At 39.9% G+C, this 261,704-nt stretch overlaps 2 protein-coding genes and 1 long non-coding RNA gene across 8 annotated transcripts in view; 2 read left to right on the top strand and 1 right to left on the bottom strand.

The window, feature by feature from the left end:
• Nucleotides 1-50,841, top strand: part of Phka1 (phosphorylase kinase regulatory subunit alpha 1) — a 112,819-nt gene extending 61,978 nt beyond the window's left edge. The window contains exons 15-34 of one of the 4 annotated variants that reach the window (XM_034485415.2): nucleotides 5,722-5,831; nucleotides 7,181-7,325; nucleotides 12,122-12,200; nucleotides 13,657-13,826; nucleotides 15,944-16,120; nucleotides 17,590-17,678; nucleotides 18,177-18,316; nucleotides 27,876-28,032; nucleotides 28,591-28,670; nucleotides 30,827-30,905; nucleotides 31,036-31,165; nucleotides 34,410-34,511; nucleotides 36,201-36,316; nucleotides 36,601-36,639; nucleotides 36,761-36,799; nucleotides 39,492-39,542; nucleotides 45,516-45,686; nucleotides 48,667-48,720; nucleotides 49,242-49,442; nucleotides 50,009-50,841. In XM_034485415.2, coding sequence (XP_034341306.1) covers nucleotides 5,722-5,831; nucleotides 7,181-7,325; nucleotides 12,122-12,200; nucleotides 13,657-13,826; nucleotides 15,944-16,120; nucleotides 17,590-17,678; nucleotides 18,177-18,316; nucleotides 27,876-28,032; nucleotides 28,591-28,670; nucleotides 30,827-30,905; nucleotides 31,036-31,165; nucleotides 34,410-34,511; nucleotides 36,201-36,316; nucleotides 36,601-36,639; nucleotides 36,761-36,799; nucleotides 39,492-39,542; nucleotides 45,516-45,686; nucleotides 48,667-48,720; nucleotides 49,242-49,442; nucleotides 50,009-50,182 — 2,303 coding nt within the window. In that variant the 3' untranslated portion in view covers nucleotides 50,183-50,841. The remainder of the gene's footprint in view (nucleotides 1-5,721; nucleotides 5,832-7,180; nucleotides 7,326-12,121; nucleotides 12,201-13,656; nucleotides 13,827-15,943; nucleotides 16,121-17,589; nucleotides 17,679-18,176; nucleotides 18,317-27,875; nucleotides 28,033-28,590; nucleotides 28,671-30,826; nucleotides 30,906-31,035; nucleotides 31,166-34,409; nucleotides 34,512-36,200; nucleotides 36,317-36,600; nucleotides 36,640-36,760; nucleotides 36,800-39,491; nucleotides 39,543-45,515; nucleotides 45,687-48,666; nucleotides 48,721-49,241; nucleotides 49,443-50,008) is intronic. The other 3 variants (XM_076918514.1, XM_034485417.2, XM_076918515.1) reach the window with 3 other exon arrangements.
• Nucleotides 50,842-59,956: 9,115 nt separating this feature from the next.
• Nucleotides 59,957-261,290, top strand: Hdac8 (histone deacetylase 8). 3 transcript variants are annotated; one of them, XM_034486386.2, is made up of 11 exons: nucleotides 59,963-60,375; nucleotides 60,864-60,916; nucleotides 64,810-64,940; nucleotides 66,902-67,043; nucleotides 124,884-124,996; nucleotides 128,525-128,602; nucleotides 129,143-129,251; nucleotides 150,811-150,983; nucleotides 153,875-153,969; nucleotides 237,812-237,917; nucleotides 260,755-261,290. In XM_034486386.2, exons 1-11 carry the CDS (start codon nucleotides 60,265-60,267, stop codon nucleotides 260,775-260,777), a joined length of 1,134 nt encoding a protein of 377 aa, XP_034342277.1. In that variant the 5' UTR covers nucleotides 59,963-60,264; the 3' UTR covers nucleotides 260,778-261,290. The 3 variants fall into 3 exon arrangements, with proteins under 3 accessions (XP_076774957.1, XP_034342278.1, XP_034342277.1); XM_076918842.1 differs by lacking the exons at nucleotides 237,812-237,917; nucleotides 260,755-261,290 and adding an exon at nucleotides 201,051-201,256 and having other exon boundaries at nucleotides 59,957-60,375; XM_034486387.2 differs by lacking the exon at nucleotides 237,812-237,917 and having other exon boundaries at nucleotides 59,959-60,375.
• LOC143435578 (uncharacterized) lies at nucleotides 63,865-81,683 on the bottom strand. The gene is made up of 3 exons (XR_013106018.1): nucleotides 81,545-81,683; nucleotides 80,613-80,676; nucleotides 63,865-63,949 (listed from the first exon to the last, which is right to left on the bottom strand). It is a non-coding gene; the product is annotated as an uncharacterized LOC143435578 (long non-coding RNA).
• Nucleotides 261,291-261,704: the final 414 nt, after the last annotated feature.

Genomic DNA, 261,704 nt, shown 5'->3' with positions numbered 1-261,704 from the left:
GCTGAAATTGTGCTTTTTAAAATAATTTATTTATTATTTGTGTGTGTGTGTGTGTGTGTGTGTGTGTGTAATGTGAGAAAGCATCTAGGCTGGCTTCTAACTCGAAATCCTCGTGCCTACTATTTACTTCTTGCCTACTTTGTACAGGAATTATGTGTTTGATTGGCTTAGCCACACACAGACTTCTGTTAATTAAACAGGAACAAAAGTTACCCATTTGTAAATAAAGAATTGAAATTATGGCCTTCCGGTATGGACCCAGGAACTGAGCAGATCCCAGACGGCAGCTCTGCCTGCAATCACACAGAACCCAGAGGAAGCAGGGCTCCCAGGAGCTCTAACCCGGACAGTATCTTAGGTAAGCAGACAGCAACGTCCACACCAAACAGGGAGTAACTGGGACCCACAAGGACCCAGAAAGTCACTCCGGCCTAGAGCACTGATTCCTTCCAGTCTGGGCCAGAGCACTGAGCAGATCTTGGGTGGCAGCTCTGCCCCCAATCTCTTAAGAACCCAGAGGAAGCCAGGATCCCAGGTGCTCTAGCTCCAGCAGTATCTTAGGTAAGCAGACAGCAAGGCCCGCCCCAAACAGGGAGTAACTGGGACCCACAAGGACCTAGGAAGTCAATCCTGGCCCAGAGCACTGGTTTCTTCCAGTTTGGGCCCAGGAACTGAGCAGATCCCAGATGGCAGCTCTGCCCCAATCACACAGAAACCAGAGGAAGCAGGGCTCCCAGAGCTCTAACATGGGCAGTATCCTGTCTGCGCCTGAGCACTGAGCTGATTTGGGGCCCCAGCGCTTACCCCAATATTTACACCCACCCCACAAAGTTCTAGTAAAACCAAGATAATAGGAAAGACAGGCTCCAGTCAGAGACAGGGCAGGTAACACTAAGGAGATACAGATGGCAAAAGGCAAGCACAAGAACATAAGCATCAGCAACCCAGGGTACTTGGCATCATTAGAACCTAGTTCTCCCACACAAGAAAATCCTGAATTCCCCAAAGTACTAGGAAAACAAAATTCATATTTAAAATCACTTCTAATGATGATGATAGAGGACTTTAAGAAGGACATACTTAACACTCTCAAAGAATTTGGGGAGAACACAGGTGAACAGGTAGAAGCCCTTGAAGTGGAAACACAAAAATCCCTTGAAGAATTACAAGAGAACACAACCAAACAGGTGAAGGAATTAAACAAAACCATCCAGGACATAAAAATGGAAGTAGAAACAATAAAGAAATCACAAAGGGAGACTATCCTGGAGATAGAAAACCTAGGAAAGAAAACAGGAGTCATAGACACAAGCATCACCAACAGAATACAAGAGATAGAAGAGAGAATCTCAGGTGCAGAAGATACCATAGAAAATATTGACACAACTGCCAAAGAAAACGCAAAATGCAAAAAGTTCTTAACACAAAATATCCAGGAAATCCAGGACACAATGAGAAGACCAAACCTAAGGATAATAGATATAGATGAGAGTGAAGATTCCCAACTTGAAGGCCAACAAATATCTTCAACAAAATTATAGAAGAAAACTTCCGAACCTAAAGAACAAGATTCCCATAAACATACAAAAAGCCTACAGAATGCCAAATAGACTAGACTAGAAAAGAAATACCTCCTGTCACATAATAATCAAAACACCAAGTACATAAAACAAAGAAAGAATATTAAATGCAGTAAGGGAGAAAGGCCAAGTAACATATAAAGGCAGACCTATCAGAATTACACCAGACTTCTCACCAGATACTATAAAAGCTAGAAGATGCTGGACAGATGTCATACAGACCCTAAGAGAACACAAATGCCAGCCCAGGTTACTATACCAGCAAAACTCTCAATTACCATAGGTGGAGAAACCAAGATATTCCAAGACAAAACCAAATTTACACAATATCTTTCCACAAACCCAGCATTACAAAGAATAATAGCAGGCAAACTCCAGTAAAGGAGAGAAATTATACCCCAGAAAGAGCAAGAAAGTAATCCTCTTCCAACAAATCCAAAAGAAGATAGCCACACAAAGATAATTTCACCTCTAATAACAAAAATAACAGGAAGCAACAGTCACTGTTTCTTAATATCTCTTAACATCAATGGACTCAATTCCCCAATTAAATGACATAGGCTAATTGACTGGATACTTAAACAGGACCCAGCATTTTGCTGCATACAGGAAACCCACCTCAGTGCAAAGACAGACTCTACCTTAGAGTAAAAGGCTGGAAAACAATTTTTCAAGCAAATGGTCCTAAGAAGCAAGCTGGAGTAGCCATTCTAAAATCTCCTGAGAACACAAAGGGAGGGACTCATGGCTCCACCTGTATAGGTAGTTGACGGTGGCCTTGACAGGCATCAGTGGAAGTGGACAGCCTTGGTACCTGAAAGTTTGGATTCCCTAGTGTTGGGGAATTGCAAGAGCAGGGAGACGAGAATGAGAGGATGGTGGGAGCATACCCTCATAGTAATTGGAAGGTGGGGGGATGGGGTAAGGGGTTAGGCATCAGTGGAAGTGGAGGGCCTTGGTACCTGAAAGTTTGGATTCCCTAATGTTGGGAAACTTGAGAGCAGGAAGGCAAAAATGGGAGGATGGTGGGAGCACACCTTCATAGAAACGCCCAGAATTATATGGATTAGACGTGAAAGAGGCAGGCCACCAGAAGACTAGATTCCAGAATTCAAACAAAAACTTATCTTGATACTAACATTTGTTTTGAGAATTGTATATTGCAGAATACATAGCCTTGGTGTATCTACTCATCAGGCAAGCTGAGCAGAGCTGCTCAAACCTCTGATGTCCTGGAATTCCAGCTGGATGCAGTGAAGACACAGTGTCAGAGGCTTATCAATTTACTCTTCCCCCAACCCCTCTTCTAATATCTCAACACCCATAATTAGCTTAAAGAAGTTAATGAAGAGTCAGTGCCCCTATTCCCTGGGCTTGGGGACTGAGGTGGTTAATATTGGGCTGTCTTTCTAGGGAAAAATAGTGGTTTTGGTGGAACAGGGAGGATTAGCTAGGATTTATTTCATAGCCATAACCTACTGGTAGAAATATGTATAATTGTTATTAAGATAAAGTTATAATTTCTTAAATGGTACAAAACTTACTTTGATCCCAAATTTAAGGTTTTCATTGGTATTAATTAAAAATTAAGGTTTTCATTAGCTTCTTATTAATATAAAAGTGAGATGAATATTGTTACTATCATAGGCATTGTGCCTGTATAACACATTTAGGAATACAAGGCTTAGACCCAGTCCTTCTTAACTTTTTTAACTGATTTGAGATGGTTAGACTGTGAGTTAAGGGCCTATAGCAAATTCATGGCTTTGAGTTTATTGTTAGGGTGTTTTCTATATTTTCTTTAGAAATAGCTGAGAGGAGTTAACAGACAACAGTCCAGGTTGCCTTACATGGATAGCTGGTTTTCAAAACATCAGAAATCCACAGAATTGATGTTACAAACATTTCTGTATTAATGTTCATTTTGATTAGAGACCTGTCTTCTCCTGACAGCTTCCTGTCTTGGATTCTAAGAAGAAATTGAGCATCTTTGGAGTTATTCCAATTGTGGTGAGATAGCCACTAGGCACGAATTGCCTCTTGTCATCTGCAGACAAATTACTGTCCAGAAAAGGATACACTTGCAGGATAGTCGACTCATTATATCTGCCAAGACAGAGTAATCAGCCCTTAATAATTCTGCATCACTAGGTCTGTCAGATGATCCTGGGCCAGAAGGCTGAAGATCAGATGCTCTAACATTCTGTAGTATAGGGAGTGTCCAGGTGTTCAGTGGGCTCTATAAATTGGCTAAGTTTTAGAAGCTATGCTTTGTGCTTCCCATAATTTCAGTTAACTCAGTCATTCCGGATTTTTGACGGGGTTGAAAACTTATAGTCTCCTAGCCAATCCTGGCTATTTACTTTGAGAGAAAAGATTTGAAAGGATGGTTTTCAACTGACATTCATTCTAAAGCCAAGAAAAAAGCCAGGTTCAGAACTAAGTCTTTTATTTAGGGGAGATGACAGAGGTTCTGCTTAGTCAACAAAATGATGGACTGGGTATTAGGTCTGTCTTGCACCTTACTGACATAAATTGGTATAGTTATGCTCTAAAAAAAAAGAAAGAAAAAAAAGAAATTATGACCTGTGTTCATTTTTGCTGATATGGAAAAAATTCTAATGGTTTCAGATATATTTTAAAAGCCCTTTAGAACTAATAAATTCAGCAAAGCTGAAGGACACAAAATCTCACATTTTCATTTCTATACATTAACAATAAATGATCAAAAATCCAAGTCAACAAAATGCTTTTATAGTTCCATCAAAGAGAATAAACACTATCAGAATAAATATAATCAAATAGTTAAAAAAATACCTCATATGCTAAAAATGGCAAATGTTAATGAAAGAAATTATTTTATTGTCTGTAGAAGTAACTTAAGAACTTAGTGATAATGGGTGTAGAGTTTCAGTTTGGAAAAATGAAGTAGTTCTGGTGAGGTGACTAGTGGTGGCATTTATTTTTAAAATATTAAGATGATAAATTTTACATTACACATATTTTGTTGTCATCAAAAAACACTAGTAAAGGCCCTTGTGATAGTAAAAGCACTTGCCACTTAAGTCTGATGACTGGAGTTTGATCCTAGAAACTCAAACTGAGTTCAGTCTCAAACCCAAAGGAATGAGCACCAGCTCACAAAGGTTGCCCTATGATCTCCATGTGTGTCAGGAGTGTGTGTGCACATACAAAACACACACACATACCATATACAATAATAGTTAAGATTTTACTAACAAGAATTCATGAATAAATATAGTTTTGATATTAGTCCTAGAGCAAATATGGGAATTATTCAGTAGAACGTGGAATATGGCCAAGGTATTGAACATTCTCTGGTCTTTTTCTTTACAAGTTGAAGGAACTCTGAAACTGTAACATTTGTGTGTGTGTGTGTGGAGGGGGTGGCTTAATAGGTAAAACCCTTACCTTGCAAGCATGAGGACTTGAATTCTTTGATTTCCTGAATATGTATGAGATTGTCTGGAATGGTATGCATGCTTGTGATCCCAAGAGTGAGGTGGCAGCTCACTGTTAAGCAAGTCTAGCCTAATTGGTGGATTCTAGGTCAGTGAGAGACCCAAACTCAAAAGGAGATGACTAGCATTCCTGAGGATGACACCTGAGCGGTTCCACTGGCCTGCAAGTATATGCCTGTTCATTAAAAGGTTCGTGTTGGTGAAGATAACAAATCAAGTACTTAGAAAAATATGTTGTAGCCAAAAACATGTAATAGGGGTTTTCTCAGTACTGACAAGAAAAAGTATTCAACTTATCTTGGAGAAAAACATTTGTAGAACAATATGTGAAGTATTTTTTCCCCTCTGATGATAGGAAAAATTTATGTCAGTGAATAAACAATTCCCTTATTGTACCTTAAACAACATTTAATGTAGTTTTACATTTATATATAATATATAGTTATATGTGTACGTAGTATATTTAACACAGCTATGGATTGCAAGATAGATTCTAAATTTTAGAAAGCTAAACTGTAAAAGGAAGACATCTCAAATGGAAGGAAATGAGATAGCTATGTGCCTCTATGTACATATGTATATTGTGTTATCTGTATAAATAAATACTGATTTAATTTGTATACTAAGAATTTCCTGATTGTTTCTCAATTCTGTGTCAGGATGCAACAGTAGAATGAAACTCAGTGGACGACCCTACAGGCTCATGGGTGTGCTTGGAACATCAAAACTTTATGACATTCGGAAAACTATCTTTACTTTCACTCCACAGGTGAGTGGGATAAGCTGCAAAATTCATTGAGATGAATGGAAATAAGAGGGAGAGAGACTGCAAAAGTAAAAGCATTTGCTGGAATTGGATTAGTCAGAGTCCCACAGGGCCTTGAATATCTTAAATGGCTCAATAAGTGTTTGTTGAATTGAACCAAATTGAACTTGCAGCATAGACCTTTGTCAAGTGACTGTTATTACCAACAGTGGTCCTGGGTGGTAAATTGCGATGGGGATTTTCTAAATGTTCAGGTCCTTACACACTTTTTCTTATTTTCAGAAATTAAATGAAGACTGTAGTTATCCTTTATGAGTGAAACACAGTGTATTTTATTTAAGTGCTAAATTAAGTGGTTCCTGTGGGGAAGGAGCCCTTTCATTTGCATGAAAAATTTCAGTGTCCTTTAAAGAAAAATATCAGGACTGTTAAGCTGTAATTATACATATTAGTGGCCTGACGTTTGTTAGCTACATAATAATAGATCTAAGTTTTATTTCACATGGGTATTGTAGTAGAAATTATTTTCTGGGAAGGAAGCCATGCATGGTGTCACGTGCTTGTAATCCCAGTGCTTAGGAGGGTGAGGCAAGAGGGTGAGGCAAGGGACTCCTGTTCAGAGCCAACCTGGGCAATATGGTTAGCCAGGTCATTATGAGCTCTGCAGGAGTATTCTGTCTCACCCAAGAGCTGAAGCCTGAGCTTAAAGTGGAGTATTCTCTAAGCATGCACTAGGACCAGGGGTTTAACTCTAGCACCACAGTAAATATTTTCTTGAAGGAAAATTTAAAATCCCTATTTGTCATATCTAAAACAGTGCAGCTGAGACAGACATAGACAAAAGATGAAGTGATTCTACTCTATTTCTGACTTCTCTAATTGCTAATGAGATGTGTGTGTGTGTGTGTGTGTTAGTCCATATACTGTCTTTGAGTCTTATTCTTAATATTAAAAGAAAAATGACAAGTTGGGAATAGAAGTGCATGCCTGTAACCCAGGACTCAGAAATTCTAGAGCAGGGGGATTATGAGTTCAAAGCAGCTTAGGCTACATAATAAGAAACTAGGAAGAAAGGGCTAAGGGAAAGGAGGAGCTGCCTATACTAGGTGGTTATAGGATTAAATGAAATTATATATTTGAAAAGATTTGTAGGCACTCACACACTTTAAAATTATCAGAAACTATTGTGCTTACTATTGGCCATCACGTACTTTGGGAATTATTAGCCATTAAATTTAAGAGCACTGTTTTTTCTGTGACATGCATGCCTTATAAATAAATGAACATTGAAAGATATTATTTGATATTTGTGAGAGCAAACTTTTCTGAATGATCATTTTTCCTTTTCTCAGTTTATAGACCAGCAACAGTTCTACCTGGCTCTGGACAACCAGATGATAGTAGAAATGCTCAGAACAGATCTCTCCTACCTCTGTAGCCGTTGGAGGATGACAGGCCAGCCCACTATCACTTTCCCTGTGTCACACACCATGCTTGGTAAGGGCTGAATGACACAGGGAACGAGTGCACTTTTGAAATAAGTCATGTGTGTAGTTCTTCCGCACCCCCCTGTAGAGCTACTTCTTACAGCAGTACTCACCAGCTTATCTTTTGTGCCAGACTGTTTTCTAAGCTCTGGACACCATGGGTGATAGGCAGGTACAGTTTCTGCTCTATTTAAGCTTATGTTTTAGGTAGTGAAGACAGTAAGTATGAAACAAATGGATACCTTAAGAATATTTCAAGTGGTTTGAGAGCCACAATCTAAAAATGAAACAGAGAATAGCGTTTGATAATGATTTCTAAGGCACTTTTCCAAAAACTGTATTCTACAATTCTTTTTAAAGACAGTACCAGTACATCTACATCTATTTTATCCCAGTGGATCATCAAGATTTATAAGGAAGTTCCCAAGCTCCCAAGTTCTCCTGAAGCTTGTCTTACTGAAACAGGAAGATCTAGCATGGGGAAAGTTTACGGGGGCAGGGGGGATGCTTCCTCATGAGGAAAGACTTTCTTGTTCTGAGTTCCTGCAGGATTAAAAGACTGAGGCTGCTTCTTTCTTTCTGTGTCTCTGCTGTTGCTTCCAAAGATCTGTGTGTACTGCCAAAGTGCATAAAATTCCTTTTCATTAAACAGAATCCTTTATCATGAATCATTTGAAATCCAGACAGACTGGGAAGAATTTTGGTCGCATCTGAAAAGAGCTTCAAAATAACAAGAGCTGAGAAAGTAGGGTAGTCTTTGTTCTTTTTGTCTCTTTCCATTACCTGAGATGATTAACAAAACAAGTGTCCATTTAATAACTAATGTATTCTCACAATTGCCTTCAAATAGTATACAGTCTAATTTAGGAGGCAAAGTTGATAGATAATGGTAATAACAATAATGAAGACAAATTCAAGACAGTAAATTAGGAAGTACTGAAGCACTGAAAGGTACCAGGGTGCCAAAGAAAAATTTTCAGCTGATGTGAGACTTAAGCTTTTGGAATTGTTTTTGGTTTTTCTTTTTAACAAGATTTTATTTTAATGCATGTGAGTGTACATACAAGAGCATATGTCCACAGAGATCAAAAGAGGGCACTGATAATCCAATTCAAGCCAAATTAAAGTATAAAGGCACATTTATGGGGGACAGCTGATCTCGCAGGAAGAGGTCAGGGGAGTTGCCTGCAGACAGGGAAACAGAAAAGGGGGTGGGGTACAGAGAGAGAAAGTACACCAGCACAGAGAAAGGAGAAATGCAGATAGAGGCCAAAATGGCTGAAGTATATAATGAAGATCCGAGCCCCTGGGTGGGAAAGTTCAGGGTAAAGGTCAGGGTATGCCAGCCAGGCCTTATAACAGGTAGGGACTAAGGGATTCTGGAAGAACCTGAAGGCCAGGTCCACTTTGGTGTGGTAAATATGCCCCTCAGCCCCTTCTCCTGAGTCTGAAACCCAACAGGTATCAGATCTCCTGTGAAGCACCTGATGTGACTGTTGGGAACACAACCTGGGTCCTCCACAACAACAACAAATCCCTTTAATTACTGAGTCCTCTCTCCCACCTATGGGTGGTTGTTATTGTTGTTGTTTGTGAGACAGGATTTCTCTGTATAATCCTGGCTGTCCTGGAACTCTGCAGACCAGGCTGGCCTCAAACTCAGAGATCTACCTGCCTCGCCTCCGAAGAGCTGGGATTAAAGGCGTGCGCCACCACTACCATGAAATTGTCAATCTTCACATAGGAGGAGGAAAGAACAATGAGATTTTAACTGGGTTGGGAGCTACCTTGAGTGAAGCCTGGAGAGAGGAATGTGCCTGTGTGTGAGGTTGGTGAAAAGGCCAACTTGAGCATATTAGAGTACTGTGATGAACAAAACTGGCAAAGTAAGGTAGGCTCAGATTATGATGATTTATACATTGAAAATCAGCAGAGACATTTAAAAACAAGTTATATTAGAAGTTACATAGATGTTGAAGCTTTCAAAAGTTTTTGAGTAAGGATTGATGTAAGGAAGCCTTAACAGTTAAGGTCACAGTCTACTGTGTCCAGATGCTCCTCTGAGCTCTGTACAAAATGGAGGGTTTCCTTTACCTGATGGACTTCCCCTTCTCTGACATTGTCTGGGGAACCTGAAATCCCCCACACTGTTTCCCTACACAATGTCATGTAGCCTTGGTGAGAGTACAGGTTTACCTTCCTTTCTCCCAGTAAGAACCTGTCCAGCAAGCACCTGTAATTCTTATAATGCCTCTCCTTAGGGTAGTGAGGCATTCTTCAGTACCCTAAACTCTAGCTAATGAGACTTACTCACCTTGGAAATCCCTACCCCCTTCCTAAAAATAAAACCAAACCAACCAACCAAAAACCCTGATATAGCCCTTGATGTACTCCACGAACATCAAGTAAAAGTTGAGCTGCCTCATTAAAGCTGATTGTCCTTATGGTTCATGGCTGGTGGCCAACAACCCCTGGGAGAAGGGAGGACCACAGAGTGACATGAAAGTTGTATTTAGGGGATATTAGTTGTTGATGGTAGTTCTGTCATCATAGTAGACTGACATCAAAAAAACTAGTGAACATGTGAGATGAGGAGATAATATTCTGTATTGGTGGTATTGAAAGTTGAAGAAAGATGATACAAAGCCATTTTATTTTGTTCTATTTGATGTTTCCTTTCTTTTCTTTTGCTCTTTAATTCTTTTGACACAGAATTTTACTCTATGGCTCAGGCTGCCTAGAATCTCACCAAGCTGGTTTGAACTCATAGCAGTCTTCTTGATTTAGCCTCCCAAATGCTGAGATTACAGGCATTTGCTACTATATCAAACTATTTTATTCTATGTATTTATTCTTGTTTTGTTTGTTTTATGTATGAATGTTTATATATATATATATATATATATATATATATATATATATATTGTGTGTGTGCACATACATGTGTATGTAGTGACTCTTGTGTGGAAGTCAAAGGACAGTTTGCAGAAATTGGTCCTTTCCCTCTATTATGTGGGTTCCAAGGATCAAACTCAGGTCATCAGTCTTGGCAGCAAGCGCTTTTACCCATTATGCCATCTTACTGAACCAGTTTGATTTCTGAGACTGGGTCTTATATAGTATAATCTGTCTTCAAACTTGATATATAGCAGAGGTTGGCTTTAAACTCCTGATCTTCCTACATCTGCCTCTTAAGTACTGAAATTACAAATGTGCATCACTATGCCTGGCTTGTATTGGGTTTTGTTATTTTGTTTTGTGTTTTGAAGCAAAGTCTCACAATATGCCCAGGCTATTGTAGAACTCATTATATAAATTAGCCTGGCCTTGAGCTCATGGTCCTCCTGCCTCTGCATCCCGAGTGCTGTCAGAAAGGACAAATTGGAAAAGGCAAATCACAAGACTATCATCAGTTTCATGTTAAACAGGTAATTAGTACTCTTCTAGAGGATTTTAAATGTATATATACGCATATACACATATGTTTGCACACACCAAGGCTCATTATGAGTGATACCATCTATGAGATACTTATCATAATGATAATCCCAATGCAAGGAGAATGGATACTGACCCAAATCATCATGGCCAAATTAATTAAAGCAAGCAATTAATTAGAGCAAGCTTTTTAAATTCATGTTCATATGCTGCCTCCCCCTAAAGTGTGGTTTAAGAGGTCAGCTTTATTCATTCTAAAGCCAAGAAAAAAAGCCAGGTTCAGAACTAAGTCTTTTAGTTAGGAGGGACGACAAAGGTTCTGGTTAGTCAACAAAATGATGGACTGGGTACTAGGTCTATCTTGTATCTTACTGACACAAATTGGTATAGTTATGCTTTAATTGTATTCTAAGAGAAAAGTTTTATTTTAACAGGAAGGGTGATATGTAGGAGGAGCTAAGGTGGGAGGAGTAAGGAGAGGAGGAGAAGAAGAGGAGGAGCTAGGTGACAAGAAGTGGGGGGACATGGAAGTGGATGTTTGAGTGTCTCTGCCAGTCAAAGATAGTTGATATATCTAGGTTGGGTATTGGGTTACACCTCTGATTGATATTGAGCATTACCAAACTTATAAAGCCTTTGATTAACATTAAAAAAATAGTAAAAAGCAAAAGTGGGGATGGGATAGGGGTTTTCTAGGGAGGGGAAATGGGGAAAGGGGATGGCATCTGAAATGTAAATAAAATATCCAATAAAGATTTGCACGTTAAAAAAGAAGAAGAGGTCAGCCTTGGACATGGGCAAGGTAAGAGTTTTTATCAGGGGTAGGGGTTTTCCAAATGGGAGTTTTGGCAGCTAATAGGTGGGGTTACAGGAACAGCATAACAAGGTGGTCATAAAAGCCTTTGAAACAAAGGTAAGGTTGCAAGATGGTCATAACAACTTTTTGAAACAAAGACATGGTTGCAGTTTCCTGAAACAGGCAGTACAGAACCATTTGTAGTTAAGATTACAGGTGGGTGGGCATAGTCCAATCCTTAAGAAACAACGTTTTTATCATAAATAGGAAGTAACCTAGTTTGCCTTTAATATAAGATAGCTTTCAAGCATAAGATGGAGGTGGGTTGGTTCATCAATAGTATGTGTCATAAACATTTGATAAATAGTGCTGGGTACGTGATAAACAAGATAATGCCTTTGAAGAACTTAATCTTTACCATTTGTCCATTCTGCAGTGATGTTGATTCTCACGTTAATCACTGAAGCACAGGGCACTACCTATACAATGTTGGTTTGAAAGAATTGAAATATTTCCCCCTAGTTCTAAGATAAAATGACAAATAATTGTTTTTTTAATCTTTCCTTTTAAAGATGAAGATGGAACCAGCTTGAATCCAAGTATCCTGGCAGCACTCCGAAAAATGCAGGATGGCTATTTTGGTGGGGCCAGGTAAGTGACATATACCCTGAACCAGGGGAGATTGAGCTCAAGAAACTGTCAGTAATCCTTGAGCCCTGCTTATAATATGAGAAAGTTAAATTTAGATCCAAATAGATGCTGCAACAACACATACAATTATAAGAACTCACTGCAGTCTTTCCCAAGACATCATTTCAGAAGCATTTGAGATGGGTTAATCATTATGAATGATATGATTTCGATTTTAGTGCTGTTCACAAAGTGTCTCCATATCCTTTTCTCAAAAGGCTTTGAGCAAATGGTGCCAGCTTCCATGGATTCTTGCATGGAGGCATTATTACTGAGTTTTAAAATAGTCTTCTAGAAATTTGTCAAATACATACATGTAAACCAAGGCTCATTTGACAGTGTTTCTATCACTTTGTGAACATCTAGAATTGGAATTCTTATATCTAAAAAATTATCTTATTTTGTATATATAAAAATTATTTTATTTTGTGGTTTATGATTAATGTATATATTCTTTGGATTCTTGTTTTGCTCAACATATCATGGCCCATTCCTATCATTATTTCTTTCAGTTTTCAAATTATCCAAGGTCTAGCCATTGGTAGCCCCTTTAAACTGGTTTCTTTAGAAAATTAATACCACTAGGCAGATTTCTGAGTTCAAAGCCAGCCTGGTCTATAGAGTGAGTTCCAGGATAGCCAGAGCCATACAGAGAAATCCTGTCTCAAAAACAGACAAAAAAGAAAAGTAGTACTACTAACTTCATTTGGAGTTTTCTAATTGGCTTATTAAGTAGAATGATATGGTTCAACTTAATTTATTACAATGTATACAATATTCAGATACTGTCTCTTAGGTCCAAAGTAGTCCTTTGATGGTATTTTTACAATTTTTTGAAATTTCTTTTTATTTTTATTCTGTGTACATGGAAGTTTGTGTATGCCTGGTGCCTACAGAGGCCAGCAAGCAGTATCAGATCCCTTCAAATTGGAGTTAGAGACAGTTATAAGCCACCATGTGGTTGCTAGGACTTGAACCCAGGTCTTCTGGAAGAATAGTCAGTGCTCTTAACCACTTAGCAGTCTCTCCAGCCCCTGATATTTTTAAATGATGTTATAGATTTGTGTGAGTTATCCTCATTCTCCATCTACTTCTCTAATAGCTAATACCGTTTTTTTTTTAAAGCAGGCATTCAACATAGCAATGAAAATGCATAGAACTAATCTGTTGGAGGACAGTAAACTGTAATTAGTGGTCTTTCTTTTTAAAATCTCTTCCACATGCTTAAAATATGCTTAGCATTCCTTTATTGACAAGTGTGGCTTATTTGTTTGTCTGTTTAAATTTTGGAGTTGGGCAAAGGGTTTTGTTCATGCTAGGCATGTACTTTACTAATTGAGCTATACTCCTAGAATTGTGTTACTTTAAAAAAGATATTCCCTAAATTTCTGTTTTCTGTGTACCCTATAATTGTAAGGATCCAAACAGGTAAATTGTCAGAGTTTTTGACAACGTCTTGCTGCACACACTTAAGCTTCATGGACCCTGGACCTGAGGGTAAGCTGTACAGTGAAGATTATGATGAAGACTATGATGATGAGCTGGATTCTGGCAACTGGATGGATAGCTATAATTCAACAAGTAATGGTAAGGAGGCTTTAAACAGTGCTGGATGGCCAGACAATAATACAAATGATTGTGTAGCTTCATTGTTAAAAACCCAGGCTCCCAGCAATCTCATGCTGTATCATCCTCATTCTTTAATATATCTAGATTTCTACTGTTATTTGGCTTCATTTTTCTTCCCTCTACTTCTCTTTGGTTTCTAGTCTAATAACTCTGTGGTGACTGATTATGGAGTGTGGGGTTAGACTATGCCTTACTAAGATTAGGGAGAATTTCTTTCTTGAGCATTTGAAGTATCTGGTGATTTGAAATGAAAAAAAAAACCAATGGTGAGTAAAAAATATTAAATTAATTATGTAGTTGAAAATATCATAATACATACATGCATCTTTTGTATATTACATGAATATGTGTATATTACTTTTGGCATTAAGAATAAATAAATATGAAATTTGATTAGAGTTATGTTTAAAGTTTCTCATAATTCAAGGTATTGTATTTTATGCATCATTAGAGGCATATATTGATATTTGTGAGGTCTGTATAGTTTTTAAAAGCCTATTCAGAATGCTTGTTGCTTTATATGACAAACTAGACAAATAATGTGTATTTAATAAATGCTAAAGATATGATGCCATGAGAAAGCACTCTGATAGCATGGATTTAAAATGACTGAGAAGCACTGACCTATGCAATACAAGAATTACATTGTTTGAATCCCAGAAGAGAATGGTCAATAAGAGAATGGTTCTTCTAACTATCTAAATTTTGGTGGACCTGTTTTTTTGTCTGGGTATTTGAATGTTAGCATCTATCTTAAGATACTAACAAGTATAATCTCATATATAATAAAAGCCAACACATTAGAAGTACTAAATACTACTTTTTTTAAAATTTGGGCTCAATATTTAGTATATATCCTTCTTTTTTTGCTTAGTGTTTCTTTTTTCATAAGCCATTTTTAAAATTAAATGGAACTGATATCCCTTTACTCAAGTATTTGGATTATATTCAAGGTTAAGATACCTGTCATTGAATATGAGTTCCAGTCGTGCAGTTCTGCTAGTTCCCATTAGTCACATCAGACCACTGAGGGACTTCTGGAGAGGTCACTGAAGATTGTCCAGAACCAGATGATGCATGACTTTGGCACTGATCCCAGTACTGTGCTTCTCTAACTGTAACATTACAAATATTCATAAAGTATGCCATTTTCATTATCTGTATTCAAAGATGCTTCTAAGTATGTCCAGCCTTTGGACATAGTGACATGATGTCATCATCTACAAAGTTTATGCTCAAGAATTATGCGATAGACTTACAGGAAAAAAACCCTCATGTTTTGAGTAAGTTCATGATTTTATACCAGGCCTTATTTATAGGTTTCCTTGGTTTCATGTGGCGCAGAAGCCATAGGGCTGGAGATCCTTATAAGATGTATATCTATAAGAGAGTGAGTCCAAGAGAATACAGAACATATGTACTTTCTATAACAATTCTCAGTGCCTTGGACACTGCCTATTCCATAGAAACAGCGCATATTTAGTAAATAAATAAATGAATGAATGAATAAATAAATAAATATTAACCAAAAGGCAGTTTGTGGTTGAGAGTGCTATCTTTACCAATGGCATATAAAGATGCTTTTTTGCTAGTGGTTAGAACTAGTGTTTGTACACTCTGTTTACAACTAACTCAGTATTTGGTGGAAGATTTTTGCCCTTTCCCAGCCTTTCTTCACAAAAGTCTCTTCTACTAGTGGCACTTGAAGGGACTTGTCCTGCTCCTTCTCCACTGTTGTCCTCCTTCTGCCACTACTGTTGTCACACAGAAATAATGAAATACTTGCTCTGCTTTTTCTGGAACAAACTCATACTGCTTTTAGCTTTCAGTAACTTTACCTGTGTCTCAGGAAAATTGAAGAGCAGGTGGGTCCTGGTAAATGGCCATAACCTCTAAATCTCAATCTATGAGGTTGTGTAATGATCACAGCTCTTTTTTCCTCCATGAGCTAAGAACAGCCTACTTCTGACAGTGTTTTGGGTACAAGAGTCAGTCATTCTGACTGCTGGGATAGATTTTGAAATAACTAAAATGTTCGTTTTTTGTCTCTTCCCCTTTCCCAACTAACCTTGCAGCTCGCTGTGGTGATGAAGTTGCCCGTTATTTAGACCGCCTTTTGGCACACACTGTTCCCCATCCTAAACTAGCTCCTACATCACGGAAGGGAGGGATAGATCGGTTCCGAGCTGCTGTGCAAACAACTTGCGACTTAATGTCCTTGGTGGCCAAGGCCAAGGAGCTGCATATACAGAGTGAGTAATGCCATTAGTCCCTAGTGTCAGACACAAGGTGGCATGAAGCCCAAGATGGGACAGGACATTGATTACATCATAAGCAGGAAATTGAGTTTGTTCCTGGTCTCTTGGGCAGCACCTAGAATTTTGTAGGAACTCAAATGCTTGTGCAATCAAGGAATTAAATATAGTCTTGATATGGATATTGTTGTGTAATCTGGTATAACCAGGAAAACAGTAAGACACAGGACAAAAGAGCGTATAAATTTTAATGTAGAAGTAAGATGTGAAAGAAGAGCTTTCTTATTTGGAAACATTACTTCTTTGAAGGTAATTCTGTTTAAAGAGAAAGCACCATCAGAATACTACAAAACAGGAGAGAAAGACACAGAGACTGACTCTCTTTAAGCTACAACTAGTTCTTCCTTTATGCCCACTGTAATTGTGCGCCCAGTTGTTCTAGGCATGCAGATCTCAAATAGAATAGTCATTCTTCACAGTATCGCCACAGTCCTCTCCATAACCGGTACCTTCCTTTAGTAGTGTTTTCAGAGGAGAGGCCTTCTGTATATTTGAATGGTAGCTATGGTTCCTAAGACTGTTCAGTATTTCTATGGTCACCACATGTGGAGTGAGAGAAGGGCTCCTTGGCCACAGCTACATAACTTGAATGTTATATTATACAAGGATGAGAATGATTGAGATGCATGCTCTTGCTACCTAAATCTTCATTCACCATTACTAACCAGATACTAAATGTGAGCACAAGGGTATTGTTTAACATTGAGAATTGGGAAAAGCTTAGTATGCCTCCCTCTAGAAAGGGTTTATTAAAGCAAGGACATGAAATTAAGTTCATTAAGTTGAATTTATCATTTGTGAATCAGGAAACTAGAATTTAATTCCCAGAACTGTTTATTTACTTGTTTGGCTAGTTATTTGAGCTCTGAGTAGTCTCTCTGTATAAAATAGTGGAAATGGCATGCAGGTCTCTCCTTGGAAGTTATGGTAAGTATTTTAACTATGTAAGTAAAACATCTTAGCAACATCTCAAAGTTGATCAGCTACTGTATGTTTTTGATTCCCTAGATAGATTCATCCAGTTCCAACCTCTACAAATCAAATATTAGCCTAGGAAAGCCCAGAAAAAGTAAAAGTAACAGTTCTTTCTCTATGTGATTTATTATATGACAATATCAGTGATAGCATCTTTTGGATAGTGATTATATTAGTAAACATAATTTCTCATGTCTAGTTGATGGCACAATTACAGAAAATCCTTTCAAAAACATAGAAATATTTCTTGATTATTTTAAAAAATATCTAATATCCTACATTTCTTTTTAATGAAGTCAGTGAAGGAAAATGTCATCATTTTTCTTCTGTAAAGAAATGACCCATATGTTACCTTCTTGCTGTGGTCAACAATGTATTTTATTAATTTCCTACTTATCTTAGCTTTTCCCATAAATGTCAACTTCTTGCAGATGTTCACATGTATCTTCCTACAAAGTTATTTCAGCCTTCTCGCCCTTCACTCAACTTACTTGACTCACCGTCTCCACAAGATAGCCAGGTAACTGAGCACATATTTCTGTCAGCTTTTTGTAAAAGTCTGTCATTTTTAATGGAAGTAATAAAACTAGCCAGTATAATTTCCGATGTTAAACAAAACACTATCAAATAAAATGCATGTCTTGTACAGGTTGCTCTTCAAGTAGTAAAGGTTTTTTGTTAGACTTTGAGAAAACTACTTAGCTCTATCATGGGGCTTGTTGGCTTTATTGTTTTTGGCCTTGTTTTTCATCAACACTTTTAGAAAAAAAATGAGGCAGAGTCACAGTTAACCCACACTGGCCTCAAAGTTACTATGTATATGAGGATGGCCTGCAATTCCTGATCTGATTGCCTCAGCCTCCCAAATGCTAGGGTTACATGTGTGCACTAGCATATCTGGGGAGCATTTAGAAAATTCTTATAGGAAAGGTCTCGAGGTGGAAAGATAACTCATTCTAGGGCATCATCTACTTAAGCTCTGTTAACTTTGTTTCTTTTCATCATGCTTACTCCAAAGGTTCCTTCTGTTCGAGTAGAAGTACATCTTCCTAGGGACCAGTCTGGGGAAGTGGACTTCCAGTCATTGGTTTCACAGTTGAAGGAGACCTCAAGCTTACAGGAACAAGCTGATATACTCTACATGCTGTATACAATGAAGTAAGTGATGAATGTTATTGCTATACTTTAAGGTACATATTGTGAGGAAGTATAACATGTTAGTCAGCTTTCTAAACTATAATAAATACCTGGGGTAATCAGCTTAATAAAAGAAAATGTTTATTTAAAGCTCCATTGCTTATTTTAGTATTTATATTTTTAAATTATTTTATGTGTATGAGTATTTTGCTTGCATGTATGTCTATGCACTATGAGGCCAGAAGAGAGTGCCAAATCTCCTGTAACTGAAGTTGTAGATGTTTGTGAGCCACCATGTTGGTGCTGGGAATTGAACCCTGGTCCTCTGGAAGAACAGCCAAATGCTTGTAACTGCTAAGCAAACTCTCTAGTCTAACTTGTCTTCATTTTATTGTTTTTTTCTTCTGTTTCAAACTCATCTTTAACATAGTTCAGAAAACTCTTGTTGGTAAGGAAAATACAACAAAAAATTAAACAGTTTGTATTTTCTTCTACTGAATGATCAGGTTTCTACTCATGTTTAATATAGTTTTATACTATGGTAGACACCTAGCTCTCCTGAATTATTTATTATTCAATGCTAAAGAGTATAAAAAGACTCTAATTGTTGATTATTTTAACTATATAAAATTGACTTTTTTCATATGAATAAAAGAGAAAAAACATATTTTATTTTGGCTCATAATTTTAGGGGGGTTTCTTTTCATGATTGGTTGGCCCTATTGCTTTGGGGTCCGTGATGAGGTACCAGATCATGGCAGCAGCACAGGCTAAACCATTCACCTAATAACTGGGTTACAAGAGAGAGAAAGTAATAAAACAATGTCCTAGTATCTCCTGCCTAATGGGTCAAGAGTTTAATCACTGAGTTGTAATTTAGGGTCAACAGAGACCACATTGGGAATGGAAAATGAATGACCCTTTCCCTCTCTAGGGTGGTATAGGAAAAAAAAAACCTCTTGGGAGCTTTACCCTCTTTCAGCAGTGATAGGACATTCCTGCTGCGTATCAAGGCAAGCTGAATGGGGAAGCAACACTTCAATTCCAGAAAGCAGTAATAGGGCAACATCCCCTTTCCCCTAGTGGTACATTATCAGAAAAGGCCTGCTGGAATGGGGTTAATAAGTTCCACATTATTCTAACATATTGCCCCAAGTGTCCAGGATACCAGTGAAAATTAATTGTCACACCAAGAACCAGGAATTCCCCAACTCGGACTTTCAAAGGAATTGATAGAGGCAGCAGAGATAAGGATTAAACAAGAAAGCTTGTAGAGGAACTACCAAAATGCTTCAACAAATAATTATAAATACCCCAGAAACAAATGAAAAAAATACAGTGTCTCAGTAAGGAGGTAGAAAACACAAAGGAATCCTAAATGGAAAATTTAAAACTTAAAAATACAGTAAGCAAACTGAAAGTGGAATGTAAAGCAATGAACTTGAACAGAGAACTCTCGAAATTACCCAACCTAAGCGACACACTTAGACCACAGGAGTAAATAGGGCCTCAAGGGCATTCAGGAGTGAAAAGCCTGGCCAGAATGCTGTTATCATTTAAAATATTAAAATTATTCCTTAATATCATCAGTGTCCAAACCCATCTCTGATTATCCAATAATGTTTTGTTGCAGATGATTTGTTGAATTCCAGATATAATTCAAATCTACACATTGCACTTGGTTACTCTATTCCTCCAAGTGCTATCTATCTATCTATCTATCTATCTATCTATCTATCTATCTACCTATCTACCTATCTCCATATCCATCCATCCATCCATCCATCCATCCATCCATCCATCCATCCATCTATCTATCTATCTATCTATCTATCTATCTATTTATTTATCTATCTATTGGTTTTTCAAAGCACGGTTTCTCTGTGTGGCCCTACCTGTCCTGGAACTTGCTTTGTAGAGCAGGTTAGCTTGTAACTCAGAGATCCATCTGCCTCTGCCTCCCAAGTGTTGAGATTAAAAGTGTGCATCACCGCCACCTGACTCTAAATGCTTTTTTAATATCTATATTGGTTCTTCCTAGTTTTGGTTTGTCCTATAGCATTCACATTCTTCATTTTGCTGAATGCATCCTTCTGAAGCTATTTAAACATGTTCCACTTTCCTCTGTATTGTATAAATTGATAGTTATCACTACAGATTTGATGAATTTGGACTCATTTTTTCAAGCAAGACAGATTCAGAGGTGGTTATATCATTCCAGGAAAACTAGTGATGTGTAGCTGTTACTTTTTCTCTGATGTGGAGACTCGACCCCACCCCAAGCTTTGTACATACTAGGCAAGTGCTTTACTATGATCATGGACTTAAAGCTAATTTTAGCTACATACTAAGTGACTTCAAAGCCAGCCTGAGCCACACACACTGTTTCAGAAAAAAATGTCTAGGGGTGCTGTTCAGTGATAGCACTTACATAATATTCAAAAGCCCCTGGATTCTATCACCAATATGGTAACACGAACAACAAGAAGGTTAGTCAGATATTTTCACCTATAGTATCTTTTCTTCTAATGATTTTAGTGGGTAACACTGGCCGCTCCCCACATTTATTATTTTATTCGGCAAAATCTTAAGTTTTCAAATCTACACACTGATCTTTTTAATGTGCTCATTTTAACAAGTTCATTTCTTGTTGAAAATTCTCCAATTTGTTTATCTTAATCAATAGCAAAAAAGTTTGAGTTAATGTATCATACAGAAGGAGCCTCTATGATAAAGTGCCCCCTGCCTCTGCACCCCTTTTTCACCATCCTGTGTCCTCTAATTGGGGTTGTAGCAATACCATGCCATTTCTCACATCTATGTGTTTGCTCTCCCTTCTCCTCCTCTCCCCTGCCCCTCCATAGATGTGACTCCTATTTACTCTCAAATATTCATTCAGGCTCTATTTCCTAAAACCTGTAAACCTTTTGCATAAGTATAGTATAATGACTAAATTTACTCTACCTTCTTGACTTCCTTCTTCAGGGTAACTGACAGCTTCTGACATAACCTCAAAGAAGCTAGCTTGAAACCTGCCCATTTCTTCTCCTCTGCTCCTTAGGCAGCCATCTGACAGTACACATGACTGTCACTGTGTTGTCTTGCTATTTTCATGCATTTATCTCACTCCATACATGAACCTCCTTGAATTCAGAGACTTTCTTTTATTTATTTAAGCTGCAGTGCCTCCCACATGTAAGTATTTTGAACATATGAGTGAACACCTGTATTCAGTCCTTATGAGAGGATTATTTAGTAGTAAGTACAAGGCCCTGGGTTTAGTTCCTAGCACAGAAAAAAAAAATCCAAATCACAAAAGGACGAGAAAAAAAAAAAGAGGGACTTTTTAAACCAAGGGTTTCAGTGCCTATATTTATTATAGATGTGGAAATCAGTTCGGAAAGGTGGGTCAATTTAGTCAAGGTCACACAGCTAGGGACATAGATTAGATGAAAAGTATTTTTGTTTTGTTGGCTTTGTTTCCTTTCTTTTCATTTGATGTTTGTTTTTGTGAACAACTCCAAAGCCTGTGCCATTTCTTTCACCTAACATTATTTAATGAAAAAGTAAAAACACACAGGTATTCCTGTTATCTGAAACTTCATATGCTGTTTTTATAGTGCTCAGGATCAAACTGAGGACTTGTTCATCTGTTGTGGAGCTCCACAATGAGGTCTTGGGTCTTACATTTTCACATTGCTAAGCTTCAACAACTGTTAAGCAAATCTGACTGTTGTAGAAACTGAGTTTGACAAGTCAAGATAGGATTTAAAAGCCATGTATCTAAAGTCATGAAGTTGCACTTAAGCTTGTCGAAAATATAAAAGAATTACTAGCCAGGTACTTTGGCATTTACCTCTAATCATAGCACTTAGGAGATTGAGGCAGGAGCACTTCAAGTTAAAAGCCAGCCTGAGCAATATAGCCAGACCCCATATCAAATAAAGAGTAAAAAATAAAATAAAATAAAATAAAGATAACCCCCCAAAGTCAGATTTTTAGCTATGTTGGGCTGTCCTGGCTTTTATACACCACTTCCCACCTTACATGTTAGCATTAAGTAAGCTGTGAGCCATTTTCTACTACAGGGCTACTGTAGCCCCCAACTCCCTGCTTCCTCTGAGAGTTCCCTTCCCTTATGCGCTTCTAGGTGACAGAACTTGAGCCAAAAATCTTTGACCATGCCCATTCACTACTTGTTAAAATTCTCTCTACTGTTAAAACCTACTTCATCTGCTGCTCCTATGAAGCTACCTTTGGTTTCTAATAATATGAAGATAATAGAGTCTGAGATATCACAAAACCTTTTCACGTTTTAAACTTATTTTGACAATTTCAGAGTTAGAGGAAAGTTGTAAATAAAGATAGAATAAGTATTTGGATATCCTTTAGTTAGATCCCACAGATATTTCCACCCAGCCTCTCTCTGTATCTCTGTCCATCTGTTTGTTCTTCCTCCTCTCTCTTCACTTGGCAATCTGCTCTATTCTCTCTCTCTCTCTTCCTCTCCCCTCTCTTCTCTCCCTTCTCCTCCTCTTCCCTACCCCTCCATAGATGTGACCCCCCATTAACTTCCAAATAGTCATTTATTCCCAAATATTCTATTACCTAAAACCTGTAAACCTCTTGCATATGCATAGTATAATGATTAAAATCAGAAAATTATTTGTATGAATTATAAAACAAAATCCTAAATTGTATGTTGTATTCAAGTCTCATATGTTCTGTGTCTTCACTGATTTGGATCAGTTCCAAAATTAAGACACTAAGGACCATTTGTTTCTAAATGGCCCTAACTTTGGGGTTTGGAACATTCTTCCTTAAGTAGATTCAGGTGATGCATTTTTTTTTTTTTTTTGCATGCCTGCCATTTAAGTTCTTTTCTGTGGAAGCAGTATAGTCTTCCTGCTGATGGTGTCAGATTTTGATCACTTGAGTTGATCCTTTATTTAAGGAAGTATCTTCCAGTTTCTTTCACTAAAAAGTAATTGTGTTACCCTTTGCAAAAAACATCCAGTGGAGATAGATACACTTTGAGCCTATATAAGTAGCCTTTACTTTTGAAAACTTGCAATTGCTCATTTTGTACCCATTCGACTTTTTAGGCACTTCTTATTTCATGTTTTTAAAGAATTGATATTTGAATAGATAATAAATTCTTATAGTTCAACTTTTTGGATTTGTTTTATGTGTATGATTATATGAACGCCTGAATGCTGCATATATGGCATGTGCATACCTGGTGCTTGCAGAAGTCAGAAGAAGGCATCATGTCTCCTGGAACTGGAGTTCTGGATGGTTATGAGCCATTATGTGGGTATGGAAGACTGAACCCCTATTCTCTGTGAGGGCAATACATGCTCTTAACTACTTAGCCTTGTCTCCAGAGCCTCATTGTTCAACATTTTCAAAATATTTATTGAAAAGGTCAAGTATTTTCCCTACCTGTTTCTTAATACCCAGATTTTTCATGAGCAATTTTATTCTTGTTTGTGTATTCTCCTAGGTACACTCTATGCATATATATGTAAATATAGACATATGTGGATATTTATAGGCCTATGTGCCCAAAGTTAGCATAGTAATAGATTGTTCTATACTCTTTATCACCAATGCTGTGTATCTTAAAGATCACTACATATATATTTCAGTTACCTATTGCTTCATAAAAAAGTCACCTTAACATCCAGTGGCTTGAGCAGGAGGATAACATAATAAAAATGTATAACTTTAAAAGTTCTTGGATTACCTGGTCTTGATGAGGCAGCTCTTGCCCAAGATCTCTCATTTGGTTTTTATCAGACACTGATTTGTGAATGAAGTCAGCCAAGGTTTGCTCACTCATATACTCAAGAATAGATACAGGCTATTGACTTCAATCTCATTACCTACATCTCTAATATCTTCAAATCCTCACAGTATGATGACAAGGGGCTCTTAGAGTGTCATAAGAGAAGACAAAATAAAAACTGTATTTAAAATTAACCTAGCAGCAGAAATTACTCAGTCCCTCTTTTACCTTAGTCACAAGCATACCTGGTGTCCTGCTGTTTTTGTTTGTCTGGTTTGATGTTTGTGTTGTGCCCAATTCTACCCAGGAGACCAGATGCAAACACACAAGAGTCTTTACTCAGGACAGGACACAACCTTTCCTGCTCGAAGGTTAGGAATTCAATGCCCAGGTCTAGGGGCTCAGGATTTATAGATAGGAGATACATAAGCTGGGGCTTTCAAGCCTTGGCATTACATGATTGGGTGAGGGGTAAAGGAATGCTATCCTTCAAAACCAATAACATTTGTTCAGACAACAAGGAGGGACCATACATCTGGAAAAGGACCTTTTTGACCTGAGAAGAAATGACTCATTTTGTAATCAGTGACCAGTGCATTCTTACAAGCTGGCCACAGCTGTCTGGGAAAGCTTGGTTGTAGGTTGTCTCTTTCCCATAGCTCAAGAGTGGGGGTCTTATCACTTCAAGGGCATTAATTTTCTGCCTCCTTCAAAGACAGGGGACATCTGCATGGAGGGGGGGAATGCTGGCTGTTTAACCTGGTGCTGGACTAACATGGAAGGGACTGCTAAACTCGGTGCCAAGGGCTATCACAGAGATGAGCAGGCTGCTTAAGCCAGGTTGGGCTGTCTTTTGTCTCTTCATTTGTGTCAATTTAACCTGAGCTAGAGTTACCTGGGAAGGGGAAGGAATCTCAGTTGACAAAACGCTTCCATCAGGCAAATCTGTAGGGTATTTTATTGATTTATGATTGATGTGGAAGGGCCCAGCTCAGTGTGGGCAGTGTCAACTCTGGGCAGGTAGTCCTTAGCTGTATAAGAAAGTAGGCAGAGCAAGCCAGTGAATAGCACTCCTCCATGGTCTCTGCTTCAGTTTCTGTCTTGATGTCCCTCAATGATGAATTGTTACCTGCACATCTAAAATGAAATAAGCCCTTTTCTCCACAAGCTGCTTTTGGTCATGGGGTTTTTATCACAGCAACAGAAACCTAATTAAGGCAACTGATGAGAAGTGCAAAAATTACATTGTAAGAATTGCATATTGAATGGAAAATTGTTGACAGCCATTTCAGAAAATATGATCTGATAGTACATAAATCTACCATATACTGTGGATTTCATATGTCATTTTCACACATGCATATAATGTATTTTGATTATTCACATCCCAACCTCTTACCTTCCTTTGCCCTTTCTTTGCCTGCTAATCCTATCCCTTTTCCCAACTAGTCCCCCTTACTCTTTCATGTTTTATGGGTATTTTTTCTGATTTTTTTCAGGGTTTCACTATATAGCCCTGGCTAGTCAGGAGCTTTCTATGTAGATGAGTCTGGTCTTGAACTCAGAGATAATGCCTTACCTCTGCTTCTTGAATGCTGGGATTAAACGGAGGGCAGTGTGCACTATACTCAGCTCTTGCGTGTCTTTTTGTTGATGATCAGTAAATTATATAAGGATTGCTTGTAGGAGCATAGGTACTTGGTTTTTCTTTTCTTTCTTTCTTCTTTTTCGGGGTTGTTTGTTTTCAAGACCTTTCTTAGCCCTGGCTGTCTTAAAACTAGTTCTGTAGACCAGACTGGCCTTGAACTCACAGAAATCTGCCTGCCTCTGCCTCCCAGTGCTGGGATTAAAGGTGTGCACCGCCATGCCCAGCCTTTTATTTTCTTAATGTTAAAATGTATTATTTAAATATATCATAATTTATTTGGCCATTTTCCTAATGATGGACATTTGGGCATTTTGTAGTCACTATAACAAACTGTTTATAGTAAATAACCTCTTAACCAAAATTCTTTCACACATGCGGAAGGATTTTATCATAAAGTTAAACCACAACTTGAATTGTTTGGCAGAGCAAAATATATAGGTATTTTATTTAAGCAGGCTTAGTGGTATATGTCTGTAATTTTGGAACTTGGGAGTTGGGAGGCAGGAGAATCAGTTGAAGGTCATCCTTGGCTATGAGGCGAGCCAGGGCTACAAGAAATTCTGTACCATCACCTGCCCAGTATATGTAGATATACATGTGTATGCATATATATGTATGTATTTTAAATGTGAAATTGTGCAATTCAGTGGCTTTTTGTTTACTCAAAAGTATTGTGTATCTTTCACCACTGTTCATTATATTTTTTATTAAACCAAAACAAACCATACGCCCTTTATACATCTCAATCTGTCCATCTACCCAGGCTTAGTCAACTATAAGTGTACTTTCTGGTGTTTGAGACATTTCCTATGAATTGAATCATCTACTTTGTGGTCCTGTGTGACAAGTATCTTTCATTTGGTGTAGTATTTTCAAGGTTTGTCTCCACGTTATAGCGTATATCAGAACTTGAGTTCATTACTGTCAGATACTACTTGCATGGCAGGAACACAGTTTCTTTATTCATCACCTGATGGGCACTTGGGTGGTTTTTACTTTTCAGCTTTTGTGACTAATACTGGTGTAAATATTTATGTCCAAGTTGACACAGCCATGTTTTCATTTCTCTTGGATACATAACCAAGAGTAGAACTACTGAGCCACATGGTAACTGTGTTTAACCACTGTAAGAACTGCTGCTGGGTCTTTCCAGTATTTGCAAATAGCCCACCAGAGGCATTGTGCCAATTTTCACTCCCACTAGGGACTGTTTAAGTGATAAGCAACATCCAATACAATAGTATCAATTTGAGGAATTTTTTTAACAGCCTGATATAATAAAATGTTATCTTGATGTAACGTTCATTTAAAATTTTCTTGTTACATGTGAACTTGACTGCAGTCTCCTATATCTATGGGTTACTGATGTTTATTCTGATCAATTTTCTTTTGTCTTTGTTTATTTGTTGGAGTTCTTTAATTTTTTTAGCAGAATTGATCTAGGAATTTAAAATATTTATTATTTTATAATTTGTCTTACACTTTGCTTACTTCTTTTCAGTAAGACCTCTTTATTGTTTTATTTATGTAAACTTATTGAACTACTCTTTATGGCTTCTGGTGATGTTTCATACTTAGAAAATCCTCTTCCTTCCAACATTATGAGCTAATTTCCCCACAATTGTTTTAGCACTTTAATATTTATATGTCATTACACAGAGTGTCAGGCATAGATCTAACTTTTTTTCAAATAGCTACTTGATGCTTTTAACATCACTTAATAAATGATCTACACTTGTCATATACTAAATTCCAGATTTCAGATGACTTTCTATATCTCTAGGTTGTTTTGTGTAACAGTAATTGCATAACAATCATGTATCTGGATCCTTTCAACACAAACAAATTCTAATACCATAGTTCTTAAAATACAGTATGCTTTCAAAATTTTGAGTAGTTTAAACTATTTATAATTTCAACCATGTTGAAGCCTGGGATGTAGGTAAAAGAAGGCATTGTGTGAAAGCTAAATTACAAAATTTGTGTCTGGACATTTAAATTTCAATATTGACTCTTAATTATAGATTTAAAGAGTTTTTGCTAAATAGTTTTCTACTAAAGGAGGCTAAAACAAGCATATTCATTATAACACTAAGAGAAACTATGTTTCTCATAATGTATTTCCATCTTTAAAATTCCAGAGGACCTGACTGGAACACTGAATTGTATGAAGAAGGGGGTGCTACTGTCAGAGAGCTTCTTAGTGAACTATATGTCAAAGTTGGTGAAATTCGGCACTGGGGTCTGATACGATACATCTCTGGGATCTTAAGGAAGAAGGTGGAGGCACTTGATGAGGTACTAATAAGTTCTTGAATTTATACATAATCTAAATGGGTGAGTGCTGGGAGTATAGCTCAGTGGTAGGGTATTGTCTAGCATTCCTGAAATTCTGGGTTCAATCCTTTGTACTGCATGGGGAAAAAAGCTAGATTTTCTGTTGTTGCTGGTGGTGGTGGTGGTGGTGGTGGTGGTGGTGGTGGTGGTGGTGGTGGTGTTTAAAGCAATCACAACTTCTGGCTGGTTTTGATCTGGTATTCAGTTAGCCTTTATTTGTGAGTGGCAATTATATGTTACTGAACCATAAGAACTACAGACTTTAAAGGTGTTATAAGCCAGAGGAGTTTGAGATCTTAGTGAATTTACACTAGGCTGAAAGTCCCTGCCTTCCAGAAGGTGGAAGTGCCTCATGGTTTCTTCCTGGAAATCCGTCTTCTGATTATGTTCCATGAGAAGGAGAGCTTGGTGTGCTGGTGTAAGTTAAGGGGGAATAAAGTTTTGTGGGCTGAGAAAAAAATGTTTGGAAATCTGAAAGTTTTTATTTTGAAAAGGATAAGCCTTGCTACCTCTTCCTAGGCCTGCACAGACCTTCTGTCCTACCAGAAACACCTGACAGTAGGACTTCCTCCAGAACCTCGAGAGAAGACCATCTCTGCGTGAGTGGGTTATGTGGTTTGGTTTTGATAGAGTTTCTCTGCACCTTAAAGAAATTGTGTGGACTTAGCACAGTTCTCTCACCCTACTTTGTATAATATCTTATATGCAAAGCTGAAGCACAGGAGAATGTCAGGTTACAAGTGAAAGAGAATGTTTATAAGAAGTAATACTTAAATTTTTTCTTATTGACTTTTCCTAAATCCCTTAATTCTGCTCATGCTAAACACACACAGACACACACAGAGACACACACACACACACAGACATACCCCAGGATATCAGGAATTGACAACATAAAAGTCTACCATGATCTAAAAGAGAAATAGAAGAAAGTATGTGGCTAGAGCACTGGGTTGCTATTGATGCAGCTCCATGCTGCTGAAGAAGAAATCAAAGGTGTGAAGGCCAAAGTTGAAAGGGAAAGTGGGCACTTACGTAAGAGCAGCCTGAGGTGGCATGTGTGCAAGAACACTGTCATCAGATTCTGCAGCTTCTGATTAGCAGTAGGCCTCTAGGATGGACTGGGACTAGAGGGTGAGGAGATTCTACCCATGAGTATCCACTTACCACCAGCCACGCCAGTAAAGCTTATCTGCACTAAGCCTATCTAATTTCATGTTATGATAGTGCCAGTATTTAAATCTATAAGCAGATTGTATTTAAAAGAAATATTTTTAGAAGTATTCTAACTTAAGTGATCAAAAATAAATAAATCTGGTTTTCTATGAAAGAATTATCTAAAACACAGCATATCCCTCCACCTGCCAGTTCTACTTCAATAACCAGTGTAGTAAAAAAGTTTTTTTTAATTGGCTAATTTTTTTGAGACAGTATCACTGTATGCTCCAGTCTTGTCTGGAACTTGCAATCCTTTTACACCTCCATCTCCAATTATACGATTATAGGTATGCACCACCATGCTTAGCTAGTGAGCTTAACCAGGGAGAGACAAGAGAACAGATAGCAGGGATGCCTTGGTGATATCTGCAGACTACCCTGTTCCAAGTTCATATATAGGATTTCAGCTGCCTGTAAGGTCCAGTTCTGGATGGAGGCTTAGAGAGACATGTTCTAGGACAATTTGTCACAGATTCTATATGTAAAGTCTTAGTTATACTTTAGGGAAATAGTTTGTCTAAATTTCTTCTACTGCCATGACAAAATATCATAGACTGGATGTTTAAACAACAGCAATTGACTGGCAGTTTCAGTGTCAGCGGGGTTGGTTTCATCTGAAGGCTGTCAAGGACTTCGTTTTAGGCATCTTCATGGCTTGTATATGGCTGTTTTCCCTATGTCTTCTGATATTTCCCATCCTATCCATATCTCTCTGTCCAAAATGTCCAGTTTGTTTCCTAGCACCCAAGTCAAGTCAGACAGCTCACAACTCCTTGCAACTTCAGCTCCAGGGAGTAGGGAATGATGTAACACCTTTGACCTCTGAGGGCACCTGCTACACTCAGGTACACATTACCCCCTACATATACTCACACACACACACACACACACACACACAATTAAAAATTAAAATCTTATGTCATGTCAATGGGTGAGGGTCATGGGTTTGACCAGTTATATGCCTCTCATTTCAATACTCAGAGGCCTGAGGCAAGCAGATCAAAAATTTAATGCCAGCCTGGGTTACATAGCAAGATTCTATGTAAAACAAACAACCCTCCCCACAAAAAATACACAATAAAAAGACTACTTGCAGAAAAGTTTGAGAGTCACAAATATGGATGTGTATATATACCTGTGTGTGCATGTGTTTGCAGCTATAGCTGAACTGATGGAACTATTTAAAATAGCAATATAAACCTATAAGATGTGACTATGCAGTAATAAGGTGGTTTCCAGAGGACACAGCTGAAAATTAATTTCTATGTAGCCATAATGCTTACTTGTCACATGTTGAAGACTAATTATAAAACACTAGTCTGGAAAGACATTGAGGGGTGAGGTTTACATGAAAATTGTAAGTTAATGGAGTCAGAGTGGACCTCAGAGGCAATGAATGAGCATTTTGTTCTGAGAGAACTAGAAGTGATGATGGGCTGTGGCAGTGGCTTGGACTTGTGGTGATATTTAACTTTTAAAGTATATTTAGGTTAAGTTATTCTAGACATTGACCTCTAGTCACTGTTTTCTTCTCTAGGCCTCTACCGTATGAGGCACTCACTAAGCTGATAGATGAAGCCAGTGAAGGAGACATGAGCGTCTCAACCCTTACACAGGTGGGCAGCATTATAAAGCCTAACCTGGCGATTGATGAGTCAGTATTTGTAATTGACCTGACAATTTACAAAGACAGTAAAATACATTGTGAAACCCGGGCTAAAACTTTTATCTCCATTCTTTACACAGGAAATAATGGTCTATCTTGCCATGTATATGAGAACTCAGCCTGGCCTCTTTGCAGAAATGTTCCGACTTCGAATTGGTTTGATCATACAAGTTATGGCAACAGAACTGGCCCACTCTCTTCGATGCTCGGGTATTTATTTAATTCAGTAACTAATTTTAGGTGGAATTCACTTCTCTTGCAGATCCATGGAGTTTGGAACAGGGATGGAAAGGAAGATACAGAAGCTGTGTGAGGCTGTTTTGTTCCTATAGTTATTAGTCACGAACAAAGGGAGCAAAAAGATGGCATATTGTGTACTGGTTCAGCAGCTTCAAAGAGTCTCTTGGAGACTCTGCATTCCACATTCTTCTTAACTAAGTCCCTTGAGCTAACTTCTTCCTAACACCTCAAGGGCTTTAGAGATTGACTGTGTTGGATTCTGACTCAAAGAAGGAGGAAGCTTCTGGACACCAAGTGTGAGTCACTAAATAGTGCATCATAGTGGTGGTAGTCTGTCAATATCATAATCAAACAAGGAAGTAAGCATTTTATTAACCTTTATCTAACAAGACTCTAAAATATTTATAAGTTTATTTGTCAACATAACAATTTTAGTTGAGAAAATAATTGTGATCCAAGGAAGCTATACAACAGAATTGTCACACAGGTGTACCTACCTTTTGACAGTGCTTTACAACCTTTGCCACATATGAAGTTCATACTTGAGAACCATGTACTTGAGTTTTATTTTTAAAAAAAAAAAAAAAAAAAAAAAAAAAAAAAGCCAGGCACTGGTGGCACACAACTTTAATCCCAGCATTCAGGACTCAGAGGCAGGCAGAGCTCTTGAGTTTGAGGCCAGTCTGATCCACACAGGGCTATATGCTGAGCCCATGTCTCCAAAACATTTTTAAAATGTTTAAATAGGCTTACAAATTTGTATCGGTGCATATTTATAGCTATATGTGACTATATGTGGTCTGCTTGCAGACTGTGAGTTAAATGTGCCTAAAGTATAAATGACAAAATAAAAGAGCTAGAGATGGCATAGAAAATATAATCACAGTGGCAAAACTCGAACTAAAAGTCATTTCATGCAAATTTTCTAAAATGGCATTTTAAAAATTATTTTTAATTATGTGTATATTTGCATGTTTGTGTATGTGTGCATATGTGAGTACATGTTCCTGTGTAGTTCCAAGGATATCAGATCCTATTTGAGATGTTTCCACGTAGCCTAGGTGAGCCTGTAATTTGTGATCTTTCTGCCTTTACCTCTAGAGTACCTGGATTATAGGCAGACATCATAATGCCTGATGCACAAAGGCTTTTAATTGAGATATAGATATAGATTTAGATCATATATATCTTCAAGGATATATATATATATATATATATATCCTTCAAGAAGAGAAACAACAATTATTTTATGACTATTACTTGCTAAATGTTATTATTTGGATACACACACACACACACACACACACACATATATATATATATATATATATATATATATATATATATATATATATATAATTTTATTTAATCCTTAAAACAACCCACTAGAGAAATACAATGTAATTCTGTTTCTACAAATAAATAAACTGACACCAAAAAAAAGAGAGAAAGAAAAGAAAAGTATTCGGTAGGACACAGAGGCAGATGGATCTCTCTGAGTTCAAAGCCAGCCTGGTCTACAAAGCCAGTTCTCAGACAGCCAGGGATACACAGAGAAACCTTGACTCAAACTTTTCCCCCAACAAAAATATCAAATAACTTGCTCAATGTAACATCACCAGTATATAGTAGAATCTGAAGCCATGTCTGGTTTCAAATGATTTCCAATCAGTACATTTTTAGAAGTAAATGTTTTGTATAGGATTCTTCAAGTGTGGTATTAAGGAATGTTTTCTCAGAGGGTTTGTGTTCTAGTTAGGTCTCTATTGTGGTGATAATGGTACCATGACCAAAAGCAACTTCTGGGGAGGAAAGGGTTTATTTCAGCTTACAGCTTAAAGTTCATCATGGAGGTATGGGTGGAGGCAGGGCAAGAACTCAAGCAGGAACCTGGAGGCAGGAGCTGAAGTAGAGTCTACAGAGAAGTACTGCTTACTGGCTTGCTCCCCATGGCTGATCAACATGCTTGCTTACAGAGCCCAGGACCACCTGCCCAGGGATGACACCACCCATAGTGACCTAGACCCTCCCCTATCAATCATTAACAAAATTGTGCCCGTACAGGACTTGCCAGAGGCAGTCTAATGGAGCCACTCCCTCAAGCGAGGGTCCCCTTTCCCAGATACTTCTAGCTCTTATCAGGTTGACAAAAAACTAATCAAAACAGTATGATTATTCAGTAATAAACCTCAGTAATAATAAAACTCTCGGTCATTCTTTACTGTTCCTTGCCAGTAATAGATTCTTCCTGTTGGCATCATCAAAACCATGGCTCTCCATTTTATAGGATCAAAGCCAAGATTCCTGGGTATGACCTGTGGCTACTAACTCAGTAGTGCTTCCTGCAAAATATTTTATTAATCTCTACTCTTGGAGATTGATGTCTCCTCTGATTTCCAATCACTGGTTATATTGCTCACTTAAGCTGGGTTATACACAATATTTTGTTGTTTTTATTGTTGTTTCTCTTGTTTACATGTTCTATCTCTCCAAAATTAATGGTAAACCTCTCAAAGTCAGGTGCTATGTGTCATACCTGCTTGTACTAACATGGCTTAAAATGATGCCCTACATGCAGTTCTCTTTAAAAGTGACTACTGTTAAATACATTCAAGTTTTCCTCAGTATTCTTAATACATTCACAGACTCACCTCTGTTCTCTTTTAACCATATACACTGAGACCTTTGGAGTTTAACCGTGAGCATGTGCATTCACTGCTGTTCTCCGAATGTCTTCCATTTCTCTTGTCACTCTTCATTGTTTTCACCTTCAAATAAAGACTGTAGGGAGTTACCCCATAGTGTGGAAATAGAATGAAGAAGAAACTAGTGGGACAGCTAATCTACAATCTAGGTAGTCAGTTCTTACATAGTAAAAACCTAGTGTTGTGTGAATAGCCAATTATATGGTGTTACAAATTTGTTCTGTAGCTTACATCTTCTAAAGTGACTTAGTGATTTAGAAATCTGACAAAAGGAAATAGAGGGTCTAACCTCCATTGTAGAGGAAAGGAGAGAGGACACATTGACATGAGCAGACCAAGTGTGGTCACTATGTTGCTGCAATTCTGTCACTTAACAGGCTGAAGCAGAAGGATGATGAGTTTAAGGCTAGCCTAGACTATGTAGTGAGAGCTTGTTTCAAGGAGAAAATGGAAAACAAGGATGTGGGAAGCAAACTAGAATTCCTTCTGCCTGCATTTCTGTTTATTAGCTGAAGAAGCCACAGAGGGCCTGATGAATCTCAGTCCTTCAGCCATGAAGAACCTCCTGCATCACATTCTCAGTGGCAAAGAGTTTGGAGTGGAACGAAGCGGTAAGACCCATGGTGGAACTTAGACTTCAGGGAATTGAATTTTAGTCCTCAGTTTTAAAATGTTCTTTATTATACGAGCTCTTAGACCCCAAATAAATAGAACTCCAATAAATAAAACATTTAAAAGAAAAGCTATCTTTGGAATAAGACTTGAAAACTAAAGGAAAAATTCAATTTAACAAAAATTTGGACTAGGGAGATCATTCAGTGGTTTAAGGGCTGCCCATACTTGATGAGCTGAGGTAGGATCTCCAGTACTTACATAAATGCTGAGCTCAGTAGCTTATGTATTTAATTCCACCTCACCCCATGTCCTAGGTTTCTTTTATTGCTATTGTAAATACCATGACCAAAAGCAACTCTGGGTTTTTACAGCCTTATTTATGCTGTATACCTAAAGGAGCAGAACAAAAACCTAAGAAGTGAAAAAAAAGGATTATCTCATAAGTTCAATTATTAATCTTAGATTACACTTTTACAAGTGGAGGGATGTTTGGTTTTATTTTTGGTTTGTATTATTTAAGTTTGTTGTGTCCTTGCATGGCCTCCAAGGAGAGCAATCTGACTGGGGTAGTGAGGGAATGAAGAAAAGACAAGCATGTACAGAAACACAGAAAAGCTGAAATCAGTAGATTGTGCTCTGATGAAGAAACGGCAGCATCCCTAAATCTCATCATGTTTATCATATACAGTTGAACCGGGAGGTGGAGCTATTGCATACATCTGAACAAGGAGGCTGGGTTAGCTAATCTCCATAGGAGCAACCTTAAGGCTGTAAACATCAGGGGAAGACGACTAAGGTAGACATTTTCTACACACAATATCAATATTCACACTCAGACTCCCAAGGAAGGCTTTGCTATCCTCCTGAACCTCACCTGGAGAAGGCTTAGCCACTCACTCCCATGGGGCCAAGTCATTGGAGTCCTTGGCATGGCCATGCCAATGTCAACAGCACAAACTCACTCAGGACTTCATTCCATTAGGACCCCTCCATTCCCACAAAACAGAAAACAGGAGCTAGAGAGACAGCACAGCAGTTAAAAGTACTTACTGTTCATCCAGAGGCTCCAAGTTCAGTTCCCATAACCTATACAGATGAGTTCACAACTGCCTGTAATTCCAGCTCCATTGAATGCAGCTCCCTCTTCTGCACACATGTAGTATACATTTGTGTCTGCACATGTGCACGTGCACATACATACAACACAACATACAAATAAAAATAATAAAAATAGCCAGGTGATGGTGGCACAGGCCTTTAATCTCAGTATTCGGAGACAGAGGAAGGTGGATTTCTGAGTTTGAGGACAGCCTGCCTGGTCTACAGAGGAAGAACGAGTTTCAGGACAGCCAGGGCTACATAGAGAAATCCTGTCTCAAAAAACATCATCATTGTCGTCATCGTTGTCATATATTTTAAAGTTAGAAAATAGTACTTCTCAAACTGGAGGTATTTCTAAAATGCAGATTCTGAATTAGCCTGATATGGGACCCAAGATTCTGCTGTCAATGTCTTCTGTGGTACTGATGCTTCTGGTCCAAGAACCACACTTAAAACAGCAAGATTATACTAGGTTTTTTAAATTAAATTAAAAAAAAAAGAAGGTTTCACATTTAAGTCTTTTTAAAATGGTAAAGAAAATGAGACTGATGGTTATTTTTGCTTTGCTATCTTATTCTATACAGTTCGTCCCACTGATTCAAATGTGAGTCCTGCTATTTCCATCCATGAGATTGGTGCTGTTGGAGCAACAAAAACAGAACGAACTGGAATCATGCAGTTAAAAAGTGAGATAAAACAGGTAAGATATAACCTGAAAAAATACAGGCATCATCATAATTAATAACATTCTTAGTTGGACATGATGGTGCATGCCTGTAACCGCACACATAGGGAATAGAAGTTGAAGGATCAAGAGGTCAAGGCTAGCCTCAGCTACAAAGCAAGATGGAAGCTGACCAGGAATACTGGAGACACTGTCCAAAAACAAAATCAAAACCACAACATCATTTTTAAACGAGACTTCGTTGTGATCATTTCCTTAGTTTCCTATCCTGACTGTAACTTGAACCATTTGTTTTTCAGGTGGAATTCCGTAGGCTGTCTGTCTCAACTGAGAGTCAGGTGAACCAAGACATCTTTTAATGTTGACTGGCTTTCCTAACCCTTTTAGAAGCAGACTTTGGTGTGCTCATTTCCTTTGTTTCCTATCCTGAGTATAACTTGAACCATTTTTTTTTTTCAGGCGGAATTTCGTAGACTGTCTGTCTCAGCTGAGAGTCAGGTAAAACAAGGAAGACTTTTAAAACAGACTTTAACTGGCCATAGCATGCATTCTCTCACAAGTAATGACACACCGTGGAATCTCCCTCATAGCAACTGTTTATAGACAGCATTCCCTTTTGTAGAGCAAATGACTTAATTTTAGGAGGAAGGTATCTGGCAATAGGTAGCAAGAAACTGATCTCCTGAGTTTCCTTATTACAATTAATATGCAATTTATAATGGATTTTTCTTTATAAAAGTAGACAAATTGGCTGCTTTTAAGAATAGCTAGCTGGAGAGATAGCTCAGCAATTAAGAGCAGTGGCTGCTCTTGCAAAGAACCAGGTTTTGTTTCCCAGCACCCACATGGTAGCTCACAACAGTCTGACTCCCATTCCAGGAGATTGGATGCTTTCTTCTGGCCTCCATGGGTACTGCATGCACATGGCACACTGATGTACATGCAAGCAAAATAGTCATACACACACTAAAAATAAATAAATCTAAAAAAGCAAAACAAACAAACAAAAAAACATGGGGGCCAGAGTTAGTTATCGTAGTAGTAAAGAGACTCACTGGCTTTATGGAGGAGCCAGCTTTAGTTCTCAGCACATACATGACAGCCCACAAGTGTCCTTAACTGTAGTTCCAGGGGATCAGATGTCCTCTTCTGGCTCCATGGGCACCAGCTACACACATGGTGTATGTACATATACGTGCAGGCAAAAATGCATACACATAAAATTTCAAATTATATTAGTCCTTCAAAAATTAAAAAAGGAATAAATATAAGAGAGAATAGCAGATTAGGTGAAAGTTTTATTTTTAAATCTTTTGGGGGATTTTAACATGCATGAGCACCATAAAAATAAAGGACAATAATATCTTATTAGATTTTATTCCAAAATTAGACTTTATCATTGCTCTGAGAAAGATGCATGAATGTTACTGTGTATGTGAAGAAGAGCTGCATCTAAATAGACTAAGAATCACAGTTGCTAAACAGTATGTTCAAGCCTCCTTTCACTGCAGCTAACAATGAATGGCTTGTTGCTTTATACAACAGAATGTTTACTATCTTTTAAAGCTGTGGGAAACTGTTTGAGTTTAGGATCTCTACATTGACAGGTGCTAATGTAAGGTCTTTTAGGAGCACTTCTTTTTTCTTGTTTGAGAATCCCACACATGCATATAATACACTTCGATCAAATCCGAATCCTCAGTCATCCCCCTCCACCTTCTCCATACCCCCTTCCACTTTCCTCACACTTCATGGACTCTTTTTGTCAAACCCATTGAGTCCACTGAGTGCTACTAGTGTGCTAATTCCATGTAGAAGCTCTCACCTAGGACCTATGACCTAAAGACTATACTTGGAGAGACCATTTGTATAGTTATTAATAGCACTTCATAAGAAAGGCTTAAAACCCCTCTTACTTTCAAAGTAGAATTGTAATAGCTTAGCTAATGCATTAAAGCATCATAGAGAGAAGAGGTAAAATGAAGATTTTGTTTCTTTAAAAGGTGGCTCTGAAACCATTTAGGAGAATTAGCCAGTTCTTGAAGCCTACTTTTAAAGGAAGTTAACCTTCCTTAAATATCCCTCGGCATCTGTATTTTATGCAAGGGGAAGACTGGAATAAGAAGATGGTGCTGGAGAGATGGCTCAGTGGTTAAGAGCACTGGCTGCTCATCCAGAGAACCTGGGTTTGATTTCCAGCACCCACATGAGGCTCACAGCATCTATTACTCCAGACCCAGGGAACTTGGCACCCTCTTCTGGCCTCCACGGACACTGTACAAATGTGATCTACAGATATACATGTAGGGAAAACACACACATACACATAAAATACAAATAAAATACCAAATCTATTTTAAAAGTAAAACGCCACATGCTACAGTTCTTGCCAGGTAATTTTTTTATCTGAACATTTTCCTGTTTGGAAGTGTAAAGGACAACTTCAGTGCTAAATAATTGTTCATTGGTGTGATTGGCTAACAGCCTTGCTTTGGCTGATGGTGACAGGCTAACTGCATTATAGTTTTGGGGTTTGTTTTGTTTTGTTGCAACAAGGTCTCTCTATGTAGCCTGGCTATCCTGGAACTCAATATGTAGCTCAGACAGGCCTTAAACTCACAGAAACCTGCCTGCCTCTGCCTGTAGACTTCTGGGATTAAATGTGTGTACCATCATACCCAGCTCACATTATAGTTTTTAATAGACATCTGGTATTACTTACATTTTTTATATTATTGGAACTTGAAGTTCTTGTTGCCAGCTAGATTAAAACTTATCTTTTCAGCTACTTGAGGTTTTTCTCCTACATATTCAGTACCTATAGGTCTTCAAAGGAGCCCAAAGGGTTAGGATTATAATTTAGAGGATAGGGAGACTACATTGTCATTACTTTTGTACTTTATAACATCGCTTTCCATCCTTACCTGCCTGTCTGGTATTTTGCATTGTTTTCTGCCACTTACTAGTACTCTAATTCCTAGGCAAAGATATTTAAGGGTAGTTCTAAATTTACTTTACCCTTTACCATGGCATTTAGAGTAATCATATTTCACGGGCTTTTAATGATAACATGCTGGCTAATTACTTAAATGATCTGTAGTATACAACTACTAATAGCTTTTTAAAACAGAAATAATGGTTGTCTTATCTCACCTCTTAAAAAAATTTATTTTCTCAATTTCTTTTATAGACTAGTGGTGGTCATCACTCAGGTATAGATTTGATGTCACCGTCCTTTCTGGTAACTCATTTTATGTTATCTCATTTTATCTCATTATGTTATCTCATTTTATGTTATGTTATGTTTCATTCACAAGTGCTTTGATATACTGTTATGTGGATCATAACATAGTATTTGACTATATAAAAAACCAAATTGGGAGCTAGAGAGATGACCAGTGGTAAAAGACCTGCATTCCATTCCCAGCACCCAGGTTCACAACCATCTGTAACTTTCAGGTACTCCTGTGCTATCCATTCATACACATAAAATAAATCTAAGCTAAAAACCTAAATAAATACATTGATCCAGAACTAACATGACTATAAAAGAAGTTCCTATAAAAGGGAGATGTCTGTTTCTTTCCTAATAAGCTAGGAAAGGGAGTTCCATCACTTTCTGATTTCTGGATGAAAAAAATTTAATAAGCACTTCTTTGAACTGTTGCAAGTGTGCATTATTGTGCATCTGACAGTGGACTAGACAGTATGAACATCAGTATAGGATTTATTTGAAAGTCTGGATTTTGGTCTGTATCCTAGTGATGCTCAATCAGAAAGACGGGGCTAAGCTCCAGCAGTCTGTTCTAATATGCTCTTAAGGGAATTCTGAGGCACTTAAATTTCAAAGGTACTCTGTTGTAGCTGGTCCCCTGAGAAGTAGTTCAGTTAGTAAAAGAACTAAATGCCAGCTTTATGTCATGCACAGGAGATACGGCATTGAACAAATGGAAATGATACAATGAAGCTCACAATTTAGGAAGAGTCTCTTCTAATTAAATTTCTTTTGTTTTTGTTTTTTCCATTTCATTAGAACATATTAAGCTATGAAATAATGAATTTGGTTATGACATTTTTGTATATGTAAGATACATTTTAATCATATTTTTATTTAAATCATAAGTTATGATTTTATTTCTCACAAATTGAAGAAGAGAGCTATTAGAAATAATATTTTAGCTAACTTTAAGTATCAGATTAAGAGGAGTTGGCCAGCTTTATGATTTCCATGTTAATGATGAGATCATTAGTTATTTAGGAAATTAAAACAACAAAAATTATTTTCTTAGAAAGTATTTGTCATTCTTTATTTTGTATTTATTTCTGAATCTAATCTGTCAAATAATCATTGTAACCAATAAATTTCTTCCGTTATTTAGCTTAATTCTTCAGAGTTTTCATATCATCATACACATTGCTATAGCACAGTGATACCCATAAGTATTGTTATAGCACATTTCTCCCTATCCATCAGTTGATGGACATCTAAATGAGTTTATGCATAATGTTGCTATAAACCTTTACATACAGATTTTTACATAGGTATGTGTTTTAGGGTGTTTATACCTGTAATTAAAACACCAAAAGCAACTTGAAGAGTGTCCTGGCCCAAGCTGCTGCTCTGGTCCTCGGGTTAGGGTCTAGCAAGAGAGAGAGTGAGGATGGAGGGGAAAAGACGCAAAGAATGGAGACAAGCCAGAGTGTGACCAAGTCTCATTTCTCGTTTATTGTCTTGTCTCTTACAAGGAAATTCTGGGTATTTATAAGCACAAGCAGGGGAACACAGCTGAAGACACTTTACCATGTGTGCCTTGCAGCTGGGGGCACTAACAACAAAACAAGATATGTGGGATAAACAAGAGGTTTATCAGCGTGTGCTTAGCTGTTGTAGGCTGTTGAAAAACAAGTCTCTTGTCAGGGTATATGGCTTGAGATGGCTGCAAAGATGATAGCCATGTTCTGCTACAAGTCGGCTCCCAACAGAAGAGGATTATTTTATCTTATATCGCAGACATCCTTGAGGGAAGTCAGGGCAAAAATTCAAACAAGACAGGAATCTGGAGGCAGAAGCTGATGTAGAGACCAGGAAAAAGTTCTGCTTACTGCTCAACCTGCTCAACCTGGCTTTTTATACAGTCCAGGCCCACCTGCCCAGGGATGGTACCACACACAAAGGTGCCTTCCTAGATCAATCACTAAGAAAATGCACTACAGACTTTGCTACAGCCTAATCTTATGAAAACATTTTTGTATTTGAAAGTTACTCTTCCCAAATGACTCTACCTTCCATCAGGTTGGCATCAAACTAGCCAAAGCAATATGTATTTTCAATTCTCTCACATCTATTTTTGTAAGAGTTACATTAGTTACTTTTCTCATTGCTGTGAAAAAATACCTAACAAAAGCAACTTATGAAAAAATAGAAGGTTTATTTTGGCTCACAGTTTGAGGGCACAGTCTGCCATGTGAGGAAAAACATGGCAACAGGGTCATGAAGCATCTGGCCGCATTGAACCTACAGTTAGGAAACAGATGAGTGCCGGTACTCAGCTACCTTGCTCCTTTTAAAACTAGAGTTTAAAATTTTTATTTTCTAAAACTACATACATATAATCAATGTATCTTGATTATGGCTATCCCCAACACTCCCTTCCACTCTTCCCAGCCACAGCCAATACATATGCCTCTCCACTTCATGTCCTCTCCATTTTTGCTTTTCTCTTTTTGTATGGTCCAGGGCCCTAACCAATGGAATGGTTTTCACCCATGGGTGGATTGCGTCTTTCTACCTTGATGAATTTAATCTAGAAAATCCCTCCCAGATATGCTCATCATTTTGTTTCTATGATGATTCTAAAGCCCATCAAGTTTACAGTCTTAACCAATGCAGAGGTTTAGCATTTTGAGGAACTATTAGATTTCTACAGAGCTGAACCTCTTTACACTCCTGATGCACCATATAAGCATTGTAATTTCCTCACCCCCTCCCTATTGCTTATACTTGTCTTTCTTTTGTTGTTGGCCATCCTAGTGTGGTCTCATCTTTTCATAGCTCTGTGCCAAATGACATTGATGTGGCCGTTTGCTTACGTTTGGAGGAATGTATAATGTATAATTTGGATCATCTGCCTATTATTTTAATTAGCATACCAAGGTTATGTTTCATTGTGACATTTTCAAATATTCTTTGGTTTTGTTCCTCATTCTCTTCCCCTCCCTTGCCAATCTCTCTCCCCGCTTTGTACCCTTCTGTAGCCTGTAGTCTCTTTTCCACTTTCATGTTGTCTCCCTTCCTCTCCTTTCTCAGCAACCCCTTTTCCTCTCATGGTCTCTTTTAGAGTTCCATGGCCTATACCCACACTTACATTTACATGTATACAGCCAACCAGTCAGTGAGTTGGAATTTCGAAGTAGCTTTAATTAGCATTTCCCTGATTCTTTACCCATTTTTATTTGTGTGTTATATTTGGGGGTTACAAGGATTCTTTATATATTCTAACTACAACATCCTTATAGAATATGCGACTAGCATATATTTCCTCTTTATGTGAATTTCCTTTTCTTTCTCACTGATGTTCTTTGAAGAAGAAAATTCTTCTGTTTTAACAGAGGTCAGTTTTTCTATTTTTTCTTATATTGTTTCTAAGAAGGCTTTACCTAAATCACCACCACAAAAATTTAATGCTGTTTTTTTCTTCTAAGAACTTTATTAAAATTGTTTTAGCTCTTACATTTGAGGCTATGATTATATCAGGAGGGGAAACTCCCTAAAACTACCCACAGCTTCAGCAATTTAGTAGAGGATTGATCGTATAGTCATACATCAAAACGCTTAACAACAAAATCAGCAAAAGAAAAGGGTGTACTGGGCAAAAGCTGTAGAAAACCACACAAGATTCTAGAGTACTCCCCCCAACAGAGCCATCTATAGGATGCACTAAAACTCCTCCAATGAATAGTTACAGCAGGTGAAGTGCTGCTAACCGAAATAGCTAATTACAGCACAGTACCCAGGGTCTTTAGAGCTACATACAGTCTCTGTCTGGCATATCCCCAAACTCTAGACTCCCAGGAGAAAAGCAGGTGTTCTAAATAAACTGCAGTGTTGTTACAAGCAATTTAGGAATAGTAGTTTGGGGAATGGCAATATCCATCCAAAACGCCCACATTTCCTGATTCCAGATTCAGTGCCAAGCCTGTAAAAAAGACTTTTCAAAAACGCATGCTTGTCTTCTGTGTTGACTCTGTTTTTTAACCACTCTCCAGGGCAGGCCCCATGCCAACACAAAATCAACCCATGGGTTTTTTTGGAGTTTGTTTGTTTGTTTGTTTGTTTTATTATGGGAGAGGACTATTTTCTTTAGTTTGGGTGTGGGCTTTTTGTTTTATTTTATTTTGTTTTTATCTTATTGGTCTTTTGCTTGTTTGTTTTGATTTCCCTTTTTGTGTTTTTTATTTGGTTTGGGGCCCTTTGTCTTTTCCTTTTCTTGATTTGTGCCAACAATCCATTGGGACTCCCACTTTTGTGCATGGTGTTAAATAGAGGACTACTTCATTCTCTGGCATGTGGATATCCAGTTGTTCAGCACCATTTGTTTAAAAGACTATCTTTTCTCCCATTTAATTCTCTTGGAACTTTTATTGAAGATTAATTGCACAAAGTGTGATTTATTTCTGAATTCTGTGCTATTGATCTGCATGGGTCGATCCTATGTCAGTATGGCATAGTCGTAATTACTATAGCTTTGCACACTGCATTATGAAATTGAACTACATACTTTCTTCTTCCTTTTCAAAGTTTGTATTAACATCGGTCACATGAATTTTAAAATCAACTTGTTAATTTTTGCCAAGAATTCAACTGGGACTTTGATAAAGGCTGTGTTCAATCCGTAGATCAAAATTACCATCTTACTAATGTTTTCTGACCCATGGATTTCCTTCCATTTGTTTAAGTAGTTTCATTCAGTATATTTTACTGTTCTCAGACATGTTTTGTACCTTTGTTATATTTATTCATACAGTTTTGTTTTATGTTTCTTAAAAAAAAAAAAGAAAGAAAGAAAAGAAAAGGTCTCTGTGAGTAGCCCTGCCTATCCTTAAAGTCACTATGTAGACCGGGTTGGCCTCAAACTCACAGAGATCCACCTGTCACTGTCATTACCTCCCAAGTACTGTGATTAAAGGTGTGCACCACCAAGCCTGGACCTATTTTTTTCAATACTGTTTTAATTTTTTTTTTCAATACTGTTTTAAAAAGGACCCGATCATTTTCTTAGTTTTTTTTTTCAGACTCTTGGCTTCTATGATTTAAACAGATGTCATCTTTTAAAACTATGTGTATCCTGCTCTGTCATTAATAATAGTTCTGAGGATGTATTTATAAGTCCAACTAAACTTTTCTTTTGTAAGGTGGAGTAGTCATGTTGTTTTATCTCAGCAATAGAAAAGTAACATACAGAGGCTTGTGTTAAAAATCATGAAAGTGACAAAACCAGAGAGCATCTAGACATTAAACAGATAAAACCGGATAAGCAGAAAGTTTGGAATGTCCTGTGTTGTTGGTATTTTTATGGTTGTTATTCTGAATCATCAGAGTGCTTTATACAATTATTTCCCCAGGGAACAATACACGAGTTAGTTCTCCGATACCAAATGGTCAGCCTTGAGAACATTCATATAACTATCATTGTATGGACTGAGCAGTCCAGATGTATGTGACAGCAATTAATGGAAAAGAGGCCAGGAAGGATAATATGGGAGGGTTTGGAGGGAGGAAAGGGGGAAATGGAATAATTATACTATAATCTCAAAAAATAAAATAATTTTTTTCATTAATTTACTTATTTATTCACTTTACATCCCTATCATTATCCCCCTCCTGGTTTCCCCACACACTGTCCCTCCCCCAACCCCCCTTTCCTTCTCTGAGAGGGTGGGGGTCCTCTTGGTTATTACCGCACCCTGGCACATCAGTGACTATACAGAGTTACAACAGAGCAGGCTGTACAGAGGTTGACTGGTTCTACAATCATGTCATTACAGTGGCTCTTTCATTTAGTGTGTGCTTTATCCTTCTATAGAGCATTTGCAGTTCACTGTGTTATACATTGTTTATAGTTTTTATAAGCTTTGGAATTAAAATATAACAGTGTTATGATACTCAATCACAGATAAGAGGTCACTTTTGATTTACATTTGTTCTTCTCCCAAGTCCCCTACAGCCAGCGTTGCTGCAAGTAGTGGATCCTTTCCTATGGTGTGTGATCAGCAGACATCTAAAGATAGTCGTCAAGGCCAATGGCAACGCAGGAGAAGACTGGATGGAGCATTAAATAGAGTACCAATTGGATTTTATCAAAAAGTATGGAAAATTTTGCAGAAAGTGAGTATAATACAGTGTTATTCTTTATTCCCCTCTTGAAATTCTGAGTCTGTCTAGCTAACGTGACATAATCATAACATGATTGTAATTATATGGAGATGAAATGCTCAGATAAAGTATAGACAAAAACACAAAGCATTTGATTTATCATGACATCAATAATTTAGTCTGTTTTCCTTATTGTTACAATATATTGTTTCTAAATAAGATTTTAAAAATCATAACCTCTCTGCTTTGGGCTATAGTTGAACATTGTGGATATTGCAACACACTTGGTGCCAGTCAATAATGTGCTGCTAAATAGCTCGCTTACTTTGTTGGTATTGTGAGAGTGGGGATATTATTTGTAGCTCTGAGCTATTCATATTTATATGTCACTACCATATAACAAATGACATATGTGGGAAGTTGGCACAGGCAGCTCTTACTTATGTGCTTTCTTAGATGAATACCATGAACCAATGGAAACCTGCAGTGATGCTCTTGTTGTTGAGGATGATGGCTTGGTTTTTGTTTTTGGTTTTTGTGGGTTTGGGGGGATGTATTTATTTTATTTGTATATGTGCCCAAATATACTTATGTTCATGATGTTCCAGCAGAAGTCAGAAGAGGGCATCAGATCTCCTGGAATTGGAGTTACAGGTAGTTGTGAGCCATCATGTGGATGGGGTCTTCTGCAAGACTACTGTCTTAGTTTGGGTTTTACTGCTGTGAACAGACACCATGACCAAGGCAACTCTTATAAAGGACATTTAATTGGGGCTGGCTTACAAGTTCAGATGTTCAGTCCAGTATCATCAAGGTAGGAACATGGCAGCATCCAGGCAAGCATGGTGCAGGAGGAGCTGAGAGTTCTATATCTTCATCTGAAGGCTGCTAGCAGAATACAGACTTCCAGACAGCTAGGAAGAGGGTCTTAAAGCCCATACCCACAGTGGTGCACCTACTCCAACAAGGCTACATCTGTTCCAACAAGGTCACACCTTCTAATAGTGCCACTCCCTGGGCCAAGCATATAGAAACCATTCCAACTAGTATCTGCTCTTAACCTTTGAGCCATCTCTCCAGCTCTGAATTGTTTTGAGACAGGGTTTGTTATTATCTAGGCTAGCCTCCAATTCAAGATCCTTTCACCTCAGAATCTTAGAATGCTAAGATTGCTGGCATTCATCACTACACTCAGCCTAGATAAAACTCTTGGTATGATTAATATTTGTTCTTATTTCTAAGGCTTATTTTACAAAAGACATGTTAAGGGCATATCACACCATTACGGTGATGCTAGTTTTTATAGTGGGCCAGGAAGACCATTATGCTCATTGACTGGTCTCATTTATACAAATATAGTCATTTTTTTCTTTCTCCTGAGATACTGTGAGATGTATCTCAGGCTGGGATTATTGTAACCAAGGATGACTTTGCTGATCCTTCTGCCTTTGCCTCCTGGCTGCCAGGATTACAGGTGTGTACTACCACACCCAGTTAGTTATGCTGCTCTGGGAAATGAGCCAAAGGCTTCATGCATGTGAGGTAAGCACTGTACCAACTGAGCTACATCTCCATTGCATAGGTTTTATTTACAGTCTCCTGGGTGCTACTTTTGCTTCATTTCCCTTAAGAAGGACATGAGAAATATTTCACTAATACCACCATAACCTTGATGTAGGTTATGATGTCAGCACAGTGATCTTCCAGGTAACAATAGAAATAGCAAAAGTTGATCCCTCAAAGTCTTTGAATTACTTAGAATGTGGACTATAGCATGTAACTGTCCAACTGAGTCAGTAAACCTGTTGGTCATATGTAATTGTTTTATATAGTGTTTTGGCTTCTATATAATCTAAAATAAGTGATTAATTTCCACTGCTTTTTAATAGTTGAGTTGATATGCTAGAGAAAGGCAAAGAATTATTCTATTGGTCCAGGTATAGTATTCCACACCTGTACTTGAAAGCACTGAGGAGATGAAGACAGAATTTCCAGTGTCCAAGAGCATCCTCAGCCACATAGTGAATTTGAGATAAGATTAGGTTACATGCAACCATGTCTCAAATAATGACAATGATAATAATATTTATTGAGTATCTACTATGTACCAGGCTGTCTTCTGGTTATTCTCATTACAAAAGACAAAATAGCCAACAATTCTGTCCTTATGGAACTTATATTGCTTGCAGTAAGTAATGAACAGCAAATAATATATCTAAAATGTTAAAAGATGGTGGGAAAATAGGACAGGATATGAATAAAGTATGGTATGTGTTTTTCCACTTCTTCCTCTGTGGTATCCAGGCACACCAAATGGGGAAGGATGGAACAGAACTGTGTTCTGCAGTCCACATCTTCCTTTGGTGTGTCCAGACTCCAGTACATACCAGGCAGGAAAGGGTGAAGCAAAGTCCAGAGTGGGTAGGTCACAGGACCCCAGCCCTGCAGTGACAGGTAGAGGGTATAGAGGTTCTGGATTCCCCATACAAGGTCAGAGAAGGAGAAGCCCTGCTGGTAAAGGGGGTCTCCTATTTTTGCTAAGCTTGAAAGGCTATCAGAACAATGGTAGACTTTGACCTCAATCAGCAGTGCCCAACAATGAAGGACTCAACTAGAACAAGTAGGAATGGTTCATGTACATCAATGTACACTGCAAGTCATTTTTGTAGCCTAAGTCTATTAATTTCTTTAAAAATTGTGTGTGTGTGTGTGTGTGTGTGTGTGTGTGTGTGTACATGATGGTGGGGAACACATGCCATAGCATACATATGGAGGTTAGAGAACAACTTTGTAGAGTATGCTCACCATTTCCTCCTTTAGTTGGGATTATGGGCATAAAGTCATGTTATTGGGCTTGCATGAGTGTTGGCAAGCACCTTTTACCTGTCAAGCTATCTTGCCAGCCTTTGAAGCACACTTAGAAATATGAGGTCTCTCCTTCTGGCCTCCCAGTTGTTAGGTCATTTCTGGTAATATCTTTTTCTTTTCGCAGTGTCATGGGCTTTCTGTGGAAGGTTTTGTTCTTCCCTCTTCAACCACTAGGGAGGTAAGAGTCTGTCTTTTCTATTTACATGAAAGCTTACCATCTGAAAATTTTCAGGTATCAGTTATTGAGTTGATATTGATTGAATTGATATTATAGAAACTAAATATATCAATTAGTTTTTAAAGTAACAGACCTACCATTTTATAAATCAGCTGACTGAAATGCATGAAGGAGGTAAAGATGGAATGGGAATATTAGACAATAATAATATGGTGCTGGAGAGCTGGCTCACTCAGTAAACTGCTTGCTATGCAAGCATGAGTCTTTTCTTCTCTGGATTATTTTCTTCAAGCAGAGTCCCAGAAATAAGATTTTAGGTTAGAGCACATTTACACTTGTATGACTTTTATTATGCATTACCAGTTTGCCTTCCAAATTGATTAAACCAATTTATACCATTTCATTAAAAGGGCTGAAGCCATATTGTAGTTACAGGGCTTTTTACTGCTTTTCAAAAGAAAGGATTTATATTCTCAGGTGATAGGATCTTAGAAAGTGATTTTTTTTCCCCCCGGTCACAGATGACCCCAGGCGAGATTAAATTCTCTGTCCATGTGGAGTCTGTCCTGAATCGGGTACCTCAGCCAGAGTACCGGCAACTTCTGGTTGAAGCCATTCTTGTTCTCACCATGCTGGCAGATATTGAAATTCATAGCATTGGGAGCATCATTGCTGTGGAAAAAATAGTTCATATTGCCAATGACTTGTTCCTTCAAGAACAGGTAGGTTGCCTAATGTGGAATACACCTGCAGTCACTGCATCTAGGAGTTTGGAGGCAGGAGGATTGGGAGAGCAAGACCAGGCTCAGCTACTTAGTGAATTCAAGACCATCTTTAGCTACAGGAGACACAAGCCCTACAACAGATGTTTCCTTCTCTTAGCCACTGTGAGAGAAGACAGAAGTATCCAAATAAAATATGAAGGAATACAAGACAAGGTGGGGGTCCCAATGTAGTCTCACTAGGGTTATCTCCAGGTGCTAATAACTTTCTCTGTTCCTGGCAAATGTGACTCATTTAATCAATTTTTAATTGATATTTTATTTTCAAGATGCTTTATAATAGAAAATTCTAAATAGTAATTAAAATTATTTAGAGAGTCTAGTACCAAGTGCTAGGTATAGAAATTCATATCCATCCTTCATAACCCTTCATGTCCCCTTTTGGTTAAACAGCCAAAGCACTGGTGAAGGGAGGGAGCTCAGAGGTATACTAATTAGAGTCTGACTTAGTAGGATCAGTAACTTTTCCCTTTCACTATGTTTTCCCACCCTTTTAAACCAAATAGAAAACTCTCGGCGCAGATGATACCATGTTGGCAAAGGATCCTGCATCTGGCATCTGTACTCTTCTGTATGACAGTGCACCCAGTGGCAGATTTGGCACCATGACCTACCTCTCCAAGGCAGCTGCCACCTACGTGCAGGAGTTCCTGCCACACAGCCTCTGTGCCATGCAGTGATGGCTGTGGGTTCTGGCTGCTAGACTACTTCAGTATCTAGCTCGTCTGCTTGATTGTGCATGGAACTGACATGTTACCACCTAATCACTCCCCCATTCCCCCTTCCTGCCCCATCCCTCCCAAGAAGAGATAATTTGGCTGATAATCTCACTACTTTTGAAGAAAGAACCCTTATCTGGAGACTTGCCTCCAGAGTGAAGGTTCAACAGGGCCTGCAATCACTATCCCTACTTCTTTTATGATTCATAAAAGTCTGCATGTGTTTTTATTCTGTAGAGCTGTTACTGGCTTAGTTTTTTTAACTCCTATTGGGGAGCAGGTATTAATAACTTATTCTTGTAAGTTGGTTTTCTTATTTGTTAGTTTTTACGTGTGTATAGGAATGGTGAGTATTGATTGGGCCATCATTTCAATCAAGCAAGTAGATGCTAAGTTGAATTATATGCTGCTGTAAATTGGAACTGTCTACTCTAAGTGCCTTTACTTAGGAAAAGCCAGTACCAGATCATGGCTTCCTTCTTTGCTCAAAGGCTGCTTTGCTCAGAGTGGTGAAATAGTGGTTTTTGTAGAAACATTGCCTTTCATTGTTCTTTCTGTATCTGCCCACAATGCCTACTGTCTCTTTGGTGAAATATTAAAAAAAAAAATGTAAGCTCTCATGGAAGTTTAAGGATGTCTGTGTTAACACTTGGAATAACCCAGAGAAGTGGAGCCAGGAGCCTAATTCCAGAGAGAAAAGGAAAGGAGAGAAGTGTGTAAACACATAGGGAGCCAAGAGACCATCAGAGGTAGGTAGGTTGCTTGTGGACAGCTTTGGACACCAAATCCTTGCCTCTAGAGTGTAGCCACACACAACACAGAGAGTGACTGAAGCCTATCTTAAGCAAAGAGAAACCAACCAGTCCAGTCTGTGGCTGTACCCTTTTCCCGGACCTTGTTTTTCCATCTCACCAATCAGTCCCTAGCACATCCAAATACCCTTAACTCCCTCCACATTTATTCTTTAATTCTTTCATTACATTTGTTTTTACTTTTTTAATTTTAGTACTTATATCCTTTAATCTTGGTAACTGTGGCCAAATATCTGTGTGTGCTTGTAAGTGGTTGAATAATTTGTAAGTATTTTTGATGTGTCTGTCTGTTTCTGCATGGATGAACTGAAAAAGAATGTAAATAATATTGCAAACCAAGCCTGGTCATACTCGCTGCTAATCTAAGCACTTGAGAAGCTGAGGCAGGAGGATCATGAATTCAGAGCTAGCCTGGGATACATAGCAAGTTTTAGGACAGTATAGGTATGAGACCTTGTCGCAAAAACATTTGAAAGCATGCTGTGAGTGTGTGAGAGAGTGGAGTGGCTGGCCTCAGGCTGACACTCAAAGGGTAGTGGAAATATCCCTTCTGGCCTATTTTCTGGTTCACTGTGTAGGTATCCTGGCTTAACAGAGGTTTCTCCCTGTTTTTCTGGTTTCTACCCAGAGAATTTCCTACTCAACTCCCCCTTTCCCTCAAAATTTTAAGGGTTTTCTCCTAGAACAATAATGGGTATGATGGGACAGTGAGCTCAAAACAGTCACAGAGTCAGGAAGAGTCTTCTGAGCAAGCCGGCTAAGTGCTGTATGCTAGCCCACAGGTGGTAGAAGCAGAAGGCTGCCGGGCCACCTCTCTCCCTTCTCACAACAACAGGGAGGAGCATTCTGAGTCATGGCTTTCTGGTCACTTTTGAGGAGAACATACAACCTGTTCTGTACCGGTTTGTCTTTTCATGGCCTGTAAGTATACCCCAGTCATAGGAAGTACACCAAGCACTGTGGGTGGGAGCTACCACTTCTTCCTGAAACTCTGGTTTTTGAATTGACACTGATGCCTACATTTTCTCTGGAGTTACTGATTTGCCTGCAGATATAATGCTCAGGCAGTGGTATTTAATTTATAAAGTAACTTTTCAGAAACTATTACTGGCATTTTGTTCATTTTAAGACTGTTAACGTGAAGAAAAAACATGGTGAAACTTTTTTAAAAAACAATGTCTTAAAATTAGAATAAAGAATAAGAATTGACTATGTCTAGCATTACTGCACAAAAAAGCTTATCTGGTTTGTGGCTGAATCTAATTCATGATTATTTCACATGATATTTTGTTATACAGTATATTCAAAGCTCATTAACCGGGTCAAATAAGACTAACATTTATATACTGTACATTATCATATATCACATACCGTATGTAAAAAATCGCCCACAGGTTTACTGCTATCTTTAGATAGACTGTCCACTAAAATATAAGATGGGTGTTTACTCTATTTCAACTCTATATAAGTGCTGTTTCTAAACTACTGGAACATAACTAGTTGGTTCTCCTAAGTAGTCTCAATATTTCACTTATTGTTTAAAATACTCACTGGCTTGAGCTTGGTGGTCAGAGCACATGCCTTTAATCCTAGCACTTGGGAGGCAGAAGCAGGTGGCTCTCTGTGAGTTATAGGCCAGCCTGGTCTACAGAGTGAGTTCCAGGATAGCCAGGACTATAGAGAGAAACCCTATCTTAGAAAACAAAAACAAGCCGGGCGGTGGTGGCGCACACCTTTAATCCCAGCACTTGGGAGGCAGAGGCAGAGGCAGGTGGATTTCTGAGTTCGAGGCCAGCCTGGTCTACAGAGTGAGTTCCAGGACAGCCAAAGGCTATACAGAGAAACCCTGTCTCGAAAAACCAAAAAAAAAAAAAAAACAAAAAAAAAAAAAAACAAACAAACAAAAAAAAAAAAAAAAAAAACCCAAAACTCACTAGCCATGTCTATAACAAAAGGTACTTATTAAGCAAAGATGAACAGTGTCTCTACATGCCCTGCCTAGATAATTTAGTTTTACTACAATATGGGAATTTTGACCTAACTGGTATGACAAAAGTTGTAACCCTTAGCTATAGTTTACAGAATTGTACGTGTGTGTATGTGTGTTTTCATATACGTCAGGTGCTTGTGTATCATGCTGGTGTACATGCATGTGGAGGCCAAGACTCAACCTGGGGTATTATTTCTCAGAAACATCCTCCCTCACTTTGTAGTAGATTCCTTTATGGGGATCTGGGACATACCAGTTAGACTACACTAACTGGTCAGTGAACCTCAAGGATCCTTCTGTCTGAGTCCCCAGCAGCATGCCCAGCTTCTTCTATGGGTCCTCATGCCTACATAGCAAGCACTTTGCTCATCAAGCCATCTCCCTGCCCCTTAGTCTTTATTTTTTGTCCAATTGAACTAACTGCAGATCTTCGTTTGGTCAGTAGAATCCTTATTTATGCTTCTTTTCCTGGCTTCATTTTAATATGACAAGTATTGTAGGGTAGATGATATGATCACCTTGTATCTAGTAGGAATCTGATTTCTTTCAAAAACCTGTCCTCTGTTGGGGACCGCACTAGTCCCACGTTGGGGTGGCCAAAAAATGTCTTGGCCTGAGCAAAATGTTGAGGCCTGGGCCAACCCACGTTTGGGCGGCCACTGTATCCCGGCCCAAGCTGCTGCTCCGGTCTGCAGGTCGGGGTTCAGCAAGAGCGAGGGTGAGGGCAGATTCTACCTAATGTCTAATGTGTATGAATCTCTCTCTCTCTCTCGTCTGATGTCTGGTTCTGTCTTCTATAGTCTGATTCTAAGCCACGCCTCTAAGTTACACCTTTAATCATGCCCTTAGGTCTTGTCTCTAACTCTGATCTCTATACTTCTAAATCATACTCTTAAGTCACACACCTTTAATCTCACACACCTTTAATCTCACGCGCCTTTAATCTCAAGGTATCTAAACCAAGATTATCAGAGTGTGCTCAGATGTTGTAGGCTATTGTAATTCAAGTCTCATGTCAGGGTATATGGCTCAAGATGGCTGCAAAGCTGATAGCCGCTTTCTGCTAAAAGTCGGCCCCCAACCATCCTCAAAGCACTAGAAGTATTTGACATCAGTGAATGGGATTTAGAGAACAGGTAAAACTTTGTGCACATATTAAAGATGTTTGACATAAGTCTTTAAAAATAAATACTATGTTCATTCTTGCCAAATGCATAGGTCATCTTACCTTTGCCGTCAACATTTGAGGTCAGTAGTGCTGATACCCCCATCTTACTATAGGTGAGGGAACATAGGCAGTGATGGCTGAAGCAAATTGCCCAAGGTAAATTAGCTAACAAGTTGCTGTTCTGGGACTTGAACTCCTATACTGATTTTAGAGTTCCCATTCATAACTATTGTATTCTTCAAGGAAGATATATTAGATGATGAAAAGACAAGGCTCAGAATGCTGAAGTGAAAAGGCTGTGAACTGTAAAGGCAGCCAATGGCAAAATGCTATCTTTATATATTTATTTTTCCTTTTCCTGCCTCTGCCAGCAAAGGGAGACCCACCAAAGAAACCGTCCTGTCCATTCTGACTTTGCAGGTTCCAACATTACCTTTGGCAATGGTAAGAGAAAGCCACTCAAGTAATTGTTTAGGGTCATCACCTCTCCTACTCTTGTTTGTCCCAGCATAAAGTTTCTTATTGGTAAAGGATCTTTGGCATATATATATATATATATCTCCTTATTAAAACTCTGCTCCTCTGATCTTTTTTTATAACTCAGTGTCTCTCTTTTGTCTCTTTTCTGGAGACACTACCTACCTCCTCCTAATATCCACACAGGAATCTCAAAAATTATTTTTCTTCCAACTCCAAGATCCTCACCATTGTACAAAACAGGTCTTAATTTATATCCAGTTTATGAAAACAAACTCTCCTCCTCCCTCCCCTTCCCTCCTTTCCTCAACCTCCTCTGGAGGTAGGTGTTTGCACACATGTGTGCATGTGTGCAAGCCAGGGGTTGGCATCAGGTGTGTGCCTCGATCACTTCCATCCTACTTTTAGAGATGCGGTTTCTCATCAAACCTGCACTCAAGGAGATCTGCCTATTTCTGCATCCCTAGCACTGAGATGGCAAGCAGCTGGCTTTTATGTGGGTGCTTGGATCTAAAATCAGGTCATCATGATTGTCCAGCAAACACTTTACTGACTGAGCTATCTCCCCAGTCCCAATTTTTAAAACATAAATCCACTCTAGTGCTGCAAAGATAATGGATTGCAGGGCAGTAGAGAACAGGAAAGGTCTGGGAAGATAGCTCAGTTGGTAAAGTACTTGTTATGCCTAAATTCAACCCCAGAACCCACACTTTAAAAGCTGGGCATGGCGACACACATATAAATCCAGTGCTGGGGACGTGGATGTGGATCCCTGGGGCTTGCTAGCCAACCAGAGTGGCCTACTCAGCAAGTTCCAGGCCAGTAAGATACCATGTCTCAAAAAACAAGGTGAATGGCACCTGAGAAGTTATACTTACAGAAACACACATGCACCCTTGTTGTGGGACAGACTTTTCCTGGGAAGACACAATTAACAGTCTACTCAGGGCAGATAGGGAGCCCACAACAGACCAAAGTATGGATACCACCGTCAAACTTTGTGCACCACTGAGTTTTATTGAGGCTACTTACAGGAGCAGCAATGACTCAAAGAAAGCTGCATCACAAAAGCTTATGCCAGCATGGGTGAGAGCTCACAAAGCCTGGAAATCTGGAGCACACTGTACAACTTGTAGCTCAACAAGTTGGAGAGTGTCCTTTCCAGGTGGCTCAGCTGGTCTTCCCGGCAGTTTGGCTGGTCTCTGCTTCTTCCAAGAAACCTTGTCTGAGAGGGAATCAGCAGTGTTTACTCTTAGGAGAGAGAGGACCTAAGGAATCTGGTCAGTTTCAGGGACTTCCTGAGGTATTTTAAGTTGTTTAGATTATTTCTTATCACGAGCTATTTTAAGTTATTTTCTGTCTTAAGGAACTTCCCTGTAGGAGGGGAGTGTTTGAATCTTGAAAAAACCAGATATCCAACAATCCTGCACACATGCACACCCCCAAAGACTAGAAATAAAGACCAGATAGATATGTAAGAAAGTTGAGGCCAGAGATGGCAGTGTGCACCATGTACATGTATATGTATTTTTTTGATGGATGGAGCAAAAGTCCCCATAAGCAAGTTCCATTGAGTAATTGCCAACACAGAACATGTCATTCTGGATGAAAAATAAGCTTCAACCTTTATTGCTCAGGAAAGAAAAAGATTCTACCCCTTTATTGTTGAAAGTTAGGAGAAAAAAAAGCCTAAGTAAGAAAAAACTTTGTCCTCTTTAGTGCTAAAAGAAAAAAAGCCTCATCTCTCTACTGGTGAAAGAAAAAACCTTTTCCTTTTTATTGCTGAATAAAAGAGTCTCGTCCTTGTCAGTAAGAAAAAAGCCTGCTTTCTTTCTTAGTGCAGTTAGCCCATGACACATGAAGGTTTACAGAACTCTAATTGTAGCTTTCATACTAATGAGGGCTCAAAATTACTTGTATAAACTTAGGAATTCTATAAAATCATTATTAAGAATTACAAAATCATCAATTTGTCTACATAGCATTGCTACATGAGAGTACATTTTCATTGATCTGCAGAAAATCCGCCCACTAGAGTGGGCTAATGCCCAAGAATCATTAGAATATGTAATAATGACAGGAAACACATATCAGCAATAAGAATCAATCCTCGGGTGAGATTTTTCTGAAGGCCCTGCAATTCAGAATTTACTCATTGCAGCCATGCAAATATAATGGGTCATCACCAGAAAAGTCACCTGCATTCCTTTAGCCAATCCCAGATGGGCTCCTGACAAGAGATAATGGTACACACACACACACACACACACACACACACACACACACACCAACAAGTAGAAGGAAAGGTCTGATACCTACTTAAGAGAGTTCAAACCCGAGTTAATGGTAGCCAGTCTGGGGTAGCAGCTGTGTGAAGGGGGCGGGGGGAAGCAGATGCATTTAAGGCTTTTCTGAGGACTGGCGATGGGACTGATGGAAATTGCTGATGGGTTGGATATGCAGGTGAAAGAACAGAAAGGGACACAGAAAGCCCTTAGGTTTCTGGCTTGTCCAAGAGGGGCAAGTGTAAAAATGGAGAAAGGGCTAGAAAGGACATGAATGGGAGAAATGAGACATTTAGTTTTGAAAACATGAAAGTTATATCCAAAAGTTATAAGTTATAGCCACCTATTTCGCCATACTACCCTGGATATCTTAACTACTTATAACTTCATCTTTATTATTTTTTAGTGAGGAAAAGTGTGTGTGTGTGTGTGTCCGTCCCTCCTAAAGCACAAGACACTCTTAGCTAGCAGCTGTGGACAATTGGAAGCAGCCCCATATCACACACACCTGGCATCAAAACAAGAAAATCCACATAACTGGGTTTTTAAAGAAAGCAAAGTTCTCCCTACACTACCCTCTAAGTTCTTCCTCCACACAGCCTTGTTTCTTTTTGGTGCTGCAAAGATTAAGCACACACTCTGTCTCTGAACTAAGGCCCTACTTTCTTATACTGGACCTGGTAGCCTTCTCTTCACCCAGATTGTAAACTTTCCAAGGATGCCAACATCTCTCTTTCATCTCCTTCACTCTCTCCAAGTAGCAAGGAGGCCTTATGGAGCTCCCCCTGTGCTCTGCTATTTCCTTTCTCTTCCCATCCTGGCAGCCTAGTTTGAATCACTGATCACTCCATATCTAGACTTTTGTGGCATCCACTGCTCCAGTCTTTCAAGTCACTAATTTTCATACACACTGCAGCTCTAGAATATTTTTCTGAAAATTATAAGGAATTTGGGTCTAGTTCACTTGCCTGGCAGACACAGGCCCGGGTTTCATTCCCAGCACTACAAAAAACGCCTCCCTATTTGAAAAGAATGAAGCATGTTTTCATTAGCCCAGTACTGAAGCCTTTCATGATCTTTGCTGTTCCACTAAAATAGAGTAGGTAGGTTTTTTTGTATTATTCGTGGATTTATTTATTTGATATGGGGGACAAGGACTATAGTAGCCCTGCCTGGCCGACACTGGCCTCGACCTTGTGATTCTCCTTCCACTGCTTCTTGAATACTTGTATTGCTGGCATGTGCCACCAAGTCGAGCTTTCTTCTTGGTATTGAAATTGTTTCTGTGTTGTTATTCTGTGTGCCAGGTGCTCCTATGTAATGGCACAAGCATATGAAGGTCAGAGGATAGACAACCTGCAGAAGGTATTTTTCACTTTCCACTATGAGGCATCCAGAGATTGAATTCAGGTCATCAAGCTTAGCAGCAAGTACCTTGACCTGCTGAGCAATCTTGCCTGTCACAGTTCTTTCTTTCTTTTTTTAATCTAAGCTGATCTTTCCAGTCAGCAGGCCCTCTCATTCACACCAAGCACAGTATTGTACATCTCATAAGATGTTCTCAAATGCTAGTAAGAATCCTACTTAACCATTTACTGTTAAGTACTTAATGCTTATTAAGTAAGCTAAACACCCCCATTCATTATCTGGCTCTGTTATTAATATAGTTTCTAATTCAGCCGCCTTATTTTATCTATTATAATGCAGATTCCCTAAAAGCACAGTGTATCTTTGAATCCAAAGCTAAACTGTACACTTAGTTGATAGAAGTTTTTGAGTAACTGAATGATTACAACACTTTGAACTAGTTCTATAAACAAATACAAATGAAGCATAGCTCGTTCCATTCTAATTGGAGAACAAATGCATCACACACACAAACACACACACACAGTCACAGGTGTACATATCTCAAGATTTCAATATCAACTACTGGGATTCTAAATTGAATATTGACCACAGGTATAGCAGAAAGTCAACCTGGAAGGATCAAATTCATATAGTAAAAAGAGTATTTTGATTTTTGCTGTTAGGTAGATCTAATTTTGGATTGTTTCCCTACCTCAGTGTGTGACTGAGAATGATTTTCATTCTTCAGAGTACATCTGCAAGGTGGACATACTACAGCTTCCTTCACAGAACTGTTGAAAGGATTGAGTAAGATATTCCCCAAAGTGCTTATCACAGAACAAATGTTCAAAGCAAGCTAGCAATTTAAAGAAGTTACAAATATGGGCATGTCTTGGATGCCTCAGTAGGTCAGTTGAGGATGGTATGAATGTTGGGAGCTTGGGAGTTGATCAGCTAGGCTCGGATCATGGAGGCATCCAGAACCCCCAAACTTCTGGTGGAAATAACACTGCCTGGGGACACACTAACACCCAGTACACCAAACCTAAAACATTTGCCCTATCCATTGTTTAGCTGTAGAAGCAAATGAAAGGAAACACCGGTGTGTGTATTGGGGGATGGGGAGATATGTTTTCCAACTACTTGGGAGACAACCCGTGCTTTTCATCACATCACATGAAAGCTCCAGGAGGAGGCTGACATCTTTCTTTGGTTAGATTCTACCCTGCAATTTCCACAATCCCTGTCAGTTTTAGAAAGGTGACATCGGATTTGTCAGAGTAGATTATTGGTGAAGTTGTTAATCTCTTATAGACAATGATGAAAAGTAGTGAACTAAAGTTGTAGCACAAAATTTACTCTATAAAAATTTCAAACCATCCTCCACATCTTAGTATAATTAGCTGATGTAGCTGGGTGGTGGTGGTCCTACCTGCTACTGAATGTTTATTGTACCTCTATTTAAATATTTAAATGATGTTTTCAGTTTGAAAACTTAAGAGTTCAGACTCTTAGCGCCAAAACTTGAAACAGTAGTTTTTAGTGTTTAGCTGTGTGACTATTCTGCTACCATACTCCTTTAAAACTACATCTCCCAGCATGCTTTGAAGCTGGTCTGACCTCATTTCAAATGGCCCCGTAGGGCAACAAGGCTGGTTACTTTTGACCGTGCTACTTGTGCCATGAAAAAAAAGATCCCAATTGTCAGTTATTTGGTTTTTATATCTATCATGCACCCTTTTTGAACTGTGGTCATCAGTAGAAGGTATCTGGCCTGGAAGGGCCCATCCATCCCCGCAGTTGGACGAGGGAGCAGGGAAATTATCTCTGGCGATCTAAATAGGAGGGAATGTTGACAAGGGAGCACCGCTAGGGCTGAACAGAGGAGCAGGAACTAGAGCTCAGGCTGAGTCCGAAAACTGTTGGCTCGACTTTGGCTCGCGGAAGGTTGGAAGTGGGAGATGGAGATGCCAGATGAACCCGCCAATAGTGGGAATTCACTACCCCCGGTTTATATTTACAGTCCTGAGTATGTCAGCATCTGCGACTCCCTTGTGAAGGTCCCCAAACGGGTAAGAGAGATATAGATCAAAGACCACGGTTGGCGGGGATCGGGATCAGGGTAGGAGGGTGCGAAAGGGAGTATACTAGGAAACAGGGAAAATTGGATTGAAAGATACCTTCAGCAAAAATTTCACTAGCAGTGCCAGGCACGCCAAGCTGAAGCAGAAGGAAGTGGTTAGTTACCTTCAGAGAGCTCAGCGGGGCATCCAACGCTCGAGTGGGGGGGGGGTGGGGGGGGAGGGGAAGGATTGGCGAAAAGGTGGTGGAATTACCAATAGAAGGTCCTGGACCACAAACTGTTGGGCGAGAGTATTCCATCACTTGCGTTAATAAGGCTGGGTAGCTTCGAATCTTGGCGATTTTGAGACTTTGTGTTTGTCTTAAGTGTATTCTGTTAAAGTGACAGAAGGGATAAGAGAGAAAGTAGTTAGTTCAACATGGAGGATGTTGTTAATGACATTTCAGTAAATTGAACCTTTCTTTTATGCTGTTTCAGGCCAGTATGGTTCACTCTCTGATTGAAGCATATGCCTTGCATAAACAAATGAGGTAAGTACGTTGACCTTTCTGAACGTGTTCATTTATGAGGTCAGGTGTGTTTACAGCCTTAATACCTTGTCTCCCAGTGGGACTAACCAGGGAGAAATGCTGCTTTCAAAAAAACAAATCTTTTTGTGGGAGTGTTCAGAGTCTTTGTTAGATGTCTGTACCTCTCAGGAAAAGCTTTTGACGGATTGAGAATACTTGGGAAAGGCACACAAAGGAGTTAAGAGCTGTTAGAAATGGACTTTGCTTCTAGATAGGTGGGGAGGTGTTAAGCAGGAAAATGTTCAGTTTTGATTTATATTTGGTCTGGATTTTGTTTTGTTTGTTTTCTCAAGCTACATTTGGGGATGTGGGTTCAATTTGAGACTTTTAGATCTGCTACCCAACCCCGATCACCACCAAACATTAACCTGGTCTCTGTTGACCACACAAGAAAAGCTAGCTACATGCTTCTCAAAAACAAGCCAAAAACAAGCTTTCTGTTGATTGCCAATTCTATATTTAATGTCATAAATGAAACGATTATGGACCTAGCATGTGTCAAATGAGGTTTTTCTCATTACTAACCAACTAGGTGGCTGCCTGTATCACCTAATGCTTCATTTTCTTCACAGAAAGTAATATAATAGGTTTTCAGATTTTATCGTTGGTATTCAGTCATTTTTAATGTGTCCATTCTTTAGGAATGTTTTGTTGTTTTGAGACAGGGTCTCACTGTGTAGCTCTGGCTAGCCAAGAACTGTTACATCAACCAGGCTGGCCTTGAATTTACCAAGATCCACCTGCCTCGAATCCCAGATGCAGGATCAGCAGGTGTGCATCATCATACCTTTCTAGGAATGTTTTTCTACCTACACTTAACTCCTGTGTTCATCAAAATAACTATTTGCCTCACCTTAAAGTATTTTAACATTTTTCTGAGCCTGGTGGTGCAGGTCTTTTAATTCTAGGCCTTTGGAAGGCTGAGACAGGAACATCACAACTTCAAGCCAGCTGGGTAACAGCCACACCCTGTTTCAAAATAAAATTTTGAAATTTTTTTTTTGGGGGTTTAGGATAGTGTTCAATGTGTAGAGCACCTGCCTAGCAAATAGGAGGCCTAGGCTCCCCCACACAAAATTAACACTTAAAAAATGTTATTGCAAACAAGATGTCAAAGCAAAAGTCATTAGCTTGCTGTTAAGCAGGGGCTGGCTGTCAGTATTCTGAAGTAGATGGGGAGGTGCTGTGAGGGAACAGTTAGGGTGGGAAACACAATCCAATAGCTTGTGAAAAAAATGAAAAAAAAAAGTCTCACTACATAGCCTAAGCTGCCCTAGAACTCACTAGAAGAGATCAGGCTGGCTTTGAATTCAGAGATTCCTCTGTCTCCTGAGTGCTGGGATTAAAGGCACGAACCATTGTACTGGGCTCCTTGATGTTTTTATTTTAAACAGTTTATTACATTGCATTTATTTATTTTGATGGGGTCTGGGGGCCTGAGGGCCTGAGGGGATGGTCAAGTGCCATAATACACACGTGGAGGTCAGGAAAGAACTAGCAAGAGCTGGTTCTCTCTTTCCACCATGTGGGTCCTGGGGATTGAACTTAAGTTTTCAGGATTGGCAACAAGTGACTGCACCTGAGCCGTCGTGCTGGCCCTAAAATTTTATTTTAATAGTTTGTTCACCTCTCATGGTATGGACATGTGCTTGAAGAGAAAACAAGAATCCTTTTGAGGTTGAACCACAGGATTTCAAACACCTTGATTATACTAGTTGCCTAAATATCCGACCTGGACTAGCTCACAGTAAACTCATGGCTGTACTTCCATTCAGAAAACATACATGGCTACCTTTCTGTGGCTAGAGCAGTGCTCCTTCCATTGGAATGGGCCGTCATCTTGTTAAGATCTACATTCTTGTTAGAATACAAACTGTGGTTTACTAGGCTCAGGGTGAGACTTGGGCTCTGGCTTTCTAAGGAGGAAATGCCACAGTGCTCCTGTTCAGCAAGGGTTAGAGAACGTACCTGCAGCAGAATCCAGAAGACGAAATGGGAAACCAGCAGGTAGAAGCCAGGAATCCCATGGAACTCACTTCCTTTATTCACACTCTTTTTGTCCTTTACTGTGAGGAGCTGCTGATTGAGAGGTTCCGGGCGTTTGCTCCATCTCTCCTTCCTCTGGGAGACAGAACTTTTTATATTAGCCGACTCTGGGGAGACCCCAGTCCAGTTTCCATACTTTTTACACATAGAAAGGAAGAACATTTGTTGTGCAAGCACTGGGACCCAATCCTCCCCCCCACCCCCCCGAATCCACAGGAAAGGCTGGGTTTTGTCACACATACCTGTAAACTCAATGTCTTGGCAGGGGTAGACAAGAGTCAGATTAATTGCTGGGTTTGCTGCTCGCCAGTCTAACTCCAGGTTCAGATCCAATGAGAGAATCTTGTCTCAAGTAAAGATGCATGAGAGTTATAGAACAGGACATGTGCCATCATTCTCTGATCTCTGTGCATGTACAGACTTACAAACTCCCATGCATATGTACATGGTCATACAGTATCTCCCGACACCGCTAAAACCTTTTTATATTTGACTTCCCTTTTTCTTTGAGACAGGGACTTACAGAACTCAGTCTGATCTAGAACTTGAAATGTAGCCCAGGCTGACGTTATACTCATCATCCTCCTGCCTCTTAAGTGCTATGAGTACAGGTATTTGCTGCCATATCTAACGTGTTACCTTTATGTATTTGGGGGTGAGTGGGAATCAACCATAGGGCCTTGTACATGTAGATTTTGTATGACTGAGCTACATCCCCAGTCTAGTTTCCATACTTTTTACACTAATATTGATGATAGTTGTCCACAAAGTTTGTTATATGTTATCATTCCATCTGTACATAAGGTCACTAAGTTGACTGATTTTCTAAGGAAGAAAGCTGAAGTACAGAAAAGTCAACTTACCTGAAGTTACCAGAAGCAGGAAGTATAGAGGTTAGGAAAGCAAGCCAGTTCTCTGGCTCCAAATCCTCACTGATAGCCAAGTTCCCTGTTAAAATAAACATACACAGGGATAGGGATACAAGGTTTAGCACTAAACTTCGAATTGAAAGGATTACCCAGTCCAAGTAGCAGTAGATTCCGGTGGAAATAGCTTTGCTGGATTGTCACAAGAGATGTGCCTCACAGAGTCAAGTTTATATTTTAACTTTAAAAAACATAGTTTTATATTTCCTTATTTTATGTAGATGAGTGTTTTGCCTGCATGTGTGTGCCTGGTTCTTACACAGGTCAGATCTGGAACTTGAATTATACATGGTTGTAAGTCACCATGTGGATGCTGGGAAATGAACCCCAGTCCTCTGCAAGAGCAGCCAGTTTTCTTAAACCCCAAGCTATCTTTCCAGCCCCAGAGTTCTTTCAAATTTTTAAAATTTTATTATTTATTTATCTATTTACTTATTAGGGGGATGTGTGGATCATAGAGCACATGTGGAGGTCAGAGGGCAGTTGGTCATCTCCTCCACAATATGAGTTCCAGGGATTAAACCCAGGTTGTAAGGCTTAGTGCCAGGGGCTTTTACCCACTGGGCCATCTTGCTGGTTCTGGGTTACTAAGTTCTGTTTGGTTAAACTAGGGACCTTGATCCATGATTATTGGTTTGAGTTAAATATAATTATTTTCAGCTGTGTTCCCTTACCTAAAATCTCAAAGGAAAGATGTGTCCTCTTGCCTCTCCTTGGTGGGGTCAATATCATAGCTGGAAGAAGTGAAGGCTAAACATTGCAGTGAGGGGACAGTGTGTTAATGAATCACTGGAATCAGAAGCTGGGAGTTGTCTTCTCCATTCAGCACCTTGTGTACTCTGGGCCTGACTCACATTTCTATGTTTGATCCATTATTATTAGGATAGTGAAACCCAAAGTGGCCTCCATGGAGGAGATGGCCACCTTCCACACGGATGCCTATCTGCAACATCTCCAGAAGGTCAGCCAAGAAGGTGATGAGGACCATCCAGACTCCATAGAATATGGACTAGGTAAGGTTTTCTCAGGCAACAGTGGAAGGTCAATAGTCTCCCCACCCCCTCACCCCTGTAGTTATGTTACTTATGTGGGTCTCTCTCTATGCATATGTATAGTATATGTATGTATGTTTGTGTGTGGCACTGTACATGTGTCTGTGGTATACATGTGGAACTAAAGGTCAACACTGGGTGTCTTCTTTAGTCATTCTACACCTTATTTTTTGAGACAAAGATTCTCATTGAACTTGAACCTTACCATTTTGACTAGGTTGGCTGGCCATTGACTTCTAAGACTCTACCTGTCTTTACTCCTCCAATGTTGGGTTAGTAGACTTCCCATCCCTCCTACTTGTGTGGCAGGCATTGGACTGACTGAGCTACCTCCCTAACCCAAAATACTTTCTTTTTTATCTTTATTTTAAATTTTATGTGTATCCATGTATGCCTGAGTGTAGGTATGTGCACCACATGCATGCAGTGCCAGTGGAAGTCATAAGAGGCCTTAGATCCCTTGGAACTGAAGTTATAGACACTTGTGAGCTGACATGTGGGTTCTCAAACTTGAACCCAGGTCCTCTGGAAGAGCAACCAGTGCTCTCGACTGCTGACTCATCTCTCTAGCCCTATACTTTTTAATTAAAAATTACTATAACTGGTGTGTGTGTATGTGTGTACACACTTATATGTGTGTTATTGAGGATGAAACTTGGCCTTGAATATGCTAACCAGGTACTCTGTCATAGCTATATTCCTAGTCCCAACTGTTCATTTTAATCCCATGGTTTGATCATATTTTGTACACTATATAAGTTAACTACAACTGAAATGATGAGCCTGATGGAGAAGAATCCTTTTGATCCTGTAATCCTAACAGCAGCACTTAGGTCTACTCTGGATACACACACACACACACACATACACATACACACACATACACATACACACACATATGCAAATCCAGCTACACTGTAATCATATATTTTAAGGATAGATTTATTTGGTTTGGGTCTTTTTTAGTTTTATTAGTTTTATTTTTTGAAACATTGTCTCACTATTGTAGCCCTGGCTAGCCTGGAACTTGTCTGTATCTGTCTTCCAAGTGCTGGAATTAAATGTGTGTGTCACTGTGCATGGCATTAAGGAAATATTTATATTCTGGCTAAGTTTCCTACCTTATCTTTCATTAACAGATTTATTAGGAAAGAAAACCACAATGAATTGTCAACAGCATGGTCTAGAGCAGGGGTGTCCAACTTGCAGCTCATGGACCATATACCTCACAGGGTAGCTATTAATGGTGACAACAGCAAACTGTGATGTCCAAGGTTAGGTACCCCCTGTTCTAGAGAAACCTCATGAGTTCATAGAAGGACACTAGATTTAGAATCAAGAGACTGGTCCAAGGCCTGGGTCTATGTGACCACTGGCAAAATATATCATCTCTCAGGCCTTGATTGACTAATGGAGGGATCTGAAAAGTTCACCTTGGAGGCTTAATCCTTTCTATATCTTCCCTCCCAAACACTGGAGATGTGTCTGTCTCCATTGGAGCTGAGGTCAACTCAGAAGCTTCTTAGTAGGTCACACTGTTGTGCTAACAGGAGCCTGATATATCTGTCTCCTTAGCGGTCTGCCAGAGCCTGACATATTAGAGGTGGATGCTCACAGCTGACCATTGAACTGATCACAGGGTCCCCAATGGAGAAGTTAGAGAAAAGACTGAAGAAACTGAAAGGGTTTGTGGCCCCATGAGGAGAGCAACAATACCAACCAACCAGAGCTCCCCAGGGTCTAAACCACCAGCCTGGGAGCACATAGGGAGGGACCCATAACTCCATCTGTATATGTAGGGGAGGATGGCCTTGTCGGGCATAGGTGGGAGAGGAGGTCCTTGGTCCACACTGTTGTCATACCTCAACCTGTTCAGTCTTCTCCAGATCATCTTTAACAGACTTCCTTGGTTTTGTCCCCAGGTTATGACTGCCCAGCCACAGAAGGCATATTTGACTATGCAGCAGCTATAGGAGGAGGTACAATCACAGCTGCCCAGTGCCTGATTGATGGGAAGTGTAAAGTAGCAATTAACTGGTCTGGAGGGTGGCATCATGCAAAGAAGTAAGAAAACAACCTACCTGCTTTCTGATCCTTTCCTCAGTCTCTCAGTTATATAAACCTGTATACTTGTTACACTGACACTTAAGGGAACCATATGTGTGTTAGCATTTTATAAGGTGTTCTGAAAACATGAAAATGAAGATAGATGACCTAATATAGTGGAAAGTACTCAACTGAAAGTCAAGGCATCTGAGTTGTATGTTTTGTTTCCTGCAAACTTGGCTTAACCTCCCAATGCCCCAGTTTCTTCATCAGTAAAGGGACAGAAAAAGCATAGACATTCAACAATCTACACATTCCTTAGGAAATTTCCTGTCTCAAGGACTTGGCTCTAGAAACAGAATTAGAATCACTAGAGGACAATATAAATTATGATATTAAGAGAATATGTGTAATATATAAGACATAGAATAGCAGTACGGAGAAGTTAATCATGAAAGTCTTGGGAGAGGATTATGTATGTGAATACACTGTAGCTGTCTTCAAACACACCAGAAGAGGGCATCAGATCCCATTATAGATGGTTATGAGCCTTTGCTCTTTGCTTAGAAAGGCCTTTTGGAGGGGTGTGTGTGTGTGTCTTATTCCACATCTGGAATCTCAATGACTATGTTAAGAAGTACTTACTACTTGTTAGGGAAGGGCATCAGCTAAGTAAAAGACAATAGATGTCTTAGTAACTGGCAGTGTGTGCAGCCAACCAAGGCCTTGGTTTAAAGGGCTTCTCTGTCCTTTGGGCATGTGGAGTAAGAAAGTCCTATGGTATCCCTGAGAAGCTTTGCTCTGGCAAGCTTCATTTTTTTTTTTTTTTTTTGCTCTCATTTCCCAAGTTTTTGACCCCTGCAAAAGGCCTGCTGGGGCCTGAGGTCAGTTTCAGACCTTCCTACTTCTTCCTACTTCCTCGATTTCCAAGGCAACAGCCATATATTCTAGTGGTATCAGTCATGGCTGCTTGGCTGCATGCAAGTTCAACGGTACCCACATAATATTCACTGTTTAGGACAGCTTTCAATTCAGCTAATTCTGTCTGGAAACAGACAGACTTCAGGAAGTAGGCTTCAGGCAGACTTGCAGTGAATGGAAAAGACAGACTTGGGGGGGGGGGATTGACCCAATTCAGGTCTGAATTCTGAGATGTTCTTAGCACCCCTAGAGCCTCTCTGAAGTGGGCTATAGGCTTATAAGCTTACATGAAGCTAAGCATGACCTGCTATTGTTACTAGAAATTTTGGGGAAGCCCAACCTGGAGTGTCCCTTGTTACTGAGCAAATTGGGGTCTCCTCTTGGGTTTTTAGTCCAATTAAATTAAAGAATTTAAGAATAGACTCCGGCTTTAACACAATGGGCAGGAATAAATGTATTCCCAGGACAAAAGGGGCTAGCCTGATCAAGCTATATATGATATTCCTGAGGTTTGACCAAACGGGAAATACTAACCTCAAGCTATGGATAATTTTATCAGCATTATCTGCAGCATCAAAGCTCAACAGAGCAGCATTCTTTAAATTCATAATCTCACTATGCAAAGTTAACACACCCAGAGAGGTGTTAGGATTATGCCAAATATTCTACAGGTGTCTTTAAACTTTTTTCTAATTATAATGACTATCACTGTAAATTTTAGAAGTAACATCACTCTAATGGTATTGGTCATGACACTTGAGATGGTTCCTAACTCTTAAACCCTGAACCTCCTTCCAATAATTTGAATAGAATATAGAGCATCAATCCACAGGTTGGCAGCCAAAGTACATGGCTTGAAACTGAAAATGGTCCCCCAGACAGAGCTATTAATATAAAGGCTGGCAAGCCAAGGATGGGTAAGATTCTACACAAAGTCTTACCAACCTAAGACAGAAGTTCATTGCTTTTGATAATGTATATCTATGGGTAAGAAGGCATTCTTGTTAGAACAACCTAAGGACAGGCTCAGTCTTGTTTATGCAATGAATAGGGGGAGATGTGGATAGCTTTTGGGGCTGCCTGGCAGGAATCTGACATATGCCAAGGACAAGGAAATGGACTTCAGGCAGGAATGTGACATTAGGCTAGAACAAAGAAGTAATTTCAGGCAGAAATCTAAATTTTAGGCTAGAACAAAGAAGTAATTTCAGGCAGAAATCTAAATCTTAAACTAGAACAAGGAAGTAATTTCAGACAAGAATCTAAATCTTAAGCTAGAACAAGGAAGTAATTTCAGACAGGAATCTAAATCTTAAGCTAGAACAAGGAAGTAATTTCAGACAAGAATCTAAATCTTAAGCTAGAACAAGGAAGTAATTTCAGACAGGAATCTAAATCTTAAACTAGAACAAGGAAGTAATTTCAGACAAGAATCTAAATCTTAAGCTAGAACAAGGAAGTAATTTCAGACAGGAATCTAAATCTTAAACTAGAACAAGGAAGTAATTTCAGACAAGAATCTAAATCTTAAGCTAGAACAAGGAAGTAATTTCAGACAGGAATCTAAATCTTAAACTAGAACAAGGAAGTAATTTCAGACAGGAATCTAAATCTTAAACTAGAACAAGGAAGTAATTTCAGACAGGAATCTAAATCCAAGGCTAGAACAAGGAAGTAGGCTTCAGGCATGAAAACGACTTTGGGATAGGACAGGGAAGTAGGCTCAGGTATTTTGGTCATCCTGATAATCCCTTAGAAATAGTGATCACAGGGGTGATCACGGGACTCTGTTTATTGACCTGCATGTTGTTTGACTATCAGGGTTTATTGTCTTGCTTGTTCCTTGACTATTTGCATCTATTGTATTGCTAGTTCCTCAACCTAGAACTGACCTTAATACTTGCATGTAATTAAAATGGTATAAAAGCAAGAAAGGAGGAGGAGGGATGGGATAGGGGATTAATAGGGGGCATGGGGGAAGGGGATAACATCAGAAATGTAAATAAATAAACTATCGAATAAAAAAAGAATAGACTCAGGCTAGGCATAGTGACACATTTTTAATCTTAGCACTCAGGAGACAGAGTCAGGCAGGTCTCTTAGTTCTAGTCCTGCTATGACTGTGTAGTGAGATTCTGTCTCAATAAAATAACCTCAAGGACAATGACACTTCTTAGTCTTTAAAAGGAAACCCTTAGGGCAGGCAAGCTGTAGATTTTGGTAGCTGCCAGGGAGGCTGAAAAAGAGGAAAAGAGAAAAAACTTGCCTTTTGTAGCCAGCTCATAACAGAAATGAGGGATTGGGAGTCAGCGGTAGAAATATCATCAAAGAAGAAGAGTAAGAAAGCCCAGAGTATCTGGGGAAGCAGAATGCCCAGTATCTGAAGAGAGAGACAGAAACAGAGGGAGGGAGGGATGGATGGATGGATAGATAGATAGACAGACTGACAGACAGATAGATTGAGTATACTCTTCTAAATCATTCAGAAAAGCAAGCAGGCTTAACCCAGCTAAGGCTCGAAAAAGCAACTGCAGTGCAGTGCAGTACAGTGCAGTGCAGTGTGTGTGTGTGCTTGTGTGTGTGCTTGTGTGTGGTTTCTGAGCAGGAAAAGTACATCCTCTCATTAAGGATGTAATTAATTGTTCTTCCCATCTATTTAGCATGCCTTTAGGTGGGCTCTTGTACTTGCTTCATTAACTTTTCTGTTTTGAGTAGCTTGGACTGTTAACTTAGATTGAGATTTCTTATCTCCTCCAGATATCCTAACAGTCTCTGCTCTAAAGAAGTTGCCCTGACATCATTTAGAAGATAGGATGAAATTGGGGACTGGGTAAAACCCAGTTCCATCATAGAAATCTAGAGATCCAGTTCTAAAGCTTTTTACCAGATGCTCTTAGTGTCTGGTCTGGAGTTCTGCTCACATCCACACGTAGGCAGGGATGCTCTTTAGAGAGGAGATAAGGACCAGAGCTCCCTTGTAGCATCTGGACATTCCTGGAATGGCTACTGTAGGGAATCCCTGCCCTAAGCTGCCCATCAAGTTTCTATGTCCTGTTTTCTTCACTGAAATCTCACTATTTAATCCTCCCAAATATACACAAATTCATAAATCCCATTTATTCCTTAAACCAGCATTGATTAAACACTGCATATCAAGCATGAGTTTCTTATCTTTAGTAATGAGATAGAGAAATTGAAGCCAAGTATATTTCCCCCACCCAAATTTTTAAAAATCCTTTAAAAAAAATATTCAGGTGCTATCAGGGTTCTGTTGTAACTAGCTTCTCAAAAACTTTGATAGTATTAAGAGTGGGAAATATGTTCATACTTGTTGACTTGGTAACGGCATTCTTAGAACTCTATTTTGAGGAAATAACCCAATCTTGGGGATGGTATGGCATATCACTACATTTGAAAGTTAAGTAAGAGTGATTTTTGAAAATCACTGCTAAAGGACTAATGCTACTAAATATTAGGTATATCAGTCTAGAATAATGAAAACACTGGCCTAACATAGTATGAGCCTCAAAGAGACCAATTCTGCCTAAGTTTGTAGAAGCTATATTGTGAAAGTCGAAGTTAGCTGCCTTCCTGGCTAGGCTGAGCTTTGACCAAATTCCTCTTTCCTTTTATTCATTTTCTCTCATTGTGAACATAGGCAGGCTGGCCAAGTCCAGCGAGTCAGTTGGTACACAAAATCCAGGCCTTTTGGCAAGGGGGTAGAGCACACAGCAACAGTATCTAGGAGGAAGAGAGAGGCTCTAAGGCATTTTTATTCTTTGCCAAGTGTGTTTTCTCCCCTCATGCCCCTGTCATTTGTCTCCACCATCCCCCAGAAAGTCCCTATTCAGTAGCTCAGAAAGCTATGTTGTATTCAGTCTCATCAATGAGATGTGTGTGTGTGTGTTAAAAAGTGAATACAATTGTTTTTCTCCTGTTAAATTTTTTATGCCAGCTCATCATTCAGCCAAGAACCTAGAAGGAAGAGAGCATTATTCCTCTCCCCACACAGACAGTTGAACAAACTGGCACTGGAGTCATGCCTTACACACTAACTCTACCTTCTTCCTTCAGTTTCTGCACTTTCAGCTTCCTGTATGGAGGAGACATTTACTATTTAGTAGCATTTCCTTGATAATTCGGTAGCTGCTTTTCCTCCACATTTTGCTGTGAGTCAAGCGCCACCTGCTGGCAGTCAACTATTATGGCCTCTATTTTTTAAATGACTTTAGCTTATTTTTGTTTTATTTTTTTCTGACCTCAAGCTCTCTTTATAGCCAAGAATGACCTTAAATTGCTAATCCTCACACTTCTACCTCAAAGTGCTTGGATTACAGGGATGTAGCACTGTCTGGTTTTTGAAATGCAGAGGATCAACCCCAGGGCCTCTACATACTTTGTAAGCTCTCCACCAACTGAGCTTCATGCCCCGCCCCAAAGTTTCAGTGCTGGAAATTGAACGTAGGACCTCATGCATGCTAGGCAGGTGCTCTGCCACTGAGTTATATTCTCAACCTGGCATTTCATATACATATAAAGTGATCGGTCTTGACTGAGTGCACTGTTTACTATCTTATCCATGCACTTGGCAGTATACTTCACTTTGATTTCAAAGAGGCATTTCTATTGGAATCTCTTTACTAGTTAGTAAATGTATACTGATGTTTTCCTTCACCAAATGATCACTTTCAAATTTTATAATATGTAAAGTATGCCTCCCATAAATTTTAAGAAAAGATCCTTTTTAAGGGCTGTTCTTCCGTCTTTCCTTCCATGTCTTCACAATCTTACATGGATATAGTTGTCTCCATGGTTTGGAGGAAAAGAAAGCTTTAAGAACTTTAAGAGAGATTATGTTGTATTTTGAATAAAGCCAAGACAGATAGGAATACATAGCTTAGAAGCAGTTTGGAGGTCCCAGATGGGAGAGGAACGATGAAAAGGGGGACTAGAGAGATAGCTGTGCATGAGACTCACAGTTCAGATCCACAGAACCCAGGTAGATGCTGGATAGATACTGTGGCTTCAAGTAATACCAGCACTAAAGAGGCAAAGACATGGGCAATTCCCAGCACAGAGTGGATAGCTTAGACTAGCCGGAATCGGTGAGCTCCAGGTTTAAGAAGCCCTACCTCAATAAATGAAAGTGGAGAACAATCAAAGTTGTGCAAGATGCAGCCTTTCTACTTTGTTCTCATGCTCATGCTCAATGCGTAATCATATGTGGAAAACTAAAGAATGTTAAGATACACTGTTCAATTATTACTTAAGACTCCATGTAGGACAGGAGTTCTTATGGGGATCAATGCCTACTTATATTGCTGGTATGAGACATTTTGTTGTTGATGTTGATTCTTTAGCTAATTATTGCTTCAGGCAAAGCTGCCCTAAAGCTTATGATCCTCCTGCCTCAGCAGCCTGAGTGCTAAGATTACAAGTCAACACACCATGCCTGAAGCAATAATTTCTTAGATCTAATTTGCATTGGAGAAAGTGATTTTTTAAAAGGATGCATGGTAGGAGTAGAAAGGGCTGTTCATTAAATCATGTTGTGACAGCTTGTAGCATTTATAGTTTCATTTCCTGTAATAAACTAAAACAGGTGGCAGTTGGAGAGAAGAGTTAAATATTTTTTAAAAAGCAAGTTCTAAAACTAGGATGGGTGAAACTATATTTATCAAGCTTCTAACCAGAAATAGATTTCTATGTTTAGGAAGTAGTAGGAAATAGTCTCAGGAAAAAGATCAAATCTGACACTAAAAAAATTAAAAACTAATACACAAGTTTTTAAGCCACTTTAAGAATAAAAGATAAACACAGACTGGCAAAGTCCATGTAACATAAATATAACAAAGTGTAATAGACTTGTATTATTTAAGGCCACATGCTTTATAGTGTATAAAAAGAAATTTGGTGAAAGAACATGAATAGACAGTTTATAAGAGAGTATAAGTGCAATTAGAAGATGTGAGAGAAATGTTCATTACCAATCAAAAATTCAACTTGGTGAAGTCAGGTGGTGGTGGTGGTGGTGGTGGTGCTCCATGCCTTTAATCCTAGAGGCAGGTGGATCGCTTGAGTTCAAGGCCAGCCTGGTCTACACAGAGAAACCCTGTCTTGAAAAACCAGCTAGCCAAACAAACAAACAAAAAACCAACTTGGTGCTGGGGATATAGGTCACTAGTGTAAGTGTAAAGCCTTCCCTTCTATTCCCAGTACTACAGACAGACAAATCTAATGCACAAAACCCTTTTAAGCCTGTATTTGAAAGAATGTTTTTTTAAAAATCGTACATCTACCAGTCAGGGAATAAAGGAATGGTAAGTTTAGTCCATGAAATATTATGCATGCTATAATTTTTGCCTTGTCTCTCTGCATTCTTTTCTAAGGACTTGACCCAAGGCCTCCTGCATTGCTTCCTACACACTGTACCACTGAGCTACATGTATCTCAAGCCCTTATGTATTATGTGTAATGGTGATTATGAAAATTATAGGGCATTTCAAGAATAAAATATACTTTTAAATAATTTATTTTTATTTTATGTACATTGGTGACTTAACTGCATGCATGTCTATGTGAAGGTGTCAGATCCCCTGGAACTGGAGTCACAGACACTTGTGAGCTGCCATGTGGGTGCTGGGAATTGAACCCAAGTCCTCTGAAAGAGCAGACAGTGTTCTTAACCACTGAGATATCTCTCTAGCCCCGAGTAAAATATATTTTAAAAGTGATATTTAAGATAATATGCACATTGTAATTACTGTATCACACATATGAGGAAAACAGTGGGAATAAGCACACTGGTCACCATACAGTGGAAGAGTTATGTAGGAGTTTCTTTGATTTTGAGACATCATCTCCCTTTGTGGCCCTGGCTAGCATGGGACTCACTGATGGTTTCAAGCTGGCAGTGATTTTCTTGCTTCTGCTTTTCAAGTGCTTTAAACTACAGGCATGTGCCACCACATAATTCCAAAGGGTTTGTAGTGAGATGATAACTGCTGTTATAGTTGAAATTTAGCAAAATAAAAAGAAGCAAATAATAGGGAAAATATAGCCAGGAGTTAAACTCTTTAGTTAATTTAACATAGTTTCATAAATAGACAAAATGACACAGATATACAACAAATAATTTTAAAAATTAGCATCACATGGAGAAACTGAAATTGAAATACGTATTTTTCCTTCCTGCCAAATCTGAGATGACTCTTGATAATCTATTCTAAGGAAACTAACCCCCACTAAAATGGTAAGTGTATGTATGATGATGATACTTGATACTTTCTCAGTTACTGTAACACCTCCGAAGGCAACAGGAGGGATAGCTAAACATTCAACAGTAGTAAAATGGTTAGATAGTATCCTCTCTCTCTGGGATATTATATAACCATTAAAAATGGTGGTCAGAGTCAGATGTGGTAGTGCAAGCCTTTAATCCCACAGGGTAGGTGGATCTCTGTGAGTTAGAGGCCAGCCTGGTCTACATAGTAAGTTCCAGGACAGCCAGGGTTACATAGACTGTCTCAAAAAAAGCAAAAAAATAGGTGGTTAGGGTGATTTCATAACTAGGAAAAATGTCCTTAATATAACAGATTCGTACATCAGATTTTTGTTAAGGGTGGATAGCTCTAATACACACTCATTCACTTAGATTATACTCATGCAAGATTTTTATACAATTGAAAAAAATCTTTAAATACAGCAAAAAAAATTGTTGGCATTGCACATGTATGCGTATATATTTTATATGCTTCTGCATGACATAAAATTTAAAACTCACATAACACACGTTTTTAAGCCACTTAAAGTTTGTGTGCACATACATATCTTTTTCTGTTTCCTCTATTTTCTCTGAGGTACTTGTGTTTTTTCTATAAATGGGAGGCAATGATGATGTGGTATAGTGAGTGTGTGTGTGTGTGTGCTTGTAATCATGTGCAACGTAGTGTGTAATGAGAAAGGAGTCATGCTTTCTCACTTGGTAAGGATAGGAGTTGCCTAGCAGAAGGATTGATGACACAATAGCAGCAGGAAAGTATGGTGCATTTGGAGAACTCTAAGTAGTGAAATGGTCAGTCTGAAGAGAAGTCAAGACAACATTACAAAGTTTTGTGATTCAAACTAAAGAATAGGACATTTTCTCTGGTTGAGTGAGGACTTATTAAAGAATTTCGGTAGTTCTTCTGTATGCTGATTGAATTAGATACTATTGAAATCATTCCATTTACAGACATTAAGCTCTTGCTGTATGTCATATGGGAAGGAAACAAGCATATATGAGGTTCTTATTATTCAAGGGAAGTGAGATTGGACAAACGGTCACTAAGCAAATCCATTTTAAAGCGATACTAAAACATGACATGGCAGTACCTTCCTATAATCCCAGAATTTTGGAGGCAGCAGGAAGAGGATGGCAAGTTTGAGATGAGCCTAAGCTACATATTGAGACTGTATCTTTAAAAAGGAAGAGGTGGGGCTGGAAAGATTGCTCAACAATTAAGAGTAATTGCTGTTCTTGTAGAGGACCCAGGTTCAGTTTCTAGCACCCACATAATGGCCCAAAACTGTCCATAATTCCAGTTACAGGGGATATGATGTCCTCTTCTGACCTGCACTGGCTCTAGACACATGCAGGCAAAACACATAAGATAAGAAGTCTTTTGGAGGTGGAGGGATTGTAGAGTGCATTCTGAATGAGCAGAGTCTTATTAGGTAGATAGGATGCCAGTGGAAATAATGAGAATCATATGTTTGTTTTGTCTAGTTTCATAAAACTGAGTCCTGAGTAAAACTATGTAGTAGTTCCCCTAACAAACAACATGTCAGGGATTAGTGTAGTTTTGATTAGGATCTTTTTTTTTTTTTTTTTTGACAAAATTGCCTGATATTTCAAGGTGGTGTATTGAATTCCTGAGATTCTTGCACCGTGGTTCTTAAGAGCTGATTTTGGCCAGGGTATTCAAGGAGTATCTGTTTTCCTGTGAGCTTCTCTTTAATCAACTCAGTATTCACAATAGTCTCTTCTGAACTACACTGAAAATTCGTGGTCCTTGCTTAGTTTCTTCCTTTTCAATTGTAAATTAGCTTACCATATTGATGTTTTTTATTTTGTGTGCTCACTTCGTGATATCCTGCATTTTATACATGACTTGTAACTTTACTCTGTGATAAATTTGTATTGAGTTGCTAGGTGATGTATCTGATGATCTGGGAGACTCAAAAATGAATGGATGAATGGACAGGGTGTTAATGCATAATTCAGAAGGTTGTTTGAGTTGAGACAGTTAGAAAGTGGTCAGTTCACTATCAAACACATTCATAGCTTTTGAAATCCTAGGAAATCCCAAAACCTTTCTATTACTGCTCCTTGGTAATGAGAACTCCCTGTATCAGCAAAAGACTAGTGCAGCATTTTTTATACTGATGGCAGCAACTCATTAATGGAGCATTTAAATAACTTAGTGGACTGCAACACACACACACACACATATATATGTGATATCTATAATATATATGTGATATCTATAATATATATGTGAGATCTATGTATGAGAATTGCATAAACCTTGTTTTGGGTAAGGGTTAGGTGTACTTTTGATTACTAAGTCATAATGCAAAATGACATGCCACTGTAGAATGGAATGACCATGAACTCTGAAATAAGAGCTAGATGTAAATCCAGGCTTTACCACATAGGAGGTGTGTGTCACCCCAGGATTATTGCAGGAACAGTGTGTGCACAGCACGGAGATGGCAGAGTTGTGGGGACTGCCGAGACTGTTATTAAACCTGAAAGCATGGACTCTGTAGACAAGTGGCCAGAAATGATAAGGATTGGAATGGTCTTTCTATGCCAAACTAAATAGCCCGGACTCTGTCAAGCTTGGCCATTTTTTTCCCAGTGATTCTTAACTATCTTTGTCCTTGAACGTCTCAGAAAATTCAATGAAAGCTGTTTGTTCTTAGAAAATGTATACAACACAAAATTTTCCTCATAGTTTGAGAAAGTTTCTTAAAACCTGTTCTGGATCCAGGCTAAGAACCGTTGCTTAGACTAAGAACCCCCACTTAAGACACTGAAGAGTTATTGAAGGGAATGTAGTCAAGAGTATGTATCTCTGTCAGACTTGTATCTTAGAAACCCATTCTAACTGTAGTTGGCAGGTAAATCCAGGGAATAGAGGCTGCGGGTAGGAACACAGATTAGGGCTTGCCATGCTAATGTACCTAAGAACAGATGAGAGCAATAGTGATCAGCACAGAAGAGGAAACACAGTCAGGGGCATCTAGTGATAGAGTAGATAGAAAGGTGACCAATTAGTCATAAATGACATAAAAGGGGTGGTTGGCATGGACTTTGTGTGTAGGTGACTGCATCTGCTGAGTTAGAGAATCAGCAAGTGCACGTGAGGACTGATGGGGTTATATCTTATTAATGGCATCTGTTAGAGAGTTGGTAATAGGACACCGCCCTGGGCTTCTCTATCTTTAGTGTGCATACAGAATATCTTGGGAGCTTGTTAAAATACAAGAGGACTGGGATAGAACCTGGGAATCTACATTGACAGAAACTCACAGCAGTGCTGCCCATCCCTAGTCTACAGACCATCCTTATAATAACAGCAAGAGGCTGGAGCTAAGGGGAGTCTTCTTCAATGGAATGACAGCCTTCGACTTAATAGCATCATGGGCAGTTATTAAAAACAAGGAACTAGACCAACTGTCCTGGAAAGAATGCATAGAATAGTGGGAAATACAGCAAATACCAGCCCTTGTGGAATGGCAATTGTTAAAGGGAAGATGGAAACTGAGGTTTATCTCTGTGTAGAGTACATGATTGCCATGTGTGTATTGTGGGCATGAACTTGGACTTCATGCCCACAATACACACAGAGAAACACATATACATGCACATGCACAGTCACCCGCACACATGTGTGGACATACACACACAGAGAGAGTGGGGTGGGGAAGAAAAGTCTATGACAGGATTTTGAGAGGGAATAGTCTCAAGAATGACTTTCACCATAGAAACCAAGGGTGAAAATGAGCCTCAAAAGACATACTGGAGTAGCCATGTTTGAGCCTATTCTGCATACATTTGCCATGTAAGTGATGATGTCCCAGGGGAGAAGTCATAACTGAAGGTGAAATAACTTTAAATGTTATCATAATTTATAGTCCTCCAAAGGGACTCAGTATATAAACAGATGTACAGCGTATCTATGATATTAAAGTTTCATGGCAGGAGGAAATGATTAAGAAAAGCTGTCTTAAAGAGATCCTTGAGTGGGAGCCAGGCACAATAATGAGAAAAACGGTTGAGAAGCAGGACTTCAGAGATGTGAAGATCAGGAAGGGGGTTTGGTGAAAAGGGCTGGGCCAGACAGCCAAAGACATAGAGGAAGAGTATGCCCTACACAAAGCTACGGCAGCATTACAGAGGCAGAACAGCAGAAAATAAGATGTGAAAATCAACACCCCCAAAAGGGACCCCAAAAGCAGGGAGTCCCCGGGGAGCCTTACATGCTAGTGTCACTGGGAGCTATATGTGAAGTAGGCAGTGATGGAAGATGGGACAGAGATGTGGGAAACTCCTGAAGGGCTTCATGTTTATTAGAATCACACAGTGGAACCTGGTCGATTTTGCCAGGGAAAGTCACCCCTGGCAGCACAAACAGTAATCTCAGCTATTTGGGAGGCTAAGGCAGGAGTTGAAGGCTTGCCTGGGCTGTAGTCACAGATGAGTGTGGCAGGAGTGTGTGTGCTGCCTGCTAGCAAAAGAAGAGGCCTGCCAGGATGCCTGCTTCTGTGTGCAATGACTCTTGCCTTCCTAGTTCCTTGGCCCATGGACCTTTTTGAGTCATTAGATTCTTTTGAAGTCAGTCCATTAGGAAGTTACTTTGTCACATCCAGATTTTCTTAAAATGGAACTCATCCTACTCTTGCAAACAACCCCAGGATTATTAGAACCTGGCACAAGACAGTGACTCAACTTCCTCAACACTGACATTGGGACAGTCCCTTCAGCCAATCCTCATCCTTTCACCTCGGTGGTGCCTGTCTCTGCTTCTGCACTTCAGTTTGCAATGACTTGCTTCATCCTGATCTGACAGTGCACTTAAAACCCACACCGACAGTTCAGCTGTGTTTTACTTCATGACACTTTACTGCATGCCCTTTACATGACACTTTACTGATGTGTTTTACTGCATGACACTTTTGGTTTCTACCTGGCTATATTGAGCCTCTTTGTCTCCTTTCTTGAAAGAAAGAGATCATTGTCTAGCTGGATGATGTTGTTTCCCAAGTGTTCCACTTGGGGGCAGTGAATGATAGAGCCAGAAGCTTGGCAAGCTCTACAAGCCTGTGAGTGAGACTTCTGGCTCATATTACCAACCAGCTAAGTTCAAACTGCAAGAGTTGGGAGTCCCAGTAGCCTCATCATTTTATGCATCAGATGCAGTGAATGAAAGTGACTGTACTATAGTTCCAATTCCCTGAAGAGCTGTGCACAACAGAACTTTTTGCCATAGCAGCCAACCAACCATCCTCCTCCACCTGCTCCTCCTCAGCTCTAGCCTTACCAACTTGTAGATAACTGCATGAAAGGAGATCTGCATGCTGAGTCAGCCACGTCATCTCCCCACCAAAGTCACACACCTTATTTCATCCATGGATGGCATGTCCTTGTCCCTTGTCACTCAATCTTTTCCCATGCTGACACCTGCAGAACAAGCACATTACCATAGAAATAAGTGAGCAGCCAGACAGTCCTATTGATGTTTATCCAGCCGATAAGAGGCCAGCTTCTCCGTAACAAAACTATCAAGCTGGCCACCAGAAGAACAACCAGCTGAGGCGTGCTTTGTTCCTATGGTACTCTCCCCTATCCTCCAGTGGATGAGGTATGTTCTTGTGGTCCTTACAGAACTGGGGAAAACACTGTATCACAGGAAATCCAAGTTCCAACTATTCTGACCACGGCACCTAAGAATGTTCAGCCAATCTGAGCTGCATTGTGCCTCCATATCCTCATTTATAAATTGCAGGTAATAATATTACCTACTTCATAGGATTATAAGGATTAAATATGATAATTTCATTAAAGAATATATGAAAGATCTCATCATATAAGGGATAAAAGTTGTGTATCACATGCACACTAGATTCTACTCAGACATCTTAGGCAACCTCTCAGTCCTTGGTCCAGTAAGTCTAACTGCTTGTGCAGCTGAAAGCAGGCCTGGTATTGCATTCCGCTTTGTGTATACACTACCTGTGGCTGAAATTAGACTATTACACTACCCATATCAGAGTTTAATTTCAGGGTTTAGCTACCAGCAACTCTCTACCCTCCTACTTCATGCCTAATATTACAAAGAATTCCCTTTATCAGCCAACCTCTCATTCTACTAGAATCTGACTCACATCTTTGAAGCAAATAAAGATACTACCTATCAGTATACTATGGAGCCATCCTGTAATTAACAATAGTGACGATTTAGCAGCCTTGATATTGAGGCTTTAGCAGCAAACAAGCTCTCTGAGCTTCACACCAAGGCCTTCTGTAAAACCAAAATTCTGGACAGTACCTTGGCACAGGTTTCATCAGATCCTCCCTCTCTTCACCTTGGCCTTGAGCAGCTTTCTGAAAAGAAAAAGGTGGAGTCTTTCCATCAATATCGTATGTAATCACTATCCAGAAATTCCTTTCCCTATCTCTATCCCTAATCAATTCATAAGTTTGTGGTCTTCACAGACCTTATCTAGATCAAGAAAGATAAAAGGTAATGAATAGAGAATTCACTCTCGCCTTCCTTCAGCAAATGAGATGTTGGCCCCCTCTTCAAATACATGCAATTCTCTAGTCAGTGGTTTTATAAATTCTCCTAATGTGATGCTAGGTTCTCTGGGCTAGGTGCTAATGCAGTGATTACTGTAGCAATTTTACAGGCCTGATTCTCAGGAATAAAAAGAGTGTCTCTGAGCTACATTTGTGTGTGTGTGTGTGTGTGTGTGTGTGTGTGTGTGTGTGTGTGTTCAGGGCACATTCAGATGGTTTCCACCAACATGAGACTTAAACATAAGGCCTCTGAAGCCACTGTGTAGGTTTAAATTGCAGCCGTGTCATCTATACTGACCTTGAGCAGTGTAGACATTCGTTCCTCAGTTTCCTCACATAGAAATGGTGATGATAAATGTACCTATCTCGCCCGGCGGTGGTGGTGCACGCCTTTAATCCCAGCACTTGGGAGGCAGAGACAGGCGGATTTCTGAGTTCGAGGCCAGCCTGGTCTACAGAGTGAGTTCTAGGACAGCCAGGACTACACAGAGAAACCCTGTCTCGAAAAACCAAAGGGAAAAAAAAAGAAAGTACCTATCTCACAGAGCACATGGATCAGAAGGGAAATAGACACAGCATGTATACAATAGCAGCAGCCAGGACGTCAAACAGTGTGTGCTGCTAAGTTCTATATGAGTTCTGCTAACTGGATTTTTAGTTGTGCGATGCAGCCTGATTGCCTTTCAGCAGAGAGCCATTCCTCTAGGCCCAAGCTTGCAGGACTTTCCCCTAGAAATACTTTGAACTTACATTTAGCCATCTATCTACTGCCTTCCTACATCAGAACAACTCATTTAAGCTCTGTCCTTTCTCTGTGATCACTCTCACCTCTCACTAGTCCATGGTGCAGTTGATTGTACTCTATAGTAAGCGCCAGTTACAAAAATCTGAAAGAGAGAGCAGTTACTGTCTTAGTCATTTATTTGTTTATTTTAATAGAATATTGAGAGAATGGTTGTACCACTGAAGAGAGCCAGATTTCTATCAGGTTCACAGCTGGTCTACTGCCTGATTTACTGGCAGAGTTGTTGACCAAGAAACAGTTTGGTGGACTGCAGCGGACACGGTTTCAGTAATACTGTTATATGTGTGTATTCACTTTAAGGTCCAAGTACCAAGACTTAGGCCCTGTCCCTTCCTTTGCACCCACCTCCTAACCCTGGAGCTGCTGGACCGCTCTGTCCATTCCTCCTGATGAAAGCAGAAAGATCATACCGTTCTGCTCAGTGGCCAGAGAAGAGGTCATGAAAAGCATGAACAAAGAGAGCAGCAGCAGATGTGAAAAGGAAATATAGTGCTGGAGTCTTGCAGGCAATGCCAGTAGAACTCAGTGAACCAGCCAGGTGTGTTGGCACATGCCTAACGCCACAGTACCTGGAGATAGAGGCAGGAAGATTGCCGTAAATGTGACAGCCTGGGATATGTAGCAAGACCCTGTCTTTATTTATGACCAAATAAATGCCCCCTGGGTGATTAGTTGACTGCTGAGGGTAAAAAGAAGGGGAACTTCAAAAATACCCAGTTCCTTGTCTAAGTAGATAGAAAATGTTTTCAGCCAAAACTGGAAACAGCAATCAAAAAGCACTTAGAGGCTAAGGTGATGGCTTAGTGGATAAAGCACTTGCTGCTAAAACATGAGGACAGAGGTTCAGAGCCTCAGAATCCATATGAATGCTAAGTAGGCGTGGCAGCCTGCCTGTAGTTCTGGTGCTCAGAAGGCAGAGATGGTAGCCTGTATCAGTGAGCTCTGGGTTCAGTAAGAAACCCCAGCTCAGCGAATAACGTGGAGAACAAGGAGGAGGCTATCAGATGTCAACCTTGGGTCTTCATGCACATTGTCCACACATATACTTACAAATAAAAAGATAGAGGTACTGTAATGATTAATATCTTAACATTAAATCAACTTGACAGGAACTAGAGCTGTCAGGGAGATGTGCCTCTGGCATGCCTGTGTTGGGGAACATATCTTGATTACATTAATAGATGTAGGAAGACCTATCTTAATTATGAACAGAACTATTCCCAGAGGATCTTGGACTATATGAATAGAGAACAGAAACTGAGAGGCAGCATGTATTTATTCCTCTTCTGACTGGATGACTGGATGACTATCTGCTTGAAGCTCCTGGTGCTTTGACTTTCTTCCCCACCATGCTGAATTATAACCTGGAATTATAAGCTAAAATAAAACCCTTTTCCTTTACAGTTGCTTTTGTCAGCATATTTTATGACAGCACCAGGAAAAGAAACTAAGATTAGTACCAGGGCACAGGCTGTTGCTGAGGTAAATCTGACTGCTTGGTTCTTGAGCCTGTGGAATTGTTTTGTGGCTGGACCGTGGACAAGTTTGGTGCTTTGGTCTTAGAAAAGCCACCGAATGATGGAAGTAGAGCTTAATGAGCTAGGAACATGGAAGACAAGAATACTAAGAGAAACGTGGACTGTGAGAATTCATGATTCAAATTCACAGTGGAATGGTGAATGCAAACTGATTGTTGGTTATCAGGCTGATATCCAAAACTCAGTATCTCAAAAAATAAATAAATAAATAAATAAATAAAAAATACTCCATCCTTGAGACCAATGAAGCCAAACATGTTGGGGTCATTCTCGATTCTTTCTGTTCACGATTCACATTTGATCTTAGATACTTTTTTTTTTTTAAAAAGAAAGTAATTGTGTCTTCAGATGTCTAGAGTCTGTCGTGTCTTTATTCCTCCTCACTGTACAAGCTACTAACATTTCTCTTGCTGTATTGCAGCAGCTGCCCTGATAGAGTTCTTGCTTCTGGCCTTGTCCCTTTGATCTGTTCTGTGCAGAACAGCCACGGTGACCCTTTCACAACATAAATTAGATCCTGTCACTCCTTTGCTTGCAACGCTGCAGTGGCTGGCTGTCTCCTTGTTTCATGTAGAGTAAAACCAAAAATGTGCTGTGGTCTGTTCATCCCTATCAAACATTCCTGCATCCTCTCCCTTGGGAAACTTAATCTCTTCCTTCACCCTTAGGCCTTTGCCCTTGCCATTACTATTTCTTCCTTGCCCACTCCCTTTGGGAGCTTGCATACCACATTCTCAGTGGGGCCTCCCTGTTTATACCTGTAGCTTGCTGCCTAGAACTATACCCAGCAAATAGCAAATCTTCAATCAAAACGTCTGTAGGGACAAATGAGTGTGAAAGTTGAAAGAGATGGCAGAAAGACAAAAGTAGGAAATACTGATTTCTAGTCCTTTGGGTGAGTGTTCCTCATGGTGTTACCAATCAAATTATTGATTGTCGATGTTTAGAAAATAGAAAATAAAATAATTAAACTGCAAACATTAGCTAATGCCTTATCAAGGTAGGCTCTCGATATATGTTGGCTGAATCAATGGCAATCTCTTAACAGATTGAATGAAATGATCAGAACATAGAGAGAGTGGGGAGGGGAAGAAAGAGAGAGGCTGGGATGGAGAGTGGAGGGGAGAGGGAAAAGAGATTAGTGTAATCCCAAACTTAGATAAGCCTTCAGACTGTAGTTGAGTTCACAAACTGACTGAGATGTTACGTAAGCATTGCATTTTAACCAAGACACCACTAGAGGGAGCGCAAGGTTAAGCAAGGATGTTTTCTCACCTTCATTCACGTTTCTATTTATTGGTCCAATCATCATCTAAACTCTTCCATCAGTTCAGTGTGTTCTCCTGAACTGGTTTCTTTCCTGTGTCTTTAATAAATATCTGTGATTTGAATGAAAGGATGAATGTTTAGAATCAGCATATTGTCACCTTGAAATCTGTTTTACTAATTAACTGTGGTCAGATTGATTTCCCTTGAGAAATCATCCTTCAGAGTTCATAAACTACTAATAAATATTATATTCATGGTATTTTGTTCTTAAAGAATCATTAGGCAAGAAGAGCGAGAGTCATGGAGTTTGTTAGTTTACTTGTGTAAAGATAGCTAGCGTCAGACCACAGGAGTAAGTTGGGTAGGTTGCTGGGACTGGCCTGTGTACCTCCCCCTCCCCCCCTCCACTTCCTGGACCGGTGACAGCTGATAAAGGCCCTACTTCCTGAGCTTGTTTGATTCCATGGAAATCATTAGCTCTACTTTTGCACACAGAGATTGCATTACTTGAGAAGCCTGCTGTCTCCCGTGTGCTTTAGAGTTGTTTGGGATAAACAAAGTTTAGCAGACTGCTTTGTTGTCTTCAGAATCATTGACCCTACTGGCATTCTCTAAAGGGATCTCAGGTCTGGGTTTGGAGCTATCTGTGCTGGCTTCCTAAGGAATGTGGACTTCCTTGACCTGTTGTCATCTCATGGTTGAAGTCTTTTATTGCCCGTAATCTAGGCCTCTGAGTTGGACCCTCAGTTTTAGGAATTTTTTCATTAATAGGATAATTTCAAATGACCTAAAAATATTTCTAATCAACTTTACTTACTAGGAAAAACTATGAAGGTATTTACAGATGGGCAGCTCATACAGAGTTCCTATACCCCACACAGTTTCCTCTGCTATCAGTATGTCACATGAGCATGGTACACTTGTGACAGTTAAGGAGCCAATACTGATGCATACATGTTACCTGCACTCCATAGTCTATTCAGATATCAGCTAAGTTTTCCTTTGAATTCTTTTTCTTTCAGTACTAGGGTCCAATCAGGCCACAATACAATTAGTCATTCTGTCTGTCCAGGCTCCTCTTGGCTTTGGAAGCTTCTCGAACTTTCTTTGTTTTTTTATGATTTTCTGTTTTGAATAGTACTGCTCATATTACTAATATGGTATATTTTTTAGTTTATTTTATCTATTTTCTAATCTATTTATTTAATCTATTTTTCAAGGAGCTGGAGAGATCCAACTCTTCTTTTGTGTTTTTAGCATCTTTTTCTTTAGTTTATTTTTTTCCTTTGGCATCTATTTTAACATTAATTCCAAACAATTCCTAGAGCTGCTCCTTGCTAGGGGAGGGGGAATAGCTTTCCATTTGTGATCTCTTAAATCCAGTTGGAGAAAGCCTTTCTGTTCTCCACAGTCAGCAAGCTCGTGCTGTCATCGCCTTGTCTCAGGAAAGTTAAGTGGAGATTGTAGATACAAAGTCCGTATCTGTAACGGATTGACCTTTTACTTTCTACTTCTCTCATGTCTGAAATAGTAAGAATTCTCATTCTCAATTTCTGTTTAACTGGAAGAAGAACCTGGAACTCTGGAGGAAGAAGCAGATGGTGGCACACAGAGCAGCAGTGGCCCCAGATTCCCATCACATGTTTCTTCTGCAGCCTGTCTTTGGATATTTCAATAATTCACCCCCCCATGTCCTCAAATTTTAATCTAATTATGCACACAAATTCTTTAAAAAATTGATATTACTAACTTACTTGGGATGCCAGCAAGCTACATTTACTTCCTAACTGTCCTTGGTTAGAATTGCAAAACCCTTTATTTTCTGTGCCATTTTTGAATTAAGGGATATGGCTCTTTAAATTGTTCTAGAAACTAGGGGAAAGTCAAAGTACAGCATAAATTGAGAGGAGTTTAAAACTGGTCTTGTCTGATATATTTTAATGGCATGGCAATAATAAAATTATAAATTTTAGTTTACAAAATTAAGGTTTTTAATTTTTCTGTGTATGCATATTTTGCCTGTATCTATGTAGCATGTGCATGCAGTACCTGCAGAGACTAGAAGAAGGCATTATATCATCTCTCACCTGCCTCCAGGACTAGAGTTACAGACTATTGTGAGCCACTAAAAATTGAACCTAAGTCCTCTAGAAGAGCAGTCAGTGCTCTTAACACTGAGCCATCTCTCCAGCTCACCACAAAGCCATTTTTCTCTTCTAACACTATAGGATGTATTGTAGACAGGTTAAAGCAGATGAAGGGAACGACACATGGCTCTCTCCAACATATTCTTTGTAAGAGATTATGATGGTTTCATCTAAGCCAGCGATTTTCAATAATGCTATGGTTAGGGGTCACCACAGCATGAGGAACTGTATTAAAGGGTCACAGCATTAGAAGGCTGAAGCCATACTGATCTAAGTAGTATCATGGAGGTTGCTAAATACTTATTATTAATATCCTGACCAGGACTCCCCTGCAGTAAATTTACTACAAAATAATATTTATATTCATAAAGAAGGCAACATCAGTTAACTTCAAAGACTTCTGTTTGCCCTCAAAAGTAAAAGAAATTTTATGATAAACAGTATCAAAATTTAGTAAAAAAACATTCTAAGAAATACATGCTAATTACATGGATTATGACATAAATTGTTGGGATTCAACTCCCAAGAAATAAAATTATTGAGAGCAGTGGTATAAATCATAGACAATTCTGAATGCCCAGAGAAATAAAGGATCTTTGCCTCTTATTGGCTACAACTTGGAATAGGCTCAATATTGAAGGCAGGTCACTGAGACCGAACGATTTATCTATGTTATGTCCTCGATTGCATTTTTGTTTCTGATTAAAATTCGGTTTTCTTCCAGGCAGTATCTGTAGCTAGTTACCTCAGGTAGTTACAATATATTGCAGGTAAGGTCCAAAGCATGGTTTTTGAGCTTGTATACACCCATTAGTTTTCATATGCTCAAATGGTACTACTGGCCATCTCTTCAGAATCATATCCTCAGTCTCAAAGAAGACCAATCTGGTGGATGGAGATCAATATATGTAAGTCTATCCTAAAGCAGTTGGGGGGAAACAGCTGAAAGCCCCTTTTCTCCGGTGTTGCACCAATCATGTCCTTTCTGCTGCTTTGCCTCACCGTGTTGTACGAGTACCCGGAAATGCAGAGCTATATCTGTTCCCTCCTCTGTTTTATATTCTATTAGCTCAGGGAAGATTTTCATTCCATTGAGCACCAGACTGTGGGGTATATTTTTGGAAGCAAGTGTAGGTGTACCAGAGCCAAAAAAGGTTGGGAACAACTGTAGACAAACTGATCTCACTGTTCCTAGAGCTGCCAATTCTAGGCATGGAGCCCTTAAAGTGGACTATAAATGTCGAGTGGGTGGTTAAAAGAAAATCCATTATGTGGGCCTAATTTCTGATTTCCCGTAATCAGGTGCCTGCGTTTTGTGTACATGCATATTTTGTGCGGAGAGAAGCAGGTGTGCATAGAACTGATTTATTTAGCTATATTAAATCAGAATTTCAGTCTCATTGAAAGAAAAAATATGAAGTATATAATTAGAATAGGTAATACTTTTTACTTTTATAAATGTATTTTAAATATATTGTGCTAACATTCCTGTTGAAGGCAGTAGGTTAGATTAGCAATTTTGTGGCAGAAAAGAAACTAAAGCAAAGAGAATTAGGTTCTTGGTTCCCATCCTAGTTTCTGTCTTATGTTTATAGAACATAAACATCTCTAAAGCTTGCTAGACCTAAATGTGAAATAAAGTAAAAGAAGGAGTTCTGGTTTTTCATTCACTTTGGAAGAGGAAACAATCAGTTGTAAATACTGAAAGTTGATCTGTAAAAGCCATTGAGTCAGTTCTCACAAGTGCTGTGCATTTGACAGCCATGTGAACGGCACTGCAGGAGTAGTGAAGAGGGGTAGGAAAGAGCCATAAGAAATAGCATAGAAAGGTTCGGACACTACACACGGGAACATTGGAATATATAATATGTTAACCAGTCGTACCTTACAGTGATGCAGTCACTTGTTTTTCCTTCCCTAGATCCTTGGAGGGCAGGGGTGAGACATGCTCTCACTTATGTAGTCCTGGTTGTCCTGGAACCTGTTCTGTAGACCAAACTGGCCTCAGACTTGCAGAGATCCACCTGCCTCTGCCTCCTGAGTGCTGGGATTAAAGGGTGACATAACATACAAGACCTGAACAGGTTTAAACCAGATAAAGTAGCAGCACTGCAAAGGGCAAGTGAGCACAAAGTCCCACCACTCGCCAAGAAGCTATGTGCAATTGATATCTTTTGGGAGCTGAAAGCCGAGTGCCCTCTAATGGGGTGTCTGTCATTAGGCATATCAACCACACTATAGGACAGACCCAGGAATAGTTGGCCAGCCCAAAATGGAGTCTGGGTTTTGTTTTTTGGTTTGTGTGTCTGTGCGTGTGTGTATTTTTGTGTTACTGGGTTGGTTATTTTCATTTTCATGTTTTTGTTTTGTTTTTATGGCTGTTACATGCCTTACCTTGCGGAAAATATTTATTATGCATGAAGCAGTAATCATTATCTGTGTATAGAACAAAAACAGAGGACAAGGCTTATCTGGCATAGATGCTTTACTGTATGGGTAAGAGGTGGAGAAGATCTGGGAGGAGTTGGGGGAGGGAAGGCGGAAAAGAACATTGTATGAAAATTAGTAAGAAAAATTTCAAAACATACAACACTGAGTCCTCTTCTCTAAATCCTTATGTCCAGCCGATAGGAAACGAAAGCAAATGTGTTCCAATGGTTATTTTGTCTTAAAAATCATATACAGGTGTATCCCAACTTAAGAAACGTCTAGAAATTAGAAAAAAATGGACGCGCTGCTTGCCAAGTGATAAATATAAAATTATAACCAAACACATTCATTTTATAGAGGGAACCTTCACTATGACTGGATTTCCCTACTGAGTACCTTAAATTAACATTCCTGATAAATTTAAGATTTGATTGATGTCATCAGTTATCACATGATTCTTCACGAACACATCTATCACAAAGCATACCTTGGTATTGCTACTTGTAAAATGCAGATGTTTTATAATAACTAGTCTATACAGTCACATAAACTAAAGGGGATTTCAGTGAATTCTGTTTTCTGTGTTTTGTGTGGTACCATTATGAGCTTTGTAGATTTGCATGTAGGACAAAGCATAAAAAAAACAGGACTTCAAGTACTATCTAGAAAGGAGAGCAAGGCACTACATATTAGAATTAGATGGGCAAAGGATTTTTTAAGAGAAAATAACGCTGAAAATTGGCTTTTGCTAATTTCTGAGAAAGCCATCTTACCTCTCTCTTTAGTGCAGCTCACCCCTGACCAATCAGTTGAGTTCTCCCCCTGCTGCTGATCTCCTTGTAACCATCTCTGCTCTCAAACAGAAATTACCCATAATGACACAAATGGCATCATTTAATGAAGCAACAATAGATGTACCAATACTGCATTCCCAGAACAGCTTAAGAGGTTTGATCAGCTGCTACTGGAAGTAAATGGAAAAAAATGTACCTTGTTTGAAAATATGAGTGCACCTTATTAAGGACAGCCTTGGGCAGTAACAGCTACATGCTTGGGTGCGGGAGCTCTTCAACGCCAAGGTTAGAGCTAGGAAAGTGGCTTTCTCCTGACCTGACAACAACCATGGAAATTTACAGAAGGACCAACAAGCACAGTTCCATAGAAAATGGTAGACAAGTATAAAAAGGCATTGCAGAGCTTCTTGTTAGTTGCAGTTAAACACCCCAAATGTATGAAGTGAATACATCTCTAAAGGGTATTGTCCATATCAGTAGAGTATCAGCTATTATGTGCTTTATCTTTTCATAACCAACATACACCAAGTTCTGGAAGCACCATCCCTGACTGCAAAACTGGGCCTTTTGAGAATGTGCATTCAAGAATTAAAACTTCCCTCATTTATTTGCACTATAGTTTCAATATTTTATAATTTACATATTATATCCTTTCCCACTTTTAAATGTATTCCCATATATTTTATTCTATTTGTACTATTATAAATAGAATTTTCTGATTTTACTCTTGCTACTATATACAGTACTATGTGTTTTCAGTTTCTAATGTCTTACATTTACTTCATTTTATTTGGGTGTGGGCATGCCTCCAGTTTTGTGTAGAGCATAGAGAACAACCTGAGGGAGTCAGTCTTCTCCCTGTACTTAGTGGAATCCAGGGATATTAGGCCTGGCAGCACCACCACGTGTCTGCATCTGCTGAACCATCTTGCTGGCCCTGCTTTTCTTTTTCTTGCCTAATTATCCTGGCTAGATCCACCAGGGCATTCTTGAGTAGAAGTGGCGTGTGTTTAAGCATCTTTGGTCTGTTCCTATTTTATGAAGAAAGTATACAGTCTCCTGTCATTTAAGTACAATGCTAGATGTGAGTTTTGTATCTCTCTGGCTAAGGATATATCCTACTCCTAATGAGTATTTGTATCTTGGGATGGTACTGGATTTTGTCAAATGCTTTTTCTAGATCTAGTGAAATGATAATTCGGTTTTAATTCTTGGTGCTAGAGAAATGGTATACACTGTTAATTTATAGATGTTAAACTAAAGACTTTCCTGGGAAAAGTCCCACTTGGTTATGGTATATAATCACCTCACTATACTTGTTGCTGTTATTTTGTAGAGCATTTCTATATTTATAAGGGATATCTGTCTGTGGTTTTCTTGTGGCTGTCTTTGTGTGATCAGGATAATAATACTGACCTTATGAAATGAACTGAGATGTGTTTCCTTTCCCTTCTGGAAAACATTATAGATAATTGGTATTATCTTTTTCTTAACTGTTTGATAGAATTCATTAGTGAATCTTGATTTTCCTTCTAAAAATTGGCATGATCTTAAAATTCATGTGAGGATGCAGGGGATGCAGAATACCCACAACAGTCCTGGGAAGGAAATTGAAGTACTACACACTGCAGTAATAAGACCAACCTGCTGCTGGCATATGAGTGGAGTAGAACTGAAAGTTAGAGAAACCTAAGCTAGGGGTGTTGGTACACTCCTACTTAGTACAATCTCAGTGCTCAGGAGGCAGAGGCAGGAAGGCTAGACTTGAGAATTGCCTGGAATACATACTTAGTTCCAGGCTAGCCCAGGCTATTATAGCAAATTACAAACCAGCCTGAGCTACTTACCAAGACCTTATCTCAACACAATAAAAGAAACCTATATAAGGCCATGAAAACTGCTCAGCGGTATAGTACTTGAATAGCATGCAGAAGACTCTGAGTTCAGTCCCTACCAGAAAAAACAAAAAGGAAAGTTAGATGTGCATGGTCATTTGATATTCATCATAATACTGAAGATGATACTGAGGAAAACCAATATCTCTTCTATATATAGTACTAGAATAACTAGATATCATATGAAAAAGAATGGTGTTGACTCTTTTTTTTTTTTTTTTTTTTTTTTTGGTTTTTTGAGACAGGGTTTCTCTGTGTAGCCCTGGCTGTCCTGGAACTCACTCTGTAGACCAGGCTGGCCTCGAACTCAGAAATCCACCTACCTCTGCCTCCCAAGTGCTGGGATTAAAGGTGTGTGCCACCACTGCCCGGCAAAGATTTATTTATTTCATTTATATGAGTACACTGTGCTGTCTTCAGACACATCAGAAGAGGGCATCAGATCCCATTACAGATGGTTGTGAGCCACCATGTGGTTTCTGGGAATTGAACTCAGGATCTCTGGAAGAGCAATCAATGCTCTTAACTGATGAGCCATCTTTCCTGCAGTGTTGACTTTAATTTACATTTTTATTGAAGTTAATTAAAATCAAAGACCTTAGTCTAAGACCCTGAGACTTTCTGCAGATAATTTAGGAGTAAATCTTCATAACCTTGGGATAGAAAGTAGTTTCTTAGCTAGAACACCCAAAACGAACAAACGAACAAAAACCACCCTGAAACTAGCAAAAGAAAAAATAAATTTGCCATACACAGTGGCACAGACTTGTAATTCAAGTTACAACTTAGCAAGACCCTGCCTCAAAAGAAAAGATTGAGGTACAGCTCTGTGGTAGAGCATTTGCTCAGAATATGCAAAGCCTTAGGTTCAATTCCCAATATCATAAATAAATAACAAACATTGATGGCCATAGTACTATGGGCCTATACTCCTAGCCCTGGGGATTCTAGGGTAGAAGGATTTCCAGTTCAAGACCTTCCCGGAGTACAGAATGAGACCCTATCTCAAGAGTAGAAGTAAAAATTTTTGGAGTACAAATGATATCTTCAAATAAATAGAAAGATAATCCATATAGTATGAAAACTATTACAAGTTCTTATATAACTGATACAATTTAACAATAAAAAGAACAATCAAAAAACACACAAAGGATTTGAACAGATATTTCTCCAAAGAAACCAAAAGTCGCCAATTGTGGCATAAAAGATATCCAACATCATAAGTCATTAGAGAAATACAAATCCAGTCCACCAGATGGACCACTTCATACCCACTAGGATAGTTGTGGGTTTTTTAAAGATAAATATAACAAGTATTTACAGGGTCATGAAGAAATTGGAAGCCTCATATATGATAGTGTGGATGTAAAATTGTGTAGGCACTTTGGAAAACAGTTTGGTAGTTCTGTAAAAGTTAAATATAGACTTATCATAAGACCCAAAAAATCATACTCCTAAGGGGGTCTTTTCTAACCCCTTGCTATAAAAGCACTAAAGATATGCACACAATACACATGCAGAAGTTTATACACCCCAGTGTTCACTGTGGCCAAAAGGTAAAAACAGTTCAAATATATATGAACTAACAAATGTGTGACCATCATGTGCTCCATTCACAGTCATAAAAGGAATGAAGGATGAGGGCTCAGTGGGAGAAAACACTATGTTAGGAGGAGGCTAGTCATAAAGACCCCAAATTACATGTTCTGTTTGTATGAACTATCCACATGGGGTACTGCTGTCCTGGCCCAAGCCAGGGTTGGGTACAGAGAGAAAGAGAATGTAGTGACTGCTGAGGAGTGGAGCGCTCCTCAGTGTGATGGTAAGACTCCTCTACGACTGGATGTGGAGAAGGAGGAAAGCTGTTTTCTAAAAGAAACGATCAGAACTAGCTGTTCGTGGCAAGCGTATTATGTATTTTAGTGAGCAGGAATGATAGTGGTTTATTTCCTGAAAAATCAACACTGGTTTTTTGTCCTAATCAATGAAAGAAAAGAAGAGAAAAACAGAGTTGGCTCTGGAATTCATCGAATTCACATTTTTCTTCCTTTAGGTTTATTATATATATATGAGGATTCTGCCTACATGTATGTATGTGTTCAGTATGCATACCTGGTGCCCTTGGAAGTCAGAAGAAGGGCATTGAATAATCACCTAAAACTGTAGTTACAGATGGTTGTGAGCCATCATGTGGGTGCTAGGATAGAACCCAGGTCCTCTGCATGAGCAGCAAGTACTCTTAACCACAAAGTCATCTCTCCAGCCCCACAAATTCACTTTTTTTCATAAAACTAATTTTGCTTGTTGTCATCATCATCATCATCTTTGTCGTCGTTGGTCATTGTCATTGTAGGGCCTCAGTATGTGACTCAGGTTGGTCTCAAACTGCCTGAGTCTCCTGAGTGCTAGGATTGTAGGTATGTTCCATCACACCAGGCTATAAAACTGATTCTTTTTTTCTTTTAATTTATTTAATTAAAATATAATCAACACCATTCCCTCCAAAATAATTTTGATCATTGTTTTTTAGTTCTCTAAACAGTATAGACTTTGTATAATAATTCCGTAACTAAGACATCCTCTTTGCATTGCACATTTTCAGTATGGAGCTGGACATGCATTATAAATTAGGTATATGAGTTACCCTTTGAACACAAGGTCCAAGTCCAGACACTCCTGCATTCAACCTTGCAGTCTAGCCTTCTCCTCTCCACCTTGCCACCTGCCCTTCCCTGCCCTTGCTGATTCTTGTTTTTATAACTCCATTCAGCTTCCCATGCTGTTCTAGAACACTCCACACACCTCTTCCCCTGGAAGGCTGCTTCTCATTTGAGGCACAGTTTAAGTGTCTCCTTCATGGTGTTCTTGGTGTTCTTCCTACTCTGTAGGCAGAATTAATTGTCATTACTTCCTTCTCCCTAGTGCTGAGGACTGAGCAACATCCTAAGGCAAGTGCACTACCACTGAGCTACAGCCTAAGCCTTTAATGCTGTTTCAGTGTATGTTTGTTTATATGTGTATACATATACATATATACATGCATCCATACATGCATATAATCTTTAGTATATGTTTTTTACTACAGCATTTCTTAAAGTTTTTTTTAAGTAGTCTCTGGCCATTGGAGGTAGAAGATAGAAAACACAGATTCTCAGCATTCTGTATTCATTGACTATATCAAATATAAGCACGATCTATGGTACTATTCTAGTCAATGATAGCTAGAGCTGGCTAGACAGGCAGACAGCTTCAACTAACTCTCTGTGGTCTAGAAGAGGACGCACAAGAAAATACTCCTTGCTTCCCCCAACCCAAGTGTTTGATTTTTGAGCAAAGATTTACTGAACTCCTCTGGGGATGTCTAGTATCCTGAAAAACCCAGAGACATAATGTTGCTGCCATTAAGGATTTTAAGAGATTAGGGCTAAGACTCCCATATATGCTGTAACTATATAAACACACACACACACACACACACACACACACACACACACACAGAGAGAGAGAGAGAGAGAGAGAGAGAGAGAGAGAGAGAGAGAGAGAGAGAGAGAGAGAGAGAGAGAAAGGCGGTATGTAGAAAAGGACTGCACTTTAAAGCAGCTTCTAATTGTTGTCAGATTTCTGTGGGAAGGAAGCTCTCTTTCCTGAACCACAAGCTACACAGAACCGTACTTCAGCAATCGACAGCCCTGGATGTGCCCCCCTCTGTAGAGTTCCAGTGTGGCAACAGGAGACTTAACAGCTTTCAGCACTCAGTGGACAAGCGGTAAATGGCACTGCCACCCCCCAAGGTGGCCTAGTTGGAGAAAGTGAACCAAGGGGAAAATGAGCCAGGGTTCCTTGGAGCATTTTCAATGCTTTTAGGCTTTTTTCCCACCCAGCAGGGAATTTCTGTGCCTTTATCTCTTTTTATGGAACTTTAAAAAAATACCACATACTCAAAAATGTTTCTTGAATATTAGTTTCCTGTTGCTACTATAACAAATTACCACCGGATTACTGTCTTAAAACCACAGAAGTTTATTCTCACACTGTGTTAGATGGCAGTATCTGAAAAGGTACAGGCTGAGTTCCCTTCCTCCTTGGATTATAGGGGAAAGTCTGGTTCTCTTCCATGCTAGGTCTTAGAGCTATGTTCTGTTTTGCAGCCTCTTTCTCTATTACCAATGGCAACAGTGTAGCCTCTTTGCTGAGTTCTCTCACTCTGCATGTGTTCGATGTTGAATCACCCTCTGCCTTCCTCCTAAGGGTCCTTTTGATTGAATTTAGGACCCACCTAGATAATGCAGAATGATCTCCCCATCTCAGGATCATTAACTTAATCACATACATAACACAGAGTTCTTGCCACATACATAACACTAAAATAGAGTCCAGGGATGAAGACATGGACACCTGAGCTAGAGGTATAGTGGTAGAGCACTTGCCTAGCACATGCAAACCCTAGCTACCATCTCTAGCACCATGCATAATGCATCCATGGAGACAAGGACATTGTGTGGGGGCACTATTTAGCCTTCCACAGGTATATACAGGCGTTGTGCTAGACCTGTGCTATGCTTTTCACAGCTTCACTGCCCTACAACACTGTAAATTTCTGGAACATAAAGCTCATGTTGGTTTTCCTAAGTACCTTATATGTTTTCTTGCCTGTTGCTTATGAGAGATACCACATAAATAATTAATGAATAAGGTATAAGCCATACCTGTCACGTGGTAGAATTTAAATTAACTTCATCGAACATGAGGGGAAAGGGGTTTGGGTATCTGAATAGTTAGATTCAGATTATCAGATAGTCAGTGTGCTCCTACTGTGTGCCTCGTTATTTATGAGACAGTTGTGAGGAGGAGATACGCTGAACAACCAAGAGAGCCTAGGCTGGCTAACAATGGTGTGGTGGATGGCAAGTGCCACTAAGGAGCATGGATTGATGGCTGTCCCATTTAGAAGGCACCCCACAGGTTACCTGCTGTGACCACCTCCAACCCAAACCCATTGCCTACTGATGGAGATGGAGAAAATGCCCAGTTGCAGCCAGCAGCAAAGCTAAGGAGCTCTAACCAAGCTGAAGAGATGAGGAAGGAGATGCCTGTGCTTGGCTTTAGTCATTCATCCATTATTTTGTGAGTATGTACAATGTGTTGGGCAGTATATTAATGACCTAGGATTTTACCAGGCATAGGATGCTAGGCAGAGATCAACATTTGTCGAGTCAAAGAGGCATGTACTTACATTTAAATAAGTTGCTGAGTTGATGTTACGTTCTAGGCAGTGATGCTAGATACCAGAATACATACAGGACACACTGGTTAGGCTATCTTCTTTGAAGAAGCTTGTAGTTAGTTAGCAGAGACTGACACATAAATGCTATCATAATGTGGCAAAGAGCCCTTTCTTGGGCAGATGCAAAAGGAAAGGTTTTTTTTTTTTCCTTTCTCTTTAAAGGGCAGTAGACATGCAAAGGTAGAAAGATACAGGAAAACAAGACTTGCATCAAGAATTTAGTATGTCTGGGTCAGTGGCAGAAGATACATCTGGAAACTCCAGGGAGGGCTGGATCCTCAAGGACCTTGTGTACTGCATTAAAGTATTTGGACTTATCCTGAAGGCAATGGGAAGCCAGAAAAGATCATTAAGTGGGGAAGTGACACAACCAGATTTTTCTCTGACAAAAATAGCTTTGGCAAGAGTGTGGAGGATGAAATCCAGGGGTGGTGTGTCCAGAGGCCAGAAGACTGGTACAGTCAGCCAGGGGGCGGTAATAAGGGAATCGGAAGGTTGAGCTAGAGAGAGCATTGATGAAAGCAGACTCAGAAAGGGCAGGCAGTATGATCAAAAATGCCAGTAAGGTGGCTGGTGTGAAAGGCGATAGTAAGAATTCAGGAGGAAAAGCACACCACAGTGCTGATAATGAGGACGTTGTTGTTTGTGGTATCTGCCCTTACCCATTCAGTCAAACTTTTTGTTGCTATGATTAAAAGGAAAAAAAGTGACCAAACAACTTCTCAGGAAGAAAGAGCTATTTTGGCTCACAACTTCAGAGGGTTCAACCCACAGTCCTCAAGTGTTGTTTATTCTAGACCTGGGATGAGGCAAAAATGTCATGGCAATAGAAATGTGGCAAGGCTACTCCCCTCGTGGTAGACAGGAAGAGGAGAGGGGCTCTGAACAAGCACAACACAAAGTCTTCCTCCAGGTAGACCCACCCACCATGCTAAAGTTTTCAAAACCTCCCCAAATAACACACCATGTGAGGACCATGCATTCAGTGAGCCTTTGGTGTGGGAAACTTATAATTTAAACCATAATGCACCAGAGAGGCAGAGTCCAGAGGAATTGAGCAGGGACAGGAAAGGCATGTGGAAGCAGCAGCCCTTAACACAACTGATACTACTGGACACCTAGCATGTGCTGTCCGCTGGAGGAAGTCCCTGAGATCCTTGGAGTGGCAAAGGACAAAGGACTGTGTTTGCCCCTTCAGGAGCATGGCCTGGAGGTAAGCAAGGGCCAGGCCATAGCGGTAATGCTGGAGCCAGTGAGAGGCACACAGACTGGCGAAGCAGCCTTACCCCTAACTGAAAAGACGGAGGATTCCCAAAGCAAGGGCAATCTCAGTGGAGGCTTCAGGAAACAGGAGCTCACTGTGAGTGAAGTGGGCAAGCTGTTCTACACAAAGGAGACAGCAAAAGCCACATCAGAGAGGAAGGAAAGAAAAAGGCATGCTGGGTTCTGGTAGTTTAGGTTCTAAACAGTGTGGAGAGAGTGCAAGTTTTAAAGAGTAATGTAGGGCTACATGGAAGTATTTCATGCACATGGGAGTGTTTCCCCCTCCTACAATATACATACGTTCTAGGAGAAGAGGGATTTAATTGCAAAGCTCAGAACACAGTGGACCTTCAGAAGATATTTGTTGAAAGTGGAAACTAAAATCAGGGATCAGTATGAGTGGCCAAGATCAGAAGGTTGTAATAGTAACGCGGGCTGTAAATGGTGGACATTTGACCCAGCACTGGCAGTAGAAGGTTCAGAGGAGGTGTGCAAATGTAGAATGTACCAGGCATTTGTCCGGGTCAGTGATGATAACTGCAGTAAATGTATGTGTGTTTTAACTTATCAGACTGACAGCCAGCTGTGTCCTGGATACTTCTGGATACCAGGGGTACAAAGAGAAGTAAGACATGCAGCCTGTTCCTAAGAAGCTCTCACTTAACGGGGCAGACAGACCAACCCATGAAAAGATAAATATAGGAAGTGTGAGAGTGCAGAGCCCCTCGAGCACATGTAGGAAGCAGCTACTTCACACAGAGGTGTGGGGAAAGGCTTTATGGTAGTGACATCTGAGCTGCTGTCAGACATGGGAAGAGGGGTTGGTAGGCAGAAGAGGGTGTATATGGTATTCTAAAATGCAGACTCACATACAGGAATGTGGGGGGTTGAAATGGCTTGTTGAAAAGTTCAATGTGGTTCAGCCACAGGAATGAGAAATCGATTGTGTATCGTGTGCATATCCACGTGACTGGTGGCTGATTGCAGCTGTCTCTAACCTGATGAAATGTGGACATACAAGCCTCTATTATCTCCACATCATGCTGGTTCTATCTCCTAAATGGTCCTTGACTCCAGCTCCATAGTGTCTTCTCCTGCCAGTGCCAGGCCAAGCCTTCAGAAAGGCTGTGTTTGTGAAAGAGTCCAAGGCTCTCACTGGACTTACTGAGAAAAAGTAATGAGATCTCCCATGGGTAGGAAGAAGAACCATGCCACATCCCGAGGCCACAGCATAGGGTGCACATAGAGAATAACAAGAACTGGTGCCTTCAAGTCCACTTTTCAGCTTACTAAGATGAAAGAGGGGGAGCCAGGGGTGCATATGAGTAATGGAGCATTTGCTTGGCGTGTGCAAGATTCCCACTCTAAACAAAGCAAAACAAAACAGATCTGGCTAGAGTACTTATTCAGTAAATAGACAGCTTTGATAATAGGTCAGTTCTACAGATGTGGGGTTTGGAAATCATCTATAAACACATCAGAGGTAGACAAATTTCTTTTCCATAGTGATTTCTATAGTGTTTTAGGCTTTGGAGACTGTAAGATATCTGTCTTCCAATAAAATGTTATTTGCAGATCTGGGCATGGTGTTGCACGACACCCAGCACTTGGGAGGCAGAGGCAGGCAAGGTCTCTGAGTTCAAGGCCAGCCTGGTCTACAAAGTGAGTTCTAGGGCAGCTAGGGATACACAGAGAAACCCTGTCTCGAAAACTTTTTTTTTTAAATGTCATCTGCAGAAACACATGATAAGCTTTGTCCTGTGAGCCATGTTTTTGCTGACTGTGGGAGAGATGGCATGCAGCATGCAGTCAGTCATGGGATCTACAATTTGAATTCTAGTTCTTACATACCAACTTTATGACCTTGAGTAAGTCATTTCAACCTTCCTGGCCCCCTTTCCTCATGTATAAGAAAATATTTCCCGATAGCACCTTTTTGTGGGATAACTGTGAGGAATAACTGGAATATTGCACATAATCCTGCCACAGTGAATGCTCAGCAAATATTAGTGCATTATTAATTGCACCATTATTATTGAGACTATTAATATTGCTATAGAATTAATTTGAATTAAGGTCAGAATAGTGGACAAATTCACAGAAGAAAGCGAGGCTTGTAGAAGAGAAGAGTGCAGTGACAGCTAAGGGGCTGGTGGTGGCCGACAAAGCTGTAGAAGGCTGAGCATTTCGCAGCACTACAGAGGGACAGGAAGTTGCAGAGTAGGGGATCTAAGGAAAGAAACTGATTAACAAAGGGGTAAAAGACTTTTATAGTTATGAAGCAGGCCAAGAAAAGACAGCTATCCAAAGACCTATGTGTGGCCTATAAATAGGGAAAGAGGTGCAGTTTCCCTACCAGTCAAACAAAGACATGAAAGTCAAGCCACACATTTTTGGCATGCCACCCTGTTAGGCCATTGGTGCCAATGAGAATGTAAATTCTGTGGACTTCCCACAGGACAGGTTAGCACTGTGTATCAGAATGAAAAATAAAAGAGATTCTATAAGACTTCAGTCTTTTGAGAATTACTAATCCTTATGGATATAGAAAATTATACAGATGTGTTTTAAAGACATTTTATGACATTGTCCTGAGCATTGTGATAGCAAAAGTGATCTAAAGTTTTCAACAATGGAATTGTTTACAGCTGCTAACTACAGCAAAACACTATACAGCCATTAAAAGGATGACACAGCTCTGAACTTAGAGATGGATATAGTGTGGAAAGGTTATAAAACAATTTCTTAGCAAACATGTTTTATTAGTTTGTCATCTAAGTGGTAAGATTTCAGAGAAGTGTATTTCTTGTTCCAAGTGTGAACGGTTGAGTATTTTTCTCCTGTTGCTTTACAGAAACAGTAACAAGTGCTATGATGTCAAAGCAGCTTTCAGAAAAAGATAAAACTCCAATTTATAATAGTTGCCAATTTGGGTGTTTTAAACACTCCCGAGGGTATACAGAAATTCTTTAATATTCAAGGACCAGCCATCATTAGCCACTTCTGGCACATCAAACAAGAGGAAGAACTGATATATCTTTGCTAGTGTCAAATGTTACTCAAGTGAGGTAAAGACGGAAACTGCCTGACACTGGGGAGTTTAGGAACAGGAGTCCCAGTAGGACAGTGACAGGAGACCTCAGAAACAAGCCAGCAGAATGAAACATATTGTGTACCAAGCAGAAGGAAGGAAATGAGGAGTTGCTTCTGGGCAGTATAGAATCAAGAGAAGTTTAATTTGCATGAACCAGTAGGAGGTGGGGGCGGAGAAATACCAAACAGAAGCAGGTTGTGGTAGCACATCCCCCGCCCCATGGAAGAATCTGGGAGGCAGAGGCAAGAGGCAACATTCAGGCTACTCACTGCTACATAGCCTGACCTACATGAGACTCTGTTTCAAATATATATAAAAATAAGTAAATGCTTTAGAAAGCTTTACAGTTCGTGGTGTGTATACCAGAATATTCTTTTTTATCCTTAAATTTATATTTAAAAATGTAAATGTGGGGCTGCACATGCAAGTCAGTTCTCTACTTGTACTGTGTGAGTTCTGGGATCAGGCCATCAATCTTGGTAGCAAGCTCCTTTAGCTGGTGAGCCAGTTTACCAGCCCACATGAATCTCATTGAGACAATTCATTCTTAGGATGGATGTTATTTTTTCTTTTTTTTTTTTTGTATGGATATTATAAATCTCTTTGGATGTATCTGAAATCTGATGGCTTGCTGTAGGTACCACAGAGCATAAGCCATGTCTGTGTGTACCTATTCGTCTCCACCCACTAAGCCCTGAGATCACGACACACGCACACCTCAGCCATTCTACAAGCTAGCTTCTGCTCTCCCATTTTGCTTTTGTGAAGCAAGATGTAGCTTCATCCTTTATCAGGTGAGAAGAGAAGAAAGCCTAACACTGGAGGGAGGTGGTTAAGGGTGACAGTGAGGACTGGAAAGGGCCTGCTGGATTTGGCAGTTAGAAGATTGCTGGCATATTTTCGGGAGTATACAAAGAACAAACTGAGGGGCAAATGAATGATGAGGAAATAAAGGTGGGGTGAGGGAGGGAAGAACAGGAGAGGCAAGAGAAGAGGACCCTAATAAAATACAAGGCACTTCCAAAGCACTTTTTACTTATTATTCAAAGTGTGGCAACTTTGGCCAAGGACAGCCCCATCAAGCCAGCTCCTCCATGTTCTATACTGCCCATTGCTTTTGGTTTCGTTTTTCTTTTGGATCTTCCCTTCTTCAAGAGAATAAAGTTGCCACAGTTCTCTAGCCCTGAACTTAGCCGTTTCTCTCAAGAGTCCTGGTTTCTTTCAGTAGAGAATGACGTGTCAGGACACAGTCTAGACACTAACGATGGTCACTGCTCCTTTCACACATAACTTTTAGGCCATTACTGTAGACTAACCTAGAAAGTGTATGTGTGTATGGATATGTGTATGTATATCAGAAACATGTCATTAATTAGATAGACATAGGTTGTGCTTATAGAAAATCAGTTACAGTGGTTTTTATTTGCGTCTTTAGTGATATTCTGAAAGGAAGACAGATCTTTCTAGGAGAACACTGGCTTAAAAATGTGCAATGAAGATAGAATAGAAAATTGCTATTTTGCAGATCTTTCCCTGTATAATAATTGATTCTGCCAAAGATCATTGAGTGGGTGCTAAAACCACTGAGGAAAAAGTTCTTCAGGAACAGGAGATTCACCCAGTCTCAAATTATCACCCCACAGAGTCCATGCTAATTACAGAGGGGGAAATGCACATTTACAATGGGAAAAGCTTCAGTCACAAGGCTATCCAAGTGATTAAACCCAACATTGTTAATAGCAGACCAGCTGATATAATGCCTCCTGGTGTGATGTAACAAAAAGCACACAACACCACTTACAACATATCCTTTCCCAAAATGTCTACACTGAATCCGACTATGAAGAAAGAAGTAGAGAAAGTGCATCCCCTATGCAGTTGGCCTGCACTACATAAAGCTACTGTCATGAAAGGCAAAAGAAGGTTGAGTTAAGGGTTCTGGATTTTATGTTATTTTATGTGCATAAGGATTTTGTGCATGACTAGTGTTCTTGGAGATTAGAAGAGAGTGTCAGATCCACTGGAACTGGAGTTATGGGTGGTTATAAGATGCTATGCAGGTGCTGGGAACCAGATCTAGATCCTCTGCAAGAGTAACTGGTGCTCTTAACTGCTGAGCTGTCTCTCCAGCTCACAGGTTCTGGATTGTAGAAACAGTGAGTTCTAATCAAATGCAGGTGTTGACTTGGAGAGAGAGCACTAATGAAGGGTGCTTTATAATAACTGGAGGAGTTTAGAAACTGAAAAGATAGCACTGTTGACTTAATGTTTATTTTCTTAGGTATGATAATCCTTTTTCTAAGAGGTTTATAATAAACTACAAAGGCTATATTATATTTGTGGTGCAAACAATTCTGCAAAATCAGGGGGCATGGATAGGAATTAGTACTAATTGGTGAATGTAAAAAAAATGTGCATGGCTGCTTAATGTTTTTTTCTCTTAAATCTTCTCTAGATTTGATCATTTAAAAAAGTAAAATAAAACTATTTTTTAATAGTTCTTGTTAAGATCCAGGAAAATGTATTGTAAGATCTTACAAACGGTACTACTGAGAGAAGTGCTAAAAAGATGAAATTAGACTTTTACTTCAAACTACATACAAACATGAGCAAAATCCAAATGCAAAAATCTAGATATATAAAACTTTTTTGTTTTGAGACAGCGCCTCCCTATGTAGCCCTGGCTGGTCTAGAACTCTGTACATAAACGAAACTGGCCTCAAACGCAAAGAGACTGGCCTGCTACCCCCACTCTCTTATACTAGGAGTAAAGGTATGTGCTAAACTAAAACTTTTAGTAGAAAGCATAGGAAACAACCATTGACACATTAGTTAGGGAGACTTCTAAGGCCTAACAGCAAAAGCATGATCTATAAAAACTGATAAATTAACCTGCATCAGAATTTAAGTCTCATACTTCTGAAGATGAAAAGATATCTACAAACCATATAGCCCGTAAAGCTCTCGTGTCTAGAATACACAAAAAGAACTATTAACAATGCAGTTACAAAAAGACAACCTTCATGTCATTAACAGGAAAATACAGATCCAATCCACCATGGCACACCACTTCTTGTTCTCTAGAAAGACTGTAGTAAAAAGGGTGCACCATAGAAGTTGGTGAGGATGCTGAGCATCCTTTGGTACCATTTGGTAGGAATATAGAATGGTATGGGCATTTTGGAAAATAGTTTGGTGGGTTTTTAAGAAGGCACATATAAATGTTTCATCTGTCCTAGCATTCCTCTCCCAGGAAATTCTCTCAGTAGGAAAAAATGTACATGCTTACAAAGATGTGCATATGAATGTTCTTAGCAGCTCTCTTCCTTGCAGTCAGAAAGTTGAAGTAGTTATAGGTATATTAACTAGAACATAAACAAGGGGTAGTTTGTCTGTACAATGCACTATTTCCCAGGGATTAAAAAATTGATGAAACACTTATATATACACATGGATAAAAGTCAACACTATTAAGACAAGTAGATACACCCTTAGGTATTTACAAATGAGTTGAAAACTTGTATCTATACAAAACCCCAAAATATTATAACAGTTTTAATCACAATTGTCTAAATCTAGGGGTGGAAAGGTGGCTCTATGGTTAAGAGCACTGACTTCTCTTGCAGAGGACCTGGGTTTGGTTTCCAGCACCACATGACAATTTACAAAACTATCTGTCACTCCAGTTACAGGAAACCCCACAACCTTCTTTGGGTTCTAGGCACACACATGGTGCCCATACAAACATGCAGACAAAATATTTATATACATAAAATAAAAGTAAGTGAATCTTAACCAGATGCAGCGCCACATACCTGTAATCCTAGCACTTAGGGGGCAGAGGCAATTTAATCACTGTGAGTTTAAAGCCAGCCCATCAGTAGCTGAGAAGGTAAACACACTGTATTATATCCATCCAATGGAAAATCATCAATTTAAAATGAAGTCTTAAACCATGAAAAAAAAAAAACCAAGGCAAAACCTTAAATACACAGTGTTAAACAAATAAACACTATCTGAAAGGCTATATTTGGTATGATTCCTACTCTTTAACGTTCTAGGAAAGGTAAAAGTATAAAAGACTGTTAAAAAGATTAGCGATTGCCAAGGACTCAGAGGAGAGGTGATAGAGGAGAGGAGGGGTGAGCAGATGGTACACAAAGGCTTTCTAGAGCAGTGCAACTATTCTATATGACTTAGTGTCAGTAAACATATGGCATCATGTGTTTCTGAAAAATTAAAGAACGTGGTACTAGGCATGAACACTAATGTAAACTGTGGACTTTAGTTAATAATAGCGTCAACATTGCAATAAATGTACCACATTAATGAAAGATGTTCATAATATTGTAGTCTCACAGTGGGAAAGAGGTGGATATGGCAACTCCTTTCTATCTGCTTGGGGTTGGGGGGGTTGTTTGTGTTTTTTCTTCTATTTTGTAAGTCTAAAACTATTTTTTAATACTCATAATTAAGAATATATATGGAAAGCAAAAGAGGCCAATTAGGAAAGACCAGACTGTCTATAATTGTATTTATAGGAAATGAACAGAAAAGCAAGTCTACAGAGAAAGAAAATAGATCTGGGCTTTGCAGAGTCTGTGAATAGGAACAGGGATTAGCTGTTAACAGGCATGAGGGATCTTATGGAAGAGATGAAAATGGTGTAAAACTAGTCCATAATGATGATTGCACAGCTTAGTAAATGTATTAAATACCATTATGCACTTCATATTACTGAATTTTATGGTCCTGAATAGTATTTTTCCAATTCCTGTTATGATTCTAGCTTTTTTTTGACAAGTCCCCATGTAACCCAGTCTAGCCTTGAACTTACTATGTAACTGGAGCTGACGTTAGTGAACACTCTGCCACCATCTTCCAAGTGCTAGGATTACAGGTGTATACCATCGTACCTCGCCAGCTGGCTTTTTGAACAACTTGACAAACGGATTTAAAATTCATATGGAGTATCAGAAACCTATGATAACTAAAGGCACTCTTGGAAAAGAGCAAGTTTGAAGTAGTAGTACTGGTCTAGGGACAGAAATGCAAAGGAATGCCATGGAATTAAATAGATAGAAGTTAGAACATTTGTCTAACATGTATGAAACCCTAGGTTCAATCCCCAGTACTGAAAAAAGAAAGGTTCAGAAGTATAACTTCACATTTATAATAATTAATTTTCAACAATAAAATATTAAGCCGGGCGGTGGTGGCGCACGCCTTTAATCCCAGCACCTGGGAGGCGTAGGCAGGCGGATCTCTGTGAGTTCGAGGCCAGCCTGGTCTACAGAGTGAGTTCCAGGACAGCCAGGGCTACACAGAGAAACCCAGTCTCGAAAAAAAAAAAAAAAAAAAAACAATAAAATATTAAAACTTTAATAAAAAGACAAAAAGCCAAAACAACCATACACAACTAAAATATGGGTATGAGCCAAGTATAGTCCATGGCAAATGCCAGCAGCTCCAGCACTTGGGAGGCAAACAGGAAGATTAGGAATTCAAGGGCAGTCTGGACTATGAGCAAGACTCTATCTCCAAAATCATTTAAAATAAAATGAAATGAAATGAAATAATAAAATATGGGTAAGGATTTGAATAAACTTTTTCCTCCCAAGGAAAAGATATAAATGGCCAATAAACACTTGAAAAAATGTTCAACATCGTTAGTCATTAAGCAAATGCAAATTAAAACCACAGTGAGGTCCCTCTTCACACCCACTGGGATATTAGATTTAAAGACATAATAACAAGTGTAGGTGAGACCATGGAGGAGTTGGAATGATTGTGTACTGCTGGCAGGACTGTAAAATGGCACAGCTACTTCAGAAGGTGTGTGGTAGTCCTCAAAGGCAAATGTGTAAGTGCAGGTGCGGACCAACATCCCCTTGACATTTGTAAGACCAAAAAGAAGGCCAGTGTGGCTAAAGTATCAGGGAGAGTGCTACAAGAGGCTAGAGAAATCGCCAGGAATCATGGCATGCAAAGACTCGTAGATCATGGCCATGCTTCGGATTTTATTCTAGATGTGATGGAAATTTTGAGCAGGGGCCTTGAACCTTGGTAAGTCTATAACTGTATGGAATGGGGCAGTTTGAGAGAAGTCAGAGAATTCCTGAGCACCCTTGAAGGCGTACTCATGAGGGAGCCCTCACTGTTTGATGGTGTGTGTCTACGGTTGAATATTGTTTTCTTTCCAGTGTCACGTGGTCATTTTAGCTTTGGAACTAGGGGAAAATAGGCAGCTGCATTTAAGGTCGTGGTTTGAGAAAACTGGCTAGCGTGGGTAGGCAAAGTAGCTCATAAAAGTATCCAGGTGGGCTCTTTGCACAGAAATATAGTAGAAAGGAAGAACTCCATCCTGCCTTTTGCTATCTCTTCCTGTGAGCAATTAGAAGCATTTGAGTGAGAAAGGACCTTTAGTCAAGAGAACTGGTGTGAGCTCTCAGTGACAGCAGGGTAAAGTGTCAAAGCTGACAACTCCAAGTAAGGTAGAGAAACCTTGCTGGTACCTTGCTTTGCTTAGTCAAACTCCTCCCCCTTTCTCAGCAGTAGTTCTGTCTCCCAAATTCTCTGCCTCACCTAGTTCTGGTGCACTTCAGTTCATTTTACCCTATATGGGAAAAATACGCAGTGACCCCTTGTACACGCAGGCCAGCCTCCTTCTGAGCCTCCGTCTCCTCTGCACAAATCCCTCCAGGAGCTTTCTGTCTCCCTGGGAAGTCCAGACGTCTTGCTGCCCCCAAGCACCGTTGATCTGGTCTTGCATACCTCTGTGGCACTCTGCTCTCCTACATTTCCTGATCCACACTAGCTGCCTTCAGCTGCCTCCACAGCCCAGGAAGGTTCTTACCTTGTCTGCTTTAGCACTCCTGCAGTCTCAGTCCCTCTGATGGAGAGACTTCCCCTTCTCAAAGTGGCTAGTTGTTTTGGGGTTTGTTTGACTTTTTATGTCTTGGTTGTAGAGCTGCCTCCTCAGAGAAGCTTTCCCTAACAAAGCTGCCTAAACCCTTATCCTCTTGGCATGTTTCTGTATTATTTTTCTAACCAATGGCCTATTTTCTTGTTATTTTTATAACCTATATACCATCTGTTCCACATTTCTCCTATATGACGAGATCCTTGAGAACAGGGTATTAATGTGTCCGGTTCATCGGTAGAGTATAGACTTGTGTGTTGAAGAAGGAAGCAAGGGGAAGGCTTCTTTTTTTCTCTCCTTAGTCCCTACTGCTAAGTAAGCCCAGTTTGCCCTCAAAATTACTCTTCAAATTGTGTATGTACAATGAAATACAAGCAAGCCATAAAAAAGGAAGTTCTGCTATCTACAGTGAACAAAGATGAGTTTACAAACACTAGCCAGGCACAGAAAGACAAAAGACAAATACCACATGCTCTAACTTAAATGCAAGCATCTAGGCTAGAGTGCGGCCCACCAGCAGTGTGCTGGCCTAGTGCTCATAAGGCTCCAAGCTCAGTACCCACTGCACCAAAAGACGCTTGGACTCCAAGTCAGCCTGATGGAAATGGAAAGTTGAGTGTGGCTTTCCAAGGGCTTAGGGAGGTGTTGGTTAAGGGACAAGAAGCTACAGTTTCTACAAGATGGATAAGTGCTGAGATCTTATGCATAGCACATTGACTACAATCAATGATAATTCACTGTATACAGAATGTTTTCTTAGAGTACCTCTTAATTGTTCTCACACAAAAATAATAATCACCTCAAGTGATAGGTATGTTATTTAAATTAATTGTGATGATTATATCACAATGTATATATGTTTCAAGCCACCAAATTGTATGTATTTTTTTTTAAAAGAAGTATTTCCTAATCCTTCTGTGGGTAGAATAAAATGCTGATTTTTCAGACTAGTCATATGAAGGAGGATTGTCATATCTCAGAGTCAAATACAGCTTCAGGTCACCTGTTCTACCCTGTCCCATAGATCAAACCATTTCCCACAGCACCTGTTATGAGCATTCTTTGAAGGTGCCTCTGAAGCAGTTGTAGAAAGTAAGAGATGGCTAAATAAATAGGGTTCTGGACCCCCCAAATATCCACTGACTTCTTGCCTGCATTCCTACTTTACAACACTGATGATGGTTTCTTTTGTGTTTTGTGTATATGTCTGTTCATATATGTGTGTACAGATGTGCTACCATGTGTGAAGGCTGGAGGTCAATCTTAGGTATCTTTTTCAAGTGTACTCTGAGATCTTATTATTTGATGGTTCGCTCACAGAAGCTAGAGCTCAGTGATTGGCTAGACTTGCTAGCCAGCAAGCACTGCCTCTCCAGTGCTAGAATTATAGTCATGAGCTGTGTTGCACCAGCTATTTACATGGGTACTGGCAATCCGAACTTAGGTCCGCCTCCTTCTACGGCTAATGTTTTACTGAGTGATGAACCATATCCCTAGCCCCTGGTTTGTTTCTTTTCCATGCTGGAATTCCAAATCAATTTTTTTCTGAAATAGTTAAATATTTATTTACTTTTTTAAGAAAAAAAAATTTGTTTTTATTTTTAATTGTGTGTGTGTGTGTGTGTGTGTGCGCGCGCGCAGAGTGCATGTGCCCACTGGAGCCAGAGATGTCAGATCTCTAGAGTTGGAATTACATGTGGTTGTGAGCTTCCCAACATGGGTGCTAGGAATTAGAGCCATCTCTCCGGCCCTGGGACAGACAGTTTTTTGAGGTAGGACCTCACTATGTAGTTTGGGCTAGCCTTGGCCTAACTGTGGTTGAGCTAAAACTCAGGTTCCTCCTGCTTCTACTTCCCTGGCACTAGAAGTATAGGTATGTTCAAGCACACCTGATTTTGTATTACTTATTTTTTATATCTTCAGCATCAATACAGGATAGATGATGTGACTAACAGCATTTGCCTCTTATACCTACTACGTCTGTCACTGCAGGCACTAATGTGCCAGGAAGTGGTACTTTCTGAGTTGAAAGCTTGTCTGTGGGTTTCAAGCAGCACTGCTAAGTTGAAGCAACTGATGATTTCCTAGATCTGTCTTGATAGTGTACAACAAGCTGTTGTGTGATGGTGTCCAGAAGTTCAGGCTATGCTGCAGGACAGGGAAGCCTTTCCAGTATGGCTTTCCAGCATAACACCCGCCAGCCTGAGTTGCTTCACATTTATGAATCACCTTTTGGGTTCCAGCATTAAATCTCACCAGAGTAACAGCTACATCTTTCACAGACTGTTTCAAGTCACTTCAATTTTTGTGCCTACCAAACAGCACAGGTATGACTAATTTATTTTTACCTCATATTTAATTAAATGTGTCCTGTTCTTCTACAATTTGTATTTTAAGGGCTTCTGTATGACATGGCTGTAGACCCAGGGCAAGCGTCTATGTAAATCCATGCTTTGTTTCTGTTTATTTGTTGTAGAAGGTGGACAACATTTGAGAAGTGAGTCATAAATAGCTCCTTAAAAGTTCCTCATTTGGATACTGACGGGTCCAATTTTTTAATGATCTGTTTGAGCATCCTCCTGGTTGATCACATTTGCACATTTGGATTGTACGCTTTTTTCTCATTTATTCGAAGAAAACAATATAAAACATTTTTTAAATTCTAATGATTTAGATTCTGATAAATTCTTTGAAAGTAAGAACCATTTGTTTTTGAAGCTATCACATTCCCAAGCACTGTTCTAGGTATTGAAGGTAGATACCGTCCTTCCTCCGAACCAGAGATGGGTACAGGAAGTAATACTCGGAATCAGGTTTGAGAGGTACTTTGTAGATACTCCAAAAGGGTCTTGGACCATGTATACAAAATGGAGGATGATCAATTTCCTTTACCTGAGAAAAGAATGTGGAACTTCTAGGATGTCATCATAGCCAGGTCTTAAAGGATGAGTTGGAGGTTCTCAGAGAATATAGCAGTTTTTCTACAAGTCTGAGACTATGTATGGATAAACACTCAGAGCTATCCTTTTATATTTAAGAAGCAAAGAAGAGTTGGTATGGTTAAAGTTTGAAACAGTGAGATCAGAGGCCCCCTTGAAAAGTAGACCTACGCAAAATTATGAAAGGCCTTGTACTAAAGGACCTACCAAGGGGCTTTTAAGCAGGGCAGACACATTACCAGACTCATGCGTAAGAAGTTCTAACATGCAGTGTAAAATGTGTGAGCAGGGAGCATAGAGGAAAGAGTATAGGACTGCTTGAGGCTTTGCAGCCTTAGGCCAATTCTTTAAGTACCTAGGTGCATAAATCATCTTGTTTTTCAATTGTAGAAGAGGAATAGCCTTTTCCTCCCTTACTTCAGTGGAAGCTAATGAGAATACATGAGACCACAAGTCTACAGAGACTCGTAGAATGGAGTTCCCAGGTTAGGACTGGATACTAAGAGCCCAAGAAAGCCAACTATTCCGTACAGTTGAACACTTATTAAATGTGTGTGTGTGGTGTGTGTATGTGTGTGTGTGTGTATGTATGTATGTATGTATGTATGTATGTATGTATGTATATATGTATACAAATAAGCATTGTCATTCAGCTCAATTGAAAATACTTCAAGGGCAAGATCAGGACATCCTGTGTAGTCTACAACCCCAGAACATAGAATGAGTTCTCAGCACCTACCTGCAGGTTTATCGCATGCACTGTCCACTCTTAGGCCTGAGATTGAGACATCATGAGATACCCATAATACTTTTGGGGACCAGTGGTTCATTCTCTAGTAGCCAAAAAGATTCCAAGCCTTGCTCCATCAGGACATGGAGTACTAGGCAAAGCCTTTGACTTTCTGTCTTTAACATGATGCTTCTCTTTAATATGAGGCTATGCAGGGAAATTCTTTAATGATTAAATGGAACTAATTTGCCATTTTGCCAGGAAATCACTATCTGTATATGAAAGATGGCAAGTAGAATTTATGTAAAATATTATGAGTATTCTTCTGGAATTTACATATTTATTTTCATAAAACTTATAGAAAGAGCATTCATAAGTTTTAGGTTGGTCTTAGGAAATACATTTTCAGTGGTGGAGTATTTACCTAGCATGCATGAAGACCTAGTCAATAGCCAGTCTCACAAAAAGGGAGGTTGCAGTTTCAGAGCATTTTTGGATTTGAGATTTTTTTTTTAGGATTAGGGATGCTTAACTGGTAGTCTTTAAAATATCCTCAAATCTGAAAAACACCCTAAATCTGAAACACTTCTGTTCCAAGCATTTTTGACAAGGAATCTGTGTTCCATCTAGACCTAGTATTATAATTAATATAGATATAACATAAAAAGACCCTACAGATTTTTAAATGAAGGTTTGAACAACTTCAGAGATCTGTGACCAAACTTCGAGGAAGAGAATAGTCCTATGAGCAAAAGGATATTTGAGGGGCATCCATATGTTTTTCTTGTATGTCAGAGATTACCCTAAATTTACATCAACAACAGCATTCATTGCGTTTTTAAAGCAAGTGCTTTGCTTTCTCCCTTGACTCGACAGGTTGGGATCAGTTAGTAGAACACAATGGCATTTCCTCCTATCCACACCTAATAGAAACTCCAGCCAATTTAATTCGGTCTCTTACGTAGGTTGGGGATGCAAGCACATAAAGTCTTTGGCTCTTGAGACACTCATCTTGTGTGCCAGGACCAGGTGCAGAAATACAAATGCATATGCATTGAGCCTGGAACAGCTGCTTCACCAGCGCTTTTGTGTTTTCTCTAACTGGAAAGGTTAACAGGCACAATTTCCATCAATTACAACAAAATTGTTGTTTAATTTCCCCATCCCGTATTCATAGCAAAGCCACTGAGTTTTTGAGTTGATTAAATGAGTTTAAGATAAAAATTGATGGCCAGTGAGATAGTCAGTGCCATGAAGCCTGAGGACCTGAGTTCACTGGGACCCACGTAGGAGGAGAGAACTGACTCACACAAGTTGTCTCTGACTTCCACACACATGCCCCCCCCCCAAGAACAAATAAATAAATGTAATAAAATAGTGAGGTAAAATAAAAACTGAGAGCTGGGGAGATAGCTTCAGTTAATAAAGTACTTATCTCATAAAAGTCTGAGAAGCTGTACATTTCTGCTTTAGAAATAGGCACAGGAGTGGGTGTGACTTAATCTTGCCACTTCTCTCACTGAGAGTTAGTTATATGGTGTTTTCGACTCCTGGACTCCATTGGACCAAGATCATTAGAGGTAGACACTGTTGACTCTGACCTTGAATATATGTTGAAGTACATCCTAGGAAATGCCTTTGGAAGCTGTGGGAATTCTTCCCTGCTTCTTTCTCTTTAAAATAAAAAAAAGCAAAATGCATAAAAGAAAATTCCACCAGCCAAGTAAAGACTTTGGATTTGCTAGTCTACATTTAATGAATAAAAACATGTTTTAGAGCAGGAAAGTTCTATTTGCCATCTGAGGAAAATGTCCAAAAGAAGCTTAGAGCCAGAAAAATAAGACCTCCGTGTCCAGTGGAAACAACCAGTGAATTTAGTTCATTGTGACCCGTCTACTCAATTTATTCCCTGGGCCAATTAATCTTATGGCAATTTGCAAGGACCCGCTTAGCACAGTGACTCTTCTGTGGTGCAAGTGTTACATTCTTTTTATGAACTATCTAAGCTTGTATGGAGTAAACAGAACTGTTAACATGTTTTTCATCCATTTGTATTGGATGGTATAATTACCCAAAGGGAAATATGGCCCAATTCTACAAAGGGCCTTCTGGCACTTCTCATCCTAATGGATTCACAGTCAGTTTTCTTGATATATTTCAAGCAAATATTACTTCCTTTCTACCCTCCTAAGCCTTCATTTGTCTTCAGTAGTGACTGCCTATCATGCCAAATGGTATAGAAAGGGGAAAACTGCAGAGAATGATGCCGCGGTCACATTTCTTTTATTTCCTGGGTCACATTTTCAGTTGTTTTGTCATACATGTAATGAATTTGTTTGTATTCATGAGTAGGGCCCTCTTGATCTAATCATTTGTCACACATATTCCTATATAAATTCTAAATGGGAAGATTCTAGATCAGGAGCTCAATTCGGTTTATAGAGTCAAAGATCACATGGGCATTTATATGAATCTGGCCCTGGGTCATTTACCTGCCTTTGGGGAGAATTTCAACAACTCATTTCTCTCAAATCCAAGTAACCCGATGGAAAGCTAAAGTGATTAAAGCGTGGGAGGAATAGGAGAAACCCTAATGTTTAGGTTGTTGCTGAGAGATCAGAAGTTGCCCATTTCAGCAGTCAAAATGCTCTAACTCCAAACATGCAGAAAATGGCCAAGGGGACAGAGAAAACCACCCCCAAAATAGTAAAGGATTAATGGGAAAGACAAGCGAAATCTTGGGGAATCATAAGAAACAGATGAACTTGACCTACATTACCAAGACTAAAATGATAAAAGGGAAGTAGATATCAGGGAAGAGTAGAAGAATCACAAGAAAGGAAAGGAGCAAGAACCAAGATGGAATGACACCCAAACTAATTACCGTTATGACTACACATGTAGGACAAAGACATAGACTAACTGAAATGCAAAGTTAAGCATTTCTGCTTCACCCATCTCCTGGCAGCCATCATTCTGCTCTGCTAAGATGTTGCCCATCTTCTGGGCATGATATAGTAGTCCTTTGGTGTCTAGTTTATTTTACGAAGTATAATGTCCTATAAGTTCATCCATGTTGTTGCAAACGGCAGTGTTTCCTGCTTAAATCCCAGATAACACTGTTCTTATATGTATACTGCATTGTCTTTAAATAGTTATCCTCTTATGAATGTAGTGTCCCACAGAACACCTCCAGTTAACACCATTTTAAACTTGGAAAGTTTGCTATGAAGATAGATCTTAAGAATTCTTATCATAAATAATAACAAAAACAAAGATAGGAAATTTTAGAGGGTTCTGACATGGATTCTGGCTATTTTTACAATATATGCTTATTTTCAAACTCACCAAATTATGCAGTGAAACCTATGCAGTTCATGTCTCTGTATGTCAGTCATATCTTCATATAGTGCTTTCACACCATTCCAGTTTGAGTTCAGCCTCTTCCTAGCTGCATGACCCTGGACAAGCTACTTAATTTCTCTGTGTTTTACTTTCTTGAAACAGAAGTAATAATAGTACCTACCTCACATAGTTGTTGTGAGAATTGATTGAGTCAACACCATTGAAAGCATTTAGTACAGTTCTTGGCACAGGCTAGTACTCAATGTTGGCTGATATTTTGGTTGTATGCCATCAGAGCCAAACTGTATTTTCAGCTGATTCCAAGATAGCTATAATGAAAGCAAAGAATGCTTAAGCTGTATGCTAACACTAAAAGAAAAAAAACAGACATAGAACCTTTTAAGAAAGATCCAAATGAGAAAACATAGCTAGAAGTCTATAATGCTAAATATTTTTTTTACCATTTATTAGATTATTACCTATGTAAAAGTTTGCTAACACAGTATTCACAATGATAGACTGCATTTTGGCGATTTTAATTAAATTATCAGCAAAATCCTTTGATCCAAGGATTACTCATCTAATAATGTCTTTTTAATATATTTGCACATAATCAAAATGGCATATTTGGGATTCTCTGTTGCAGAATACTTGTAAAAGTGATATATTAGGAATAATCTAAATGTCCATCATTAGATACTAGCACTGAAATTTTTATAAAAGATTGTTGTGGAATTCTTGCCAGTGATGATGAATTGATAGGACATTGTCAACATGTTCCTTTGCCTGGGTGAAATAGCCACCTGATATTATAACTCAGAATTTTCAAGTCATGACCCAAATGTCCCTGACCTTTTTGATTTGATTTTTTTTTTTGTTTTGCTGTTGTATTTTGAGATATAGTCTATATATCCCTGGCTGTCCCAGAACTCCCTCTGTAGACCAAGCTGGACTTGAACTCACAGAGATCTACCTGCCTCTTCCTCCCCAGTGCTGGGATTAAAAGCATAAGCTACTATACCTGGTTATCCTGATCTTTAATAGGTGTAAAGCCCAGCAAATACAATTGTCTGCATGTAGGTGGAGCTCTGCCTTGTGTGTGTGTGTGTGTGTGTGTGTGTGTGTGTGTGTGTGTGTGTGTGTGTGTGTGTTTAAGCAACTGCCCCATCACAAAACTGTATACTCACTCCCCAAAGTGTTCACAAATATGTTTGTTCAATCTGATCTTTCCCCTGGACTTGTGTGTTGGTGATGTGAAAGACAAAATGCAATGGGCAATTAAGGGAATTACTTATTCAGCTATTGGAATGGGGAGGACATTCATAAATGGGAACCATCTCAAAGAAAAGGAAGGGAGTCTGGGTTGTTATAGTGGCAGACAATTGAGTGAGCTGTAAGTCTTACAGATACTATAAGGAAGGATGGAGATGGATTTTATCCTGGAATAATGTGCCAAGGGAGGGTGAACCCTGTGGTTAATCTTTTCTTGGAAAACAAAAGGTGGGAGGGATTTCTTAGCCATCTCAGCTTTCTAGGACAATCAGAGCTCAGATAAACTTCAATACTGTTATCTCTCCCCTTTGTTGAAGACAGATATCACTCATTCCTAAGTACTTTGGGTAAGCATAATCCTCCTTAATGTCCCAAAGCAGACACGTGTGACTCTAATTCCTGTAAACTGTGAGCCATCTGTTAAGCAGTAATACCAAAGGTCAGTTGTTTTAGAGTCCAATGATTGAGGCATCTCTATAGATATATAACCAAATGACCAAAAGAACTAGGTATGATAAAAACCTATAATCCCAGGACTTTTGGTAGTGGTGCTAGTAGTGGGGTTTGTTTGTTTTCTGTTTTGTTTGTTTTTGAGACAGGGTCTTACTGTGTAGCCTTGTCTGGCCTCCAGCTCATTATGTATACCATTCTGGCCTCGAACATGCAGATGATGTCCTTTGTCTCTGCCTCCTGAGTCCTTGGTGTGTGTCACTATGCTTTGCTATAATCCCAGAACTTTGGAGGCTCAGACAGGAAGATCATGAATTCAGGTTCAAGCTGGAGCCATGCAGTGACACACGCCTTCAATCCTAGCACTTCACATGCAGAGGTGAAGGATCTCGGAGAGCTTGAAGTCAGCTGAGTTCCAGGACAGCTAGAGCTACATAATCGGACTGTGTCTTAAAAAACAAATTAATAATAATAATAATAATAAATCTAAGGTGAGCCTATAATGATACTTCCATGTCAAACAAGCAAGCCAGATGTGGTACATTACATGTAATCCTACCCACTTGGAGACAAAAGTAGTGAAAGAAAAAGAGATAAACTTGAATTGATCAAACATAAAGCATTTTAAAATGTGTATGTGTACATGATATGCGTGGGTATATGTGCCACAGTGCATACATATGTAGGGAGGTCAGAGGACAGCATTATGGAATCAGATCTCTTCTTCCATATTTATATAGGCTCCGTGGAACAAATCTGGGTCACCAGGCTTACCCAGAAAGTGTCTTTACACACTGAACCATGTCACTAGCTTCAAATTAAAAACTTGTATGTATCAAAGGATGTTAAAGAAAATGAAAAGACAACCTACATAATGGGAAAATATTTTGTCAGCCATCTATCTATCTGATAAGGACTTACTATGCAGAAAACATGAATAATTCTTACTATTCAACATTTAAAACAAAATTTGTAACACTAGACAGAGGTCTTTTTTTTTTTTTTTTTTTTTTTTTTTTTTTTGGTTTCTCTGTGTAGCCCTGGCTGTCCTGGAACTCACTCTGTAGACCAGGCTGGCCTCAAACTCAGAAATCCATCTGTCTCTGTCTCTGCCTCCCAAGTGCTGGGATTAAAGGCGTGCGCCGCCACCACCCAGCTAGACAGAGGTCTTGAATATACATTTTTTAAAACACACACACACACACACACACACGGCCAATGTCTGGCATCAGTCATCAAGGAAACACAAATCAAATCCTCAATGAGATACCACTATGCATATACTAACTAATATGGCTAGGATTTAACAGGAGCAAGCCCTGGAAAAATACCAAGTGGTAAGCAAGGTGTAGTGGCTCATGCTATAAATCCCAGTACTCAGGAGACAGAGGTAGAAGAATTGCCATCAATTCAAGACCAGCCTGGCCTATGTTCCAGGCCAGCCATGCTATATAGTGAGACCATGTCTTGAATAAAAGCAAATATTCCAAATAGAACTCCTGATCATCCCTCATCAGCTCCTTGAGGGATCTGGAGTCTATATGAGTAATTGTGATGCCACTCAGGCTTGACTTAGGAATGTGATTAACTCGCCTGCTTTTTAACTAGTTTTCAAAATCTCACCTTAGTTCACTATTCGCTAGTGTGGCTTCAAACTTGTCTTAACTTGTTCTGTCAGGACTAGGGATGTTTCTTTGTCCTAAAGTGTTTGTTTCATGTACACAAGGGTGTAGGTTCTGTCAAAGGAGAGGGGTGGGAGTAAGACAAACAGGCTGGGGCTATAGCTCAGTGGTAGAGCATCTGCCTAGCTTCCATAAGGCCCTCGGTTCAATCCTCAGTAACACATAATAAAAGAAAATAAGCTATCTGACAGAAGCTCGTACACAAAAGTACCCACAACAGTTCTTTCCCATGAGGCTGTCAGAGCTCTCAGAGGGTCTTTTCTTGAGGTGGAAGCCCTCTGGCTTAGAGCCAGTGGTAGGTACTTTCAGGGAAGCATTGAAGGAAAACATAAAAAGCAGCCTGTAGATGACAAAAGACTCACAATAGCTGTGGTTACCTTATTACTGCTCATTTTCAAAAGGGAAAAATCTGATGAGAGTTCATTATGAAGATAATAATGCAGCCAACAAGGAGAGGTAGTTGTTTCTATGGCATGCAAAACAAGATAAAAGCCAATCCAAAAAAATTGTCAACAAAAGATCTGTAAACATGATGATTAAACTCTTTTCAAAGAAGACAGGGTATTTTGTCTAATTTATAAAATATATGAACATCATCTTTATAGGGAAAAGACTCAGAAATAGCATATAAAATCTGGGTCCAATGTAAAATGAATGTATCAAGCATTTAGTTAGATTATACCCAGAATCTACCAGGGAAAGCAAATAAGGAGATTCAGTAATCTAGACTACATCTTAAACATTTGGATTAGGTAAATGATATGAATTCCTCAGTTAAAAACTACTGACTAGGAAGAGCCAAGATTCAAAATTAAGAAGCATGGTTAAGATCAAGATAATATTTAACAAAAAAGAAAGAAAAAAACCTGAAAATTTGAGTGGAAATACTGTGCATTAGGCCCCTGTGCTGGTTAGTGGTGTCGACTTGACACAATCTAAAGGAAGCCTCAGTTGAAAAAAAAATTGCCCCCATCAAATTGGTCTCTAGAGGGCTCAACCCATTGTGGGTAGTGCCACTGCTGGGCAGATGGTTCTGGATTTTTCTATAAGAAAGCAGGCTGAGCAAGCCAATAAGGAACACTCCTTCATGATCTCTGCTTAAACTCCTGCCTTCAAGTTTTGCCCTGACTTTCCTAGATGATGAACTACATGCTCTGAGATGAAATAAGCCCTTTCCTCCCCAAGATGCCTTTGATCATGGTATTTTATCATAGCAATAGAAACCGTAACTAAGACAGCTCCCACCCATGATTTCACATTCATCAGTTTCAGTTCCTCATGATCAATCATGATCACCCGAGGACATTAATATATTTGGAGAGGGGCTGAAGAGGTGGTTAAGAGTATTGGCTGTTCTTCCAAAGGACCTAGGTTCAAATCCATTACCCACATGGCAGCTCATAACTATCTGTAATTTCAGTTCCAGGGGATATGATGCCACCTTCTGGCCTGCACATGTGGTGATGGTGGTAGGCATATCATTTAAAATACATCTAGAGAGACAGGGGGGAAATAGGGTATGGCTATACTTACATGAATACAGAAAAACATAAAGTGTTTTTTACTTTCCCAAGTCTCAGGAATCCACAGGGATCTTAGCACGTAGTCCTCACAGATGTGTAATGGACATAATCCTCTAGTTGTCTAATGTTTGACAAAGCAGTAAGCTGAAATCTGAGAAATAGAAATATATCATGGCTGGTAAAGACATGGATGATCTCATACAGCATACAATTTCTGAAATAATTATATTGGCAACATTTTTACTGCTATAACCTATGAGAGGCCAATCGCCACTTCTGACTTGACAGCTCTACCTCTGTGACACAGCAATAGTGACACCACACAAAGCTGATGGTCATAGGTGCTTCCTTTATGATTTTTTTTCATGGGTCCTCTGAAACATGCTTGGCTCTCTGTTCTACCCAAGTAACAAATATTTTCCATATAAGCATAGGAGTAAAGTGGCTGTAAAGACCCTTAGCTCCTTCCTGAGCGAGAAGACTTTGCTTTCTTAAGGAATCAAGAAATACAAGAACATACCCCAAAGAAGAGGGCTTCCTTACCATATGTGAGGCCAGTGGAAGTAGAAAGTAGGAAACTGTGGAAGATAATTCTGGAAAGAGGCAGAATCTTTGTTATCTAGGGAGGTTTTCCAGAAGGTAAAGCAAGCCATTCCCAGCTTGTAAGAACCGACTAAGACTCCAAAACCCTTTGTCTTTTAAACACAGAAATAACAAAGCTAGTTTTTCATCAGTATGCTTGAAATTAAAGCTCTTGTCAGAAATTTTATCAATCACACACCAAAATTTAGCCAGCTTTGACCTAAAATAAAATTGTTTTTTGTGAACCCTCTACAACTTTCTATATCCACACATATCCTCTCTTAGTGCCAAAAAGAACACATCCTTTAGCATACTCAAATATAGCTTCCTGTAACTTCTGAAAATAAAAGCAGGGCTAGGGAGATGGTCAGTGGTTAAAATGCTTACTGCCTACACATGAGGACCAGAGTTTGGATCACCAGCACTAGTATCCAAGCCAGGTAGGCTTGGTGCCCTGCCTGTAGTCCCAATGCTTGGGAGGTGGTGACAGGGGAGCCATAGGGCAAGCTGACTACTTAGACTAGCTGCATCTATGAGCTCCAAGTTCAGCAAGAGACCCTACTTGAGTTAATAAAAGGGAGAGACACTGAGGGAGACATCCAATATCAACCTCTGACCTTCACATGTGCACCCACATGTATGTGACCATACATAAATGCATGAATACACCATACATGCATAGTTACACACACAGATAAGAAATCTATACATACATATATACATATATATACACACATATACATATATATACATATATATACATGTATATATATGTATATATATCCAAGATTCTATGCTGATGCTTCAACATTTCCTTAGAAATAACTGAATTAGACATCAGCCAGAGTTTTCTGTAACCTTAAGCTCTAACAAATTATCTTAAGCTCATAGAATACACAAATGGACATTTTGCATCTTCTTAAGCATTTGGTAGAAGTAATGTTAGCTTGTTCAATCAATGAACCTGTAAAATGTTTAGGAAGAACATACCTAAGTAAACTAAAAATACTCCTGTATATTATACCTAATGCTGATAAGATAGGACTAATTTTAATAAGTTAGTAAATTATTAAATTAGTCTTGATTATTAAAGTTTACATAAATTATATGATCTTAAATTCTTAAAATATTTGCTTTTTTTTTTTTTTTAGATAGAGTCTCACTATGTAGTCCTGGCTAGCCTTGCCATGTAGACCAGGCTGGCCTTGAACTCACAAAGATCTGCCTGCTTCTGCCTACCAAGTGCTGGGATTAAAGATATGCACCACCACACCTGGCACTTGTATAGGATTTTAAAGATGACTTTGTAGCACTTTGGAAGTCCTGAAAGTTCAGTTTCCTTATTTTGTGGGACTTTTAGCAATCTTATCTAATCATGTATTTATTTCTATAAGCAAATGAGAATAAAACTCCCTTAATCTCAGAGTTTCCTTACTTGCTTGTTGTCATCTTATTCTTTGTAATCATCAGTTGTCCTTGTTGTTACATCAGTCTTCTTTGTTGTCATTGTCCCTCTGATATGGAGAATACAACCCAGAGGTTTCCCTATGCTAGTCATTGCTCCTCCTCTGAGCTTTAGCTCTAACTCTTGGTTTTATGACACAGGATTTTGCTGAGTAACCCATGCTAACCTGCCACTTACGATTCTGTGTCTGCCTTTGCAGTGCTAGGATTACACATGTATATCACTTTATGAAATTTTTATAATATAATTTGGTAATTCCATCCAGAGGTAAGAAAAGATTACATAATCCCACAGAAAGTGAAGAACTTCCAGAATTATTGATATTATGGCCATCATTTTTCATGATTATCTTCTCTCTCCTTCTTCCTAGCACTTAGTGTTCCATTACAAAAGTATTTGATATTCATGAGGATAACACATTAACTTTTGTTATGTACGAAATCAGCAGATTTATAACATGTAAACTTTCAGAATTAGAAAATAGCATGTAGCATGCACATACATTCAAGAACATTCAAAACTACATATTTAATTCTCAGAGAATTTGTGGTTGGACTCATCCTTTCTTTCCTTGGTTTCTTCCCTGTTGTATACCTAATGGCACACTATTCTTTAGCTAGACCACTTGCTCCTCTTAGTGATGTGCAGCAGTGTCCAGTGATGGCTTTACCAACTTCCTGCTCACCATTGTACCTGTCTCATCAATTTAGCCTGGGAAGCAGAGCACTTTTTAGAGTGTGAAATCTCATTGGAGAGAGATTTCATGATATATATTTTTTTACATTAGGCACTAGAAAGGTTTCTCACAGTAGCAATGATGGCATTTCAAATGGCCATGCCTAGAGTTTTGTTTCAAGTGAAATCTCATGGCAAACAGAACTGGGGTGGGCCAGATGTTTGAAATCTCTATGAGAGCAGAAGAAACTGTGGCACTTGGAATGAGGCTTTAAAATAAGTTCTAAGTTCTAATATACTCTTTTCTATCTAATCAGCAAGGCTCAATAAAAGTGTAATAAAAGAGCAAGCAAATGTTGATAAGAGGATAAAGTGATATGACAGGACTCAGTGACACCAGGGACAATGGTTTTCTTCACTCCTCATTTCAAAATTACATCCATAGAGAGGCAACTGCATTAATGTGCCCAAAGGTTATATGTTTGTCTGTTCTACACTCAGTTTTCATGAATAACAAGTGTGAAAGCATATTAAAATAAAAACAACCAACTCCTGGGTTATGTTATAAAGTTATTCCAACGAATCTAATATCCATTTTCTGTAGAACTGTCTTTAAGTACCCACCTAGGTCTTAGCTTCCTTAGAGAGGTGTAAATAGAAATCAGTGTTTACCATCATGACCCCAGGTTTGGTTTTTTTTAAGTGAAATTGTCAGAGAAAAGTCTCATTCAATATAGTTATAATATTTGAAACCTCTGGAATTGCAAGTAGGAAAACGTTACTAATCATTCTGAATATTTACTTTATTGAAATACATTCTCTGATGATTCTGGTCCATTTATTATATAATCCTCATAGGTGAATTTTTGTTCTTAAAAGAAGGGGGACTTTATGGGACTAGATCTCAAAGGTTAGATGCTTGGCTGTAAAACCTCCCTTGGACTGCTTTTCAGATGTTGGCTGTAGCAACTTGTTTTCTTGCAGAGATGAAGCATCTGGTTTCTGTTATCTCAATGATGCTGTCCTGGGAATATTACGATTGCGACGGAAATTTGACCGTATTCTCTATGTGGATTTGGATCTACACCATGGAGATGGTAAGCCCTTCAGTTTCAAAGATCCTTCACTCCGAGGACTGCAGGTTTTGGTCAGTAAAACTACTTCTAGTCAACTAAGAAAAAAAAGAAGTGCAATTAAAATGTGACTAATTGTCATTTCTGAAGTAGGTGGTGCATAGATTCCTCTGACTAATTGCAGTTCTTTTCTGCTGCCTGAGCCAGGCAGGCTCCTGTCATTTCCTCTCTCCCGTCTCCTGAAGCTAAACTTCACAGTACAAAATGAGAAGACCCGAGAAAGCTTGCTTAGTATTTACACCACTATTGAGGAACCACTTCGGGGCCCTTTGAATGGATTCTATGGGAACTCTGGGCTTCTCCTCATCAGAATTTCTCTCAAGTGATAATGACTAGATGAAGGACCAGCACTTTGGAGTTCTCACCAATAGGCAGCTATCAATTCATGGAGTGAACACTTTCTTTGTGTTACCAACATATATTATCTTGGGATAGCAGTGCATTGCTAGAAACAAAGAATTAAGAGAAAAACATTCAAACAAACAACAAAGATAACAGAAAAGGTTCAAACAAATATCAGACCATATTGAGAACCCACTGAATTTCTGACTATGCTCCAGGATAGGACACAGCCTTAATTTAAAACATACAAAGCCTCTTCATTGCCCATAACAAGGAGCAACATGTCCCAAAGGCTTTGTTTTTATATGACCAGTAAGGTTAGGAATGGATTTTCATTTTTAGTATTTTGTTTTGTTTTTTTTTTGAGACAAGGTTTCTCTGTGCAGCCCTGGCTGTCCTGGAACTCACTCTGTAGAGTAGACTGGCCTCAAACTCAGAGATCTGCCTGTCTCTGCCTCTCAAGTGCTGGGATTAAAGACTTGTGCCACCACTACCCAGTGAATTTTTATTTTTTAACAATGTTGTTTTTAATACACACAGGTATGTAAATGTGTCCAGAGGCCATAAGTAGTTTGGCGTCCAGGATGTTTACTGTCTAGCCATACGTACTTTGATGACCCATAGCCTAGAGAAATGGTTCTTATGACTGTGCATCTAGATGACCTGGGGGAGTTTAAGTGCAGATTGCTATGCCACAGGTATCAGATACTCAGACTAAGTAGGTCAGACATACAGTCTACACTGTAAAAGCACCTCAGTTGTATCACAGACAACCCCATGAAATTCGTGTCCTTTATGGAAAAGTACGCTTTCTTCCCCTCACTTTTGAAGGCCTCAAGTAGGCCTCTTCTCATCTTTCTAACCATCTCTGGACACCTTTCTACTCACTGTGCATGTCTCACTCTTCTGGGCCTGTCTCTAATCCTGCCTCCTTGACTTTGCTTCCTTTGTTCTTGGTTTAGCCACTTCCTCCTTCTTTGTAGCCCTAAATTCTACTGAGTCATTCAAGTCCCGACACCACTGGATCCCCTTGACCACTGCAGCACAAGAGAACTCTTGTGCTGCAAAAGCCCTGTGTGGTTTTCTGTCACTAGTCACTGTTTTATGCTATATTGTTTTGTACTGTTTCATTTTAAAATATGTTTATACCTTGTCTTCCTACAGAAAGTTCTAAGTTCTCCCAGGGCAGAGATCAAGTTGTTTCCTCCTTTCTGTCAGTACTGTACATATAGTAGCAGCTCAGTAAAGTATTTGTCTTATGAGTGAACACATGCTTATGGAATTCAGAGTGATTAGTACCAGAGTTCAAAACTAGACCCAACTCTGCCGAGCCATGTAAGAATGAAAAAGGCCTGTCACCTGAAACCATTCTCTCCATTTGCAGTGTTATTCCTACACCATTTAGAGTTTCCTGTTTCAGCCAACTTTTATGGTGTGTTTCATTTCACTTTATTTCCCCTCTTCAGCACCTCCCTTCCAGTGACCTCTGTCCCACCCTCCAACTCCTACACATTTGCTTTATTTGAAATCTCCCACAGTTCTGTCACCAGCATCCTGTGATGGCTTCACTGGTGACTCCTACCCACCCTCACCTTTTCCTACCTAGCCTCTCTCCTCTTTCAGACCAACTCCACATTCCCCTGCCTCTCTGACTTTGTCCTTTTTAAAGTATGATTTAAAAAAAAAAAACATGCCTGGTATCCTTTCATATTCGACAAGATACAAATGGCCACCGAACACATAAATTGGTGCTCAGTACCCTAATACTCACAGAAATTCAATTTAAAGCCCTTCTTCCTGCCTAAGATTTAAAAGACATAACAACTGCCACTGTTAGTCATCACAGGAGAAAACAGAAATTTGCATATAGGATTGGGAGAAATGTAAATTGCCACTTTTCTGGATGAATAAATCATTAGCATTTCCATCGTGTGCCCTGGTGTAGCACTTACACCTCCCTCTGTTGAAATGGTATTTTCATTTATTTTATTCTGTTTACTTAATGCTTTCTGCCTGGAGTCTTTAACTGGTTTTAACTACCTCCCTAGGGCAAAACACAGGGCTTGGGAAATTCAAACATACCTGTTATATACAAATAGACTTCATATTTTTTTAAGGTTTCTGTTGGCCTCTAATAAAGACTTAAATACATTTAAGTCAACACAGAGACAATATCTTTGTTTGAAATATAAAGGAGCACAGTACGTGGATTTGCTAAGAGTCCTTCCATTTCAGGGTGAGTGTGACTGAGGTCCTCAGAGGAAGGGGCAGCGTTAGGCAGCATGGCCAACACATAGGTTTGGAGGGTTGCTGTAAATCAGGGCTTTTATCTCACAGGCATCTAGTCATTTTCTGACTGTTTAAGAGGAAAGGAGACATCTGTCTACAAAGGCTCCCCCCATTCTTCCTCCAGGCTTTAAAATGATTTTAAAGCTGCTATTAACAACTGAAGGTGCCCCCTACTCTGGGCACACACCAAACCAGTTTGAAGTTGGGGAACAGCAAGCTCCTTTAAAGTTTTATTACTATCCTGGGTTTCAAGAATTTAATTGTATTTCTCTCACTTCCTTTAAGCAGTTCCAAAATACAAACATTTGTTTTAGTAAATGAATAGAGCACAACATCTTCCTATAAGGGAGCGGTTAGAGGACAAGACCATGCCTGGTTTTTCAGTAGAAAGATGTAAGTTACTGAGTGCTCACAAGACTTTGGGTTACCTGTTTAAAGGATTACCATATTATAGTTCTTTGAGGAAAAGTCCCAAGAATTTAACTGGAAACACTCAGACAAAACAGATGATGAATCTTCCTGGCTGATGCCATTTTTCTCTGCCCAGTTCTGTGGCTAGCGCCTCAGTCCTGGGCTCTTGCTCTTTCCCACTTTTTAGACTAGATTATAGGGTGAAGAGCCTGGGCATCTTAATTCTTAGAAATGGGAAGCTCCGGTTGCCATGAATTAGGGCTATGTTCTCTCTCATTTGTAATTACTGCAATCAGAAACCATGAGTTTGTGTTCTTTTATTTCTCGGTTCATTATATTCCAGCTGCCTTCCCCTCTCACCTTCTTCCCATCGCTACTTGTTATATTTTCAAGTGTTCAAAACAGAAATTGCATACCTGACATGATCTTTTTGACATTTCTCTCTGGTAGGTGTAGAAGATGCCTTCAGTTTTACATCTAAAGTTATGACTGTGTCCCTCCACAAGTTCTCCCCAGGATTTTTTCCAGGCAAGTCAACTGTATGCTCCCCACACATTCTATGTCTACATACTAATTTTTTTTACACTTTTATATCTTGTTTTTATATATTCCCATGCTGTTATTTGTGCTGTTCTCTGCAAAATTTTAACACATATCATTTCAAGTGACAATGACAAAGGGAATGACAATGAATGCTATTTTTTAATTCCAGGTGATTTTTATGGCCTGTCAACAGACAGACCACTTACAATTTTATCACATACCACATGTAATTCTGATAACTGCAAATGACATGTGATATTAGCTCTTATTATTTTATTGCATCCAGTAAGATGTAAATTAATATTTCAATTTTCTTATTGTTTTCCTGCTTCCCCCCCCCAACAGCATTTATAATAATTATTTCTCTAGATTATTTTTCAGTTTCATCTTCTAGAGAAAACCAAGAATTTAGAGTTGGTCTCCTAATTGACCACTTTGCTGTTCTAAATTGCTCTAGGACAGTCCTTTGTGTTTTCTAGTGCTTGTGTTCATAATGACTGGTCATGGCATTTCTGTCTTTTACAGGAACAGGTGACATGTGTGATGTTGGCCTAGGGAAAGGACGGTACTACAGTGTCAATGTGCCCATTCAGGATGGCATACAGGATGAGAAGTACTATCACATCTGTGAAAGGTATGGCAGGAACACTGAGCTAGTTGCAGGTAGATCAGATCTCTCTGAAGCTCCGTGTTTCTCAGGCTCACAATTCTTGTTTTCAAAGAACAATTTGGAAATGAAAACCACAGTATGCTCACATATCTGTTATCTTTTATATATATATATATATATATATATATATATATATATATATATATATATATGATCTTTCTATATAACCCTGACTGTACTGAAATCTTCTATGTAGACCAGGTTGGCCTCAAACTAACACAGATCTGCCTGCCTCTGCCTTCCAACTGCACCACCATGCCCAGCTCACATAGCTTTTAGATACTACTTATCTTGTTTGATCTGGTAACTGCCCCCTGTTAGAGAGCACTAAACAGTTGGACCAGAGACAAGCATTTATGTTTGACCTAACCTGCTATACAATATGATGAAGACTATCCCAGAATAAAAACTTTGAAGCTGTCCTGAGGAATCGCTTCACCCATACTTTCTTGCATGTGTCTGGCTTCTTTAGCCCGACGTATATTTTGGTTTTCCTCCACTGACATGAACATTAGAGTTGATGTTAATTATTTACCATTCATTATTGTGTCCTACCTATATACATGACTAAAAGTGTAGTCAGAAAGCAGAGAAACAGTAAGGAAGGGGGGCTGGAAAGGATGGAATGCGTTTCCTGTGCTGGAGATATAATCCAGGGCCCTGTATACACTAAACTACATTCTTCTCCAACCCAAATTTCTCTTTACCCTAAAGTTAAGAATACAGTTACCAAGTTACACATATACAGGCAGACATGGTTTGATTTGTAGACTATTGGGATTGAGAGTCCTACAGAATGGAAGGAGGCTAAGCACATATTCATCAAAATTAAGATTGATCAGGTATAATTTTCCAGCTGACAGTGGCAATGGACAAAGTAAGCCTGAGTACAAGTCCACTAGTCAAGCTCACCGAAGGTAAGCAGTGCGGATGGAAACGTTTTAATCCCTACCCTGACCCAGCTCACATTTCTTCCAATTGCTTTTAAAAAAAAAAAAAAAAAAAAGCAGGGACTTCCCAGAGGAGCCTGCCTACTCTGGCCCCCCAGTTGTGTAAACAGAGTAGAACTGTATGAGAAATAAAAACTTCAAAGGTACCTCTTAGCTTAAGAGACTTGGGGGCGGGGACAAGTCATCCTGCAACCATTCAGAAGCACTAGCCTCTTGATAATCTTCATCCATTCCCTAGAATAACTCTGTATTGTCCGGCTGGAAAAAAATGTTTGAGTCTGCCACTGATGGTTTAATTGCCCTTCTTTGCTCCCCTTAGGCTTTGTTCTGCCCTTGAGATGTGCAGATCAGAACTGCTTATGTAACCTTACCAATGAAGATGTCCTGTGGTTCTCTGTAAAAGAAAAATTATTTTGTTTGTCTTTTAATCTCCTTGACAGTGCCCAACATTTTGTTGGCTCTTTTTTTTTTTCTTTTACCATAGCAGGACACTAAGTTGTTCTTTCAGGGGACTGACCACAGGGTTTCTTAGAGCTCTTTCCTGGGTCTTAATTGGAAGATCACCATTTGCCAGCCTGCAAGTATAGTTTGGGATATCTGGCCTTCTCTAAGCGGATATCCTTACATGTGCCCCTATTGAATCATCTGCCAATCATAAGACCTCCTGAAATTTTCTTTTATCCCCCATCAGCTTGGCATTTCACTGCCTGTGACAAAAGCTGAATATTATGTGCAGACTTGAGGATTTCTCAGCTTCTACTCTCCTGAAAGAAGGCCACTATTTATCCTTAAGTCATGAGAATGTCTCCTTTTCCCTATATTTTCTTTTTTGTTTTATGTTCACCAATTCCTTATAAATGATTTTTCAAAAGTTAATGTCATGGCAATTCATGTTTAAAATAGCCTGGGTATTAAATATGATTAGAAGCATTTTAAAAGTAAATATAGCCCCAAGGTTACATATGATTTCTCTTCACACAATCCATTCTGCCACAGGCATCCTGGTAGACTGTGTATGTCAGGGTAGCATTCATTAGTCTTCTAGCTTGCCAACTAAAGAACTAGATGCTCATCAGTTTATAGGTCCAAGGATTACCAGTTGAGCCTCATGGGCAGTGCAGACACTGCTCGCCTACAATAACAGGCCCCAGGTTCTCATAAAGAAGCACAATAGGTGCTTCCTTAGTTTTGCTTCAGAAGTCAAGTCTATTGACAACACCATGTCAAGGTGTCTCTCTCGCTCTCTCCAAGGGTGCCAGGAAGGCTTCCCATGCCAAGTATCTGTCCCACCATTGTTGACTTATACCTGACATTCCTGTCACAGGAAGGAAACATCCTTCTATAATAATAATAATAATAATAATAATAATAATAATAATAATAATAATAATAATAAAGAAAACCAAGCCCCCAAATGAGGTTTTGGCACAATGTCTCCTCCCCAAGCCCTCTAGGAATAAGCATTTCATTTGATGGAGAGCAGACTTGGCAAATGCTGGAATGCCAGCTCCCTGGCTCTCAGGTGGTCAGATAGTAGAGCACAAGGAGAAAAGTAGTACAGAGAAGACAAACCAATCTTTGGCATCTAAATAGCTTTGCATAGCTTAGCAGTCCTGGTAAATATGCTTCTCAGCCTCAGTAATTATCCTCAGGGTACTTCTACCTAGCATGGTTTGGAACTAGAGGCCCTTACACTTGGCCATTGTTACAGTGCCTACCTCAAAAGAGGAGTGGCTGATCTTTTGGGGAAACCATGAATCCCTTCTGCTGTGACATCCTCACCTGTTCTGCTCTGGAAGCCCGCTGGTTCTCCAGCTCACTCCTCACTACAGAGATAGAAAGAAGCTAATCACAGGCACACTAAGATGATGCTCCATTTCTGAGCTGTCTCTCACTTGCTAGTTTGTTCCTGAGCTGATTTTCTTTGTGGGATTCATTGACACTTGTTGCCCTGCCTTCTTTCAATGCTCTCTTTTTTCCCTTCTTTTTCTCATTTCCCTTCATTTCTTTCTTCCCCTTCTTTTAAAGAAAGATTGCCTTTTCCTTGCTTATAACTTTCCTACTTTGCCAGCTAGTCAGGTAGGGACTTAAAAGTTTCATAATAACTCCTTATTTAAAATTTTTTCTTGTAATAGACTGGATATGGAAATGTTACTTGAATGTTTTCTAATACCATCAAAAGAGCTGGAGGTTTTTTTGAAATAGCAATTTCATATTAGATATCCCTGGGTCATTTGATATTAAAGACAGAGGTTCATCATTTTATACAAGCTTCCTGTAAGTTCTGTGGGAGCTAGTAGAGTTGGCATTATAAGTTGGCCCCTTATCAACCAATATAAAGGAATAGTAGCATCATTATCGTCAGCATGTCACTTCCCTCAAATGGAACCTTATAGCTACAGAATAGAGACTTTATATAAATCAAGATAAGAGTTTCACCAAAACCACTCCCAACCCAGAACACCATGCCCATACCATACTTGCAAAGTTTGGAGGAATGAAATATTAAGCATTGTCCTCTAAAAGTATGAATAGAGCTGGAGTTGTGACTTCCTGATAGGGCACTTACCAAGCATACATGAAAATATATATATGTGTGTGTGTGTGTGTGTGTGTGTGTGTGTGTGTGTATCCATACATCTATACATACATAGAGGTACTGTTTTACCTATATTTAACATGCTTGCTCTCTAGCTATATGTCAATATGATATAAAACTGTCTTAATATTGTTTTGCCTGTTGCCTAAAATGCTATGTATGGTGATGACTTTGGGAGCAGTCACTGTCAAGAACTGTACAAGAGAAGGACAGAAACAAGTGCTTCTCTGCTGTTGGTTCAAGGGAGGTTTTGATAAATAGTAATAGCAGGATGAGCCAGCTGCTTGCCTGGTGGGAACTGCCATAACATATGTTGATATATGCACCAATAAATTCAGAGTTCTGCTAGCCTTTCTTAGTTTGTATCCTAACTATCATTTTACACCCCTAATAACCAGCAATTATTCTTTACTGGATCTAATAGGAAAACCATATTATGTGGTGCTTATAATATATGTGAGTACATGTACTGAAGGTGATAGGAAAACAGTTTGAAAAAGAAATCAGAATTTTCGGATTGCGCATCCAGGTCAGTTGTCAATGCTTGCCTGCATACATACATGAAGCCTAGGATTTCATCCTCAGCACTACATAAAACAGGTATGGTCACACACTACACATAGGTGTGACCCTAGCACTTGGGAGGTAGGGATAGGGGGATCTGGGACTCAAGTTATTCTTCACTACATAGGGAGTTTGAGGCCATCCAGAAATACATGAGATCCTGTCTCAAAGTGAAAGTGTTTTATTAATAATATTGAACTGTACCTCTTTGAGATAACACAGACACTGCATAAATATATTACCTAAAGAAGATGCTGTTGAACAGATTCTCCATTAGGAGGACTTAGGAAAGCTTCTGTTACACTGGAGCTTGCATTCAGTAAAACAGAAATCTACCCATAGTTGGTCCTTGGGCTATTATTTACCTGTGTCCTGTGGCTTATATTATGTAGCTCAAAACCGAAATAAATCTTTGGTCTCAATCAAAGACCACTGACATTAAGAAAAATTCATTCACTTAAAGACTCATAATGCCATATGAATTTCATAGGAGATTTTTAAACTCATAATCTCCTTTTAAAATTTATTTTTATTTCTAACTGTGTGTATGTATGTGTATGGGTATGTATATCTGACTGCAGGTGCCTATGGAAACCAGAAGATATTGAATCCTTTGTGGCTGGAGTTAGAGGTAGTTGGGATGTGTCTGACATGGGTGCTGTGAACCTGGCTCCAGTTCTCTGCAAGAACCATCTTTCCAGTTCCACCCAGCTTAATGTTTTTACCTCTCTCCAGTTATGCTTTTCTATTGTAATTTAAAGATTTTTTGCATTGTTGGGGAATGAAATCGATGTGGTTTTTATTTGTTTGTTTCGTTGGTTGGTTGGTTAGTGATTTTGTTATTATATTGGTTGCTTTGGTTTGCTTTTTGAGTTAAAACTTCGCTCTGCAGACCAGGGTAGCCTCAAACTCAAAGGGATCCATCTACTTCTGCCTCCCAAATGCTGGGATTAAAGGTGTGCTCCACCATTGCCCAGCTTTAAATTAATTTTTGAGAGCTTATCACTTGCTTTTTGGGAACATTTGTAGTTTTGTTGCTGGGCTAGACCAGGTAGCCAACCTGGAGAGTGCTTGTTCTTTAGCACAGCACTTGGGCACACATGTAGCTTCTCCACTCATACCCCTCCTTTGTGTTACTATATAACATGTAACAGCAGGGTAGTTAAAGGAATGCCATGTTTAACCCTAAACTTTTATTCTTTGGTGGAATGTTTTGTGTATCTGTACTCAACGTTATTCACATTCAACAAAGAACAGGAAAAAAATCACACCACTGATTCTTACTATAGTGTCTTTCACGTGTGTGTTCATAGCACAAGAACTATTGTCTGACTTGAGCATCACCTTGGAACTAGAAGTCCTTGGTGTTTTAAATGCAACATTAGTTCCTGTGAGTCTAAGACCGAAATTTACCTCTCCAAAGACACTCTGACCTTCCTGCCAAAGAACTAAGTGGATCCTCACTTAATATAGTTTTTGAGCATTAGTTAACATGAAGGAGGAAGGTGAGGGGAGAAGCTTCCTGTGTGCCCAGGTGCTGTGCTAAACATCAGACATGGATTTCTATTCTGGGGTATGTGTGCATGTTTAAATATGAAGAAACTATTTTATTCATTCATTCTATAAAAATGTATCATCTACTATATAACAGACACTACAGTAAGTACTGGGACAAGAAATAAACAGAACCCTGTAAGCTGCAGCTTGGTTTCTAGAAACTGAACTGGGACAGGAATAGCATGCATCTACTCAAAGTATGTATTGCATCATTTCACCCTTGTCACAGCCTACATGCTATAAAAAGATGTCCAGAAAGGGATGAAGCTAGACTTAGTTTTTTGTTTTTTTACGTATTTTTAATTCTCTTATATTACATCCCAACTGTACTTTCCCGTCTCCCCTTCCTCCAGTGTCCTCCCTACTTCCTCTCTCCCCGAGATCCACCCCTCCCTCTGCTTCAATTCAGAAAAGAGGAGGCCTCCCAGAGACATTAACCAAATATGGAAACCAGACTTTGAACCTGTGTCTTCCCCTAGCCATTGACTATGTTTCCTCTAAAGTATCTCATGGAAGTGTGAAATTTAACTGTTACATACAATGAAAAGGTACCATCCCTAAGAGTTCTTGGAAAACTTGATTGTAGGACATTGCAAATATAATTTTAAGAAAATAAACCATTTAGCTTTATCCAAATCAATCACATGACCTCTCCAATAAACAAGCTATTGTGGGCGTGAATGTGCAGCCAAGATTTGGGCAGAAAATAATCTCTTAATCTTTAAGATTTAATTTGAATTATATTAATTATAATTATAGACAGAAAACAAGAATAAATGTTCCCAGAACTTACTTCCTAGATATAGAGTGCTTGAGTAAGGTTTGAACATGGAAACTCTGTGAGTTCTCCTTCCCCTTCCTGCTGTAGAAGGTGAATGGGGTCACCTGTCATTTTATGGAGCTCTTCCTAGGGAAGTCCATCCTTTACATGTACCTTTTTTAAGACTAGTTTTATGAAAACTTATTTACTTCTATGCATTTTGAATGACAAAACTTCTGGTACCTCTTGGTCCTGGCAGGAGGCTGTATGCCCATATAGGTAGAGCTGCTCCATCCACAGTCCAAACGAGTCAATCAGTAACCTACTGAATAAAATGAGAAGCAAAAGATATCTCTGAGAGACATTTAATGGGAGTGTCTCTTTTCAATGTTGACTTTTAATGTTAATATTTAAAGAAGAGATATTTTAATGACGATAGGTTTTTTTCTTTTATTATAATGGCAGGTCAACTAGAAATTACCTCCCACTTGGACTTGCATCTGGCACTTGGCCCTCCATCTCATTGAAATTTAGGAACAGGTAGAGCGTCAGTGAAAGAGAGCTCAGCAATTATAATTTACTCCTTTGGGTTTCATGATGTGGCAGCAGCAGTACATTACACAGATATTCATACCTAAATATTTTAAGCAGTACAAATTTTTCAAATCCTCTTCAGTTTGATGAAAAGGGATGGACTCTTCGAGAATTTGTATTTGAGTACAAATAATTACATAGACTTACTTCCATCCTCATCTCCATTTTCATTACAATCGGAAAACTGGCAGAAACTCATCACACAATTATCCTACCTCTCTTTTCATTTGGGTCACAGCTACACTGCCTGGATAATCACTAGTCACTTTGGTCCAGTAATAAAGGTAACAAAAGCTGCCAATTCATTCTGTAAGCCTTGCATCTGGAACTTGGCCCTCTGTAACTAAGGTATTTTTATTACATGCTTTTGTTCCATCTGATAAACTTCTATCCTGCCTTTCTGTAGTGTAGCAGATGTAAAATTGCCTATTGTTTCTGGAAAATAGATGAGTCAGACACTAATTAGATTCACTGATAATGTTAGCCACAGGTGGAAGTGAGGCCAGAGTGGGCTGTTCATTTATTCTTCCCGGTTTGATGTGTCTTTTAAAATATTACATTCAAAAGGCTTTAAGAGCTTCACAATGTAGGATAATTTGGAGGGAGGGATCCTGTGCCTCATTATCTGTGTTGTCCTGAGCCAGTAAGCTAACCATGCATGTCTGGAAGACTCGTGTGAGGCTGTAGTGAGAGCTGATCATTTCTCGCACCTAGTCCTTAGGGCCTGAAATGCGTGTGGTTAGAGGGGCCATGCCATTTTCATTTCTGTCTCCTCTCCTCCAGACTTCATCAAGTAGTCTGCCCAACCCTGTGAAGAAGTCTTCACAGGTGACTTTTTTCCAATGTAAGTTAAGGACATGTAAGTTCTGGGATTCTGTGGAGGGTCACTGTGCCACTCTGGGGCACATTTTCTCTGTTCTCAATGATGACTGATTCCTGCCAATGGAGAAAGTGACCCAATTCTTTGGCAACAATTTAATAAGTTCTGATGCTAGAACATATTCTGAAACTATCCAGAGGCAGGAAGACCTTGTCCTAAATGGAAATATTGATAATCATACCCTCTAATGCAGGACTTCTGTGAAAAGGAGCCCAAACATGACTAGGTCTGGGTTCAATGGAATGTTCTAACATCAAAATTCACACTGCTCCTGTTCTGCTGCTCTCTCCACTGTGCCTCCTACCTCCATTGTAATTCTCCCCCTCCCCTTTGTCTTTAGCTGATGCCCTGTCCCTCCAGCCCAGCCTAGGAAAACTGTTTAGGCTGTACAGAAATGTTACGACTTTGAATAAGCCTACGCCTAGCAGCTGCTTTGAGGCGTGAACTGGCTTGTGTTTTCTTGAACCCTACAGAGGTTCACTTAAAGCTAGAATCCACCACCTGATGAAGAAGCCTGGCGCTGAGTTTAGGTGGACCTTAGCCTGCATGTACTCTTGCCTGTTGTACTGTCAGGAAAGAGCCATAGCCGCTGATATTTTTTATTTTAAAAGAAGCCCTATCAACTAACCAGATAAGTTAGCAAGTGAAATGGGGTGGGGAGTGGGGAGTGCCAGAAAGAAAGGGCCATGTTTGCCTAGAGACGTTGTGAGAGTGGTTCTGTGGGAGCTGGAGGTGAAGGGGTTTGCATGTACAGCTCCATGCAGGAGAATCCCAAGGAGATGGGAAAATGGGGAGGGAATGGGGGCATCTTAAATGTATGAGGGGTGAAGCAGAAAAATATCTATCCTATTTAAATATAGGCAAGCCTCAGTAACTCAACCTAATTAGAGGAAAGCCAGTCTGAATCATGGAATATTTTAAATGCATTTTTATTACTTTCAAGCATTGGACATGCTAGTAATTCAGAATAGACTAACAGCATAGAACAGCACCTCAGGGAAGGGGCTTTAAGAATCATTTGTAATTAGCATATCAATTATTTGTATGTAAGTGGATGTGCACAAAGTGCATAAAAAGTTTATTCTCCTAAGTAGGACAAACATTCCCCAGTGCAATCCTGTTTACACTATTAATTTGCTTAGCCAGCCCTTTTTGTGCCAAGATAGATGTATGTAAGAAATGCTTATTTCCTTAGGGAAGAATGAATCGCTTCCCTGTGTTTAGTCCAGTAACTAAGAAGCTGAGCGCCATTTGATTGGTTTGGGATTTCCAGGATATGGAGTTTTGAATTTGCATACAGACTAGAGAGATTTCATATGGAGAAGATCTGGCAGCCATGGCCAGAGACCCAGTTTCCCCATCTGGATTTCATCACACAACAGGACACTGATCCTAAATGATCCACCAGACACTCCAACGTAGACATGTTTAAAATACATCCTGCCCCAGAAAAATAACTGCCAAAATATGATAAGTTGGAGTTACTCTATGTGCAGTACTTAAAAGTAATAAAACTGCATTTCTTTTTAAGTCCCACAAAAACCACGCAATAGCAAGTTAATGATGGAAATCAATCCCCAAACTCTTTCTTGCACACCTCATTGTGTGACAGCATTGCACTGATTTCCAATCATCTGGGAGAGGATATTATATTGTGATGAGCTGTACCAGGTGCTAACTATATGGCAGGATTTTGCTTTTGAATCTTAGTGAGGCCCTCCTGAGTCAAAAAGGGCAAGGGAAGGGTTAGGGGTGTGTTTGTTGTTAACAAGTCATTATAGTCCATGTAAGTTTGCCAAAGCAGTGTGATTGCATTGAAAAAGAGGTTTTAAGGGCAGGAAGAAATATGACTAGGAAGTGAGAAGCAGAGGTATCTGCTTATATTTTACCCTACATGAACTAAGGTGTACTCTGGGTAAATTGTGGCTTCTTCGAGGCTTAGCTAGAGTAGAGACAAGTGTGGAGAGCATCAGCAGGAGCGGAAAGTCCACGCACCAATGGTGCAACTACAGGTTGGAATGGCTCCAGCTTTCCCCTTTCCCCAAGGGCATCACTAGCCAGGGTCTGTAAAGGCCAAATAGCTCTTTGGCTTCCAATCTGATTTTTTTTTTTTTTTTTTTTTTTGCCTAAGAAATCAGAGAAGTTGGTTTCAATTTTAATAATATATTCTTCCAGCCTCTATATAACAGAAAGGCACTTGTGTTTCTGCCCCCTCTTAAAGTGAATTTTGTGTTTGGTGAAAGGTAATAGATTGGCAGCACTGGAAAATGAATTACTGTATTCCCAGAACAGGTATAACCAGGCAGTGACACTATGAAATTTCTCTCTGCCTTTGGGGACCATTAGAGTATTACTCAGGAAGTCACTGCTATGGTGTGCTGTGCTGAACTCGACAGAATCCTAGCGGGCTTTAAGAATTAACATAGCACTCAAAGGGCCTGACTTAAGGCCATTCATTTATTCATCCAGCATTATGCAGTACTTACTATGTACCTAGTGCTGGGAGAAGACATTCACAAATGTTGTATCATTTAATTGCCACAATAACCTATGAAAGGGAGAATATTATTCTTGCTTTATAGAGAAGGAAAACAAGGCTCAAAAGCAAAGTAATCTGCACAGGTCACCGTGCACACACTGGATCCAGGCTCTTCCAACCCTGTGCCAGTGTTCTCCCTGAACTAGGTACTGGGAGTTTGCAAAGCAGGGCTGAGGAGACGTATGCTCAAACAATATGACACAAAGCCGAATGTAATTTGCGCCGTGGGCACTCCTGGTGGTTACAGAGCAGTGAAATGTCCTATCTCAGAACACACAAAGAGCTATTAGCACAGCAAGCAAGCTTTAGGATTCATATCCTTTCCATCGTCTTCCAGACCTGCCTCTCTGCCCAGCCCACCACCTGCTCAGATAATATCTACCCTGCTTGCTGGGGGGTCTGGCCTTTCAGAATGAAAAAAGCCTTAGAGCCATGGGACTCAGTGATGACACCATTGGATTCGAGTTGGAAATTTGTATACTAATTCTAGCTCTGACGAGTCACTCGGGGCCACTGGCATGGTCCTTTAATTCTGTATGACTCACTCACTCTTGTATGAGTGAATGAGGATAGTTTACTTCCAAGAGGTACAGCAAGAGATAAGTAATAATACACTAAAAATAGTGTACATCCCTTCCTGTTGCCAAGGTGAAATATAATTAATGAGTAGAATTACTTATACTACAAGGCCAGAATAGAAAGAGATGCCAATTAGAATCTGTGCTTTTATGTAATAGGCTCAGCAAGGAGAGAAAAAAATCCCTTTAAAGTGCTACAAAACTACGTCATAAAAATTAAAAGAAAAAAAGGGATGTCAGGTTGTGGGTTGGTTGATGGACTTGGGGAGTTTAAGATATGGTTTTTATTTTATAGGTTTGGGTGTTTTAGATGTCTGGGGAACCAGTACAGCTTGTCTGATGCTAAAAGCAGAGGAAAAAAACAACATCGGAAATTAAATGCCTTCTGGATGTGTCCAAGAGGCACCCATGGCCCCCCAAAGAAATGACACATCATCCTCACTGCAGGGAGCCCCACTCCAATTCCTGCCTCCCACAACTATTTGTAATAGATCTGAAATCACTGAGGCATTTGCCATATGCTGAGTCCCCTGACAGCTTGAGTCTTTACAGAATGAGTCAGCAGTACCTGAGTTGAGATAGGATTGAAAAAGCATAGAAAACACATACAGAAGAAGAGTTGATCAGCCTCCCATTTGGGACTGATGCATGATTCTTTGGGTCCCTTATCCAGCCTTTTTCTGAATCCCACCAAATGCAGTGACTTTAGTGTTTCTATCTTAGATGGAGCTTTGCTGCAGGCAAGAACTTTCCTCAGGCTGACTGTGGGGGCTCAAAGCATTAGTGATACTCTCCCTCTGTGGCTGGCTAAAAGGTTTGTCAACTTCTAAGTTTCTCTTTTTTATATCTACTGAGGGAGTGTCTAGAACAGTGGTTCTCAGCCATCCTAATGCTGTGACCCCTTAATATGGTTAGTTCCTCATGTTGTGGTGACCTCCAACAATAACAGTATTTTCATTGCTGCTTTATAAATGTAATTTTGCCACTGTTATAAACTACTTTTATCTGATATGCAGGGTATCTCCTTTGCAGCCCCCGTGAAAGGGTCCCTTGACTCCCAAAGGGGTCATGACCCCCAGGTTGAGAAACACTGCTCTAGAATGTTGCTAGTGCCTGTTAGAAAACATGGGAGATACTTGCCTAGCAGAGCTGAGATATAAGCAAAAGTCAGGCAATGGGACCTGCAGGCAGCCTGTCTCTCTCACAGGCCTGGCTAGGCAGACAAGTTAGGGTTACCATTGCCCTGTCAGCAGCCCTGATCATGACTGTAACACTGCATCCCATTGCCCGGAGGTGAGAACTTTAGGTCCATAATTCCCTAGGAAACCAATAATAAACATGTTCTCCACTCCCCCAACACCATCACCACCATTTCCCCACCCAGTGCTGGAGGGAAAATGGCGCCAGGGAATAATGTTAAGGGTGCAGAGCAGAAGCTGTGTGTGAAGCCTCAGAGGTTTGGGGGCTTTTCTTTTGCCTCAAAGTATCTTACCTGTTATCACCCCTAGTTTTTCTTCTCCTTGGGCTCTAAAATCCTCCCCCAAATCAAGACCTGCTGAAGTTTCTGTGCCTGCTTCTCCTCATTTGCATAGCCCCTTCTGAAAACCAGACTGAAGACTGGGGGGGATCAGGTTTCTCATCAAGAAAACTGCATTTCAAATGAATGCCTTGTGTGTTTATAAGGAAGTTACTAATGTAGTGTAATGAGATGCCTGTCTTCCCCCTCCCTTCTGGGGAAGAGATTTTATACTTTCATAAAAACCTAAAATTAATGATTTACGGGGTAGGGAGTAGCAGTGTTAAAGCCGTTAGGGAAGGTTTCCCAAAAGCAATCTGGGGTGGCATTTCATTCACTTACTCATTTAATGACTATTTATTGAATGTCTATGTCTAAAGTATTGATTCTACGTTCAAGGAAGTTAGGAAAAATTTTAAAATGTTAGATAGAGATTGATTTTCATATTCACACACATTTGAATGAAACAAAACATGGGAAGTTGCAAGAACCATAAAATTTAGGATACTATGGGCATTCACGGGAGATAAATACTTCAGCAAAAGGCTTAATTAAGGAGGTAACATTTGATCTGGCTTCTAAAGGGTACCTAATTACTACATCTTTTAAAAGTGTGCAAAAGTCTATGCATATGTATAAAATCTGGGTCAAGTTTGAATATACAGAAATTGCCAGGAAGGATCTTGTGTAGACCAGGGTTGGAAGAAGGTGCTGAGCATGGAGAAGAGCAGTGGTTCTGTTTGGCTGGACTGTGACGTGGGTGAGAGGCAGAAGTTCCAAAGACTGGAAAAGTGGGTGGGGACTGCAGCATGGCAGAGCTCGAACTCTTAGTTATAAAAATTTGTAGCATATTCTGTCAGCACTAGGCAAACCAGTAAAGATTCTTAAAAATGAGGGAATGATAAAATCAGAGTTTGCTTGAGAAAATTAGTGCTTAAAAATAATACTCTGTCGTAGCCCTGCTTGCAAGTAACAACGTAGGTGACATAGCTGGTGCTTGACCTGCCAGACCATATAGTTCAGAAAGTCATAGAAGCAGGTAAATTGTCATAGTTTAGAGGTCCAACTCTGGTGACAGGCAGCAGTTCTGCCACTTAATAAATGTGTGATACTCTGTAGTCTTCTGAACTCTGTGCTGTAGTTTTCTCATCTAGCAAATAAATTTCATTAAACATCTGCCTTATATTTTTATGAGGGCTAAAATGTGTTAATACATATAAAATTTGTAGAACAGTACTGTATCCTGGGTAAAGTCCGCAAAAATGTTAGCTCCTAGTATGTTCTCCATTTATGGAGGAGATTGAATTTAAAGAATGACTATGACATAACCTAGACATGGGGAAGGGTGGTGTTTAGCCACATGGTGACATGTGACAAAAGGCCTACTTATATGAAGACACTCATTGAGTGAGGTAAGCAGTTTGCCTGTGGGGTGTAACACATCATAGGTCAAGGAGTTATTGAGTAATAGGATTTTAAAAGTAAGCTAGTGGTAGGCCAGGAAGGACGTTGAATCATAACCTAAAGTAGAGGAACACTGAAGAATTTGTGGATAGGGCAAGTGACTTGATCAAAACTTTTCCTAAGGAAAATTAGCTTATTAGTAGTTTGTGTGAAGGATTAGACAGGAAAGAGAGCTGAGGCAGGGCAAGTAGTTTGGAAGCTATTGGTGGATCCACTGTGGCTCCTGAGGCTGGATTCAAGCGTGTGATGAGAGGGAGAGAGATGTTAATGATGACTAACAGGAGAGGAATACAGAGAAGGACTCAGAGGCTTTTTATCAGTTTGCACATGAGGGGCTGAAGGTGTAGTCATCATTAATAAGGAATTTCAAGAAATAAGATGGCAGGTTCAGCATAGTCCAATGGACCTATAAATCACAAACTCCTCTGCACAAACTGAAAGGCTGGTCCCAAAATTTACATGCAAATCCAACTAGGAATAGCCCAGACAGTCTTGAAAAGAAAGGACAAAACTTGGGCAACTCAAACTTTCTAATATTCAAACTTACCTACAAAGTGATAGTAATCCAGAACATGTATAGTACTGCAGCCACTATGGAAAAAAGCCTGGTCTGTCTCAGATGCTTAAACATACAGTTACCATGTAGCCTGTGTATCTTGGACACACACACATCCAAGAGAATTAAAAATGTGTTCACACAAAAACTTGTGCATGTATGCCCCACAGTAGCATTATTCATATTAACCAGAGAGTAGAAACTATCCAAATATCTATCAGTTGATGAATAGACAAGCACACGATGAAATCTTTGTTGGTAGGAATGTGATTTTGAATGCCTGTAATCTCAACATTTGGGAGGTAAAGGTAGGGCCAGGAGGTGTTTGAGGCCATCCTTGGCTACATAGTAAGTTCTAGTTCAACCTAAGCTACACAAGACCCTCAATCAATAATACTCCACAAAAGAGAAGAATATAATGCTAGTTCATTTGATAACACAGATGAACCTTGAAAACTTATGTGAAGTGAAAGAATACAGACACCAAAGAACACCTCAACTTATTATATAAGGACAAATTAGATAAATCTATAAAAATAGAAAGTAGATCAATGCTTTCAAGAGTTTGTGTTTTAGAGCATGGTAGAATGAGTGGTAACTGTTTGTGGTCACAATGCTTCATCCGGGCATGATGAGAAAGTTCTAAAATCCTTTGTAGTTAATGACTACATAATTCTGTGACTACATTAAGAAAAAAAAAAAAAACAGAATCGGGCACTTTAGATGGAAGAGTTGTATGATATGTAAATATCAATTGTCTTAAATATTCTTTGTATGAATGTTATATGTACACAAATTGTGTGTGTGTGCGTGTGTGTGTGCACGCGCGCGCGCGTGCGTGTGGGCATGTAGGCTATCGGTCACCCTCTGGTGTCTCATGAGCCCTTGTGTTTTTACTGCAGGTTCTCAATGAACCTGTAGCTTTCTAATTAAGCTAGGCTAGCTGGCCAGCAAGTTCCAGGGATCCTCCTGTCTCTGCTTCCCCAGCCCTGGATTCCAAGAACATGCCCCCCACACCCTGCTTTTTCATTAGTTCTGGGGATCTAAGTCAGGTCCTCGTCCTTGTGCTGCAAGCACCTGACTGATTAAACTGTTTCCTTAGCCCCTGTTTTAAATATACTTTGAAAAAAAACCTGTTACTGAAGCAGTACATGCTGTTGACCAGCTGGAGACCTTTGAGTAGAAACAGCTGCCAGTTGCTTTGAGGTTTCAAAGGCTAACAGAGAAAAAAAGACATGGATAGGTGGCTCAGGCTCAGTCAATTCTCTTCCCTGCAAGAAGTATAGGACCCTAACATGGAAAAAACTTTGGCAACATTGGCAAGGAGGAAGGCACATGGGCCATTTGTCACTCCAAAAAAGTAAATCCTTTGAGGGGCAGAGATGGGAGATGAAAGATCTCTCATGAGTGGTCCATAGCCCTTAAAGCAACAGGAAAGAGAATTCAGATCCCCAGAGAAGATAGCGTGAAGAAGGAATCCAATGGAGGGCATTTCCTGGTAGAAACAAGGAATATACTCATTACACAGAACCTCAACCAATTCCTTACCTCAGTTATGCGGCAGACAAGGATTGAGCTTAAAAGATTCATCTCAGCCTCATGACCAGCAGTGCCCAGGCTGGACCTCACCCTGCCTCTGCCTCCCAAGTGCTAGGATTCCAAATGTATACTACCACACCCATCTTGTGTTTGAGTTTTTAGAAATATGTCCTGAATGTCCTTTCATCCCGTTTTGTTTGGCTGTTGAGGCAGGCTCTTGCCACGTAGCCTAGACTGCCCTCACACTCACTTATCCTGCCTCAGCCCCCTGAGTGCTGAGAATTTTATTGGAACAGATAATATATGAAATGCAATTATTATTTTTTCAATCGGAAGTTAAATAAAGGCTTGCCAAATTCCAGAAACAGAGTGGTCTTTATCAACTTATAAATGTTTATGGATTTGATGTTCTGGAATTGTAAATATGAATTGTAGTGAAAACAATACTTTTGAATTATCAGCTTACTACAGGAGAAGAGAGCAGAAAATGTAGGTAGCGTGGCTTAACCAAAGGCCTTATGATGCCAAGTCAAAACTAACCATTTGTTAAGGATGCTTGCCCGAGTTTCTAGAATCACTAACCATAGTCTCAGAAAGAAAACAGGTGGGTTGGTGGTTTTAAAACGGGAAGTGATCAGCCAGGCAGTGGTGGCACACACCTTTAATCCCAGCACTTGGGAGGCAGAGGCAAGTGGATTTCTGAGTTCGAGGCCAGCCTCCTCTACAGAGTGAGTTCCAGGACAGCCAGGGCTACACGGAGAAACCCTGTCTCGAAAAACAAAAACAAAAACAAAAAACAAATCAAAACAAAAAAGAACCAGGAAGTGATCAAGTAGTCAGAGTTTTAACACCAGTAAAAAGCAAGTACAACAAGGGCATGGGAAGACAGAAAACTGTAGCAGACAAAGAAGTTCAGAGTTCAGGATCTTAAATGTGAAGTGGCTCCAAGTGTTTGCTTATCAAGCCATGCTTAGGAGTAACTAATGTGGAGTGCAGGCAGACACTGTTGTTGAAACCAGAAAGACAGTAATGTTGGAGAATTAGTCCTTGGATAAAAGTGATGTGGGTTTTTGTTGTTCGTTTTTGTTTGGTTTTCATTTAATTCTGTAAACCCATTGCCAACCTTTTACCTTGCATACAGTAGGCATTCAATTAATGTTTATTGGTGGGTAGGTGGGTGAGTAAGTGGGTAGATGGATGGATGGACTTAATACTATTTTGTGCTTTCCTATCTTCTACCCCTTACTGAACCATCAACACTATCAGGTCTTTGCCTCTGGATTCTCCCCTCACCGCTTTTTGAGACAGTGTCTCAAAGTTGTGGCTAATCTGCTAATTCACTAATAACCCAGGCTGGTCTGAAACATTAGGCAATCCTCTTGGATTTTCCTACAGACTAGTATTATAAGAATGTGTTATCATTCCCAGTATAGGGAATAATAGGTGCTTGACTCTGGCTTTAAGTGAGTAAACGAATACTGAGCCACAGAAAATAACAACAAAAAAGACAGAAGAAAAAATATTGAACCAGAAGGTAAAGCTAAAATCCTCAGTGGAGGTAGAAGAATATTTTATAGGTCTAAAGACAAGAATTTTAATCATATTTGTTTAATATAAGCAAATGATGTTGACTTCAAAGCGGAGATAGGAAGCCAGGCCCAATGGCACAAGTATATACTTCCAACACTCAGGAAGTTAAAGCAGGAGGTTTCCATGAGCTCTAAACTAGCCAGGGCTACATGATGAGACCGTATCTCAAAAAAAAAAAAAAAAAAAGCAAATTATAATGAACAGACAAGGAGAGGAAGAGGGGGCATGAACTTGGAAATGGGCATTTCTCCACATACCACCCATTCGTAGTCACCAACCTCTAACAAGCTGCCCACCCCTCCCAAGGCTTTCCAGATTCCCTGGCCCTGCTTCATTCTCATGCTGTCCTTGTGCCTAGAGAGCTTCAACATCCCCTATGCTATCCTCTCTGCTTCCAGGCTTTATGATTTTTGTCCTTACATGTAACATCAACAATCAGAGCTAGATCAGATCTCCAGGGGCTCCCATTTGACTGTGAAAACAAATGAAAACCTGAGTACTTTTCCATGTCCACCAGCTTTCTGTAAATGGAGGTTTATTCAGTGTACAAAATGCCTTACCTTTTTCAAAGCTTCTGATTCCTGTTTTTTCTACCCATCCAGAGCCTGTTTCACCAGAACTCCCTGAAGACTCATTTTCCCTACAGCTCTAATGAAGACAACTGTTCCAGAAACACCTCCCTTCCTTTCCTTCCTCTCTCCTAATTACCAGTCATGAACATTATAGGTATCTTCTTTTCTTGGGTATCCCTTCATGTTGCTCTATTAATTTTGTCATGGGAGTTCCTCTCAAGTCCCTGTCTTTCTTGTGTCAGTGGCCTGTAGATGGTTATCCCTGATCAGCCTTCAGTATATTCTACAGGAGAGTTCACTTATCTCTTAAGATGAGAATTTAATTGTGTCCCCAACACAAACAGCAAACACATTGAACATGTACATGCACACATATAATGTTTAAGATATTTCACACACTTTACATACAAACCCAAACTCATTGATTTCTGTCTTTATACATGTCCGCTTGCTGTTTCTGGCTTGCATGTCACATGCACTTCCTTCTCCGAACCTCCTCTGCTTCAACTCCCCTAACTTTACTGCACAAACTTTCAACTATCTATTTTTCTGCTCTGCTTTTTGTTTTGTTCTGTTTGAACATTTCTAGGGATCAAATTCAGGTCTTATGCCTGCTACTGTCTATGCTTTTAAAATAACTCTTTAAATTTTTATTGAATGTATTTATTTTGCTAGGTGAGGCACATGTGTAACAGAGTTAGTTCTTTCCTTCTACTGTGTGAGTCCTGGCGATGAAACTCAGGTCATCAGGCTTGGCTACAAATATCTTTACCCATTGTGCTATCTCAGTGGCTTTAACAAAACTTTTATTTCAAAATAATCACATGTTCACAGGAGATTGCAAAGGGAAGTCCTGTATTCTTCATTCAGATTCTACTAGTTATGTATACATTCACTTATGTGTGTGGTGTGTCTATGTAATTGTACCATATCTGTAGCCTCACATGACAACTACAATCAAACTACAGAACTTTACCATCACATGGCTGTGTCATGGTACCCCTATAACTGTCAGAGTCATCTATAACTGCTAGCAATGGCTAATTAATGTCTTCCTGCTGTAGTTATGATTTTACAATGTTATATGAATAGAATCACACAGTATTATTCTTTTGATATTGGCCTTAGATACTCAGCATACTTTCCTTGTAATGCACTCAAATTCTTTGTGTATAATAATGGTTTGTTCCTTCATATTGATGTACAGTATTCCACTGCTGTGCCTGCTAGATTTTTTTTTAACCATTTACCTATTAAAGTACATTTGGATTTTTCCAGTTGAAGCTATTATATGTAAAGATGCTACACACATTCATGTACAAGTTTCTACATGAAATAAGCCTTAACTCTCTGAAATAAATTGCCCAAGAGCACAATTGCTAGCTCACATGGCAAGTCTATTTTTAGTTTTGACAGGAACTGCTAAATTATTTTCCAGAGTGGCTATACCATTTTACATTCCCACTAATGAGATATGTGTGATCCAGTCTCCACATCTTTACCAGGAATTATTATCACTGCTTCTAGCCATCTTGAGAATTGGCTCTTACATGGTGCTTCTCATCTTTCAGGACCTAAAGAGCCTCCATAGTCTCTGTAGGACCATTTCTAACCTCACCTGGACCAGCTCACTTCTCTCTCCCTTGTGCCATATTTGATACTTCATTTATCATTGTGGTTTAGTTATTTATTGTCACAGTTTGTGCATTTCCCTCTATTCTGAGCTATGTGATAACACAGACCATGCCAGATTCCTCTTGATTCCTGGAGCATCTGATCCAATTCCATTCTGAACACATAGTGGGTGCTCAGTAAGTGTGTGCTAAATGAAAGAACGGAGTGGAAAGAATAGTAGTCTCTCTCCCCCTCCTGCGACAAAGCTTTTTAAAATAGACATCACGCCTTCGTCTGTGTCTCCCAGCAGCAGTTAATAGGGTGCTCTGTTTGTGTAGATGCTCAATAAATGTCGCCTAAACTGTTCAGGTGGCTTATCTTTCTTCTGCACCCATGAGATAAGCACATGAAAGAGAGAGTAGACCTAAGAATCCTTGCATTGAGGATCATATGTCATCAATTTTGTAATATTCTTATAATCTCTATAATCACTCAGCATTCATCTGTGTGGTGAGAAATCAAAACAAAATAGTTCTTTAAGTCAAAGAATGCCTCTGTGACCATCATTTCATAGCCTGGTTACATATGAATTGGGGAGGGCAGTGTTTTATATCCCTGAATTCCTTTTGCCATCTCAGAAGGATCTGGGATTTTTCTGTTTTTCTGCACTGGTGTAATTTGACATGTTGATTATGAGAGGGTCATTAACTTCAACATTTTTGATCACTTTTTGACTCTGTATTTTCTCAACTCTGAAGTCTGTTAATTTGCATTTGTTTATATGTCTCTGTAAGAGTTACTCTGGCCCTTGAGGACTGGGATATGTTTTGTCTGGAAAGTAGATTGTAAGCCCCTTGAGAGCAAGGACCTTCTAATTCCTAGGAATGCATTCTGGACATTGTCAGTGTTCAATTAATGACAATATTGGAAGCCTGACTAAGGTTACCTGTCACATTGACATTTCCCTTTTCATCTGTAAGGCTTCATGCCCTCTGCAAATAGTTGTTTGGCTGATATGATAGCATTGATTCTACTCAAAATTACACTATTACCCACTGCAACTTGTTCTTTGGGGGTACTTTCGAATTGTAATTTTTGATCAGTTGATACTGTTCTCCTTATAATACCGTGTTTACATATGCACTGAGGAGGACTATTTCAGAACCCTCAAGTCCTCTGCATAAAGAAAAGGAAGCTGATACCATCTCAGCTTTCAGGGCTTTCGCCTCTTGCCCCCACTCTAAGTGTGATTGCTATCTAAATTATCAGAAAACCTTCATAACTAGTCAGTGTTTATGTTTTATTTCTCTTGATTCTAAGATGGAATAAATGTGTATACTATGCCCCATGGCTATGAAAGTTAAACAGATATGAATTTTTCAGTGATGTCTAAGTTGTGAAACGGAGAAATTGGTTCACTGGTGATGGTGAAAGTAGGGGAATTGTTACCATAAGTCAGGTTTATTAAAGTATAATGCACACACAAGCCTGGTCCACCATGTAAGGTGGACAGTTTGATGTGATGGACAGGTTACATTTCAATTACTGGATAAATCAACTATCCCTCCAACACACCCTACTACTACTACTGCAAACCTGTAACTAAAGCTGATCTTTTTCTGATGATTCATGCCCCTTCTCTTTCCTTCAGTGTACTAAAGGAGGTGTACCAGGCCTTCAATCCGAAGGCAGTGGTTTTACAGCTGGGAGCAGATACCATCGCTGGAGATCCAATGTGCTCCTTTAACATGACTCCAGTAGGGATCGGCAAGTGTCTGAAGTATGTCCTTCAGTGGCAGTTGGCAACTCTGATTTTAGGAGGAGGTGAGTACAGCGGAAAGTCACCAAGAGAACTTGTCAATCCTCCTCCATACTTTCTTGACATAGAAAATAATTTGAATTTCCTGGATTGGCTAGTATTAACCTGCCTCTGGCCCAGAAGCCTAAGTCTATGAAATAGCTCACCTCCCCAGTTCAGCATAGACAAGCACTTTGGCTCATCCCTAGTTGGCTTGACATGTGTTTTGATACCTAGGCAACCTGAAGTTTATTTCAACTCTGAAATAAAGGTTCAAAGTAAAGCATTTGCTTAGCATATACAAGACCCTGAATTCAAAGCTGAGCACTGAATAAAAAAGAAGAAATTTTCTCAGGTTATAATAGAGGATGCCAGCCCCAAAAGACTGTGGGCCTCTTCTGTCAGAATAATCAATTCAGTTCTTACCATCATGTTTTAGAACCATAGCAATGAAATTCTATCTCTACTCATATAGGAATAGTAAATACATGAATTAATTAAATAGGTAAGCTAAATTCAAGAATTACTCATTTACCCCAAAAGCATGATTTTGTTATGATGATGCAAACTTGAGAGATATATAGTCTCTTGTGCATTCTTGCTTCCCTCATACTGATATTCACATTATTTAACTAACAGAATGCTAGGTCTATTTGGAAGAAGCATTTATATGTTTGGAACCTTACCGAACCTCAGCCACCTTTATAGGTGCCTTGCTTAGGATCTTCTGTTTCCCTACCAGCCAGTCTTTATTTCACTGTATCAGTAAATTGGTGTGTTAAAATATGGTCAAGTGAGTTGAGATGAAAATGCAAACATATGTCACCAGACATGATGGTGGCACATGCCTATAATCCCAGCACATGGGAAATAAAATCAAGAGGATCAGGAGGGCTAGCATAGGCTACACAAGACCCTGTCTCAAAAATGAACAAAAGTGCATATATGGAGGCTAGAGAGATTGCTCAGTGGTTATGCCCATGCCTCTCTTGGCAAAGGACCCAGGTTCAGTGCCCAGCCCCCACTTGGCAGCTCATAACTGTCTGTAGCTCCAGTTACATACAGGGCATCAAATGCCCTCTTCTGGCCTCTGTGAGCACCTGGCATATATGTAGTATACATAGATACATGGAGGCAGAATACTTATACAAATAAAATTTTTGTAAAAAAATTTAAATGCATATATGATAAACAAGCTAATGATTTGTTCTTATCACCCTCTTATAAAACCCAAGTCCAGGTAAATTCTGGGAAGGGTGTTATGTAAACAAGTGAGCATACAGCACAAATACATCAGCCTAGTCCTCTGACATCCTCAAACCCCAGAGGGATCAAATTAAAACTGTTTACAAGAGACACTCTCTTATGAAAAGCCAGCATAAAATTTATTAATTTCATCTCCATAAAAAAAGATGAAATTGATAACCATTGTATTGCATATTACTTTCCTTAACAGCAGTAAGGATGATGATTGTGATACAGGTCCAGCTAGAGGAAGACCTTTCTACAACAGACATCTGTGAGAATTTAACTTCTGTCTGAGGCCTTCTCTTAAAGAGACTATTAGCATGAACTCAAGCCCTTTTGCTTTTTTAACCTCAAGCTTGGCCCTTGAATATGTGTGTATAACTTCTTTCTTATGCAATACGTGCATTCCTGAAAATGCCTGAAAATACATGCAATTTTTTTCGAGTCAAACAATATTATGTATATAAAAGAGATAACATACTCCTTAATCAAAACCTATAGTGATTCTTTTTTTAAAGTACATAACTGTGCCAAATAAGTCTGTCTCACAGACAAATTTCTCATGCTAGGGATGTTTAAAGTAATATCCAAAGTGGATAACTGATATCCTCTGCTCTTATTAACACATAGACAATTAGTAGAGATAGCTACATTCTTAAGCTTCCCACTGAGGCCTGAAAGACACACACACAAGAAACCCTAGCCTCCCTGACCTTTCAAATAGAAGGAACGCTTAAGAAAAGGGTAACGGTATGTCCCAGTTTATATATGTTAGCCCAGTGTAACAATGAGTGGTATCATCTATTGCTCTTAAAATTGTATCATTTTGGAGGATAATGTATATGGTCACCCTACCTAAAATAGAGCTGATTTTATTTCCTTTGGTCTGCTCCAAGGGTAGGAAAGTATTCCATTTTACCCTTATACTCTTGGAATTTAGCTAAAGGCCAGTGTTCTAATACTTGCATGGCAAAGCACATCCATTCAGCACAAAAATATGCTGATTATTAACCAGTGTAATATGGCTGCTGGGTGACTGTGACAGGACCTGACGAGATGGGTCATGGTGTCAATCATCAGTCCCTTCCTCGGCTCACTCTCTTTGATCTCTGCCACCAGGCTTGCGTTTTGTGGTGAAAAGGAATGCTGATATTATAAAAGGAGGAAGTCTGTTTCTGTCAGCACTTTCCTTTTCTTTTTCCTGGATGCCTTTAGGACTAGATCTGCCAATAGCTTTAAAATACAAATCGCAGCCAACAGTTACTTTATAGAATTGTTGCAAAATTCATCCGAAAAACCATCACATTGGGTGGGTCACCTCCAGACAGCCAGGTTCCAGGGTTCTCAGTCTTGCTAACATCTCATGGTGAAACTGAGGGGCTTGCCTTCCTCTGGTGAATATTTGCTGGAGGATGAGAGCCTCTTTAATTTGTGTAGCCCTTGAAATTCCAAGTTCCACTCTATGCACAATCTGACTGGTCCCGTGAAGTCTACCCACTGGGTGGTTTACAAATATCATTAAGGGATACCTAAGTAGGATTCTGAAAGTTGGACTTGTCTTTTTAGACCTTTTATTAAAACACTTTTCTCTTCTTCCTTACCCACCCCTTCCTTCTCCTGTTGTTTTGTGACTATACTTTCCTAACTTCACAATTCTTGGTGGAGACAGGAGGCTATAACCTTGCCAACACAGCTCGTTGCTGGACATACTTGACCGGGGTCATCCTAGGGAAAACACTATCCTCTGAGATCCCAGATCATGAGGTAAGTAAGGCTCTGACAAGTCCTCTCTTCTTTAAGGGGAAGAGCTGAGTCATTCCACCTAATCAAAATCACGTCCTCACCACTCAATACCGTTTTGTTGAGAGACACTTCAATAACAATAACACACTGTTTTGGCAGAATAGTGGACTCTTGTTCCAAAATAGCCAAGACCTTCTGCCTTTAAAAAAAAAGAAAGCTCTCAAAGGCCAACCAACTTTAATTTCTCAATTAATTACAGAGACTGTGGGAAGGGGTCACCTGTTCACACAAAGAACTCTTTGGAATATGTACATATTTTCAGCCCCTAGACTCAAAAGGGAAGGGACTAGTTTTTAAATACATAACCAAAGTTTTGGGTTGTTTTTAGGTGTGCCATAGGTGAGATGAGACACATATTCTTTGGCGGTCATCCTGTTCTCTCAGTTGTCTTTGGCTAATGTAAAGTTCAGGAACCATAATCACTAAGAAAGTCAGGTCTGTTGGGTTTCCAGCAATTAGGGGTATAGAGATCGGGGCTGGACCAACCAAACTGAAATATGCCATTTGAACCCTTGCCATTTCTTCTAGTCATATGAGATGGCCTTAACAAAGCAGAAATGTCTATTTTAGTTTTCCCAAAACAAGTAATAGAAGCTATCTGGGACCTGTGAGGGTGTTGACAATCGTTAATTCAAAGGTGTACCGCACCTATTCCCACCTACACTCCCCCCCCCCCCCGGGCAGGGAGTATTGTTATCACAAATGAAGATACAGCCACAGACCTTAGACTGTGTGACCTAAAATAACAAAACAGTCCATGAAGCCCCACCTTCTCCAGCTATTTCCCAAAAATGAGGGATAGTGCTTTGCTTGTAATGTTATGATTTCTGCCAAATGTATTGCTGTATACTTGAGAGATTATGCTTTTTGAAGTCCCTATTTTTTTAAAAAAAAAAATTAGAAGTAACTTAAACTAATTTGCTTCCAATTTTCTTCAAACCATAGGTGAGGTATAATATGTAACTCAGAGAAACCACTCAATATGTCTAAAATACAAATAGAAGGCATGCTATAATTTGAGACAATTTGCCAGTGTCAGGGTTAATGGAAGCCTCTTTTCTTGACTTGACTTACCTTTATTCAGTATTTGGAAGCTTAATGAAATATAAAGGTAAGTGCTGTGAACAAATGTAATTGCTGTTATTGCTGTGGGAATATCTCAGATTGCATTGTAATTTAGAGCGCTGGGATGCCAAAAACTGATCAAGTTATGTCAGAAAGCAGCCGTAAGCTGTAGTAGTCTGAATTGAGAGTGAGTGTTATGTTCCTCAGAAGCAAAAGCAAATCTAATGATTCATCTGTATTAAAAGAGTGATAAAATTTTAATAAACACGAATATTGCCTCTGGTACCTGGAGAAGCTATGCGCCTGAACAGATGTAGGTTTGGCCTTATAGATTGAGATACTCTGTCCTTATATGGACTCATTCTGCAAGATTAAATGAGATGTAATGCATGTCAAGTTCCTGAGACACAGTTCGTGGCACCTAATAGACAGTTCAGAAATGCAAGTTCTTTCTTCCCTTTCGTGTGTGCCACACTTCTCATATCCAGACGCTTATGACTCTGTCATTCATATATTTGTCCAAACCCTTTGTGAATCCCTTCTGTCATATTCTTTGGGTATAAGAGATATGAGTCATCCAAGAAGGAACAAAGAAGAAAATTGAAATGACAGTTTTCAGGTACAATGAGATATTATTTTAATGAAAATTGCCAAAAATAAACCACACAGTATGAAGGCCTATATAAGTTTTGTGTCACAATACACAGTTGCACACAAATATCCGATCTGCAATCAGATCATCAAATGGAGATAAAAACAATATTTTCTATGTTTCCATTATTTACTAGGAACTGTACTACTCTTGGTGTCTTAAAAGATGCAGAGGTCAGGAAGACCTTATCCCCCATCTCATGTGGCTGGAGAGAAAGTCTGTGCATGGGAAACTGTGCTGGTGCAGACAGTGAAATGCAGAGTAGGACTTGTGAGACTAGACAGGCATGCTCCATCACTCCCCACCTTCTCCCCCTCATATACACACATACACACACACACAAACACACGCACCTATAATGTCCAGCAGCCTAGCTACTAAAGAAGGAGGACTGTGAATTTGAGGCCAGCTTGGGCCGCACAGCAAGTTCCAGGCCAGCCTGGACCATTTAGGAGACCTTGTCTCAGAATTAAAAAAAAAAAAAAAAAAAAAAAAAAAAAAGGTTGGGGCTGGAGAGATGGCTTGGTGATTGAGAGCACTGACTGCTTTTGGAGAGGACCCAGGTTCAATTCCCAGACACCCATGTGGTGGCTTAAAACCATCTGTAATACCAGTTCCAGGAGATCTGACACATTTTTTCTGGCCTCCATGGGTAACAGACATGTCAGTGGTGCATTGACATACATGCATGCAAAATACCCTTACGCGGTTTTTTTCCCAAAGTAATTAGAAGCTAGTCAGAATGGTGTCTATGGAGATGTGCATTAACTGTGAAGAGAATACAAAGGAGGGCCCAGAATACCCTGCCCTCCAGGAGCCGAAGAGGGACTTGAGAAATACAGTCAGCACAGTCACAAGGTCAAGCTATTGCAACAGTCAGCTATGGCCCAGCTGACCTCCTACTATCTCTGCTCTCATTCTTGGACTTTGTTCTTCCATCTCCTAGGATAATAATCATCCTCCTCCTCCAAATGCCCTTTCGTCAATCCTGTGCTGTCTTCCTAGGTCTAGCTACAATCCCCGTGTTTTTCAAAAACCCTTTAGCCAAAATTTTGAGCTATTCCTTTACTCCCTTATTCATTTAACAATTATTTATGGGGCCCCTACTACTTGTCAGGACATTTTCAGATCTGGATTCAGTTACACAAACAAAGTATGCCCAGTGTCCTCAAAAATACTACTCCCTTATTAAGGCAACAACGTCATATATTCTAACCCAGGACGGGCAGGGAACAAAGTTGGGAACTCTCTTTCATCAGAACACTGAGCTAAGCTCTGAGTAGTAGTGCACAGCTGTAACCCTAACACTCAGCAGACTGCGGCAGGAAGATCACAAGTTCAATGACAGCTTGAGCTACCTACGTAGCAAGTTCCAGACCAAACCAATGAGACTCTGAAACTTTGAAGTGGATTTTCAAAGACTGATTGAGAGTTTGTCAAGTGATGAAGAGAAAAGTCTATACAGTACACAAAAGGAACAGAAGCTGCACAACCAGTAAGAAATGTACTATGTGTTTAATATAGAGTGTATAAGATAATAGGAACCCTTGGAGCTTTAGTGGGAATTGTGACAGATATGAAAAACCTTAAATGCTGCACTCATGAGCCTGAAAAAAAATATGAACTTGGTTTTCAGAAAACTAATTGAAGCTGGAGAAATACTTTAGTGGTTTTTAAAAGCATGGGCTATTCTTAGAGGGGATGTAAGTTTGGTTCCCACATGGTAGCTCCCAACTCCAGTGCCAGGGAATATGACACCCTCTTATAACTTCTGCAGGTACCATTCATGCATGTGGTGTACATACAGTACACACATGCAGGCAAAAACACACATACACACATAAGTTAAGATAAATAAATCTAATATTTTTAATTGAGAAAGCTTATTTGTTAGAAAATAGATTACTAAGGGAATAAACTTGTAAAAGGTATATGACTAAGTTAAAAGGTTCAGGTATACATGCCTGCAGCATTTAGTCAAAATAATTGTGAGCAGAAGTAATACAGATTTGAGGGTTTTGTTTGGGGGGTAGGGTTGTTTTAATTTTAGACTTTGTATAACTGTATATAAATAATGAGATTTCTTGGGAATAAAACAGGAATCTACACACAATCCATTTGTTACAATCATACCTTCTACACACATAGTGTGAAGATAACTTTACAGACTATTTTAATTTTTGCATAATACAATGTAAGGTGTGGTCATTACCACTTCTCATATAAGATTAACACTAAAATATTTTAGATTTTGGAACATTTAGGGTTTCAGATAGACGATTCTCAACCCTGTGCCATTTTTCTGGTCACCTGTGATTGGTTGTCTGTTTTAGTGCTCTGTGTTTAGCAGGATGTTAAGCACCCACCTAGCTGGCATTCCTTCATTAAATAAACAACTAAGCAAGCAAGTAAAATAAGTATGTCAGAATTTGCATAGAGAGGATTCTCTTTTTAAAATTGGAGTCTTTCTGGGAACATAAGTCAACCCTAGTACCAACTTTCTATCTTTTGTAAGAAGCACTATGTATCCAAGCCATGAGAAATCAGTGTATCCCAAGGAAAATTCTCCATTGCCATGCAGGGAAGGGATCTGAAAAGGCACGCCCAGCGCTGATTCTAGAAGCATTTAGGGGTTGCTCTTTGTGCACAACCTCATGAGATATAAAACAGTGATGACATAAAGCCAGTAATCAGGGAGTCAATGTCAGCCTTATGAACTGGGAAGCCAGGTTGGACAGACAATCATGGAGTAAAGAGACATGACAACTGGGAAAGCTTGAGAGAATTGGAGCATACATGTATGACTGAGCCCTGAAACTCAATCTTTGCTTATTCCTAGTCAAAGAGGCAAAGCACTTAATTTTTCCCTGTAGAGTGTGATGTTAGCCCTAGTGGGGTTTTTTTCCCACAAGGCAGACTCTTTATTAGGAAAAGAAAGTTCTCTATTTCTAATTAAAGGTGTTTTCCTCACAAATGAATGTAGAATTTTGTTAAATGCTTTTTCTTCATCTACTAATATCACCAACTAGCATCTTTTATTCAGTTACAATAAAGACTCAGGCTGACTTTTTTCATGTAGAATAGCTGCGTTTCTGGGATAAGACCTATGTGATCATGATGTGTTATCTTGTTTATTTAGTTTGCTGAAACCTGGTCAAAGGTTATTATGTCTTGATGAGGATAGTTGGCCTGTTGTTTTCCTGCAGTGTGTTTATCTGGTTTTGATATCAAGACAAAGTTTGTCTTATAAACATTACTTGAAAAGTTTTGATTTTTGATGCTTTTTGGCTACTAACATTAATGATCATTTCTTAATTCCATATTGGTAATTTGTCTCTCAAAAATATATTCTTTTACTCATTATTATTGTTTTAAATGTCTACAAATCTGTAGGGATATCCCTTCTTTCATTCATAGTAGTAATGACTTCTATTACTACCACCACCCTCACCATCATTATTATTATTTTAACTTATCAAGTTCCCTGAAGTGTGGTTTTTCTTTTTTCTTTTGTGTATATATGTTTGTGTGTGCGTGCCCCAGCGATCCTACTGTCTCTGTCTCCCCAACACTGGATCATCAATACATAATGGCTTTTATATGGGTACTGGAGACTAAACATAAGTCTTCATACATGCCTGGCAAGTAATTTATCAACTGAATCATCCACCAGCCCCCACTTTTGTGTATGTGTAACAAAGCCTAGGTACACATAGCCTAGGTAACCTAGAACTTGTTTTGTGGCTAAGGATGACCTTGAATTCCTGACTGCTCACCTCCCCCACCTACAGAATGGTGGAATTAAGGGTGTGTGTCATGACATCAGGCTTGTGGCTTTTGCTTTTTCTGAGATATAGCTTTTGATTTTGTTGGCTTCTTTTGTTATTTTTTCTCCCTTGTGCTTTCTTTTTGTTGTTGTTTTTTTTGTTGTTGTTCTTATTCTAGTTTCTTACAATAGAAATGTAGCTTATTGGGCCAGGTAAGATGGTGTATGCCTTTAATCCCAACACTTGGGAGGCAGGGCAAGTAGAGCTCTGTGAGTTTGAGGGCAGCCTGGTCTACACAGCAAGTTTCAGGCCAGGCTATGTAGTTAGAACCTGTCTCAAAACAAAATTTAGCCCATTAATTTTTAATGTTCTTTTTTTCTAATAGGAATGTTTTGAGTTATAGATTTCTATGTAAACACCACGTTAACTACTTCTCACAAATTTTGATACATTTGTTTTTTAATTTTCATGTGATGCAAAATATTTTTTCCTTTGACATATGGCTTATTTTAAAATGTAGAGGCTTTCTTTTTAATGGACTGTCAAATATTTAAGAGCTTTTTTATATTTTTTTAAATTATTTTTTTATTTTTTGAGATTATAATACAACTACATCATTTCTCCCTTCCTTCCATGTCCTTCCATATACCCCCACCTTGTTCTCTTTCAAATTCATGGTCTCTGTTGTATTAATTGTTCTGACATGTGTATATGTACTTAAATATATATGCCTAAATGCAATCTTCTCAGTCTGTATAATGTTACTTGTATATATGTTTTCAGCGTTGCCCATTTGGTATTGGATAACCATATATATTCCTAAATAAGTAAGTGCAACCTTCTCAGTGTGTATAATGCTACTTTGGTGTATGTTTTCAGAGCTGACCATTTGGTATTAGAGAACCAATCTATGTGCTCTTCCCTGGGGAAGACTATTTCTCCCACTCTCAGCACTCCTTAGTTGCCTGTAGTTCTTTGTGTAGGGTTGAGGCGTTGTGGGCTTTCCACCATCATTCCAATGTCAGCATGTATGTTTTTGTCCTTGGTTAGCTCATGTTTGGGAAATTGTGCTGGTGAGACTTTATTGCTACAGTCTCTGCTATTATTACTAGGAGACTATAGGCTCACAGAAAACCTCTGGCTCTTATAATCTGGAGTTTCAGTGATTGTGAGCCACCATGCGTGTGCTGTGAACCAACCCAGGTCCTCTACAAGAGCAACAAGTATTGTTAGCCATGGAGCCATTCTCTCCAAAGCCCTTGTTTTTTTATTTTTAATAAATTTTGTTGTTACCAGAGAACATGCTGTGCATCATTTCAATTCTTTTGTGCTTATTGACAATTTTATGGGCAACATATGATTTATCTTAGAAAATATTTGATATATAATCTATAAAGAATATGTGGTCTACTGATCTTGAATGACATTCCTCGCATTATCAACTAAGTCATATTGACTGCAAGTATGGTCTAGATCTTCTGTATCATACCAAATTTTTTATTGCTTGTTTTGTCAGTTGATGAGAGCTAAAATTTCCAACCATGATCTTTAATTTCTCTATTTTTAAGTTCTATCAATCTGGGATTTTCTTTTTCTTTTTTCTTTTTTTTTTTTTTTTTTTTTTTTTTTTTTTTTTTTTTTTTTTTTTTTTTTTTTTTTGGTTTTTCAAGACAGGGTTTCTCTGTATAGCCTTGGCTGTCCTGGAACTCACTCGGTAGACCAGGCTGGCCTCGAACTCAGAAATCCGCCTGCCTCTGCCTCCCAAGTGCTGGGATTAAAGGCGTGCGCCACCACTGCCCGGCCTGGGATTTTCATATACTTTTGAAAGATTGTTATTAGATGCATGCACACTGAGGGTTGTTATGTCTTCTTGATGAATTGACTCCTTTATTATTATGAGATATCCCTCTTTATCTCTGGTTATCATAAGTGTTTTGAATTCCACTTTGTCCAATTTAAATATTGTTACATATTTCTTTATTATTGCTTGTATGATAAATCTTTTTCTCTCCTTTTACTTTTAATGTATTAACCTCTTCATGTATATAGTGGATTTATATAAGCAACATACAGTGATGCTTTCATAATCAAGTATGATAATCTCTGCCTATTACTTGAGCCAATTCATAAATTTAGCTCTATATCCACCTTCCTTTTTGCTTTCTATTTATCTCACCTGTTCTTTGTCCTTCCTTCCCTCCCTTTTTTCTCTCTCCCTCCCTCCCTGCCTCTCTCCTTCCCTCCCTGCCTCTCTCCCTCTTTCTTTCTTTTTTTCCTTCCTTCCTTCCTTCCTTCCTTCCTTTAAGACATGTTTCTACACATAGGCCTGGGTGTGAAACTGACTGTGTAGACCAGGCTAGCCTCAAACTCATAGAGATCTGCCTGCCTCTGCCTCCTTTGATCCTTGTGGCTGTAATAATAAACTGGTATTAAGGGCATGCACTACCACACCTGGCTTTATCCCCCACCCCTTTTAATTACATGATTTGGGAGATTTTGTTTGTTTTGTTTTCTATATGGTGCTAGAAATGGAACCTAGCTAGGACCTTGTACATGCTAAGCTTAATGCAAAAGAAAGGAACAAAGACCAGATGAGACAAATAGGAAGATGAGAAGAATACTAAATATTTTTTTCAGGATTTCATTTCATCTCCTTACTTGTTTACCAGCTATACTTTCACTGGATCTTTATAGATGATTTGGGTTTTACAGCAAATTTTTATTATATTTTATTTATTTTGTGTGTGTATGTTTAGGGGTGTGCACATCTCATGATGCATGCACATATGGAAATCAGGGACAAATTAGGAAAGTCTATTCTTTCCTTCTACCATGTGTGTTCCAGGGATTGAATTCAAGTCATCAGGCTTGGTGGCGAGTGCCTTTACTCTTTGAGCCATTTTACTAGCCCCAGCATGAATTTTTAATTTAGAGTTTACTTTTAAATATTGTTATTTTACTTCCATGCCCCTTCCAGCAGTGTTCTTGCATTTCTCCCTTTCCTTTCTATTACTGCAGCCACATACTTCTTTTTTATGTTGTAAAATAAAAACTCTTTGATGCACTGTTAGTGGTTTTGCTTTAAATGGTCAGTGATACTTTTATTTTAAAATACTTGAAACTTCCTTAAAGTAAAACAGTAAATCCAATCTGTCCTGCTGTAAATAACACTTTTTGATGAAAAGGAACTATTTTCTAAGACTTAAATTCTATGAGAAGAAATGCTATTGTAAGACTTCTGCCTGTTCTCTAGCTTAGTACGTAACAGCTCACTTACCTGCTTCTTCATTCAAAGTATGTTGATGTGGTTTTGGTTCAAATATATGACAAAAGCAGAGCTCCGCAGGTATGAAAAGGATGGGATGTTAACTGGAAATGGGAGGAATATTTTTAATAACTTTTTATGATCATTATGTGCATTCCTTGAAACTACACCAAAACAAAACTCTACAGATGCTAATTTCTTTAATGTTAATGCAGCATGGAGCCTGAATCTTTACATACTATTAGGTTAAATTTGTATTTTGAATGGATATTTGACACCCCCCTTTTACATAGTATTTGGAAAATACCAGTTCACTGGGTTAGAAAAACATTCGAGATGTTCATACATTTTATGCAGCATAAAAATCATTGATGTCATCACTGTATTCACTGGAGGAAGCTTAAGTTTTGAAATGCTGTCAAGCTCACAATGGCAGAATCAAGTTTTCAGAAATCATAGTTTTGTTTATAACCACAAATTGTTTATCGTTGACAACAAACACATCAGTTGTTTACCATAAAATCATAGGCTCACTTCATTTTGGACAAAACATCCACCAGATTCCAAATATTTAATCATAATGTTGAATCATCATAATTCGTCAGTTGTTCTTTTGGGCAAACGTAGTATTCCATGAAAACTAGCCAGTTAATGCTCACAGCTTAAACACAGACAAGCAGTTGCATGGCAGTCTATACCAAAAGCACCTCATCATACTTCCTATGAATACCAAATGCAGCAGCAAGTTTTAACAAATTATCAATTTCATTGCTTCAACAAAGACATTCTCAAGTAAAGTTGGAATTTTTTAGTGGTTTATAGCAATAAAGAATAGAGTCCCCAGTGGTATGCTTGATGCTTCTGCCTGAATCCGTACACAGTGCCAACGGTTTTCCTCACCATTGCTTTTGAAGTGCCATGCGAGCATAAACAACAGTGTTCCAACATAAACCATGAGCTTCAAACAAGTTACTCAGCACTTTAAATATTGTAGCACCACTTCTGTTTGTGTCTAATCATTCACATAAAAGAAAGTCTTCTGTTAGGATTATTTACTACTGATACCATGTGATATAAGCAAAACAGTGGATCAGGCAGCACTGACATGGGTCTGTTGGTAAGGACACAGTTCAGAAAATGGGTTGCTATTGAAGTTAAATATTTCAATCATTAAAAGGACAGTGCATTGAGTATTTTCACTAACTTTTCTTCCAGTAGGCAATGAACAGTGTCAACTGTTCAAGGCTCTATTGTCCTCTGAGCTTGTGGCCTGCAGTTCTCTAATCAATAAACTTATCCATGAAGCATCCATAAGATGCTTCAATGGCTTTTTCAGTTCTAGTTCCAAAAGTGCTAACAAACAGTTTTTAGTGTTTATTTATTTAATTAGTTATTGGGTTTTTTTCCTATTAAGTCAGAGTTGCACTACATAGCCCTGACTGGTCTAAGGCTTGCTATGTAGATCAGGATGGCCTTGGATCTGCCACAACCCCTCCTGCCTTTGTTTCATGAACTGCCATGCCCAGCTTTGATGAGTTTATGATATTCATACTTGAAATCCTCAGCTTTTAACCAGACGTGGTAGCTTACATGTAGAATCTAGGCACACACGAAGCTGAGGCAAGAGGATTGCTTCAAGTTCAGGTTCAGCCTGGGCTACACAACCAGTTCTAAGCCATACTGAACCAATGTCTTAGACTCTGTTTCAAATATATATATTCAATCTTACTTTATTAATGGTCCAAAATGCTATAACTTGAATGATGAATTATATATATTTAAAAATCTGTTTCATATGACACTATATGATAAATTAGTAACAAAAATAACTTTTATCATATTTCCATTTCTTACTTATAATTTCACTCAATTTCTTTGAAGTGACTCCCTTCCTTCCATGAGTCAGACCCCTTACTGATGATTCGGCTTCATCATTTTCAGGTTCTATAAAAATAGATGTTGCAGCGCTGGTTTGCAAAAGCAAGGCTTTTCATCTTCCTTTGTTCAGCCAACAACAGCACAGTAGGGTGACTTCAGTTCACAACAATTTATTATATATTTCTAAAGAACCACAAGAGAGGAATTGAAATGTTCTCACTACAAAGAAATGATGAATGTTGAAGGAGCTAAAAATGCTAATTACCCTGATTTTATCATTACACATTGTGTACATGTATCAGATTATAACACCACTGTGCCTATAAATATATACTGCTATTATCTGTCAATTAAAATTTTAAATTAACATCTAAAAAATATAATATGTAAACAGTAATCAAAGGATATGCTAATGTCTATTTCCTTAAAAAAAAAAACAACCAATTTTTTTTACCATATAATCTAGCAATTACATTCCTGGGCATTGTTCCCAGAGAAAATGAAAACCTACATCCACATAAACTATAAATAAATGTGTAACTTTAATAGCCCAAATTGGAAGCAACCCAAAAGTCTTGTAATTTATACATGGTTAAAAAGGGTAGGATCCATCTATGCTCTGGAATACTATTCAGCAATAAAAACCAATGAACTATTGATGTGTGGAATAACTTGGATTGACCTAAAGGGAGTTACACAAATAGCCACTTTCAAAAGATCTGACCTAAAATTGTACTACAGAGCTATACTAACAAGTACAGTGTGGCATTAGCACAAAAGCAGAAATATAGACCAACAGAATAAAATTGAAAAAATAAAAAAAATAAAAATAAAAATAAAAATAAACTCACACAACTACAGCCACCAAATCTTTGGCAAACTGTCAAAAATCATACACTGGGGAAAAAAAAGGAAAACAAAGCAAGCCTTTTTAATAAGTGGTATTCAGAAAACTGGATATCTACATATAAAAGAAGGACATTAGATCCACATTGCTCATCTTATACAAAAATCAATTAGAAATGGATCAAAGACCTTATTGGTAAACCTGAAACTCTTAAACTGCCAGAGGAAAACAGAAGTAAAACATTTCAAAATATCAGCATAGGCAAGAAATTTCTCAATAGGACTCCAGTAGCATAAGAAATAGCCCCAAAATTGACTAATGGGACTATATGAAATTTTATATGAAATCATGAAGCCTCTACACAACAAAATAATAATCACCAGAGTGAAAAGCCAGTCTGTGAGGTGAGAGAAAAACCTTTCCCAGTCACACACCAGAAAGTGACTTAATAGCTACAATCTATAGTGAGCTCTAAACTTTAAACACGTAGAAAACAACAACAACAAATAATCCAACCGATAAATAGGTTGCCTCAAAAGAAGTGCAGAACCAGAGAGATAGCTCAGATGATAAAGTACTTGCCATGTAAACATGGTGGCCTAAGTTTTATCCTCAGTGCCCACATAAAAAGCTAAGTATATGTAATTCCAGCACTGCAGACCCCTGGGGTTCACTCACAGGCCATCCATGAGCCAAATCAATGAGTCCAAGACCCAGTGAGAGGCTGTCTCAGAAATACATGGAGAGAGCCACAGAGGAAGGATACCCAAGGTTGACCCCTGACCTACACCACACCCCCCCAAACACACATGAATCTATATATACACACCAAAAATTGCAACTGTCTAATATTTTTTTTTTGAAATTGTTTTAGTATCTTTAGCCAGCAGGAAAATGCAAACTGAAATGTTTTTACAATTCCATTTCACTCCATGCAGAATGTCTCTACCTCAAGGAAACCAATAAGAACAAGTACTGATTAGGACACAGATGATGGGAATGTAAACGGCTGCAGTCAATGCAGAAGTCAGTATGGAGGTTCCTGTTAAAAACTAGAAATGCAACTACCATATGGCCTAGATAGATAGACCACTCCTGCACGTAAAGCCAAAGGACCTCAAATCAGCATACCACAATGATACTTGTACACCCATGTCCGTAGCTGGTCTGTTCAATAGCTACTATACCGATTGATAGATGACTAGATAAAGAAAATGTAGCATATGTAAAAGAGAATGAAATGATAAGATTTGCAGAAAAGAGAATGGAACTGGTGACCTTTATGTTAAGTGAAACAAGCCAGGCCCATATATATATATATATATATGAAGTTTTCTCTCTTACATAATGTCAATATGTATGAATATATACGTAGGACATGAGGAAAGGGAGCTGTAAAGGAGAGCGAGTTCTTTTTTTTTTTTTTTTTTTTTGGTTTTTTCGAGACAGGGTTTTTCTGTGTAATCCTGGCTGTCCTGGAGCTCACTCTGTAGACCAGGCTGGCCTCGAACTCAGAAATCTGCCTGCCTCTGTCTCCCAAGTGCTGGGACTAAAGGCGTGCGCCACCACTGCCTGGCAGGAGAGTGAGTTCTAAAGGGAGTGGGGGGAAAGAAAAGTTAATGGAATATATCTGATATAAAAACAGAAAGAGGAGCTACTTGGGGGAGGAAGAGACCAGCGGAAGAGGGCATGGCAGCAAGGGTACTGAGAACAAAGTATTATAATGATCTATATGTGTAGAAATCTCACACTAAAACCCACTAATTTACTAATTAAATAGGATAAAAATGTTATATACCACCCAATTCTATTTATATCATATGTAAATGGTAAAAAGAAATCATAGAAATGAAAAATCATGCTAATGATTTTCATGGATGAGAGATGAACCAGTGGCAGAGAATATGGCACCTGTGGTAAACAGTACAGCAACGATTTCTGTGGGAACGGATGGATTCTATAGTCTGTGATGATGGTTAAACCAATCTATACACAGGATAGAATTACATGGGAGTAAATGTGCTGTTTTATTTGAATCTTCCTATGTCATTATATTTAAACTTTGGTGGGGGGTGGGAGGGTAGGAATAGAACCCATGGCCTCAGAATGCTACTGAGATTTCATTATATTTTAACTGAGTTGTTTTGTTTCCAAATATAATTGGGCCATGGTAATATTTTAATGTGTTCTGCCAATCTCTATTTTTTAGTTTAAACATTTAGAACATTTCTTTATAGTTGTGGGAATGAAGTTTTTAATTTAATTTTGTGTGTGTGTGTTTGTACAACTTTGTGGAGTTGGTTCTCTTCTTTCACCTTTATATGAGTTCCAGAGATAGAATTTATGTCACCAGGCTTACATGACAAGCATATTTATACACTGAGCCATGTTTCTAGCCTGAAAATTTGTTTGATATAGAACTCTTAACTCCTCAGTTGCCTGCTGCTTCTGTACTTGCATGTGCACACACGCAGGCAAACACACACACACTCTCACACTTTTTTCTTATTTTTTTTTTGGTGGGAGACAAAGTTTCTCTATGTAGTCCTGGTTGTCCTAGAACTCAGTTTGTAGACCAGCCTGGCATCGAACTCAGAGAGCTGCCTGCCTTTGAGGGAATTAAAGGCATATGCTATAATACCTGGCATGCATGACTGCTGTTTTGTAGACTATTTTGCACTTTATTTTTATTCAAAAAGTTACTGTTTCAAGACATAAATACAAATCAGAAACAGTACAATTGGGAATTACTATTAAGTGTCATTGTTGACATGTTAGGGCCATGTTCTGCTACTTTAGTTTGTTTTGTTTTGTTGTGTTTCTCCCTCCTGCCTTGATGTCTTTGGAGTTTTTGTGTTGACAATCTCCTCTTACTACTTAAGAAACTGGCCTTCTTGCATCCATAGCTCTGGATGAGAAATCCCATCACTCAAGCTATTCCTATAGGAGTAGAGCAGGATTTTTCTCTGACTGCTTTCAAGATGTTTTCCTTATATGTCTTTTGTTGTTGTTGTTGTTGTTGTTGTTGTTGTTGTTTTGTTTTGTTTTGTTCTTTTTAGAGATAGGATCTCTCTGTGTAGCTCTGGCTGTCCTGGAACTCTATGTACACCAGGCTAGCCTCAGATGCACCCGCCTCTGCCTTCTAAGTGCTTGGACTAAAGGTGTGCACCACCACCACCCAGTATTATGTTTTTATAATATGCCCTTCTTTCTTTCTCCGTGAGACCCTGATGGTCCTGTCTCACTAACCTGAAACTCCCCCCGCCAGTCTATTTTCTCTGTTGTTCAGACTGCATATTATTTTGCTTTCAAGTTCGCTAACTTTTTTCTCTTTTATCCCAATTATTCTGTTTGGCTTACCCTCTATGTTTATTTGAGTTATTGTATTTTCAGTTCTAAACTGTCCATATCTTTATTACTTTTATTACTAACATTTTCTGTATTTTGTTTTGTTTCTAGTGTGTTTATAAATGCTAACTAAAATATTTTTGTGAAATCATTCTGTCATATTCATTATCTTGGTGTTGACATCCTCACTGAGATTGAAAATGTCCTGATTATCTTTATAACTGATGAATTTTTTGAGACTTTTAAGTGTTCAATCTCATCTTATTTAAAAAAAAAAAAAAAACCGATGGCAACACTGAACTCTGTACCGTACGAGATGGCAGCCTAGGCCTGAGCTCAGCATTCACTATACCAAGTACTCTCAGCATTTAGGGGATTAGCAGGTAGGTTGTGAGTTTGTGGCCAACCTGGGCTTATACAGAGAACTCCAAACTGCTCTAAGCTACATAAGTGAGGCCTTGTCTGTAAACAAGCAAAGGAAAAAAATACATTAGTAAATTCTTCTCAACCAAGGACCCGTTTGATCTTGTTACCCAATACTGATTCTTGGGTACCCAGTGAGTGCCTAATTGAGAAATGGAACATGGTGCTATACTGGGTGCTTTATGAATTTAGCCAAACTCCCTTAGTAATTTGAACTGATAGCTCATGGACTAAAACATTAAAACCATATATAAATGAAATATGATCCCCTTATATGAGTAAAGATAGCTATAAAGAAGAAAAATGCTACAACATGAATATTTGAATTTTACATTTTATCTGTGTGTGCATGTGTGTGTATATATACACACACATACATATGATGGGAGGGTGTGTGCTATGATGTGCATGTAGTAGTGAAAGGACAGCTCTGCGAGGCTCATTCTTTCCTTCTACCTTCATTTAAGTTCCAGGGATGAAACTATAGTCATGAGGCTTGTTCCACAATGGCTTTTATTGACTGAGCCACTTTAACATTCATTAAACACCCATTATTTATGTATATGCTAGGTCTTTCACATATATTCATGCATGTCTCATAGCAACCCTGGCGAGTAGGCATTATCCCTCTTTCACCAACAACAACAAAAAGTAACTTGCCAAGGACCAACCACAACTGAAGCCCAAAGCTGTCACATTTCTCAGCTTATCTGTTCTCTTCTTTCAGTGATAGGACTCAGAATTTTAGTGTGAAGAATACATGGCAGAAAAGCAAACCTTTGCAGAGCATGTACTAGAAGCCAGACAGTGTGCATCACTTTTCAGTTCTCAAAGCATTCTTTAGTCCAGCCTCTCAAAAATCATAGAAGAAGAAATAGAAAGTTCATTGTACATCTAGTCTGTGCCCGATATTACACTGGAGCTTATATAAATTGCCTCTCATGTCTCGTCACAGCCCAGTGAAATATGTTATCCAGACAACTATGAAGAAGCTGATATGAGCCTTCAGCACGCTTGCCTGCTACTTCAGGAAGCTATACAGGACACTTTTCTTATCAGCATTTTATAGAACACACATTCCATAAAACATGATGGTTGGTTATTTTTAAGGTATGGACTAGAAACACAAAGGTCTTTCCATGGCCCTGTTTTTGTCTTTTGGGTTGTCCTGGATGGCTCCTCCTCCCAGTTATGGTACAATTTCAGAGCATCCAGTAATTTTCCAAAGCACATCAGTGGAATCTTTGTTTAAAATTAGCAGAAAACCGGCTTGGAAGAACAGAAGTAAGTCTTAGTTAACAAGAATGCTTGTTAATACTTCATTATTGAGCTAGGAAAGTCCCAGAGAACACTGATACCCATCACTGGCCATTCTATTCTTTTTTGCAAAGTATATGGTAGTCATATTTCTTTTTTGTTTTGTCTGGCTAGTACGATTGGTATTTCTGGTGATATAATGCCGAACATCCTTGGCATCTACGCACTAAAGGCCAGTAGCACAGTCTTTGCTTTTTCCTTTCCAATTTGACAACTGAGAATATCTCCAGACATTGCCAGGTGTTTAGGAGCTGAGCAAAGCTGCCCTCTGTTGAGAACCACTGTCTTATAGTAATTATAATTATCATACTTGAGTTACTCACAAGCATAAAAGCCTAAATAGCAGATTTTCTTAAACTGTCTTTTTCTCAATTTGCATAGGTCTTCCATAAAACTTATTCAGCTGTACTGAGCATGGTCAGAAACATCACAGCAATTAAACTGATAGATAAATATGTAATTTTTTTTTACCTAAAACAACAAAGGAAACTGTAGCTTGCCTGCCATACTCAGCTGATTTACTTCAAACGTCATTCAGTCACTCAGTGAACACCGACAAGGCCTGGGGCTACACTGATAAACAGTGCAGGCGTGGTACTCACATTGAGGAAGTTTAAAATCCAGTGAGAAAGGCATGTGAGCAAGTAAAAAGGAAGCGAAAGAATCTAGGTGCCAGCAAAATGGCTTATCAGGTAGAAGTGCTTGCTCTCATGCCTAACTATCTAAATTCAGCCCCAGGAACACACATGGTAGAAGGGCAGGCCCACAACTAACACTGCACTCTCAACACACACACACACACACACACACACACACACACACATACACACACCACCATCACCATCACCACCAGCACTGCCACATCAATGAAACTAGTAACCTAATATAGAGGCCATGCCCACAAATTCTGAGGCTAGAAAGAGCCTGGCATATTCTTGATAATGAAAGCAGAGCACAGTGGCTGGGGATAGCAGGTGAGACACTAAATGCATGAGCCAGAGTACACAACAAACCAGGCCCTGTTCCTATAGAATCTGCAGGCCATGGCGAAGAGTTGAATCTCATTCTAAATTGAAAGTTAAAGTTGAACATTAAACATGAAGGCTTTTCACAGGATTAATAGATGACTTTTTGAGATTATAACATAATTAGATCATGTCTCCCTTCCCTTTCCTCCCTCCAAACTCTTCCTTGCCCTCTTTCAAATTCTACTTGATTTCATATACAAGTTTAAACCACTTGTTGTTTGGAGTGGGTGGGGCTGCCAAAGCAAAGGAATGGAAGTGTGGAGACCATGTGGGAAGTTGGTGCCAATTGATAAAAATGTTGCTGACAGTGGAGCTGGGATGAGTGATATTGTTTAGTTATAGAATTGACATATATGCTGCTGAAAGAAACACTAGGTTACTAAAAGGGAAAGAAATATTCCTTCCATGGCCCAATGAACCACAATTATGAATACCTAACTAGTTATTCAATGAAACAGGAAGCCATTTCCTGTGGTACATGTTGAAGATACAAAGGAGTAAAAGACCCATCGTTTGCTAGAAGCCTGGCAGGAAAGACAAACATATAAACAGACAGCTTCAGTTGGCTGTGTTAAATGCTCAGAAGCATACTCAGAGTCTATAAAGTCACAGAAGAGAGCCAATTAGTCTGACTTGGGCTGGAGAGTGGGTTAGAGGTCAGGAAAGATGTTGTAAACATGATGTCTGGGCTGAAGCCTGAAATGAGTATTAGCCAGGAAAATGTGTGAAAACAGAGGAAGGAAAGGAAGCAGCAATCGAAAGGCTCAGAGCTGTGAAGCACGGCGATGCATTTTGGAAACGACAGACACAGATTTGAAGATAGTAAAGAGAAGGGCATAAGTGGAGGAACATGAGATTGGCAACAGCTGACAATTACTGAGCACTTAGATGTCGGGCACCATGCTGGGTGTCTTACATGGATAGCTTAATCCTCACAGCTACAAGTCCAATAGGAAAGGGAGACAGGGATACTGGATACTTTGCTCAGAGTGTCTGTCACACTATCGAAGTCGAGATTCAGTCTAAGCAGTTCAGCTCTGAGCCACAGGAAATCTCAAATGTCATCTTCAAGAACTGAGACTGTACCTGTTAGCAAGGCTGAGTCATGGCAGGGCAGTGACGTGGTCAGATCTGTGTTTCAGTGAGACGACTCAGGATGATTTAAAGAGGCCCCGCTGGCTGCAGACAGTTGCAATATATCAGGGAAGAGGGGGAAAGAACTTGAAGATGGAGATGAGGAAAAGATTTAAGAAATGTTTAGGAGGTTGCATTAGCTCAACGTGGTGATTAATTGAATTCTGGGGGCAAAGGAGAAGGAGAAATCTGGACTGTCGCCATGTTTTCTGGTCTGGGTAACTGGATGATGTGAACATATAATGAATACAAGGAAGAGCACTTAGAAGCAAAGCAGTTTTTATGCCAAGTACTAGTGCCAATAAGACGTCCAAAATGGCAAGAGCACGTGAGACAGAGTTACAATCATTAGAATGAATATGATTATCCATGGACACTGTGGGACAGGACGACAATAGGGCCAATGAGAAAACTGTAGAGAGTTTCATTAAAGAACCATTAAAACAAACCCACAAGGGAAGTTTTTAAAAATAGAATCACAAAGATAAACCACATATCACAATGATAAAATCATAACTGGACCCAATCTATATGGTTTTCTATGCTATGGGCTCTGTCACTGTAGTACCTCAGTTGCTTGAGGATTAAATAAAATCTAATGTATGTAAAATGATTCATATAGTGCCTGATAAACAATCAAGTTGGATCCATAAGTGACTGCCATTTTCTTTAATGGAGACAGAAGAATTGGAGGGATATGCTATGAGGAGGCCCCAGAGCACTGGTGGGAACAAAGCTTGAACTTAGAGAAAGAAGTAACAGAGATAGCACAGAGGCAAAGGTGCATTGGGGCATAATGGGCTAACCTAGTAGGAACATGGAAGACTTTGCTACTGAGAATGATTTGGATTGTGTGGACCTGGCCCAAGAGGTTTCAGTAGAGAACTTCAATATGAGGCCTAGAGACTGTTTTGTGATATTGTGAAGAATGTGGATGGATACTTTTTGCCCTTGTCTGAAGAGACACCATAAAGCAAGTTTCCAGCTCAAATTTTACCAGCCCGCAATAGGAGAGAATTGGAAACCTGTGCTTTAAAAGACCCTCTGTTCTGACCTTTGGGACCAGCAAGCATCTCCCCCTTTTAAGATAGTATCCCATGGTTATTTCCCATAAGCATGTACTTCCATGAAGGACACCTTCTAAAGTGATGTTTCCTCACAGTGGTATAGAAGAACGATCTCTTTCTCCCAATTAGTACCATAGCAGGGGACAGATTCAGACTTCTCCAAATTACATCATTTAATCAAATCAGAAGAATTAGTTGAAAAACATTTTAGAGACTTGTTTGCCACTTGTGGACAAAATTTCAATACAAATTGAAACTAGTCTCCTTCTCCACTTACTATTACAAAAAAAAAAAAAAAAAAAAAAAAAAAACAGGTTAAGGCATGGCAGCATATGCCGGTAATCTCAGCACTTAGGAGAACTGAGACAGAATTTTGAGTTTGAGGCCAGATGGAACTGTATCATGAGACACTCTAAATCAGAAGCTAGCCAGCCTTGTAAACTACACATAAACATACATGCATGCAGGAAAGCGATTTCCAGGGAGGAAGAACATCCTGGTAAGAAGATGGGATTCTTCCAAGGTGAAAAAAATATGTCTCCTTAGAAAATATACCGAATAAAGACATGCGAAAATGAGCAAACCTTGTCTCTTTAAATGGAATTAGCAGATCTCACTAGGGGAGAGGGGGGGGAGAGGGGAGAGGGGAGAGAGAGAAGAGAGCACATGAGAGCGCATTTATTGAACACCTACTATGTACATGTTACTTTGGTAGATGCCTTCAGCCTTAAGTTCTACATGTATAAAAGAAACCCCCTGGTTCCTCTGTGATCCAGTATCTACTGACTGAGTACTAGATGAGAATAAGAGAAATTCATTAAGCCTACTTGAACAGCATAGGAGGCTTCTGTTGTACTCATTAGCATGTCAATTGCATTTAAGGCTCATTATTTGTGGGTAGCCCCTTCTATTCCAGAGTGACTGCAGAACTCCCATTCTTGAGTTGCTTTGACTTATCCCCTTTGGCCTCTACGTTTGTTCACTCCAGTCCCTGAGAGCTAATCTCCCAGACCACTCACTTCCTCAGCTAATGAACATGAACCTTATATTTGTTTATAGTCATTTGTTGGTTGAACAATCATTCATTAAATGATGACAGTGTCAGCAGTCTTCCAGGCACTATAAAACCAGAAGTAAAGACCCAGTTCCTACCTTAGAAAGATTCAGAATTTGTGGGGGAATGGGAAGACATAGAATTGTTGATTTAAATCTTAACAAAGGGCAGTGACAAAGCCGAGTTTAAGAAGTTGTACAGCTAAAGGCACGGAGCTGTTTTAAAATAACAAAATTGTGGGCATAAAATCAGGTATAAGTAGATAGGATGACGGGAAAAAACTATGAAAGCTCTAAAGAGCTGAAAGTTACTATAAACATCACTTAATCCAAAACAATTCTAACATGTTTTATTTATTAATTAAACATGATATAACTCTGCTACTTTTTCCTACTGTTTTCTGCATGTGCTCTATTCACCTCAACAATTGACAATAATTTTGTAATATATAAAATAGGATCCTAGCACTTGGGAGGGAGGGAGGAAGATTAGAAGTTCAAAGCTAGCCTTGGCATCATAGTGTTTGAGACTAGCCTGGACTACATGGGACTTATTGTAAAGCAGAAAAAAATTAAGAATAAATAATTTAATGGATCCCTATATCAGATGGTTTTTCTGTTGCTATAACAGAATGTTGTAGATGAGGTCATTTATAAACAATGTAATTTGGCTCACAGTGTTGAAGGTTGAGGAGTCCAACAGCATGATTCCATCATCTGGCAAAGGTCTTTGTTTTATGGTGCATGATAACATGACAGAAGGACAAGTGAACAGAAGAAAGAAAGATAAAAGTTAGGCTAAACTCATCCTTTTAATCATGAACCCACTCCAATTCTACCTAGCCCACTCCCACAATCCTTTAGCAACCAATCCCCTTCCTAATACTGTTAAAATTAAATTAAAAGATATTTAAACCATAGTAATCCCCTATCTCATGTGTGTGTGTGTGTGTGTGTGTGTGTGTGTGTGTGTGTGTGTGTGTGTTAGTCAGTTTTGCATTGTTTTGACAAAATGCCTGAGAGAAGCAACTTAAAGTGGGAAAGATACATTTGGCGCACTTACAGGTTTCACTTAAAGAGATTTCACTTAAAGAGCTAAGGAAAAAAGTGTCAAGTTCTCTAACAAATACACAGAAACAATTATAAATCTGTTATTGTGCACACAATGTATAAATGATTAACTTTTGAAAAAACACTATTATACAGAAGTGGCTGGAAATAAGCAGGAACAAAGTTGGTCTCAATTAAAACTAGATTATAATAAATTTAGGATGTTAAATGTAATACTCAATGGTATGTACTAAAAATGTATAAAATGTACCAAAATGTTTTTTTAGAAATAGCCAGCTATTTATAACTAATGGAAGAAATGGGAGATAAAACTAGGGAGAAAATATAAAGGAAGCAAATCCTTCCTAATCAGTGAGCAGAGTGAATATGAGTAGATTGAAGTCTCTAACTAAAAGACGGAAATTTAAAGAATAAATTTTTGTTTAACAAATAATACTGGGCATGTTGGCACATATATTTAGTCCCAGCAAACAGAAAGGTATGGGCAGGTGGATCTCTGTGAGTTCAAAGCCAGCCTGGTCTACATAACAGTTTCAAAGCCAGCAAGGCATACAGTAAAACCCTGTGTAAAAAACAAAACAAAATCAAAATGTTGCCTATAAGACACCCACTTCTAGATACAATGATTTAATTACTTAAAAGTGACAAGGAAGAAAAAAGTATTTCATGCAAATAGTAACCTGTCAGACAAATCAAAACGATATCAAAATTGTCAGGAACAAACAACAGTTCTCTGGCATATATAAAGCAAATAGTATACCTGGAAAGATGTAGTTCCGAAATACTTGAAAACATCAATCCACTATTTCAATAATCATATAGATAGAGAACTATAACATTCCCCACAGTAGACCATATGTTAGGTCAAAGCAAGTATCAGTACACTTTAAAAGACTTCAAATCAGGAGCTGAGGCTGTGGCTTGGGGCTAGAGTGCCTGCCAAGCATGTATGAAGTCCTGGCTGTAGAAGGAAGGATTGAGAGATGCCATGCAAAGAGTACCATGGAATGAATAAAGCTTTAAAATGCCTTTCAGAATGACAACAGATGGAAGAGAGAAAACTCTTACAAATGTCTTTAAATTAAATACATTTTTAAACAACCAATGGCTGAATCAAAGAAGAAATCACCAAGGAAATTAGAAAATATCCTGGGATGAATGAAAGCAGAAACATAATATAGCAGCAGTTATGAGATTTAGCAAGAAGTATGCTCAAAGCAATAATCTGCCTGCTTTTGCACTAGAAAAACTAGGGGAAAAAAACTAAATCCAAAGTTAACAGATGGAAAAAACTAAAGATTAGAATGGAGGTAATGACATAGAGACTGAAGAATTAAAAGGATTGGTAAAACTAAAAGTTTGCTTCTTTGAAGAAAATCTTCCAGCTAGAGAGATATAAGAAATATTCAGATAACTAAAATCAGAAAATATTGACCTGGGTGGGAGAGACAACTCATTGGTAAAGAACAGTTGCTGCCCTCAGAAAGGACCAGAATTCAGTTCTTAGCACCACATCACGAGTCTCCCAACCACCTGTAATATAGTTTCAGGGGATATGATATCCTCTTCTGGACTCCATGGATACCACACTCATATACACATACCCATACTCAAACACACATACATATAAATAAGTAAATAAATAAATAACAAAATCTTGTTCATAGTTATTGATCTTACACAGATGAACCATCTTATGGTAGAATGTTATTAACAATTGTAAGGTAACCAATTGGATACCTTGAATAAAACAGAAGTATCTAGAAGCAAACAAATTAACCTCAGAAGATATATAACTCATTTTATAAAATAAAATACATTCCTAACATGTATATTTATTAATTTTTTCATAACTACGAGCAACTATCTGACAAGAACCAATTTAAGGAAAGAAGGATTTCTTTTGGTCCATCATTTGTGCCAGGTTGGAGCAGTTCATGACTGGCAGCAGGAGGGCGAGGTGATGATTCAAATGATGTGAGCAGTCAGAAAGCAGTGCTGACAAGACCCAAGCCATAGCACCTACCCTCTGCTCACCCATTTTCTCCAGCTAGGGAGAATGTTCCAGGCCAGCCTGATCTAAATAGTGATTTCCAGGACAGCCAGGGCTACATAGTGGGACCATAGCTGAAAAATAATAAATGAATGCAGGCTCACACAAATACTTCAGTGCCAACTTTATAGATCATATTCACAGTCATCAAAAAAGTAGAAACAAGTCAAATATCTGCCAAAAGATGAACAGATGAAGAAAATGTGATAGAAGCATTAACTATTATCCCAACACTAAAAAAAAAAAAAGTTTGATCTACTATCACACAAATAAACCTTAAAAACATTATATTAGCCAGACAATGGTGATGCACGCCTTTAATCCCAGCACTTGGGAGGAAGAGGCAGGCAGATTTCTGAGTTCGAGGCCAGCCTGGTCTACAGAGTGAGTTCCAGGACAGCCAGGGATACACAGAGAAACCCTGTCTCGAAAAAAAATTACATTAAATGAAACAAAGCAAAACAAGACTCCAAATAATGTATGAATCTACTTCTATGCCATATCTACAGTAGACAAATTCATGAAGATAGAATATAGATCAGAGATAATCAGCAGCAGAAAAAAGGGAAGATTGTGGGGGATAGTTCTTAATGGATACAACAGTTCTTTGGGAAGTGATGGAAAAATCTAATAAATACATAGTGATAATGTTTACACAGCATTATGAATGTGAAACATGCTCCACTTCAGATGGATATAGTGACATACTTTGTTTTATACATTTTGGCAACCTAATATAGAAAAGATGAAATCTTTTTAAATGAAGCATATCATGATTCATTAAACAAAACCCAGCAATGGTAAAGAAGAAAATCACAAAACTTACCAATGGTGAAGAAGAAAATCAAACAGGGAGTATTCTCTAGCAAAAATTAAGTCAATCAGAAAATCAAGACAGAGAATTCTTTAAATACTAAAAACCAAAAAATACACTTCTAAATAATCCATAGGTCTAAGAGATTTTTGAAGTACATTAAACTGAATTAAAATACAATATGTCAAAATTTATAAAATGCAGCTAAAGCAATACTAAGCAATTTATAAAATTGTATCTTTTATTGTAAAGAGGTTAGTCTCTAATCAATAGTTTAAAGCAGCATCCTTAACAAACTAGAAAAGAAAAGCAAATAAACCAGACACAAATAGGAGAGAAATCGTACAAAATATATAAAGCAAGAAGAAACTTAGTGAAATAAAAGTGCTTTCCTGGGGGAAAAATCCATAAAAATCAATAAATCTGTACTAAGGCTGATGAAGAAAAAAACAGAAGACACAAATTTTCCACATCAGGAATAAAACAGGATGTCACCACTGACCCTGCAGACCCAAGAAGAGCACTTGCAACACAGCAAGCAAATCTGCATGCACCCACGTGACAACTGAGATGAAATGGACTAAATCTTCACAAAATGCAAACTACTCTAATAATTCACCAAATCAGAAACAATTTCAATATCTGTATTGCTTAAAGAAATTGTAACTTTTTCACCCCCCAAGGAAGTAGCCCTCTGAGCCTAGATGTTTTCACTGGAGAATGCTACCAAACATTTAAAGACAAATTCACACCAATTCTACACAATCTTCCAGGAAATAAAAGAGGAAACACCTCCCAACTTTCTTTATTAAGATGCTAGTATGACACCTAAAGCAGACAAAGATAGCATAGAAAAAGCAAAAGAGACCAGCATCCCTGCTCTCAGCCTTGCATATCTGAAAGACACAGCAGGCTGCATCTCGGGAGCACACAAAACAGAAAGGGAAAAAATAACTCTCTATTTGTAACTGACAGGATTGTGTACATAGAACATCTCAAGTAATCTTCAGAAACCTCCTGGAACTACTAAATGAGTTGAGCAAAGTTGCAGCTTACTTCAGTATACAAAATTCAATTCTAGCTCCACACGATAGCGCTCACCTGGAGTCCCAGCACTTGTGAAACTGGAGCAAGAGAATTGCTTGAGCCCACAAGTTTATAACTAATGTGGGTAACACAGTGAAGCCTGTCTCAAAAAAATGTGTTTAATTATTCTGTATACTCTCCATGAACGTATTTTCACGTACTATCAAGGAGTACATAGAAGCCACAAATTTAAATACACTTTTCATTTTGCAGTCAGTTTCAAAAGCTCTTTTTATTTTATTTTTAGGGTTCTATGTTTGTTTGTTTTGAGACCGGGTATCACTAGGTGGGCCACATTGGCCTAGAACTCCCCCTGTGTAGCCCAGGCTGGTCATGAACTCACAATTCTCCTGTCTCCTGTCTCCTAAGTGTTGGGATTGCAGGCTTGTGCTGTTGTGCCTAATGGTTAGCAGTACAAATGAATCTCAGCAAACAGGTACTAGGTTTGTGTGCAGAAAACTCAACCAAGCTGATGACAGGAATCAATGAAGGTCTAACTACATGAAGATATGTAGGCCAGTCATCTATTGGAAGTCAGTACACTAAAGAAGTTTGTTCTCTGATTTTATGCATGGATTTAACACAGCTGCTGACAAGTCTCACATGACTTTTTAAAGATATAGACAAAATTATACTAAAATTCATTTGGAAAAACAACGGAGCTAGAGAAGCTGAAACACTTGTCTACCAATTTTGAGACTTAATAGATAAGTACAGTAATGAGGATTGTGTGGTATTCAAGGAAATAGACACATTAAAAGAACAGAATAAAAGATCCCAGGAATAGACTTACAATAAACATAGTTGAACTGGATTTTGACTAAGGTCCAAAAGCAGTTCAATGAAGGAACGCGTTTTAGTGCATAGCACCGGAGCAGTTAGATATCCATCAAGAAATTAGTAAAAGAAAGAAGTAGGCATTTGTTATGCTGTTTCTTTTACTTTTCTTAATTCCTCTTGGGACATTTCTTCCCCAGGACTAAGGAAGTTAGAAAATGAAGTTATTTGATGATCATAGACTCAGAATTGAAGAAGAATGACAAAGCACATGTATAAAAACAGACGTCTGCTTCTTAATGGCATCTACCTGCTTAGGGACCACCATATGCATGGTTACCTGGTCTGCCTAGCTCTCCTTGCTGTCCAGCCACTGCTCTGATGGAGAAAGACAGAGGGAGAAGTGGGCTTCCTTCCCTCATCCCTGCCTGTGCTTCTGCCTGAACAAACAGTGACATATGTTAACTATCTAATTATTTTTCAAACCATTTGTCCACCACCACCTCTCTGTAACATGCTACTCTTCAGCAGTTTCCTGTAAGCTGATTAGATTGCAGCTTCTTCAAGTCCACACTAGTGCTGCAGGTCCACCCTGAGCAGTGTATTACCTATGGGGGTTTCCTAAGGCTCCAGAACCAGCACAGCTGTAGCCAAAGTGAGTTCTTGGGGGGGTGGGGTTTTTTTTATACTCCCAGTCATTCTAGGCCTTTCTGCAAAATCTGAGGTCACCCTGCTACATCAGCGACTATGACTACCTTTGTGTCCTTACTTTGCTCTTTTTTGCCATGACCCTGCCATAGACAGTTGTTTTTTTCTAACATACTCAGAATATCACTGCTCTACAAATGTATTTTGCAAGTGGTGTGAGCTAAAGAAGGTATAATAGATAAAATGATAAAATTAGGTAATTTCTCTGAAACTACTTTGAAAGTTAAAAGCACGGAACAAATGTAAGGGACTGCTTTTGCTGTAATGTAGTGAGTAGAGCCAGTAACTGTTCCAGGCCAGTCTTCATGGGAGATCGGCACTGGAAGAAACTCGGGATGTTCTGCTGTCTGGAGTTTGGCTTCAAAGATTGGTTTTTTTTATTAGGTTTAGGGTTTAGGGTTTTGTGTGTGTGTGTGTGTGTGTGTGTGTGTGTGTGTGTGTATAATGTGTATATGTCTGTGTGTGTATTCATGTGCACGAGTGCAGGTGCCCACAGAGGTTAGAGGCTCAGTATCTTCTGGAGCTACAATTAGTTATAAGTAGGAATCGGCATCCTCTGTGTGTTCTGGGAACCAAACTCAGGTCCTCTGCAGGAACACAGTGAGCTCTTTACCACTGCCCCATCTCTCCAGGTCCCTGCTCTATGGTTTTGCTGCCACATATTTCTCTCCCATTTGTCATCTTATTATTTCCATGGCCATCTCTGGAAACAGGCTAACTAACACGTCTGTTCTCCTCCACCTATGTCACTTCACTCGTCATCGCAAACATTATCTCACATTACCCTTTCCTACACTGGAGTAACACTTTCCTTTCTCATTCTTGACACTTTAACATTTCCACGTCCCAGTACACATGCAGGACTCATACCACCACCGTGCCCCAAAGAAACTCAAGCTTCAGTACATCAACACTTTTACTTACCTTCCCCATCTCATGAGGAGTCACAGTATCGTCATGTGCCTTTATGTGATCACCAAAAGCCAGTCTGTTGGTTTCCTGCAGAAGTGTGCATCCTGCTCAGGGGCAGAAAGAAATCGCTGCAAGTCTGAACCAGAAATCTAAGCAACTAATTTTCAGAGACAGGACACTAAAGCTTAGGAGGAGTAATGATTCAGTAGAACCACATACATAAAGTACTTGGCACATAGTAGGCCTTCAGCAACCATTTGTAAAAAAAAAAAAAAAAAAAAAAAAAAGAAAAAAAATGTCCATGGTCTCCCAACTAGTACACGGCAAAGCCAAACATCCCAAGTCCCTTCGTTTCCCCTTAAACACAGTACCTTCAAGGTCATCTCAAATGTTTTGCTTTCGTCCTTCACTTTATGAAGTACTTTGTGAGGAAGAACAGCAGGGACTGTCTGTGCTCTTCCTTCATTGTGGACTGAGACTTGTTGACTTCAAGGTCAGAGTAAATTTCCTTCAAGCTTTTCCTAAACCCCTGCCTCAGAGGCCTTTGTTTGATTAAATTCCGCCTTTTATTATCATCTGTTACATCCTTATCTCTTTTTTTCTGGCTTCTTGAATGCAAACTGTTGAAGTGTAAACTTGTTCATCTTTCTGTTGTCCACAGTCAGTGCCAGCATAGAGCTTAGCACACAGTAAGGCTAAACAGATCTCTGGGGATCTGAGCTGAATCCCACTGACCCTAACCTCTGCAATGTCTCTGTGTCCTCTGGCTACTGTCTGCAATCCTACACATTTGTTTCACCACAGTACTAAAAATGCCACAGTCAACAAATTGCCACTACCTTACAGAATTTGTCAATCTATGGTTGGGGATGATCCCCAACACAACATTAAAACCAGTGTGGTCCACACACCCATACCCCAGTACTTGGGAAGATCAGAAGTTCAAGGTCACCCTCAGCTACAAAGAGAGTTTGTAGGCCAACGTGTACTATATAAGACCCTGTCTAAAACAACAAGAAAGAAGCTTGTAAATCTAATAGAAATTTTATAATAAGCACAATAAAATAATTATACACTGCAATAAGTGCTAAGAAGGAAATAAACAGATGATATGGAGATTAAGAATCTCTGTGGAGCCAGGCAGTGGTGGTGGTGCACGCCTTTAATCCCAGCACTTGGGAGGCAGAGGCAGGCGGATTTCTGAGTTCAAGGCCAGCCTGGTCTACAGAGTGAGTTCCAGGACAGCCAGGGCTACACAGAGAAACCCTGTCTCGAAAAACCAAAAAAAAAAAAAAAAAAAAAAAAAAAAAAAAAAAAAAAAAAAAAAAAAAAAAGAATCTCTGTGGGGAAGTCAAGGAGAGGCCTGAATTATGAAAGATGTGAAGAACGCTAACAAAGAGATAAATTCCAGTCAGAGGGAATAGTGTGAAAAGAGCCAGGTACGCTCCAGCAAAGGGAAAGATGCCCATGCGGGTGTGCATATCATGGAGCAAGGAGGATGGGTGGGATAAGCTCAAGGAGACAGGAGGAAGCCTCAACAAGCGCAGGCCATATAGGATGGGAGAATGAGTAGCAGCAGTCTGACTCCTACTGTACTGGAACCAGGGAGTTTTTCAGCAAAGGAGTAATAGGTATCAACAATGGAGATCCACACTGAGTGGTGAGCCGTTAGGTGATCTCAGGACTGAAAACACTATATAGAAGGTACTTAGACAAACCTGGTTGGTATAGGTCAAACACTCCACATGGCCTCTTGGTACAGTTGACAGATTCAATAAACATGAGGCAGATGAGGAAGCTGCAGCACAGCCCTCTGTCCGTGCTTTGCTTTGATTTTACTCTTGTGGTTTTGAAACAAGGTCTTGCTATATAACCCCAGCTGACCTGGTACTCACTATGTAGCCTAGCCTGGTCTCAAATTTCCTGCTATTATCCTATCTCAGCCACTGGGTTTACAGATAGGTGCCACCACACCCTGCTAGCATACTGTTTTACAGTACTTAAAAAAATAATGAAACCTGATGACCTCTGTTCAGTCTCTGGGACCTACACAGTGCAAGGAGAGAACTGATTCCCACAAGTTATTGTCTGATCTCCATCTACATACACCCCCATGATACATTATGAATACACACAAATGAATACTTGTAAGAAATGAAGTATATTACTATCATTGAAATGTAGGCATTGTTTATAATTGTGTGTGCCTGGTAGCTCAGCTCTGGTTTATGCTAGGTCACTCAAGTACGTGAACTGTGTGTTGTCCTCATTATGACAATTATGGTGTTACCAGTCAATAGACAGTTTCCAGTTCCAGCTTTTTGATTGTGTGTGTGTGTGTATGTGTGTGTGTGTGTGTGTATACAAGTGTGTACACATGTGCCCATACATGTGGAGGCAGAGGTCATTGTTAGGTGCCTCCATACATCACTCTCTACCTTAGGTTTTGATATGGGGTTTCTCACTGAACATGGAGCTCAGTGATGCAGCTGGACTAAGGAAAGGAGCTACAGGGAGGGATCTGCCTCCTTCAGTTTGCCACCACTGGAATTACAGGCCTGCTCTAGCTGCCACAGCCTCCTTTACCACGGATGCTGCAATCCAAGTTCAGGTTGTTAGGCTTCCACAAACACTTTATCAGCTGGCTCAGCCCCAGTTCCCTTTAATTTTCTTTATTTTTATTCTGGGGTTGAACCTAGGGCCCTTTGCATGCTGGGCAAGGACTTTTATCCTCGACTAGATCCCCAGCCCAATCCCATTGTAGTCTTACAGTATTTATACGTACACGGGGGGAGGGGGGGGAGACAGAGACAGAGACAGATAGACAGACAGACAGACACAATGGAGTGGAGGCAGGGAAAGCAATTCAAAAGACATTTTGCTAGTTGACAGACTTGTTGATCATTTGAACGGGTAGCCTCTTTGTTATATTGTTTAGGGGAGTTGATCCTGTGCATTGAGATTGACAAAAAAACATTTTGAATTGCCTTGCTTGTTAGTTTGAGATTTTTCTTTTCCTCTTCCTTCTCCTCCTCCTCCTCCTTCCTCCTATCGTTTCTTTGAGACAAAGTTTCTCTATGTAGCACTCACTGCCCTGAAACTTGCTATGTAGACCAGGCTGGCCTTGAACTAACAGAGATCCACTTGCCTCTTTGCCTTCCAAGTGCTGAGATTGAAGGCTTGAGCCACCAGTGCCCCAGTGCTTTATTGATGTTTTTTATTTGTATTTTTGAGACAGGCTGTCATTCAGCATCTCATGAGGCCTTGAACTCACTATGTAGACCAGGGCTAGTTTGTTGCAACTCTGTCCCTGCCTCCCAAGAGACAGAATTGCTAGTGTGGACTGCCATTTCCACTGACAAAAGATAATATTTGTACTGTGATTTAACCTTGATTTTCTAACCTGTAGTCTCCTTGTTCTCCACATCTACTCTGCTTGTAGCAGCTGTGTTGCTTTTGTGTCTTCCCCTGTATGGAATCACTCACCAAGTCAAACCACTTCCATTTGTCCTGTACTGCCTTGTCCTGCCATGTCCAGTGTGCTCTAGGAATCTGTAACTGCCTGCTAGCTGGGCCTCTCTCCCCTTGGAGCCTTGCCATGCAGGTCATCTGCAATGGCATCATTCCCACCATGCTTCTAATAATGCTCCAGCAACTCCCTGCTTGTTCAAATGGAAATCCAGACTTGATGCAGTGACTTCACAGTACTTCCTCTGCTAGCTCTCTCTACCCAGCCCTTCCTTCTGCTCTTGTTTCCCATTTTAATACAGCCCTTGCCTCCAGTTTCTTAGCTTCCCTGTGGCTCCTCAACCACTAGACCAGCCATCCTGTATATGAAAGTCTGTCGTTCTCATCCTAAAAAGTTTTAAGTAATGAAGAATTTGACAAATCCCAGGAAATGTTGATCAAGAAAAAGATGAGGCCTAAAACACGTCGCTAAAAAGGAAGAAAGTTGCTATAGGTGTGGTAGATAATAAATTTAATAAGAGAAAGTAAATAAACTTTCAAAATGGGGTTGAGGAGATGGCTCAGTGGGCCAAGTGCTGGCTATACAAACACAAGGACATAAGTTCAGTCTCTAGCACCCATGTCAAAGCTGAGCACCCATAATGCCAGTGCTCACTAAAGAGACAAGCTGGCTGGTCTTGTTGGTCCATTTAGTCATATCATCATGCTCCAGGTTCAGTAAGAAACCTCATCTCAAAAGGTAAGGTGGAGAACTATTGAGGAAAACACCTTACGTCAGTCACTCTTGGCTCTCCACATGCACATATGTATCTATGTGAGCACATAAGCACATACAAGTATAACCAAATGAACACATTCCTAGAAACAGTAACTAGCAAACTGATTCACGAAGAAATAGAAAACATGCATAACCACCAAAATTCAGTCAGCAGCAGCACATGTGGCACATGTCAGAGTCCCAGCACTTAGGAGACCCAGACAGGAGGGTCAGGGGCTCAGGGGCAGCTTCCACTGTTAGCAATTTTGAGGCCTGGTCTTTTTTTTTTCACCTCAAAATTAGAAAGTTCAGTCAATAATCTAAAATATTTTTATAAGTATGTATAGATCACTTAACCAAATAGTCAAAGGAGAATTAATTCCAGTCTTAACAAAAATTATTTTAAATAATAAGAAAAAATGGAGCACTTCCCAGTTCATTTGATAAGATTAATATAATCTTAATAGTCAAACCACACAAAGATATTATTGGAGTGTCTTGAGGGATAGAGGAGGAGGCGAGTGTCTGGAGCTCCTCGAGTGAATGACAGGCTTAACTGAGACAGGTGTTGGGCCTTTAAGACCATTTTTTAAGCTTGAGATTTTATTCTGAAGGAAAAATGGAAAGTGTGAATGAATTTGACAGGACTGGAGATACAAGCATGCTCACCCTGGCTTCCAGGAGGAGACATTGGAAGAGCAAAAGTGAAAGCCATCTGAACAGCACACAGAAAATGTTGACAGGACTCTAACTCTTGTTATGAAGGGCCCAGAGAATCCCTCCAGAAGGACTTCAGTCACATGACTGTAGATCTGACCTTCCTCCTCAGAAAGAAAAAAAAAAAAAGACGTTGACGAATGATGGGGAAACAGAATGAAACTGGCTCCTGTATGGACCACCTGCAATCCTATTCAGAACGTGTTCAAGGGTGTTATGCTGGTCTTTGTTACAAGACGTCTGTGTGTGCTTACTTCCCCCATCAACCTCACTATTCAGGAGAATGGCTTTCTGGTTGAAATCCAAAATTTCTTGGCTGAAAAATTATTGGAGGACTGGATAAATGACTCAGAGCACTTCTTACTGCTCTTTCAGAGGATCCAGATTCAACTCCCAGCACCCACATGGTGGCTTACTGTCATCCATAACTCCAGTTCCAGAAGACCTAACATCTTCTTCTGATATTTGAGGGCACCAGGCACACATGTGAGCGTACATACACACAGGCAGGGCACTTATGACCAGTAAATACAGTAAGTATAAAAAATTAATTTTAAGAAATAAGTACACTTTAGGGAATAAATAAAAAAGGAAAAATATATCCGAGGGGGTCAGATGAGGACAGGTGTTGCTTGTTCTGTTTCTCAAGCACCAAAGGATGAGGTAATCCCTAAAGGAAATGATACTGAACTTGTTTCAAATTCAGCAAGCCACAACAGTTAAGAAGATACCAGAAGTGTTTTGGATGGCATCTATATGTCTGAAAAAGAAACAGTGCAGACAAGTAAGACCTAAATTCCCCATATTGAGAGTCAGGATCCTGGGATTTCCTTGGGGACAATGAGAGAATAATAACGAAAAGAAGAGATGGGGGGGGGGGGGTGGGTGGAGCTGTTTCCAAGTCTATGTGAAATATTTTCAGAATGGAAAGGTAGGACCTCTGAAGAACTGCTCCAAAACAGCAATACAACTGGTGATAATTGCTAAAAACAACAGAGACTAAACAAGTAAATAGATAAACAAACAAATAAATAAATACAGCCCAATTATTTAAAATCTCCAGAAAGTGTTCCAAAGGCATATAGCAATGGGCAAGCCAGTACTTCCAGAAAACTCTACAGAATCTCAGAAAGGACAATGGTAGTCTGAGATACCTGAGCTAGGACCCATTCCCTCAACACAAATCCCCCAGCTCTACACTCCAGAAGTCCTACCCTAAACATACTGTTCTGAGCAAGAAGAGCCAAGAGACAGAGGCCCCCTACCCTGTTCCCAGATTACATCTGATTTCACTCAAAAATTGCAGGTAGCTGGCATCTCTCATCTTTCCCGATCCTTTGCAGAAGCTATGTGACAAGAAGTCATGTAGTCAAGAGGGCCTCGTCTCCCTCTCTACCCACATTCCACATGAAGGGCACAAGCTCTGCTCTAGGCATTGTAGATTGACAGTGTAAAGGCCCTGACTATTCTAAGCGCAGCTCACTCACAGGCAGAGATTGCACACAAGGAAGAGCATATCAAGAAGACCAGGCAGGAGCTGACACCCTTCTGTGCTCACGTGGATATAGGATGTCACTGATGGAAAAATGAGGTGCTCTCCCCAACTCCGAGCAGTAACATGGGAGTTCTGCCCACAGGACAAAGGATGACCATAAAGACAGTGAACCACTAGATGTGTTTGAGGGTCTGGACATTCGGGATGAGGACTGGGGCATTCTGTGTCTAAGGATGGTATTTTGTAAAGGAAAGTTTGGTAAAGAAAGTTTAAGAGGACAAAAGCTAGTAGTTCTATGATGCAAATAAAACAGCATAACAGCCATTTTTGTAGCGAGAACCAGAGGAAAAGACAACAAAGAGGCCTCCTGGTATCAGTAAACTCTAGGAGTTAAGTTAGGCTACACCCACTCAGCAGCAATCAGCTCAGGCCTTAGGGCAGACTCAAGCATTCCCTGAACTGCACACTGACCTATCAACACAGGGGAAATGTATCATGGACACAAGAGGTTTGATGATGCAGTTCTGGCTAAACATTGACTGAATAATAACCTGCTCTAGCCCAAGGGGACTCCAGGGAAACCAAGCTTAAAATAAAAATCAAGCTCACCCCTGATAGTCTGGAGGACTACACTCAGCCCCCAAGGCTTTTCATCCTCCAAAGCTATCAAAGAGGAAACTGCCAAACTCCTAATTTCTGGATGAATAGGGAGCAAACAATATAAACTCCTGAACTGTGATAGTAAACACCAAACCAGAACCATCAGTGCTAAACCATAAAACTCTGGCTTCGGTGGCTCAAACACAGCCTTTGTAAGTAGCTTGTGCAACCCAAGAGTTAAAAGAAGGATAAACAAGAGGGCAGACCTCAGCGGGGACATCAGTGGCTTCACACTGCAGGGAGGATAGACTTCACCGAAGAAATTCATTCAGATCAGTAAACAACCAAATGACTGAGAAGTTAACAGCAGCTAGGTCTCTGGTACAAGGTGGATAAAAGTACCAACCGAAGTTCCAATACATCCAAGTTTCAACAAAAATTATGACGTACCAAAAAAAAAAAAAAAAAATAGGGAGCATTCAGTAAATTCTATTCTTAAAGGAGCTCAGAGAGTTAAATATTTCATAGTACTCAAAGAACTAAATAAAGGTAGAAATACTTAAGGAAATAAGGCAAGAGACAGGCTTCTCTCACAGATATGATGTTACATACATCTAATCCCTGCATTCAGTAGGGTGGGGTGGGAGGATCATGAGTTTAAAGTTAGTCTGCATTACATGGCAAGACCTATTGTAGAAAAAAATCGGCATTACAGAAGATAGGATGGCAACAGAAAATGTAAAGAAAAAAGGAACTACATACATTGCATTTGTTTTGTCTTCCTTTCTTCCTCCCTCCCTCTTTCTTTCTTTCCTTCTTTCCTTTCTTTCTTTTCTCTTTTCTTTCTTTCTTTCTTTCTTTCTTTCTTTCTTTCTTTCTTTCTTTCTTTCTTTCTTTCTTTCTGGGAGGGAACAGGATTTTGCTATATAGCCTAGGATGGCCTAGAAAAGCCTAGGCAGCAGTCTTCCTCGGCCTCCTAAGGACAGTGATGGCAGGTGTGTGCCACCTACATCCAAATAGATACTCTTGAGGGAGAAGTTCAATAATTAAATTGCAAAATTGACTAGATAGGAGTTGACAGTAGATTAGACCTGGCAGGAGAATAAATCAGACAATGTGATATATGACTAGAGATTATGCAATCTGAAGACAGTGAAAAGAATGAAGATAAACAGGCTTAAAGAAACGTGGGGTAAAATTAAGCACATCAGTGTGCGTAAGTAGAGTACTGGAAAGAACGTAAAAAGGACAAAGAAAGATAGTCAAAGGAATAATTGCTGAAGCCTTTTCACATTCGGTAAAGATACTTATCTACATGCCCAGGTTCAGTTAATTCCAAGTAAGGTAAACAAAGGTCATACCCAGGAGACATGTAGTAAAATACTGAAAAGCAAAAGACAACCTCAAAAACAAGAAGGGACAAAAAACCCCATCACATATAAGGGAACCCCATGAACATTAGCAGTTGACTTCTCATCAGACACAATACAGGCTCTTTTTTTTTAAGTTTATATCTTAATGCACCAGGGGCTAGTGAGATGGCTTAGGAGTTAAGATTACATGCTGCCGATGGAGAAGATCTGGGTTCTGTGCTGAGAACCTACATGGTGGCCCATGACCCCTATAACTCCAGTTCCATGGATGGATCTGACACCCTTTTCTAACTTCTAAGGGCTTCTGCATGCATGTGGTACATACACACACACACACACTTAATCACTCAGGTGTCCACACACATACACATAAATATTTTAAGAATTTAAAAGACACCAAGAACTATCTAGAAAAATACCTTTATAAAATAGAAGGGAGCACTAGCCATACCATTTACACAAAAATAAAGACATGCAAATAAAAAAAATATTATTCAAGCCAGATGTGGTGTGGCATGCCTTTAATCCCATCACTGGGGAGGCAGTGAGATGCAGGCTACTCTGCTCTTCCAGGACATTGAGGACCACACAGAGAAACCGTGTCTTGAAAAAAATCTATTTTCAGATGACATGATTCTATATACAGGAAAATGTAAAGATTCCACAAAAATCTTCAAAACTGTTCAATAAATTTGGTAATCTTAAGAACTATACAAAAATCAATATAGAAAAAGAAGTGGCATTTTTGCTCACCAATAACAAACTTGCTAAGAAAGAACAAGACAGCCATCCCATTCTTAGTAGTAACAAGAAATAAAATGCCTACAAATAAGTTTCACCAAGAAAATGAAAAACCTCTAAGTTGATATTACAAACACTGATTAAAAAGACAGAGTGATTGAAGAAGACATTTAAAAAGTGAAAAACTTCACTGCTCATGGATTAAAAGAATCAGTAATATTAAAAATGCCCTTAGGCAGGTGAGATGGCTCAGTGGGCAAAGGCACTTGCCACCAAGCCTGACAGCCCGAGTTCACTACTTGGAATCCATATGGTAGAGAGAACTGACTCCTGCAAGTTGTACCCTGACCTCCACATATGTGCCACTAAATGCCTATGCCCACACACAGACAAACACAATAATTACAATAGAATAAAATGGTAATGCCTGAACAATTCACAGATTCAGTGATCAGAATACTTGTAGCATTCTTTACAGAAATACCCACTGCCCCCCTCAAAAAAAAAAAACCTAAAATTCATCTAGAAATACAAAGAATGTAAGCAGCCAAGGCAACTTGAAGTACAAACAAAGCTGAAGGCATGATCTCCAGACACACCTTAAGGCTGTGGTAGCCAAGACAATATATGAGAGGCACAAAACTACAGTAGATAAAACAGTGCAACAGACTAGAAGTCCAAAAAAGACAGCCATGTACCTGTAGACTGCTGATGTTTGACAAAGGCATCAAAATACGCACTGGAGAAATGGTGACTCTTCAGTAAACACTACTATAAAAACTGGATATCCCTATGCAAAAGACTGAACATTGGCCCCTGTTGTTCTCCCTCCACAAATAAATGAATTCAATATGGCATAAAGAGAGAGTGTAAGACCTGAAACTGTGAAGAAAGTACTAGAAAAAAAAAAGAAAACACTTAAGGACCATTGGTATAAGGAAATAATGGGGGCAGGAGGCACCCCAAAGCACGAGCAACAAAGGCAAAAATAAGACAGATAAGATTATATTCCACCAAGAAGTTTCTGCACAGCCAAGGACATGATTGAGATAGTAAAGAGACAAAGAGGGAAACTGCAAAATAGTTGATACAACAAAAGATTAAATCTAGGCTATTTATGGAACTCAACAATAGAAAACCCAGAAGATCCCAGTTTAAAGTAGGCCAATTATCAGAATAGATATTCTTAAAAGAAAAAATACAAATGGCCAAGAAGTATGTGAAAACTTACATCATTTGCTGTTAATGAGGTATGCTGGAGAGATGTTCACTAGTTAGAAGCATACATTAGAAAACCCACATTCAGTTCCCAGCAGTCAAGTGACTCACAATGCATAGAACTCCAGTTCTAGGGCATCTAACACTTCTGGCCTTTATGGGCACACCTGTGTTCATAAGTGTACTTGCACAAGTGCATGTGCATGCATATGCACACACAGCTACACACACATATACACCTGATTTTAAAACCAACTATTAAATAAAGGAGATATCACTTTACCCCAGTCAGGATGGCTAACATCAAAAAAGAAATACAACAAATGCTAGCTAGAGTTTGGAGAAAGCAAAATTCTTGTGGCTAATAGTAGAAATGTGAATTAATACAATTCTTATAGGGAAATATTATGGACATTCCATAGTCAAAATAAAACTAAAAATCTAACAATGTCTGTATATAAATAAATCTATTAAATTAACAATCTCAATACCTATTTCTGCACATATACCCAAAGAAAATTAAATCAACACAGCAGAGATACTTTTACCATATATATTTTTATATTATACATAATAAACTATTATTCAGCTACAAAAATTATTTAATTCTATTATTTACATCAAAATGAGGTGGGCTTGGAAGACATTATATGAAGTGAGCTAGATACATAAAAACAAATATTACATGTTTCCTCTTAGGTGTAGAATTTTTAAAACGTGGTCTGCTCATTCTGGACTCCACCTTATGCTGCTTCTGCTTCTTCCTTGTCAGCATTTGCCTACCAGCAGTCACCAAGTAGAAGGAGAAAAAGGATGAAAACAGGGGTGAGGGGCTGAGCTGGAATAAGGACTAAAAAAATCAAGATAAAATATGTGTGAAAATCTCATATCAAACCTAGTATGTCCTAAGATGCTTTTTAAAAATGAAAATAAAATACTTAATATTTTCTTAAAATATAATTACTAGAGGGTAGGAAGTAAAGAGGTTGGGGGATGTAAGAACCTTAGATATAGGTCCCAGATGAGATTAAGGCTCAATGCTCTACGTACTATGACATGGTTATAATTAACAGTAACGTACTGTGTGTTTTATAAAGAACTAACAGATAGCAAGGTGAAGGTGTCAAATATATAACAAATTAAGTAGTTAAGATTCAGTCTTATCAGTCCAGGATTGTATATGTGGTTTTGAAATATTGCACTGTACCCCCCATAAACTGTGTAATTTTTACATTGATTAAAAGAACAAGAAAAAAATAAAACAAGAAAATGTAAAAGTGATAAAGGCAGTCCCCGTTTACAAGAAAACAGAATTCATTGCTAGGATAACTTCTTTTTTAAAGTACTAAATGAAGTTCTTCAGAATGCGAGCAGGTAACTCCAGGTAGCAATGTGATTCTATATGCAAAACGTAGACCACCACTACAGGTAATCATGTGCTTACTATGAAAAGATAATCAAATTGCATATTTCTTCCCCTTTCCTCTCTTGACTTATTTAAAAATTAATTGCATAAAACAAGTGTATTTCTAAGATTATAAACAGAGCAATAGAATATAATTAATAATTATATAGCACAAAGAAAGGAAATAAGAGCAAAGCCCCATTTCAGTAAGGAAATGATACCAGATGGTAACTTGAATGCAGAGGAAAAAATGGAAACCAAGCAAAGAGTAAATAAGAATATTAGTATAATGAACACATATTCCATCTCCTTTCTTCTTCCAGCCTTTTAAAAAAGCATAAAATTGTATAAAGTAATAAAGAAGTAATATTTTGTTCAGTTTAGAACTTACATAAGTATGGACATGTGGATGTATATATAGTAATAATTACAAAAAGAGGAGGTGCAATGAAGTTATATACAGTGCCTGTTTCACTGAAACTAAGGCAGCGTAAATCTAAAGTTCATTTTAGTAAATTAAAATGTTACTTGTGAGCCCTAAAAAAAAATGCCACTAAGAAGAAAGTTAACTCAAAATTAACCTTTAAATTATGAAAGTAAACTCCCAGCATTTGGGAGGCAGAGGCAGGCGGATTTCTGAGTTCGAGGCCAGCCTGGTCTACAGAGTGAGTTCCAGGACAGCCAAGGCTACACAGAAAAACCCTGTCTCGAAAAAAAAAATTATGAAAGTAAACTCAAAAACATATAGTAACGACCTAATATAAAGAGATAATCAAAACCTCAAAAAGGCAAATTGCATATACAAAACAAAAATCAAAATGCAGACAACAGTCCCTAGGACTGGAGAAATGGTTCAGTCTGATAAGAACTGCCATGCAAGCATGAGAACCTGAGGTCGATCCCCAGGACATAGTTTTAAAAAGCCAGGCACAGCTGTTAGCAGGGAGGTAGAGACAGGAGGATCCCTGCGGCTCATTAGACAGCCAGCCTACCTATTCCAGAAGCTCCAGGCCACTGAAAGACCATGTCTCAAAAACGAAGGTTGATGGTGCCTAACAAATCATACCTGAAGTTGCTCTCTAGCCTCTACATGCATGGCCACCCATATGCACCCACCCACTCACATACACATGAGTAAACAAGATGGCAAAGACTGAATAATAATTAAATGTGGGTGAACTATCTAACCCAAAGGCAAATATTGTCAGACTGCTGACAATCTGGCAGTTCACCCAAAAGATACAAATATATTGAAAAAAAGGCAGACAAAAAATGATGTACTATGCAAGCAACAACTACTAAAAACAATACATGTTGAATTCACAAAATAAAAATATGGAAAATAAAATATAGAAAAATATAGAAAAGTATTTCTAGGAATATTAAAAAAAAAAAAAAAAAAAAAAAAGCTCGTGATAGTAAAAGGGTAAAGCCAGCCAAGCCTGGTGGTACAAGCATTGTTATCTCAGCTACTTTAGGAACTAAGGTAGGAGGATTACAGATTCTGGGCTATACTCTGAAGGCCAGCCTGTCTTCAATTTGAAAATGAAAAATGTTGGGAGTGTCACTCAATGGCAGAGACCTTGTCTAGCATGTATGAGACCCTATGTGCATCCCTGGTACCACAAAAATAGAAAAGGTCAAACATGAATTTATTTTTATCAACATGCAAATGATTATAGTTCACCCATGAACTATATCATATTGCATATGATTACATATGTAATCTAAGTACTGTGAAGACTCAGCCACTAGCAACACAAGTGAAGGCCAACCTGGGCTACAAAACAAGACTATCCTTGAAAAAAAAAAACAAATAACAACAAAAACACGTTTAGATACCTGACAATGGAGCCTCAAGATAACCTAATAAAAAACTGACCGAATGGACAGAGAAGAATGAAGAAAGAGACAAACAATAATTTAAGAATTCAATGCCCTACTAATAGGTAGTATAAGTCTATGGATGGATGGATGGATGGATACTTTACTGGAAAACAGAACACTCAGTTTTAAGTATACATGGCACATTCTCCAGAATGCACCATAAAGCTAAACCTTAATAATAACAGCACAAAAAAATGAGAGGCCATTGAGATGCCTTAGCAAGTAACTTGCTGCCAAGCTTTTCTGAGATAGATTTATTATACATTAACTTATTTTTATGTTATGCTTTATGAGTGTTTTGCCTGCATATACGTGTGTGTCTGTGTGTGGTGTGTGTGTGTGTATAAACCATGTGCATGCACTTGTCCCCAAGCCTTACAACCTGAGTTAACTTTGAGGACCCACATGGTGCAAGACAAGAACCACGACCCACCATTTGTGTTTTATCTCCACATGTGCAACATGGCACACTCACACATGCACATACACATATGCAAACAAGGTATCGATGAATGAATGAACAAATTTAATAAGAATTTTAACAAATCTATTCAAATGGCCAACAAGAACATGAAAAGTTGTTAGTGTCAAACCCATATGAGATAGGATACTATCAAAATGACAAATAATAACCAGTGAGAGCCAGCCTCATTGGAAAATGGTAACATACTATCACAGCTACTTCAAAACAGTGTAGCAGTTCTTCCAAAAGGTAGACCTGTGACTCAGCAATTCCACTCCTAGATATTTACCCAATGAAAACATGAGGACACCAAGAAAACAAGACCCTCTAAATCAACATGAGCAACGGTCACATGAACTCACAAGGACTAAAGCAGCAAGCACAGGGTCAGCACAGGTCTACAACAGGTCCTCTGCACATATATTATGGTTTTCAGTTTAGTGTTTTTATGGATTCCTGAGTGGTTCTCTGATTCTTGTGCCTTCTCTTGGGCCCTTTTCCTTCTGTTGGTTTGTGTTGTCTAACTCTGGAGTAATATGTTATTTTGTCATAGTTTTCTAAAATTAACAAGGGAATGAATGAAAACCTAGCCACAAGGGTAAAGGTTAACAACTGGACCACCCTTATACCTGCTAGGAGAAGGAAAACCTTTTTGTTCAATAGAGTGACATTGTATATATCAACCATTCCAGGACAGGCCTCATGTTCAGGAGTAGTTGACCAACATATAATGGATTCCACAGTGTGTGTGTGTGTGTGTGCGCGCGCGCGCGCGTGGGCACGCGCAATGCCTTTATTTGGTTACACTTTGGTAGATTATGGATTGTTTTAATTTTTTTTGTCTTTAGCAGGGCACGGTTTATTTTGTTTTCCTAGGTCTTATATTTTTGTTTATTGAGAAAAAACTTGGGTGGATAGGGGAGGAGAGAGGATCTGGAAGAACTTGGGGGAGGGGAGAATATGATTAAAATATATTTAAATTTAAAATTTGTTTTAAATAATAAAAAATATAATAGAAAACATGTCCACACAAAAATGTGTACACAAATGTTCACAGCAGCACTGTTCATATTAGTTTAAAAGTAGAGATAGTCCAAATGTCAGAAATGATCGGCGGATCAATAAAATGTGGTATTTTATATTTATACAATGGAGAATTGTAAAATGGTAATAAAGAATAATGGAGCACAGTCCGTAAAGACCACATTGTTTAGCAACAGATTGAGATGTGCCTAAAGCCGTTTGGTGTGGAGAAAGGAACAATGAGGAGTTAATGACTACTGCTTTCCTTTAGAGGAAACCAAAATATTCTCTAATTAGGTTATGATGGTGTTCACATAACTCTGTAAATACACTAACAGGCTGGATGGATGGATGGATGAGTTTATGGTGTGTAGATTATATCTTACTAAACCCACTTATAAAAGATTATGATGGCTTGAACTCGGATGGTGGAAGTACACTGTGAGAAGCGCTAGGAATCCATATATATTTCAAAGGTAGCGTGAGTAGGATTTTCTAACATATTGTGTGTGGGCTGAGGGAATGTAAGGACTCAAAGATTTTTGTTCTGAGCAACTGGAATTATGGAGTCAGGAACTGAGAGAAGACTGTGTGAAGCATAGTTTCAAAAGATAAGTTAAAGAGTTCAGTTTGGGCATGTTGAATTGGAAATGTCAAGTTGGTAGAAGGGAAAAATACAGTTATCTAGCTGTTTCCTGACAGTGGTTGGACTAGCATTATAAAACTGAGAGCTAATATATGAATAAATTTTAAAACTGTGAGATGAATAAGATCACCAAAGTATAGCTAAAGAAGAGATGTTTGAGCTCAAAATGTTGGAGGAGAAATAAAAACAAGCAAAGAAGATGGAAAGAACTAAAACCAGACACCAAGAGGGTAAATCAAGCGTGTGCACTTCTGGAAGCCAGGTGACAAAAGTGTTTCAAAGAGGCTGTGGTCAGCTATGTCACATGCTGCTGAGAAATGAAGCAGGATAAGCAACAGAGAGTCACAGGGCCCGGGGGGAATGTTAATAGAGCTAAATGGAAAAGTCTGATTGATACACATTTCAGAGCGAATATAAGATCAGTGTCGTGTCTATACAGAAGCAGCAAGAATCAAAAATGCAATTAAAACTACGACAGCAGTAAAAATAGAAGGTGTCAAGAATAAGTCAAACAAAATATGTGCCAGAGATCCTTTGTGGAGGAAATTATAAAACTTTATCAAGATAAAAAGCTGTGTCCTGTTCAGAGGTAGAGAAACTCAATATTGTAAAGCTATCCTTTACAATCAATAGATAGTGTAAAGCAATCAATATAGCTATTGTAATTCCTATCAAAAATCTTACAGGGCCTTTCATGGAATTTGATGAGTTGCTTCTAAATTTTATATAGGTATGCAAAGAAAAGCCAGAGCATTCTTGAAGAGCAGTAAGATAGGACTTCCTCTATCAGATATTACCATCCAGCTTTGGTACTTAAAACAGTGGGGTGGGGGTGGGGGTAGCTTGTGGAGGAAGGTGCCTCAGTGTAGCCGCTCACATTTGGTCGACTGTGAGGGCAATGGTAGCTTTACAGCTGCTTATTATTAGGCTCCAGAATTTACATATATGTTAAGTGTTTATGTATAGAAAATTACATGCAAATATGATTTATGTATAGGACGCATTTGTGCATATCAATTATATCTTAAAATAAGAACTGGAGGGGACTTCTTTTCTTCGAAGATTGGAACCTGCAAAAAAATACGATGAAAACATTTCATATCTGCCCCTCTGGCAATTTCCAAGTACACAGTGGGTCCGTGTTAAGTTAGTCGTGGTGCTTCTTCCTCCTGCCTGACATGCATACCCTTTGACTGATGTCTCCTCACCCCCTCCCAACCCAGAGGGTATGTTCCTTAGCTTGGTTTCATCACTTTATAATAATGTATCTATGAAAACAGCACCTCATACACTAGAAGGATATACAATTGCATGGGGCAGGAGTGAGGGCAGGTTGCTGGAGATGGAACCTTGGCCTCCATTGAATGCTAGCCAAATGTATTACTTGTGAGCCACACCTGTAGCCATTATACAGCTTTTGTGGAAATTAAGATTTTATAAAGAAAGTTATTTTTAAAAATAAAAATAAGCCTTTTAAACAGCTGTGTACTGTCCCAGAAGCTATGTTGGTCTGGGTGCAGGGCTCTCCTATTTGCCTTCCATTGCCTGCAGAAATAGGACATATTTCAGGAAGCTCGGTAGTACAGGAATAATCATGTCCTGTCTAGTGGTCAAGGGTGCACTCAGGCACTGAGCTTTCCAATGTTGTCATAGAATAGTGATGGAAATGGACAGGCAAAACCGGACAGACTCTGACATGCTGAGTCGCTTTAGAGGTCTCTAAAGGTATAGGGCTGGAGGATGGGCAGAAACTGTTAGGCCTAAAGGACCAGAGACATTTGTTTTGTTTTGTTTTGTTTTGTTTTGTTTTGTTTTGTAATGGAATTTTCCACTAGCTCATGTGACCCAAGACAACATTCAATTCTTCCAGAGTTCTCTCCAGGGTTTAACTAGGATACACTTTGTAGTCCCTTTCAGCCTAAACAGACAACAATTCTAAGTCCACCTGAGGGGAGAACAGCTTGCACATTCACCCTCCTGGTCTCCAGGTTGGTGAGTAATTAACCCCCTCTCTATTGATTAGAGCTCTTCAAAGTATTGCTGAGCTGGCTCTCCAGAAATGTAGAAAAACAAAGCCATTCGCATCTCCAAATGGCCATTCTTTAATCAGGAACTCCCATTTACATATTTAGTTTTGAGACTATAAATAGAAGTGTAAGTGAAACTGTCCTGCAAACCAATGCAGCCTGTCTGCACCCTCCATGCTGCCTGTGACAAGTGGCTTCTGGGCACTGTGCAGAACCCTCCTGTGTTGTTCCTCCTGTGTACATTTCCAGAAAGGAACACCTGCAAACGTCTTTACAGATGTGTGTGCCCATCTGACTTCTCTTATCTTTACATTTTTCCTCTGTTTCATGGCAACCACAGCCATGACCAGAAGAGACCTCTGTGGCAAACTTAGCTTGGTCACTGAGGGATGAAGTAACGGTGATGCTAAAGGGACAGCTGGATAGATGAGTACCGTAGCAGTAGACATCATTTGTGCCAGCTGCTTCTTGTTTTTCTTCCTTTCCAATTTGGGACTGCCCTCCCTCTGCCAAGGATGCTGTGCTGTGTAACTGCTCCAAGCCCTTGGATTGTTAGACAGTGAGCAGGGCCAGGGTGAACTGACTTCCTCATGTCAAAGCTCCCTTGGACATAAGAGGCTCAAGCCTCCAATTTAGAACTGGAGAGGAAACCTGAAAAGTGCAAACCACTTTCAATCACTTGCAGCCCCATCTTCATCCTCTCCTTGGAAATTGGCTAGTGTTGTTTAAAGCAGCTCTTCCTTTTCACCCTTGAACTACACTTGCTCTGTTTCCTCAGCAGCACTTTTGATGAACTAATTTATGAAGGCGACAGGGACTGCGTGTTACTCTGGGTGAGTCACTGGCCTATAGTCAATGCTGGGGAGAGTCTTCGAGATGAACAAAAACTGCCAAGGGTGGCTTCAGTCCAGCACCCAAATGTTCACATCATCCTCCCATCCCCCTTTTCCATTTTAGGGTGAAAGTCATCAGGAACACGAGGGGGAATGGATTTATGAGAATAAATAAGATACTGTCTCACAGCCAAAGCAACATTCAGATTCTCAGCTGGCAGAGGAATTCCTGAGCCTGATCTGTAGTGAAAGCATGAGCAAACTGCTAAATGGAATGCAAAGAGAACCCAACTTAATCTCCAATCCAGACCATCTACAAGGAGTCTCTCTCAGGCGGCCAGTACTATTCCTGGAAGGCACAGCGCTTACCCCAGTGGCCCCGCCCTGGCGTGAGAAATCCAGGGCTCTGTCAGTGCCAACTCAGGCTCTTATTTCTGCCATCCAGTTGCTTTGGTGAAATAGGAGTGAACACTGCCTATCCATGAAAGGGCAACTCTGAAAGCGATTTATAAACTGTAAAGTACTAGGGAACGTCAGGTGGCCCTGTCACTCATGCATTTCTGTTATATACTGCACTCCTTCAGTTGTCTTTTCTCATTATGGGACAAAAACCACAGAATTTTGTGGTAAGAGGTCAGGCCCTGCATATAATCAATCATGCACAAGTCCTACAACATAGAAGCATAAATCGGCCTTAATTCTGTATTTTCCCGTCGACACATGGAGAGCATTTGCCAGTCAGCAACCTCACAAAGACGTCACAGAATGGTCAAGAAATGACCCCAGAAAAGCCCTTGTAGGGGGAAAGCCATAAAGCCTTTTGAAGGCAAAACTTTCAATTCCAAAGGGTGATTATTATTTCTGCATTGAAGTAAAAGCCCTTGTGTTTACACAGCCTTTGATTCTGATGTCAAATGTCCGATGACTCCTCAAACTCTACTCCAAAAGAAAGAGAAGGCAGTCATTCTGGGGTCGCTGTAGCTAGTGGTGGGCTCTGCCCAGAGTGACTGGCTGGGGAGATCAAAGAGCTGAGCCTCAGCGCTTTGTAGGGTGGGTCGCTGTGGGGCTGTATGAAAGAGCTTCCATCTCTGGCTCGCACCTCACCCAGGCTGCACATTTAGTAAATAAAGGAACTTGACGTTTATGTTAAATAAAAAATTAAGATCTTCATCATTTTATTCATCCCTCTCCCATTGTTTATTTAGAATGTATATTTGATAGCACGTTCCAGAGCAGAGCAAGCCCTCATAGAGACAAAGAGGGCTATGATACCAAGCCTGGCAACCAGGGAGTAGGCATTCCATTCCTTCCCTCCCGATCCTCCTTTTCCCAGAGCCCATCCAGCTGACAGGTGCCAGAAGGGAAGAAATGTTAGTAAATGTTAGTTTCCAGCTCCAAGGAAGCTGTCACAAAAGGGAGACAGAACAAGAAAGCTCATAAAATCCTTCAACTGAGGGATGTAGCGAGACCTATCTAATTACACAAGATTAGAAACGGTTTAAGTTGTTGAGAATGTGCTACATGTGGAATGAAAGAAAATGACACCTCCAGCACCCTGTAATGATACTGTATTGGGAGGAAAGCACAAAGGGTTTGTTCACGCTATCAGTAACACCAGTTTTTCTCATCCAAACAGTTTAGCCACATCTGGTTTTAATATGGTGGTCTAAGTGGAGTCAGTTAACTTTTCACCCACTGCTCTGGCCCTCCTTTTGCTTCCTTCGCATGCAGTTCCATTTGTATTGGTATTGTCCTCCTCTCACCCATGTCTCTGCAGGCTGACCAAGGCAAGCAGGGGGGTGGGGTGAGGGGGGCGGGGGTGGATTATGCTCAGAAACTGTGCTTATCTCTGGACTCTGGAGGGTTTTACTGTTCAAATAGCATGTTATTTTGGAAGCAAGGCGTAGTCTTTGTTTCAGCTAAACTCAACAGAATTTAGATGTGTCCTTGTACCTAATTCATTAAGCCACCAATACTAAATAAGAACTCCCTCAGTAGTTTGTGAATTGTGAAACATCCTGGTTTTTTTAACAGAAAGGCAAAGATCACCCTAATTACTTTTTTGTCATGTCAGGGATCAAACCTGGGGCTTTGTGCTTGCTGAGCAAGCACGCCACTACTGAACTGTGCCCCCAGCCCTTCATCTCAGTTACTTCCAACTAGAATGCTCTGGGAAGTCTGGTACCCATCTAATGGGTTTCTGGCAAATATAGGATTAGTTAGGTATTGTTGTGCCTGTGTTGGGAGAAAGGAGCTTTGGTGACTGTATACCAACGGGGCAACAAGATAGGTGTATTTCTTATAAAAGCAGAATTTTCAAGCTATAAAATGCGTGCCAGTAGACATCCATTTATATTGTATACAAACTACTAGAAAAGGGGGTTTACTTCCCACATTCCAAAAACAGTAGGCTTTTACAAATGGCTATGCTGAAAGGCAATGATTCAAAATATATGTAGTCCTATGATATTAAATGATATTTACAAATTTTGCCTTATTTAAATTTTTACCACATAGCGCCTTCATGAGCAGCAAATTCCTAACTCTAAGCTGTTAGGAACTATACTCTCTGAGGACAAGGCACAATTTAAATTGTATTCCATTTTGGCTCTTCTTAGAGCCTTTTGCTGTGCTCTGAGTCTTGCTGGAATACACATTACAGTTGAAAGGAGAGTGTAAGAATGACCACCAGTTCCTCTGAAAGTTATCAGATCTTTCAGGTGGCTTCTGGTGTATTTCTTTCTCATCTGAAAGTAATAGACAAGACACTTCTGAAGCAAATTTATCCAAAGAGGTGACTGTCGGTAGACCATTTTATGCCCTCTGGTAGGGCAGAAGGGGTGATACTTTCAGGCACATGTAATGGTCTGTACCTGGAACTTTGCAAAGACATTCATATAAGGCTGGAGCCTGCTGCCGTAGTGCCATATAGAAGGACAGCCAGAAGTCTTGTGTGCAGCCTTGACCTAAGAGAAATAGCATATTTACTACATTCAAAGCCAGCAGCCTTTACTGAGCATATACTATGTGCACGGCCTTGTCAGGTTACTCTGACATGCTCTGTAACATATTAATAGATGTCTTTTTCATGTTGACCAGACAACTTCACCAATCATTTACAGACTACTGCCACTCGCAGGCATTGTGTTGGGGATCCCAAGATAAGTCAGAGGTTTGCCCTTACCTATAGACTCTATGTAGCTCAGAGTAAAGGGTAACAAACTACAGGCAGTATGTGGGTAGAGAACATGCAAAGAGCTCTGTGTTTAGAAAAAGAGAATGATTCATTTTCTTAGAGTGGTGTTAGAAAGGTTCACAAAGGAGATGTTATTTGAACTCTATCTGAAAAGAGTAGGTAGGATTTCAAGAGGCAGACAGGAGAAAGGGAAAGAAATTCCAAGCCAGTGGAACAGTGTGGGCAAATACTTATTAAAGTCTGCAGTTCTTTTTATCATCACTGGGAGAAGGCAAATATAAGTTGCACTAGTGTCGAGTTTGGATTTGCTTGTCATGATTACATTGTCATTTTAAAATACACGACATGATATTTTAAGGCAATGACAAGAAAAGGCCTGGTGGATTTGAAAGTTCTCCTTATTAAGCTGTGATGCTTATCTGCTGTCTTGCACATAGCAGGCCCTCAATAAATGCTTGCTGAATGATGAGACCCATATCTCTTTCCATTTATAAATTACTGCTCTGTCAAGGATCAGCTTACAAAGCCAAACTTCCGCCTGGGAGTTAGGAACGGGTGTTCACAGTTCTGCTCTCTGTCACCCCTGCCTTCCCTGCTCTCAAGAAGAGTGACTGCCACTGGAGCCTAGCCATGCTTGGGAGAAGCAGGGGAAGCCACCTTTGCTTTCGGTCCTCACTAACACTTTCTATTTGGAGGGCCTGGAGATGGTTGAATTCCAAAAACAAAATGCCATTTGAATGGGCCAGTCCTAGTGTGGGTGACATAAAGCTTGGTGTCCTAAGAATGTCAGTCATTTTAGCTAATATGGATAAGGAGAGCTCACATTTTAAGTTTTACAGTAGAACCTAAATATGATTGATCAAACATTTTATCTGGCAATAATAAAGATCTGAGTTGTCTGCACTGAACAGCCTTGACAGTGAAACGCAGTAATGCTTAGCCTCTTTTTAAGAAGAAGATAAATTTTTATTATTTTTATAAATTATGCAATAACCTTTAGAGAAGTAATAAATTTTTTGCCTTGAAAATCACCAGGGAATAGATGACAGACAATGTAGCTTAACATAAACCATTTGCAAATTATATGCAGGTCCAACTTGTAACCCTTTTATTGGGTGTCTGAATTGACTCTTTGGGAAAATTCCTATCAGAGAGTCTTAACATTGCAGACTCTGAAATGTATCAAAAATGTGCTTCTTCAGTTTCAAACCTTAGCAACAGCTACGTGACTGGCACTTTTCAGGCCTAATCTGTATAGCTACACCTTTCTAGTGGCCACAATACGAGGTCATAGAATATAAGTTTTTTCAGCCCTAGAGCTACCCTGAGTAAGTTCATCCCACAAAGTCATTAGGTGCCTTCTGGAGATGGGCATGGCGCAGATGGCTAAGAATGTAGCAATAAATAGTGATATATCTCTCTGCCCTCTATAGTACCCCTAGCCCAGTGAGATAGTGTGTTGTCTCTTGGGTCAAGGTCCCCTCTAAAATGCACGTTCCAACCAGCCTTGCATTACTTAAACATTAAGGCATTAGCTTCTTGTTTTTCCAAAGAAAGGCAAGAACTTTTGTCCCTGGTGCATGGAGTCCTCCTTTTTCATATAGGGGACTGGAGAGATGGCTCAACAGTTAATAGTGCTGGCTGCTCTTCCAGAGGTCCTGAGTTCAATTCCCAGCAATCACATGGTGGCTCACAACCATCTGTAATGGGATCTGATGCCCTGTTCTGGTGTGTCTGAGGACAGTTACAGTGCACTCGTATACATAAAATAAATAAATAAATCTTTTTTTAGAAGTTTCATATAGGAAATTAATCTTTCTAGATCAGTAGTTCTCAACCTTCCTAATGCTGCAACCCTTTAATACAGTTCCTTGTAATATGTTGTGGTGACTCCTCAACCAAAAAATTATTTTCATTCCTACCTCATAACTATAATTTTGCTACTGTTATGAGTCATAATATAAATACTTTTGGAGATGGTCACAGCCCACGGGTTGAGAACCACTGTTCTAGATGCTAAGTTTTATACTCTTTGGGGGGCTGTGGCATGGCACAAAGAACATGGGGTTTTGTAATGCTGAATCATCTGGGGTTCTTTAACTAGCAATATAACCTTGGGTCATTTCTCCAGACTCCCAGAAGCTCACTTTCTTCATTCTAAAAGCATGCTCCTCAGAGCCACTTGGCAGGATGGTTATGATAAGAACATACAGTGGGTAGAAAGCACCTCATGTCAAGTCAGTGATGGCAACCAGGCTCAGGAAGTAAGGCATCTAGATTTTGAGCGCAGGTCCTGCTGAATCAAAACAGTCTAGGTAGGTTCTCTGCTTCCTTACAGAGGCTCTGAAAGTCCTGGATTCCATTTTATCTTAGCTAAGACTTTATAAGGGATGAAAAAAGAACACAGCTGAAGAAACAAATGGATAGAAAGGAAGAAACATGCTAATTTGTTTAGAGACACCGTGACAGCTAGCACCAACTCCAGGCCCAGTACCCTTTCCTTACTGTGAACACTCAGCATATTCCCGGTGAGATTGCATCTAGTTTTTCTGGATGCATTTGCTGACGGCCACTGAGGCCTCAACTTGGACATAGGTGCTTCTTGTTAGTTAAAAGCCATGATCCATGACTTGGAGGAGCTTGTGGCCTAGTAGAAAAACAGAAGCTGCACCAGACAACCAATTAGGGAAGATGGCACAGCATAGTGCATAAACAACTATCCACAATGGAGCTAAAACAAAGTGTATTATCTCCGGCTGCCAAAACTAAATCCCATAAGATGCAATGCCATAGAAACAGGAATTTGTTTTCTCTCGGTTCTGGGGGCTGGGAGTCCAAGATCATAGTCAGTTTGTTCGATAACTCAAAGACAGCAGCCTTAGCAATGTATGTTCCCAAGGCCTTTCCTCGGCACTATATGACAAAGTTTAAGAATCTTCTCTGGTCTCTCTTCTTATAGGGACACTCATTTGTTTTCTTTAAGACAGGGCCTTACTATATAGACCATGCTGGCATTGAACTCACAAATCCACTTACTTGCCTTTGCCTCTTGAATACTGGGATTAAAGGTGTGTGACAGTCTCAGATAACACACCCCTTATTAACCTTGTTAGCCTCCTTACTTCCTTGCTCTAAATATAGACACACAGGAATTAGGCCTCAACATGTCAGTTCAGCAGTCAGGTACACGAAGATACAAATACCAGGGTCTACATATGTACACATATACACATTCCCAATGCTCACAGGTTCAAAAATATTTCCAAACAAACAAAAAACACATCCTCTATATTTGTACACTATCTGTTTTTCCTGCTATGCCAACCCTATGTCTGCCCTGAACCACAGTTCCAGGCATGCCTTTAGCCAAGACAATTCCTTCTGGGAACAGCCTTCTTTGCACTTGGCTGCTCAGTGAAATTCTACTCTTCCTTCCCTTTAGGCTCCAGTTCCCATGTCCTCTGTAATATCCTTCCCGGACACCCAGCAAGTTAGTATCACTCTTTTCTCAGAGATCTTACAGTTACTGACACAAAAAGAGACCTTGTCCTATTACCATGTAATCCACGTACTTATATTTCTCCACAGTCATAGATAGAAAGACGAAAATTGTCTGATACTTCCCTCCACCCCCAGCCCCAGCCCATTCTTTCATACAGCAATGTCTGAGAACAAGGAGGGTCTCCAGAAGTATGGTACCTCACAAGCATCATGGAGTCATTGCGATATGCCTGGCATTCTTCAGGACATTTTAAATAAATTTATTCATCTAGATCCCCATAGCAACTGTTATTATCCCCATTTCATAGATGGCTTGCCCAAGTTAACAAAATGAATAAGTGGCAGAGCCAGAATTCAGACTGGAAAAGCAGTCAGTATTCTTAACTGCTGGACCACCTCTCCTACCTCTGGTGGTGTTTGTGAGATCTATCCATATTGATCTAGTTCGTTTGTTCCACGGCTTGGGAATCCCTCGTTATAAGCCTATTCTGTGCTTTATTTTTCTCTTTGCATCTTTGTGAACCTTTCGACTGGTCCTGATTTTTGACACTACAGTCCATCACAGTGAGCATTTGTCTTTGCACTGCTCTTTGTGCGTGTGCATTTCTGGAAGAGCATAGGTATGCTAATGAATGACAGAGGATCTGTGTCTTTCCTGTTTTGCAAGAATCAAAATATTGGCAGGAGCAAGGGAGTATAGTGCATAGGAGCAGAATTTAATACATCTAATTCAAATCCCTAGAGTGTTAGGACTCTGAAAAATTGTTTTACCTTGTTTTCCCCACCTGTACCATGAGAGGAGAAATAAATGTCTATAAGGTCAATTTGTGAATCAAATGGAGTTAAATATTTCACATAAGTTAGTATCCTAAATGTGTTAAGTTTGCTTTATTTATTTATTTATTTATTTATTTATTTATTGAGATAATGTCTCACTATGTAGTCTTGGCTAACACAGAACTCACAACTCACTCTGTAGACCAGGCTGGTCTCAAACTTACAGCAATCCACCTGCCTCTGCCTCCCAAGTATGGAAATTAAAGATGTGCACTATGATGCCTAGCCTATTATTCTTTTTTACTAGATTTTATTGCACAGTTCTCCCAGAAATGTGAAAATAGGCTGTATGTAAAATATAGATATATAAATAGGAAAAAAAAAACATAAGCATGGTCACCAAAGTGCTAACCATTGTTTGAAATGTAAATGATCATTTTTCCTTTGTGTTTTAAAAATATTTTCCCAGTTCTCTATGAATAGAATGTATTACTTTTATAATTAGAAAACATGAGTAAGAAGTATAATTTTTAATAAAAAGAAAATAAAGAAACAGATTTTTTAAAAGCAAAAAGTAATGAATTTTCCTTCTGGTGGTCAGGGACACTGCAAGAATAGTAAGAGGTTATTACAGCAGCATTATAGAAGTTTAAAAACAGCCTACATGCTTGTTCACTAGGAGAGGATTGATTAAATCAAATACATTGTGAAAGGATCTCCAAGATAATGTGGTGAAATGAAAAAGGCAAATACAGGCTGCTGTATAGAGCATGTTACAATATTGTGTTAAAATGTTATCTTTCTGCTTATATATACAGGCTGTTTCTCCAAACGGGGTAGGAAGAATGCTGCTAAAACGAATTGGGTATCTAGGACATAGCAGACTCATATTCCCTTCCTAAATATCATTTTCTTCTATGGAAATTTTTGACTTAGATGACTATTTTAAATGAAGTAATTTTAAAGAATCTTATGCTTAAAAAGTGGCCTTTTTTATAATGACTGTCAATAGCTCAACAGTAATTAATCTGGCTTCTGAAGCCAGGAGAGGCAGGCTAACTTGGGGCCCTGACTCCTCCTGGCATCTGGCCCTTGAGCCTATGTTTGTCTCAGTTCTGCTGACCCCAGTCCCAGTTCGAGAATGACTCACATGGACCAGGCCCAGAAGGGTAGAAAGTGATTCTAGGAGAGTATAATAACCCAAGTGGGGAAGTACATGTGGGTGTCCTTCTGTGCAACTAAACACAATCGATCATCTGAAGACAGGTAGGTGGAGGGTGAGGAGGTACAGCTAGAGAGTGGAAGCCGGCTGGGAAGCCAGCCTAGGATGAGTCATGCTAAGTAGCTTAGACCCTGCTGTCAAAGATGTGCTGTCGCTAAGAGGTTTACTGGGGGAGAATGGCAAGCTCTTATTCGTAGTTTTGAGCCGTTTCCTTGGCTGCAGCATAAGGATAAATTGGAGAGGGAGGGAAAAAAGACGGGAAGAGTTCCTCCAACACCTTCAGTAGATAATGGCCTCAATCAAAACTGTGAGCTGGGATTTGAGGTCAGGCCTGCCTAGCTCCAAAGATCAAATGTTATTTCTCTGTCCGACACACTGTCTGAAGAAATGAACAATGAATCTCCTGTGAACAGCCTTCCCCACAGTAATACTAGAAGTATTACCAGCAGATATGTGTCTTCATCTGCACTGAGACGAAATGCCACCTCCTAATAATGGCATCACAGACATGATGCCATTTTAAGGAGGAAACCCCAAAGTTTATGCCCCTACCTTTCTGCTTTGGGTTTTTTTTTTCAAGAATTCTTGCTTGCAACACCTTAGCAAAGGAAGAGATTTGCATCTTTCTTTGCCCTTTAAATATTTATCAGTAGTATAAATTACCCAGTAGACTTTTTACTTTAAATATTCAAACATTTAGAAAACTATATGATCTATGAGTTCCCAGTTTCAAAAAAAGATTTGGAATATGAGTAATACAAACATTATAATTCCTACCTTTCAACCTGGGAGGATCCAGCAGGCAATTCGGATGTCAAGAATGTGTCAGTCAATGTTAACAGCATTACATTCACAAGCCTCTAGTAGAAAGAGCATAGTTTACTCACGCTGTTTTCGCCAGTAGGTACCCACAAATGGATGAACAGATGGGGTGCAAAAGACTATTACAGTATTCCAGCTAGACTCTTTTGGCCCTGTGACACTCCTGGTACCAGCTTGCATGCATGTCTTTTCCTTCTTTCTCCTATAAGTAACATCCAGAAAAGCAAAGCTGAGGAGATATTGTTCCATAGGTATGTTTTTAGAGAAAGAGTTTTTTTAAAAAAAAAAAAAATCATTTATTAAATGATCCTTTGGCTGTACTGAGAAGGAGTCCGGGGCTGGGATTGGAGCCGTGTGCTTGCTAGGTAAGCACTCTGTCGCTGACTCACACCCTCCTTTAGTTTTTTAAAACAGTATTATTAAGGTACAATTCTTGTTCCATACAAGCAAATCATTGAAAATGTGAAATCACAAGGCACTGTGGTACACACCTCTAGTTCCAGCATTCAGGAGGATGAGTAAGAGACTCAAGAAGCTAGCTTGGGTTACATAGCAAATTCAAGGCCAGCCTAGGCTATGGAATGAGACCCCTATATTGGGGTTGAGAGGACAGAGAAACAGATTTTCTACACAAAAGTTTTGCAACCATTCCCACTACCTAATTTCAGTCCATTACCCCCTAAAAGAAATCCCAACCCCTCCAGCAGCTGAGTTCCTCTCATCCTGCTAGTCTGTATGCTGCCTCTCTAAACTTGTGTATTCTAGATGGTTACTATAAATGGGGCTTCACAATTGTCTTTTATTGCTGGTCACTTTCACTTAACATGTTTGTGTGTGTGTGTGTGTGTGTGTGTGTGTGTGTGTGATCTGTGTGTTCATTCTTTTTATTATTGTATAGAAGCTTTTTGAGCCAGTAGTTTGTGGTTTAGGTTATCACACTATTTTGTATATTTTGGACAACTGAAGGAATTCATCTGAAACTGAGGAGAAGCCAACATGAATACAACCCAGAATGAATGAGCTTGTAGCCATCCTCATCTTTGGCACTCACATAATTACTCTGAGCCAAAGAACTGTCTTAATAGGATACAAGCCCTGTTGTGTTCCTTGACCTTCTGCTGGCACTAGGCTCATCAAGAGTTCGTGGGTGCTGGTATAGCTGGGCGAGGCAAGTGCCTCGTAGCTTGTGTCTCTGGCTCAGGCAGAGCTTGGGTGCAATTCCTCATCTTCAGACGTCTGAAAAAAGTATGTCGGGGATCTCCTGGTTCCATTTGTTCTGTTTGCCAGTGGGCAGAGCATACCACACTGTGCAGACAGGTTAGACAGTTTATTGTAGGCTGGTGAAAGCAGATTAAAAAACCATCAGCTTGGTGGGAACCTTGCTAAGAATCCAATCCAAATGTCAGATGAAATATTTACACAGCCAGGAGATAAACCAAGGGAAACAGTGTGCCCTTTGTGTGTGCCTCTGAGTGTTGCAGGCACACACAGAGCCGCTGACCATTTGTCAACTTCCAAGATTTATTCTGCTGCTTCTGGCAAGGGGCAGCCTAATGATTTAATAGCTTGTCAACACCTACACAGAGAAACAAGGACTGGCACTTCCTCATTTCTTATTTTCTTTGCTTTAAATAGGAATTCCTATTCTAAGTCATTGGAACCTGGAAATCAGACTGTCAGGTTTCCCTTAACTTGAGTGCACAGTTCCTGAATCTGAGCATGATGAATGTTATAACTTTCCTGTTATACAAACACAGGGTCGGTACCCTTTTAGAACAGCCATTGAGTTCATGTCCTAAAAGCTTGAGTGTTTGCTCCAGACCGTTGCCATGAGCCAGTTTCAAATGGAGTGCAACTATTTTGTTTCTGTCCCGTGAACCTCTTGAGTTGAAAGCTGCTTGATCTAAGTCTAGCGCCTGGTTGCCACATTTACATCTGAGATGGACCACTATGTAAAGAATTTTAGTGGGGAAGGAGACTAGATTTCTTATACTGAGTAGTGTTCTCTAGGCATCCTTGAACAAATGCAAGTTCCATGAAAGCAGGGGCCTTGTAGCTCAGCAGATCCCACAGTGTCTAATTCAGCATCTGGCCTACTGACACTTAAGTTCATGTTCTGACAATTCAGCTATGAGCTATGAAGAGAATGACAAATTAACCAAAAAGTACAACAGTGCCTTATGCAAACAGTACCTTAGGTGCCCTTGGCTTTTATCCCCCAAACAGATACAACTGTATGTCTCAATATATTTGTGCTTTTAATATACACCCCATTGACTTGTTTAATGCAAATTCTGATTCATTAAGTTTAGGTTGGAACCTGAGGTGGTATGCATAGGTTGGTAGATGGTAGGCCACTGATTTAATGTCACTGATCTAGATACCATATTTTGAATGGCAAGGCTCTAGAGATATTATATCCAATATTCTCACTACTAGGCACTGCAGATATTAAGCATTTGATAATATGCCAAATGTACCTCAGATTTCAAAGCCTTAGTAAAAATATCAAATATTCTATTTGTCATTTGTCACAGTATATATTAAATTGATAATATTTTATTATGCTAAATAAGATATAGTCTTAGTCAGGGGTGGTAGCACATGTCTTTAATCCTAGCATTTGTGAGGCAAAGGCAGGAGAATACCTGAGTCCAAGGCAAACCTGATCTACATAGCAAGTTCCAGGCCAGCTACCTACATGGTATGAGACCACTCTCAACAAAAAATTTATTTTTAAAATTAATTGCATTTGCTTATTTTTATTTTTTTAATGTGGTTAGCCAATACACTTTGATTACATATGTAGTTCAGATTCTAATTCTGTGGAAGAGCTGGTGATGCACCTTGGTTTGGTAGAACATTTGCTTGTCTTACATGCATGAGGCGCTAGGATTGATTCACAACACCACATAAATAAGGCATCATGACATGTGCCTATAATCTTAGCACTCAGAAACTAGAGGCAGGAGGATCACAAGTTCAAGGCCATCTTCAGCTACATATCAAGATACAGGCCAGCCTGGGTTATATGAGACCTTGTCTCAAAAAACAAATTGTACTAAACAGCAGTGGCTTAGAGCAGGAGTCAGCAAACACTTTCAATAAAGGAACATAGCACAAAAATAAGGATTTTTCAAACCATATGGTCATCTCCGTTCCAACTACTCATCTCCAGTGCTATCGCACAAAAGCAGCTGTAGAAGGTGTGTATATGAATTATGGTTATGTTCCAATAAAAGTATAATTACAAGAACAGGTAGAGGCTAGGTGTGTTTGCAAGTTCCATAGTCCCAGCACTTAGGAGGCTGAAGCAAGGAATATCTTATGTCCAGGTGTTCTAGGCTAGCATGAAGAACATAGAGAAACACTATCTAAAACACAAAGTTGAAGTTGTGGCCTTAAAAACAGTCTACAGTCATGGTGAAAACCAATAGCCTTATAACTACCAGAAAGGAAAAGAAAGCATCAGAACCCCTTTACAGCGTCATTCCCAAGTAATTCCTTGGCCTTTCCAGTGGTTCCTTCAGAGGCCTCAATTATAAGAATTTCTTTATTAGCCTAACTCAAGAGCATACCGAGTATGAGAAAGGTTTGCTTGTAACATTTGTCAAAACCAGTAAGAGGAGGCCTTTGAGATGGCTCATCAGGTAGACACATGCTGCCAGACTTCATGACCTGAGTTCAAACCCCAAGACCCACATGATAGCAAAAGAGAACCAACTCCCAAAAGTTCTCTGACCTCCACACATGGACAGTAGAAAGCATGCACACACATGGATGAGAGTCTTATTAATCCTAGGAAATGTGTGTGTGTGTGTGTGTGTGTGTGTGTGTGTATGTTAAGAGTGTATATATATTATATGAACCAGGCAATGACTTCAGTGAACACACAAGAATTATGACCATAAAAAGTGTCCCTGTAAACATACAAACATTTAACTTGGTAGATTAAAAACTTCAAATTGAGTATGTGAAGATTTATTCTTATTATTTTATATGTATGTATATGTACCTGCATATCTGTCTGTGCAGTATATGCATGCAAGTGGCTCTTGAGGCCAGAGGAGGATATCAAATTCTATGGAACTGGCGTTACAGGGAATTGTGGGTGCTGTGAAATGAACCCAGGTCCTCTGCAAGAACAAGAAGTGCACTTAACTTCTGAGCCATCTCTCCAGCCAATAAATTAGGTATTTAATTTATTTAAATATGTGCAAGAAAATTAAAAGAAAGTGTAAGAAACATGTCTTACTAAAATAAGACTATCAGCAGGGACAGAGAATGCTTTTTTAAATAACCACATAATAGAAATTCTCTAGTCAAAAAAATTCTACACTTGTAATCAAAATTCATTAGACTGACTCACAGCAGGCAGAAGACAAATCAGCAAACTGAAACGGGTTGGTTTACATTATTCAGTCTGCGTTACATAAATAAAAAACAAAAGATAAACAAAACATTAGAGACTCATATAACAATATCAAATACTCTAACAAACACACCATGAGAATCTTGGAAGAAAGGGAGAAGAGGGTGTAAAAAGATTATTTAGAGACATAATGGCCTAGAACTCTCCAAAGCTAGTAAAACGTGTGTATATGTCTAAGAAGCTGAACAAGTCCAAATATGAACATCTCAGAGATGTCCACATTAAGACAGGTTATAAGGTGCCAATGGCAGAAAACTCTAAAAAAGAGTAAAAATCAATTTGTACATGCCTCTCTCAGGAAGATACTGACTTCTGATAACAAACCATGCGTGCCAGAAAGCTAGGAGATGACTTGAAATGAGTGTTGAAAGCAATGAAACGCTACACAAGAACTCTCGTCTGGCAAAAGTACTCATCAGTTATGAAAGAGAAATTAAAGTATCAACAGACAAATACTGGGAGATTCTGGTGCTATAAGAACTACTAAACCTACTCAATAAGAAAATACTAGGAGCCAGGCGTGGTGGCACACACCTTTAATGCCAGCACTTAGGAGGCAAAGGCAGGCAGATCTCTGAGTTCAAGGCCAGCCTGCTCTACATAGTAAGCCACACAGAGCTACACAGAGAAACCCTGTATCAAAAAACAAACAAACAAACAACAAAAAGGAAGAAAGAAAGAAAAGACTAGGAGATGGGGCTGTAGCTTATTGGTAGAATGGGTTTGGCCCGTGTTAGATCCAGGATCTAACACAATACCAAAGGTGAGGGCAGAACTAAAGCAATTCCTTAGGACTGAAATGAAATATTACTAAGCAGTCATTTGAATCCATGGGAGGAAATAAAGACACCAAAAAAGGTGACTACATACATGCATGTACATGTAAACATGTAAGCAAGGCATTGTGGGATTATAAATTCAAGACTGGCCTCATGGTGAGACCCTGACTCAAGAAAGGAAAGAAAATGCATTTTCCTTTGTAGCTATTTTTGCCATGTAATTTAAGATAGATGCCCAAAATAAGATTAAAATATGCTTATATATATGTATATGTGTATGTGTGTGTGTGTGTATATATATATATATATATATATATATCAAAGCCTATTTTCTCTCATATATATATGCATATATATATACATATATATGAGAAATAAAGATATGGTTTGTATGTCAGTAGCAACACAACTGGTATGAACCCAAATGGCATTAATAAAAGTTAAGGTAAGCCAGAGCTACACAGTGAGACCCTGACTCAAAAAAAAAAAAACAAGGGGTGGGGAAGGTAAGGTACTAAATGTAATCCCTAGGCAACTGCTAGAACAATTAAGCATGTGTATGTGTGTATACACATACAGTTACACATTTACATATGTTTAATACATATATTTAAATTAACAAGAGAACTTGAACGGTATGCTAAGATAACTAATTAAAAAGTAGACTGAAATGGGAGAATAGAGAAATAAAAACTCCACAACTTAAGCAAATGAATTGTAACTATGGCACACATAGACTATGTCTTATCGAGTAGTTAACATTAAGTGTAAATGAGTAAGTATTACAATTCATGCTAGAGATTGTGAGGCTAAGGATATAGTTCAGTTGGTAGTGTGCTTATCTAGAAGCCATTAAATCCTGAGTTCAAGGACCAGAGCCTCATAACCTAGGTATACTGGTTCACATCTGTAATCCCAAGCACTTAAAAGATGCAGACAGGATCATCCAAGATCGTCATCATAGTAAGTTCATGCTCACTATATACATAGTGAGTTCAAGGCTAAACTTGGATACTATGACCCTGTCTCAAAAGAAAAACATCAGAGATTGGCAAAATGGGTTTTTAAGCGATCCAACTATGTACTGTTCTTAAGAAAAATGCTTTAAACTCAAAGATGCATCTGAGTTAAAAGTAAAGGAATAGTGAAAGACACATCAGGTGCAAATAACCAAATTGTTATATTAATAGTTATATTAATAGAAAACATGTTTGTGTGCACATAGCAACAGGATAACAAAATATATGAAATTGAAACTAGAACTGAAGAGATAAACAATACAATAATAATAGTTGGAAATATCTATACCCTACTTTCAAGAATGTATTGAATAACTAGACAGATGATAAGCAAGAAAATAGCTTTATTAGCAAAATGAGAAGACAACCAGGGGATTCTCTTTAAGTATATATAGAAAATTTCTAGGTTATGACATTGTCAGATCACAAAACTAGATCTAAAAGGATTGAAATCTTACAAATGTGCCTTGGAATTAAATTATATGGAAAGGAACTAGATGTAGTGGCACACAGGTTTAATCTCAGCATTTGGAGGCAGAGGCAGGTGTGAATTCTAGGTTAGCCTGCTCTACATAGTGGTTTCCTTTTAGGCAAGCCAGAGCTACAGGGTAAGAGCCTGTCCATGAATGAATGAATGAAATGGAAATGGATTAAATTAGAAATCCATAGAAGAAAGCCATCTGGGGAATTCATTCACAAATATGTAAGAATTGAACACCACACTTCTGGATAATACCTAGGCTGAATCGGGAAGTTGTATTTGTTAGGGTCCTCCAGAAAGAGAAGACACTTGTATGCATATGGCATGGATATATACACCAATGTGAGGACAGGGGACTAATTTCACAGTTCAGCAGTCAGGCTATAGAGGAACAGGCAGATATGATTATAGAAGAAATCTCATAAAAGTTGTCAAATAATTTGGGATTAGAGATAATAATGTCAAAGCTTATATAATACAACACATAATGATAAAGAATTTATGGAACACAGTGAAAGCAATAATTTGAGGGGAATTTATAGCTGCAAATGCCTATCTAAAAACAACAACAACAAAAAAAGATGTATTACAATTTGAAACCTAACCTTCCATCTTAAGAAAATAGAGTGCTGCCAGGTGGTGGTGGTGCAGGCCTTTAATCCCAGCACTTGGGAGGCAGAGGCAGGTGGATTTCTGAGTTCGAGGCCAGCCTGGTCTACAGAGTGAGTTCCAGGACAGCCAGGACTACACAGAGAAACCCTGTCTCAAAAAACCAAAAAAATAATGAAAGAAAAGAAAATAGAGTGCTGATATCTATAAAACAAAACAAAATGCAAGCAAAAGAAATCATAAAATTTGATCAAAAATAAAATAGGAGGGTGGCGAGATGGCTCAATGGTTAAGACTACTGACTGCTTTTCCAGAGGACCAGGTTCAGTTGCTAGCACCCACATGGCAGCTCACAACTATCTGTATATAATGCCAGTTCCAAGGAATCTGAAACTTTTTGTTTTCATTTGCTTGCATGTTTGTCTTACAAGGACACCGGGCGTATACATGGTACACAGACATACATACAGGCAAAACACTCCTACATAAAAATAAATAAATATAAAACAAAGAGTATGGCAGCAGTGTGAGACAAGGTCTCCTTGTTGTAGCTCTGCCTGTCTGAGAACTCACCCTGTAGACCAGGCTAGCCTCAAACTACAAGAGATCTTTCTGCCTTAGCCTCCTAAGTGCTGGGATTAAAAGTGTGTACCACCACACACATCTCCAGAAAAATATTTTCTAATTAATAAAACCAAAAGTTCTTTGAAATTTTTATCAAAATTGATTGAAGTTTAAGTAAATTCACAAAGGAAAACAAAAAGGGTGACTCAAATTGTGTGACTAGGCCAAAAACTTGCCCAGGAATTTTGTTAAACATTTCTGGTTGTAACTGAAACATTTTTCTGTAAGAGATTAGCTTTTGGGTCAGTAGACTGAGAAAAGGAGATTTCCTTGAACAGAGTAAGTGAACTTCATCCAGTCCATTGAGGAGCTGAATAAAAGAAAAATTCAAAGGAAGGATTCTCTGTCTTTCTACACCTTGGCCTCTCCATCTCCATCCCGACTGCTCAGCTACATTTGTCTTCTGTCCTCAGACTGAATATGCATGCATTTTTTCATTTCTCTGTGGAACTTTTTTTTTTTTTTTTTGTTTTTTTTTTTCGAGACAGGGTTTCTCTGTGTAGCCCTGGCTGTCCTGCTGTCCTGGAACTCACTCTGTAGACCAGGCTGGCCTTGAACTCAGAAATCCGCCTGCCTCTGCCTCCCAAGTGCTGGGATTAAAGGCGTGTGCCACCACCGCCCGGCTGTGGAACTCTTAACAAATACAACTGTCCAACTCATTCTGAGTCAAGTATTACCCAAATCCAGCAACAGTGACAAAACAGTAACAAAAAACAACAGCAACAGTAACAAAAAAGCCATACAATATGGACGTAGCTTAGGTGTGGAGCATGTGCTTAACCTGAGTATACACCACTGCATTTGATTTCTAGCACCACAAAAGAAGGGAAAGAAAAATTCATAGCTGACTGTGGTAGCACACAGTTGTAATCTCAGTGCTCTGGAGGTGCCCCCATATGTAACAAGAACACACACATGTGTGTACACACATATGATATACAATAGCAAATGTTCACTTAAGCCTGTTGAAAAAAATGAAATCAGCATAGATTGCTAATGGGCACCTAGAATATTGCTTCCAATTTAGAAATTGGTCTGGCAGTTTCTTAAAAGTTAAAGTTATCAAATAACCTAGGAATTCTTCTCTGAGGTATATAACCACAAATGTTCCCATGAAAACTATATATAGATTTTCATAGCAACATTATTCTTAATAGCTTAAAGCAAAAATAACACAAAATGTCCATCAACTGGTATTTGGACAAACAAAAAGTATATCTAAACATGCATGCACACATACAGGCACATCCCTTGGTATCCTTGATGGATTGGTTCCAAGACCCTCAGGATACCAAACTCTTAGGATGATCAAGCCACTTTTATAAAATGGTTTAGTATTTACATATAGCCTTTCATACATCCTCCTGTGCACTTTAAATAGTATCTATTTTTATCAAAGCTAACAAAGTGTAAGCACTGTGCAAATAGTTGTCATACAGTGTTTTATAGACCGTAGTAACAAAAGGCTATAGATATTCACTGCAGATTTGTTTTTTTCTGAATATCTGTAATCCATTTTGTTGAAACTACAGATGTAAAACCATTGGATGGATGGATGGATGGATGGATGGATGGATGGATGGATGGATGGATAGATGATCTGGAGGACATTAAGAGGCGATTGTAGGGCATATAAATTTTATCTATCATTTAGACTATTTATTTCTCTTTGGGCTCTTACGAGCATAAACATAGTCATAAACATAAAGTCCTGATACAACATAGGTAAACCTTTAAAATGTACATCAGATGGAGAAAAGACACAAAAGGCATTTATATGAATTGTTCAGAATCTGCATATCCATAGAAACAAAAAGCAGATTCATGGTTGCCAGGAGCTGGAGGAGAGGGAAGTGAATGCCTAATGGGCATGGAGCTTCCTTCTAGAGTCAGAAAATGATCTAGAATTAGATACTCCGTGCACAGCCATGTAAATATACTTCTTGTAAACATACTAAATCATGTACTGTAAAAGAGTGAATTATATTTCAAAGAAAAAGGACAGAGGGAAAAATTTGACTCCTGGGCTTTTATTTGCTGACGCTGGATCTAAAACAATGGCTTTAGAAACCCACAGACCAGAGATTAGTGTCTAACTTTCAACCAGCAAGCTCTGTGGCCTTGGACAAGTTACTTAATAGCTTTAAGCCTCACTTCTTTATATAATGGGACTATGTCCAGTACCTCCCTCTTATTGTGTGAGGATAAAGTTGAGTCAAATATAAACTCTATGAAGTTAGTCTTATCTCCAAGGCCTTGAGCTGGCTAGCTTTCAGTGCACGTGAGTGAATAAAGGACTTAGCTCTGTCACTGATTCAGGAAAACAAATAACAGCAGCAGGCCTTTTATACACACTTATTGTCTATCTATCCATCCACTCCTGTATTCATCAACATTTACAAGATCCCCACCATGTGCAGAAGTAAAAAGACACACTCTATCCCCCAAGAGCTCCATCTGTCATAATCCACAATGTTCTACACTTTAGTAGAGACTATATGCAAAGCTGCTATGGAACATGAGAAGACCCAGAGATAACATGCAGTTAGGAAGGAAGAAGGACCTGTCATCATTCCCTGGAGGAAGCAGCAGCTGGAAATTTCAGAAGAGCCATGTGAATTACTCAGGAGGTCAGAATGAAATCAGGAATGAGGTTAAAGTATATATACATGCTAAAAGGCTCAGGGTCGGCCAGGCAGTGATGGCTCATGTCTTTGATCCCAGCACTTGGGAGGCAGAGGCAGGCGGATTTCTGAGTTCGAGGCCAGCCTGGTCTACAGAGTGAGTTCCAGGACAGCCAGGGCTATACAGAGAAACCCTGTCTTAAAAAACCAAAAAAAAAAAAAAAAAAAAAAAAAAAAAAAAAAGAGGCTCAGGGTCACTTGGTAAAATGCAGAGAACATTGCCAAATCCTAGTTACAGGAAACAGGATGATATCTGAAACAGCTCGTAAAGGCCCAAATTTGGTCCTGAACAACTAATTCAACAGTAGTCTCTGTCTCTTGTACCCTACTTATCACTATCTGCCGTATGCTATACCTGTTTGTAATTTACTGCATGTCTCCTTCCACCAGAACAGTGTTTCTCAACCTGAGGGTCACAACCTCTTTGGGGGTTGAATGACCCTTTCATAAGAGTCACCTAAGACCATCGGAGAACACAGATATTTCCATTATGGTTCATAACAGTGACAAAAAGACAGTTATGAAGTAGCAATGAAATAATTTTATGACTGAGGCTCACCATACCATGAAGAACTGTATAAAAGGGTCACAGCATTAGCAAGGTTGAGAACCACTGGTCTAGAATGGGAGTTCCCTGAAGACTTTGCTCAGTGCTATACCCCATATGCTTACCACAGGCACCCATTGGCCTTGCCAAGCTAAAGACACCCAATACATATTTTTTTTAGTAAATGAATGAGTGAAATAAATATGTTAGGAAACCTCAGGAAGACAGATTATCAAACAGCCCAACACATCTGGGAGCCTACAGGCCAACAACAGGCCAAGAGGACTGACAGGGACACCTATTCTGTGCTCTCTCCTCTCCTTGGTAATTTTATGACTTCTATTCCAGAACGTTTACAGTCTTGTAACCATTGAAAATCCCCCATCACTTACACATATTTCTCTATGCCAGGCAAACCGCCTGCTTTCTAAAAGTGCCTCACGTTCCAACATACACCTGCCCAGCCACCCAAGTCTCCCCAAGTAAAAACCTATTCTCAGAAGCTCCTGCATGTGCTAGATAGTAGTAACGTGACCACATTAATTTTTAGCAGTGTGCAAATCCATGCCAGAGAAGACTGTGATATATAATTTTTGCTTTTATTATGTAAACTTTTAAGCATATATAAAGGAAAGGAAAACTCAAACGGTGGACTACTATGCACCCACCTCCTCCTGGCTTCAATAATTGTCCACACCCACCATTTTTCTTCTGTCCTCCATAGTTTCTGAAAGGGGCCAGTAAATATGTGTTTCCAGTACACAAGGGGCTAGGGTATGCTAGGAATTGAACCCAAGGCCTCAAGTGTGCTAAACATGCACTCTACCACCAAGCTACATTCCCATCCCAAGAATGACCTTTCCTTAATATAATCACAATAAAATTATCAAACAGCCAAATTAATAATATCATCATCTAATATTAGTGTCTGCCACATTTTACCCAATTATCTAAAGCAACATTTTAATATAGATTTGTTCAAATTGGAATATAAACAAGACCAAAATATTCAGGTTCAAGGCTGGTTGGTAGAATTTCAGACCTCATAGAAAATGACACTATTCATTTTGAAGCCTCTGTGAATATTCCAGATTCTCTAGCCCCAGGGGACTGCCACCCCTTGGCCAGAGAAAACAGCCATTCAAGATCCACAGTCCTGTTCAAATATATCTTCTAGTCCTTAATAAGGGGTAAAGGCTGAGGAGAGAAAAGGGAGCCAGAGGAACATCATACCTCCTGCGCACCAACCTCAGTCCCGACCCCCAACTGGCTGACGTCAAACATCTCTGGTTTAGCTGTATAAAAATAAATCATAATCACACTCATCTCCAAGGGTTGCTTACCATTATGCCTAATTACACTATAGCACAATAATAATTATGCATATCATTAAATATGTGTCAGATTGACTTTGTCATGAGTTTTATTCAATTTCAATATTAAACTGCTCTGGGAGGCACAGCTTTCAGAACTTGTAGTATGTGGTCTCTCTTGGGAACCAGGAGAGCAACTGTGAGCCAGCCCACAGCTGAGCATCTCTTTCTGTGCTTTGAGTCTGGTTGCCTGCCGTGTGTGCCCACTTTGTTTGGGCAGCCTGGGTCAGAGGTGTTGGTCTGCCCTTCCTCCCCAGAGACTATATATCTGGGCTTGAGGCATAGTGAGTCACTCAGACAGAAAGGGCCAGAATAGCAAAGCCTATAGATTCCACCAACATCAACTGTTGTTTCCCTTATCCACAGGATTGGAAGTCAAGTTTTTGATTCGTCCCATGCTACAATTTCATATTCTTCCCATTTTGGAATGTGAAATGAACTAATAAGTACAAAGACATTGAGTTCATAGTTAGCAGAGCCAGATGAAGAATCCAAAGTTGAAAGTGATGAACCTGAGCTGTAGGAGCCACAGCCCAGTCAGACTCGACCCACAGAGCATTCCTCTGTGGTAACAGATAATATTTTCAATTTTCAAACTCAGCTTCTACGAAGCTAGCACAGGAGAGTTGAGTTGAGGGCTGGAGTAGGAGAAGTGCCTTCCAACTCACATTTGTTAACTTGGAAAACTAAGTTGAGGCCTGCACCAGGAGGCTGTCCAAGGCTGAACCTCTTCACATATTTCCTAGCCACTCTGGCAAAAGACATTTCACTGCTTGCTGGCACCTAGGTAGTTACTAATGAGGTAACTCAGGTACATCCAGTGTTGAAGCAGGGATAATATAGACAGAGGCCTAATAAGACACCCCCTAGGTCATGTGCAAACCCAGTGAATAAGTTCAGGCCATCTCTGTGTCCTGCTCTGTGCTAAGAGAGCATCTTTGTGCCATGTGGTTCTGGCTTCTAAGAGCAGCACACCTGGCCCAGTGGGGAAGAAATGACAGTAAACAGTAAGACAGAGTGAACCTGAGGGCTGAGAGCCCTTGTCGGGGCCCAAAAGAGTAAAGAAGGAATTCTGCCTTTGGAGACTCAGTGAAGACTTCAAGGAGGTTACATTTGAGCTAGGTCTTTAAAATGAGTGGGAATAGTTTAGGTTGAGAAGGGAGGTCTGAGAATTCTTTACAAAGGTGATGGCAAGCCAAAAGGCAGGGAGTTAGGACAAAGCATGGAGGAACCCAGGATCCTTTTGTAGTTGTAGAGTAAAAAGGTGGTCATTAATGCATCTTGTGGCCTTAATAAAGTCAGATTTCAAGGTAGACCCATCTCTCCTGCTGACTGTTTCTCTATGACCTTTGCTCCCTGCCACACACCTTGCTTTTGTGACTATGTGTTGTCCTTTTTTGCAGTAAACTTAACCCCAAAAGCTGATCTAAAAGATCCCATTTCGTTGTGATGACCCTACATTGTGTGACATCACACTGGCCGGCTGAATGGCTTAGCTCTGTGTTAGTCCAGCTTCTTGAAGCAGCTAAAGGACTTTTCCTCTTTAGAGTCAAACCCAAGAAAGCTTAGCCTGCTGTGGAAAACAAAGGAACAAAACCTCTGCAGCCCCTGGACTCTGAGCTAGGACTCTGACTGCCCGTGTCTGTTGACCAAATGCTGTATTTGTTTAGCTGCTAACTGTCATCTTCATTTGAGGGACGTTAAAACTCTGTTGGTTTGAGTGTGGCAAGGCGATGAATCATCCTTGTGTCGACTCTTAAATAAACCTAGGGGACAAAACTAAATGTACTTTGCTAATCAGTGGATGAGCAATGGTACAGAACCTTGAAGGGGCTACAGAGCCAGACCTGCGTTAGAGGCTTTTGTCATGGAAGCCAAAGTCCTTCATTTAGTTAACCCCTAGAACTTTTCTCTAAGTCTCTTCCTTTGATCCTCAGAAACAACTCTTGAAGGATGACAGAGTAGAGATTCTTGTCCCCATTTTATCAGTGAAGAGAGTAACCCTTGAAAGATTAAGTGATAGCAAGTAGCTCCCCTGTTGGAAACCAAGCTCTTGGTGACAGTGCTGAGGGGGCCATGGCAGTACTGACACTTTTACAGGACAGCCAGCCACATGAAGGCAACATCTGTAGACCAAATTCTACATGCTCTTCACAGGGAACTCTTCTTAAGTGGGACCTCCAGATGTTTGTCATGTTTGTCCCTAACCAATGCAGCAAGGAGACAGAGAGTGATGAAGAGCTGCCTTGGCAAGCAAATCCCCCTCCAAGATATGAGCTACTCACTCCCTTCTCACCAGCGAGATCAAGTTCAACCTGTATAAATCTATTTTAGTGTATTTTAATTGCTTGTAAACCGAGTGTTTCCTGGATCTGCCACTGACCATGAATAATTAGAGTCATTTCCATGACTGGGTTTTCGAAAGTGAATGGGCAAGCAGACAAAAAGGGCTGCTCAGAAGTGAGAGTCGCTTGTTACAGCCTGAGTGGGAGCATTTGTCCCAGCCTTCTCCGGTTTTGTTTTGTTTTTGTCATGATGTCACTAGAGCCGCCTGCTTTTCAGCTACACTGGCTGCCCTTTCATTTTTTATGCAGCTCTCATGTTAAGTAATGCCAGCTGTTGACAACAACCAGGCCTAACTGGCCACATGTCAGAGTCATTCATTCACCCAGCAAAACTGTATGGAGTGCCTACTGGCCAAGCTGGTACAGATGTCGGAAATGAGAAGAAAAAAAAAAGATAGGGCCCAGCCCCCACTGTTGGGACAACACTGTCTAGTAAAGGAAAGATACACATAAACAACTGTTGCACTCATTGTGATAAGTGTAGAACACTAGTCAGTGAACTGTGGGGTTATGGGAGGAACTTGGTCTATCTTGGGACCTGAAACTATGTAGCAGAGAGCCAACCTTCAGCAAGGGCTCGGGAAGACAAGTGGTTTTAACCAGATAAAAGAGTAGGAGAGACACTACAGCTCAATACATCTACAGAGAGAGGGCCTCAGACTAGCCTTGGTATAAGATAAGGCTGGAAAAGTCTGTTGGCTGGAACAGACTGAAAGCCTTTGTGTTTCTTGCTTTTGCATTGGACTTGGCCTTGAAAAAGTGGGGGAGCCTGCACTAGTTCTTAGGCATGAGAAATGACATGGGCAGATCTGAATTTCTGACAGAAAACTCAAAGCTGGTGGGAAAATAAAGTTAGAGATGAATTCCAAATGTATGGCTTTATGTGGCTTCATCTTCCCTATGGTCTATAGAAGCCCTTTGCTGGCACCCCTGTGGTGGCACTTCTTAGACCACAGCAATTGATCATTTGCAGATCTGGCTCTCCATTCACTCATGAGGACAAGAACTGAGTCTTGTTCATCTATTCCAGGCCATGTCTGGTACACAGACATGCTCAGCAATCATGTGCATCATCTGAATCAGTAAGCAAACGAATCGATAGGTCCTAGAAAGTGCAAGCCCAGTTTGTGCTGAAGTAATGTGTCATGGATGTCATGTGATGGATGTGTCAGTGAGAAATCCCACGATGATGAAGTATCTGGTCCATCCATGGCTTTGCCCTCTCTCTACTCACCAATCTGTCAGCAGTCAGCACAGAAGGAAACTGTGCTATTTGAAGAAGAAAGTTTCCCAGAGGTCTGGACTGGTACTGATTTTGACCCAGTCCTATGTCCTTCCTCTATAATGAATTTTTGGAGACAGGATCTCATGATGTAGCCCAGGCTGATGCTCAATCCATGATCCACTCACTATCTTCCTTCTGTAGCCCCCTGAGTCTGTGAATTAATGTTTGGTAACATGTTTGACTGTATCTCCATTGTCATCCCTCTATTTCTTCTGCCTTTCTTACCTTCTCTTCCTTCCCTTTAGACCTTTCTCATTCTTTACAACAGCTCTATTGCTTCCCATCATCTCTTGAAGCCTTACCTATTGTCCAGTCTGTGCCCTCATAATCCCCAATTCCCACTTCAGAATTCCCATCATCCTAGACAGTCAAGTACTCTCTGCCATTCCCTTAGTGTAGATATTCCTGTCCATGTCAATATTCCCTACTAGATAAGCCTGTCAAGGCCTGAGGCCTTGACCATTGTCTACTAGCACCTAGCACACTGCTCCCTGCCAAGAGATAAGCATTCGGTGTTTTTAGACTTTACAAAGTACCTCAAGAGAATGGTAGTCCTCGGAGTGCCCAAGGCCTCATTCTATCTCTTTGCACATAGTTAGATAGAAGAGATTTATTTTATTTGGTTTTCAAAACAAAAAGTCATTGCTCATCAAACAATGGGAAGATCACACTGAGGGATATCTTCTGAAAGCACAAAGCCTGCTGCCTCCAAACAAAGCACAAGGACACTAACCTGGTCAGGGTCATAAATTCAAATATTTACTAAGGTGCCTCATTGTATGATGGGACTTACCCATGGTACCAAGTGAACAAAGAAAGGCGTATATTCTCTACGATGGGAGTTAAACTGGATTAGGTCTACTTGGAACACATTAAACTTTGAGAGCCAAGAATTCAAGTTTTCCAGGTGGAAATGCTGCGCAGATAATTTAAAATGCAAGTCAGAGAAGGGGACGAATTTCATTGAGGTCTACGCTTGCAGGGCCCCTGCAAAGATTTAATCAAAATGGCAACAGAAAATGTGTGCTCTTGCAGACAGAAAGAGAGGCTGAAGATGTGACAAAGAATTGTACTTCAGACACAGATGAAGTGGGAAGGTCGATCCTAAGAAGGATCGGGGCAGCAATGGTAGATGGTGATGGCGAGGGTAGAAGGGGGAGAGGAGCTTGGCATATGATGATAGATGATCAAATATGATGAATGGTAACTGAGAAGAAAATATTATATTGGACAATTGGGAGGTCACTATTGGTCCTTGATCTCTTCATGTACCCTACCCCACTCCTGGTACAAGAACTAGAGCCCATGCGCATGGTAGGAAAGCACTTTACCACTGAGCTACACTCCCAGTCCTTTCAAACTTGATTCTGAGATAGGATCTCAGTAACTTGCCCAGGCTGGCCTGGACCTCATTCTGTAGCCCAGGAAAATCCTGAACTTGCAGTTCTTGTGCCTCAGCATCCAGAGATTACAAGCTTTCCCTACCATGGCTGGCTAACTTTTAGTCTCCTAATACAGTACTAGCAAATAAAGATAGAACACAGCTGACTTAAGCTCCACCCTCCCCACCATCCAGGACCCTCCATACACTGAAACTTGAATATGGCACATTTTCTTGCTGAGTCTAGACCTGGCCTCAGAAACTTCCTTAACATAGCGGCCCCGGCAGTTACTACCAATGAAATGAAAGCTGTCACTAAACTGAAGTCTCTTAGGGTGTAGGGAGGAAGCAAAAGTGCAATGTGATGAAGTGTCTGAGAAATGAAGGGATCACGACAGTGAGGACAGCATGTCAGGTAGCTTAGGGATCACGAAAGGGCAGTTGTTTGGCACAGTATAAGGATCCACCAAGGTAGTGGTTACTTCTCCTCCAGCAAAATATGTTTCCAAAGTCATCTTAATACTTGTCCAGCAAACAAGCCAGATAAAACAATACTGCTGTGTAATCCCATCTCCTATCCCCATCCTTGGCCAAAGGAAAGCTGAATATAAAAAAAAAAAAAAAAAAAAAAAAAAAAAAAAAAAAGAAAAAAGGAAAAAAAAGCCTTCATGTGTAGGCTTGTTTCCAAAATATTCATTTGATCAACAGAGACATATGGTATAACCAGAGTTGGCCCAGCATGTATTTATGAAGGAGGAATTCTCTCTAATAGTGGAAACTTGAGTATCCATAGTGGTGTGGGGAAGGAATTGGTCTTGGCCAGGGCTCTTCCCCCAAAACCACACCCTGAAGGGAAATTTTGGCTTTCAGGGAAAACCCTAGAGAGGTGAAAACCCCTACCTTTGTCTTTCCTGCCTCTTCCTCTGAGGTCCTGAGCATTTACTATTGGCCAAGCACTGTCCATGCTTTACATGAATTAACTCGGTTTCTGTTCCCTTGTCCTCCTTTCCTCCCACCACTTCCAGCCCCTCATCCCTCCTGTCCATTTTTCTTAGTCATTCCCACTTGATCTTTCTCTTGATCTCTGCCGCTCTTTCTGATTTCCGAGTTCTTGGAAACAGGCTGAGTGCTCCCAAACTCCCCCACTCTGATGAGAACAGACATCTGTACAGAAATTGATTTTACTCACTGTCCATTACATTCAGAGTCCTATTTCTTTCTATATTTGATAAAGCCTAAGAAAAGGGAAGAGTATCTGGCACTAAATAGTGATGTTTGTTGAGCATTTACTATAAGACAGGTACTATCCCAAGTACTTCCTGTGAGTCATCTCATTTCTATTGTTGCAACAACCCTATAAACTAGGTTCTGTTATTTTCCCCACTTTACAAACAAGAAAGCCAAGAGATTAATAGATGAGATTTTCCTAAAGTCACACAGCTAGTAAAGGGCATAACTGAGGTTAAAGGCTCATCACACTTGACTCCAGAAGTACTTGTCTTTAGCTAATTCATGACTTAGTGAAAAACTCACTGGTCTGAAACCTACTGGTTTCAAGTGCACAGCTGTGGTGGTTTTAATAGTATTATCATTAGGATATTAGACAAGCCACCTAACTGGTCCAGTGCTGCACACACTGAACCAATACATTTATTACATTTTGACAGTTATTCCCGTTTCCCCTATTATATTGTTCTCTAGGTTTTTATCCTGAGAACTGTCACTATACCTGACTCTTTTTGTTTTGTTCATCCTGCTTTTCTAGGAGTCTAGACTGGTACTTAGCACCCGACAGAATGCACGCTCATGTGTGTATGGGTGCTGTGCACTCGCTAGTTCAGGAACCTCACTAAATAGGTTAACTACATAAACGGGCTATAGATATATACACAAGTCATTTCTAAGTTCATTGGCTAATGAAATAAGACTTGTTGATATTGGGCACATTCTCTGATTAAATGTAATTGGTGCTCAAATAAGATAACCTTTCTGGATTTGTTTGTTTTTGTTTTTTGAGACAGGGTTTCTCTGTGTAGCCCTGGCTGTCCTGGAACTCACTCTGTAGACCAGGCTGACCTTGAACTCAGAAATCTGCCTGCCTCTGCCTCCCAAGTACTGGGATTAAAGGCGTGCGCCACCACTGCCCAGCATGGATTTACCTTGTTATTTTGCTTAATAAACTTTTTTCAATAGCAAATGTTTTTTTAAAAATTATAATAAATAAAAAAAATACTTTAAACCATTGGGATAAGGGCTGGGGTACAGCTCAGGGTAGAAGGCATATTTCGCATATGCATAGTCCTCGGTTCTATCCTCAACAGCATAAGAAAAAATATCTAAGTAATAAAACTATATCCTTAACTTATTCATTCATTCCATCATGCATCTGTCTGTTCATTCACACACACAGTTCTGGTATAGTTACACTCTTGGGTATGGACCTCTCCATTAAGCAGTTCATGCATAGTGGCTTTATCTAACAAGATGAGGAGTGCAGGTGGGATGTACCTAGAGTTGACACAGTAGCCAGGTTTCTATTCTAGCAACTAATGATCTGCCTTTTCTTCCACCTCTTGTCCACCTAACATCTTCTCTACAATAGCATATATCACCCTGACCTCTGGGTCATGCTCTGGATAGTCCTACCTTCCATCCTCTACCTGCCAGCAATTGCCTTTGATGTTCTGCTTCCTGCTGGCTCAATCCAGCAACTAATAGAGTTATTATTTTTGTTTGTTTGTGTTGTAAAGCCATGGCAATAACATTTACTCCCAATAATACCACTGCAATTTTATGTCCTTAAAATGTACCATCAATGACATATGTAATAACAGAATTTCCTGTAAACAGAAATGTTTTTCTGGGAAAAAGAGGGCTTTTTCGTTTCCATCATGGTTGGACCTAGGTTCTTTGATGGAATAATTGGAGATACAAGAAAGTTTGAGATGCATCATGTGAGATGATGTTAAGGTTCAAAGTGCTGGTATTATGTTATTCTGGTTATGATGAGTTCTGCTCACAAGGTGATGCAGGACAAGAAGTGCTCTTCCTGGCCAGGGCCTAGGTTACAGTCAGAGACACAATGTTCCCAAATAGCCATAGAGAAAAGTCTCGGGTCTATAAGAAAGATTGGCACTAACCTTGGACTTGTCCTGGTGGAATTAAATGTAATTTTTAGAAAAAGGAGGAATTTGAGTTAACAATAAGAAGTTTGAGAGTCACTCAGAGTATTCCAGGAAGAGAGCTGGACAGAAGCAGGTACCATTATATCCCTAGCTGGCTGGAAGATAAGGAGGCAGCTCTGGCCCCAGGGTTGAATTGGCAGCATGAGAAGCTATAGCCCTTTAAAAGTGTCTTCTTTACTGCTTCTCATCTGAGATGACGAGAGGCTTCTGTTCATTGCTCCCCTCCCCATCTCTCTCTGCTGGCTTTTTTTGCCCTACTGTTCACTGCAATTCTTATTCCCCAAATATCCTTCCAAATATCACCCTTCTTCCAGTGGTGTTCCTTGGTTCTCTGTCATGACTTCACTCATATACACTGTTGTCACATCTCTAGCCACCTGCCAAACATCATGACCCAGATGCCCTATTGTCATGTCAAATCCAACTGACAGCAAGCCCATCTTCCATTGGTCAGTCTCACACCATCTAATTTATCTCAGTAAATCAGTTCCTATTGGTAGCACTGAGATCCTTCAACTCATCCTGACTAAAAATCCACAAACATCCTTCTTCTACAGCCAACAACAAACTGCCAAATCCCATTGAGTTTCCCTGTAGGGTATCCTGTCTACTCTATACCCTTTAACAACTGTATGGTTCAAGTTCTCACTGCTTCTCCAAGAATACCACTGTGTTAGCCTCCACATTAGTCACTAGCCTTCTGTGCTTGAGACTGCCCCAATGCCTACCACGGAAAGTCTGTCTCCTCAACCTGAAGCCAAGGCTCTCCTTTCCCAGCTCTGGCTAGCTCATTGGCACTCAGTGAGTGGTCTCCACATACATCTTGATTCCATTTAACAACCCCCTTCCACATACAACTCACCACTGCTTGTCTGTCATCACTCTCATTCTTCAAGATCCTAATTCTCCCACTGGAGGTGGACCACTGTGAAATATCAATAACACTTTATCTTATTCATGCACCAAATATGAATTGAAATGAGCACCTGTTTTCCAGGCCTTGTGCTAAGAACCATGGGTAATATACAGATGTATAAAACAGTACTTTCCTTCTGTGGGTCTTTCTCAGGCTGTTCTTGCCTCCATGTTGTAGGTTCCTTCCCCAGTGCCTGTAAATATACTCAAGATGCTCCCATCTTAAGTCCTCCCCACAGCCCCATACCAGATCATACTCCTTTAAAATAAGATACTGTCATCTGAATTCTCCTCTTTACTTCCTCCTAAGTCCTTGCCCTTCTCTGAGCAAGCCTCTGTCCACACCCTCCTTCCTGTGGGTACAGGAGGGAAGACCTCATCTCATTTAAAGTCTCTAAGAGAGTCTGGAGAGATGGTTCATCAGTTAAGAGCTCTTGCAGAGGACCCAGGTTCAATTTCCAGCACACACATAGCAGCTCGCAGCCATCTGTAACTCCAGCGTTCCAGGGGATCCAGTGCCCTCATCTGGCCTCCAAGAGCACTAGGCACACATGTGATACACAGACACACATGCAGGCAAAAATACACATGCACATAAAATCAAAGTGAACTCCTTTAAACTCTCTGAGAGATTTCAGCTTGTTGCCAGAACTGCTTCCACGCCCTCTGCCCAGCCCAAAAGTGTTCTGGCTCTCCATGATTTCTTCCCATGACTCTCCTCTCCCCTCTGTCACAGGCCCTCCCTCCACCCTGCTGACCAAGGCAGTCTTATCTGCTTCCTTAGCTTTGTTGTCATTGGTAATTCCCAAATCTATAACACATGTGCTGTGAGAGGCCCAGCCTCCCCTTCCACTGCGCCTGCTCTCTCACATAGACCATTGTCACTAGGATCCTGACTCTGTGTGTGCTCCCCACCAGAATCACCCCTCACAACCCACACCTTCTTCTGGGTCCACAGGCTGGATCCTCTTACTCTTCCTCCTGCAAGACCAGACATCTTTACTCTTTCCTTTATTCCCCAGACCCAAGTTACTGATCCATTCTGTGGATACTGTCTTTGAAGGTTTTCCTTTTCCATTACTCCCACAAGTGTCCCTCTCACAGTTCTATGAGCAACCCTCAGGGCTTCCTTACTGGTGACCCTACTCACATTCATTCCTCAAATTCCAACAGACTCCACATGGGAGCGAGTGTGACTTCTCTTATACACAGCCCATTCACTTCCTGTATCTCCTCTGAGCTTCAACTCATTACCCCACAAGTATTTATTTACTACCTATGAAGTGCAAGTATTGTTTTGAGAAACAGAAATATGACAGAGAACAAAACAGTGATCTGCCTTTATGGGGGCAAAGGTAAAGGCATGCCTGAGGTAAAAAGCATGGTTTGGCAGGACCTGCCACAAAGTTCCTGTTTTCCCCCACAGTCCACTCACCTCCAGCTAATTATCCCTAATCTGGTGCTCTTCTGCTTCAGGTGCCTTGCCTTGGCCTGGGCTCTGCTGGGGAATGCCTTTTCCCACCTCCATCCTCCCTTGGCCAGACCCCTACATTCAGTTCCTCTGGTGCACTTTACAGAGGTGATCTCTAGGATAACGTAGTCCCAGAGTTTAGTTTTGTGCCTTAATCCATGCTTCAGCTCCCCCATCTTAAAATGAAAACAATGATACACACCGTATAGGTCGGTTGTGAAAATTAACTTCAATCCATAAAAAATGCTTAGATACTTTAGGTCCATGACAGATAACAAGCCTGTAATAAGCATTAGCTGTCACCACTTTTATTTTAGCAGTGTTATATCGCTACTGTGTGGCTAGACTCACCGCTCCGCAGTTATCTCGGCTATTAAGTATACCTTATTGTCTTTATGCTCTTGTGACTAATCTAATCCAGCACATAGTAGGGAGTTACTAAGTGTTGAGGGGAAGATAGAAAACTCTGCTGATTTAGGTCTGTGCCTGGGGTTTCCCGTGACCAAGCAGGATGATGGAGAAATAACAGCAACCTCAAAGGCTTCCCCTGCTATCTTTTAAACCAGGTATCCAATTGTGTGCTGTTTTCATTGTGTGCACAAGAGCTGCAAAGGATTGAGCAAGAATGGCGAATTAAGTTGGGCTGAACTGAACTGGAGACAAACTATTTACATTCCTTTATTCATTGACTCGTGGGGTCAAGACTCAGACCCTGCAATGACTACCCCAAAGCAGCCATTACCTTCAACTCCCAGCCCTTTGCCCCACTGCATACCTTCCATTTGCCCTGCCCCACACTACCATGTTCCCCTAAAAATGTTTCAACTGAAGCCCAGGAAGCAAAAGGAGTGCTGCAGAGAAAGAGGAAGGGGTGGAGGGGGGGGTTAGCACCTCCCTTCTTCCTTTGCTGAGATCAAAGCCAGTATGTTCCCTTGAAGGCCGGCTAGCCCCTTTCATCTCCTGCCCCACCTGCCTGGATGGGACTGCAGTGTGCCCATTTCCTTTTCTCCTGGAGCTGGAGGGCAGTTCCAGGGTGGGGCCATGGGCTATTTCTAGTGCTAGCAAAATCCCTCCACCTCAACATCTTCTTTGCATACCATGAACCATGATCATGTTTCCTCTCCACTTCAACTATCAGTAACAGGTCTCTAGGCCCTAGGACGGGAAACTATGACAAAAGTCAATTTCTCAGCTGGTCTTAAGCTAACCCAATGGCTGAAGCAAGTGGGGAGGCCAGAAGGCTTGGTCCAGAAGAAGGAACAGGCTCTTCTTTCTACCTCTCAGCCCTGAGCATTCACCCAACATTCCTCAGAGTATAGAGGGGACAGAGTTAAGCAAGGGCCTCTTGCCCCCAGGAGAGAAGAATTCACATTTATCAGAATCCTACCATATTCCAGGCTCCAAGTTAAGTCTTTTGATAGATATTATCTCCTGAGCCCAAACAGGTCAGCATTTATCATGCCTGGGGTAGAAATGACGAAACCAAGATTAACAAGCTTACCCCAGGCACACAGCTAAATCCAGGCGCCAAATTCCGGCTGCCCCTGGCTCCAACACCAGTGCTCTTTCCACTCTGCCTCCAAAGCCCAGGAAAGCTGTCTGTGCTGAGGTAACTCTGAATTACTCCACACAATTAACCAGACACCTAGCTAAACCCTTAGCAAATTAACTTTAGTCCATGTATATTTAAGGGAAAATTGTGACAACTTGAGTTTGACTCTATGGGCCATGCAAAGAGAATATGGCAGAGTTTGTGGTCTAGCAGAGTGGATATAACAAGTGCAAACTTATAACACAGGAACAGAGGCTTTGAATCCAGCCTATGGATTCACTTGTCCTTGCCCAAGCAAATCCTCCAAGACTGGGAGCTGCTGGGAGTAACTGGCTTCCAATATAGGGACTTTTCTTAAACATCTGAGCACCCCCACACACACACCCCGGGACCTAAGAAAAAGAGTATTTGGTTGGCAAAGGAGGAGAGAAGCTTTGGGAACCCAGACGTGGCTGTTACCTGCTTCAGCAAAGAATGGGTCATTGGTGACTCTGCCCAATGTGTGCCTCAATCAGTTAAAGCCAGGTGCAAATGAAGCCAGGCTAAGAGGCTTAATCCTAATAGAGCTGCTCTGTCACAGGCAGGCGGTTCTGGCCCCAACTGACCATGTGGTTAGCAGCCTTGTGCTTTTTGTCAAAGGGGACTAAAGTAGGAAAGTATAGGTAATCACACAGTAGGCGCTCAAGTGAGAACATGCTGTTCCAAACCCTTGGCTCCAGACAAGCTGCTTATAGCATGCCTTGCCGACCAAGGACCCACAGTGTCAGCTCTGCACATGGAGACAACAGTCACTTCTTTTATACCTCGGCTAGGCACCCTGCATCATATTTTTATAGCACTCCAATGCCAAGGGTGTGGGTCTCCCCAAAGAGCTGCTTTGATGCAGCTGCTTGTGTTGTGTGGCTCTAAGCTTGTCTTTCCATTCCCATGAGATGAATACGTCAGTTGACACATCTCAGGAGAAGAGGCCGCCACACCTGTTTGAAGCCTTCTCTTCTACAACTTGAACTGAAGGGCCCGCCTCAGCTAAAAATAAATGCTTCTCAAGTTTCTTCAGCTATGATGAGGGGGTGGTTTCTAGATGTGTCCCTCACCCCAGGTAATCTTGCTTTTCCGCTTCATATAGGGATTTGGTAAAGATAATCTCTGCCCGAGGTAGCTTCCATCTCTAAAATTTGGAGTGCCAGGAATCACAAAATGATATCTCTGGCGATGACTAAGTACCCCTCCCTTTCTAGATCAATTCACATACATGGCATGGAAACACTGGCATGATCTTGGATAATTAAATGCGTAGGGTTTTCTTTTATGGTACATAAAAGCTGTCTCCCCATGAAATTAATCACAGAGATTCCACAAAGACGTTGCTAAAACCTCTAGAAATCCTTCTACAGCATCTCCCATGGTGCCAGATGTACAGCCAGACTTCTAACAAGAATACTGTAAGTGACAGTGGCAATAACTTAGGGTTATTTGAGTGGCAACAGAGTCACGACATAGCAAGATTCCTGTTTTCATACGTGCAATAGTGTTTGAGGTTTTGTTTGATTTTGTTTTGGGGGAATCTGGATCCCCTGGTTTACTTACCACCTAACAATGTCACTACTGAAACACATCGTGTTAAAGACCATATGCTCTCTCTCCACAGAGCACACACAAATACTATTTCTGTTAAAAAAAAAAACTAAACAGAAATCATAGCTTTGCATATTTCTCATTCAAAGACTGATCCCATTTGAATGATTCCTTTGTCACAGAATGCTTTTCCCCCAAGTGGGCCCTAACAGAAGCTAAATTAGATATCATGACTTAATGAAAGGTCATGAGGAGTCATCTAGTGAACTAGAAATAGAATCCACAAGCCTTTATTTTGATTCCTCGAATTTAAAAACAGAAACTTTACTATAAAGAAGAGCCTGAAGTAGTCTTAGTAGACTCACTTGCCATTCATGGAGCAGGGAGTCCAAGGCAACAAAAGCTAACAGACTGTGAAGCCAAGAGATAAATAAAGCACAAGGGACTGCCTGCCTCCAGAGAGCTCCTATCCAGTGGGGAGAGGAGAGAACAGTCACTGTTGACAAGTATCTATCCAGTGCTTGTGCACACCAAGAGGACCCTCAAAAGACACTAATGCATCTTTACACCCTCCACGCAACTGTCACTATGACCTGCATGTGACTTGCAAGCAAGCACTCTCTATCTGAATGGTGGTCATAAGAGAGGCACCAGCAGTGCTGTGGAAGTTGGCAGAGAACGAAGGACACCCTTGTAAAGGAGGTGACATTTTGGCTGTGCCTGGAAGTTGGGGTGGTTCCCCCCCCCCCGCAGGCAGCATGGGTTGAGGAAAGCAGTGGGTTGTAAGGAAAGACAAAGTGTGGAGGGAGCACGGTGGGCTAGCATGCTAGAGTACAGGGAGCAAGGAGAGCTATGACCCGAGCACAGGGACCTTTGACAGCAAGCTCCCAAATTTCACAGTGCCCGTCACTGAAGGACTGAACAAGTGTGCATAGCAATGCCACCAGGGCAGAGCTTCCTGCCACTTCGTGCCACTCTGCCCTTTGAGGCTGCCCCGACCATGTCAGGAATGGTGAACTTCTTTTGATTGCCCTGTTTGTTTGTATGTGATTTGGTTTGGAGGTTTTATGTGGTTTTGTTTGTTTTTTGGCCTTTCCCTTTTCCTTACAGTTTTTCACAGCATATGGTCCTGATTATGTGCTGGAAATCACGCCAAGCTGCCGGCCAGACCGCAATGAGCCCCGCCGAATCCAGCAAATCCTCAACTACATCAAAGGTGAGCGCCACCCTCCAGTCCTGCCCTCCTTATTCCACCCAGTGTGTGGTGGCCTGCCGCTGGGGGCTTCCTCAAATACCATTTGTCTTTTGGCAGCTAATCATTCCACTGACTTGGAAAGGAAGCCTCTTTTTGGCCTGACATCTCATAGCCGGAATTCTACAACAAGCCACTCTGGTTGAGATTGTCACTTGGCTGGCTAATGTCACCTTCAGAAGAACAAAAGGTTCAACTTTAAGGCACTTCCAAGGGAAAATCAGTTATAAAATATTCTGAGAGCCTGTTTCTTTGAAAAGGCCAACAGTAAAAGCATCTTTACGGGTTAGGGTATATGTCTCAGTGGTAGAGCATTTGCCTACCACTCGATCCCCAATTCTGTGAAAAAGCAAAACAGAAAAACTCCTCTTTAAATTGAGGGAAGTTCAAGTGAATTTAGACCTGAAGCATCAGGACATGGAAGGAATTCCTCCCCCAAACACTCTTGCAGCATGGTCTAAGAGAGAGCCTTGCAAGTGTATGGAGGTCCGGGGAGCAATCAGGGAGTCTGATGGTCTTGGAAGGGAGCACCAGCCTTGCTCTTAGAACCCAAGACTATAGCTACTGCCCTCTACTTCCCCCCCGCCCAAGTTATTTTGTCCCCAGGATAGAGAGGAATGGTAGTTATGGCTATATAGTTCACTAGATTCTTGGGAGAGTCTTTACTCTTAGCTTTCCATTAGAACCCCCTCCCAACCTCTCAGCTGCTTCCCCCTCTTTTTTTAAAGACTTATTTCTCATCTATCATTTAAGTGTTTAAAGCAATCATTTTCCTGGTGTGTGTGTGTGTGTGTGTGTGTGTGTGTGTGCGTGTGCCTGTGCGTGTGCATGTGCGTATGCACATGCTTGGATCCTATTTGCAGAGTTAAGAGGCCAAAGATATCATATTGCCTGCTCCAAAGAGTGAAATTCTCTTGTTTATTCATAAAATGACACATACGGTGCCAATACCCACTTTTGACTCCTTCCCTGGGGTGTAATTCTGTGTGAAAAGAGGCCTGCTCAAAGCTGGGGCTCATCTAAGGGGATGTGCAGTGTTCTGAGGGTCTTTGCCAAAAGCTATGCTCAGTAGCATAGAGAGCTCAATGCCATCAGCAGGGCCCTTGGTAAGGATCATGCTGCCGGGCTCCTTTGACCTGAGAAGGTTTTCTATGCTAATGATCCTCAGACCTCAGTTACACTCACAGCTAATTGCCCCTTATAAGGTCCTGTAACCCAAAGCTTCTTCTGCCCCTCAAGTTTCAAAACACCTTCCTCTGGTCTCCTAGTAGCTTCCCACTCCACAAGTCCTCACTTTCTAAGAAGTCCGCCTCCTGTCTCAAATCTTAAGAACTTCATAATCCTTTTGTTGCCGGCCCTTCTTGCCGTGCTGCAATCTGGACAAACACTGGAGACTTGCACCCTTCCCCCTGTCTTCCCTCTGCTCCTCTCTGCTCCAGAACACAGTCCCTATTTTCCCTGAGATTGATTGCAAACCAGTTTCACTGGTTCTTGCTTATCACTCCTTCTCCTACCTTGCCATTTTCCCTCCCGGGCTCTAAATTCTGGTGGCGCCCAAAGCACTAAAAGCAGACAGCAGACACACACCTCTGCAGTACCCAGCTCATACCTCATGTCTGCACGTGCGTGGATGCCCTTGCCTCTCTGCACACATTCCCAGGCCCATCACTCCAGACAGTGGCGCCATTTGCTCTTGGGGAAATGAAATGGCAAAGAGGAGAAGCTGTGATGGAGGTGATGCAGAGAGATGGGCTGGAAGAGAGCTAAGGGCGGAGCAAGTGCGGTGACTAAAGGTAAAAGGCAGCGCTAAAGGTTAGTTAAAACAAAACGAGGATACGCCAGAAGACATGGCAGTCAAACTTTTTGAAGTGTATTAACAGATGGAGGCACCATTCGGATAGTAACACAATAAATTTCAGCATGGAGAAAACATCTGAGCCAGAAACTAGATTCTCAAAAGAGACTTCGTGCAAAGCAAAATGACAGAGAATTAGAGATGGTAGTTGCTGCAGAGTTCAGAATGAGGTCAAGGTGGCCTCCAGAGCTGCTGGTGCAGTAGCGACCTCACTGTAAAAGAGCTCTAGACAAATAGGAACATGTTGCAGGAGGTCAGCCAGTCTGGGGAAAGCACTGGAGCCCAAGCTCCAAGAGGTCTGACTAGAAGAGCTGGGTCTTTCTGGAGAAGAGAAAACTCAGGCAGCGTGGGGGGAGGGAGGGAGGCTGTCAGAGAGCAGCAGGACAGGATCTATGTAGCTATAGGGCAAGGGGCGGACTCATGGACAGATATCATAAAAGGACTGATTTTCATTCACTAGGAGGGATTTATAAAAATTAGAGCTATTTGAAGTGGAACAGGGTGCCCAGAAGAGATTGAGGACTGTCACTAGAGACAGAAGGTGAGGCGTAAAAGGTCACTTGACTAGTAGAGCTCCCGCCTGGGGAGAAGATTCCTTCCAGCCTTCAGATTCCAGACATTATACAAGCAATCAGAGCACAGGGAGAATGAGAAGGAGCTGGTGAGAGCTTAGGTTGGCTGATGAGTCACTGTGCTGGGTGGGGATGGACTGCTGAGTAAAGGAAGGAACTGATACGGAGACAAAGGGAAGCGAAGTCAATAAGAATAGGTGACAAGGAGCCAGGAGGGTGGGCGGCAAGGACACTGAGTAGAGACTAGGAGAAATGTTCGGATTTTCCATTAACTGTCTCTGTTACAGAGTCTTTGTGTCCCTAGCCAAGCAAATTAACAAAGCACCTGAGTTGGGAACTGAAAAGAAAACTCAGCTCAGCCTAGAAGAATGGAGGCTAAAAAAGAAGTCCGAGTGCTGCTCAAAATGGCCAAGCTAACCTGCTGTACTGATTCTGTGCCCCTCAGCCTAGTGACGCAGGCTGCCATCAGATAGTGTGTTGCCATGACAATGGTCAGTGTGGAAAGGCTTTTTGAGTTTTCTGTATTCTGAAAGATGTCCTTAACCAGTCTTCAAGACTGTCATTTGTTCTTGTATATAAAAACCTCCGTGAGACACTGGCTGCTCCTTACCGTGCATCCCCATCCCATCAAAACCTAGAGCAGGGCCTGGGTCACAGGTTGTTTAGGGACAGTGAAGGGGCATGGAGAAGCTAGATGGACTGGGAGTTTGTCCCAGTATGTCTATCCAGTTGAATTTGTTCAGCCTTGGGGTTTTGAGTTTTTGTTTGTTTTAGGTTTTGGTTTGTTGTTGTTGTCGTTGTTGTTGTCCATTTCTGTTTTCTCACTAAATCCCTTAGAAACATAAATAATGATATTTTAGCTTATTGGAAATGAAACCCCAGAAGATTTGATGCATGCATTGTACATGCCCCAGGACAACTAAAGGCAAATGCAAATTGCACCTAACCCATCTTTTCTGCCCATCAGTCTTTTTTTTTTAAAGACAAAATTTCAAACACAGAGAGTCAGGCTAGAGTAATGTTCAATTCCCAGCACCCACAGGGCAGCTCACAACTGTCTGTAACTCCAGTTCCAGAGAATCCAATGTCCTCACACAGACATACAGTCAGGCAAAGCACTGATGTACATAAAATGGAAAACCAAACCAAAACAAAAAACCCACAGAGACTTAACTAAAGCTACTCACTTTAGACACAGAAAAGTTCTATTTTCTTTTCACAAACTGTCCTTCTTGTCCCAGTGAACTACCCTAAGTGTACACTTCATTGCCCCCAAGAAAGTCCACATTTCTGAGTGCATGACTGAACACAGCTCATGACTACTAACATGAAGTCATCCTTGCCCCATCTCCACATGCGTGGAGTTGTTTGCCTTTCCTCTGGTTAACATACTCCAGAGGAATTAGCTCATTGTGAACCTTCCAGACTTGGAACAGTGCTGATGTGATCAATCCCCAGAGGGGCCCAGCTAGCTCTGCATAGGGAAATGGGGTAGAGGTAGGAGGTGTGCCACTCTGCAGTACCTATGGCGGCGTTTAAAGCAAGTAGGGGCCACCTGGGGCTCCGTGTTTCATGTTTCAGCCAGACCTAACCCTCTGAAAGGAGGGGAGGGTGCACTATGCAGTTGTGACTATGTGGTGGAATTAACACTGGAGTTTTCAACGTGTGCTTAAGGGTTCCCAGAACTATACTCCAAGCTTGCCTTGGGATACAGAAAGAAGTCCATGGGATCAAGAGAAAAGGAGAAAGAAGGGGAGAGGAAGAGGGTGCAAGAGGGAAGGAGGAGGCCCTAGGGGGTACACTTGCCTTTCCAGTCCTTGTGAAAAAAGCTGACAGTACAGCAGCGGGTACAGGGCAGGGTAAGGAAGGGACTAACAGACTGATGTTATCATGGGGAGAGAAAACACTGGTGAAAAAACAATAGCTACTATGTCTCTTCTAGATGAAGAAACTAAGGCTCAGAGAGAATAAGTGACTTAACCAAAGTCCTCTTCCTTCATTCAGCAGGTACTTACTAACCACTTCCAGTGTGATTCACAGCATGCTGTGAGGGGTAGTGCAGACATCTGAACCCAGGTCTGTCTCAGTGGGAACTTTGCAGTCAGGCTCTTTGGCCTTTTTGGTTCCCTGCCTCGCCTTGGCAAGCAAGCATTGCCTATCAAATCTACTCACCATTTCTATGTGCTTTATCCCACAGCCCCACCCCAGGAAGCCCATCTTACCCACACACTGCACACTCTGCTCCTTCCACATAGCTGATCCAAAGCACCTGAAATCCTGGAAATCCCTGGAAACAAAAGGAAAATGTCCATGAGCAACTCCTAAAGTTCTGCACCCCCGCCCCAAGCCATGACTTTTAGTGCTCCATCAGCTCCCACACAGCTGAAATCTGGAGCTTTGAACTCCAGGGGAGTTTGAACTCCAGAGGAGGACAGGGGAACAAGGGGCTAGCCCCACAGCTCCTGCCACCTCTAGTGGGCTATGGCCACCAGCTCCAGCCTGCTGTTTACAGTTCTACAGCCCTGTGCTGAGACCCTTTGCACATCTGCTGCTAATATTCTTGAGAGAACTATTGTGTGGGGGATGGGGAAGGAAGCATCCACTCCCCCCCCCAATTACAGTCTGAAGTCTAAAGGTAGTATCATTCTATGGGTTGGCAGTGGGGCTCAGACTCCAAGGACTGCTGGAGCCCTAAGCTCAAAGCAGTTCTACGTGAAGAGACACTACCCCCAAAGAATTGAGGCTTACCCCGACACCTCCTCTTACTGCCTGAGAAGCATAAAAAGGGGGTTGGAAGCAGTGTTGGTCCCAAGGACAAAGCAACCATTTGCTTTCTGGTTTCTTGGAAGGACTTTGGAGCAGGATTGTGGTGGAAATCCCGAACCAGTTTGCTTGGCTTTAAGAGCTCTGTGACTTCTCTCCCTTATCTCCCCTTCCTGTTCTCTGCCCTCTCCCTCTGCATCCCTCCCCCATCCCCCAGCAAACTCCAGGAGCCGGCCACCTGCTTGCACTTTCCTACTAATCAGACTCCTATCTTTGCTTCACTAAAAGCATAAGGAATGGAAAGGTTTATTGTGGTTATTGTTGCCAAATAAGCTACCAAGATGGCATGCTAAAATTTTTACAAATTCTAAGACACATTTGGGGGCTATCCCCCAAAGTTATGATAAATTAGCAGCTTAAATTTAATATATGATGATATGAAGGCCTCCACATGGTAGCACTGCCTTGCCTGTGTCTACTAACCATCTCTCACCCCATCACTGTTTTCCCCCATCACTCTTTGTAATCCATTCCTACACTTCATAGGCTCCCAAAAATGCATTCTGAATCAGTTACATTTTAAGAGGTATGGGCCTGTCTTCTCATTAAATATCAACTCAATTAAGTTGTTTTTGAACCTCTGATGTGTTTGCTATCATGAGCACTAAGAGTGGCTGAAGGCATGACCTCTGCTTCTAGGGAATAATTGAAGTAAGACCCCATGGATGGATGCAGCTATCTTGGGGGCTGACCCTGCATAGAAGCAGCTGAGAGTAAAGCTTGAGGAAGATTACTTTCTGAAGGCCAGAGGATCTGAATAGAGCAGAGTACAGAGATGACAGTCAGCAAGGGAATCTCAGAAGCATGAGGACAAAGCTGGCTGACTGGACTGAATTTCAAGTTGAATAGACCAGAGCACATACAAAAAAAGTGGAAGCCATTCTAGGTTCTAGAATGAGGAATCCCATGATAGAGTGATGTTTGGGATGGATCGTGACAGTGTAGTCTAAAGGTGGACCTGGATGGACCTGGGCTAGAGCTGAGAAATAGTGTGTAAAGAGTGTCGGCAGGCCTTGGGGGTAGGTCATTTATAGAGAATCAAGGATAAGGGAAGAAGGAAGGTCACTCTGGGCTTTCCTAAGTGGGCACAAAGCGGGACTGGGAAGCTACCAGTGGAGGGGGCCTAGCTTTACACACCCATGCTTAAAATACCTTATTCTGTCCATACATATTCTGTTTTGATGTACTGAATTTGAGACATAATGCTAATTCCATCTAGTATTCTTTTTTCTTGGGGGGGGGGGTCGAGACAGGGTTTCTCTTTGTAGCCCTGGCTGTCCTGGAACTCACTCTGTAGACCAGGCTGGGCTCGAACTCAGAAATCCACCTGCCTCTGCCTCCCAAGTGCTGGGATTAAAGGCATGTGCCACTACTGCCTGGCTCCATCTAGTACTCTTATATGGAAAAATTTGTTGCAGCCAACTACAAAGAAGATTTTTGGAAATACTTGGGTGAGATAAGTATTATATGTTAAGTAAAAAAAAAAAAAAACACAAAATGGTTTAATGCCATCGACTCTCAATTGTATAAATGTATATATGTGTGAGTATATGTCTATGCACTGAAAAACATTCAAAAGAAATGATAACAGTAGATTATCTTCAGTGATACAGGTTGTTTGTGGCAGGGTTTCATTGTGTAGCCCAGGCTGACCTCAAACTCATGATCATCCTTGCCTCAGCCTCTCCAGTGCTAGGATTGCAGGAAAGTGCCACCATATCCATCTGTCATCAATGACACTTTGCCAAAGTACTTGTAACAGTCCTCATCTAGATTAAAATTATGAGTAATTCCTCTTTTTAATATAGTTTTTAAAGTTTCTAGCATGAATATATATTGCTTCACAGACAGAAAAAAAGTAATGTATGTTTTTTGTTTAAAAAAAAAAAAAAAGACAGTAAGAAGCAGGGATGGAGCTGTGCTCTTTTAGAGCCTATCCAAAAGGCCAAAACTTGAGTCTTTAGTTTAAGTTCTTATTTTCCAATTATATTTTCTAAAATATGGCCACTAGACCTACAGACCATTTCAAAAATGGATTTGGGGTGAGTCTTTTAAAAGTTTCAAATGCCATTTTCTCTAGATACCTTAGGAATTCTAGGGTATTCCATTTATCTTGAAATTCGGATCATCCTTTGTTGAAAATGTAAACCTTTGGTCTGCCTGCAAAAGGGCAGAGACTCCAAATGTTTCCTTTTCCAGATGCCCATCCATTCTAAGGTGTCTCTCTAGGTTTTGTCTTCTGCTCCACTGATCTATAAATCTGTTCCTTCATGGTCATTAGTACCATGGCTATATAATAAATCCTAGGACGAGAATGGTTCCTCACAGTTTACTGTAAAGGCTGGATGTTGTGCTCTACTGCTGCAGTCCTAGCGCTCACGAGGCTGAGGCAGGAGCATTGACAATACAGTGCCAGCAGGTGCTACAGAATGAGACCCTGTCTCAAAAAAAGAAGTTAGTTAGGGCCTGTCAAATGTTTCAGTAGGTTAAGATTCTTGCCACTAAGCAAGATGACCCGAGTTCAATCCCTGTCACCCATGTGGTCACATGGTAGAAAGGGAGGACAGACTCCTCAAGTAATTCTCTGACCTACATGCACACAAACATACATACGAATATGCACAGATAAATCCATGTAAGACAAACTTAAGCTGAACTGGTTCTTTGTCTTTCCATATGAACATCAGAATAGCCTTGTCTAGTTCTATAAAGTAATTTTGATGTAATTTAGAAAGGACTTGTGTTAAGCCTATACTTCTTTTGGATATAATTGATATCTTTATTATGCTGAGTCTTCCAGCCTAATAATATGACAATATCCAACTTTTAGATGTAAATGCTGTTGTTGTTGTTGGTGGTGGTGGTGCTGCTGCTGCTGCTGCTGCTGTTAACTTTAGTGTGCCGAAGATTGAACCTAGGGCTTTATGTGTGCTAGAGCAACCACTCTACCACCGAGCTACATCTTCAGTCATTTTCACTTTTATTTTGAGACAGAATCTTGCCAGGTTGTCCAAGCAGGTCTGAGCTTCAATCCTCCTGCCTCAGTTTCCCACATACCTGGGATTACAGGCCTGAGCCACCATACACAGCTAGATTTTTATTTTCTTCATTAACATTTTATAACATATAATAAAAGTATCAATCTACCAAGATTCAGCAATCCAAAAAATGTATATGCCTCAGACAACAGTGTCTTGAAATACATGAAGAAAAACTGATATGGTTGTACAGGGAAATAGAAAATCTATCATTAAGGCTGGGAAGATAGCCTACCAGCCAAGTGCTTGCATAGCCCATGTAAGGTCTTGGTTGAATCCACATTTCAGAAAAGAAAATTAAAAAAATAAAATCCATGATTAGAGTTAGAGACTTCAGCATCCCCTTCTCATCAACCAGTTTAGCAGACAGAAAAAGAGCCAGCATACAGAAGAACTCAACAGCGCTATCCATTAATAGGCTCAAACTGACATTTACGGGTTATGCTAAACAACAATAGAATACACATTTTTTTAAGTACTAAAGGAGCATATACCAAGATAGGACCATATGCTGATCCATAAAACTAATCTGAACCAATTGAAAATAACTGAGATTATATAGAATGTCTTTTCTAATCATAATAGCATCAACATAGAAATTACAAGCCTCTTGCAAAAGAAAACTCAAGGCCCACATAGCTTCACTGGAGAATTCTAATTCTACTGAAATACAGAATTAGCACCAATTCTCTATTATCTCTTACAGAAAATAGAAAAATATTGTTGTTACTACTGTTGTTTGTGCTCTTTAAGGAAAGTGCTCTCTGTCTCTCTCTCACACACACATAGACAGAGACTTGTGTACATGGTCATGTGTGTAACTACAGGTACATGTGCAACAACATACATATGGAGGTTAGGGGACACCTTGAGTGGTCCTAGCCTTCCTACTTGTTTAAGAGAGGGTCTCTGGTGTTCACTGCCACATATGCCAGTCTAGATGGCCTCTGAGTTTCCAGAGATTCCATCTCTGCTTCCCATATCCCAGTGGGAGCCCTGGGATTACAGATGTGTAGTATGCAGATTCTGGGGATCTGGATTGGAGTTCTCATGAGTGTGTTGTAAGTGCTTTTACACACTGAGCTTTCTCTCCAGCCCAAAACAGGGTCTTGCAATGTAATCTTGGCTGTCCTAGAACTCTCCACGTAGTTTAGACTGACCTGGAATTTGTGGTAGTCCTCTTGCCTCTCATTGGTGTTTAGATTACAGGCATTATTACTTTATATTTCCCTGCCTCAACTTGACAGGAGAAAATGTTTAAGAAACAAAACAAAAACAAACAAAATTTACATATATATAAAAATGTACTGCTATATGATATTGAATGATGAAATAGGATGTTTTCCCTTCTAAGTTATAGAGCAAGGCAAGGATGTCTAATCTTGCCACTCTTATTCAAGATAGTACTGGTATTCCTAGCCAGCCAGTACAATAAGGCAAGAAAAGGAAATTTTTTAAAAAAATATATAAATATATGAATGCATGTATATGTGTATATATATATATCAGAAAGGAAAAAAACATTGCCTCTACTTTGTTATGAAAAGTAAAGGTTCAAAAATTTAAAGGAAAAAAGTAGCTAGAACTAAAAAGTTAGTTCAGGAGCTAGGAATAAAACTCCATAGCAGAGAGCCTGTCCAGCATGCATGAAGCCTAGTTGCAATAACAAGTACCACCACAGAAATTAACAGAAAAAATATTCAACAAGGTCATTAAACACACTTAAAATTAATGATATTCTCTATACTAACATGTGGAAACAAAATTAAAGTAAAAAATATAGCTCCATTCAGTCATTTGAATCAGAAGGAAAAAAAGAAAGAAAATGTGAGCCAACCATGGTGGCTCGCCCTTTTGATCCCAGATATTAAAGCAGAAGGATTCTCAGTTTGAGGCTTGCCTGGGTAGCTTGGTGAAACTCTCAGTATTTAAAAAAGAAAAAGCGGCAGATGGGGGGCGGAGGGTAGGCATCAAGATGCCATCAAGACAATGATTTGAGTTCAATTCCCCAGGCCTACATTGTAGAAGGAGAGTATTGACTCCCAAAAGTTGTCCTCTGGCCTACACACACACACACACACACACACACACACACACACACACACACACACACACACACACAATGTGCAGGTAAATGTTAAAAGAAGCAAAATAAAACCTTCTAAAAATGAAAAGGGGACCATTAATTATTTTATATGGCACCAAAGGCTGAAGCTAAGGCTTCATGTTATACAATTGATCACCACCAGACTTTCTTTTCACTCTTTTTTTAAGATAGGATTTCTATTAGTTAGAGGAGTTCTCTAGAGGAACAGAACTTATAGAATGAATATATACATGTATATATATAATAAATAATATATATTATATAAATATATATTAATGTATATATACACACATATGTTTATAAAGGAGATTTATTAGAATGACTTAGAGGCTGTGGTCCAACTAATACAACCATGGAAACCAATGGAAAGTCAAAGAATCTAACAGTTCAGTCCAACCAGGCAAAGAGAGAGCAAGCTTCTGTCTTCTATATCATTTATATAGCAGAAGATGTTGTCCAGATTAAAAGTGGATCTTCCTACCTCAAAAGATCCAAATTAGAAGCGATCTTCCCATTTCAAATGATTTAATTTAAAAAATATATTCCTCACATGTGTGTTCAGTCATTTGACTTTTAGTTAATTCCAGGTATAGTCAAGTCAACAACCAAGAATAACCATCACAGGGTCATGTTAAATTGCCCAAACTAATCTTGAACTTCCTATGTAGCCCAAGCAGGCCTTGATTTTACAATCCCTGCCTCAGCCTACAGCATTGCTAGGATTACAGACCTGTGCCACCAAGGAATAGCTTCTACTGAAATATGTTTAGGTCTAGTTCCCTAAAAAAGTCAATCAAATAAAACATCTGGGTTCCATAAGGGACCAGCGTCAATAATTTGAGAACAAAGGGGAAGCACCTCATTGCTGCTAAGCAGGAATACAAACTCATGTTCCCATTAGACCTTCGTTGACACTACACCTTGGCAGGGATGGAAGGGCACGTTTTTTAAAACAGAGCCTCCCTATGTAGCCCAGGCTGGCCCCTAACTCACAACCTTTCTACCTCTGCCTCTTCAGTGCTCAGGGTTACAGACAGACCTGCACCACCCCAGTTGACTTTATAGTTGGTCTTTTTTTTCACTGCTCCCCATAGGATCTCTACTGATGTAGTAGTGGGTAGGTCTACTTGGTATTCCACAGAAGTGAAAGAGGAGCAGGATATTGCTACACTAATTTCCTATTTCAAGTTTTCATTCATCAGTAAATATATATTAGGTGTTAATCTGTGCCAAAAGCTGCCCTAGGCTCTAGAGATGTGGGCTAGGAAAAATAAAGGCTTTGCCCATCAAAGAACTTGTAGTCTACTGAAACAGATATGCTGTGAACGAATAAACAAATACTTAGTGCTGACTCCTGATTCATTCAGAAGAGCACCATTTTAGACAGTAGTCAGTAAAAGTCTTTCTGAGCAAATAATGTTTGAGAATCTGAGAGTTTTAATAAAGTGAGTGAAGTTTTACAAGAGCCGGGTGAAGACTATTCTAGGTGAAAGGCAAAACATGGTTAAAGACCCATGGAAGAAATGGTTTTCATGTTTATTGTATATGTTTTAATGTATATTAGAAGTACAGATGTCACATGAAACTTTGAAGTTAAAAACTTTTACTATGTTTTATTCAATGTGTGTGTGTGTGTGTGTGTGTGTACGTACGTACGTGTACCTGTACACATATCACAGTGCATTGTGGAGTTCCAAGGACAACTTTGGGGACTCAGTTCTCTTTTCCCATCATTATGGGTCCTGGAGATGAAAATCAGGTTGTCTTGCTGAGCCATCTCACCAGCTTGAAACTTTTGAATTTCACAGATATTGTTGCTTATGATGAAACTTTAGAATAAGTTTATATAAGAAAGGTTTCTGTGTGTAAATATGGTAAAACTCTTGGAAGTATTAAAGTTTTTAGGATACAAAACAGAAGTATTTATTAGTTCCATTTAATAAGCGAGGAAACCAAGGCTTTCAGGGGTTAGTCACTTTGTACAAGGCCACATAAGGGGAAAGTGGGGGCAGGGGTTGGTATTCCACCTGGGAAGGTAAGGATTGTACTCCAACTTAGAAGAGAAAATATACATCTTTTTTCTTCTGCCTGGTGAAGCTGATTATTGCACAAAACAAATGAAAAAAAATTTTCAAGAGCAGGCAGCAGCCCCAATATGTTTAAACATTCTGTGTTTGTTTTCCTAACCATACCTAAAGCAATGGTACCTCACTCATCTTCCTTCAGCTCTTAGTGCGAAAATGATTGAGGGGCAAAAGGAAGGTAGGCAAGTATTAGAGAAAATAAGGTAAGCCTCTCGGGGCTCTGGAATGTCTAACTGTTGACAACCTTTGGGCTACACAGAGGCTCTTTAACCATCTGAGGTTGAGAGCTGTGCAGAGTCCAGAAGCAGCACTGAGGGTCATTTGATTGCAAAGTAAGCAGGCTCAATTCCCACCACACACACACACACACACACACACACACACACACACACACACGGGCGCATGTGCATGCGCGCCTCCACTTTACCTGGATGGTGACATTCCCACACCACAGTCACCAAAATGTCACAACCTTTAGAGAAAGGAAAGTATCTTCATGGCTCCTCGTTTGCCCACATCCTTCTGCCTCTTTGCAGCTTCAAGCATTATTTTGGAGGGGGGATTTCATAAAGATTTCTAAATTGAGTTAGAATTTCAAGTCTATTGTGACATGCAAATTAGTCCTGCTTGCCTGTTGGCAGCAGAGCAGCTGAAGTGCCTAGAGACGGGCCATAAAATGAAAACATCAAAGTGATTAAATGTGCCCGAAGAGCATAATTGAGTGCATGAATAAGAGAAAATAAAACAAATTGATTTTCTCCAGTGCCAGAAAAACAGAATAATTGAGAACAAAATAATAGACTTTGAAGTAATCAAAGTGAGGAATGCACCATAGTGACACAGAAACAGCCAGTTGTGGGAGAGATTTATTGTGTTTCTGTTATCATTTTTACAACTTTAATTTCATTAGCTAATAAATACAAATCAATTGAAAAATCAGTCAACCAGAGAGGAAGCCGTCCCAAGCCAAGATTTTTATTCACACCTCTAAAACAGACTGAGGCGGTGATCCTTAATCCACTCTCTCACACGTGTGCGCATGCACGTACATGAGCGCATGCCCCCTACACACACCCACACATACATACACACACATACACACACTCTGCAAGCACAAGTAGTTCTGGAAAGCCTCATTGGAAGGTGGTGACCAGCAGCCGCCTATTCTGCCGGTCACTTGCCACATACAGTTTACTGATTCAGCCATCAAAGTGGTAACTTTTACACTCCACTAAGATCTCCATCAGAAAGAATTGCCTGAGTATAAGCATCCTAGTTTACCAAGATGCCGTTTTTATGACACTGACCACATGTGTGATCTTGCCCTGGATGCTGTAACTTCATTTGGCAGTGACAGTGGTGGTGGCAGCTATGAACACAACAGCAGGAACACCTGCCACTCTTGTAGTACTGCTGAGAGTATGTGGCTTGCGCCATTTGCCCCTCCCCCAAAAACAGTGACAGTGAAATATAATCTTAAATTGAGAGGACCAAGTAAGACTATGCTACCCCTTTGACATCCAGTTTGCTGGCTCTGATGCTAGGCAAGACCAAGGCAGGAAAGCTAGATGGAGGTAGACTTCTCATGTTGAACCTGACTGTAGAGTATCAGGGACAGCAAGCCTTGCTGGGACCAGGTGCTGGAAGATCACAGAGTAAACATGAGACTGCTTGGAAACTATTTTTATGGCTCCTCCAAGAAAAGAATCCCTCTACCCCACTCCTCAGCTGTTCGTAGCTCAGTGGCCCTTCCCTTCAAGAGCCACAGCATTGACTGATGGGACCTGAATTGTAGATTTTCCTTTATAGGCCTTTGAGCTACTCTGGCAGTAGGTGGGACTTCCAGATGTTCATGACACACCCTATCTTCAGGGCTCCATAGTTGTGACCGTGTCTTTGGCTATAGTAGAGGTCTTGGGATTGTAAAACAGGGTGTACAAAAGGAGCTGGCAGTGCTGAGACTGGCACTACTTGCTGGGCTGCACAGGATGGCACGGATAAGAGACTGTGCCTGCCAGACCTTTCTGTCCCCTTGAATCTATCTTCTAGGAGGCACCAAGATGGTGAAGGTAGTCTCAGACCTTCTAGTGATATACAAGACCTAACTGAGATATGCCTTGAAATAAGTAGTATATATTAACATTTTGTACAAAACAACAAGGGTTTGTCTCTAGTTCAAGCTGAAGTTCTCAGCTTCCATTTCCCACTGGTGTTTGGGTGGAGCAAATCATTTTGAAACTCTAAAGCATTATACAGATGTAAAGCTGAATTAGTCTCCCTGCCTCTGTTATTCCCATTATCCTTGGTTTCCCAGCACAGAGTTTTTGTCTGAAAAAGCAATGTGGAGCAGGAACACTGACAAAAAGAGCTGGAGAGCTGTGACTCCCAAATGCCTGGAGGCGATCACCCAGCCCAAAAGATTGACAACTGCTATGGCCCACTCCACTGGCGGCCTGGCAGGCACACAGCCCACTCCTGTGATGTCACCTCTACACTTACTTATGCCCATCCCTCCACAAGGAGCCAGCAGATTTAGGCACAGGAGGGGAGAAAAAATGAATCATAGGCTATTTTAGAAATTGCTTTGATTCCATTTGAGCCTGCAGCGGTGCCTTACAAGCTGAACAGAGCACCCTAAGTCACAGGGTAATGTGTTTTAAGTGCTGATAGCCTGGAAGTGCCAGAAGCCTGGTGGGATTAATCCACAACCCCAGGTTCTAATTCAGGTGAGAGGAAGATAAATGGTAATTGGTGGCTCTTCAGAATTGTCATTGAAAGGCTTTTTGAAGACAGAAAAGATTGACATTCTGAAGCAAGCAATACAGTTGGCAATCACCAGCTAAAAATTAAATCAGCCATCTATGTCAGCAACATGCCCAAAGCTGGATAGAATTCCTCTGGACCGAGCCAGGTGTGGTGGCTCTCATCCCAGCACTCAGGAGGCTGAGACAAGACGATTATGCAAATTCAAGGCCAGTCTCAATACTCAGTGTAGACCAGGCCATCTTGGGCTCCAGAGTGATGCCCCATCAGAAGAGGGCTGGAGAGGTGACTCAGAAGTAATAAATAATTTTCTTTTAATTTTAAAAGAAAGAACAGTCGGACTGTCATTGACCCCAGTTAAAACAGAGACCCTCACAGCTGTCAGCTACTAGAGCACTCATTCTAGATCATACAAGCTCCCCTCTCACCGAAATCACAGCCACCTCAGTCCTCCCTGCCCTTCATCCTGACTTCTGGCCACAAAAACCTTGTGGCTGTCTTTATACTCAGTACTATATCCCCGATTCCTGCAACATTTTCCCCTTCAAGATGTCATGTACTATGAGGCCTTCTGTCCCCCTTCTGCCTTTAGCACTACACCTACAGGTATTGTGTAGCCCTGCTGCATGGATGTCCTACCTAGGTGTGTTGTTGTCTTACACAAATGTTATCTTACACATGTCTTCCTTACTGCACCAAAAGCTTTGAAAAGGCAAGAAATGTGCCTTGTTCTTCTCTCTGTGTCCCTGAAACTGAGCACAGAGCAGAGTACCCCAGGGGCCTGAGGGAGCCCTGTGGGGAAGGATAGGAGATTCCCGATGGCTGCAGAACAGCCTGGATCGCAACTCCTCAGGAACCATGTGTATGATTATTTCTCACAGGTGCGGTGTACTCCTCTATAGGAGAGATGAGTGCCAAGACATTTTTTTTGTAATCGTCTCTTAATATATGTCCAAAATGTAATACATACAGCAAGTCTGTTTCTATGGTTTTACTTTTGTTGCCCTCTTAGAATAGATAGCATCACAATGGCTATTGAAGTTTTAAAAATGAATGGAGATACAGAAAACTACTAGATGGCTATTGGTAGACAGGTTAACTGGAGAGCTGCATGTGGTGGTGCCTACAGGGCACCCCAGCATGGGAGAGGGCTAAAGTGGGAGGAACACAAGTTTAACCCTGCCTCAGAGTAAGAGATGTTAAGTAGGTAGAGCGGGCGGCGTTCCTGAAAGGACTGCTCATCTGGCTATAGCTGGAGAAAACAATCCTAATTCACTTTTCCATTTCTCTGAGGAGCCATTCCGTGTCTAGGGCTTCCAGGGTCACTTTGGCATTCCTCCAACCTGCTATGACACTGTCTTCAGAATTCATTCATTGCAGGAGGGAACAGAAAAGGGTAACGAGAGTGAATACAATCACAGTACACTATATTCATATGTGAACATGTCACAATGAAGCTGGGAGGAATGGGGCATACCTTTAGTGCCAGCACTGGGAGGCAGAAACAGGTGGGTCTTTGGGACCTCAGGGCCAGCCTGATCTACATAGTAAGTTCCATGACTACAAAGTAAAAGGACCTGTCCCTGCCCCCCAAAAAGTATCACAATGAAACCCATTTTTGTACAATTAATATATAATTTAAAAGGGGGAGGACTAAAATCTCATTTGCCACCCAAGCCAAAGTCCTCTCCATTTATTGGCATGTATTAGCTTGCCTTGAGAAATGGACCACGTTTCCACTCCCTAGTTAAGCAAGTAAGTACTCAGTCAGCTGTCCTGTACCTCTGCAGGCATTGATTCCTTTAGTGGCTGGGTCTTGAGCCCTGTTGTGTGCCAGGCTCTGTAAGGGATGCTGACAACAGAGCAGTAAGAATAATGGACATAGCTCCCACCTTCACAGAGCCTGTGAGGGGAGACAGGCTAGCAGGAAGTAAAGAAGCCCAGATGTTTCTAGTGTGCTGAGTGCATCAATGAAAGTACTAAAGGACCACAGTGCAGAAAAGTGACTGGGCTGCCTACTTAACTTGGGAGTTCCTAAGAATTCTCAGAGGTGACTTTGGAGTTGAAGCCTGTAGACTCAAGGTGACAGAAGTGATAAAATGAGTCAAAAATTATACTATCCAAGGACAGAGTCATCCAGGGAAGAATGAATGGCAAGTCTGTAGGAAAGGGACACCACACAAGGGAAAAGAGACTCATGTTCAAACCGCACAAATAAGCCCATGTGGCTAGAAGTGAGGGAACAGGAAAGGCAAGAATCAGGGATTTGATTCTAGGTATGAGTAAATCCTCTGATGATGGGGGGGGGGGAGGATGAGGTCTGACCTGAGCACTAACAGCATGCCCCGCCTGATACATAGTTGAGTATAAGGGACTAGGAAAGATTCAAGGAGCCAGCCTCCAAGCCATGAGAGTGTTGCATGCAAAGAACAGTAGTGATTCAGAGACGTGCCGGTAGTGGGTGGGGAGGAGGAGCATGGATTTCTCGTCTGTTTTGGAATTAGAATCCATGGGACTTGATAGCAGATTAAAGAGGAAAATTGTAAACAAAGGAAGAAGTAAGCCCCCCTGTTCAGCACAGTGACAGAAAGACAAAAGGACCAGGGGTCTGTTTTATATCCTAAGTGCTCACTCCTCATTGAGTGGCACAGATGCAGAACAGTTCCCCTTCTGAGAAAGCTCTTTTCAACAACACGTGTGTGTGTGTGTGTCTGTTTGTGTGTGTGTGTGTGTGTGTGTGTGTGTGTGTGTGTGTGTGTGTGTGTTTAAAAGACTAAATAATCATAGAAGAAATGTCTCAGACTGGAGAGATATCTATGCTCTATGAAGAATTAGCTCAACAATAAGAAAATAAAGAACCCAACTTGGGAATGTCAAAGGATGTGAAAAGAGCTCATGAAAGATATGCAAGTGGCAAGAGAGTATATGGATAGATGTTCAACATTATATGCCACAAAGAAATTGCAAATTAAAGCAACAGGATAGCACTACACCTCTACCAGAACAGATGCTTCCAACACCAAGTACTGGTGGGGACATGGAGTAATGGGAACTCTTAGTCTTTGTTGGTGGGAACAGAAAATTGTGTAGCCATTTGGGAAGATAGTTTACCAGTTTGTTCCAAAGCTAAGCAGTATTATTTACTGTAAGATCCTGCAGTTGCTTTCCTTAGCATCTACCCAAATAAGTTAAAACTCATGTCTATACAAAAACTTGCACATGAATGTTTATAGCAGCTTTATTTGTAATTATCCAAACATGGAAGTAACCAAGATGACTTTCAGTAGGTGAGTGGATCAACTGTGTTATCAGAAAGTACAGAAGACTAATATATTCCTTTCTTCTTCTAAACATCTTGCATTGGTTGGGCACTTCCTGCTCAGCCTTTCTGCAAACCTGAAATTGTTCTAAGTCTATTAATTGAAAAAAGAAAGACTAAGGTAAACATTCACTGGCACCTAGCAAGGCATATAGCACAATGGAGCCACTACATAAATGTTACTTGAAAAACTGGATAAGGAAATGAGTCCATCAGTGGCAGTACATTCTGTAATCCCTAGAGTCTGAGGTAGGAGTATCACCAGTTTGAGGCCAATCTGGGCTACATATCAAGTCGTTGTCTCTGAAAAGCAAAAGGAGTCAACCAGTGAATTCCAAGAACCCAGGCTTCCTGAGTCCTGGTTCAGAAGGTCTTGCATATCAGAAGTGAAGTCCTTTGGGAGGCAGAGGCAGGTGGATTTCTGAGTTCGAGGCCAGCCTGGTCTACAGAGTGAGTTCCAGGATAGCCAGGGCTACACAGAGAAACCCTGTCTCAAAAAACCAAAAAAAAAAAAAAAAAAAAAAAAGTGAAGTCTTGGTACGATTAATTGCCCAAACCAGAATGTTGAGAAGAAAATGGAGTGTCCTGTATGTAAACTAGAAATTATAGAGAGGCCACAAGCTACATTTTGCTTCCAAAAGTGATTTGCCTATTCATATTCTTTAAACTTTTCACTCTCCCACATTTAATACTGGAAACTTTACATTCAAATGTATATTTTTGTACTTCATTTGGGAAATGAAAAATATAGACACATGCAGGGCCTATATGCTTGCCTAGTGATGAATGGCTAGATCCATTTGGCAAACATGTGCATCCTGTTTGCCACACGCTCTATACATTTTACTCTAGGTCAAACATGGCTTTCCATTCTCACTGCTTTAGACATCTTTTATAGTAATTGAATAAAAAGGAAATTAAGAAATATGGTCTATGTATTGCTAGTTGCTGTGGAACTCACTATGTAGACTAGACTTGCCTCAGATGGGGAGATCTGCTTGCCTCTGACCCCAAGTGTTGGGGTGAAAGGTGTGCACTACCACAGCTAGTGGGAAGCTAGCTGATTCATGGTGGTAAAATGGTAAAAGAAGCAGAAGCTCCGTGTCTTGCCCTAGTTGGATTTTACTCACATGCAGTTGATTCTTTTGCTCTCTTGGCATTTATGTTGGCCCCCACTGACCCGAAGGCTAACCACAAGATGTCCCTAAGTTCTGTTTGCTCCTTTCTCTTGCACTGTCTCCCAAGCCTCAGACTGTGTTGGCCTTTAGAATTTTCTCAGGCTACCACCCACTGCTAGAAAAGCTGGACATCAGGAGACAGACAATGGGTATTATTTAAGTTTACATGTTTATGGTTACCCAGATTCAACATTGCTCATCATCAACTTTTGGTGGAAATTATTCCTGTTGTTTCACTTAATTGCCTCCAAATGTAACTATAGAGTATGCCAGGCGTAATAGAATCCAGCACCCACCTTTCCTCTCTGTGGTCATATGTTGCTAAGTCATAATGACACAGAGTCTTATTCTTTCACATATTCATTTCTTCCCCAAGCACTGGCCGTGCTTACAGATGATCCTTGCTTCAGGACATCAGCCTGTGGGCTGCCCTCAGCAGGGGCCTGTCTAGGAGAAGGCTTTAGGCTTTACTTCCAGATGGTCAGGGGATACTGAAACTTCTTGGCTCAGAAAAGAGTGTGACCACAGTTGGCAGTGACCAAGAAGCATTCCTACAATCAAAAGCACCCATTGAAGAGGCTGAGGCAGTGACCCGAGTAAGAGATGTGACAAAGGTTAAGACAGTGCCAAGAGAAAGACTGAACACAGAGACATCTTGAAGTTAAATGTGGGAACCCATAAGACATACAAGGGCATGAACCAAGGCATGAAGAATCAGGCATGGGCCAAGAAGCATGTTGAGTTTGTTTCAAACCCTAAAAACATAATCCAAAATAGATGAAAAAAAACCTGCTAAATTTGGCCTCATCAAAATTAACTTTTGCTTTGCAAAAGACTTGTTAGTAGAATGAAGAGATAACAAATGTACTAAGATAAAATATTTGCAAATCATAGACCCAACAACAGATTTGTATCTAAAACATAGAAAGAGCTCTCCAAACTCAACAGTAGAAAAAAATACAAATAAAAAAATGGGCATAAGGCATAAAGAATATACAGATAGCAAATTTAGCGCATAAAAGATGTTTAACATCATTAGCTATTAGGTCAAAGTGAGATCACCACAAGATATCACTATGTTCCCACCAGAATAGGTGAGCTGAGCACTGGCAAGGATGTGGGGAAACCAGCCTCCTACCACATCCCTGGTAAGAGTGTAAATGCCACAGAGACTCTGAAAAACACTTCAGCAGTTTCTTATAAGAACTAAACATATATTGTGGTCACACAAAACCCCATATGTGTATGTTCATAGGAGCCTTATTCATAATAACCAAAAGCTCGGTTGTCCTTTTGTGGGTATTGGTTAGATAGACCGTGCCACATGCACAGGTATTTCATGCATTCAGCAACTTGGATGGGTTTTTTTACATTTATCAATGTATATTAATTATAGAAAATAATGTGTTCCACTGGCATTTTCATACATGTGTATCATATACACTGATTGTATTCACCCTCATCACCTTCTCTCTCCCTCTTTTGGATAGATCTTAAAGAGCAGTACACTGAAAAAAATGCCAGTCACAAACATTTACGGACTGGAATAGTCCACGTATATAACATTCTGGATGTGAACCTGTTTTAGAGATGAAAAACATTAATGGTTGTCAGATCCTAGAGAAGGTGAAGGCGGGGTGGGAGTGATTATTTTTTCACAACTGGAATAAAGATTACATAAATCTACACTTGTGACAAAATTGTATAGAGCCGGATACTTATTAACACACAAGTACATGTCAGACTTGTGAAATACAAATAATATCTGTGAACAATGCCAATGTCGACTTCCTAGTTTTGATATGAACACCAATCATACAAAATGCTAATTGGAAAAACCTGCTAAAGGCCACAAGGGCCGGCACCAACCTGGGTTTTGTTGCTGTGATTTGCAGCTTCCTACAGCTCTGCACTGCTTGATTCCATTTATATAGCATTCTTGAAAAGACAACACTGTAGTGACAAACAACAGATCAGTAGCTGCCAGGTGAGCCAGAGGATACAACTGCAAAAGGCTTGGGGGATTAGAAAACTCTTCTGTGTCATGAACATACGTGTGTGTGTGTGTGTGTGTGTGTGTAGAAGAATCAGGTCTGTGCATAAAACAGTCAGTTTTACTATAGATTAATTTTAAAATTACAGAAGTAGGACTCAATTGTAGAATACTTTCCTAGCATGCACAAGGATCAGGATTTGATTCCCAGCACCAAAAACTAAATAAGATTTTTCTTTTAATTTAAAATAGACTAACAAGTGTTCTGTCCTGATCACCTCCTCCTTTGCTTCCTCTTCCACTTGTCCATCATGTTCCATCTACTGTATACCTGCTAGTGGGAGGCTCCATGCTAGATGTTGGAACTTAAAATACAACAGTATCCTGCTCTAGAGGACAGTCAGGCAGTGGAGCTTGGACTCTGATGTTTCCACCCAAGGAAATGGAGCAGACAGAAGACTGACCAGGGACCAAGTGAAGGAACTGACCCCTTTTAAAGCCTGGTCCTGTGTAGTGCTTTCCCAACAGAACTCTGGGGCTCTTACTCCATAGGACACAGGTACCTACAAGAGAAAGTGCCAGAAGGGCTGTACCTTGCTAAGAGGAACAGAAAGGTTGGGGTTTAAAGGAAGATTTGATGCAGCTAACTGTGAACCCTAAAAAGTGTTACCAGGGTATACACATGAGTATTGTATAATAAGCGTGCGTGTGTGTGCGTGCATGTCTGCGTGTGTCTAAAAACCATGTGTTTTATTCATAACTCTTGACTGGTAGTGGAGCTGGGATCAGCTGTGTGGTTCTTCTGGCTTGGCCTAGACCCACCCAGTATCAGCAGTCCACTGCACTGGTGGTCAAAATCCTTGCTAAGCTGCATAATACAGGGATATCTAAGCCCTTTGTCCCTCATCATTTAGGGCTTATTCCCATAAAAAGGGTCACCACATTCTCATTCTCAGCAGGGGAACTGGCCCAAAATGTAAATGCTTATTTTCCTCTTCACAGCTCTATTGAGATATGTAATTCATACACGTTACCTGAATCTGAATTGTGTTTTCTCTCCTGTTTGCAGGGAATCTGAAGCATGTGGTCTAGTTGACAAAAAGAGATCAGGTTTCCAGAGCTGGGCAGCAGCGCCTATAATGAAGACAGTGTGTTGATGCAAGCAGTTTGTGGAATTTGTGACTGCAGGGGAAATTTGGAAGAAATTACTTCCTGAAAATTTCCAAGGGGCACCAAGTGGCAGCTGGCCTCCTGGAGTGAGGAGGCAGGCACCCCAGAGTCAGGCCTAGGGGGAAGAGGAAGATAGCCAGTGTTTAACGTGTTTATTTTAAAACACAAATGCAGGTTTTTAATGTTCCAAAATTATTTTTAAGCAAATTGGGGGAAGAATTTTATCTTCATAAAGAGGACAAGTCAGGAGCTGCAGGAGAGTGGGGTTGGGTAGGGCGGGCAGCAGACAGGCACGTTTGGACCTCAAGGCCACTTAGATAGAGACCCGTGGGGGAGGGAGGGGTATCAGCAGACTGGGAGGTAAAGAGGAGTCTACCACTTTTGTTTTAGTACTATGCACTCAAGTTGTTCTTAATAAAATTTTTTGAAAATCTAGCTCATCCCACCATTCTGTTACTGCCACTGACAGCACACACAGTTCTGAATTTGTTCTGCCACCAAAGGTTGGAAATGGCCCTCTTGTTCCCATTGTCTGCCCTGGATAGCCTCGGACTCTCATCTTAAAATTCGGACCTTCCTGGGGAACTAGTGTATCCCCAACCCAGATGACAAGCTCTGTGTGCTGGGGCCCATCCATGAAAAAGAAGGTGCAGAGTTATAGGCTTTGCATCCATTAAAAGGGGCCTGTTGCATTCTGAGGAGGAGCTTGCTCTGTCAAGGATTCATGGGTCAGAAGGCCAGGCCTCAAAGGGCATTTCCATGGGTAAACAGGACACTTCCAGCTCAAGTGTAGACAGTTGATACACACGACAGTTGGCTGGTATGACCAGGAAAGATGGCAAAATAGGG

The sequence above is a fragment of the Arvicanthis niloticus genome, chromosome X (assembly GCF_011762505.2).
Source record: "Arvicanthis niloticus isolate mArvNil1 chromosome X, mArvNil1.pat.X, whole genome shotgun sequence".
Taxonomy (NCBI): Eukaryota; Metazoa; Chordata; class Mammalia; order Rodentia; family Muridae; genus Arvicanthis; species Arvicanthis niloticus.
This window is presented reverse-complemented; position numbering and strand designations above follow the sequence as displayed.

What these genes read in the sequence shown, in the direction of transcription:
- Hdac8 (XM_034486386.2), top strand. Translation starts at nt 60,265, where the DNA reads ATGGAGATGCCAGATGAACCCGCCAATAGTGGGAATTCACTACCCCCG. An exon ending in TTGTGAAGGTCCCCAAACGG is followed by an intron (nt 60,376 to 60,863) that starts GTAAGAGAGATA and finishes ATGCTGTTTCAG; the next exon opens with GCCAGTATGGTTCACTCTCT. An exon ending in TACTATCACATCTGTGAAAG is followed by an intron (nt 129,252 to 150,810) that starts GTATGGCAGGAA and finishes TCTTTCCTTCAG; the next exon opens with TGTACTAAAGGAGGTGTACC.